This window comes from Melospiza melodia, chromosome 26 (assembly GCF_035770615.1).
Source record: "Melospiza melodia melodia isolate bMelMel2 chromosome 26, bMelMel2.pri, whole genome shotgun sequence".
In the NCBI taxonomy this organism is placed as follows: domain Eukaryota; kingdom Metazoa; phylum Chordata; class Aves; order Passeriformes; family Passerellidae; genus Melospiza; species Melospiza melodia.
This window is the reverse complement of record NC_086219.1, coordinates 5,038,424-5,322,246: the sequence shown is the minus strand read 5'-3', so window position 1 is coordinate 5,322,246 and position 283,823 is coordinate 5,038,424. Positions and strand designations below refer to the sequence as shown.

Genomic DNA, 283,823 nt, shown 5'->3' with positions numbered 1-283,823 from the left:
TGTTCGGTGCCCTAAAAATGCAAAATAAGCAATAAAATGGAAAACCCACTTTTGTAAGAGTCAGAGCTGGGGCGTAACTTTCCCCCTTTTTGGGGATAATTGAGGATTTATCTTCATTTTCCCATCTTTATTGTGTTTGTTGAGTCACAAGCCAACAAAACCGGGTCAGTTCAGGACAAGGAAGTCGCTGCTGGGGCTGGAAAACTTTTTATTTATTGATTGTGATACATTAAATTATAATAATTGGTTTTGTTTTATTCCTGCTTTTTCACACACGGGACTTTTCCCCATTCCACTCCGACCCGAGGACTGCAGGGTTTAACACGCTTTAATCCCAGTTTTACCAAACCTGGGGTTCAACTAACGCAGGTTTAAGGATAAAAAGTCAAATCCAGCGGTTAAATCCAAATATTAAGGATATTCAGGAGCTCTGTGGCATCCCTAGAGCTGGAACAGGGAACATCCCACATAAGGAGCCAGAAATCCTTTGGGAGCAGCCAAAATTTCCTTCAGGAAAAGCCAAACCAGGGCGTTCTGAGGCTGAAATCGCTGTGGGAGTTGTGGCCACGTTACCCAACCCAATTTTATGACAAATCCCATTTCCGGATGGACTTTATCCCCAGTGTGATCACCTGGGCTGAGGCTTCCCAGGTGAGCCAACCCCAGCTCAACCCTCCCCTTCCAAAGAGCCAGGAAAAAACTCCCAATCCATGGAATTCATGCCGGGATCACTGGACAGATGTTGGACCAGAGTTACTCACTCCTCCATATTTATTTTCTGTAATTTTTTGGGGGGTTTGGAGGAATTGGGATGGTGGAAATCCAGAAATCCCCATTTTTTTGGGGAGGGATTTTTAGCTGGACTTTAAAAGGATGAACTCCAATTTTTGGCTCAAGGAAATGTTTTAAAGCTTCTAGAGGGTCAAACATGTTGGAGGACACTAAACATTGAAACAAATTGGGAGTACTTGACTGGGAATATAAATTGTATTTGGGAATATAAATTGAAATAAATAAAGGGAATATTAAAATAATTCCCCCCCTGAAGTGGATTAACTCCATCCTAAGGATGCTCAGTGTTCAGGGACAAATTCTTTTGTTTCCCCATATTCCATCCCATATTCCCCATATTGGGAAAAGCTCCCAATCCATGGAATTCATGCTGGGATCACTGGGCAGATGTTGGACCAGAGTTACTCACTCCTCCATATTTATTTTCTGTAATTTTTTTGGGGGTTTGGAGGAATTGGGATGGTGGAAATCCAGAAATCCCCATTTTTTTGGGGAGGGATTTTTAGCTGGACTTTAAAAGGATGAACTCCAATTTTTGGCTCAAGGAAATGTTTTAAAGCTTCTAGAGGGTCAAACATGTTGGAGGACACTAAACATTGAAACAAATTGGGAGTACTTGACTGGGAATATAAATTGTATTTGGGAATATAAATTGAAATAAATAAAGGGAATATTAAAATAGTTCCCCCCCTGAAGTGGATTAACTCCATCCTAGGGATGCTCAGTGTTCAGGGACAAATTCTTTTGTTTCCCCATATTCCATCTCATATTCCCCATATTGGGAAAAGCTCCCAATCCATGGAATTCATGCTGGGATCACTGGGCAGATGTTGGACCAGAATTACTCACTCCTCCATAATTTTTTTGGGATTTGGAGGAATTAGGATGGTGGAAATCCAGAAATCCCCATTTTTTGGCAGGGATTTTTAGCTGGGCTTTAAAGGGATAAACATGTTGGAGGACACTGGGAATATTGAAATAAATTGGGAATATTAATTGTATTTGGGATTATAAATTGAAAAAAATAAGGGGAATATTGAAATAAACTCCCCCCTGGAGTGGATTAACTCCATCCTAAGGAGGAGTTTAACTCCTCGTTGTTTGGGAACAAATTCTTTTGTTTCCCCACATTCCATCCCACATCCCATATTCCCCATATTGGGAAAAACTCCCAATCCATGGAATTCATGGTGGCATCACTGGGCAGATGTTGGCAGCTGGGGCAGTTGGACCAGAATTATTTATTTTTTTCTATAATTTTTTTTTTTTTTTTTTTTTGGAGGAATTGGGATGGTGGAGGTCTGGAAATCCCCATTTTTTTGGGACTCCTCGAGTCTCAAACACGTTGGAGGACACTGAACATTGATATAAATGGGGAATATTTGATTGGGAATATAATTTTTGATTGGGAATATAAATTGTATTTGGGAATATAAACTGAAATAAATAAAGGGAATATTGAAATAATTCCCCCCTGGAGCGGATTAACTCCATCCCAAGGATGCTCAGTGCTGGGGGACAAATCATTTTGTTTTCCCATATTCCAAGGGATAATCCAGGATTTTGGCTTTTACCATCAAGTGCCAGCAAAGCCAAATTTTCTCTCGTGATCCCTGGGAGGATCAGCTTCATTTCCCTGAAAAACATCCCTGGAAAGACGATTCCAGCCTGAAAAACGGGAGTGGCGTCCCCTCCCCAAACGCCGTGTGTGTCACCAGGATTGCGTGTCCCCGATGCTCCCGAGGGTGGTGGCACCGGGCCGCGATGGGAGAGGCCGCCAGATAAGAGCTCGTCATGGGTGATAAGGGGGTGTGAGAGGGGATGGGGTGTGAGGAAGGGATGGGGAGCCCGGATTTCCTCCTGGGCTGGCAGCGGGAGCTCATGGACGCGGCCCCGGGGTGGGCAGGGGGTGTCAGAGCCCAAATCTCTGCTGGGGAAGGGGCAAGGATGGAGAGCTGAGCCCATCCCTGCTCTCCACAAAGCCCGGATCCCATGGAAAAGCTGATCCCATGCTCTGTGATCCCTTGTCTCCAGCAGAACCCTGGTCCCTCAGAGGGGCTGAGCCCATCCCATGGAGAGGCTGATCCCACCTGGGCACGGGTGGGCACCCCCTGAGCCCATCCCGGGGGTCTCCAGCAGAAAAGGCTGGTGGAGAGAAGAGACCCATTGAGAGGTTGATCTCATCCCATCACCTCTCCTGAGCACAGGTGACCCCCTGAGCTCATCTCTGTGGGTCTCCAGCCCATGAAGATGCTGATCCCACCCCATCACCTGTCCTGGGCACACGTGGAGACCCCCTGAGTCCATTCCTGTGGTTTTCCACCAGAACTGCAGCCCATGGAACGGCTGAGCCCACCCGGACACAGGTGGAGACCCCCTGAGCGCGTCCCTGGGGATTTCCAGGTCTCCACAAGAACTGCAACCCCTGGAGCAGCTGATGGAGACGCTGATCCCACCTGGGCACAGGTGGAGACCCCTTTGTGCCCATCCCTGTGGATCTCCAGTCCATGGAGAGGCTGATCCCACTGGATACCTCTCCTGGGCACAGGTGGAGACCCTGAGCTCATCCCTGTGGGTCTCCAGCTCATGAAGAAGCTGATCCCACCCCATCACCTGTCCTGGGCACAGGTGGAGACCCCCTGAGACAATTCCTGTGGTTTTCCACCAGAACTGCAGCCCATGGAGAGGCTGATCCCACCTGAGCACACGTGGAGACCCTCTAAGCCCATCCTTGTGGGTCTCCACCAGAAGCTGGTGGAGAGATGAGACCTGGTGGATCTCCAGCCCATGGAGAGGCTGATCCCACCTGGGCGCAGGTGGAGACCCTGAGCTCATCCCCGTGGGTCTGCACCAGAACTGCAGCCCATGAAGAAGCTGATCCCACCCCATCACCTGTCCTGGGCACGGGTGGAGACCCCCTGAACCCATCCCTGGAGGTTTCCAGGTTTCCACAAGAACTGCAACCCCTGGAGCAGCTGATCCCACCTGAGTACAGGTGGAGACCCCTTTGTGCCCATCCCTGTGGGTCTCCAGCCCACGGAGAGGCTGATCCCACCTCCATCATCTGTCCTGGGCAAAGGTGGAGACCCTGAGCCCATTTCTGTGGATCTCCAGCCCATGAAGAAGCTGATCCCACCCCTGTACCTTGTCCTGGGCACAGGTAGAGACCCCTGAGCCCATCCCTGTGGGTCTCCAGCTCATGAAGAAGCTGATCCCACCTGGGCACCTGTCCTGGTGCCACAGGAGACCCTCCAAGCCCATCCTTGTGGGTCTCCACCAGAAGAAGCTGGTGGAGAGGTGCGACCCTGTGGATCTCCAGCCCATGGAGAGGCTGATCCCACCAGATCCTCAGGTGGATCTCCCGAGCCCATTCCTGTGGTTTCCACCAGAACAGCAGCCCATGAAGAGGCTGATCCCACCTGGGCACCTGTCCTGGGCACAGGTGGAGACCCTGAGCCCATTTCTGGGGGTTTCCAGCCCATGAAGAAGCTGATCCCACCGCTGTACCTGTCCTGGGCACAGGTGGAGACCCCCTGAGCCCATTTCTGTGGGTCTCCACGAGAACTGAAGCCCATGGAGAGGCTGATCCCACCTGGGCACCTTATCTTGGGCACAGGTGGAGACCCTGAGCCCATTTCTGGGGATCTCCAGCCCATGAAGAAGCTGATCCCACCTGGGCACCTTATCTTGGGCACAGGTGGAGACCCTGAGCCCATTTCTGGGGATCTCCAGCCCATGAAGAAGCTGATCCCACCCCTGTACCTGTCCTGGGCACAGGTGGAGACCCTGAGCCCATCCCTGGGGGTTTCCAGCCCATGAAGAGGCTGATCCCACCTGGACACCTTGTCCTGGGCACAGGTGGAGACCCTGAGCCCATTTCTGTGGATCTCCAGCCCATGAAGAAGCTGATCCCACCCCTGTACCTGTCCTGGGCACAGGTGGAGACCCTGGGCCCATTTCTGTGGATCTCCAGCTCATGAAGAAGCTGATCCCACCCTTGTACCTGTCCTGGGCACGGGTGGAGACCCTGAGCCCATTTCTGTGGGTCTCCACGAGAACTGAAGCCCATGGAGAGGCTGATCCCACCTGGACACCTTGTCCTGGACACTGGTGGAGACCCTGAGCCCATTTCTGTGGATCTCCAGCCCATGAAGAAGCTGATCCCACCCCTGTACCTGTCCTTGGCACGGGTGGAGACCCTGAGCCCATTTCTGTGGATCTCCAGCCCATGAAGAAGCTGATCCCACCTGGACACCTTGTCCTGGCACAGGTGCCCCTGTCCCCTCCATCCCCAGCCCATCCGGACCCCCAAATGTCCCAGCCCATCCCGGCCGCTTCCCCCCCGCCCTCCCCCGGTGTTTTTTTAACCCTTTTGCCGGCAGCAAATCCCCCTAAATCCGCTGCGGCCCCTCGGCCCCGCCGGGATTATCCCGATTCCCTCCATCAGCATTCCCGCGGCGCCGGGAGGGTCCCGCCGAGTCGGCAAAACCCCCCCGGCTCCGTGGGGTGGGCAAAAAAAATAGGGGGAAAAAGGGGATGGGGGGGGATGCCGTGGGTATTCAGGGGAATTCACAGGTGTGGGATTGCCCGAAATGGTAAAATTTGGGGCAAAATCCAACAGATTTAGGGAAAAAATTAATATTTATGTTGATTTTTTTTGGTTTGTTTTTTTTTTTTTTTTTTTTTTTTAGTGTGATTTCTGGTTTTGCCTTTTGGGTGCTTTTGGGATTTGCTCTTTTGGTGACTTTTAAAATTTTCTGTACATTTCTGTGCTTTATTTTTCCTTACTTTTTACTTTTTAATTTTATTTTTTCCCATTTTCTTCAATTTTTTTTTTACTTTTTGTGCATTTTTTTTCATATTGAGGACTTTTTTTTTTTTTTCATTTTTTGGTCCCTTTCCCCAACGTTTTCACAACACTTTTATTTTTTTCACAGGAACAACAAGAGGGATTGCATTTTCCGTGCGCTTTTTAGGATTTTAGTGGTTTTTTAAGGATTTTTTTAACATGAATTTCGGGGGGAAATGGGGGTTTTGGGTGGGCACATGCGGGTGACACAGACACACACACACTTGCACAAGGACACACAGAGACTCAGAAACACAAGGACGGACAGACAGACACAGACACAAAAACACACGTACACACACAGACAGACACCCACAGACACACGGACACTCACTCTCGGTCTCTCTCAGACACACGGACACTCTCACACTGTGTCACACACGCACTCTCACGCTCGCTCAGACACACGGACAGACACACGGACGTGCAGATACACAGACACTCCCACGCTTTCACACAGTCACGTAGGCAGACGGACACTCTCAAACTCACACACACACAGACAAACGGACAGACGGACACTCACACGGACACACACACACAGTTTCACACTCACACACACACACACACGGTCACTCTCACCCTCTCACACCGTCACACGGACAGACAGACGCACAGACACGCGGACACTCTCACACTGTGTCACACTGTGTCACACACACTCACAAAGAGACACACAGACACACAGACAGACACACAGACACACACAGACACACGGACGCTCTCACACTGTGTCACACACACTCACAAAGAGACACACAGACACACACACAGACACACACAGACACACAGACGCTCTCACACTGTGTCACACACACTCACAAAGAGACACACAGACACACAGACACACATAGACGGACACACACACACACACACAGACAGACACACAGACGGACACGGACACACACACACAGACAGACACACACACACACACAGACACACGGACACACACACAGACAGACACACGGACACACGGACGCTCTCCACACTGTGTCACACACACTCACAAAGAGACACAGACAGACACACAGACAGACACACACACACAGACAGACAGACACACGGACACACGGACGCTCTCACACTGTGTCTCACACACACACACACACAGACGGACACACGGACACACAGACACACACACAGACGGACACACGGACACACGGACACACAGACACACACACAGACAGACAGACGGACACACAGACACACACACAGACACACACACAGACAGACAGACGGACACACGGACACACACACAGACACACACACAGACAGACACACGGACACACACACAGACACACACACAGACACACACACGGACACACACACACACACACACAGACAGACAGACGGACACACGGACACACACACAGACGGACACACGGACGCTCTCTCTGTCTCGGACCCTCCCGCTCCCGTCCCCTCCCCCGCCGCCCACGTGCAGCCCCGCACGCGCCGCCGGCCCCCGCGCGCCCCCTCCCACGCCCCCCCATCCGCGGCCCCTCGGCCCCGCCCCCCCGCGCTGGCCACGCCTCCCTAGCTCACACCGCCCAATGAGCGCCTTAGCCACGCACCGCCCCCACCCTGACCCCGCCCCCCGCCTCACGCCGCCCAATGAGCGCCGCGGCCTCGCGCCGCCCCCGCCCGCGCTTTAAGCGGCTCCAATGCCCGGGCGGCGGCCGCGCCTCCGCCCCGCTGCTCAGCGCACCGCGCGCCCCGCGCCTCAGCGCCCCGGCCCCGCCGATCGCCCGCCCGCCCTCACGGCTCCGGCCCCGCCATGGACACCGGCAGCAAGGTGAGCCCGCGCCGCCAGGGTTGCTCTGCGTTACGCAACCCCCGCCCGCCCCCGCACACGCGCGGCCGCCGCGTTTCGCTTTATTTTGTCCCCTGAGCCCCAGCGCAGCGCTCCCCACAGAGCGGCCGGTGCCGGCTCCGCGCCTCGCAGCGCGCCCGGCCGCCGCTCCCGGGCTGTCCCCGAAAGGCGGAAACGCGGCGGACAGACCCAATCCTGTCCCTTTTGACCCCGTTTCGGGACGAGGGGAGGCCCCAGAGCCCAGCGAGGGCCGGGCTGGCTTTGGGGGGCTGCGGGGTTGGGGGGAGCCCGCCGGAACCCCGCGATCCCCGCCGGGCTGGGCACATCCCGCCCGCAGCTTCTGACCCAATTCCTATTAATTTATCCCAGGCTGTGGAGTTATTAAATACTCCGAGCTCTCCCGGCCGCTCGGGGATCCACCAACACCCTCCTCATGCTAAATTAATTAATTTAGATTTAATTTGGAGGGGGGTAAAAGCCCGGAACGATGCCGGTGGTTGATTGTAACAGGTCACTGAACTCAGCCCCACTTGCTTCATTCCAACCACCAAAGTATTTCCGTCCCCAGTGCTCCGGCCTGGGAACAGCTGGAAAAATTCCAAATTGTTTGGGATTTTTTTTTTTTTTTTTTGCGGGGGGCAGGATGTGTTAGGAAATCGGCTGCGTGGCGGCACGAAGTGTAATTAATCCCCAAAAATCGCGATTTTTATCCTAATTAAAGATGCGACGGGAGCGATCCCTCTCGGTATTTATTTCCCCCTTTCAAAACAACTCCCTCTTCCCCCCCCCCCCTCCCCTCTCCTCCTCCGCATGAAACACACAATTCCCTTAAATTTAAGGCGCTACATCTGTGTATATATGTATTTATGGTGTATTTTCGGGGGTTCCGGGCTGTTTGGCGGTGGGGCTGGGGTGGGAGCCGGGAACGTGCGGGCCGGCAGCGCGGTGATGGGGGCAGGAATTAAACGCAAATTTGCTCTCATACCCAAGAAATCCGACGCATTTAACTCCCGGCATCCCGAACGGAGCCCGAGCCGCGTTCCCGCTGCTCTCCCAGCTCCGCAAACCTCCCCCCCTGCCTTGCATGGATTTGGGTTAGAAATGATTAATTTTCGTAAAAGGTAATTAATCTCAAGGATGATTTGCCGAGCGCTGATGGGTGACATTTCCATCCCCAGCGTGTTTTGCGTGGAAAAAAAAATAAAAAAGATATTTTTCATGGAAGCAGCTTGTGCTTTTACCATCAAGTGGTAAAACTCCCCTCCCGAACCCGCTTTATATTTAATAATTAATATTATTAACACGATTAACCCGGGATGTGTGTCTGTGTGGGGGGGACATGGCACATTCCGTGTGTTTTTTTTCCAGCTCGCTCCATGCAAAATCCTCTCCCGTGCTGGTCGCGGTTGCAAAACTCGCCGCGATTGTGTCGCCGTCCCTGGATGACCTTTAAGTAGGGAAGCAAAACAAATAAAAAACCCAAAATTCTCTGGGTTTAGATCCCCTCCTGTGGATTTGGAGCGGATTTTTCCTGGTTTTTAGTGGGTCTGTGAGGTTTTCCCGGGTGTTACCAGTGTGCCCTGGCTCCCATGAGTGTGCAAATGAGTGTGCAAGGGGCTGCACTGAGTGCCCACATCCCCTCCGTGTCCCCTTGGGAGCAGTGGCTGCTCCTTAAAAAATCCCCCTGGATCGTTTTAATCGTGTGTTTTTCATGTGGGTTTGCCCGAAATCCCCCTCTTTTTAACCATTATTTGGATTTTTCAGGGATTGCTAATAGTTCTTGTTCCATAGCATCGCAAAATCTTCCACGCTGGAGTGAAAAAAACCAACAGAATATCCTCCTGGGACCTTTTTTTTTTTTCCAGTTGTTGCTGATTTGATTTTAGAGAATTCATTAGTTCGCTTGATGCATGAAACAGTCAGCGTGCCAAAATTCCCCGAGTCCTCCTGCACTGGGGTAAAATAACTTGGAATTCCCTTCTGGGATGCTTTTTTTTTAGTATTATTATGAATTATGAATTCCTTGTTTTTTCATGAGGCAGCAGCATACCGAAATCGTCCATGCTGGAGTGAAAAAAGTTGAAAGTCCCTGCTGGGCCACTAATTTAAATACCTTTATATCAATATTTTGGTATTGTTATTTTGCTTTTAAAGGGATTATTCATTCCTTTGATCCATGAGGTGGATCTCAAAGTCCTTCCAGGCTGGAGAGTAAAATAAAAAGGTTAAAAATAGAGTTGTAAAGCCAAAGGCAGCGGGTTTGGGGGGCCCCTGGTGCCCCCCCAGATCCTCCTCAGAGCGTCCTGGCTTCCGTGTTGGGAGCTGGAGAGGAAGCAGGAAGCAGCCAAAAAGAAAACAAATATTATAAATTTATTAAAAACCTCTCTTTCCTATAACACAGAGCAATTCTTAGGCATAAAACCAGGAGTTTGGGGTCCAGCCATGCTTAAATAAATTTATTTTATGGAAATAAGACGGAATTTGTCCTAAAATTCCTGATAAAGATGCTTTTTCCTTCAAGGAGTTAAAAAAAAAAAAAAATCTCCCCACGGCCCCACGTGAGGTTTGGCAGGAGCTGCCTGGGCAAAGCTGCCCTTAAAAATCGACTTTTCCCTTTATTTAATTATTTCCCCCCCCACCTAAAGTTGCCTTTAATGGCGAAGTTGAGGCTGAAAGGATCCGGGATCCGAGCAGGGCAGCGAGTTTGGGCTGGGGAGGGAGGGGGAAGGAGCTGACTCACCCTGACCCTGCTGGGGACGAGCCTCCAAAATGTGATTTTCCCTGCCAGCTCTTCCTTTTCCTATGCCCAAACTGCTGGAATGCAATGAAAATACAATTTTTTTCTTTTTTTTATGGAATTTAATCTATTTTTTTTGGGATTTTTTTTTTAGCCTTTTTTCTAAATGTTAAAATAAAATTTTTTTTTTAGATTTTTATTTTTTTTTTCTTTTTTTTTGCATCAAGCTGTTGTTACCTCTCACCTTCCTGGAGCAAAGTTCACCTGGCTGCCGCATCCCCATCCCTGGAGCCATGACTCACCTGGGCCTGCCCTACCCTGCCAGCTCCCGGGGTGCCCTTTAGCCAGGAAAAAAATCAAATTCAGCACCCAAACACACCGGGCTGACCCCCCAAAAACAACGGGAAATCTCCCAATCCCCCACAAACCCACTCATTTTTTTTAATAAGGTTTCCCCAAGCAACAGGTGCTTTTAACATCCTGTTTTTTTTTTGGGGGATTTGTTGGAATTTTTAGGGCTTTTTTTTGTGCTTTTTGGGGGACATCACCAAATCCCCAGCCTGGTCATGCCCTCCCAACCAGGGAGGTGTTTTCTCCTCTACTCCAAAGCAAATCCAAGTGCCAAAACCTCCCTGATTAATTGTGTTGGGGCCAAGCCTAATTAATGAGCTTCATTAACGGGCCTGGCTTCATTCCCTCTGCTTTTCCCCTGGGAACTTTCACGCGGAGGGAGGAGAGTGGCGAGGTCAGGGAGCAGCACTAAATCCTGTATTTATTAAAAGAAATAGGAGATTTGTTCTTAAATATTAAAAATATCCCTTTTTGGGGAGGGAGTTGGAGTCACCTCCCCTCATTTAGACGGGATCTGAGGCGTTGATCCTTTGGGAATATCGATCCTGAGAGCACCCTTGGGGTGACACGTTGGTGTTTTGGGAGAACCCCCCCTCAGTGACAAGGTCAGGGAGCAGCACTAAATCCTGTATTTATTTTAAAAAAGAGGAGATTTGTTCTTAAATATTAAAAATATCCTTTTTGGGGAGGGAGCTGGAGTCACCTCCCCTCATTTAGACGGGATCTGAGGCGTTGATCCTTTGGGAATATCGATGCTGGGAGCATCCTTGGGGTGACACGTTGGTGTTTAGGGAGAACCCCCCCCTCAGTGGCAAGGGCAGGAAGCAGCATTAAATCCTTTATTTATTAAAAGAAATAGATTTGTTCTTAAATATTAAAAATACCCCTTTTTGGGGAGGGAGTTTGAGTCACCTCCCCTCATTTAGATGGGATCTGAGGCGTTGATCCTTTGGGAATATCAATCCTGGGAGCACCCTTGGGGTGACACGTTGGTGTTTAGGGAGAACCCCCCCTCAGTGGCAAGGTCAGGGAGCAGCACTAAACCCTGTATTTATTAAATAAAATAGGAGATTTGTTCTTAAATATTAAAAATATCCTTTTTGGGGAGGGAGCTGGAGTCACCTCCCCTCATTTAGACGGGATCTGAGGCGTCGATCCTTTGGGAATATCAATCCTGAGAGCACCCTTGGGGTGACACGTTGGTGTTTAGGGAGAACCCCCCCCTCAGTGGCAAGGGCAGGGAGCAGCATTAAATCCTTAATTTATTAAAAGAAATAGGAGATTTGTTCTTAAATATTAAAAATATCCTTTTTGAGAAGGGAGTTTGAGTCTCTTCGCCTCAGATCCCATCTAAATGAGGGGTTGATCCTTTGGGAATATCGATCCTGGGAGCATCCTTGGGGTGACACGTTGGTGTTTATGGAGAACCCCCCCTCAGTGGCAAGGTCAGGGAGCAGCACTAAATCCTGTATTTATTTAAAAAAAAAAGATATTTGTTCTTAAATATTAAAAATATCCCTTTTGAGGAGGGGGTTTGAGTCACCTCCCCTCATTTAGACGGGATCTGAGGCGTTGATCCTTTGGGAATATCAATCCTGGGAGCATCCTTGGGGTGACACGTTGGTGTTTATGGAGAACCCCCCCTCAGTGGCAAGGTCAGGGAGCAGCACTAAATCCTGTATTTATTAAAAGAAATAGGAGATTTGTTCTTAAATATTAAAAATACCCTTTTTGAGGAGGGAGCTGGAGTCACTTCCCCTCATTTAGACGGGATCTGAGGCGTTGATCCTTTGGGAATATCGATGCTGGGAGCATCCTTGGGGTGACACGTTGGTGTTTAGGGGAGAACCCCCCTCAGCACCCCCCCTCAAATTAAAGGGGTTTATCAATTTCACGTGGCCCGTCCCAAAGCTGATTAGGCGGGAATGTCGGATCCTGGTCCGAGCGCCGGGAAAATCTCCTGCCCGGGATAATTGGGCCGCTAACGAAGGTGGCCCGAGCGCTGGCCTGCCCTGACCCCGCTCCCAAACAAGGCTCTGATTGTTGCCGTGGCTCAGGCGGGAGGAAGAGGAGGCTGGGGAAGGAAGGCTTTGCCAGCTAAACCAGGGTTTTGCTCAGTGACTCTTAATTAGACAGCCATGGGAAGCTGCTGTTGGTGCAGCTCCCCGGAGCATCCTGCTGGCCCTATGGTCACCTCCAGGGCTCAAATTCCTGGAATCCCCCAAACTGGGGGGTTTTAACCCGCCCAAAATGACATTTTTTTGTAATTATTTTTTCCCTCTTAGCACCAAAACCAGTGAGTTTTCTCTTTGGTTCTGAATATTTGTACTTGCCACCTTTGCAGTGCCCTGGTATCTCTGTGCTGGGGAAAGAGAACTGTGGATTTAACCCCTTTTCCCTGCTTTTGTCCCATGCAGTGCCCTGGTATTGCTCTGCTGGGGAGTTCCCAGATTTAACCCCTTTTTCACTGTTTTTGTCCTGTGTTGCTCTGTTGGAGGAGACAGGGATCCCAGATTTTGCCCTTTTTCCCTGTTTTTATCCCATGCAGTGCCCTGATATTACTCTGCTGGGGATATAGGTCTGCAGGATCCCTGATTTAACCCTTTGTCCCATGCAGTGCCCTGGTATTGCTGTGCTGGAGGAGCCAGGGCTGTGGGAATCCCAGATTTAACCTCTCTTTCCCAGGTTTAGTCTTGTATTTCTCTGCTGGGGGAGACAAGGCTGTGAGAGTCCCAGATTTAACCCCTTTTCCCCTGTTTTTGTCCTGTATTGCTCTGCTGGGGAGTCAGGGCTGCGGGGATCCCAGATTTAACCCTTTTCCCTGTTTTTATCCCATGCAATGCCCTGGTACCACTCTGCTGGGGATACAGGTCTGCAGGATCCCAGATTTAACCCTTTTCCCTGTTTTTATCCCATGCAGTGCCCTGGTATCATTCTGGTGGGGATACAGGGCTGCAGGATCCCAGATTTAACCCTTTTCCTTGTTTTTATCCCATGCAGTGCCCTGAGCTGCAGACATCCCAGATTTAACCTTTTTTTCCCCCATTTTTGTGCTGTGCCTTGCCCTGGGCTGCAGGGATCCCAAATTTAACCCTTTTTTCCCATTTTTGTGCTGTGCTGTGCCCTGGGACGTGAGGATCCCAGATTTAACCCCTTTTCCCCTGTTTTTTATCCCATGGAGTGCCCTGGTATCACTCTGCTGGGGATACAGAGCTGCAGGGATCCCAGACTTTTCCCTTTTTCCCGTTTTTGTGCCCTGGGCAGCAGGATCCCAAATTTAACCCTTTCCCCCCCATTTTTGTGCTGTGCAGTGCCCTGGTATCACTCTGCTGGGGATACAGAGCTTCAGGATCCCAAATTTAACCCCTTTTCCCCTGTTTTTGTGCTGTGCAGTGCCCTGATATCACTCTGCTGGGCATACAGGTCTGCAGGATCCCAGACTTATCCCTTTTTCCCGTTTTTGTGCCCTGGGCAGCAGGATTCCAAATTTAACCCTTTTTCCCCTGTTTTTGTTCTGTTCAGTGCCCTGGTACACTCTGCTGGGGATACAGAGCTTCAGGATCCCAAATTTAACCCCTTTTCCCCTGTTTTTGTGCTGTGCAGTGCCCTGGTATCACTCTGCTGGGGATACAGATCTGCAGGGATCCCAGACTTATCCCTTTTTCCCGGTTTTGTGCCCTGGGCAGCAGGATCCCAAATTTAGCCATTTTTCCCCGTTTTTGTGCTGTGCAGTGCCCTGGTATCACTCTGCTGGGGATACAGAGCTTCAGGATCCCAAATTTAACCCCTTTTCCCCTGTTTTTGTGCTGTGCAGCGCCCTGATATCACTCTGCTGGGCATACAGGTCTGCAGGATTCCAAATTTAACCCTTTTTCCCCTGTTTTTATCCCATGCAATGCCTTGGTACACTCTGCTGGGGATACAGATCTGCAGGGATCCCAGATTTAACCCTTTTCCCCGGTTTTGTGCCCTGGGCAGCAGGATCCCAAATTTAACCATTTTTCCCCGTTTTTGTGCTGTGCAGTGCTCTAGTATCACTCTGCTGGGGATACAGGTCTGCAGGGACCCCAAATTTAACCCTTTTCCCTGTTTTTATCCCATACAATGCCCTGGTACCACTCTGCTGGGGATACAGAGCTGCAGGATCCCAAATTTAACCCTTTTTCCCCCATTTTTATGCTGTGCAGTGCCCTGGTATCACTCTGCTGGGGATACAGAGCTTCAGGATCCCAGATTTAACCCTTTTTTCCCCGTTTCCTGGCAGATGACGGCTCGCCTGATGCTGGCAGTGGGAGGAGCAGTGCTGGGCTCTCTCCAGTTCGGGTACAACACCGGCGTCATCAACGCCCCGCAGAAGGTGAGTGCTCCCAGAGGGAAATTCCAGCCTCCCCCAGCTCGTGTCTGACAACAAACCAGCCTCTGTGCCAGCCTGGCTAAAATAGTACATCCCACTAGGCAGCTTAGGGCTCTAATGGGATTTCAGAGGGAGTTATTTAGCTCCAGCCTTCCCTGGAGAAGTTGTTTCCTCCTCCTTGCTCAGTGTTTTTTTTTTTTTTTGTTTTGTTTTTTGTTTTGTTTTTTTTTTTTTTTTTTGTTGGGGGAAATAAATCCCAGCAGTGCCTGCAGGATGCTGTGTCTGGGTGTGGCCAGTGGAACTTTTCACCTCATGGCTCTCTTAGTGAAGGTCTGGGAGTTAATTAAGGTTTGAGTCATCCCCAGGCGGCTGCTCTGACCAGAGCTGGGGGTTTTGCATCCCAGCTGGGAAGTGCTGGGAGCAGGATGGAGTGCAGGAGTGTTGGTTCCTCCCCTCATGTACATGGAAAACATGGAAAACGTGGCTTTTCCCAGATTTGGTGGCTTTTACAGCCAGGACCCTCCTGCTGCTGGCAAATACCAGAGGTCCATGGAAAACTTTTCTCTGATTTGGTGGCTTTTATAGCCAGGACCCTCCTGCTGCTGGCAAATACCAGAGGTCCATGGAAAACTTTTCCCAGATTTGGTGGCTTTTACAGCCAGGACCCTCCTGCTGCTGGTAGATACCAGAGGTCCATGGAAAACTTTTCCCAGATTTGGTGGCTTTTATAGCCAGGACCCTCCTGCTGCTGGCAAATACCAGAGGTCCATGGAAAACTTTTCTCTGATTTGGTGGCTTTTATAGCCAGGACCCTCCTGCTGCTGGTAGATAATGGTGGTCCATGGAAAACGTGACTTTTCCCAGATTTGGTGGCTGTTTGAGGTGTTGAACACATGGAAAAGAAGCTCAGGATTGCAACGTGGTGCTTGCAGTGTTCCCTGGGCACAGCTCTTGTGCTGGGATGAGGTGTGGAGGGACAGCTTGAGCTCTGTCCCCAAATGTCATCACCCCAATCCAGCTGCCAGGGTTTAATCCCATCCCAGTGAGTGCTTCTGGAATGTCACCACAGGCATTGGGAAAACTCCTTGTGGGATAGAAGACCCTGTGGAAAAAGTCATTGTGGGAAGAGGAAAAAAGGCAGGGATTTGTTCAAGGTGTTGCATTATTGAATCCCAGGTTCAGTTCCTGGGCTTGAAGCTGCAGCTCGCCCCCAGAACCTGCTGGAGACCTGAAATATCCCAAATTCTCCTTGCTTGGTCTGAGGTTGGGGATGGCCATGGAGCAGCCCTGGAGCTGGGGATGCCTGCCATGGCTCTGAGGAGCTGCTCCCCAGCTCTGCCCTCACTTTCCCCAGCCCCGGCATTGAGGGAGGAGGGAATGCTGTGATCACCACCCTGCTCAGAGCCACATCCCAGGAGCTGCTTTGTTCCCTGGCCTGGAGGGGCTCTCCATGCTCTCCCTGCAAATTCAGACACTCCTGAGGGGTGTTGCCACAGTTTTTAGGGATCAATTATAGGAATGTGCCTTCTGTTGATGGAGTGACAAAATTCTCTTTTGTCCCCTTACAAAGAAAATAAGCCCAGAAGTTTCTCTCCTTGATTAGGTGAAAAAGGCATCTGATAAGCTTGAGGGACTAAGGATAACCAATTGGACAGAAGCCAAAAAGTCCCACCTGAACAATTTACTAGAAAAAGGAGAGAACAAAGAAACAAAACTTTTTAGTGAGGTGTTTTACCAGGAGCAAGAACCTCTTGCACATGACTGGGTTTTTCTCTGCAAAGAGTTTTGTTACTTTGTCTTTTATTAAAACTTTTTGTTTCCAATGCTGCAACAGAAGCCATCCTGGGGATTTTCTTTATCTCCAAAGACAGCTGAGCTATCTCTTGAAGAGGCAACATTGCTGTGAATCCTTTGGGCAGAGGGAGGCACAAGGGGCAGGACAAGTCCCCAGTGTTGAGGGGAAGGATTTGGGGTGCTCAGGGGGAGGTGAGATGAGGTTTGCTGGGCACAGGGGGTCATCCCAGCCTCAAGGATGGGGACACAAAGTGTGGAATTGGGATAGGGACGCTCTGCAGGACTGGGATAAACTGGGGCACACTGGGGATGCATGGAGTGCAGGATTGGGACAGGAATGCCTTGGGGTGCATTGAGGATGGGGATGCAGTGGGATAAACTGGAGTGAAGGATTGGGATGAGGATGCACTCAGATCCATCAGGGCACAGGTTTGGGATGCACTGGTTTGGGATTCGTGGAGCTGCAGGGTGGGGGTGAATCACAACACTGAGCTGAAATCCCCAGTTTGGGAGAAACAATTTTTTTTTCCTTCACTCTTCTGCCTTTAAACCCATTTTTCACCTCTTTTCCTCTCTGAAAAAAACTCTTGAGTCCTTCAAAGCATCTTCCCTTTTTTCCAGGAGGGGCTGTTATTGAGAGCCTGAGCCAGCCCAATTATTCTCCAATAATCCAATCAATTATTTATTTTGGGTATAGTGGTAAAAGGGGAAAAAGCATCCAAACCCCTGGGTGAAACAGGAGGGAACACAATCACTTCAATATGGAAATTGTAACAATTTCTGTGCTTTGGAAGAGGAACAACTTGGCAAAATAATGATACTGTTGGGACTTGTACCCAGCCCAGTGAAAATTTCTTGTGCTGTCTCTGCCAGGGCTCCTGTTTGGGCTTGGATTGATGGGAGAAGTGGGAAATTAAGCACAACGGTGTGAATTTTGAATTGGGAGTGGAGCCATTCAGAGCAGCAAAATCTTGGAGCCACCTTGGAGCAAAGCAGGGAATCTCTGGAATTTCTGCTCCTTCCAGCTGGGTTTGGTGGGGTGTTAAGGAGCCCTTTGCTGTGGTGCTTTGGGGATGGGTGACCCTTAAATCATGGTGCTAGAAAGGATTTTGGATTGGGAGGAACCTTTAGAGGGTCATTTAGGGCATTTTCCCAGCCATGGGCAGGGACATGAGCTTGGTGAAGCTACCAGTGATGGGCTAGCTTTAAAAATACATCAAAAGCACACAAAATGCATATATATATATATTATATATAATATATATATATATATATATATATATATATATGTATACATATATATATATATATATATATATATATATATATATATATATATATATATATATATATATATATATATATATATATATGTTGTGGTTTGACACTGGTGCAATGGCAGTACCAGCACAGTATCCCAAAAAACTCCCTTCCTTTTCAAACCAGGACACTATATGAAATTTTTGTATACAAAAATTTTTGTATACAACAGCTTTGTGTATAAAAAGATGCAAAATTAATATAAAACCACCTAAAATTAACAAACCAGGCTGTTCTTGGTGCTTCAAACCAAGGCCTGTGTTGGCATTGTGGTCCTGCAGAACCATGGGAGAGATGGTGTGTTATGGAATTCCTGGGGAAGAAAAACCTGGAAATCCAACTCCAGGAGTATCCAAGGGGGCTAGTGATGGGCTAGCATTAAAAATACAGCAGAAGTATATAAAATGTATATATTTTGTACGTGGATATATATGTAATGGTTTGACACTGGTGCAATGGCAGTACCAGCACAGCATCCCAAAAATCTCAGTTCCTTTTCAAACCAGGACACTATACAAAATTTTTGTATACTAAAATTTTTGTATACACAAATTTTGTGTTTAAAAAGTTGCAAAGCTTATATAAAACCACCTAAAATTAACAAACCAGGCTGTTCTTGGTGCTTCAAACCAAGGCCTGTGTTGGCATCACGGTCCTGCAGAACCATGGGAGAGATTGTGTGTTATGGAATTCTTGGGGAAGAAAAACCTAAACCTGGAAATCCAACTCCAGGAGTATCCAAGGGGGCTAGTGATGGGCTAGCTTCAAAAATCCATCAAAAGTATACAAAATGTATATATTTTATATATGTGTATATATATATGTCATGGTTTGATGCTGATGCAGTGCCAGTGCCCCCAGGGAGCACACAGCATCCCAAAAAACTCAAACTTCTCAAAACTTCCTTTTCAAACCAGGACACTATACAAAAGTATTGTATGTAAAAAGTATCGTGTACAAAACTTTTGTCTTTAAAAAGTTGCAAAGCTTATATAAAACCACCTAAAATTAACAAACCAGGCTGTTCTTGGTGCTTCAAACCAAGGCCTGTGTTGGCATCACGGTCCTGCAGAACCATGGCAGAGATGGTGTGTTGTGGAATTCTTGGGGAGAAAAACCTGGAAATCCAAGTCCAGGAGTATCCAAGATTGTGTGCTATGGAATTCTTGGGGAGGAGAAACCTGGAAATCCAACTCCAGGAGTATCCAAGGGGTTGGGAGCTGCCCCGTGTTCCTCCCCTTGCTCTGCGGGGCCGGCGCATCTGTGGCTCCTGCCCTGCCCTGGGGAGCAGCGTGACCTCCCCGTGCCTGCCCGGCCAGTTTGGCTCCCTCCCTCCCTCCCTCTCTCCGGGCAGGGCGAGCCCAGAACCCGTCGGGCTGCATTTCCCGGTGGATCCCAGCAGTTCCTCCCTTGGCCAGCGGCTCCGGTGACGCATTGTCTTGTGAGAGACTCGTCCCTCCGGTGGCGCGGCCTTGACGCGCGGTTTGCTTTCCCTCCTTGTTCTCCAGGTGATTGAGGACTTCTACAACCTCACGTGGCTGAACCGATACGGGGAGCCCATCAGCCCTGCCACCCTCACCACGCTCTGGTCCCTCTCCGTTGCCATCTTCTCTGTCGGGGGCATGATCGGCTCCTTCTCCGTGGGGCTCTTTGTCAATCGCTTTGGAAGGTGAGCTCTGGATCCTGCAGTGGGGAGGCTCTGCTGCCTCACCCACCCTGGTGTTCTACAGGCTGACCTTGGGGTTCTTGCAGTGTTCCTCACCTGCTCCTCCTGGTGTTCCTCACTTGGTTCTCCTGATGTTCCTCTCCTGGCGTTCCTCACCTGGTTCTCTCCCAGTGTTCCTCACCTGGTTCTCCTGGTGTTTTTCCCCTGGTTTTCCTCACCTGGTGTTCCTCACCGGGTTCTCCTCGTGTTCCTCACCTGGTTCTCCTGGTGTTCCTCTCCCAATGTTCCTCACCTGGTTCTCCCGGTGTTCCTCACGTCTCTCCTCCATCCCTCTCCAGGCGCAATTCCATGCTGATGTCCAACATCCTTGCCTTCGTGTCAGCTGTGCTCATGGGCTTCTCCAAGATGGCTTTCTCCTTTGAGATGCTCATCCTGGGCCGCTTCATCATCGGCCTCTACTCCGGCCTCACCACGGGTTTCGTGCCCATGTACGTGGGTGAGGTGTCCCCTACTGCCCTGCGAGGGGCCCTGGGCACCTTCCACCAGCTTGGCATCGTCCTGGGCATCCTCATTGCACAGGTGAGCACTGCAGAATGATTTTGGTCCTTTTTTTGATCCTGCAAGGATGAGGTGCTGTGGATTTGAGCTGGGGTGAGGGGGTGAAGCTGGAGCTCAGCAGGAGCGGGGATGCTGTGGAATCTGAAGGTTTGGGACGGGTGGCATCAGGATATCAACATCTCCTGGCCACCTGGAAGCAGCACAGGAGTCCCTCCAATGGCTGTTCCAGCTTGGAGCACACCATGAGCTGCACAGTTGTGTCCGACCAGGACTTTTCCAGCTGGGATGGGTGGCTCAACCCTTCTCCTCCTCCTCAGGTGTTTGGTTTGGACTTGATCATGGGAAACGAGTCTCTGTGGCCGCTGCTGCTGGGCTTCATCTTCGTCCCTGCGCTGCTGCAGTGCATCATCCTGCCCTTCGCCCCTGAGAGCCCCCGCTTCCTGCTCATCAACCGCAACGAGGAGAACAAAGCCAAGAGCGGTGAGTGACCCCTCTGCAGGGCCCATCCCGGCACTCTGCAGGGTCCCTGACATCTCCTGACCCCCACCTCTCCCTCTCAGTCCTCAAGAAGCTGCGAGGCACGACGGATGTGAGCAGCGACCTGCAGGAGATGAAGGAGGAGAGCCGGCAGATGATGAGGGAGAAGAAGGTGACCATCATGGAGCTGTTCCGCTCGCCCATGTACCGCCAGCCCATCCTCATCGCCATCGTCCTGCAGCTCTCCCAGCAGCTCTCGGGGATCAACGCGGTGAGCCTGGCTGGGGTCTCGATGCCAGGGGTCAGCTTGCTTCACCCAGAGCTCCAAGACCTGATTTGTGGTTCCTCCCTGCCCTTTGTAGGTCTTTTACTACTCCACCAGCATCTTTGAGAAGTCGGGGGTGGAGCAGCCTGTCTATGCCACCATTGGCTCTGGCGTGGTGAACACAGCCTTCACGGTGGTCTCGGTGAGTTTGGCCCCACCAGGGTCTCTCTGGGGAAGGTGGGAGGTGCAGGGGCCTTTCCTGCAGGCTGGGAGGTGCTGATGGATCTTGTCCATCCCACAGCTCTTCGTGGTGGAGCGAGCCGGACGCAGGACCCTGCACCTCATTGGGCTGGCAGGGATGGCTGGGTGTGCCATTCTCATGACCATCGCCCTCACGCTGCTGGTGAGTGCTGGGGAGGCTGGGAGGAGGAGGAGGGATGGCTTGGGGAGGAGGAAGGACTTATTCCTCCTTGAAGTGATGGCTGAGCACACTCAGTCCCCATTGTCACATCTCTCCTGAGCTCCTAGAATTCCATCTTCCAGCTCATGGCTCCTGTGCCAGCACCAGCTGAGGTGCCCAGGTGCCATATCCCCTTCACAGCACCAACCTTCTCCCTCTCCCTTGTTCTAGGACCAAATGCCCTGGATGTCCTACCTCAGCATCGTGGCCATCTTTGGGTTTGTGGCCTTCTTTGAGATCGGCCCAGGCCCCATCCCGTGGTTCATCGTGGCCGAGCTGTTCAGCCAAGGGCCCCGTCCCGCTGCTTTCGCCGTGGCCGGGCTCTCCAACTGGACCTCCAACTTCATCGTGGGCATGGGCTTCCAGTACATTGCGGTAATGATGGCTGGGAGCGCTGGGGGAGTGGGGCATGGCACTGGGGACACAGGGAGCTGGGGGTCCCAGAGGATCCCAGCAGTCCAGGGGAGTCTCTGTCCCAGCCTGTCAGACTGCATTGGTCCAGATCCCAGTTCTGGATCAGGGATGGAAACTGTCCAACTGGATCTCTGTGCCAGACTCCAGTGCAGGATCCCACTGCTGGTTCCTACTGCCAAATCCAAATCCCAGGTCTCGTTGCTGGTTCCTGGTGCTGGATCCCATTTGCCAGATTTTGGTGTGGAATCCTGGTGTCAGATCTTGGTGCCAAATCCTGCTGCTGGATCCAGTGTTGAATTCCAGGGCCACATTCTTCAGCCCTAAAACCTAGGCTGAGGTGGTTTGGTGGGTTAAGGTCCCTTGGGAAGAAGGACTTGGGGCTGAAGCAGGAGCTTGGTTCAGTGTTTTTTGTGGAACTTGAGGTGTTCCTTGAAAGGAGGACCTGAGTTTTGGATAGCCATGGCAGAGTGGTATCAGCTGGTCCTTCAACTATGGCCAGAGATGGGAATGGAGCTGGGGAAGGTCTGGAGGCACCAGGAGCTGCTGGAGGGGCTCAGCATGGAGAAGAGGAGGCTCAGGGGGGACCTCTGGCTCTGCACAACTCTGACAGGAGGGGACAGTTGGGGGAGTCAGGCTCTGCTCCCAGGGAACAGGGACAGGTTGAGAGGACCCACCCCAAGCTGTGTCAGGGGAGGTTTAGATTGGATATTGAGAAAATTTCTTCATGGAAAGGGTGGTCAGGGAGGTGGTGAAATCACCATCCCTAGAAGTGCTCAAAACCACGTGGATGTGGCACTTGGGGCATGGTTAGGAGTGGACCTGGCAGTGCCGGGTCTGTGGTCAGACTCAATCTTGGTGTGCTTCTCCAACCTCAACAACTCCACCATTCCGTGACCTCCATCCACGCGCTCACCTCCCTTTTTCCCTTCAATCCAGCAACTCTGCGGCTCCTACGTCTTCATCATCTTCACGGTGCTGCTCGTGCTCTTCTTCATCTTCACCTACTTCAAGGTGCCGGAGACCAAAGGCCGGACCTTCGACGAGATCGCCTCGGGCTTCCGGCAGAGCGGGGGCGGCCAGAGCGACAAGACCCCGGACGAGTTCCACAGCCTGGGCGCCGACTCGCAGGTGTAACCCGGACCCCGGCTCTGCCGCCGCCCCCCGACCCGGGGGGACTTTTTAAAACACTTTGTACAGACCCCAGGCAGGAGGGAGTGGAGTGTGGAGGGGGGATCTGGCTCTGATGCCCCCTCTCCAGCCTCTCCCAGTGCTTTACTGGGGACAGACTGAGCTATTTTATTTTATTTTTTTTTTTTTTTTTCTGCTAGGAACGAATTTTATTTAATTTTTTTTAGTTGGTTTCGCGTCCAAGATTTCAAAGCCAATAGGTGTTTTGAAACCCAGCCATGCAGCCCCCAGCACAGGAGGGCAATTCCCTGTTTTTTTTTTATTGACGACGCGATAGTTATTTAACGGAAAATCACGTAGAGGAAGTTTTTAAAAAAAAAAGCTGGAAACTTATTTTTTAACATTCTAATCATAGAGAAAAAAAAAAAAACAAAAAAACAAAAATCACATAAATTGACTAAATCTAATATTTTTTTAAAAAAACCTACCAAGGAAATGAGTCATTTTTTTAAAAGTCTCCTTGATTTCAAGCCCTGCGGTGGGTTCGTGGACGGGGACCTCCCGCCCGGGGCAGCGCGGAGGACGGAGCCGTCCCGGATGGATCAGTTGGAAAGGTCAATCCATTATCACAGGCTCCTCTCCTTTCGCCTGAAAATTCCAACTGGGAGGGGAAAAAAAAATGGGAGAAAGGTGGGGGGGGAGATGTGTTCTTGTTGAATTTTTGGGATTAATCTTGGCAATATTTGCCCGACAGTGAAGCGCCAGCGGCAGCCGCACACGACAACATCCCCCTCCATCACCACCCCCATCCCAGGACTCACCAAAATCCAGCACTGCATGGATACAGCTGTTTCCTGCTCTGTGTATAGACTGGAAGATATTTATATTATATATATTTTTGTTCAATGGTTGTTAATAGTAGACATTTAAGTTATAGCGTTTCTGATTTGACAAGCCAAGTACTGTAAATATTCTTGGAGTATATTCACACTGTATAATTGCATACAAAAAGGTACAGAAAAAGGTTATAGTTTCTATAGCAACTAAGAAAAAAAAAAAAAAGCTTGTACATGGTTAGGATGACTTTTTGTATAGTTCTGCACTGTAGTTGTATCTATTGCACTGAATTTCAGGCTGTAGTATATTAAAAGAAAATACACATGAGAAATACTGTCCTTTTCAAACAAAACTGAAAACACACACAAAAAAAAAAGCATTTCCCTGAGTGCAGCTGGTGTGGGAGCTCCTGGCACATTCCCAAAGCCACAGGGAGGGTTGTTTTTTTTTTTTGGGGTTTGTGTTGTTTTTTTGTTGTTTTTTATTAATAGTATCTTTTTTAAAATGTATTTGTTTGGTTTGGAAGTGATGACACTTGACCACACGTGAAAGAAAATAAAGGGGAGGGGGGGTGGAATAAAATAAATCTCTTTAAAAAAATGCCTGTTCTCAGCTGGTTGTGGCACAGCCTCACCAAGCTGTGGGGGTGTGTGTGTGGTTTTTTAAGCAAATCCCTGCAGTGAAGTGCCAAGGGGAAGGTGTGTGGTGTGAACAATAAAGGAGAATGTGAGCAGCCACCCAGCCCTGGTGTCCTGTGCCTTTTATTTCTCGCAGCCAAACTTTCCCTGCCCTGGCAGGGCTGGGGGGGGTGTCTGGCAGTGCGTGTCCCTGCAAAGCTTTTCCACCACGGGCACGACTCACCTGGTTGCAAAATACCTGCTCTGGGTGCACAACCAGCTCTGGGCTGGGATCACGGGGGCTCCTGGCTGGAGCTCTCCTGCCCCTGGATCCCAAACCTGCTCCCCTTGCCCAGCACAGAGCCTTGGTCATGCCACCAGCACCTGAGCAGGGGAAGGGAGAGGGAGGGAGGAGGTTGCTGCTGCTCTGTGCATTTGGTTTTTTTCCCCTCCAGCTGAGAAGGTGCCAAATGCTGCAAGCCTGAACATTTTCAGGCAAAGAAATGCTGATCTTGGTCACTTCAGGCTTTTTGCTATTTATTGAAGCTGCTCTTTGCCCTGCAGGGCATGGCTGTTGTAGGAATCGCTCCTGAAGTGTCTTTAAGATCTCCCCAGAATTCTTTTTGTGCCCAGGGCTCTCTCCTCACTCCGCTGTTTCATTCCTGGCTCCAGGAAATGCTCAGCCCTGCACAACCTTCAAAACCCAGGCTGAAGAAACTGAGGGTTTTGAGCTCTGACCCCAAACACAAGGGCCTGATTTGCAGATGCTATCTGCTCAGCACTTCCTCAAAATCAATTCCTGGTGAAGCACAGAAATAACTGAATTTTTAAGCCATAAATACACAGGAATGCAGATTCCAAACTGGAATTACAGACCCCAGTAGACTGAACCTTGAACTCAGAAGAGTCTGGCTCAAGGATAGGTCTGCAAGCCTGAACACTTCCAGGCAAAGAAATGCTGATCTTGGTCACTTCAGGCTTTTTGCTATTTATTGAAGCTGCTCTTTGCCCTGCAGGGCATGGCTGTTGTAGGAATCACTCCTGAAGTGTCTTTAAGATCTCCCCAGAATTCTTTCTGTGCCCAGGGCTCTCTCCTCACTCTGCTGTTCATTCCTGGCTCCAGAAGATGCTCAGCCCTGCACAACCCTCATTTCCAGGCTGGCTTTGTTCTGTTGAACGCTCAGAGCAGCCCCACGGCCCTGGAAGGATTACAGCCACCACCAAGCTCCAAATCCCTGCTGACCCAAATCCTTGTGCCCTGGGGCACTGTGCCAGCAGGCACAGCTCCCCAGCATCCCCCACCCCACGGCAGTGACCATGCCAGCCCCTCGGAGATGATCATTCCAGGCCTTTCCAGCACCTCCCATGGAATTATTCCACACCTGATGGGGTGGAAGGACCAAAGCATCTCCCCCAGGAGTGTTGGGAGCTCTCCTGGCCCTTCCCCAGGGCACCCTGAGCAGCCTTCTCCCACCCCCTGCCATGGAACGTGGCTGAGCCCGCGGTTTTCCCTTCCCCAGCAGCAGCAATCCCTGCTAATTGCTCAGGCCCCAGCTTGATGAAGCGTTTACAAAGCTCACTTGACTCCAGCCCAACTCGGCGAGGCAATTAAACACCCTCATAAATCCTCCTGCGGTAAATGAGCCTTGATGGGAGCTCAGGGCTCAGCCCCACATTCCCTTCTCCCCTTTCCCAGCCGGGAGGGATCACGGCCACGGCACTGCCCCGAGCTTCCCACACTCCCCACGGGCTCTGCAGCCTCCTGGCCCTGCTCTGGTGTCCCTGTCCCTCCCACAGCAGGGTCACTGTGTCCCCTGGGGCAGGAGCCAGCTGGGAATGGGGCTGGTGGCAGATCCAAGGGGATGCCAGGAGGGAACTGCATCTCCTTCAGCTTAGAATCCCCACTCGGAGCCTTTTCTTTCCTTCCCTCAAGGCTGCTTAGAGTCCCTGATGCCTCCCGTAGTTCCTCCTGGATGGAAGCTCTTCCCATGACTCCTGGAAGTGGAACAAATGAGTCTCTCAGTGCCCAGAGCTATGAGAAGCTCTGCAGAAAGAGAAAATTCTGAGCACCTGCCCTGGTGGAAGGGTGAAGTGGGATAAGCTCTAAACCAGGCTGGTTCTCCAAACCAGGCTGGGATTTTCTGGACATTGGTTTGGAGATGCAGGGAGCTGCAACACTTTGTCAAACCCAACCAACTCCACCACCCCAGCCCTTCCTTGAGTCCCTCTCTATCCCTCCATGGGCTCTCCCTCACCAAACTGGCCAGCAAAGGCAGGAATCCAGTAAGAAACACACCTGAGCAGGTCTTGGCTCCTGGACAGCCACCATGAGGCTGTGAGAGGCTGTTTGCTCACTCCCAACCTGGCCAATAAATGATTTATTCAGTATGTTTGTGGTGCTTTTGTTTCTCACCCTGCTGCTGTTACTCCCTGAGAGGTTACAGAAGCGGAGCAGCACATGAAGAATAACTCAGACCAAAATGTTTATTTTCCAAACAGGTTAGGACAGCCACAGGTGCAGCTGGAAAGAGGCAGCAGCAAGAAGGACCAAGGTGGTGTCCAGGAACCTGGATCAGAGAGAAGCTGGCCAAACAAACTGGGTCTGGCAGAGCCAGTTTTCATGTGGTCTGGGAAAAGTGGGCATTAATCAGCTCCAGCAGGTGACCAATGGTTTCTAGAGAGTCTTGCTGGGGCAGCTGCTTGGCCAGGTCGAAGGCTTTCATCCCCAGCTCCTGGGCCTGGAATGGGACAGAGAAACGCCCAGGCATGGTCAGGAACCTGGATTTTCTCATGGGAGAGTTAAATACCTGCTGAGGCTCAGCCTGGAGCAGATCCAGGCTCTCTTTCCGAGGTGACCTGCACAAGCTGCTTTACAGGAGAGCCTAAAGCTGCCAGCAGATCCCATATTTAGGATCCAGTGGTGCAGACAGAAGATTACTGACCCCAGCCCCCCGTGCTGAGCATCACCTCCTGTCTAACACAGCTCCTCTGAACAATCCCGAAGCCATTTCAGGGAAAAAAACCCAGCTGTACTGACTCTGAACTAAATCCTTCATTTCTCTTGATAAGGAACAAAATAATTTCCCTTGCTAGCTCTTCTAGGGGTTAGAAACCCTCACAATTATAAAGCTTTGTCTTTTTCATTTTTCAAATAAATTCAAATTTGTTTCTGTGTCCCAAACACAAGTTTCATTGTATTATATAAAGCCAAGTTGTGGCTTCTATAATATAATGAAGAGACCATTAATATTTCATTACAGTATTGTTCAACACCTGTATTTTCACTCCTCAATACCCAGGCTGAAGAAATTCAGGGTTTTGAGCTCTGATCCCAAACACAAGGACTTGATTTCCAGATGGTATCTGCTCAGCACATCCTCAAAATCAATTCTTGGTAAATTAGAAATTACTGATCATGTGAATTTTTAAGCCATGAAGACACAGGAATGCAGATTCCAAACTGGAATTACAGACCCCAGTAGACTGAACCTTGAACTCAGAAGAGTCTGGCTCAAGGACAGGTCTGTGAACCCCAGATCTTGCTCTGTGTAACCCTTGAGCTCAGATCTAAAGGCAGCTACTGCCAAGATAGTCCAGATAAAGGAAGAACCCAGAAAATGTGGATAACTGCAGGATCCACTGGCCTGGCAGAGACCAAACCTCATCCCCCACGATTGTCAGCCTTTACAGGGTGCAGGTCACAGAGTCATGGAATAGTTTGACTAGTAAAGGACTTTAAAGCTGATCTCAGACCCCATGGCAGGGACACCTACAAGCCCCATCCAGCCTGGCCTTGGGCACTGCCAGGGATCCAGGGGCAGCCACAGCTGCTCTGGGCACCCTGCGCCAGGGCCTGCCCACCCTCACAGGGAAGGATTTATCCCAATATCCCACCCCAGCCCTTGGTTTGAGCACTTGAGGCACTTTGCTCTTGCTCACCAGCGCTGTGGGCTCAGGAGAAGCACCAAGGAACAAGAGGACCAGGACGGCCCCGGAGCAGCTGGCCAATTCTCCTGAACCCTTTCAGACCCAACCTACCTTGGCATAGTCCTGGCCCAGGTAGTGGATGATGGCCAGGGAGTGCAGGATTTGGGTTGTTTCCCCCAGGTGCTGCAGGGGTCCCTGCTCCCGCAGCTCCAGCAGCGCGCTCAGCATCCGCGCTCCCCTCTCGCGCTGCGCCTCGGCTGCAGGGACAGAAACGGTCCTGAGGGTGCATTTGTGCAAGGGAATAGCTCCAAAGCTGCCCAAGGGGCTCTTCTGGACAGCAAAGCATTTCTGTTACAAATATCAGCGTGGTCTGAGGGTGGGCAGGCCCTGGCACAGGTGCCCAGAGCAGCTGTGGCTGCTCCATCCCTGGAGGTGTCCAAGGCCAGGCTGGGCAGGGCTGGGAGAAACCTGGGATAGGGGAAGGTGTCCCTGCCATGCCAGGGGTGGGATTAGGTGGAACTTCAAGGTCCTTCCCATCCAAACCAGTGTGGGTGTCTGTGATCCCAGCTTCATGCAATTCCATGTCCATGAACAGGACTCCTTTCACGCAGTCAGTGCTTGTGGGTGCCATGGGACAGAGAGAGAGGAACATCAAGCATTCTCACAGCAGCTTGGGAGGAGTTTTAGGGGCTAGAAAGATGTAATAACTTGTTGACTATAAACACTTTGCAGGTACTGTTTTTCTACTTTATTTTTCTGTCCCTCTCAAGGACAGTGTGTGAGAAAGATCTTTCTGTTAGTTAGCCAATAGAATAGAATCTATTGTCCCACTCTATAAAAACCTTGTGGTTCTTTTGAATAAATCCTTCTTTGCCTTTGCTACCATCCTGCCTCTCACCTGTTCCTGTCCCAACATTGGCACACAAGTGACAAGTGCTTGTGTTGTGCCTTCAGGCAGGATGTGGAGTCACAACAGCTGAGGAAAAGAACTGTTTTTCTACTCCTGTCACACCAAAGATGGTCTCCTGTAGCTCTGCCTTAGGGCTCTTCCTACTCTGGGAACTCCTGATGGAGGAGGTGCCAGGATAATGGGATTTTCAGAAATGTTTCTCTTAAAATCACAGAACCCCAGACTGCTTTGGTTTGGAAGGGATCTTAAAGACATCTCATTCCAATCCATGGCCATGGGCAGGACACCTTCCACTAGACCAGGTTGCTCCAAACCCTGTCCAACCTGACCTTGAACGTTTCAGGGAGAGAAATTTTTATCGCCTTTCCTGAATCAGCACAGATGGTAGAAAGGAGCCAAGAACCAGAGTCTGGTCTGGTTTCAGGGAAGCCTGAGGTTGTCCCAGGGACACACTGATGCTTTCTGCACCTTCATGTGCCAGTGAGAGACTCCCCAGCCTTTCTCCCAAGAGTGGTCTCCTGATTAATACACCCAATTATCTGTACAGGCTATTCCATCATGAACTGCTGCTCCCACACCTAAGTGAGCTGAGATGTCACATCCATTATTAAAGGGAGACTGAGGAGCTGCAGAGAAATGAGAATGTTTGAGTATCAAATTCCACCCGGGGAGGTTTACTTGCAATATTAGGAAGAAATTTTTTTCATGGAAAGGCAGGTAAAGCATTGGAACCATGCCTAGGGAGATGGTGCAGTCCCCATGCCTGGAAGTGTTCAGGAAGCACATGGACATGCCATTTGGGATGTGGGTTAGTGGGGAACAGGACAGTGCTGGAGGATTGGCTGGACTTGATGATTTTAAAGTGATGATTCCACGAGTCCACAAATCAAATTTTGCTTTGCTCCAGTCAGTGCCAAGGGAGCTGTGAAACAGAATGCAAAGCTTGGATTCCATGGAACACACTTATTCCTCAAGAACTGGCATTGCCATTCAACCCAGCCTCTGGTATACCATGATCTGTAGGGTGCAGGGACTCTTTAACCCCCAGTTCCCAAAGGTTTAGGAGCAATATCAGCTCTTACTGGTGCCTTCCTCGGGGCCTTCCTCCTCCTCGGAGAAGGGCGACGCCTCTGCCTGCGCCTGCAGCGCTCGCTGGTGCCCGTGCAGGGAGCTCAGCAGCCAGGCATGCCACAGGCTGCTCACCTGGCAGCAAACACGGCAATTATTGCACTCCTGTGGATCCCTGGCATTCCCTTGTTCTCCAAACAATGCCCCTGCACGGCCCGTGCCCTGCGGGTCACTGAGCTGGATGTCCCCAGAGGGATCGTCCTGCTCCGCGCCCACACAGCCCAGCTGAGATCCTGTCACACACATCTTTGGTGGAAAATCCTTGCCTTGGGATTTGTCCTCCTGAGAAGCTGAGAGGCCTCAGGAACAAAATGTGAACATTGGTTATCTGCTGCTGTGGAATGCAACGGGGGAATCTGTGATTAGCTCATGTTAATTGTTTTTAATTAATGGCCAATCACAGTCAGCTGGCTCAGACTCTCTGTCCGAGCCACAAGCCTTTGTTATCATTCTTTCTTATTCTATTCTTAGCCAGCCTTCTGATGAAATCCTTTCTTCTATTCTTTTAGTATAGTTTTAATATAATATATATCATAAAGTAATAAATCAAGCCTTCTGAAACATGGAGTCAGATCCTCATCTCTTCCCCCATCCTCAGACCTCTGTGAGCACCATCACAGGATCCCTCCCTTCTCCAGCTGATTTTCACCCAACCTCAACAAATCTAAACAAAATCTTCACCAAAAGCTCATGGAGTTGAAATTTAGGACAGGAATTTGCAGCTCCCAGCACCTTATTTCCATAAAAATTGACTTAAACAAATAAAAGTTAATTTTTTTCAGTTATTAAATCAATTAGATAATTATTACTTTCCTTGCTTGATCAATCCATTCTGAAAATCTTTTATCAATGTGGAATTTACAGGAATTTTATAGGAAATTTGGTAGCAAAGCTGTTTTTTAACAAGGTTTGGCTGCCCAAACTGAAGAATTTTGAACTGATTATATGAATAATATCTCATCGTTTTAACTCAGATAATTATTTATTTTATTGTTATTTATATATTATTTATATATTATTATATAATATATATCATTATTTATATTCATATTATGAATATTATTATCTATACTATAATATTATATCTATATTAATATTATATATTGACAATAATTATATATTATATATTATATATTATTATATATTATTATATATTATCATATTATATTATATATTATTATATTATATTATATTAATATATTATATTGATATATTAATATATTAATATAATATTATATTATAATATATTATATTGTAACAATTATTATTATTATTGGTTTTTATTTTTATTTTTATTTTTATTTTTATTTTTATTTTTATTTTTCATTAACTCAGATAATTATTTAGTTTCTGGGACTGATTCTAAAAGGCAACACTGACACTTGATATGGTCATCATCCCATTGAAAGGAAATGGAAAAAAAGCCTAGAAAAACCCAGAGGATGATTTTTGGTTCTACCAACCTCAGAATAGAGTGAGTCTGCTGCATCCATTTTATTCTGGTGGAAGAAAATATTGGCCATGTGGAAATATCCTCCAGAGACCTCAATAGAATTTAGTCCAAACTCAGCAGTTGCCAGGTAAACCTGAAATAAATATTAAATAAAAAATAAGCCCCAGAAGGTTCATGTTCATGTCAAACCTGGGAAGTTTTTCATTGTGGATTAATATTGCAAATGCTGGGGGGTTTTTAATGTGTAAATTATACCTGACAGTGATTGGAAAATGTGACATTTAAAAGCTGTTTTTTGGGGGTTATGTACCGGAATGAGGTGCCAAAATCTCTGTTTGGGGGTTATCCATAGAAATGAGGTATTAAGCTGTATTTTGGGGGTTTTGTAAAGGAATAAGGTATAAACCTCTATTTCGTGGTAATTCATGGGAATATGAGGTACCAAAGAATTGCATTTTGGGGGTTATCCATAGGAATACACCCAGTTCACAGAGTTTATCCATAGGAACCTAGTAAAAATCTGTATTTTGGGGTTATGTAAAGGAATAAGGTATAAAAGCCCTATATTTTGTGGTAATTCATAGGTATATGAGGTACTAAAGAATTGCATTTTGGGGGTTATTCACAGGAATACACCCAGTTCACAGAGTTTATCCATAGGAACCTACTCAAAATCTGTATTTTGGGGCTTGATCCATGGGAATGCAACACCCTAAACCCTCCCTGGCTGGGGCAGAGGCGCCTCTTGGTTCATTCTCTGAAGTCCAGAGCAGGTTTCCCACCTGTCCCCCTGTCCCTGTGCCCCGTGTCCATCTGTCCCCCCTCTCCCAGCCCCCAGGCAGTCCTGCTCTCCCCCAGAGGAAGAGTGGGAAGGCAGAGCAGCATTCCAGCTATTCTGAGCTCCTGTGTGACTCTCAGCAGATCCCAGACACGCAGCCAAGGTCCAGGCAGGTCCTGAACTTGCTGAGAGCTAAAAACTTCTTACCTGGTGCCCTTGCAGGCGCCACATTTAGGGAATTAAAAAAAGAAAGAAAAAAAAAAAAAAAAAAAAAAAAAGGGAGGGGAGGAGGATTTTGGAAGTCTCCAAAGAGTTTTAGGAGATTCCTTTGTGGGATTCTCAAATGCCCAAAGGGTTTTTAGACCAAGCAGAGACATGGTTGTGTGTTATAATAGAAAGGGTCTGACTCTTCTCCCTTTATGTCATCATTTACACCCACACAAAGCCACTATCAAATTCCACAGGAGTGGGGATACATCACTCAGCACTGGATCACTGGATAAATTTAGTCCACATGGGACAGAAATAGGAGGTGGAGAAGTTCATCTGGCTTTGGAGGATCAAATGACAGGCAAAGCATCCACAGGAACACAGGTGGCAATGACCAATTCCAAACAGTTTTGGTGGAATTTGAGAAAATGTCATTGAATCAATACTGAAATAGAGAAATAAGGCATTAATTAAATAATGGGTGACAGAGCTGGGAAATTATTGAGGGAAATAACAGCCAAAATTTAAAATATCTGTGGAATAAAGGCAGCTCCATCAGCTTGGGGCAGGAATGTCTGGGCATCTCTGCACTGAAATGAAGCTGATGGAGAAATTTATAGGGAGAAGCCATAGAGACAAGGAATGTGAGGAACATATGAGGAGTGTCTGAGGGGGCTCAGCCTGGAGCAAAGGAGGCTCAGGGGGCCCTTGTGGCTCTGCACAGCTCCTGACAGGAGGGGACAGCTGAGGGGTCAGGCTCTGCTCCCAGGGAACAGGGACAGGAGGAGAGGGAACGGGATCAGAATGAGCCAGGGGAGATTCAGATTGGATATTGGGAAAAATCCCTCATGGGAAGGGTGTTCAAGGATTGGAACAGGCTGCACAGGGCAGTGGTGGAATCACCACCCCTGGAGGTGCTCAAAAAATGAGACATGGGTTTGTGGTGGAGCTGGCACTGCTGGGAAATGATCAGAACTTGATGATCATGGAGGGCTTTTCCAGCCCTGGTGATTCCACGATTCTCTGTCACTTCACAGCAAACTGGCAAAACACATCTTCAGCTCCACAGGTGTCTCAGATCTATCCAGTGTAGGTGTCTGTGGTGTGAACCCTCTCACAATCCCAAATCTGCCTGTTGCCATTTCCACACTGATCTGGGAGGAGAGAGGGAATTAAAATGGAAGGAATTAAAATGGAATAATGCTTGCTCCTGTGTTCCAAGGGACTTACATCATTGGCCAGGTGATACAGAGCCTGGTCCATGTTTCCTTCAGCAATAGAGAAAAGCCCCAGCCCTTGGTGTAGCTTAGACTGGAGAGCAGCACTGCAGTCTGGGCTTTGGAGCACGATCCACTGGGCTTGGGAGAGGTATTTGGCTGCCTGTCGGGGACGGCCAGCACCTGGAATGACATGGAGGGATAATCAGGGGAATAAGGAAGGTAAAGGAGCATTTTTTAATCTGGAGAATGCTACTGACTGTCCTGGGGTAGCTTGATATGGAAATGCATTTTGGGGATTCCCCACTTCTTTCCCAAGTGCTTCTGAGTTACCCTGGTAACTCATTTACAGACAGGTGAATGTGTAGAGAGCTCCAAAAGGAGCCAGAAAACACAGAATTCCAGACTGATTTGGATTGAAGGGGACCTTCAGGGTCATCTAGTACCACCCCCTACCATGGGCAGGGACACCTTCCTCTATCCCAGGTTGCTCCAAGCCCCATCCAACCTGGCCTTGGACACTTCCAGGGATGAGGCAGCCACAGCTTCTCTGGAGAAACTGTGCCAGGGCCTCTGCACTCTCACAGGGAAGGATTTCTTCCCAATATCCCATTCCCGTGTCTGCCCTCTTGTCCTGGCACTCCATCCCTTGTCCCAATTCCCTCTCCAACTCTCTTGGAGCCGCTTTAGGCACTGGAAGGGGCTCTGAGGTTTCCCTGGAGCCTTCTCCAGGTGTGCACCCCCAGCTCTCCGAGCCTGGCTCCATGTCAGAGGCTACACTGCTCACAATCCCTCTGGAACACGTGTCCTGAACAGGTTCACTGCAGGCAGGCACTGCTGTCTCTCACTCTATCACACTGGAATTACTCACTGGGTTTTTTCTCCCTGCTCTCACCACAGCCCTGAGTCAGCCCCGCTGTGCCAGCAGAGCATTGTGTGAGCTCCTGGAATGGCAGTGATTTACAGGCAGAGCAGCTCCCATGCCCTTATTTGCCACGTTTTCCAAAGCAAACAATGAGAAAAAGCCCTGCTCAGGCAGAGCAAGATTTGAGAATGAACCGGGAGTTCTTTGGGTGCAATGGCCTCTGAAATGTTTGCTGAGATAAGAGCACAACTAAGCACCCTGTGGAATTTAACGCTTTGGGGAGTCATCTGAGGCCGTGGAGGTAAATAATAGAATTTCATACAGCTTCTCCTGTGGGAATTGGTGGAGAGGGAGAAAACATTTCATTTGATTTCATTGATCTCCTGAGCGCTGAGTGCGGAAAAGGGGTGTGAGGGGGGTGTGTGTGTGTGTGACAGCTCACGTCTCTGCAATGCCCTTGAGGCACAGCAGGGCCCACAAGTGCTCCTGCCCAGATAAATGGCAAAAGGAAAGCAGAAACCTGAGCCGGGGGGCCTTGTCCTTGCCAGCATTCCCGTGTTGACAATGCTCACCCGTGCAGGCCTCGGCCAGGAGCAGATAGATGGGCAGGAGGCGCAGGGAGGCCGGGCCCAGCAGGCGGGAGCTGGAGCGCAGGGCCTGCAGGGCCGCAGGGATGGCTTCCAGGGGCTGCCCTGCCCACACAAAGCACTGTGCCCTGCTCATGGCCACGGCAACCAGGGACTCCTGAGGGGAAAAACGGGGAGAAAGAAATCACAGAACCCTCTAAGAGCTGAAATGAGGGGTGAGGGACTCCAGGGGCTGTGCTCAGCGCCACCCCAATCAGGGACTCCTGCAGGGAAACACAGCAGGGCCACGGTGAGAAAAAACAGGGAAAAGAAATCACAGAACCCTGTAAGAGCTGAAATGAGAGGTGCAGGACTCCAGGTGGCTCTCCAAAATGCAGTTACAGCAGTCCAGGGTTGTGGGTGACAGAGCCTGTGCCTACAGCTGTCAGCTCCAGCTGCCGGCCTGGAGACCTGCATCCCTCATTTAGGCTCTTACTGATGGTGCCCCACGTTGAGCACCACTGAAAGAGCCTAAATGAGAGATGTGAGACTCCAGGCAGCTCTCCAAAATGCAGTTACAGCAGTCCAGGGTTCTGGGTGACAGAGGCTGTGCCTACAGCTGTCAGCTCCAGCTGCAGGAGGGTCTGGAGACCCACGTCCCTCATTCAGGTTCTTATTAATCTCTCTTACTACTGGCACCCCACGTTGGGCGCCACTGTAAGAGCCTAAATGAGGGATATGGGACTCCAGGCAGCTCTCCAAAATGCAGTTTATTGTATATCCAAGAGTTACAGCAGCCCAGGGTCATGGATGACAGCTGTGCCCACAGCTGTCAGCTCCAGCTGCAGACAGGCCTGGAGACCCCTTGGTTTTGGTTACAATGCATTATATACTTTTCTTTTGGTTACAATGCATTATACACTTTTCTTTGCTGAGCATCTTAATAGAATAGAACCAATCTCTACCTTAACTTTCATCTATAGCCCATCATAACTACTATAATTACCATATTCATGTTACTGTTCTCCAATCACTAAAAGTTAGTACATTGCAGTTTAAGCTAGAAGTTGTTATTCCGTTTTCTTGCAGTGGAAAATCCTGAGACCTTTTTTCTACTTGCAGCTTTGCTGACTTGTTTGCCTGTGCTATCTTCCTGCTTGGTAAAACCATCTTTTTGTTTGAGGTGGGTTTATCCTTTGCTCTAAGTCATAAAAACCCCTTCTAACTAACACACCCTTTGCCTCCTTGGTTATCTAGTAACACTGGCTCAGCAATTCTTTTTTCTGTATCAAAACTTGCTTCCATCTCTATTCCTTCATCAGACTCTACATTGAAAAATGCTTCTGCTAAGGACACGTATCTGTGAGACTTTCTTGTCAAATTTTCATCCTTCCCAACAGAACCCCACAACGGTTTGGGTTGGAGAGACCCTAAAGCCCATCTCATCACATCCCCTGCCATGGGACACTTTTCACTAGACCAGGTGTGTCACAGACATATTTTCTGAAAAATCCTTTTGCCAGCATCTTTTCTCCTGAGAAGATGAAAAGCTTCAGCTTCTCCATATTTTGCTGCTATGGAATGTGATTTGGAGAATTGTTTACCCAGCATGTGAAATTGGTTTTACTTGATGACCAATGACAGCCACCTGTGTCATGGCTGCACAAGATTTTATCATCATTCCTTTCTAAGCCTTCTGATGAAATCTTTTCTTCCATTCTTTTAGCAGAGCTTTAATATACCATTTTCTTTTAATATAATATATATCTTAAAATAATAAATCAGCCTTCTGAAACATGGAGTCAAGATTCTCATCTCTTCCCTCGTGCTGGGACCCCTGCAAACACCCCCACATCGTGGTTACAGATGCACAGGCTCTTTTTAAAATTGGGTTTTCAAATTAAAAAGCAGCAATTGTAATGTAGTTTGTGGCTGTAATTAATAGACAGACATTAAAGCTGTCATATTAGAAGGTATTAGAGTCTGGCTCCATTCCTGCTCTGAGCAGGAACAGCTTTGGTCATGTGGTGTCTTCCTGGATGAAGAATCCTTTACGCCTCCTGACAAGGTCTCATAAGGCTGCAGCAATAAAAGCTGTGAAGCACAGAAAATGATCATCACAAGACCAGAAAGGAGATTAGAGCCAGGGGCTCTGGTGTGACTCAGAGCCAGCCAAGCCCCGTGCTGCCAGCCTGGCACAGCTCCAGCTGCTGGAGAGAGCTCCTCACAGGGAACTGCAGCTTCATCCCACCCTCTCCTGGCTGCTCCCAGACTGGGATTTGGTGTGCAGAGCCTGAAAACTGGTCAGAATCAGAATGTATTGTTCTTCCTGGCTGCTCCTGGACTGGGATTTGGTGTGCAGAGCCTGAAAACTAGTGAAAATCAGAATGTGTTACACTTAGCAAATCCATCCTCAGCTGGGGATGCTGCAGTGTTTGGGTTTGTCAGAATCCAAAACTTACCCTGTATTATCCATATATACATGGCACAGCTCCAGCTACTGGAGACAGGGCCAGGAAACCAGGAGAGAGCTCCTCACAGGGAACTGCAGCTTCATCCCACCCTCTCCCCTGCTGCTCCTGCACTGGGATTTGGTGTGCAGAGTGTAAAAACTGGTCAGAATCAGAATGTGTTACACTCAGCAAATCCATCCCCAGCTGGGGATGCTGCAGTGTTTGGGTTTTTCAGAATCCAAAACTTACCCTGTATTATCCATATATACATGGCACAGCTCCAGCTACTGGAGACAGGGCCAGGAAACCAGGAGAGAGCTCCTCACAGGGAACTGCAGCTTCATCCCACCCTCTCCCCTGCTGCTCCTGCACTGGGATTTGGTGTGCAGAGTGTAAAAACTGGTCAGAATCAGAATGTGTTACACTCAGCAAATCCATCCCCAGCTGGGGATGCTGCAGTGTTTGGGTTTTTCAGAATCCAAAACTTACCCTGTATTATCCATATATACATGGCACAGCTCCAGCTACTGGAGACAGGGCCAGGAAACCAGGAGAGAGCTCCTCACAGGGAACTGCAGCTTCATCCCACCCTCTCCTGGCTGCTCCTGCACTGGGATTTGGTGTGCAGAGTCTGAAAACTGGTCAGAATCAGAATGTGTTACACTCAGCAAATCCATCCCCAGCTGGGGATGCTGCAGTGTTTGGGTTTGTCAGAATCCAAAATTTACCCTGTACTTATCCATATATCCATGGCACAGTTCCAGCTACTGGAGACATGGCCAGGGAGCAAGGAGAGAGCTCCTCACAGGGAACTGCAGCTTCATCCCACCCTCTCCTGGCTGCTCCCAGACTGGGATTTGGTGTGCAGAGTTTGAAAAGTGGTCAAAATCAGAATATATTGCCCTTCCTGGCTCTCCTGCACTGGGATTTGGTGTGCAGAGTTTGAAAAGTGGTCAAAATCAGAATGTATTACACTCAACAAATCCATCCCCAGCCAGGGTTGGTGGTGCAGCTGCTCCTGCAGTGTTTGGGTTTGTCAGAATCCATAACTTATCCTGTATTATCCATACCTAGCTGCTCCCTGCCTTTTTGCTGCTCCTACCACTCCACACCATTTTCCTCTCCGAGGTTAGCAGCAGCTGATGCAATCCCCAGCTCCACAAACAGACCTCCATCCCAATTCCTCCTCCCTGCCAGGAGCTGCGCATTCTGCGCCCTTACAGGGGTGCCAAGGAAAAAGCACAAGGATCCTTGTAGGATGATAGAATTCCAGAAAGGTTTGGGTTGGGAGAGGCCTTAAAGCTCATCTTTTCCACTCCCTATCATGGGAAGGGACAATTCCATAGACCAGGTTGCTCGGAGCCCATCCAGGCACTACTGACACTTCTCCATCAGCTTTTCCCAGCAGTGCTGCAGCAGGAAAGCTGTCTGGGAATCAGTGGTGCTGCTGGAGAGCACAAAACTGTTGGTTCTAGCCTGGTTTTCTCAGTGAGACCCTGAGGAAACACAAGTTCACCCCTTCATCACCCTCTGCCTCCAGCTGGGGCTGAGCTGGGCAGTCTCAGAGCTCCTGGAGGCCAGGCTTGGGCATTCTGCTGAGCTTGAACTGCCTGCAGAGAGGCAGAGTTGTGCCATGGGTGAAGGAGGAACTCCAGGATAGCCTGGGAGAGTTTCCTGGAGATCCTGGCTGAGGTCAAGAGACACCTTTGGGATGAATGAGATCACCAAAGGGCACAGCCCAGAGCAACAGCCCCTGGTGCAGTGAGGAGAGCCAAGAGCCAGAAAACACAGCACCCATTCCTGAGCTACCAGAACATGGAAAGGGCAAAGAGAGGTTTTCCAGAGATGTTCTGGCATCCCTGCAAGTGTCCAAGGGTGGGTTGAACAGGGCTTGGAGCACCCTGGGATAGTGGAAGTGTCCCTGCCCTTGGCAAGGGGTGGAATAAAATGGACTTTAAGGTCTCTCCCATGCCAAACCAGTTTGGGATTCTGAGTGTGTCCAGCGAGCAGGTGGTGCCCAGGAGAAAGTCAGCACAAGCTTGGGGCAGCAGCAGCAGGAAAAGCTGGTTATTTCTCAGGCTGCTTTTTCTGTCTGTGCCAGTCTGGTGCAAGCAGTGCAAACCCCAGTGCGTGGGCACGGCCCAGATTGGCATCTGGGAGGTGCTGGAGATTGGGATCTTTCTTTTTTTACTCCTTGTCAATGCTATCTTTGCTGCTTCCCATGGCCTGAAACATCTGCAGCGAGGACAAAGCTGGGGGTTGGACCCTGGCACGGCTTCCAGGAGGAGAAGGAGGAGCAGGAGTTGCCCTGGAGCAGTGAATATTTCCACCCACAGCTCCAAGCCTTGGAGCAAGGCTCCCTTTGGCCCTGAAGAGCCCTGGGGGGATGGTTCCCTGCCCTGGTTTCCCCCCACCTGGGCTCTCTCCATGGGTGATGCAATTTGAGGTTTCTCTGAAGATGCCCCCACACAGTTTTTGGGGTTTGAGGGGGCTGAGGACCCCAGCTCTGCTCCAGGTGGGAGCAGGGGGTGGGAACACACTCAGGGCTCAGTGCCACACCCTTTATTCACTCCCAGGCACCAAAATCTACGGTGTGTCTGGAGAAATGGCACCAAAATCTACGGCGTGCCTGAAGAAATGAGGATTTCAGGGAGAGGGAAGGCTCCAGTGAGCTGGAGGAGAGCAGGGCTGGGTCTTTTCCCATGCCCAGGAGCTGTGGGGAGCTGACATCACACAGGCAGGTGAGGCTCATCTCCAAACAGAAACCTGGAGCTCTGCTGGTTTGGAGGTGCTGTCTGCAGGCACCCCCCTGGCTATGTTGACAGAAGCAGATTTCTATCAACAAAGCTTTGGAGCACAGACAAGGAATGAAACTCATAAAAGCTCCTGGCTCCCTGCTCCTTGGACCACAGGGCATTTGGATGTGCCCAGCTTTCCCTGGGTCCTGACTGAGGCTGCAGCTCTGTGTTTGCTAAACAAACACGGGGCAGGAGTGGGTGAAGTGCAGCAGAAATGTTCAAAAAGCAGCAAAACCAAGGCAGGCTTTGGGCAGAAGGTTTTTTCTCTGGTTATCATGAGTCTGCAGAGCTTCTCCTTCGACTCCAAAGGACTTTTTTGCATAAAATTCCAGACTGGTTTGGGTTGAAGGAAGCCTAAGGCTCATCTTGCAATGGCAGGGACATTCTCCATTATCCCAGGGTGCTCCAAGCCCTGTCCAAGCTGGCCTGGGACACTTCCAGGGATCCAGGAGAAGCCACAAATTCTCTGTGCAACCATTCCACGGCCTCCTCACCCTCACAGGGAAAAAAGTTTTTAAGCACTTTTGTTGGATCTGGAATAGGAAAGTGATGCACTAAATCACATCCCCAACACCTCTGAGCCAGCCCAGACCCAACTTGGCTGCTCCAAATCCTGCTGGACACAAAGGAACTTCTCCCTCTTGCAGGTAACTGAGGGATTTCCACCATCTCCAAATCCTGCTGGACAAAAAGGAACTTTTTCCCTGAGGGATTTCCACTGTCTCCTCTATTTGGAGAGAAGGACAGCAAAGTGTTCCAGCACAGACCAGTCTCAAAATCAACTTCATTTAAACAGGCTGGAGACAAAGGTCAAAGAACAGATGATGTTAAGGGTTGTTAAGGAGCTTATAAATATCTCCACTTCAAAATAACCCCAGAGTCTTCTCTCCCTGCCTTGCCCATTCCCAGCCCCACACTGCTGTTTGCTCACCCAGTGTGAACCCCAATCAAGAGTGACTTTCTCTCCACCAGCCTTCCTGCTGTCTTTCCCCTCACCTAATTAAACCAGCAGATTAACTTCCAGCTAATGAAGGAGCACTTCCCTCAGCTGGCAGCCACGTGGCCTGCTGGAATGTATGGGGATAATTTTAGTTGCAATAAAGTCAGTGATGTAATCAGTGTCAACACCAGTGTTCAATAGCAGGGGAGTTTCTTGGAACAGCTTCAAGCTCTGCTGGATGCAGGATCCTGCCACACCCCCATGACACCCATTTTAACCTTCCTTGCAGGTTTTATAAAGAACAAACTTCAACAGAACCTGGAGTTCAGGAAGTTTTGCTTTTTCCCTTTGGGACACGCTGGCCTGACACACCTTCTGCGGACTTTGCTCAACAGTCTCACCTGGAATTTTCAGCCAGACAGGAGTTTCCAAACCAGCCCATGATGTCATTGCCCAGTTCCTGTAAAACCAAAAGGAATCTGATGCCTGAAGCCTGTCACAAGCTCTCACCAAACAGGACTTTTGCCTTTGGACTTCACCTTTCTGGAAGCTCCCAGGAAAGGTGACAGCAATGAGCTGGTCCCCAGAGCTGGGCCAAAAACACCTTAGAAGAGATCAGGACATGAAATAAACACTGTGGAAAAGGCTGGAGGCTCAGGAATTGTTGTGTTTGTAGGGATTCCTCCTTTGTGGCAGGGAGGAGTGATGGATCTGACTCCATGTTCTCAGAAGGCATATTATATTACATTACATTATATTATAGAATGATATACTAACTATACTAAAGAATATAGAAAGGATACAGACAGAAGGTTAAAAAGATAATAATGAAAACTCGTGATTCTTTCCAGAGTCCCAACACAGCTTGAACCTGATTGACCAAAGAGTGAAAACAACTCCCAGCAGAATGCAATGGAACAATCACCTGTGGGTGAACAATCTCCAAACACATTCCAAAGCAGCAAAACACAGGAGAAACAAATGAGATAAGAATTGTTTTCATTTTTCTCTGAGGCTTCCCAGGAGAAAAACCCTGGGTGAAGGGATTTTTCCAGAGAGTGTGAATGCCACGGGGAATGACAGAGAGGATGCTCCCACTCCCCTTATTTTCGAGGTTTTGTTTAAAAAAACAACCCCCAAACCTCTGCAACCAAGTCCCAAATCAACCAAGGAGGTGCCATCCTCATCCAGAGGGAGGAATTCTAAAAGATCCTGTGAAGGCAAAAGTCTTGCTTGGTTTTAGGCAAGAAACTCCTTTCTGGGCAAAAGTCTTGCTTGGTTTTAGGCAAGAAACTCCTTTCTGTTTTACAGGGATTGGGCAGTGACAGCCCAAGGCTGCTTTGGACACTCCAGGGTGGCTGAAAATTCCAGGTGAGCCCATGAAAATTCCATGGTGTGTCCCACTGTGGACAGCCAGGGTGGGGAGAGGAGCTGGGATTCCATCCCTGGGAGCACTTTGGAGCTGGGCTGGTTCCTCCTGCACCCACCTGCTTCCTCAGCAGTTCCTCCTTGCCTTCTTTTCTGTCCTTTGCAGAATGGAAACAGCGCTGGGGCTTGAGCACTGGGCTGAGCAGGTGGCAGATTTTGCTGTGGACGCTGTTCCAGTCAGTTTTCTGGTGGGAGACATCACTGGCAAAAGGAGGGGAGAAAGACACTGGTATTTGCTGGGATTTTACCTAAAATGAGATTATTCCCTGCTGTCTTCCAGGATTTCTCCACTCAGAGCCCCTGGGCTGCCTGCAGGGTACCCAAAACATGATATTCCCAAATGTCTCAATTTCACAGCTCCCTCCTGCCCCATCCCCACAGCTCCCTGTGCTAAAATCCCAAAACATGATATTCCCAAATGTCTCAATTTCACAGCTCCCTCCTGCCCCATCCCCACAGCTCCCTGTGCTAAAATCCCAATAATGATATTCCCAAATTTCTCAATTTCACAGCTCCCTCCTGCCCCATCCCCACAGCTCCCTGTGCTAAAATCCCAATGATGATATTCCCAAATTTCTCAATTTCACAGCTCCCTCCTGCCCCATCCCCACAGTTTTCTGTGCTAAAATCCTTATTTAAATCACTCCCTGAACTCCTGATCCAGCTCAGTTTGAACAAATCCAACAATGGAAAATCAAACCAAGCCACCCTTGTGGGAACTGCCTGAGCTTCAGGCTCTCTCCAGGCTCCATCCTGGCTCTGTGGAGGATGCTGAGCCCATCCCTGCCTCCTGAGCCTTGCCCCACATCTCATCCCTGTGTCTGTGTGTCCCAGGGACAATCCCTGCCTCTTCCTTGTGTCCCACACCACACTCCAGGCTTTGTCCCTGCTTCTCTGTCCTGTTCCTGCCTCCTACATTTCATCCTGGGCCTTGTCCACGTGTCCCAAGCCTCCTCCTGTGGCTGTTCCTGCTTCCTGGGCCTCACCCTTGATTTATTAAAAATGTGGATATTGATCTAGTACTGATATCCAACTGAGAGGGACAAAAATTCTCTAACAGTTTAAAGTTAGAAAGTGTGTGTTTATTTTGGGATGGCTCCCAAACACACACCCCAGTTTACAGGTGATTACAGAGTCCTTTTATCTATACAGGTACTGAATACCCAAAATACATATTCATGACTTTGGCACATCCCATTCCCCATATGGATACTGATCTGGTACCAATATCCAACTTAGACAGACAAAAACTCTCTAAGAGTTCAAAGTTAAAAAGTGTTTGTTTATTGCAGGCTAATTCCCAAATACACACTGCAATTTACAGGTGATTACAGAGCCCTTTTATCCATACAAGTATTGAACACCCAAAATACATATTCATGACTTTTACATCCCATTCCCAATATGGATATTGATCTAGAACCGATATCCAAAAATTCTCTAACAGTTTAAAGTTAGAAAGGGAATGTTTATTGCAGGATAATTCCCAAATACACACTGCAATTTACAGGTGATTACAGAGCCCTTTTATCCATACAAGTATTCATTTAAAGGTGATTACAAAGTTCTTTTATCTGTACAAATACTGAATACCCAAAATACAAATGCACATTCATAACTTTGGTACATCCCATTCCTCACTTCGTTAGGTAATTAGTTCAAAAGCTATTAAGCATGGTAATTACTTCAAAAGCTAATTATGCATGAGTAGTTTGTTCCTTGAAATAGGTCGGTGGTCCCTTTCATGGGGAGGGGTCCCAAAATGAGGAAATAAATGAAGTCATTCTCCATCTGACCTTTCTACCTTTTCAATGCAAATGTGACAAATGAACCCGTGGTAGAACTCCCATTCCTGTCTTCAATTGGTTTCAGAGCAGAGGAGGCCACAATTGTCTGATGTTCCTAAAAACAATTGTTCCTAAAAGCTATTTATCAGTTTCTATAATGAAGAATCATTGTACACACAGCTAACCAAACATTATGTTGACAAGCAATCAATTATTCGTTAATTACTAACTCTTAACTTCATCAAGGCCTACCCATTTATTTTGATTAACTCCATTAAAGCTTATCTCTAACCAAAACCTCAGCTCCTGTAAAATCTCTAAATTCCTTAGAGTTGATGCCTCACCCTGGCCCTTCTTCCCATGCCCTGTGCTTTGTGTCCTGAGCTTTTTGTGCCTCTCGTCCTGTCCAGAGTCTGTCCCTGCATTATCCTGAATGCCAATCCTCATCCCAAGCGTTCTGCCTGTGTCTCGGGCTCTCCCTGGAGGAATCCCTGCCTCTTCCTTCCTGGGCCTCATGCTGAATCTTCATCCCAACCTTGCTGCCTGTGCCTTAGCCCCACCCTGGAGCCAATCCCTGCCTCCTCCTTCCTGGCCCTCACGCTGAATCCTCATCCCAACCTTTCCAGGCTCTCCCCGGAGCCAACCCCTGCCTCCTCCTGCCCTGTCGCTGTCCCCCGGGCAGTCTCACCAGTAGTAGGTGAGGCGGCAGCCGGGGCAGCGCAGCGGCGCCCCTCGGGCCCCGCACAGTTCGCAGCGCGGCGGCCCCGCCATGCCGGCCCTGAACCCTCAGAGCGTCCCCGGTTGCCGGGGCGACACTTCCGGTGAGGCGGGACCCATCACCTCCGTCCGACACCAATGGCCGTTCTGTTGTCAAGACAACACTTCCGGTGCGGAAAGGCGCCACACGTGATTTCCGGCGGGCCGGTCCCGGTCATGGCGGCGGCGGCGGTGAAGGAGCAGGAGAAGGACAAGGACGATGAGGAGGACAACGCCGATGAGGAGGACAACGCCGTGGATACGGCGGAGACCGAGGAGCGGGTGCGCGCTTGGGCGGCGGCGCAGGCGGCGCGCGGGCGGCGCGTGGCGCTGGTGACGTCGGGCGGGACGCAGGTGCCGCTGGAGGCGCGCGCCGTGCGCTTCCTGGAGAACTTCAGCAGCGGGCGGCGCGGGGCGGCCTCGGCCGAGCGCCTGGTGCGGGCCGGCTACGGCGTCTGCTTCCTGCACCGCGCCCGCTCCGCCTTCCCCTGGGCCCGCGCCCTGCCGCCGCACGGGCCCGCGCTGCTCGACGCGCTCCGCCTCACCCCGGGGCCGCCGCCCGGCGTGGCCGCCGCTCCCGCCGCGCTGCCCGCGCTGCTGCCCGCGCTCCGCGAGTACCAGCGCGCCACCGAGGAGGGAGCGCTGCTCGCCATCGAGTTCACCGGGCTCGTGGAGTACCTGGCGCTGCTGCGCGCCGCCGCCAGAGCGCTGGCGCCGCTCGGTACGGGGGGAAACGGGAGTGAGGGACGGGGCGGGCACCGGCGTGTGGGGCACACGGCAGGAGAGGATGGAGCCACCCGGGGCGTGAGGGGACAGGGTGGTCCTGTGTGAAGGGTCGGGGTGAGAGGGGATGGAGCCCCGGGGGTGTGAGGGAATGGGGTGGTCCTGTGGCAAGGTTCAGGGTGAGGAAGGATGAGGCTCTTGTGGGGGCTCCAGTGTGAGGGGACAGGGTGGTCCTGTGTGAAGGGTCAGGATGAGGAAGGATGGAGCCCCGGGGGTGTGAGGGAATGGGGTGGTCCTGTGGCAAGGTTCAGGGTGAGGAAGGATGAGGGTCTTGTGGGTGTCTCCAGCCTGAGGGGACAGGGTGGTCCTGTGTGAAGGGTTTGGGATGAGAGAGGATGGAGTCCCCCGGGGTGTCTCAGTGTGAGGGGACACGGTGGTCCTGGGCGAAGGTTCGGGATGAGGAAGGATGAGGGTCTTGTGGGTGTCTCGGTGTGAGGGGACAGGTTGGTCCTGTGTGAAGGATCGGGGTGAGAGGGGATGGAGCCCCCTGAGGTGTCTCAGTGTGAGGGGACAGGGTAGTCCTGAGTGAAAGTTTGGGATAAGAAGGGATGAGGCTCTCGTGGAGGTCTCGATGTGAGGGAACAGGGTGATCCTGTGCCAAGGTTCGGGGTGAGGGAGGATGGAGCCCCCCGAGGTGTCCCTGGTGTGAGGGGTCAGGGTGGTCCTGGGTGAAGAAGGTCTCTGTACATAAAGAAATTCTCCATAAAGAATTTGGGGTGAGAGGGGATTGAGCCCCCCAGCATGTCTTAGTTTGAGGGGACGGGGTGGTCCTGTGTGAAGGGTCAGGATGAGACGCCTGTGGGTGTCTCAGTGTGAGGGGACTGGCAGAGCAGGAACGAGGGGATGTTGTGGGGTCCCCAGCATGGGGTAGATGACAGAACTCCCTCACGGTGGGCACAGGTATGAGGTGATCCCAGGACCTGTTGGACTCTGCTGTGAGGTGACAAGGAGGCCCCCTTGCTTGGAGAGCTCCTGCACCCCACTGTGAGGGTCTGGGCTGACTCTGGAGGCTGCTGGGGCTTGGGAGGGGGGCACAGCACAGAGCCCAGCGTGGGGACAGCAGTGCTGCCCTGCTCGGGGTTGTGCTGGGGGATCCCCCTGGTGTCCCCTGTTGGCAGCAGGGGACAGACAGCAGCTGTGTGTCCCTCCCACAGGTTCCAGTGCCATGTTCTACCTGGCAGCCGCCGTGTCGGATTTCTACATCCCGGTCTCTGAGATGCCAGAGCACAAGATCCAGTCCTCGGAGGGACCCCTGCAGGTGAGACCCCCTCAGCCATGCCCTCCTTGCTGCCAGGGTCCTTCTCCTGAGAGCTGGCTGTGGATAACAGCTGTGTTGTCAGAGGGTGAGATCCCACAGGGACAGAACCCTCTGGAAGTCCTGGAGTTGCATTGTTTTATCTTGCACCGAGGGGCCCAGATAAGAGGGCAGGGCAGGATCAGCCCTGCTCTCCTTTGATCCAGGTTTATTTTTAGGCTGGGATGAAGGGCTGAGGGGTCCCATGGGTTATCTGCAGCGAGGTCAGTGCTGCTCTGTCTGATATGGAGCAGCTTCAACACGTCTGCACTTGTGGTGTGGCACATGGAGAGAGCCCCCTGAGGTGCCTCCTGCCTTTGTGGCTTTGTCCTCTAAAGCTGCCCCTGCTTCCATGGAGATGAGGAGAGGGTGGGTCTCAGGGAGCTGAAGTGCTCCAGGAATAGCTCCTGGAGTGCTTGAGTTGCTGCCTTTTGTCTGGAGAGGCTTTGGAGAAGGGTCTGGCGTGCTGGGGCTTGGGGGGAATGGTTTCAAACTGACAGAATGGATTTAGATTGGGGTATTGGGCAGGAATCCCTCCCTGGGAGGGTGGGCAGGCCCTGGCACAGCTGGGGCTGCCCCTGGATCCCTGGCAGTGCCCAAGGCCAGGCTGGGCAGGGCTGGGAGCAGCCTGGGACAGTGGAAGGTGTCCCTGCCATGGCAGGGGTGGAATGGGATGGGATTTAAGGTCCCTCCCAACCCCAAACCTTTCCATGACTCTGGGATCCATCTTGCTTGTACGAATGACAGAACAGCACTGCACTGCTGAGGTCCCTCCCAGCAATGGGAGCAGGTGTCTCTGGAATTCCTTATATAACAAATACCACATTTATTTAATTAATTACTTTCTAAGGAGTTACTGGGCTTTATTCTTTAATGATAACATTGGAAAGATGAGACCTGGCCTGATTGCCAGTGATGGATCCAGAGGTTGGGGAGCTGGAGAACAGTCTCCCACTGTTTTTCTCCATGCTTTAGCACTTTCATGAGGTGGAGATGGGATAAACTACCTGAATTCTGGGGAGGTGAAAACCCAGATTTGTGCAGTTATAATGCTTTTTTAAATCTTCTCTCCTCATGTTTATATTCCCCCAGTGTGGTTGGCTCTGGGAATGCAGGGTTCCTGTGGCCTGGCCTCAGAACCCCCTGACTGTGAGCACCACGTGGATCATTTAATTTAAATTTGGTGTCATTTGAGCCTTGTTTGGTGAGAACTGCCTTGAAAAACTTCTTGGTGCAAATGGAATATGAAACAAAGCTGGAATTTCCCTCTTTCCCATCCCATTTCTTGTTACAACTCACCTGTGACAGTGTTCACAGGGGTCTGAGGATGAGGGAAGAGACGAGGATCTGACTCCATGTTTCAGAAGGCTTGATTTATTATTTCATGATATATATTGTATTAAAACTATACTAAAATAATAGAAGAAAGGATTTCATCAGAAGGCTGGCTCAGAATAGAAAGGGAAAGAATGATAACAGAAGATTGTGTCTCAGACAGAGTCTGAGCCAGCTGACTGTGACTGGTTATTAGTTAGAAATAACTCTATAACACTAATCACAGATCTACCTGTTGCATTCCACAGCAGCAGATAATCAATGTTTACATTTTGTTCCTGAGGCCTCTCAGCTTCTCAGGAGAAAAAAATCCTAAGGAAAGGATTTTTCATAAGACATGTCTGTGACATCCCTGCAATGTTTTGACTGATTTTTTTCTCTTTATCTTTCCCCACTGCAGATCACAATGAAGATGGTGCCAAAAATGCTGTCACCCCTGGTCAGAGACTGGGCCCCTGAGGCTTTTGTGATTTCCTTCAAACTGGAGACAGATGCCCAGATCCTGCTGGATAAATCTCAGCAGGCTCTGGAGAAATACAGGCACCAGGTGGTGGTGGCCAACGTCCTGGAGTCGCGCAGAACCTCTGTCATCATTGTCACCAGGGACTCACAGACTCCCTTATCCCTGTCTGACGAGGAGCTGGCACAAGGCATGGAAATAGAGGAGAAGATTGTGAGTTACCTGCAGGGCCAGCACACTGCCTTTATAGAGAGGAAAGGCTGAGGAGGAAAATCTGGGAGTGAGGCTGGATGGAGCCTGTGCAGGTGAATAAACAATCCCCACGGAGCACAAGGAGGGCCGTCCAACACTCTGTCACTTTCAAACAGCTTGGCCACAGCTGTTGTGGCTTTGGAAAAGAGAAATACAAGGAAGTGAAACCATTCCAGAGGAGGAAAGGAGCTTGTTTCTGTCCCGTGGGCTGGGAGAGCTGGGAGGACGAGAAATGGTCGAGGTCTCTGTATATAAAGAATTTCTTGAATCTCTCTCTTTGAATTTTCTTTTAGAATGGCAGGAGGAAGGAATGGGGGTGTGCTGGTTTTGTGACTGGAAATAATCTGAGCTTTTTGAGGAGCACACTGGGGCAGTGGGAATATTGGGGTTTCATTGGATTTGAGAACACAGTGTGGGCTTCCAGCACTGTGTCTGCTCCTCTGTGTGAAGTGCTGGGTGGGGACATTCCCCAGGCTCAAACTGGGGCACAGCCAGCCCCACCTGGGCTCAAACAGACACAGCCAGCCCCATCCCACAGGATCAGGGATGCCCCTGTTCCTGTGGATGCTTCCACCCTGGCAGTGTTTGGGCACCAGCACTTTGGGATTGCTGGCTGTGGTACCCAAGTAGAAGTGGCTCCTGCAAGTCCAGGATCTGCCCATTGCTTTCTGAGGATCTCAGAGGGCTCAGGGGAAGGCCCTCCCTGCACTCTGCCATGTCCTGGTCTTCTCCTTTCTCTGCCATGCCCTTGTGAGGTGTCTTCAGCCAGTGAGTGCTTCTGCAAGGTGGACCTACATAGCTCTTCAGTTCCTCCATCTCATGGAGTCACCTTTGGGTTTCAAGGGGCTTTAAAGCTCATCTCATTCCACCTTCCACTGGCTGAGGTTGTTCCAGCCCTGTCCAACCTGTTCTGGAACACTTCCAGGGATGGGGCATCCACAGTTTCTCTGGGCAGCCCATGCCAGAGCTTCCCCCTCACAGGAAAGAATTTATTCCCAATATCCCATCTAACCCTGCCTCTGGCAGTGGAAACCGTCCCATCTTGTCCTGGCACGCCATGTCCACCTCCAGCTCTCTTGGAGTCACTTGTAGGAACTGGCATTGTCTCTGAGGTCTCCCTAAAGAATTTTGAGACCTTTCTAAGGTCTCCCTAAAGATTTCCTCTCCCTTTTTCCCTTTTTTTCCCTTTTTCCCTAGATGTGACCCCTGGGGCGCTGTGCCCACTCTCGGCCGCCAGGGGGCGCCACTGAGCTGGAAGGGGGCGTGGCCTCCCCACCACACGTGACGCGCTGGGGGCGTGGCCTCGCGGCCCATTCACTGTACTGCCGCTGGGGGCGTGGCCTGTTGCCATGGCGCCGGGGGCCCGTCCCGCCGCATGGACGCGGCCGCCGCGGCCCCGGTGGGTGCCCCGCACCGGGTGTGCCCCCGGGACCGGCCCAGGGGGGCTCGGGGTGTTGGCACTGCCGGCCCGGGGAGGGGGTTCGGGTGGTACCCCCAAGGGGATCGGGTACTCGCGGCCTCCCGTGTCTCACGGCCCCTCTGGCTGCCCCGCAGGCGGAGCCCCCGGTGCCGGCGGACAGCATCCGGCGCTGGCTGCGGGCCGAGGGCGCCGACCCCGCCGCCCCGGCAGAGGAGCAGCTGGGTCTGGCCTGGCGGCTCCTGCAGCGAGCGGAGACCCGGCTGGGAGAGCTGGAGCGGCGGCGGAGCCAGGACATGAGAGACGTAAGGGGCGGAGAGCGGGCCCGGCTGGGGCTGGGGAACCAGGAGGGGCTGGGGGAGCTGGGAATGGGCTCAGCCTGGAGCAAAGGAGGTTCAGGGGGCCCTTGTGGCTCTGCATGACCCCTGACAGGAGGGGACAGCCAGGAGGGTCAGGGTCTGCTCCAATGAACAAAGACAGGAGAGAGGGAGCGGCCTCAGGCTGGGCCAGGGCAGGCTCAGGGTGGACAGCAGGAGGAATTTATTCCCTGAAAAAGTTGTCAGGCATTGGTAGGTGTGCCCATCCCTGGAGGTGTCCAAAGAGCTCTGCTCTGGTGCCAAGATAGAGTTTTGTCACACGTTGGACACTTGGCAGCCTTTTCCAACCTCAATGCTTCTGGAATACCCCCAGGTTAACCCAGCCAGTCCTGTATCCCCTGATCCCCCCTCTGTGCAGTCATTACCACGCTGCTGCCCTTGAGAATTTGGAATTTAAATTCCCATTCCTCATGCCCACAAAAACCCCTCCAACACACTACTTAAGAAAATTAACACAGCATAACTTTCTAACACAACACATATGACATTCATTTTAATATTTGTGACGAGCCAATCATAAAACACGCATTTTTCACACCAGGAGAAAAATCCTGGGCAAAGGGATTTTTCCAGAGGATGTGAATGCCACAGTGGGGAACATTTTGTGCTACTGGCTCACTGGAAGTGCCAGCAGAGCTGGGAACAGCAGAGTTTTCTTTGTTCCAGGTGGAAAGCTACGTGGGCCACGTCCGTGCCCTGACAGAAGAGAGGGATGCCATTGCCTCTGAGTATGAGAAGGAGAATGAGCAGCTCAGATTGGAGCTGGCCCAGCTACAGCTGCAGCAGGGTAATCCCTTCCCTTCCCTTCCCTTCCCTTCCCTTCCCTTCCCTTCCCTTCCCTTCCCTTCCCTTCCCTTCCCTTCCCTTCCCTTCCCTTCCCTTCCCTTCCCTTCCCTTCCCTTCCCTTCCCTTCCCTTCCCTTCCCTTCCCAGCTGTTTGGCTCTGGAAAGCTTCTTTGGAGAGCCCAGCAGCGTTTTTGGGGAGCTCTCAGTGGTTGCTTGAGAAGTTCCTAAAGTGTTAATGAGCTGTTCAAACAGATTTATAATTATTTTAGAGGTTCTTGCCTGCTTTTACTGCCTTTATTCAGGGAGTTTGGCAGGTTCTCCATGTAGCTCTGTGGTCCAGAGGCTGAGGACCAGAATTGATGGTGCTCTAAATTATCTGTTTTTCCCACCAAGTCAGTGAATTTGCTCTTGGCTTTGGTTAACACAAACCCCACATTTTTTAAAACAATGATGGGGACAGGAATTGTTTGTTGTGATTATTCAAAACTTGGGTGTTCATTGTCATGGAATTTGGTTGGAAGAGACCTTGAAGCTCATCCAATTTCACCCCCAGCCATGGGCAGGAAGACCTTCCATTAGACCAAGTTGCTCAGGGCCCCTCAGAGCTTCAGTAATTTTGTTTAAACAAATTATCTCACTTATTTCACTTGAAATAATTTACTTTCAAACTCTAGGGTCACTTTTGCTGGATTTAATTCTCGATTTTCTTCAGTCTTCTGTTGCATTTCAGTGGTGCTCATAGCCCATGTCACCTTTAACTCTAGTGAGTTGTACTGTGCTGGTTCTAAGATAAAATCTGGGGTGATGGCATGACTTTAAGAGTTTCTTTGTGATTGAGGCTTTGGGGCAGCAAATACAGGAATTTGAGGGAAATTTTGGGTATCAGTTGGGTTTTCAGGGAGCACATATGGTGGTGTGACTTTCCAAAGACGGATTTACTTAAAAATGTGATGTTTGTGGGCACTTAAAGCCGTGGTTTGTGGTGAAATGAATAATGAGCTCTTGGGAGCTTGGCTGTAGCAGAAAACTCCATTCCTGGTTCTCTCCCTTTCCACGAGGTGTCAGGAGAGACGCAGGATGTGCCCAGAGCTGAGCGTGGTCATTTCCTCCTGCTGGCTCTGCTCCTCTGCGCTTCTCCATCCCTCAGGGGTTCCTGAGGCTGCGGAGCAATGAGCTCCCTGTCCGTGTGTCTGTCCTTGCCATGTATCCAGGAGGGATTGCTGGCTGCTGTCCCTGAGGGGGTTGTGTGGTTTTGGTGTTTCTGGAGGGATTTTTTTTTTTTTTTTGGGATATCACTCAGATTTTGAGGTTCAGGATTTGTTGTTGGCTCGCTGCTGGCGCTGGCTGCTATCCTGGGATGGGTTTGGCTGGGGGTGAAATTGGATGAGCTTCAAGGTCTCTTCCAACCAAAACCACCCTGGAATTCCATGACAATGGACACCCAAGTTTTGAACCATCAGGACAAACAACTCCCGTCCCCCCTCCCATTGTTTTAAAAAAATGTGTGTGGATAATTTAAGAATCTGGAAGTCCTGCTCCCCTCTGGGCTGTCACCTGCAGGGAGAGGTGCCAGCACTGAGATGTTTTGGGTTCCTTGAGGAGCACTTTATTGAGTCCTTTTATCCAGGTTTGTTCAGCTGGAGCAGAGGAGGCTGAGGGTGAGCTGAGGGCACAGGTCATCCCAGGCTGCAGCTCCTCTGGAGGAGGATTTTATTTCTGCCCTCTGGGACCAGGGAAAGGACATGAGGGAAGGGCTGGAGCTGTGCCAGGAGAGGGTTTAGTTGGGTGTCAGGAAAAGATTCTTCCCCAGAGGGTGCTGGCACTGCCCTGGCTCCCCAGGGAATGGGCACAGCCCCAAAGCTCCAGGAGGGTTTGTACAGGCTGGGATTGCTGGGGTGTCTGTGCCAGGGGTTGGATTTGATCCCTGTGGGTCTCTTTGAGCTCAGGATATTCTGTGGTTCCATGGTTCTAGCTCAGCCTTTTCATAAAACAATTCCCCTGCCCATCTCTAGTGTGGAGTGGCTGGGTGTTCTTGTGCAGGAGATGCTGCACAGCCCCAAAGGGCTCTGCTGGGCTGCTCCAGCTCTCTCTGGGTTCTGTGCTGCATCCCTGTGTCTCTCTCCAGCCCTCCTGAGGACAGCTCAGTGCTGCTGCCTGACACTGAGCAGTTTTTGAAGACGAAAAGCAAATATTCACTCGCTCCTTTGCCCCCTGCCCATCCCGAGCTCACAGTTCCTGCAGGGAGCAGCCAAGGCTGGTTGATGCTGGGCCATCGAGTTGAGCTGAGCTGAGCTGAGCTGAGCTGTCACCTCATGTGATACCCCTGCCCAGAGTGACATTTTTCCTTCCCTCCAGGCAGTTCCTGATCCCTTTGTGATGCTCTCGCTGAACGCGCCCGGGTGTTGTTGGAGGGGCAGATCGATGGTGCTCCCAAAAGCCTTCCTGAAAAACAACTGCAGTGCACTGAAACACGCTGAAACAGTGCTGGGGGAGCTGCCTGGGTTCATTTAAAAAGTGGAATAAAAAGGAGGCACAGTCACGGGCCGAGCTTGTTTGTGGTAACAGCAGGGCTGGTTAAACACACCCAGCAGGGCTGGAGTGGTGGGGTGAGGTGGCTGCTGTTTCTCTGAGCATTCCTAGGGTAGGAAAATACAAATATTTATATAAAATTTGCTTCCAAACAAGCATGGACAGAGGTGGGAGATGCCAGTGGAGCTGTTGTGTGACAGTGCCTGGGGCAGGGGTTGCCTTTCCCCAAACACTGAATGGGGAAGGAAGGGGTTTGTAAGTCATGGGGTTTACTCGTAGGTAACCTGTCCAAATCCTTTTTCCTCTCCAGCCTCTGGAATATGTCTGGGATCTAAAATGATGCCACTTCATCCTGCATTGCAGGCTGGGGACAAGGGGGGCACTTATAGGAATGTGTCTTTTGTTGATGGACTGACAAAACTATTTTTTCTCTCCTTAAATAGGAAAGAAGCTTAGAAGTTGGTTTTTTTTTTTTTTTTTTTTTTTCATTTAGGTAAAAAAAGCTGCTTCATAGGCTTAGGGGATTTCACTTTAAACATAAGGATAGCTAATTGAAAGTTTAAAAATTTTGTTTAAGCAATTAGAAGTTAATAAGTTTTGTTTAAGCAATTAACTAGAAAAAGGAGTGAACAAAAAACCAAACTGCTTCTGTAAGGTGTTTTACTAAGAGCAACAATGTCTAGCACTTAGCTTAGTTTTCTCTTTTGTTTGTTATTTTGCCTTTTATGAAGCCTTTTTGTTTCCAACACTGCAACAAAAGCCATCTTGCTCATTTTTATGCCTCCAAAGGTAGCTGAGCTATCTTGGATGTGTTACAGGCCTCCAAAATCTTATTAATAAGTCCTAGCTCAAAAAAGTTACTATAACAGGCACTGGCAGGTGAAGGTGGTTCAGGGCACAGGGTGTCCCATCCTGGGCATAAACCAGAGCAATTTCTGTTCATTTTAGCCAGGATTTGGCAAAACCAAGCTGCTAGGCAGCTTGGGGTTTGTTGGGGAAGATGAAACAGGAAAGCCTTATAAATATGATTGCCTGGCAAAAGATTTTGAGAGTATGGAAACTATAAGTGAGCTTGAAATGAAAGCAAGCTTTGAGATCCCTTAGTTAATGAACAACTGGCAAACAATGGTGTGGCTGGCTGAATTGAATTAAACGATTCCCTCTGCTTGCAGACAGGCCCAAGGGTCAGAGCAGAACAGGCCCAAAGAGGAGTTTTTAGGGTTTAAAATGTCACACAGTGTGGTAATGTAATGATTCTTACAGGCTGTATGGAAATGCTATAGGATTTGTATATTGTACTAGATTGGTTAGTGAGAATCAGAATATTCAGCACAGAAGAAGATTTATGGTATTGTGATGGGAACTTTGCTCTCCTTCCCTCTTGCTTTTATTCTTCTCTCTCTTACTCTCTCTCATCCTTTTTCCCACACTCTTGCCTTCTTTCTCTTTACCCCTCTCTTTACCCCTCTCTCTGTTTTGGGCAGCTCCTAGCAGGGCCCTTTGCCATAAGCTGCAGGTTCCAAGCCCTGGCTGCAGAGATCTCTCATCTCCATCCACCCTGACCATCCTACCCCCATCACTCCTACAGGGGTTTAGTTTAGCTGAGCAGGCTGGGGACAAGGGGGATACTGGCAGGTGAAGGTGGTTCAGGGCACAGGGAGTCCCATCCTGGGCATAAACCAGAGCATTTCTGTTCGTTTTAGCTGGGATTTGACAAAACCACAGGAGGAAGCTGCCAGGTTGATTTCAGTGTGATGCATGGGCTCTTGCCGAGGCACAGGGAGCAGTTTGGATCCTGCACGCTGCCTGCTTTGCTCTGCTGCAGCAGGAAGCTGCTGGGGAGCCCTGTTTGACCCTGCATTGAGCAGGCTGGGCTCTGTCTCCCTGGGGGAGAGCCTGGGGAACCTCAGGGGGTTTTTCCATCCAGGGCTGGATGGAGCCGGCTGCGAGCGCGGAGTGGAAACATGGGATCGATCGGAGCCTGGGGATGTGCTTGTGCTGGGCCTGGGCTAAACCAGTGCCTGAGTGACACTGAGAATGGCACAGGAACAGGCTGGACTGTAGAAAGAGCAGAGAAGGTTTTATTCAAGAGAGCAACACGGTTTTTATAGTGACAGAGGAACAGGTGAGAGGCAGGATTGTAGAAAGAGTAAGGAAGGTTTTATTCAAGAGAACCACACAGTTTTTATAATGGCACAGGAACAGGCAGGAGACAGGATTGTACAAAGAGTAAGGAAAGTTTTATACAAGAGAACCGCACAGTTTTTATAGTGACAGAGGAATGGGGGAGAGGCAGTGTTGTAGAAAGAGTAAGGAAGGTTTTATTCAAGAGAACCACACAGTTTTTATAATGACACAGGAACAGGTGAGAGGCAGTGTTGTAGAAAGAGCAGAGAAGGTTTTATACAAGAGAACAACACGGTTTTTATAGTGACAGAGGAACAGGTGAGAGGCAGGATTGTAGAAAGAGTAAGGAAGATTTTATACAAGAGAACAACACGGTTTTTATGACACAGGAACATGCAGCATTATAGAAGGAGTAAAGAAGGTTTTATTCAAGGGAACTGCACGGTTTTTATAGTGACACGGGAACAGGTGAGAGGCAGGATTGTAGAAAGAGCAGAGAGGGCTTTATTCAAGAGAACTGCACAGTTTTCATGACACAGGAACAGGCAAGAGGCAGGATTGTAAAAGGAGAAAAGAAGGTTTTATTCAAGAGAAACTCACAGTTTTTATGACACAGGAACAGGCAGGATTGTAGAAGGTTTTCTACAAGAGAGCCACACGGTTCTTATAATGATGCAGGAACAGGCAGTGTTGTAAAAAGAGCAGAGAAGGGTTTATTCAAGAGAACCACACAGTTTTTATAGTGACAGAGGAACAGGTGAGAGGCAGGATTGTGGAAAGAGTAAAGAAGGTTTTATTCAAGAGAACCACACAGTTTTTATAATGGCACAGGAACAGGCAGGAGACAGGATTGTACAAAGAGTAAGGAAGGTTTTATACAAGAGAACCACACAGTTTTTATAGTGACAGAGGAACAGGCGAAAGGCAGGATTGTAGAAAGAGTAAGGAAGGTTTTATTCAAGACAACCACACAGTTTTTATGATGACACAGGAACAGGTGAGAGGCAGTGTTGTAGAAAGAGCAGAGAAGGTTTTATTCAAGAGAACAACATTATTTTTATAGTGACAGAGGAACAGGTGAGAGGCAGATTGTAGAAAGAGTAAGGAAGGTTTTATACAAGAGAACCACGCAGTTTTTATAGTGACACAGGAACAAGTGAGAGGCAGGATTGTAGAAAGAGCAAATAAGACTTTATTCAAGACAACTGCGCGTTTTTTATAGTGACACAGGAACAGGCAGGAGGCAGGATTGTAGAAGGAGTAGAGAAGGTTTTATTCAAGGGAACCACACAACCACACAGTTTTTATAGTGGCACAGGAACAGGTGGGAGGCAGGATTTTAAAAGAGCAGAGAATGTTTTATTCAAGAGAACCACACAGTTTTTATAGAGTGATACGATAGATTCTATTTGATTGGCTCGTTAACAAAAACACCTTCCTCACACACCATCCTTGAGAAGAACAGAAAGGCAAAGTAGAAGAACACCACCTGCAGATGGTTTATACTTAACAAGTTATCACATCTTTACAACTCCCCAGAAATTCTCCCAAGCCACTGTGAGAAATGCTCATCATTTCTCTCTCTCTGTGCCATGGCATCCACACTGAGAGTGAGGGACAGGCTTGGCCAGGGCTCTCCATGTCCTCTGTCTGAGGAATACTTGCTCTGCTGAACCTCTGCTGCCCAACTCTAGATCCCTGAGCAGGGAAAGAGTGATTTGAAAGGATCTGAGAATGTTGCTGTTCGTGTTTATTTCTGTCGTACAGCTCAGAAAATATTTTAACCTTGGACTTAAACTCAGAGGTCTTTTCCAACTTTAAAAATCCCTTCTAGGAGAACTTACTAAATATGGATTTTATTTTTCTTGTAATTAATCTCGTAATTTGTCTGAGGGCTCAACTATATGGTGAGGGTTTTTTAAATTTTGAGTTGGTATTTTTCCCCACTATTTTCACTTTTCCAGCCTTCTCTTCAGCTTGGAAACCCATACTGGAACCCATAGAATGACAGCTATCTGAAATGTTACCTGTCTGAATATCCCTCCTACCTGTCCACAACTCCCTGCACTTCCCATCTTACAGCACTTGGAAGCCTTTATAATCTGGTTTGGGTTAGAAATTTGGTCTGTTGGTGTTGGTTTTAATATGAATTACACAGGGAGTGTTTGAAAAGCTCCACAAGCTGCTGGATCCAATGCTGGAGTTGCTGCCCTCATCATGCCAGACACCAAAGGTTCCTCATTTTCTCCTGGCAGATAAATTCCAACCACACCAACCAGGGAGTTGGAATTTAACAACTTTTTAACAACTGTTGGTTGCACAAACAGTGCCCAGCTTTAAACTGACTCCTGCAAGTCTTGTTGTCACCTTTCTGCCTTAGGGACCCTTGAGTCTGGAAGTTTTTCCCAGTACAGAGCTTTCCTGGCTATAATTTTTGGATAAACATTGAGGCACTGGCAGTTTAATTCTTCAAGTTAATTCTTCTTAATTCTTAATTCTTGATTTGGTGTTTTATGATATATATTACATTAAAACTATACTACAAGAATAGAAGAAAGGATTTCATCAGAAGGCCGGCTAAGAATAGAAAAGAATGAATAACAAAGGTTTGTGGCTTGGACAGAGAGAGAGCCAGCTGACTGTGATTGGCCATTAATTAGAAACAACCAACATGAGACCAATCCCAGATGCACCTGTTGCATTCCACAGCAGCAGATAATCAATGTTTACATTTTGTTCCTGAGGCCTCTCAGCTTCTCAGGAGGAAAAAAATCCTAAGGAAAGGATTTTTCCATAAAAGATGTGTGTGACAACTTCACGCAGAGACTTACACCAGCCTTGTGTTGCCTTGCCTTGCAGAAAGCCAGCTGAAGGAGGTGGAGGAGATGCTGGAGCAGGAAGGTTTGTCCCACATCTCGTGCAGTGCTGCCAGTGAACAGGTTGCCTATCTCCTGGTGGAGCGGGCGGCGCTGCTGGCAAGGCTGGAGGTGGCAGCCCAGCAGCTGGGACCCCACAGCAGCATGGATAGGCTCCAGGTACCTCCTGCTCCCTGGCTCTGCCTGCCTCTGAGCTGCGGGAAAGGGATATTTCTGGGATATTTCTGTAATGGAAATGGTTTCTCCTTTCTCTGAGGCCACCGCGGAGCGTTTGGTCTGAAATACTTGAAAGGATTACAAGAAAGAAGGAGTGAGAGTGTTTGTGAGAGTCTGGAATGCCAGGACAAGAGGGAGCTGTGGGAAAGGAATATTTTGGGGATATTTCTCTAATGAAAATGGTTTCTCCTTTCTCTGAGGCCATTGTGGAGTGTTGGGTGTGAAATGCTCGAAAGGATTACAAGAAGGATGGAATGGAATGGTTTCAAACTGGCAGAATATGTCTAGATTGGATATTGGGAAGGAATTCCTGGCTGTGAGGGTGGTGAGGCCCTGGCACAGGGTGCCCAGAGAAGCTGTGGCTGCCCCTTCTCTGGAAGCATCCAAGGCCAGGTTGGGCTTGGAGCAGCCTGAGATAGAGGAAGGTGTCCCTGCCCGTGGTAGGGTTTTGGAATGGAATGAGCTTTGAGATCACTTCCAGCCCCAAACCAGTCTGGGATTCCAGGATTTTAAGTCAGTGCCTTTCTTCATTCTCACCCTTTGCACTTGATTTACTCCCACATCTGCACAGGGACAGTGAAATGAGTTATTTGCAGTCCTGTGTTCAGGTTTTTGTGATGTGTTTGGTGTAAGGATCTTCACTGGGTAAGAATGAGTTCTCTGCCCTGGAGCAGAGGAGGCTGAGGGCAGATCTCACTGGGTCTGCAGCTTCTCCTGATCTCTGCTCTTTGTGAGCGGGGCCAGCATCTGGGGGAGCAGCTGGAGCTGTGCCAGAGAGGTTTAGGTTGGATATCAGAGTTTTCCCCCAGAGGGTGCTGGCACTGCCCAGGCTGCCCAGGGAATGTCCCCAGCACTGCCAGAGCTCCAGAGGGTTTGGACAGGCTGGGATTGTTGGGGTGTCTGTGCAGGGCCAGGAGTTGGACTGGATGATCCTTGTGGGTCTCTTTCAGCTCAGGATATTCTGATTTTGGTTCCAAGGCCATCACTTTCCACCTACTCATGACTCTGTGGAACTGGAGTCCAGGAATGCTCTGGGATTCCAGGAGGTGCTGTTTGTCCCCGAGGTCCCAAACCATGAGGAGGGAGCAAGACCTCAAACAGGGGTCAGGGCCCCTTCTCTTGTTCCTCTCTGTTTAATCAGGTGAAGGACACATTGGAGATGTGTTTTCCCGGAAAACTGAGTCTCCCTGACAGGGCTGATTACTGTCCCCGGTGATGTCATTGCTGTCTGTGCCTTCGGAGCACAAACTGTTGATTATACACTCCTTTGTTCCCGGGAGCATCCCGCTTGTTTTGCAGAGCCATTAGTGTTACAGGTTAAGGTGTTAATTGCTCCTCTTGCTCTGTTTACTGGAATGTGTGGCCTTGCTTGTTCCCAGCTGGCCTGTCCCACTCTTGGAATCAAGGGCTGGACACGTTCCTGCCTGCTTCAGGGATGAATTCAGCTTTTAACCAGACTGCTCAAGCAGAATTGATTGTTTTATTGCATCCCCAGGAAAGCAGAAAGGCGGGATACAAACCTGCCTCTCTGTGTGGCCAGCTCTGGGAAATCCATATGGAAATACCTTCTGGATTCATGGCATGTGCTGCTCACCCACCCTCTGAAGTGCCAAATATCAAACCAACCAACGTGCTGAGCCTTAGGACCCCTTCAGAGCAGATGCAGTGGAGCAGGAATGTGTAACTCCATGAAAAAGAGGGATGTGGAGGTGTCCAGGGAAGCTTCTGGTGTTCAAATCCCTTTGCCTGGGTCAGGGCAGTGTGAGAATGAGCACAGGCTGGGGAGGAATTCATGGAAGTGCCAAATATCAAACCAACCGACGTGCTGAGCCTTGGGACCCCTTCAGGGCAGATGCAGTGGAGCAGGAATGTGTAACTCCATTAAAAAAGGGATGTGGAGATGTCCAGGGAAGCTTCTGGGGTTCAAATCCCTTTGCCTGGGTCAGGGCAGTGTGAGAATGAGCACAGGGTGGGTAGGAATTCATGGAGGCCAGCTCTGCAGGATGGATTTGGGAGTTCTTGTGGATTGGAAGCTGCACATGAGCCAGGAGTGTGTGTGTTTGCACCACAAAGCCAAACAGCATCTGCTCCTCTCTGAAAAGGCTCCCCCAGCTCTGCTGCTCCAGCCCCAGGATCCCCAGCACGGGAAGGATGCTCTGAGCCCCTTGGGAGCCAAGATAGGAGAACTGGAGGTGTCCACCTGGAGAAGGCTCTGCAGAGACCCTAAAGCCCCTTCCAGTGCCTGAAAGGGCTCCAGGAGAGCTGGAGAGGGACTTTGGACAAGGATCTGGAGTGCCAGGGCAAAGGGGAATTGGGGAGGAATTCTTGGCTGTGAGGGTGGGCAGGCCCTGGCACAGGTGCCCAGAGCAGCTGGGGCTGCCCCTGGACCCCTGGCAGTGTCCAAGGCCAGGCTGGGCAGGGCTGGAGCAGCCTGGGACAGTGGAAAGTGTCCCTGCCATGGTGGGACAGGGTGGCTTTAAGGTCCCTTCCATTCCAAGCCTTTTCTATGACTCCATGATTGTGAATCTCCCAGTGTTACTCTGCTCTCCCTCATCCCAAATTTCAGGTTTGTCCTTAAGCACATTGGGAGGGATTTTACCAGGTTTAGAGTAAAAAACTCAGAGCCCAAACAGTGTCACAGCCCCACCGTCACACTGTGCCAGCCTGGGTGGGAAATCATCCCTTCATGAGGGGAACACCTCACGTTTTGGGGCAGGGCTGCCTGGTGGGCATCTCCTGCCCTTGGTTTGTGCCAGGACTGGCACTGGAGATGGGGAAATGCACATTTTGGAGATGAGGAAATACAGATTTTCCAATGGGACTAGTGTGGAGGGGGTGACAAACATCTCTGCCTTGGTCACATCACCACCAAATGAGGGTTCCTCATTTCCACTGGCACATTAACCCTTGTGCTTCAGTTCTGCAGGGAAGAGCTGGAGGGCCAGCAAGCATTGCCTGCAGGAGATGTGGGGGATCTGGATGAGGCCCCACAGAGGCTGATGGAGTCCCAGGAGGAGATCCCAGGCCTGGATGCACAAAGCAAAGAGCAGAGTGGAGCAGGTAAGTGCTGCTCTGGTGGCCACTCTGTCCTCTCTGCGTGGAACATGGAAAAATCAGTGCCAGGAGCCAGCCTGCTCCCTAGGAGATGGGAATGCAGTCATTAACAGTCACCATGATATTTTCTGAAAAATCCCTTGGCCAGGATTTCCTCTCCAGGGAAGGTGGGAAGCTTCAGCTTCTCCCTGTTTTGCTGCAGCTCCTCTCCAGCCCCACCAGCCCCTCTCCATTCCCAGCCCTTCCCTGCCCGTGCTGGGTGGGATCAATGCCAGCCCCCAGGGATGGGATCAGTGCTGTGGCAGCTCCACTCTGGAGCAGGGCAGGCTCCAGCCTGGGGCTCCCATGGATTGCAGCAGGGAAATCTGTGCTTGGTGAGGTGCTGGATGAACACAAGGCTTTGCAAAATGTGAGTAAAGGTTTCGTGCTTGTTTTGTCTCTGGGGTTTGTGTCTGTGTGTGCAGAATGAGGGTGACAGTGTCCCAGTGGCTTCCCTGGTTCTGTATCTCTGTAAAGTTTCTCCTCCTGAGCTCTGAGCCACCTGCTCTGGGAATTGATTTGCTCCTAAAAACCTGGACTGGGTCACTCATCTTTAGTAAAACCCCCCTTAAACAGCATTTTTTGGTTCAGTGATAACTTGTGTGTGCATTGGAGGGAAGAATTCCTGACCAGTTTGAGCCCAGTTAGTGGGATTTTGGTGAGGAAAGGATTTAAATGGCATTTAACAAAGTGCCTGAGGAATGTTGTGGGGTTTGTCCAAAGCAGAACTTGGCTGCCACATCCAAACACTGTTGTCCTTGTGGAATCACCCCTGTGGTCAGCCCTGAGGGGGGAAAAACAGGAGAGGGAATGGGAAGATTTGGGAAGGTCGGGATTTTTGCAAGAGGAACAGAGTTGGAATTTTATTGTCCTTCCATCAACTTTCTAATCATCATTTTATTATAATTTTATAATAAATTTGGGCAGTGGTCAACAGGCTTTTGAGTAAAATTTCCATTCTGGTGGAATATGGGTGTTGGAATGAGATAATCTGCAAGGTCCCCTTCCAACCCAACCCATTCTCTGGAGATGTTCTTTGCTTTTTATTTTAAATGACACGGCTGAAAATCCTTATTTGAAAAAGGAATTTGTTGCTTTTTCCAATTTGTGATTTTTTGGGTTTTTTTTATGTATTCCTATGGTGGAACCAAAAAAGTAGATTATTTTGTTTTGCCTGAATAGAAGTCAAATTTAAACTTAAATTTCCTGTGCTCAGTGTTAAGCTGAAAAGGGAATAATGTTTCTTCCCTTTTCTCTAAAGAAAATTGTCTCCCCAAGACAGGGGGATACCAGTGTGTCCTCAACATGTGCTCCTAATGCAAACACATCTTCCTATTTCTGCCCTGCAAGTATTGGGAATATGCATTAATTAGTGTTGGGATTAATTTATCCATTGATCCATAGAAAAACTGGTGGGCGGTTTTTCCAGTTGTAGCCATTCCATTAAATTTCAATGTGCAGACAACAGGGGTACATTGGCTGGGATTGCGTTCCTGCTTGTGGCAGTGATGGATGTATGGTGAAAATGTTGAGGTTTTCTAAAGAGAAAGCGGAAAAACCATATTAGATGAGGTGAGTGATTTAAATGAGGTTTACCTCTGTGATCCAGAGGTAAACTGAATCCCTGGGATAATGATGGAGGGGCTGCTGTGGAACCTGGATCTCCAGGGACATCAACCTTTGCTGTGGGAGGGAGAGGGCATGGATGTGGGGTGGATGTGTTCCCACATGGATGTGGGATGGATGTGTTCCCACATGGATGTGGGATGGATGTGTTCCCACATGGGTGTGGGGTGGATGTGTTCCCACATGGATGTGGGGTGGATGTGTTCCCACATGGATGTGGGGTGGATGTGTTCCCACATGGATGTGGGGTGGGGTGTGTTCCCACATGGATGTGGGGTGGATGTGTTCCCACATGGGTGTGGGGTGGATGTGTTCCCACATGGATGTGGGGTGGATGTGTTCCCACATGGGTGTGGGGTGGATGTGTTCCCACATGGATGTGGGGTGGATGTGTTCCCACATGGGTGTGGGGTGGATGTGTTCCCACATGGATGTGGGGTGGATGTGTTCCCACATGGATGTGGGGTGGATGTGTTCCCACATGGATGTGGGGTGGATGTGTTCCCACATGGATGTGGGATGGATGTGTTCCCATATGGATGTGGGATGGATGTGTTCCCACATGGATATGGGGTGTGTTCCCACATGGATATGGGGTGTGTTCCCACATGAGTGTGGGATGTGTTCCCACATGGATTTGGAGTGTATTTCCACATGGATGTGGGGTGGATGTGTTCCCACATGGATGTGGGGTGGATGTGTTCCCACATGGATGTGGGATGGATGTGTTCCCATATGGATGTGGGATGGATGTGTTCCCACATGGATATGGGGTGTGTTCCCACATGGATATGGGGTGTGTTCCCACATGAGTGTGGGATGTGTTCCCACATGGATGTGGGATGGATGTGTTCCCACATGGATGTGGGATGGATGTGTTCCCACATGGGTGTGGGGTGGATGTGTTCCCACATGGATGTGGGGTGGATGTGTTCCCACATGGATGTGGGGTGGATGTGTTCCCACATGGATGTGGGGTGGGGTGTGTTCCCACATGGATGTGGGGTGGATGTGTTCCCACATGGGTGTGGGGTGGATGTGTTCCCACATGGATATGGGGTGTGTTCCCACATGAGTGTGGGATGTGTTCCCACATGGATGTGGGATGGATGTGTTCCCACATGGATGTGGGGTGGATGTGTTCCCACATGGATGTGGGATGGATGTGTTCCCACATGGATGTGGGGTGGATGTGTTCCCACATGGATGTGGGGTGGATGTGTTCCCACATGGATGTGGGGTGGATGTGTTCCCACATGGATGTGGGATGGATGTGTTCCCATATGGATGTGTTCCCACATGGATATGGGGTGTGTTCCCACATGAGTGTGGGATGTGTTCCCACATGGATTTGGAGTGTATTTCCACATGGATGTGGGGTGGATGTGTTCCCACATGGATGTGGGGTGGATGTGTTCCCACATGGATATGGGGTGTGTTCCCGCATGGATGTGGGGTGGATGTGTTCTCACATGGATGTGTCCCATGTGCCTGTGTTCCATGAAGATGTGCTCCCAGTGGATGTGGGATGTGCTCCCAGTGGATGTAGGCTGTATTCCCATGTATTCCCAGTGGATGCAGGATGTATTTTCCGTGGATGCAGGATGTGCTCCCAGTGAATGTGGGACATGTCCATGCTGCCTCCCACCTCTCCCACGTGTGGGATCAGCCTGGAATCCGTGCTTGGATTGGGGCAGGCAGGTCCTGGCAGTGCCCAGCTCATTCCCTGGTGCTGCTGTCTCCAGACAGGGCTGAGCTCCAGAGGGCCATGGAGCACAACAGCCGGCTGGACAAGGAGATCCTGGCGCTGCGGGCGCGCGTGCAGACCCTCGACCTGGAGAGGAAAGCATTCCTGGAGCTGGTGAGCATCCACCAAGCCAAGCCAACAATCCTGAAAGTCATCCCTGAAAGTCCTCCCTGCTCCCAAACCTGCCCTGCCTTCCCCTTTCCCCTCGCTGTTCCGTGCCCAGTGTTTCCAGAGCTGCAGTTTGGCTGTGGCAGGGTTCACAGAGCAGTAAAATTCGGGAATTAGGCAGAATGCAGGTCTGGGAACTTCCTTCAATGCAGGAGGAATCTGAGGGATTCTAACTGAGTGGTGGCTTGGAGACTTTGGGCCATATCTTCCTGCCCATGGAGAGGGATCAGCTCTGTGCTGATCAGGATTAATCCAACTCAAGTGTGTAAATAGAGTAATGAACACATGAGCCTTTCTCTGGACTGGATTAAAGAGTTCACTTTACCTAAGTCTAGCCTAAAACCCCCATAAATTTCAAAATCTATTTTAATTTTATGCTCATTTTTGATTCCTCTCAGCCCCTTTGCTTTTTAACTCAGCCACATTGATTGATTTGTTTATTTTCTGTGGGTTCTCTTAATGGAATGACTTCTTACATTACTGTTCGTTAAATGCTTAGTGTTATACAGCCAGGATTCTCTAAATGCCACCTAGAATTAAGGAGCAATTAAGGAACTGTCAACCAGATAATTCCTTAATGAGGTTGCCAACAGGGAAGGGATAGAAGAGTCTGCTTCCTATTAAAATGTATAATTGGGCACAAAATCTACTGCTGTTCTTATCTCCTGATTTCCTTATATCAGTCTTTGAGAGCCTCTGCCATCCCAGCACTGAGAACTCTTGGCTGCCTTGCACTTCTCTCATGTCACATGAGTGTTGCTAAATTAATACAAGCATCTCTGAGAAGATACTTTTCAAATAATGTTTATCAGATAATATCTTGAATGGGATTTATTCCCATTTGAGGTGTTCAGAATTTTACAGTATTTTTTATAGCACAGATTTTTTTTATAGTTTTATTCCTTGCATTTGAAAAAATTGTTGTTTTTTTCCATGTCTGTCACCTCAAGCCTTGTATTTACAGCAGTCTCTTTCTGGAGCTGCAGAAAATCATAACTTAATTCAAATCCCTCTGTTTACTTGTATTTTTGTTCCAAATATTTTCCTTGTTGTAGGACATTGCTCCTCTTAGTCATTCTGGATACACAAGTGTATTTATATCTTATAAAGAAGTAGAAATAAAATATTAATATATATATTATATATTATATATTATATATTATATATTATATATTATATATTATATATTATATATTATATATTATATATTATATATTATATATTATATATTATATATAAAATGAATATAATTATATATTTTATATAATTATATATTATATATGATGATATATATTATATTTTATATCATATATAAATATATATATGTCTATATAGACAAAAACCATACAGATACATATTATATTTTGATCATATAATATACATAATATATTTTGATCGCAGAACAGGAAAAAATGTGGCCAGATTGAGATCAGTTCCAGCCACATGTTAAGCTAAAAGCAAATTCCCTTTATTCTTAGGATTGTGGTTTAACTGTTGGCACAGAAGTTGGGAACCCCCCAATTTTTAATTTACAGAAGTAGAAAATGTGCTTTATTGCCAACTACAGCAGCTTGGTGTCCTGAAACATGTTTTCTTGCCTGTGGGTTATGAAGGGTAGGGGAGGAATAGGCTGGGCAGTTGGCCTGGGATGAGCTGTGACTGTGAAGAGCTGCTGCTGGAAATGGAATTCCATTGATCCCATGGATGGAAGACACTGAAAAGTGTCCTCAGAAACAGCAGTTGGAATCTGACAGATCAGGAAGTGAAATAAATTCAGGAAAATCATTCTTGAATGGATTGGAGCAGCAGCATTCCCACTTTTGCTGCTCCTTACCTGAGCCTTGTGACCGTGTTCACAGGGGTTCCTGGATGAGGGAAGAGATGAGGATCTGACTCCATGTTTCAGAAGGCTGATTTATTATTTTATGATATACATTACATTAAAACTATACTAAAAGAATAGAAGAAAAGGTTTCATCTCAGAAGGCTGGCTAAGAATAGAATAGAAAGGAATGATAACAAAGGCTGTCTGTCCGAGCCAGCTGACTGTGATTGGCCATTAATTAGAAACAACCACAAGAGACCAATCCCAGATGCACCTGTTGCATTCCACAGCAGCAGATAACCATTGTTTACATTTTGTTCCTGAGGCCTCTCAGCTTCTCAGGAGGAAAAAATCCTAAGGAAAGGATTTTGATAAAGAGATGTCTGTGACAGAGGCCACTCAGCAGCTGGAGCATCCACAGCATCTCAGCCAATCCCTCAGGGTAGGAAATAGCAATCCATGAATAACAAATATGAGAATGGAATGTTCAGCGGAGCTCAGAGGGGTGTTGTGTGTTGCAGGTGGAGCAGCTGAAGGAGGAGATCTGTGAGTACCAGCGGAGCGAGAGGCCAGAGCCACCAGCACCAGAGGGACTTGGAGTGGCCTCACTGCAGGTGTTCCCTCTTTGTCATTCCACAAAACCATGGTCCCCTAGCTGTCTGTAAGAACCTGCATGTTCTGGGGGGCTCCTAGGGCCCAGAGGTGGAGCTGGTGTGGCTCGTGTGTTTTATTTCTGTGGCTTTGGAGTCACTCTGTGCTCGCAGGGGAAAGATGTGGAGCTCTTGGAGCTGGATGAGGAGGCCAAGGAGATGCTCAGAGGGTGGAGCCCCTCTGCTCTGGAGCCAGGCTGGGAAAGCTGGGGGTTTCACCTGGATAAGGCAGCAGGGAGAGCTCAGAGCCCCTTGCAGGGCCTAAAGGGGCTCCAGGAGAGTGGGAGAGGGGCTGGGGACAAGGGATGGAGGGACAGGACACAGGGAATGGCTCCCACTGCCAGAGGGCAGGGATGGATGGGATATTGGGAAGGAATTCCTGGCTCTGGAGGTGGTGAGGCACAGTTTGCCCAGAGCAGCTGTGGCTGCCCCATCCCTGGAAGTGTCCAAGGCCAGGTTGGATGGGGCTTGGAGCAGCCTGGGATAGAGGAAGGTGTCCCTGCCCATGGAACAGGATGAGCTTGAAGGTCCCTCCAAAACAATCCATGCTGTGATTCTGGGATCTCAGTCCTTGTTCTGTGCTGATGTTGATTTTCTCTCAGGCACAGGGCACACAGGAGGAAGCAGGAGCTGATGGAGACCCTGGTGCCAGCAGAGCTGCCCCATATCAGGAACATGGAGATCAGGGTGTGGAAACTCTGCACAAAAGGTGAGAGGTGCAGAAATCCTTCACCCCTTGTACTTCCACTGGTTCCTGGTGCTGTCTCTGCTGCTCTCTCTTGCAGGATTATTTGGTTATTGAATTATTTTAAATACTCTTTAGGACTTTGTCCTTCTGCTCCCAAATGGGAAAATTTGGAGGAGATGCAGTCCTGAGGAATCACCTCTTCCAGTTTAATGCTGATACTTCCTGCAGTTTGTTGCTTTCCTAAAAGAAGAGAGTTGGGCTTTTGGGGCTTTCCACAGACAAAAAAAAACCCTGTTGTTTAAAAATCATGTTGTTTAAAATCCTTGTTTTTAAACCTGTTTTAGTGCTGGGAAGTTTTCTTTGGATTTGGTTGCTCTCCAGGAGTGCACCAAAACACCTGCCTTTCAACCAGAAATATGGTTCCATATTTCAACCAGAAATATGGAAACAGGGATTTCTAATGGAATTCAAAGCTTTATTCTCCCAGTTACCTGCTCAGGAGATGCTGCATCTCATCTGGCAGGTTCAGGGAGGACAGGGAAGCTGATTCTCTTCCAAAAGCCCTCTGACCCTTTCCCTTCAGCTTCCCAAGCCTGTTCTCCACCTCAAGCAGCTGAATTTGCTGTTGGCAGCCTCATGCCTGACCTGTTTCTTGCCCATCATCCCTTGTGTAGACCCCATCACCCCTAATTCCCATCTAAATAAGGCCATGCTGGATGTGAGACTGCAAACCAGCAGAGAATGTGAGAAAAACCTTGGCTTTTCCTCCCTGGATTAGCTGGGATGCAGTTCCAGCCTGGTGATGCTGAGTTTTGCTTGCAGGTGCAGGGAAGCCATGGAGAGCACCGAGGGCAGGAATTCCCAGCTCCTTCACAAGCTGCAGAAACTGGAGCAGGAACAAGAGGGTTTGGTTGAGCACAATGAGAAGCTGGAATCAATCCTGGGAGAGACACAGAGCCAAAGCAAGCAGGAAAGCAAAGTGGAGGGACTGCACCAGAAGGTGAGTAAGGAATGGGAGAGACAAGGTTTGGGTTTCTTTCATTCCATCTACTTTTCCCTCTGATTGGAAAAATAGAATGTTTGAGCTGGCCCTGCCCTCTGCTGTGTTTGGTTTGACAGGAAAACCAGCCAGAATTTCTACTCTATCCTGGGTTTCTTCTTCATGCTTCTTCTTCCTCCTTCTTCATGGGTTGGGTTGGCATTTTGTAATTGGGCAGAAAAGTCTGCATTGCAGCTCTGTGGGATCAGTTATTGGGTTAAAAGGGGAAATAATCCAGTTGTCAGCTCTTAATTGATAAAAGATAAAATGATAAAATTGTCTGCTGTTAATTAATGGAAGGCCTTATAACAAGATTGTTGGCCATTTTGTGCCTTCTAATGAAAAGCTGCCCAACTCACAGCAGTGAGACTGTTTCACTGATAAGAAATAATAAACACCTGAGTGTGAACATAAAACTACTGTTTCAAGTGCCTTAAATTCAGACCCAAAGAAACTGATACTTCCCCAGCCTCATTTTCCCAGTTTAGATTTTGGGATTTTTAGTGTGTTGTGGATGGCAGCAAGATGGAGGGCACAGGGTGTTGTCCTGGGTTTCTTCTTCATGGGTTTGGGTGGCATTTTGTAATTGGGCAGAAAAGTCTGCATTGGGATCAGTTATTGGGTTAAAAGGGAAAATAATCCAGGTGTCAGTTGTTAACTGGACAGTTTAGTCTGAAAAGCCCTTGTACCAAGAGATTGTTGGCCATTTTGTGCCTCCTAATGAAAAGCTGCTGAGCTCACAGCAGTGAGACTGTTTCACTGATAAGAAATAATAAACACCTGAGTGTGAACATGAACTGCTGTCTCAGTGCCTTCAATCCAGACCCAGAGAAACCCACAACTGGGACCACCACAACAAAGAACCATTTTGGTGGATGCAGAGCAGAGTCAGGATGGATGAGGAGGGGGGTTTAACCCTGGATAGATCCATCTGCTGTGTCCTGCATTCTCAGGGGGCTTAAAGAGCCCTGGGCAGGGCAGAACTGCTGGGTGTTTTCCAGTCCTGCCCTGCTGGGAAGGACTTGGGAGGGTTTTTGGTGCTGGCCCAGCTGCAGAAGCCTTGGCTGGTCAGGCTGTGACTCAGGAGCAGGACAGTGGGACACAGAGTGAGGATTGTTCTGCTGCTGGCACGGGATTTGGGAGCACAAATGAAGTGCTTAAAAGTTAATGGCTTGGATGGAGACTAAAGAAATGCCTTGCTGGATATCAACTTCTGACCAAAGGCTGACTGGGGGTGAGGAGGGGAGGTGTGTTTTGCATTTGAGATCCCTTTTGGAGCTCCAAAGTGTTGCTGAACCCCAAATTATCATCCAGTCATGCAGAAGGAGAGGGGTTTGTTGTCCTTTAGCTCTTCTGTGGGAGGTCTGGGTGTTTCACCCCACTTTTAATACCTGTTCACACATTGATGGGCTCATATCTTTGATTTAAAAAGCAGCGTTGCAGCAGCTTTCCTGTGTGTTTGGGAAGAGACTATTCCCTTCTGGGAGCTCCAGGAGACCCAGTTGGTGCCAGGAACTCCTCAGGGAGAGCAAAGCTCAGGGGCTTTGAGGTGCTGCTGTGGGAATGGACTGGGATTGGCAGGGATTTGGTACTTCTTTGGCTTTGGGATTACATATGAGGGAGAATTTCTTGTCTGTGAGGGTGGGGAGGCCCTGCACAGGTTGTCCAGAGAATCTGTGGCTGCCCCACCCCTGGAAGTGTCCAGGGCCAGGAGGAACCTGGGATAGAGGAAGGTGTCCCTGCCCATGGAACAGGATGAGCTTTAAGGTCCTTCCAACCCGACCCATCCTGGGATTCTGGGATCTCCAGAACCAATCTGGGGTTCTGTGGGGTTGGATTTCATCCCCTGTAGTGTCCCAGCTCATCTCAGTAGAGCCAAGCTCAGGCAGTCCAGCCAGGGGTTTTAGAAATAAGCCCAAACTGGATCTCAGGCCTAAGGAAAGGGAATCTGGCAGAGGAGCAGGGAGGCTGCCAGTGCCAGGATTGGATTGTGGAAAGGGATCTTGGGATCCCTAATGGGGAAGAGAAGCTGAGCTGCTCCTCTGGGATGATCCTTACCTGGGCTGCTCAGAGTCCTTTGAGCCCTTTATAACTTCAGGACCAAAAACTTTGATGATCCAAATGCAGAGTGAGACCTTGGCCAAACTCCGCCTGCCCAGAGGTGCCAGGAGGAACAAAAGTCAGTGCTTACAGAGGTCAGTGGTTAGAGAGATCAGTGCTTTGCTCTCCCAAATCCCAAGTCCTTGGAGCTCTTCAGGAGTGACTGAAAACTTCCTATGAGCAGTGAAGGGACCAGGGTAAGTCCAGGCTGAACATCTGCTTGGGTAAGATCAGCACTCTGAGCACAGGGAACAAGGATGACCCAGCACCTAAACTGGGGTGTCTTGGGCTCCTCCATGCTGGGGGAGCACCACAATGTGTGGAAGCTTGGAGTTTTCACCATGTGCCTGGGTTATTCCACTGCTTTTGTGGAACAGAATTCCATCTTCTTCTGGCTTGAGACCAGATGGCTCCTTCCTCCTTGGAAGCAGCAGGATGAGGGATGAGCTGGAGCTGGCCATGCACATCCCCTCCTGTTCCTTGCTTCCAGCATGGGCCTGATCCCATAACAGCAGCACAAGGAGCACTTCAGGAGTAGCTGTGCATTTAATTGTGAGTCCTGGTTTGGTTTTAACTTGGCATTTGTCCATGTTCAGATCACCAGTTTGGAAACAGAGTTGTTTGAGGTGCAGAAGAACAAAAGTGAGATGGATGGGAGTGAGCAGGTGACGTCTGGAGCTCAGGAGATGCAGGAGGTGAGAGCTTTCCCTTGGGAGATGAACTGTTCTGTTTAGAAATGTTTTAAATGAGCATCTGAAGTGTCTCTTTGCTGTGGATGCTCTTTGTCACCCTCTCCTGAGGATCTGTAGCCCCTCATGGATCACTGGAGGAAAGCAGCCAACGTGATCTCCATGAAGACTCTCCCCTTAGGAAGTTCTTGCCCTCAGCTCTGCCAGCTGAGCAGTTTGTTGTCTCCCCATGAGTGTGAAGTTTTCACCCGTGTGAAGGTGCTCAATTCTTGTTGAGGGTTTAGTGAAACCAGGGGATGTGTGGGTGCATTTAAAGCTGATCCCCATCACGTTCTGGGTTAACTTTCCTGTCCATTTGTTCCTTGCCAGCCCAACAATTGGATCTGCCTGGAGTGTCAGCCAGACAGAGATGGGAGAGGAGCTTCCCAAGGTGTTTTGGGTCAGTGGAGGCTCTGTGAGCCCTGGATAAGAGTGTAGGAATTCCAATGGAAACATTTGAGAACTGTTCCTCTCCTCTCCTTGTTTCCTAGAAGACACAAATCCTGCAATCTGCTTCTCTCTGATATTGTGGGAGTGACCCTGAACTTTTCTTGTTCCAGATGTTGGAAAGCTGTCAGGAAACAATAGACAAGCTGGGAAGTCAGCTGGGAGAGAGGAGAGAAAGGAGAAAGCAGCTGGCATCTGAGCTGGAGCTGCTGAGGGAAGATTTGAAGGCTGAGAAGGTTCTGGGCAGCCAGGTGTGTGCAGCCCCTGTGGTGGGAGCTCCATGAAACATCCCCAGCTGCTCCCTAGACTCATTGCCTGGCATCTCCTGATGCATTTCTCCATGAAACATCCCCAGCTGCTCCCCAAACTCATTGCCTGGCACCCATTGATGCATTTCTCCATGAAACATCCCCAGCTGCTCCCCAAACTCATTGCTTGCCATCTTCTGATGCATTTCTCCATGAAACATCCCCAGCTGCTCCCCAGACTCATTGCCTGCCATCTCCTGATGCATTTCTCCATGAAACATCCCCAGCTGCTCCCCAGACTCATTGCCTGCCATCTCCTGATGCATTTCTCCAGCCCAGCCACTTTCAAACCTGTGGTGGAGAGTTTTCAATCCAGCTGCTCTCATGGCATCATCTCTAACTCTAGAACTCACTTTCCTTTCAGTGAATCTGATAACAAATCAGGAATTCCAACTTTGTAGCCAAACCCTGATTGTCTGGAGGGCAGAGTGGGAATTTTTAGACTCAGGCAATAATTTCATGAATTGAAAAATGAACATCCTGCTGGGATTTCCCCAAGGGCCTTGGCACACTTGGCTTGAACCAATTTAGGTGCTAAATCAGCTCCTGGAGGTTTCCCTGCTGGGAATGTTGCTGGAACTCTTGTATTCCAGCTGGGCCACAGAGGAGAGACAGTGAGTGGTGCCAGCAAAGTTGTCCAAGGGCTGCCAGGGCAAGCACTGAAAATTGGGGTGAAAATTCAGGAGCCTGGACAAAGGGAGATGGCAATGGGGGGAGACACAGCCATGACAAACCCCATTTTTTATCACTATGAGAGTGATAAAAAGTTTGTGAGTCCTGTTGCTTCCTTGAATCCAAGTGCAAATCCATGGAAGTGCTGAGCTGTTGGCAGAGCTGCACAGACTCGGGCACTGCTGGAGGAACAGTGGCATCTACAGGCCAGGGCTTGGTCCTGCTGCAGCAAATCCACACTGGAACTCGGGATCAAAGCTTGGGAGGAAGAGGCTGGGTCAGTCTGTCAATGCACACGTGGAAAGGAATTGTCTGATCTAGGGAATGGTGGGCAAAATGGGAAGAGTCCTTTTGGGACCTTTGCCTCCCAGTAGTTCAGCCTGCTTGTGATCCAGAGATCTTTGAATCCAAATCATCCGTCCCTGAAGGTCTGAAGGAATTCCTCCTGAAGGAGGGATTGTTTTCCTATCAAAGGGATCAGGAGGAGGTGGAATCCAGAGCCCTGTGTTAGACTGGAATGGCCTTTAGCATAGAGAGCTTTGGATGTATTCACCTTTGGTGAATTCCTGTGGATGAATTCCTTTGGATGAATTCACCTTTGGTGAATTCCTGGCCTCCCACATGGGCTCATTCCCTTTGGATGGAGCTGCTGCTCTGCAATGAATCATTTCCCAATGGTGCTGGAAACAAGATTTGCATGAAATCATTGGGTTCTGTCACCTGGAAATCTCTCCTTGTTTTTAAGAGATTTTTGGACAATTAAGAGGAGAAATCTTTTCCTGAGCTTGTCATTTGGGGTGTGTTCCATGCACTGACTCTGTTGTTACCTCTGCAGGGTTTGCCTGACTCCCACTCAGAGCTCCCAGGCCACAAAAACACCTTCCCAAGTGTCCAGAGAGCATCAGCCAGCAGGGATCTGGTGGATGTATCCCATGAGAAGCTATACAAAGACAGTGCTTTGCTAATTCCAGAGGTGAGACATGGAAAGAATTCCCAGTTCTTGTGGTTCCTGATGCAGGCAGGAGCTGCTGGGGTGTGTTGCTCAAATAGGAGCAAATTTGTCTTGGTGTAGATAAGATGCCTTGGGATTGAAAGCTCAGGAGGAGCTGTTGATGGAAAAGCTTTAGCAATCAAAGTTGGTGTTTAGTGAGGATGATGGTGTTTGTGTCTGAAGGATTTGAGTCCATCACAGATGGGCAGCAGATCTGACACTGGGCAGACTCCAGCTGTGATTCAGCTCTGAGTTCTTCTGTCCTGATCAATTCCTCCTTTCCTGCTCATTTAATTTTCTTGGCATCTTCTCCTCCAGTCTCCTGTTGAGGGTGTGCTGTTACCTGGTGTTACGGGGTTGGGTGACATTGGGAGAGGAGATGCCATCCCTAGGGAGGTGTTTGGGGTGGAGTTGGAGCACCTCTGTGAGAGCCACCTCAGCCCACACTGTGTTCCCCTCCTGGTTTGCTTTTGTAAAGAGCTTTGCCATGTGCTGTAAATCCCTGAGTTGTGCCACAGTGGGGTGAAATCAAATAAAGAACCATGGCTTGGTGCTAGTTGAGACACAGCTGCTTTCCATGCAGGAAAAAGGACTCACGTGTGTCTTTGAGGGGGAAGAACTGCAATGATTTAGCCACAGAATCACCAGCCATGTCTTGCTGGAGTCCCCAGATTGCCCTGGATGGCTCCATCAGAGCAGATGAAATGCAAGTCCTGGTGTTTTCTGAACTTCCAGGCCTCTGAAGTCCTGCAAGACAGAGGACAGAGCCCCAAAGTGGAGCAGAAGCAGGAGGATCCCAGTGCAGATGCAAAGACCTATGAGGAGCAGATGGCTAAAGTGGTGTTTTTGGAAGAACAGATCAAAAACCTGAGGGAAGAACAAGAAGTGCTCTGGTAAACCTGAACAAAGCCTGGGGTATTTTCTGCTCCTTGTCTTTGCTAAATTAAGTTTTGAGCCTTTCCCAACTCCCCACGGGGCTGCTTCTGGCAAAAATGGGCTTGGCATCTTCATGTTCTCCTTGGGTCAGCATCTCTGATTTTGGTGACTTTCCTTAGTCAGGATCAGCCAGGATTAAAGATTTTTTTCTGCAGCTCTCCCAGATTCTGAGCAGCCTAAATGGGAGCTGTCCTTAGGGAGGAGGATTCTTCCCTTGAAGTTGGACTAAAGAGGATCTCAGAAATCTCCTGTTGTGGGTTTGGGCTCCTCAGGGTTTCCAGCTGGTAGTCCTGGTCCCACTGGAGATATGGGTAATCCTTGGAATTTGGGTGTTTTTGGAGGGGAGGGGGCAGCAGTTGTTGGTCCCACTCTCCTTTTTGAGTAGAGCAGGAAAAAATTTGGAGCTGGAGCATCAGGGCTCAGGTGCTCATCTCTCCTTAGTAAATAAAAACTGGGATTAAATCCAGCGTGGTTACAGTGTCCATCACTGGTACTGGGATGAAGCACAGCCAGGAGAAGGCAAGAGGGAGCTGCTGGGGAACCATGGAATCATTCAGGCTGGAAAAGCCCTCCAAGATCGCTGAGTCCAACTGAATCCCAACACTGCCATGTTCACTCTTAACACGTGTGCCCAAGGGCCACATCCACAGGTGTTTGAACACTTCCAGGGATGGTGATTCCAGCCTGGACATCCAGGACATAGAATCACAGAATTCCAGACTGTTCTGGGGAGGAGGAGATCTTCAAGCTCATCCCATTCCACCCCCTGCCATGGGCAGGGACAGCTTCCACTATCCCAGGTTGCTCCAAGCCCTGTCCACCCTGGCCTTGGACACTTCCAGGGGTGGAGGAGCCACAGCTTTGATCTTGGATGGAGAAAATGGAGCTGGAGTTTGGGTGGAGATGAGTCAGGCAGCTGGGCTGGGACACCAGCCAGTGCTTCCCTGTGACTTTGAGTCCAGAGCAGCTCCTGTGCCTTTGTGAGCATTCCTTGGCCAGCCTGTGACCTCTTCCAAGGCAGAGCTGAGCCTTTGGACACAGGTGGTGTTGTGGGAAGTGTCTCAGGCAGACTGACCCTTGCCCAGAGCTGCTGCACACAGGATTGAATCCCCTTTGGAGCCTCCCAAAGCACTGGAGTGTTTCACTGCACAAGTTTTTCCCCCTTTAAGGCTGTTTTCCGTGGATTTGTGTAGTTACCTCTCTCCTTTACTATTTCTCCTTCAAGTTCTGAGTTACTAGAGAGCAACAAGAAGAAGGAGGAGCTGGAAAAGCAGCTCAAGGAGAGCAGTGAAGAGAAGAGGCTGCTGCTGGAAGAAATTGCCCAGCTCAGATGTGACATCCGCAGTGCCTGGGAGCAGGGAGACATGAGGAGGATCACCCCAGGCTTGGAGCAGAGGGAGAGCAGGTTCCTCCCATGGCAGAGCTCTGCAGGCAGCTTAGAAGGGAGCCTGAAACAGGTATGGGCAGCTTTGCCATCTGAATCCTGCTTTTTGTCATTAATTAACAGGCAAATGTAATTAAAGTGGGCTGGAAGTCAGCCTGTTGCTGTAGGACACAAGCTCACACCGCTGTTCTCAAGGTGAAGAAAAAGGGAAGTTTATTTTCTGACTCTAACTTTTATAGTTTTCTAAGAGTGACAGCGGATTGGAGGGTGACAGTGCCACCTCTCCAATGACACTGGACAGACCAACAGTCTATCAGCTTTTTCTTCCTCTATAAAAGAATGCAAAGCAATGAGTTATTTACAGAAACCGTGTAAAAAAGTTTGTTACAAGAATGTCAACATCAGAAAGCTTAGAAAATCTTAAAAAAACAAAGTGACATCAGCCCTGTGGTGTGAGTGATGGTTGGAAATTAGGGATGTGCTGATTTCCTTGTGTTGTGCTTTTGGATGTGATGGGGATTTGGATAAACTGAACTGATTGCACATGGCAGAAATAAGATATTTAAATGGAATTTGTTCAGTTTTCTCACTTTGTGAGCTGAAAGAGAAAGGGAGAAAATGCTGGAAGAACTCAGGATGGGGAGACTGAGGAGGAGCTCAGCTTCTGTGCAAAGATTTGGGAGAGAAAAGAGGACAGGGTGGTGTGGATGGCCAGGGTGGGAATGAGAAGGAGAGGATTGGAATTCTAATTATATCAAGAAGCAGAAAATCATCTGGGAGGAGCAGAGCAGGACACAAGGAGTGCAGTGGATGTGGGAAGGGATCCTGATAGAAGAATTTAGGGAAAACCCCACAAAACCAGTGGAGCCAATGGACCTCCAGGATGACTGACATTGCCAGATCCCACAGTGCTGGATCAAGACTTTTTCCAGCTTGGGAAAGTTACCTGGGGATTATCTGAGAAAGCAGATTTGGTCTTCAGTGAGTTCTGTCTGCTTCCAATAGCAGAAGGTGAGGATGCAAAATGGGGATGCAGATCAAGGGGTGGCTGAAAGTGATGCAGGACAGACAGGCTTTGGTCCAAGCCAGGCTTTTGTGTGTGTGATAGAAAGGTGAGTGAGCTAAGGGGATCAGTTACCTCCCAAGGTGACACCTCCCAGTGCCCAGGCTTTGTCCTGTTGTGTTCCTGTCCCTCTGGGAGCTGGGCTGGCTGTGTCACTCCTGCTTGGATGCCTGAGTGAGACTGGTACAAGAATCCAAAGTGTCCTGGTGGCTTTGCTTTGATAGAATGGATTTGTTTCAACAGGGACTTGTTCCCTCATCCAGGTTATCACCTCTTCCTCCTCAGCCTCAGGAGCTGTATTGGCTTCTCTGAGGTGATGGAGAGAATCATTGAGGTGGACAAGGCCTCTGAGATCAAGTCCAACTATTAACCCAGCAATGCATTTTCATCACACACCATGTCCCCAAGTGCCACATCCACAAAGCTCCTAAAGCCCTGCAGGGACAGGGGAGGAAACAGGACAGAGAAATGCCAGGCTTTGCACATCTTCCTGCCCAAATGCCCTGAAATCCTGCTTCTGAATCACCTTTATCCTGCCTTAAAGTTAATTTCTGTGTGACTTTGCTGTTGCTGCAGGGTGTGTCTGAGGAGAGGTTCCAGCAGCAGGAGGAGAAGCTGCAGCAGCTGCGCCAGGACCTGCGGCGGGTGCAGAACCTGTGCAGCTCTGCTGAGAGGGAGCTCAGGTATGAGAGGGAGAAGAATGCTGACCTCCAGAGGCAGAATCTGCTGCTCCAGCAGGAATGCACCAAGGTAGGGACACAGCCAGGCTCCCCTGAGTGCCTCAGCTCCGTGGGAATGATGGCCATGAGGGCTGGAGCCCATCTTCCCTCAGGCTGGGAGAGCTGGGGGTGTTCACCTGGAGAAGAGAAGCTCCAGAAAAATCTCAGAGCCCCTTCCAGAGCCTAAAGGGGCTCCAAGAGAGCTGGAGAGGGACTGGAGGCAAGTACCTGGAGTGCCAGGACAAGGGGAAATGGCTTCCCACTGCCAGAGGGCAGCATTACACAGGCTACTGAGAGGAAAGAATTCCCTGTGAGGTTGGTGAGGCCCTGGCACAGGGTGCCCAGAGACATTTCTGTGCCTGCCTCATCCTCAGAAATGTTCCTGGCCAGGTTGGATGGGGCTTGGAGCACTGTGGGATAGTGGAAGGTGTCCCTGCCCATGATGGGGGGTTGGAACTGTCTCTAAAGTTCTGCTGTCTCTAAAGCCTTTTGCAACTTTGCCAAAACCCTCTAATTTTATAGATTCCCACAGGAACCAGGTGATCCTTAAAGGCCCTTCCTACCAAAAGTGCTCTGGGATTCTGTGACAAATTTCTCTGCATCCAAATAAAACATGCTTGACTTCCTCTGTGATTCCTCTTTCTGGAATCCAGTTCCCCTTCCCTAGCCAAGCCATTCCAGCTGATTTATGCTGAAGTATAAATCTGATTTCTTCTCTGGGATCTCAGGTCAAAGCTGAGCTGAAGCAGGCCCGGGCCAAACTCTCAGAGACCACAGAAACATGTTCCTCCCTCTCAGCACAGTGGGACAGGAGCCAGCAGAAGGTCAAGGAGCTGGAACTGGAGCTCTCCAAGTGCTCCCAGGCTGATAAGCTCAGGAGCAGCCTCCAGGAGAGGCTGGCCCAGGAGAAATCCAGAGCAGGAGAGGCACAAAAGAAGGTGAGTGTGAGTTTGACAGTTCTGTGCAGCTCTAGTGCAGAAAGCAAGCAGGTTTTCTTCCCCAAATTCCTTTTTGTGATCCATCAGCTTAATGTTGTAGGAAAAAACGCCTGTAATTAGTGGGAGCATAATCAAGGCCATGTCTGATAACCCAGTATCTCTGAAATACTGATAGTGGGGCTGACAGGCACAGGAAACCTTAATCTTGTTCTTGCTGAGATAATTTCCTACTGTTTACTGGCTGGAAATTCCAAACCTTGTGTTTTCCATGGCACTGATTCTGCCATGCTCCTGCAGAAGTCATTGGATTCTCTTTTGGTGTGAGCAGGATCAGATTGGGTTGAAAAAAGGATTGTTGGGAATTCATGCCATAGTGTTTGGTCCAAAATCAGGTAGCCAGTGCAAAGCTTTTGCTTTTAATGGACTTGGAGTGAAAACAAGGAAATCTTTCCTTCCCATGCCTCAGCCACTGGGGGATTTGATTCAGACATTGGGCTGTTCATTCAGAAAGTTTAATCTATGTCCATTTTAATCCAAGGTCTCCAAACTGCAGCAGAAGCTGAAGGATTCCCAGCACCAGCTGCTGCTGGCAGAGGCTCGTGCTTCTGACAAGAAGCTTCTGGAAGAGGAGCTGAAGGAAGCTCGGGAGAATGAAGCTCGAGTGCAGCAGGAACTTCACGAGGAGCAGCTGAAAAGGTCTCTGTGCTGTGCAGGGGCTGTGCCAGCCCTCCAGCAGCTCCTGGGAGGGTTCAGGGAGACCCAAACCACTGCTTTGACCTCCTGTCTTCCCTTTGGACCTGCCTGATCCCTGGAGTTCTCCAGGGATTCCCCCTTCCTGAGGTTTAAAAGATTATTGGAGGCTTCATCTGCCTTGGAAGGGCCATGGCCTCTCCTGTCAGTGCAGGGATGCCAACAGCCCCTGTGACTGTGTTCACAGGAGTCTGAGGATGAGGGAAGAGATGAGGATCTGACTCTGTTTTAGAGAGTTTGATTTATTATTTTATGATATATATTACATTAAAACTATACTAAAAGAATAGAAGACAGGATTTCATCAGAAGGCTGGCTAAGAATAGAATAGGAAAGAATGATAACAAAGGCTTGTGGCTCAGCTCTCTGTCTTAGCCAACTGGGCTGTGATTGGCCATTAATTAGAAACAACCAACATGGGCCAATCAAAGATCTACTTGTTGTATTCCACAGCAGCAGATAATCAATGTTTACATTTTGTTCTTGAGCTCTCTCAGCTTCTCAGGAGGAAAAATCCTAAGGAAAGGATTTTTCATAAAAGATGTGTGTGACAAGCCCTCTTCCCTGTGCAGCTGGGAATTATCCCAGTGTATCATCCCCCCTTTCTGTGTCACTGATAAAACTGGGATGTGCTGATTCCTTTTCCCCTCCATGTCAGCTGGGGCAAGAGGAGCAGGGGGGTGTTTTGGATGGCAGACAGACACTGTGGGGGCAGGGGGCACATCCCCTTGTCTTGGTTTGGAAAGCCAGGTGTCTGCTAAGGAAGGCAGGAGCCTCCCCTGAAATGGAGAAAATGAACTCCCTCCCCCTCTGAATTGCTATAAATTTTAAATTAAGGGGCTCCCAGACAACAAAAATTATGGGAGCAGGGAATAACAGTTCTTTACTAGGGAAGGAAATAAAAGGATAAAATAAACAATGCAGTACACTAGAACAACACTGGCAGAGTCAGAACCCAACCTGACACCCTGTGGGTCAGGCTGTTGGCAGCAGTCCCATTGGAATTGTGGCTCAGCCCTCCTGCAGTGTCAGGGGTGGCTCTGCTGGAGCAGGGATCCTGGAGAAAGGTGCAGTCTCTGCCTCTGAAGATCCAGGGGAAGAGGCAGCTGCTGTTCCTCTGGGAAATCCAGTGGAGAAGCTGTGCTGGTGTTCCAGAATCTCCAGATTATGTCCAGGTAGGAATGCTTGGCTCCTCCCTCTGGGCTCACATCTCCCAATGGGATGCTGCAGTTCTTATCAGCCATGCAGTGACATTCAATGGCTGTTATCAGCAGATGTCTCCCCAGAGGGAGGAGTGATTGTGATCACTCAGAGAGAGAGAAAAGGAAAACTGCCCACTTGACAAAGGACAGCTGCCATACAGATGGCGATAGAACACACCTTGCCCTGCAGTCTGGGACACCCCTGCAGCTCTCACTGTCCCCGTGGTGTTCCCAGGAGGCTCCTGGAGCAGCAGGTGGAGGAGCTGAGGCAGCAGCTCCGGCATTCCCGGGAGACGGAGGCGTCGCTGGCCAAGATGCACGTGGAGCTCCAGGCCAAGACCCTGCACGTCCTGGAGGATGAGAAGAAGCTGGATGCTGGTGAGGTGAGTGACAGGGAGGGGGTTTCTCATCATACACGGGCCAACAGGACCATCAGGAGCTGCAATCTGCTCCTGGGTGTTGTGGTGTTGTTGGGTCCCCAGGACGAGGTGAGAGATGAGAATTTGCCTCCAAGTTCTCAGAGGGCAGATATATTAAACCCAGCCCTTTTCCAGCATGTGCAGTGCCAGAAGGAGAACCAGAAGCTCTCGGAGCAGCTGGTGCTGCTGAAGGAGGAGAACAAAGCCCTGTATGAGGAGGGTGTCAGACTCCTGAACCAGAAGGATCTCTATGTCAGGTAATGCCCACGAACCTGCCTGGGCCTGCTCTTGCATTTGGCTGTGCTTGTGGACTTTCCTGTCCAATATTCAGCTTTTAGCACTAAATCCACTGGCCCTGTGTGCAGTGAGCTCACCCCCCATGTCTGCTGTCAGGGAATTCCACACAGGTTTGGCTGGGAAGGGACCTTAAAGCCCATCCTGTTCCACCAGGGACACCTTCCACTATCCCACAGTGCTCCAAGCCCTTCCAACCTGGCCTTGGACACTTCCAGGGATCCAGGGGCAGCCACAGCTGCTCTGGGCACCCTGTGCCAGGGAAGGATTTCCTTCCAATATCCCATCCATCCCTGCTCTCTGGCAGTGGGAAACCATTCCCCCTTGTCCTGGCACTCTAGGTCCTTGTCCAAAATCCCTTTGCAGCTCTCTTGGAGTCTCTTTAGGCCCTGGAAGAGGCTCTGAGCTCTCCCTGGAGCCTTCTCTCCTCCAGGTGAGCACTCCCAGCTCTCCCAGCCTTCCTGCTCTCCTTAGGTGTGTTATAAACCTCAGAACTTGTTAGACCTGGCTCAAAGAAGCTCCTGTAACAGTGACCCCGAGCCAAAGTGCCTTTCCCAGCCTGATTGTCCCTGTTTGCCCAGGAAATACAACGAGATGCAGCTCAGACACAAGGACAAGATCCGCAGGGCCAAGGAGACTTTCATCCACGAGGTGAAACAGAGGGACAGCAGGATCAAACAGCTGGAAAACGAGCTCAGCGAGTCCAAACTCCAAGTGGAAAAGGTGAGAGGGCACATCCAGGGCTTCTCCAGCAAGGGGAGGCTGCAGGGGCATTGCTGCTTCCAAAAGCATTCCCTGGTGGCCAAGAATGGCTCCTGGCTGGGTCAGGAATGGTGTGGAGCAGGAGCAGGGAGGTCATTCTGCCCTTGGCACCTTGAGTGCTGTGTCCAGTCTGGCCCCTCAGTTTGGGAAGGACATTGAGAGCTTGAGCACATCCAGAGGAGACAGCGAGGCTGGAGAGGGGCTGGGAACACAAACCCTGTGAGGAAGCCCTGAGGGAGCTGGGGGTGCTCAGCCTGGAGAAAAGGAGACTCAGGGGTGACCTTGTCACTCTCTACAACTCCTGAAAGGTGCCTGTGCTCAGCTGGGGCTGGGCTCTGTCTCCAGACAGAGACAGAACCAGAGCACACAGCCTCAAGCTGCACCAAGGGAAATTTAGGTTAGATATTAGGAAAAGTTTTTTTACAGAAAGAGTGACAAAGTTCTGGCACGGCTGCCTGGGGAGGTGGAGGAGTCACCATCCCTGGGTGTGTTTAACAAAGCCTGGATGTGGCACTGGGTGCCAGGGTTTAGTTGAGGGGTTGGGGCTGGGTTGGACTCGATGATTTTAAGGTCTCTTCCAACCCAGTGATTCTGTGATTTGGTGATTCTGTGAAAGTGGTCATGGACTCAGAGAATGGTGTGAGTTGGAAGGGACCTTCAAGCTCATCCCATTCCACCCCTTGCCATGGCAGGGACACCTTCCACTATCCCAGGCTGCTCCAAGCCCTGTCCAGTCTGGTCTTGGACACTTCCAGGGATGGAGCAGCCACAGCTGCTCTGGGCACCCTGTGCCAGGGCCTGCCCACCCTCCCAGGGAACAATTCCTTCCCCATACCCCATCTGACCCTGCCCCCTGGCAATGGGAGCCATTCCCCTTGTCCTGGCACTCCAGGCCTTTGTCCAAACTCCCTCCTTGCAGGAAGGCACCAGGGACACCAACCTATAGTAACAAAAAGCCAAAAGGAAATCCCTGGCTCAGGATTGCCCTTGGGGGAATCCACATCCTCAAATCCCAGTCTGACACTGGCTGGGCTCCATGTTCCTTTGCCTCAGCAATTCCTGCTGGGAAGTGACCCCAGGGCCTCTTTTTGGGGTATTTTACATCAAACAGGGTATTGCAGAGTCACTGAGGTTGGAGAAGACCTTTAAGGTGAGGATCTTCAAGTGCAACCAACACTAAACCATGTCCCCAGGTGCCACATCCATGTGGTTCTTGAGCGCTTCCAGGGGTGGTGATTCCAAAGTGTAGGAGCTGGCACCCTTGGGAAAGCCCTGAGGTGTGCAGAGGACAGAGAAGAGTCCAGAGTAACTGGTGGTTGTTCTTTCCTTCTCCACCACCCTCAGGGGAAGGTGCTGATTGCCCAGATCACTGCTGAGAACGAGAAATTACTGCAGGAGAGGCGACGGCTCCTCCAAAAAATCTCAGACCAGGAGGAGTCCCCGTGGAGCCTCCGCTCTGGGATTCCCTCCCTGCAGAGCAGGTGATGTCCATCCTCCCTTTTCCTGGTTTTGTGCCTCTTTCTCTTAAGAATTCCAGAGGAAAGTCAGGGCTGTGGGTGCAATGGCTGTAATCATGGCTGTAATTAGGGATTTAATTACCCCATTTCCCCATCCAACCTCACCACTGAGCTGGAGGCTGTGGAAAGCAACAGCTCTGAGGCTGGAAAAGAAAAGTCCTGTTGGGAAATGGGGCGTGGCTGGAAGGAGAATAACCCGTGCTTTGTGCCATGCTCAGAGGGAAGACCCTGGAGGAGGAGAACGCGCGGCTGCAGGACAAGCTCCAGCTCTCCAGCCTTGTGGGCTCCTCGCAGCGCCTGGCCAGGAGCAGCCCTGCTCCCAGCACTGAGGTGAGGCCCAGCAGGGGCTGGGAGCAGCAGGAGTCACAGAACTGAGGGGCTGAGGGGGAGCTGGGTCCATCCCTTGAGATGGAAAGGGCTCCCGGGGTAGTTGGTGGTAACAGATGTGGTGAGGAGGGGATTTGTGAGGAGCTGAGGGCTCCATACAGATGTGGTGAGGAGAGGCTTTGGGGGGAACTGAAGGCTCCATACAGATGTGAGGAGCTGAAGACTCCATACAGATGTGGTGAGGAGGGACTTTGTGAGGAGCTGAGGGCTCCGTGCAGGTGAGGAGGGGCTCTGTGAGGAGCTGAATCTCATACAGATGTGGTGAGGAGCTGAATTTCCACACAAATGTGGTGAGGAGCTGAATTTCCACACAAATGTGGGGAGGAGCTGAGTCTCCCTACAGATGTGGTGAGGAGAGGCTCTGTGAGGAGCTGAAGGCCCTCACCTCAGCCCGTGCTCCTCCCTGAGCTGCTGCCCCTGGATCCCCTTCCTCAGGGACAGGAATCTCACCTGGCACATTCAGAGCTGGTCAAAGCTCAGTTGCAAAGCTGCTCTAGGAAAGGAGAAGGTTGGGGATGTCCTCCTGCCAGGAGGAGTGGTCCCTCCTCAGGCCAAGCTGAGCAGTAATTCTTGAGCTGAGGGAAAGTTGTTAATGAAGAACTTTGGCAGGAGAAAATCCAGAGAATCAAAGTTTTCAGATCAACCAGGTGGATTCAGGAGTTTCTTGGGACTTTTAATTTGGGGAGAACCCAGGCAGGTTGGAAATGAGCTGTTGAGGGGGAAAGGGCTGTTTGGGGCTCACCTGGCCTTGGTGAGGCTTGGTTTGTATTTTTTAGAATAAATTTACACCCAAAGGACAAACAAACCCCTGATTAGCACCTCATGGGGCTGCACTTGGTGCAGAGGACTCTCAGTGAAGCTGGGGGAGACCAGGAATTGTTGGAATTGAGGGTCTGACCTGTGTCTCCTCCTTTCAAAGCCTCTGTTCTTCCTTCCAGGACCTGAAGCTTGCTCCTGGAAGCCACCCTCAGAGCAAGGTGCTGCCACCTCCTCGTGCCAGGTACCGTGGTGGGGACAGAGGGGCAGCCAGGGAGGAGCCACTGCAGCATTTTGGCTGGTCCACCCTGAGCTTTCACCTCCCAGGGGCTTTTTTTTTTGGTAGTTTTTGGGCAAATTTTAGGGAAAATAGTATTAAAATGGCATTTAAAATAATGGTATTGAAATCAGTCAGCTGATGGGATGGAAAAGTCAACTTTTAGGGAAAATAGTATTAAAATGGCATTTAAAATGGTATTGAAGCCAGTCAGGTGATGGGATGGAGAAGGCAAATTTTAGGAAAAATAAATTGGTATTAGAATGGTGTTGAAACCAGTCAATACCATGGGATGGAAAAGTCCAATTTTAAGGAAAATAGTATTAAAATGGCATTTAAAATGGTATTGAAACCAGCGAGTTGATGGGATGAAGAAGTCAAATTTTAGGGAAAATAGTACTAAAATGGAATTTAAAATGGTATTGAAACCAGTCAGCTGATGGGATGGAAAAGTCCAATTTTAGGGAAAATAGTATTAAAATGCCATTTAAAATAGTACTAAAATGGCATTAGAATGATATTTAAACCAGTCAGGTGATGGGATGGAGAAATCAAATTTTAGGGAAAATAAAATGGTATTAGAATGGTATTGAAATGGTATTAAAATGGCATTAGAATGGTATTGAAACCAGTCAGGTGATGGGATGGAGAAGTCAAATTTTAAGGAAAATAATATTAAAATGGCATTAAAATGGGATTGAAACCAGTCAGCTGATGGGATGGAAAAGTCAACTTTTAGGGAAAATAGTATTAAAATGGCATTTAAAATGGTATTGAAGCCAGTCAGGTGATGGGATGGAGAAGGCAAATTTTAGGAAAAATAAAATGGCATTAGAATGGTATTGATATGGTATTAAAATGGCATTAGAATGGTATTGAAACCAGTCAGCTGAAGGGATGGAGAAGTCCAATTTTAGGGAAAATAGTATTAAAATGGTATTGAAACCAGTCATATGATGGGATGGAGAAGTCCAATTTTCAGAATATTTTGGGGAGCGCTGTGGGATTTAGGAATCGTGGTGCTCAGGGGCTTTGGAGGACTCTTGATACAAGAGGTGGTGACACTTGGGAGTCCTTGTGTGGCCAGAGCTGTGTCCCACATCACTCTGGGGTGTGTTCCTCCATTCCAATCCTTGCCAAATGTGGGATGTTCCTCCATTCCAATCCTTGCCAAATGTGGGATGTTCCTCCATTCCAATCCTTGCCAGACCAGATGGGGGGAAGGCAGAGGGACAATTCAGCTCTGGGGGTTTGGTGACAGCCGCAGGCACTGTTGAGGTGGAGGATGGTCCAGGCAGGTTCTGGACCTGTTAGGAAAATTGCTCCAAGAGCAGAGCACCCCCATTGTTCCGTGCTGCTCAGAGCTGTTGGGTAGGGGTCACTCAGACTGCACAGAATGACAGAAAATGTAAATTTGTTTCCAGCTTCCCACCCCGAGATCTCCCAGAGCCCCTGGGCGCCCTGAAGGCCCCGCAGAGCACAAAGCCTGAGGGAGAGGCTGAGAGCCAGGATTCCTCCTTCTGCCTGTCCCCCTCACAGCCCTCAGAGATTGGGTACCTGAACGTGGCCTCTCCTGGGGACAGCACGGCCCCCTCAGCCTCCCCTCTGCAGGAGCAGAGCCACAGCCTGGGCTCCCAGAGCTTCTGAGCTGGGGATGCTGGTGCAGCCTGACCTCACCTGCAGGATCTGGCCTCCTGGAGCCATGGGACAGCAGAGCCTGCAAAGAGAATTGCCAAATGGACAAATGGACTGTGCCATGATTGCTGGGATGTGTTCCAACTAAATGATTCCACAGTTTTGTTGTTTTGGTTTTTTTTTTTTTTTTTTTTTTTTACTTGCCCACCTGTAAATGTGTGTGTGTGATCCCAGATCCACTGGAGGCTGGAATTTGTAAATAAACTCTGTACAGTGCTAGAGGGGTGGGGTGAAGGGTGTCTTCCCTCCACCCTAATCCCCTAATCCAGTCCAAATCTATAAATTTTATAAATAAAACTTGCAGAATTTCCCTTTTACCCTATTGCCCCCACACTGTCATTCCCCTTTTCCCTTTGCTCTGTGCAGAGGGGAGCAGGATCTCTGAGCACTGGGGAGGGGATGGGAATGTGTGGGGAAGGAAGATGGGAGGAAGGAGAAGCTCTGGGGGCAGGATGTGATGGGCAGAGGGGTCAGAAATGACAGAGAGGGAGTGGAAGGACAAAGGGAAATGGAATAGGGGAAGGGAAGGGAAGGGAAGGGAAGGGAAGGGAAGGGAAGGGAAGGGAAGGGAAGGGAAGGGAAGGGAAGGGAAGGGAAGGGAAGGGAATTTCAAGGAAAGGAAAGGAAATTTCAAGGAAATTCCAAGGAAAGGAAAGGGAAAAGGGATACTTTTGGAATAGATGGTCTCTGAGGATGCTTGGGTGAGAGTGAGAGGGACCAGGCCATGCCAAACAGGGAGTGCAGAGAGTCTGAGGGTGCCAAGAGGGATCAGCAGGGTCAGAAGTGCAGGCCAGGTGGGAGCAGAGCGTGGCTGGGCATCTCCGTGGGCCTTTCTGTGCTCCCTGGGCTCTCCCCGTGTGTTCCAGGGAGCCCTCAGTGTGCCCCTCTGCACCCTGGCTGTCCCTCAGAGGATATCCCAAGCCCTGGTCTCCATTTTGGGGGTATCCCCACCCCTTGGTTTGTTTTGTGCCATTCCCAGACCCCAGTGCTGCCTTTGGGTGCCCCCCAACCCCTGGCTGTGCCTGTTTGGGCTCCCCAGAGCCTTTTGGGGTGCACAGAACCTTTGCATGGGATTTGGGGTGTCCCTGGGCAGTGTGTGAGCAGTGCCTGGGGCAGCTGTGCATCCTCGTCCCCCTGGCTGTGCCCTGGGCCACAGGGGAGCATCAGGAGCACTCCCATGCAGGGGCTGGGGGGTTTCATCCCTGTGAGGGGGCAGAACTGGCTCAGCCACACTCAGGAGAGGCAGAGTCAGGTCTTAGAAGGGGCACAAACCATCAGAGAGCCTGGAGGGATCACAGACTCATTGCTGAGGACTGGGATGACCCCAGTGTTACAAACTCCTGACCCCAGGGAAGGTACCTGGCTGTTCCCTGAGCCTGTATTATCCCTCTGAACTTTGAATTTTTGGAGCTTCCACCCCTGATGGATCCAGACTGTGACCATCACTTTGACTGTGGACACTGAAATTGCAATAACCAAGTCTTGTCACTGCATCCATGGGTGGTGAGACCTCTCCTCTCCACTCTCTGCTCTGATCCTTTTTTTCTCTTTATTTCCCTGATCCTTTCTTTTTTTTCCTCTTTCTTTCCCTCGTGTATTTTCTAAAGTGTTATTTTTATACTTTTATATTGGTGTATTTCTAAAGGAAATAAGCAAAATGGCTACATAGGCAATTTCCATTGCAAACAAAGTGTTAAAATAAATGTGATATATATAAAAATATAAAAATATATATATAAAAAATATATATGTGTGTGTGTGTGTGTGCAAACACCAATCATTCAATGTCCTTTAATCCACTCCAAGGGATGGATTAACACAAGAGCCTGGGTTATCCCACCTCAGAGATGCCTTGGAGCAGCTCCCTCAGTTCTCCCTCACCCCACAGCAACAAGGTGGGCAATTTTCCACAACCCTCCAGGGGCCCAAAACAGCCACAGGACTCGAGGTGGGACCTCCCCAGTGCTGGAGGCATAAAACAGGGGAGAAAATGCAAAACTCCAGCTGTGGCAGGGGCCATGGTGCAGGTACAGAACCAGAGGGAAATCCTGAGGTTTTTGTTGATGGGGAATTGAGAGGAACATGCAGCAGGGCATTGTTCTTCTGCCTGATGACCAACAGCTCCCACCAAGGAATATTCTGGACACTGGGAGCACAGGGAACAGGAGGTCTGACCGTGATCCTGCCCACAGTTGTGGTTGTTAGGAAAATTAATCCACAAACACCAGAGGTTTATGTCCAAAAAGGAGACAGAGGAGTCCTTTTACTTTATTCCATTAAAGGGAGAGGCCATGGGGCATTCCCCCGGGGTCTCTCCAATTTTTGGAGCACACAGCCTCCTTTTTATCCCAATTTCCAGCCACATTTCCATTCTGTCTTTCCCCATTTCTGAGGTACTTGAGAGGTACAGACCTCCCAAAACACTTGATCCCAAAGATTTCCCTCTAATGTATGATCCTCCTTTTTCATTTTTAATTGAATTTAGGTGTTTTTCTTCCCCATTGTTTCTTTCATCTCTCAATGTCAAATTTCATTTATCAGCAAACCTAAAGTTTATTTGTAAAAGCAAATCTCTTTTTCCATTCATCAATCAGTGGACTCCTTCCCATTGTTTCTTTTATTCCCCAGTGCTGGTTTTATCTACCAGGAGACAACAGCTGGTTTGTAAAGACAAATCCCTCATTCCTCTCATGGTTAATAAGGTATTGGTGATATTTTTGCCCAACATGTGGGAGAAATGATGAGGAGGACTCCATCTTATCAGAAGGCTAATTAATTACTTTATTATACTATATTATTCTATATTATATTACACTATATTACATTACATCTAAACTGAATCTGCCAAGCACTGCACAGCATCTCGTGACCATCAGCTGACAGTCCCAACACACACATCTGGATTCAATTGGTCAGTGAATCAACACTCACACCAGAATCCAATTATCAATTCCAATTCCCTTCAGGTAAACAACCTTCCACCATGCATTCCACTTGTGAACAACACAGGAGCAGCAAATGAGGTAAGAATTGTTTTCTCTTTCTCTGAGGTTCAGAGAATGTGAGACCCAGATTCTAAAAACCCCAAAAATCTATTTTTTCACCCCATGATAAATTCACTATCATTCTACCTAAACTGTCGCGACTTGCAGATCTTTGTCTAAGGTTGGTAATTTGCTCCATGGATCATAATCAAACCCACAGGGGTCTTGGGCTCTGTGCCAAGGTCTCTGAGCCCCCTGGCAGGGGTCCTGGCCATCCTGGACAGCCACAGGGATGTCCTGAATTCCAACAAGGCCTGGGTGGGGGCAACCCCTCAGAATGAGGGGTGCAGCCTCCTTCCCCTGTAGGCATTATTTTTCACCGAAAGAATAATAAAGCACTGGAATGCTCTTCCCAGGGAGGGGTAGAATCACCATCTCTGGATGTGTTTAAACAAAGCCTGGACATGGCACTTGGTGCTACAGTCTGGTTGAGGTGTTAGGGCATGGGTTGGACTTGGTGATCTTAGAGGTGTCTTCCAACCTCATTATTCTGGGATTCTGTGATTCTCTTTGTTTTCTGCCAAATTCCTAACTCACACAGCAGTTGTCTGTGTAACAGGATCTGTGTAAATCATTCTAAACCAATTTCCATCAGATTTTCCAGCCACCTCAGCAGTGGCTGGTGGGAGACTCCTTGGAAGGGCTCTTGGTGACACACGTGAGGTCACAATGGGACATTCTGCCTCCATGGAACCAGAACACCCTGAGGGTCAGAGGCCAGCCCAGCTGGGGTGCCCCACTCTCCCACCAGGCCTCCCACCCTAAGGCCATGGTGGGATGGAGAGGAAGAAAGAAAAAGGCCAGGCAGGAGGAACCACAGCCACGACGCAGCTTTTCTCCGGCTTCTTCCTCGCTCTGTCTCCAGATCTGGTGTACTTCCACAAGGATGGTAAGGCCTGGCATCCTCCTGCCCCTGGGGCTAGGAATGTGCTGGTGGCTCTGCCCAGGGAGAGGGTCCCTTTGGAGGAGGGGATCTGACATTGGGAAAGTGAAGGGAGGGTGATGAACTTCATAACTTCAGCTGGGCTCTTTCTCTTCTTCTGACAGAAATCATTAAAATTTGGGATTGTGTGTCTGAGTGCTGTCGCCAGGACCTGCTGCTGAAGAAGGTGGGGCTGGCTTCCTCATGGTCCTCACTCAGACCACGGGGTCCTCCCTCATTTCCTGCTCCTTCCCCATCCTCTGGGGCCCTCTCCAGCCTAGGGGGCAGAAGGAATTTCCCAGGCAGACCCTGCATTTTAGTCACAGACCCATTGTGAGCGCAGGCAAGAAGCCAAGTGGTGCTTGAGTAGAAGAACATTGGATTTCCACTTTGGAGTCTTCCCCAGGATGGCTGGGAAGGAGGGACACCCTCTTTTCCAGCCCTCCTGGGCCTTCCTGTACTCCTTGGGCTCTGGGAGTTTCTCCCACATGTATTGCTCTCTGGAGAGGAGGGAGTGAGGAACCATTTGGAGTGAAAGGTTCTCCTCCAAAGCTTTCCTGGGGCCTCCATCTCAGCCCTTGGAGCTGGAGGGATGGAAAGGCCACAGATCACCCTTTGCCCTCTGATTGCTTGCTTTTGCTTCCAGAGAGTTGGGCTGATGGGCCTGGGTACCATCCACATTATGAAGAAACCCATCTGGCATGGAGAAGGGGAAGGTTTCATGGCAGACACGCCGGAGTTTGAGCTGAGCAAGCCCCTTCCCCTGGTGGGGAAGAATCTCCGTCATGGGCAAAGCCCTGTGCCTGGTAAGATGTGATGGGATGGTGGGACCAGCCCTGTGCTCCCCTGGGACATGGACGGGTCCTTCCAGGGCTCTCTGGGTGCCCACAGTGCGCTGGAGAGCTCCTGGAGGTGTTTCTGAGAATCTCCTGGTCTCGGGTTTTGGTTGGTAATTGCTGCCCCAAGATGTGCAGGATGTCTCTGAAGAACGAGTCTGGACTCTTCACTTTTCGGTCTTGAAGTTGTTTATTAATTCTCATCTATAAAGTTTTCTTTCTGCTCAGCAGGGCAGCCACAGGCACTCTTTGTGTTGTCCTTTTATACTACAAACTACATATAACATATTTACACTTAATTCCCAGTACATATCACCTATGTTAGACAGTGCACCTCTACTCTAAACCAATCCCAAAGTGCCAACATCACTGCAGAAAATGGAGAGCAAGAAGAAGAAAGGCTGGACAGGCCCAAGTTCCTCCGTCTTGTCCCCATAATCCCTGTACCAAAAATCCTAAAATCTTCATTTTCACCATGTGATCATTTTATTATTATACTATTCAAAGCTCTGTGACTTTCAGGTCCTCATACAAAGCTGGCAACTTGCTCCAGGGGTTAAAATCAAATCCCCAGGTGTTCTGGGCAGCATGCCAGGGTCTCCGAGCCCTGCGGCTGTATGGAAATGCTATAGGATTTGTATATTGGACTAGATTGGTTAGTGAGAATCAGAATATTCAACACAGAAAAGGATTTATTGTATTGTAATGGGAACTTTGCACTCTTGCCTTGCTTAGGTCTTGCCCCTCTTACCCCCTTTATTCTCTTGCCCTCCCATCCTCTCCACTCCTCTCTTCTCTTGGGCCTGCTCTGAGCTGTGGCTGGCAGCTCCCAGCACGGCCTTGCACCCACATCCTTTGCAATAAACCCCAAGTTCCAAAAGGTCCCTGCACCCAGGCCCTTTGCAATAAACCCCAAGTTCCAGGACCAGAAGAAAATTTATTGTATTTTAACGGGAACCTCGCTCTCTATCCTCTTTACCACTCTCTTTACCTCTCTTTCTCTCTCTTGGGCCTGCTCTGAGCTGTGCCTGGCAGCCCCAAGCAGGGCCCTGCACCCAGGCCCTTTGCAATAAACCCCAAATTCCAGGATGGCTGGCTGCAGAGATCTCTCATCTCCATCCATCCTGACCATCCTACCCCCCTTGCTCCTACACCACAGAAGGGCTGAGGGAGTGACTTTGTGCTTTCTCCACAGGGATCTCCAGAGATGATGAGCTGATCTGTGCTGAGGTGGCCCAGCACCTGCACAAGCCCAAGGCCACCATCATGACGTGCATCAAGGCCACTCTGCAGATCTGTGAGTGGGCCCTGTCCAGTGGGAAGAACTTTGACTTTGTGTTCAAGGACATCGGGGTCCTGCTCTGCCGCGGGAAACACGTGGTCATGAGGTTCTTTGAAGGCCTGGTCCAAGAGGTGGCTCAGTTACAAGGCCTGGCAGAAGGGCTGCTCCAGGTGAGTCTGGCTTGTGTTTTGTGTGCCTTCACACTCCTGGGGACACAGCTGTGGCCTTGGGCAGCTTTCCATGCTCCTGGGAGCTGAGCCTGATGTCAGGAATTAGCCCTGGGCTTGGCTCCTCTGGGCTGCTGGCGTGGCCTGGTCCCAAAACACTGAGGTGGTGGAGATACTCATGGATTTGGGACAATGTAGGGATGTAGGGGATTTCCATGGTCCTGGGAGCTGAACTTACCATCCTGCTCCCAATGAATTACCCCTGGACTTGGCTCCTGTGGAGATGCTGCTGGTGCGGCCTTGTCCCAGAACCCTGAGGTGGTGGAGATGCTCATGGATTTGGGACAATGTAGGGGATTTACGTGGTCCTGGTAGCTGAGCCTGCCATCCAGCCCTGAGTTTGGCTCCTGGAGGTGCTGCTGGCATGGCCTTGTTGTGCCAAAATGCTGAGGTGATGGAGATACTCAAGGATTTGGGACAATGTAGGGGCACAGGGTGGTGGAGAGAGAGCTGGGGCTGGGGGCTGGCAGTGGAAGAAGAGGGGTTTTGTGCCTTGTGAACAGCAGGTAAATCCCCTGTGGATGCTGCCATGTCTCTGTCCCTGTTGCAGTCACTAGATCTGAAGCTGTTGTCCATAGCCCAGCTGGAAAAGGACATGTCCCAGATCCCTGCTGGAGGTGTCTTTGTGCTGCCACAGTGAGTGCAATGCTTTCTGTACGTGGTGGGGTGATAAACAGTAACACCTTTTGGTCCTGGCTTCTCCCATGTGGGAGGAATCCTTGGATGTATTTAATTTCGGAGGTGGAATTGAAATTGTGCAAGGTCCATGGCCATTCTGGCTTCTTTGGGTGGATTCCAATGTTGAATTGAATTCCATGGTGAATTGAAATTCTCCATGGCCATTCTGGCTTCTTCAGGTGGGTTCCCTGGGTAGAGGGCCTGCTTTACCTTCCCTCCTCAGTAGGAAAGACCCTGGAGACACAGCTGGAGACCATGGAGCTCCACCAGCTCCTTCCTTTTCCTTTGAGAAACACTGAGAGCCAGCAGGCCCCAGAGCCTGGGATGTTGTCAAGACTGAGAACCAACAGGCCCCAGATGGTGGGATGTTCTCAGGGGTTGGTTTTCTCTGGAAAACCTCTCTGACAAGAGGGATCTCACGGCCGAGAGGAGCCCTGTGGAGGGAGACTCTCCTGCCCATGCTCCAGTGTTGTGTTTCCTTTGGAAAGCTGGTAACCTGGAACAGCTCCTTCCCAGAGGCTGTTATGGACTCTGCTGCCTTATTTCAACTGGTGTGACCTCCTCCTTTGCAGCTTTGTGCAGGCAGATGGGAAGTCCGAGCCACATCCTCTAAGTGCTTTGCTACAAGACGCTGTCACAGCAACCAAAACCAAGACCAAGCACCAAACAAGACCAGGTACGTTCCCTCCTAGGACCTGACATCCTCCATGCCCAAGGGAATCCTCCCTCCTGCCAGAAAATTGTCCCAGCAGGTCCCTCTCCTTCTGAATGGGGACCCAAGGAAGCAGTGGGACAGGGCCATGGAGCCCTCAGGGAAGGGGATGGGCTGGGAGATCCCTCATGCCCAAAGCACTCTGGAGATGCTGTTGAGAGGAGTTTCCTCTTTTTCTTCTTCAGGGAACCTTCCCAACACCCTCCTTCTTCGTCCTCACCTTCCTCCAAATCGGATAAATGATGTGAAAGGGACAGGAAGAGAAAAGAAGAGGGCTGATGGAGGAGTGCAGAGAGGGAGGTGAGACCTGGAAGAGTTGGTTTGGGTGATTCCATGCTCCTGTTGCTGATTCCCCAACTGCTGGGCCTCAGGCTGGGGCCTCCCAGGGGTCTCCCCTGTCAGGGGAGACCCCCCTGGAGTGGTTTTGTGTCAGGAAAGAGAGACCCACTGGATTCTTTGGGTCTTCAGGTTCTTGTTTATGGTTATCTTAAGTTTTGCATGCTGTCCACACCAGACTCAGCACAATGGAAAAGCACAAAAATGGCCAACAATCTCTTGGTACAAGGTCTTTTCAGACTAAACTGTCCAATTAAGAGCTGACACCTGGATTATTTTCCCTTTTAACCCAATAATTGATCCTAAAGAGTCCCCAGTGCAGACTTCTCTGTCCAATTACAAAATGCCACCCAAACCCATGAGGAAGGAGGAAGAAGAAGCATGAAGAAGAAACCCAGGATGACACCCTGTGCCCTCCACCTTGCTGCCATCCACAACATACTAAAAATCCCAAAACCTCTATTTCTCAGCCAGTGATACACCTACACTGCTCTCTATAATCTATTTCACACCCTAGTGGATTGTATTCTGTTCTGGAGTTTAGGAAACTTTCTCTGTGAATGAGGGTCAGAGTCAGTGCTGCCCTGAGGGTCAGGGCACTCCAGAGCAGACAGAGAAATATTCACAGTGCTCCGGGCTTCCACACTCCTGGACTGGTGTGAGGAGTGTCACCTTTGGCCATGCTGCCTGTCCTTACGGAGAGCAGATCTGGGCACTTGGCCCTTCCCATGGCATGGGGAGTGGGCAGCAGTGTTTTGGAGAGGTTTTGGAGACAAAACCTTTGTGTGGTGTCTTTGCAGTTTGCTGCCTCCAATTGAGAACTCTGTGACGAAGGGCAGAGCCACCAGGGAGTTGGAAGAGCCCAAAGCTGGGCTGGCAGCTCCCCTCATGCAGAGAAAATTTACCCAGGTATGTTACAGGGATGTAGGATCGTGCCCTGCCTCACTGCCGGGAGGCTGTTGAGAGGATCCCTCTGGATCTGCCCATCTGGGATGTCTTTTGTGTCCTCCATTCAGTCCTGGGAACAACTTCATCCTTCAGGGAATCTTTCTCTGAACAGAACCTCTGTGGTGTCCAGATTTCTTCACTGCCAAGAGCTCTGTGGGAAAGAGGAGGGATCCAAACTGTCCCTTGGGCCACGGGCTGCAGGATGGGACTCTTAATATTGCCAGAATGCCTGAGCTGCCTTCCCTTTGCTCCATGTCACAGCTTCCAGCCCTGGGAGAGCAGAGGAGTCTGAAGAAGAGTGCTGCATTCTCTCCTGGAGGATTTGAGAGGCTGAGGAGGGAGAGAGTGGCTGCTGTGGCAGGAGTGGCTGCTGCTCTGTGCCCAGAAGGGACCAAGCAGGAGAAGGCACCGTCCCCTCTCAGGAGAGCACCACACCTAAGGTAGGAGTGTGGCAGGGGGCACTGAGCAGGTGGGAGGTGTCACTCTGGTGCCAGGGTTGGGGAGGAACAGGTGAGAGGCAGGATGGTAGCAAAGGCAAAGAAGGATTTATTCAAAAGAACCGTGCGGTTTTTACAGAGTGGTGCAATAGATTCTATTCTATTGGCTAACTAACAGAAACACCTTTCTCACTCACTGTTCTTGAGAGGAACAGAAAAATAAAGTAGAAAAACACTACCTGCAAATTGTTTATAGCCAACAAGTTACCACATCTTTCCAGCTCCCTAAAATTTCTCACAAGCTGCTGTGAGAAACGCTTGCTGTTTCTCTCTCTCTGTCCCATGGCATCCACAAGGAGGGACCTGGGACTGTATTCACAGGGGTCTCAGGTTGAAGAAGAGATGAGGATCTGACTCCTTGTTTCAGAAGGCTTGATTTATTATTTTTTGATAGATATTACATTAAAACATTCTATTCTAAAAGAATAGAAGAAAAAGTTTCATCAGAAGGCTGGCTAAGCTAAGAATAGAAAGCAAATAACAAAGGCTTGTGGCTTGGGCTCTCTGAGCCAGCTGACTCTGATTGGCCATTAATTACAAACAACCAACATGAGACCAATCACAGATGCACCTGTTGCATTCCACAGCAGCAGATAACCATTATTTACATTTTGTTCCTGAAGCCTCTCAGCTTCTCAGGAGAAAAAATCGTAAGGAAAGGATTGTTCATAAAAGACGTCTGTGACAAGGACCCCTTTAGCATCAAGGAAGTGGAGCCCTGAGCTCTGGGCTGGACATGGTCCTGGGCAAGCCCTGGGGTGGCCCCTGATCCTGTGTCCATGCTGAAGGGGGTGGTGGGGTCCAAGGCACACAGGAGCAGCTGGGGCTGGGCCAGGCAGGACTCCAGGCAGGGACTGAGAGGGGAATCTGTCCCTGTCTTGCAGGACCCCACGAGCCAAGCAGGTCCTGCTCAATCTGCAGCCCTACAAAGTGTCCAGGGAGCAGTGCATGAAGGCCTTTCAGATGAACCAGCTGCGGAAATGGTCCCAGGACGAATCCCTGGGTGAGCAGGGGGAGCATCCCCTCCCCAGGCAATGGGGGCATCTTCCTGTGCACCACATCCCTCCCCTGCCTGCCAGCAGCCCCTGGCAGTGCTACCAGCTGGGTGTGGGGTCCTGGAGCTGTCCCAGCCCCAGGTGACAGCCTGAGGCACATGGGGACACGGTCTGGCTCCTCTGCTCTCGGGCTGGTGGGGCTGGGTCTGCAGGGCAGGGCTGTCTGGGAGGCTACAGAACCTCCAGGAGCAGCCCTGGTGAGCAGAAGGTCACTGTTGTCCTCCTCCCTGTACCCCCTGAATCCCGAACAGTTTCTGGATCTAACCTGAGCTTGGCGAAGAAGCTGAGTGTCGATGAAGAGACAGCAGAAGAGCTGTGACATGGGGACAGCCACATGGAAAAAGGAAAAAGGAATAAAGACCTAGAAAGACCTCTCTTGCCTTTCTTCTACCCCAAGCCTTGCTACCAAGCCCCTCATTCCCAGCCTGAATTGAGACTGGAGGTTTTCCCAGCTTGTTGGGGAAGATGAAAAAGAAAAGTCTTATAAATTTGATTGCCTGGCAAAAGATTTTGAGAATATGGAAACTATAAGTGAGATTGAAATGAAAGCAAGCCTTGAGATCCCTTAGATACTGAACAAGTGGGAAACAATGGCATGGACAACTGAAGGTAATCCCCTTTTCATGAAACAATTCCCTCTGCTTGCAGACAGGCCCAAGGGTCAGAGCAGACCCTACAGCTTGGCAGAAGGGCCCAAAGAGGAGTTTTTAGGGTTTAAAATGTAACACACTGTGGTCATGTAATGATTCCTATAGGCTGGATGTAAATGCTATAGGATTTGTATCTTGTACTAGATTGGTTAGTGAGAATGAGAATATTCAACACAGAAGAAGATTTGTGGTATTGGAACGGGAACCTTGCTCTTTTTACTCTTCCTTGCTCTCTCATCCTCTTTACCAGGCCCTTGCCTTCTCTCTATTTCCCACTCTCTTTACTTCTCTCAGCCTGCTCTGAGCTGTGTTTGGCAGCTCCCAGCAGGGCCCTGCACCCAGGCCCTTTGCAATAAACCCTGAATTCCTGACCTGGCTGCAGAGATCTCTGGTCTCTGTCCCTCCCCACCATCCTGTCCTGGTGCTCCCACACCAACTCATGTGGGACCTCATGAGATTCCCAAGGACCCACTTCTCCAGCGTGGCCAGGTCCTCCAGGCTGGCCCCATCCCCTGGATGTGTCACCTGCTCAGCTTCCTGTCACCTGCCAGCAGGCTGAAGGTGTGCTGCACCTCCCTGTGTCCCTGCTGAGGTATCAAGGAGCACTGTCAGGGCAGTGTGTGCACCCTGGGGTACAGCACACCTCCCTGCACACAGAGCCAGTGACTACAGCTCTGTCTGCCTCTGTTTGCTCACTGTTCTTGTGACACCCCTCCAAAATTCCCTCTTTGGGTTCTCTCCAAGGCTGGATTTGATAATCTTGTTTATTTTCAACCTCAACAATTCTCTGGTTCCCTCAATGCCTCCTTAATCTGTTGTTTAGTTTCCACCAGACTATACTCGGGACTTGACAGGTTGAGGATAAACCATGTTTTGGAGAAGAAAATGGTTGTAAAAATTCCCAAGCATGTGGGAAATGAAATGTTCTCAGAGGAGAGTTTTGCTCTGCCCTTTGCTGTTCCACCCTTGACCCATATTGCAGTAATTAAGGGCAGGGGCCTGAGCTGCTGTGGGCTTGCAAATGTTGCTGGCTGCTGGCCAGGGCAGCAGAAAAATCATTACAGGAAAGGAAACAGGCTTATTTTTGTTGGAATAAAGATCATTGTATTGTTGGGATAAAGATCATTCCAGTTCAAGTTTTGTGGATGTGGAGAGGGGAGAGGCAAAGTCTTTCAGCTGACACTCTGCATTGTCAGCTCAGCTTCAACTCTACAGTAATTTTTGGGTTACACTGAATCAGAATAGTCCCATTCCCTCCCTCCCAGCCCCCTGAGTGGGGACCTGGCTGCTTTGGATTCTGCAATTTTACACAAAGCAGAAAGATGATTTTCACTGTAACTCGGGCAATGATTTGGGTTACAGTAAGAACTGGAATAAAAGAGTGCTGAGGTTGAGGAAGGTGCTCAGTGGGTGACTGTTGCCCTCTCCTGTTCTGCTGGGATCAGGAACATTGTTCTCCTGCTGTCTGTGTTCATGCAAACCCACACAACTCCAGAATTCATTTACAGATTTGAGGACCTGAGCCTGATGTCAGAACTGAGCTGGGGCACCTTGGTCCTTCTCCATCCCTGTGACATCTGTGTGTGTTTCCACATGGAAATCATGGAGAAATGGATTTCATTCCTGGCAGCCCTTGCCCTAAATGACATCCCTGCACCTTTTAACACATGGGGTTTAATTAGGGGCTGCAAAGAGCACAGAGGACATTTCATAGCTGGGTATGGGCAGGCACAGCCTGGGGTTCTCTGCCCTGCTCCTCAGTTCTCTCCAGACCCTGACAGGAGTGGGATCACAAAGGACAGGACCAGAAATGACCTTATTGTATTCGGGTTCCCCCAGATAAAGGAAGGAATGATGAGTCTGACCTCATGAAGGCTAATTTATTATTTTATGGTACTATATTATATTTATTAGAATATAATTTATTATATTTATTTAATATACATATTGATTATATTTATTTTATATTCAATATATTTATTTATTAATATATATTTATTATATAAAAGAATTTATTGTTTTATGGTACTATATTATATAAAAGAATACTAAACTAAACTATACTAAAGAATACAGAAAGGATACTTACAGAAGGCTAAAAAGATAATAATGAAAACTTGTGACTCTTTCCAGAGTTTTGACACAGCTTGGCTCTAATTGGCCATTGAGTCAAAACAACTCACATGAATCCAATGAAACAATCATCTGTGGGTAAACAATCTCCAAACACATTCTAAAGGAGTAAAACACAGGAGAAACAAATCAGATAATTATTGTTTTCCTTTTTCTCTGAAGCTTTTCAGCTTCTCAGGAGAAAAATCCTAAGCAAAGGGATTTTTCCAGAAAATGTGAATGTCATATGTTGTGCCAGGGGAGCTTTAGGTTGGATGTTGGGAAAATCTCTCTGTGGAAAAGGTGGGCAGGCACTGAAAGGGGCTGCCCACGCCAGTGGTGAAGTCACCATGCCTGGAAATGATGAAAAAAGGCATTTTTTGAGATGGCATTTGGGGACAAGGTTAATGGTGAGCAACCTACCACCAGATCCTGGGCTGATGGTTGGACTCAACAATCTTAGAGGGCTTCACAGAATCAGAAAGTTTTTCAGATTTAAGATTATTAAATCCAACTGTTCCTCCAGCACAGAGAGCTCCACCTTGTCCCCTGGTGTCACATCCACCTCAGCAATCTTAGAGGATTTCTGTGACTTTAACAATTCCCTGATTATGTGATTACACTCCACATTCCTGAGACTCCCAGAACAGCTAACTGGCTGGAACAATTTTTTCTAGCTCCTTCCAAACTTCTTTTTTCACTCCCAGTTCTGCAGAAAGTGCCCATGGGCACTTTGAGGTGTTGCTGAGCTCAGTCCCCCCCGTTTATTTATTTATTGCAGTCGGGAATGTTTTGCCTGCCTGTGTCAGGGCCAGTGCCTCAAAGTGGGAGCGACTCGTAAAGGGCAGGATGTGCCTGGGTGTGACTGCCCAGCTGTACCTGTGGGCAGATAACTGAGCGTCCCCTCGGGGTTTATGGCATGGCAATAGAAAGTCTGGATTAATGGATTACCAGCACCAGGCTGGAGGGAGTCTTTATAAAGCTCTGACTGCTGAGTCTGAGAGCTCAGAGGAGGGAAAGTCTGAGAGACACAAAAAGGCCAAAGAAAGGCCAAAGGTAGAGGAAATAAAATCTGTCCAGTTGAGGAGAAATTTGGCTTTGCAGGCACCATGAAAAGCTTTCTTTCCTGGACAGTCCTGGCAGCCCTTGTCCTGGTGCACATCTCCCAGGCAGTCTATGTTCAGGTGAGTTTTTTCTCTTTCATTTGTTGTTATTACAAATTCGACAAAGTGATGATATTTTATAAACTTCTGGTTGCAGCTAAATTAATAGGCCTGAATTTTTGCCTTGCTCTGCCTTGATTTCCACCTGTATCTCCCCATTCTCTAGGTTTTCCTTCTGTGAAACACTTCAGGTATCACTAAATGCTGCTGCTGTTCATTTACCTCCTCCAGCCACATCTCTGCTCTGAAATCCTTTAGGGACTGAGGTGTTTCCTGCCCAGAATTTTCTCCTAGACCTAAAGCCACGTGCAGTGAAGGTGCTGACTTTAGAGAGAGTGATGCAAACAAGGTGTGAACAGAGAAATTATTTTCTGTTGCCTGGTTCTAGGCAGGAGGTTCTTTGTGGGAATGATCTGTGAGTTTATGGGATGGAGCCTGTAAAAAAAGGGCAAAGAAGAGCTTGGCTGGATCCAATTAAATATTAATGGGCAGAGAAGTGATTAAAGGAGCCTCTGTGAAATCTTCCAAGTACACAATCACCTGTGGGTAAACAACCTCCAAACACATTCTAAAGGAGTAAAACACAGGAGAAGCAAATGAAATAAGAATTGTTTTCCTTTTTCTCTGAAGCTTCTCAGGAGAAAAATCCCAAGCAAAGGGATTTTCCCAGGAAATGTGAATGCCACATGGCTTCAAATTGTGCCGGGGGAGCACCAGCTCCAGAGGTGTCACCTCTGGCTGATACTCCATGTCCTGGTTTGAAAAGGAATTGAGGATTTTTGGGAGTTTTGTAGTGTCAAACCATGGCACTCCATACAATGTGGAAGGGGTTAGGAAGGTACCTCAGGGCCCTGGTTTGTTTTTGGGGAAGTTTTGGATCTCTCTGCACCCCTCTGAGAGGAGGTTTCAGCCTGATTGCAATGTAAACACTTTCCTCTGAGGACCAGGAAAACTAATAAAAACCAACACTTGTTAACCAATTATTGACTCTCTTTATGTGTGAGCAGCAAGTGTCCAGGAATAAGGAACCTTTGTGTCCTGGACTATCTTTTTTTTTGTCCTTTGGATGACAGAGATAGCCAGAGGTAGCAGGTTTAAGCTATTCCTTTCTCTCAAACCATTCTTCAACATTTACAGTCTCCAGAGGAGCAAACATCTTCCTACAGTGAAAAACGTTCCCCTTTTCCACTTGCAGCCATAAAATATATTAATAAATGAGAATGGCTGCTTCTAGGTTATGTAAGAGAGTAGGGAGTGCATCTCTGGAGTTTGAGCTGGAATTCTCCTCTCATTAATCATTAAATCCATGTTTTCCCCATTGTACATGCAGTGAACTCTGAGTCTTGCACTCCTTTCACCTGAAGTCTTTGAAGTCTGACTGATTCTGGGATTATTCACTGCACAAAGTTGGCTTGCAGTCTTCTCTCTGAAATTGTTCCTGACACTTCCCTTCCTTGTCCCAGAGGATGTCAAATTTACCTCTCTCCAATACATCTTTCTTACTTGAGGTGGTTTTGTCTCTATTTTGCTGTTCCTTTGTTCTTTTTTTGTCCCCAGGACCTGCAGATGTCAGGGTTTCTTCCCAGTTCCTGGTTTCTCTGAAATTGTGAGATTGAAATTGAAAAACCCTTCTTTTAATTCTATGGGTTTTGCTTCTCAGTTGTGTGACCACAGCTGAATCTAGAGCTGCCTTCATAGGAAAAGTGAATTTTTCACAGGCAGCCAGGGCTGATCACAGAACCAGAAAGTTGTTTAGGTTGGAAAATCCCGTTAAGATTATAAAATCCAACTGTTCCTCCGGCACAGAGAGATCCACCTTGTCCCCTGTCACATCCATGTGATTTTGGAGCACTTCCAGGGATGGTGACTCCAACACTCCCAGGGGCTGCTGATGCCAGTGCCTGATTAGCTTTTATAGACCATTAAGGTCAGAAAAGATCTCTAAGATCCTCGAGGTCAACTGATAAATTAACCAGAGTAAGATCATAAACTGATTGCAAGGGACGAGATTTTGACGTAGTAAATACGTATCCAAAGTTTATCTGACTGGGTTTTTTAAACCTTGAACACCAAAATAATGTGGTGCTGTAAAAAAACCTCCAAAACCCCAGCCAGAATCAAATTCCCTCCCCACTCATCTCACACCATTCCCCATTGGACTCATGGGGATGTGAAATAAATGCTAATATTTGGTTTTGTGCTGTATCAGCCACTGCATTTTATTTCTTTGGATGAGGAGCTGTTACCTGACTCCAGAATCCTAGGATGGTTTGGGTTGGAAGGGACATTAAAATTCATCTCATTCCAAACCCTGCCATGGGGTTGGAACCTCCCACATCACCTTAGTCTACATGCTGGCCATGAAATCAAGTTAAAACGGCAGAAATAAATCAGTTTGAAAATCCTTATTTGTTTTCTAGGCCAAACTCTGATTATCTGCAGATGGGTACAGACTCTGTGCACTTGGTTAAACAGCTGCAACTTAAATTTATGGCCTCAAAAAGGGGAAATTTCTTGAAACTGAGGGAATGACCCTTAACTGATGAACAGGGAGAAGCAACTAAAACATAGAGTAATAGAGATTTCTCAGAGTCCTGTCCCAGCTTCCTTAAGTTTCTGGTGTGAACTTTGAGTCAGAAGTGCTGTATTTATGCTTCCAAAAACTTGTTTTTCACTGATTGTGTGAGCAAGTTTTAAATGGGCAGAGGATGGGATTGTTGGGCATCTGTGCAGGGCCAGGAGCTGGAGTCAGTGATCCCAGTGGGTCTCTTCCAACACAAGAGATTCTGTGGTTCTAAATTAATATAAATTTGCCACAATGTCTTGGGGTGAAGGGTTTAAGCCCCCAGCAACATGTGGTGTGAAAGAAGAGCTGCTTTTCTGTGGCACAGCCAACACTTGGCATTTCTCCTGCTGTGTTAGGAGAACAATGAACCAAATAAATCCCCATTTATCCCCATTCTAGCCATGATTTTGTAGATCTCTATCACATTTCCCTGGATGGAGCTGGCAGCAGCCAGGGATAGTGGAAGTGTCCCTGTCCATGACAGGGGGGAAATGAGAAGAGCTTTAAGGTCCCTTCCAACCCAACCCATTCCAGGGTTCTGTGATATTTCCCAATTCTCTCTTTTTAGGCTGAAGATTCCCAGCCTGGATCTTCCTTCCTATCCCAGATTTTATGGGTCTGTCTCACAGGGATGAGCCAGGACTGAATTCTCCCTCTGTCCACTGCCTTCACTCCGGTTTTATCTTGGCTTTCTTTCAACACCATCTTTTCCCTCTGCTGTATTTTCTGGGAGAAATGGTTTCAATGGAATGGATTTGCCAAAGGCCTGGCTTCCTGACACTTCTTTTTTTTTTTTTTTTGGTTCTTTATAGGATGGAGACTTTAAATTCCCCCTGGAGTCTGTGAAGAAGCTGAAGGAGCTCATGGAGGGCAGCAAACACATCAACCCTCGCATGATGGTGCCCATGGCCAGCTACTCCCCATGCCAGGACAAACACCTCCCTGAGGAGTTCAGGCCTGTGTGCAAGAGGGAGGATGCACCCATGATTTTCAGGAGGCTGAGTATGTCACTCATATTTCATAGTTTTCGTTTTTACCACGATTTTTAACCTTAAACATTCCAGCAGCAGGAGGCAAAGCCTTGGGATTGCTTCTGTGCCACTTCTAGGGCAGCTGGGAGGGTTTTTGCTGCCTTTGTGCTGCTCTTTCTCCTGCAAAGCTTGGGCTCCATGAACCACCCCAGGAAAATTCCTGCAGTGCTGATCTGAGCTCTTCCCTGGGCACATCCCACTGCTGTGACAGGGAAAAGTTCATCCAAAGCAGAATAAAGGAATCACTGAATAGTTTGGTTGGGGGGACCTTAAAGCTCATCCCACTCCACCCCTGCCATGGCAGGGACACCTTCCACTGTCCCAGGCTGCTCCAGCCTGGCCTTGGGCACTGCCAGGGATCCAGGGGCAGCCACAGCTGCTCTGGGCACCTGTGCCCGGGCCTGCCCACCTCCACAGGGAGGATTTTCCTCCCAATATCTCATCTAAATCTACCCTTCTCTAGCTTATTTCCTCCTTGTCCAAAGTCCCTCTGCCATGGGTTGCTGCTGCTGCAGTGTTTGCTTTTTTGAGTTATTCTATTGTAGTTATCTGCTGTCCAGTACAAGGGACACTTTAGGATAAAATGCTGCCAATGTCCTCTTGTCCTCTTGCTTCCCATGGCTTCCCAAGGAATTCAGGTTTGATTTCATCCCTTCAATCAGATTTTAGCATGAGTTAATTTTCCTCAGAGCAGTTCTACCTACAAGGATCTTTCAAGTGGTGAAGCAGAAATGCAAAGGAGACTTCAAGTGCTTTGGCAGGTGGCTCTGCTCTTTTTAAATAAGCAGTATCTAATCATTAATATCTGCCTGTGATTTGGCCTCCCCTGCACACAACACCACTGAGTTATTCCCTTTCCCTGTCCCTCCTTCCCAGTGGGTTGGATCCCTTTCCTTTCCCCCTGTCTGCAGGTGACACCTCTGAGTTTGTAGCAGAGATGCAACAAATAACTCGAGCTTTTTTGAGTTATTCTATTGCAGTTATCTGCTGTCCAGTACAAGGATAAAATGCTGCCATGTCCTCTTGTCCTCTTGCTTTCCATGGCTTCCCAAGGAATTCAGGTTTGATTTCATCCCTTCAGTCAGATTTTAGCATGAGTTAATTTTCCTCAGAGCAGTTCTACCTACAAGGATCTTTCAAGTGGTGAAGTAGAAATGCAAAGGAGTCTCCAAGTGCTTTGGCAGGTGGCTCTGCCCTCCTGGCACCCAACTGAATCCCTTTTTCTCCTGGACAGGCCTGGCTGCTGAGGACGACCTGTGTGAGATCTGTGCCAACGCTGCCTGTGCTGGCTGCTTCTGAGAAGGTGGAAAAACCCACAACAGACACGTCCAGCTGGGAAGTTTGTGCATTCCTGTGAAGATCATGTACTTTCACCAATCAATATTCCTGGGCTTCAACTGCAGGCAAGCTGCAGCTGCCAGCTCGTGGGGACATCCCTGCAGTCCTGCAGCACCTGGAGCAGAGCAGATCTGCCAGCAAGGAGGCTGGGACTCCTCTGAGAGCTTCCAGGGCTGCAGGAGTTGGGTGACACTGCAATGGAAATGCCCTGGGTTTCATTTCCCACTGTTTCCCCTGGATTTGAACAAACTGTGAAACTCAGCATCCCCTGCAGCCTCTTTAATGGCTAATTTTTAATGTCCAATAAGCAGTATCTAATCATTAATATCTACCTGTGATTTGGCCTCCCCTACACACAACATCACTGGATGATTCCCTTTTTCAGCCCTCATTCCCAGTGGGTTGGATCCCTTTCCCTCCCACCTGCCTGCAGGTGACTCCTCTGAGTTTGTAGCAGAACTGCAATGAGTAACTCAAGCTGAATTCCTGCTGTTTAGGAACATTCTGACAGCCAGAAATCAGCCAGTTCCTTGTACTGATTGTTGTTGATTTGGGGAATGGATGTAGAGGAGCACAGGAACACTTCTTCACTGGCTGGGTATCAAGGTTCTTTAAACTCTCTTTGAGAGAAAATAATTCTAAAGCACAGTGCTAGAATCACACTGAAATGAAAGCATTGTCTGTTTTATTTATTGGTGGCAAGATTGTAAAGAAATTCTGTTCATGTTTATATGCTGTACAGGCAATAAAAAACTAGTAATAATTTGGATATTTTTGTTTATTTGTTTGTTATTGCTGGATTTTGGGGTGGGTTTTGTTTTAGGATACTCTTCCTGCCTCCTTGCTTTTTCCCCATATAAGGCATGGGGAAGTCTGCAGCTTCCCTGAATGAAATATATGTTTTAACAATGCTCTGAACTTAAAACTGTCACTGTCATATTTTCTGAAAAATCCCTTCACCAGGATTTCTTCTCCTGGGAAGCTGAGAAGCTTCAGAGAAAAATGAAAACAATAATTATCTGATTGCTTCTCCTGTGTTTTGCTGCTTTGGAATGTGGCTGGAGATTGTTTATCCAACAGGTAATTGTTTGATTGGTTTCATGTGAATTGTTTTTTCTTAATAACCAATCACAGCCAGCTGTGTTGGGACTCTGGCGAGTCACAAGTTTTTAATTAGTATCTTGTTAAGCCTTCTGTAAGATCCTTTCTCTATTCTTTAGTATAGTTATAACATAATATATAACATAACATAACATAACATAATATATAACATAACATAGCATAGCATAACATAACATAACATAATATATAACATAACATAACATAACATAACAAAACATAACATAACATAACATAACAACGTCATCCCCAGTCCTTCCTTGGACACCTCCAGGGTTGGGGATCCACCACTGCCCTGGGCAGCCCCTTCCTATCCCTGACCACATTTTCCATGAGGAAATTTCTGTTGATTTCCAACTGTGGAAATCAGGGCACTGGGAATATTTCTGTGTCTGCTCTGGGGTGCCCTGACCCCCAGGGCAGCACTGACTCTGACCCTCATTCATGGAGAAAGTTTCCTAAACTCCAGAATAGACTGGAATCCACAAAACTGTGAAATAGATTACAGAGAGCAGTGTAGGTGTATCACTTGGTGAGAAATTGAGGGTTTGGGATTTTTAGTGTGTTGTGGATGGCAGCAAGGTGGAGGGCACAGGGTGTTGTCCTGGGTTTCTTCTTCATGCTTCTTCTTCCTCCTTCTCCATGGGTTTGGGTGACATTTTGTAATTGTGCAGAAAAGTCTGCATTGCAGCTCTGTGGGATCAGTTATTGGGTTATAAAAGGGAAAATAATCCAGGTGTCAGCTCTTAATTGGACAGTTTAGTCTGAAAAGCCCTTGTACCAAGAGATTGTTGGGCATTTTGTGCCTTCTAATGGAAAGCTGCTGAACTCACAGCAGTGAGACTGTTTCACTGATAAGAAATGATAAACACCTGAGTGTGAACATGAACTGCTGTCTCAGTGCCTTCAATCCAGACCCAGAGAGGATAAACTGCTCGTGTTTATCTGGGATACAGAACTGCAGGTCCAGCAGGAAACATCCCTGCCAGGGGCTGGAACTGAATGATCTCGGGTCCCTTCCAACCCAAACCATTCTGTGCTTCTGTGATTGTTCAACACCTCAGTTCCTGAAAAATGAACTACAAGGAATTGTCTCACTGATGATTCAATTGGGTAATTTGTGTTATGAGAAAAGATCACGTTGATTCCCTTAATTTTCACCAAACCATCAGGCTTGTGTTACCTCACACACCCTCCTTATTTCTAAATCAATTATTTCCACTTATTAAAAAGTTCATTCCTTTTCTCCACTTGTGTTCTATAAGTGACTCTTGAATCCCAAGGAGCCCAGATCAGCTTGGACAGGGCTTGGAGCACCTCTTGGGATGGAAATGTCCCTGCCCAGGCAGGGATGGGCTTCAGGATCCCTCCCAACCCAGACCAGCCTGATTCTCTGGTTGCTATTAATGTTTAATCACTAATCAGAGCGCAGACGTCAGCCTGGTGCTGATATCTCTCTCCTCTCCTCATCTGAGATTTCACTCACCTTTATTTCGCTCCTTTATTGCCAGCTCCCAACAGTGGAGCTTTCTTTCAGCTGTTGAGATGACAAATTCCATCAGTAATTCTGTGATTCCAAGAGCTCCTTGGAGCACTGGTTAATCCAGAACTTGGCAGCTTTCCCTGTGCCCAGCCCCTGCCCCTGATTCCCCTCATCCCTTTGTGGAATTCTGTGTTACGATGTGTGGGATTTTCCACTTTCTCACCGCTATTGGATGCACTGAATTCTGTGCCTGTTCTCCCTTAAATTTGCCTCACATTTCCCCCCAAATTTCTCTTTCTTCTCACTTTGCATGGCTCTTCCACATTTCCACATTATCCCGGTCTTGGCTGATACATCCATTTATTCTATTTATTGGCTGCCAGTTCTGGTCCTTCCATCCAATGTTTCTTATCTCTAATTTTTGGATATTTTTTTCTCCTTGATTCTACAATGTGTCTTTTTATCCATCTTTCATTATTCCTCCCCTTCCATTCCTCCCTTTCCATGACTCTCTTGATCCTTATGGGATTTCCTTGCCCATTTCCCTCTCTATTCTGCTGAAGCTCAAAATTCCCTGGACTGATAATTTTTTTCTTAGTTTAAAATATATAAAATTTCTACCTATTTCTCATGTTTTCCTCTATTCTCTAGTTCTAGCCATCACCACCAATGCTCTCAGACAACCAGCTTTAGATTCCATTAAAATCTTAATCCCATCTCTTTCAAATTCCTACCCTGTATCCTTTCTATCCAGAAATGTTGTGTTTATCTGCTTCTGTTCCCATTAACCATTGGCCTCCAAGCTAATTTCTGGCAATTATCATGTCCTAGTTTTCTCATATTCTTCCTGTATGGCAGAATGTTTGTTAACCCTCCCTTCTTTCCTCCCCCCCTTTATTTATTTATCTATTTATTTATCTATTTATTTATTTATTTATTTAAATTCCCGTTGCTAACCCTCACTTCTTTCCTCCCTTTATTTATTTATTTCTTAATTTAATTTATTTTATTTATTTCTTTTAATTTTCCGTAAAGGGATAAATCCAGACAGCATTTGAGGCACGAAATTGTTTTAACAGCAAAAAAACCTTTCTTCCTTTCAAATGTACAAAAATATGGAGGCTCAAACCCATTTCTTCACAGAATCCTGGGGTGGTTGAGGTTGGAAGGGACACTGGGGATGATCCAGTCCCACCTCTCTGTGACCTGAGTGCCCAGGGCTGCTTTCAGATGAATTTTGGAATCTGGAATTCCAGATGACTTTTGGAGACTCCACCACCTCTCTGAGCAGTTCATTTCAGTTCTCACTCACCCTTCTTTTCGTCTTTTTGTTCAATATCAGTGAAATTCTTACCTGTCCCCACCTAGGAAACAGAAGAACAGAAGTATTTGCTAATTTCAAATGAAGCTGTTTTCTTTGGGGGAAAATTTCAATACTTTTCCTGGAAAAAAATGCAGAATGATTGCAGGAAGTGTTGGTGGGGTTGGTGTCACCCCTGGGTGAGGCTCTGCTCCCACCCCACACAAATCCAGGGATCCTGGAGTGCTCAGCAAACACTGAGCACACAAAGATGAGATTGTCCTTGGGGTAACATTTTAACCAAAGGGTCAGAGAAAGTACCAGCGATGACGTGATTTGCTTTATAAACCATAAAAAGTCCATAAAAGCAATGGCACACCCAAGGAGAATTTGCATTAAATATTTTGCATGTCCTGATAAAAAATGTCAAGGTGGAGATAGAAACACTCTAAAGTCTTTCCAGGAGCTTAACTTGTTCTTTTCTTTTTCCCAAGAACCTGAAGGAACAAATTCCATGTTCTCCTCTGTCTGGGATATTTGCACTATCAGGCACTGGAATCAGAATTGCTGATAAAAGTATTTTATTGTTTTAATTTTATTTATTTATTTTAAATTTTTATTTATTAATTTCATTTTATTTATTTAATTTTCATTTTATAAAAGTATTTCATTATTTTAATTTTATTTAATAATTTTATTTTTATTTACCGATCTATTTTTTAATAATTTAATTTATTTTTATTTATTTCATTTTATAAAAGTATTTTATTGTTGTTTTCACTCCTGTCATGGTGAGACCCTTTTTGGCCAGATCAGTAAATGTTCTGCTTTGCTGTTCCAGAGGATGAGGTGACACAGTGAATCCCAATTTCCCTGTTAGCATTCAGCTGCTTTAAATAGCAAATACTCCACAGTTTGGTGTCTCCCTGCTGGGAATTTTCAGTTGTCCCTAGGGATCTTTGACTTTTTGATATCTCCTGGTAGATGACCAACCTCTCTCCTGGGACATACCTGTGGAAAAACCTGGAAAATCCTGTGTAAGGTGACCAGGGTGGTGAGGGGTCTGTGGCACATCAGGTGTGTAGGGAGATGAATTTCTTTATTCTGGGAACAAGGAGAGGAAAAGGGTGCCGGGGGCAATTGTGAGAAACAGGTTAATCACGAAGGGTCTCATTTCCAGATCCGTCAGAAAGGCACATCCAGTGACACTGCTGTGACACTTCCAAGGATTAATGTCTCAGTTTGCTCATGGGCCACATTGGCTTTTAACAGCTCTAGAAGACCTCTTTTTTTATTATTTTGGAAGCTTGAACCAAGTGTGGTACATATTTATTGGTGAAAAAGAAATATTTGTGATTATTCTGAACCCACTGCCTGATCATTCCTCTTGTCTGGTATTATTGCATTTGGGTTCTCCTCAGATGAAGGAAGGAATGATGAATCTGACTCCATGTTCTCAGAAGGCTAATTTATTATTTTATTTTACTATATTATGTTAAAGAATGCAGAAAGGATACTTACAGAATGCTAAAGAGATAATAATGAAAACTTGTCACTCTTTCCAGAGTCCTGACACAGCTTGGCCCTGATTGTCCAATAAATCAAAACAGGAGAATCCAATGGAACAATCACCTCTGGGTAAACAATCTCCAAACACATTCCACATGTGAGCACAACACAGGAGAAGCAAATGAGATAAGAATTGTTTCCCTTTTCTCTGAGGCTTCTCAGCTTCCCAGGAGAAAAATCCTGGGTGAAGGGATTTTTCAGAAAATGTGAACGCCACGTGATATCATTTGGCTTTTTGTGCTCTAAAGCTGCATCTTTGATCTCTTGTGGACTCAGAGCTTCAGTGCCTTCAGCAGAGCTCTTGTGCTGGCTCTGAATGAGGATGGCAGGAACAGATGTGGGCGAGGGAGCACACAAAGGCACAGAGAACAACACGGAACTTGCCGGAATAACAAAGGTGCCACTCCAGCAATGCAGCTGCTGAACAGATGGTTTTTGGGGAGAGGGGAAAGTCTGAACCCTGATAAGTCAACAGCAGAGATAACATCACCAGAGAGCGGTGAATTCACAGAACATCACACAAGAGAGTTCTCTTCCTGCTGCATTCCAGGAGCAACGCAGATTGTGCCAAGGGAGTGTGCTGTGGTAACTCTGGGCATCTCATGAACGTTAGAGATGTGACCAAAACCTTGTCACTGCCAGTCAGAAGTTCCTAAGGCACTTGGAGATGTTCCCTCTGCTCTGGAGCCAGGCTGGGAGAGCTGGGAGTGCTCACCTGGAGAGGAGAAGCTCCAGGGAGAGCTCAGAGCCCCTGCCAGGGCCTGAAGGGGCTCCAGGAGAGCTGGAGAGGGACTGGGGACAAGGGATGGAGGGACAGGACACAGGGAATGGCTCCCACTGCCAGAGGGCAGGGATGGATGGGATATTGGGAAGGAATTCTTCCCTGGGAAGACAGTTCAGGTACCTCTTTCTGGGCAAAATAAGCCCCCAAAAGGACCCACGTTAACAGAGGATTAACCTTTAAAAACAACAGCCTGTTGCATATTCATAATATTTGCAAAAAGCCAATCATAAAATACACATTTTTCACAGAATGGAAAATGAGAAGTCCAGAACAAGCTGTGGTAAGCCCTGAGCTGGCACTCAGAAGGAACCAGGGTTTTGTGCTCTTGGAGCAGGTATTCTTTGGAAATGTCTGAATGTCTGGTGATGGTATTTTTCTTTGTGGCTCCCTGTACAAAACAGAGTGTGAGTGGATCCTCAGATTTCCTGGGGAAGGGCTGGGTGACAAACATTGCCACGAGCTTTATGACTGACCACCAGAGGATTTCCCAGGTCATTCTTTCTTTTTCAGCATCCTTTGTGTGACAGAAATATGCCCTCTGTTGACGGAGTGACAAAACTACATTTTATCTCCTAAAAAAGGAAAGAAGCCCAGAATTCTCTCCTCAATTACCAAAAAAGACATCTCATAGGAGCTGGGGGACTTCACCTCAAACTTAAGGATAGTTAATTGGACAGGAGCCAAAAAGTCCCACCTGAGCAATTTACTAGAAAAAGAAGAGAACAAAGAAACCAATGGCTTTTTTGAGGTGTTTTACCAGGAGCAAGAACCTCTTGCCCTGGCTCGGTTTTTCTCTGTAAAGACCTTTGTTATTTTGCCTTTTAATAAAACTTTTCTGTTTCCAACACTACCACAGAAGCCATCCTGCTGATTTTATGCCTTCTAAAGTAGCTGAGCTATCTCAGGTATAATATATAGATAATATATAAATTACATATCATAAATTTTAAAATATAGAATTTATTATATAAATCTCCTAGAGCTTATAAGACCGGCCTCGAGGAGACCATATATCAGGCTCCCAGGTAAGAATTTAAAAGGAAAATACCAAATAAACCCCTCAAACCACAGAGGTTTGCATGGCTTTGAGATCTCAAGTACAAACCAGAAAGGAACAGCTGACTCTGCCTTGGCCCTCTTGAAAATCTGTTCCTTGTTGGTTTTGTGTAAGTGTGGAGGGGGAAATCATTGCTTGTGTCCAAACCAGTCCCATCCTTATCCCCTGAAGCTGGAACAGGTTCCTGCCATTGAGAGGAATGAGGGATTTGTCTTTACAAACCAGCTGTGGGACTGCTGGTAGATAAAACCAGCACTGGGAGATAAAAGAAACAATGGAAAGGATTCCATGGATTGATGAATGGAAAAAGATATTTGCTTTTACAAATAAACTTTAGGTTTGCTGATAAATGAAATTTGTCATTGAGAGACGAAAGAAACAATGGGAAAGAAAAACCCCTGAATTCCATAAGAATTAAAAATGAAAAAAGAGGGTTATACATTAGAGGGAAATCTTTGGGATCAGGCATTCTGGGAAGTCTGAACCTCTCAAGGCCTCAGAAATGGGGAAAGAGAGAAGGGAAATGTGGCTGGGAAATTGGGATAAAAAGGAGGCTGGGTGCTCCAAAAATTGGAGAGATCCCAGGGGAATGCCCCATGGCCTCTCCCTTTATTGGAATAAAGCCAGAAAGGACTCAGTCTCCTTTTAGGACATAAACCTCTGGTGTTTGTGGATTAATTTTCCTAACAGCATCATGGACCCTCATGTGGGTGCCAAATCACCTTGTCTCCTCTTAACCCCGGCCTACCCTGCGACGATGGCGTCGATCTCTGAGCGAGGCCCGAGCCTGCGGCCTGAGGGCCTGGGCATCCTTAGGAGAATGGTGAGTGGCAGAATTGTTGTTTTTTAACCCCTGTGCAGCTAAAATCATGCAGTGATATTTGGTGTTCTTTATTATAGCTAAGAGACAAGAGCCAGGTGATGGCAGGAGATTCCCAGAGGGTGAGGCGGCCTTCCTTCACACCCACCGTGGATTGTCATCCTCGAATGTCCGAGAGATAAGTCCAAGGCTGGGACCTGAGAGGGGATGAAAGGGAGATGCTGGGAGGGCTTTTTGTGTCAACTTTGGAGGCAGGGATGTGCAAGAGGTGACCCCTTAGGCCACATAAAGGAAAAGTCTCACAATGCTGAGGTGCTCAGGGCAGAGCAGTCCCAGTGGGTGTTGTGTCACTTGTCTATCATGCATTGTGTGTCTTTTGGGTGTCTTGTGTCACATGTGTTTTGCCTTAGCCCTTTGAGGGGCCTATCAGAAACTGAGGTGTCCATCTTGGCATCTCTGATCTCTGTGTTCCTCAGCCCAGTGCCGATTCTGTCGAAGATTTGACTTGGGAGGCTGGACAGTCATTGGAATCACAACTCTCTTGTGGCATCCACTCTGATGTCTTGTAAGGTCTCGTTCTGAGCTGTTCTCCACAGCTCTGCACCACAGCAATCCATTCTAGCAGATTAGGACTTGTATGGGTGTGAAGAGAGGGAGAGGACTCTGATCCCTGAGGGGCTGGCTGCCACCTGAAATCCTGAACTGCACAGGATGTGTGCCAGATCCAACCTGCCACAACATCCAATGGAGAATGCCTGACTATACCAAGGGCCTCCTGCAAACTGACACCAGGAACCTGGACTGTTGAGTTTTGCTTCACAAGGATACAGGCCAGTGTTGGTGTTCAGGGGCCTGTAGCTGTGAGTGGGCAGCCACCTAATGAAATTCCAAACAGCGCAGGATGTCTCCCAGACCCACCCTGCCATGAACTCCAACTCAGGCTGCCCTGACAATTCCAAGCACCTCCTGCAATCTGCCATCAGGAACCTGGGAAGGTGAGTTTTGTTTCTCAGGGAAAATGGCCAAGGTTTGTGTTCGGGGCCTGTGGCTGGAGTGGCCGGCTGGCTCCTGAAATTCCACAATACACAGGATGGTTCCCAGACCTAAGCTGGCACCAGGGTGGGCGGGTTTGACAGTGCCAAGTGGCTCCTGCAATCTACCATCAGGAACCTGCCAAGTGGCTCCTGCAATCTACCATCAGGAACCTGCCAAGTGGCTCCTGCAATCTACCATCAGGAACCTGGCATGGTGAGTTTTGTTTCCCAGGGAAAGGGCCGGCATTGGTGTTCAGGGGCCTGTGGCCCTGAATGGTCCACCCCCTCCTGAAATTGCAAACAGTGCAGGATGTCTCCCATACCAGACCTGCCAGCAGCTCAGGCTGGTTTGACAGTGCCAAGTGCCTCCTTCAATCTGACATCAGGAACTTGGGATGGTGAGTTTTGTTTCCCAGGGAAAAGGGCTGGCATTAGTGTTCAAGGGCCTGTGGCCCTGAGTGCCTGGCCCCCTGTTGAGGTTTCTCTCAATTTTTTGAAACTCTCTTCTGAGCTTCTAAAAATCGAGTTAGTTCAATGAGTAAAGCTCAGAGCAGCTTGATACAGTTCAAAGTTGCCAACTGACTTGAGCAATGATGTGCTAAAGCCCAGCCCATGGGCTATGATGTGCTAAAGGCTCCGTTCCCCTGCTTGTCTCCACCTGCTCTGACTGACATTGCATTTTATGTTACCTGGGACAAGGCCTATCCCTGTTCATGTACTCCTGGCATAATGAGATGCTGGAACACAACTGCAGCATGCCTAGGCAATCATCTTTGTGACTCTTTGCTTATGAACAGTCTTGCTCAACATGCCTTAGGCAAAAGGCTGCTAAATCTCTGAAATAGGTTAATATTAAATTGCCCACCTAGAGACACTGCAAAAAGTGGTCAGTGCTCAGTTCTACATGAGACCCCATGGTTTCCTCCTGCTGACCATTATCCAAATTACAATGTCTCTTTAAGCCCCAGCATCCCTTGGCCATGATATCCTGCAGCATAACAGCTCAGACACAAATCTGTGGGAGGGATGATCCATCTGTAGACAAAACCACCTTGTAGGTGCCAAACCCCCTCCCAGCAGCTCACAGGGCACACAGGGGTGATTTTTAAGTCCTGAATCTCTGAGCTGCTCAGGTGGAATCAGCTACAGCTGCACAAGCCCCTGCTCCCTCTCTTGCTTCATTCATGTGAGTGCTTGACTCAAGCACTGATCTCTGCCTTCTCACACTGAAGTGTTTGGAACTGTCTGTGGGGAACAGTGACTTGGAATCACTCAGAAATCACACAGGGCCTTGTGGACAGAGCTTGTGTGGCTTGGATGGGAAACAGTCCTGTCTTCTGTTCTCATCACTGGCCACTTGCTGAACTCACATATTTGGAGAAAGCTCAAAGAACCAGAAGGAATAATTAGAGTGGAGTGGAGTCCAACAACAGGTTTGGGGAAGCTCTTTCCCTCCTGGGCATTGCTGTACTCACCAAGGATGGGTGAAAGGCTTGAACTTGTTACCAGTTGGCTGCTGCTCTGAGGACTACAGTCCTGGTCTTGATTCCCATTCTAGGGGAAAGTGTCAGAGCTAATTTTCTGTCAAGGATGGAGGGCTAAGTCAGGTTCAGGTCCCACAGGAATTTAAACAGGGGGAGCTAGAACCAGGCTCCATTACTGCTCTGCTCCTTATAAAAACACAGGAGTTGAGCAGTGAAAATGCCTCATTAACCCAAACTATTTGTGTGAGAAAGAAAAGTCACCCAGACAATTAAGAGAAAAATAGGTGTTATCTTCTCAAGAATACAGAGACCCAGACTCAGCTCTGCAGCTCAGCAATGCTTTGCAAACCCTTGTGACCTCAAAGAAACTGCACCAATACTGGTGGTAGAAGGAGACACTGGGAAAGAAGTGCTATGTCCCATCAGTAAGGGAAGAAAGCAGGAAAGTACTGACCCCAGAAATCCTCTTAGGGATCATAACTTATCATCCCTGAAGATAAGTGAGAGAGGAAGCCAGACCAACTAGAGGGTGCACCTAGAAGCACAGCAAACCTTCAGGATCTCTGTTTCCTCCCCCCAAAAAACACTGACCCACATTGGTGTCACCTTAACCAGAGCCAAGTGTTTAATTGAGTGCAAGGGAGTGACAATGGCACAGTGGTTGTGCTGGGAGGGTGATTCCCACAGTGCAGGGGGACAGAATCTTCAGAACAGAAGTAAAGAAGTGAAGGCAGCTCCATCTTACAGTGTACAATGGAAAACAACTTATGCATCTGGGGGCAGCATTGGAAATAATGATGCCTCCTAAGGACTTGCAAACACCCAGGCCTGAGGCATCTCAGCATGACTGAGATGAGAGATTTGTCAGCACAACCAACTCCCCAACATCAGTACTGAACATCAGGCAATGCAGCTAAGGTTTGCTTTTATATATATATATATATATATATATATATATATATATACACACATATATATACATATATATATAACCTGTCACCATATTGATAAACATTCTTTGGAACCTCTCTGAGGGCAGAGGTAAGAACAGCAGTCAGCCTGTTGGCACCTCAGCACTTCTGTTTCTAACCAATTAAGAAAATGAGCAACCTTAACAAAAAAAAAAAAAAAAAAAAAAAAAAAAAAGCCACAAGACTGCTGCCAGCATGCCTGGCTGGTGTTTAATACTGCTACTCCATCAGGGTTGGAGGGAGATCTCTGGTGAATGGCAACAGTTTGCACTGTGGCTTCTCCAGCTGTGCTGCAGAGCAGGGCAGGAGTCACAGGAGGGCAGTGGGATGCTCAGACCTGTTACCAGTCCAAAAGTGTCAGCAGCAGGGAGCTCCCACGAGGAGAGAGTGAGCTAACTGTGCACAAAGCTCCCTCTCTCTTTCTCTCTCTGTGCTTAAGGCTGAGTCAGGGACCCTTTGGACTGTTCCCAGCCCACCAGACAGAAATCTGTGTCAGTTATAAATACATCACATCAGCTGGAGGGGTGTGGAGTGTGGTTGGGATGGGAGAATTTAGAATGGGTGCAGGGATGAAAGGAAAAAGACATCTTACATTTCCAGCACTGGAAAGAACAGTTTTGACCTCAGGCAATAAGTCACTGGACTTTTCAATAGTCTTATCTGGCTTATGCCCCATCATCCTTAACATATCAGAGGGAATGTTGGCTGGCCAAGGGTTAAACAATCCCACACAGTGGAGAGCAAATCTGCAGTCTGCTGAGAAGATCCCAGCCACATCACTGAAGATCTCAGAGTCCAACTTGGAGCAAGGAAGCAGCTCAGGGTCTCACACATCGCTCAGGGCCTGCAGAGAGCCAAAGACAAATGTCAGCATGGACCTGCCCCAGCTCTGCAGGCTGCAGGGGAAACATGAATCACCACCTCTGAAATACAGTTATGGCATTTGCCTGCATCCCTACAACACTCTAATTCTAATTCTATGGACTAAAATTCTAAGGAATTTTTTTCTGGAAGCTGCAGTTGCAGCCTAGTGGGCATATAATGGAATAACGTGGAAATACAGGCTATCCTTCAAGAAAAAAGACTGATCTATACTGGAGCATCCCTTCTTTATCCTCTAGTTTGTGCAAAAAAATCAAGCACATTTTATCTAAGAGTTTTGGAGCTTTCCAGTGTGAAACACCAGTTCTGCCTCTAAAGCCAATCAGAAGAGCACAGAATAGTTTGGGCCGGAAACATCATCTTAAACCTTAAACATTATCTTAAACATTAAACATTATCTTAAACATCATCTTAAACATTATCTTAAACATCATCTTAAACATTAAACATTATCTTAAACATCATCTTAAACATTAAACATTATCTTAAACATCATCTTAAACATTATCTTAAACACCATCTTAAGCATTATCTTAAACATCATCTTAAACTTTAAATATTATCTTAAACATTATCTTAAACCTTAAACACTATCTTAAACATCATCTTAAATCTTAAACATCATCTTAAACCTTAAATATTATCTTAAACATCATCTAAAAGCCATCTTAAAACACCAGACAGTTTCCTTGTCTAGCATGATGCTGCAGAAATCTGTCCTGTGCTCCCTGGCTTGTCCAGCTCTATCTTAGATATTATTTTCTTTGACACTTGTTCCTTTCATGCAGCAGAATGATGATCCCAGGTGCACAGTGGTGACTTTGGTACTTTTATTTTCCTCTCAAGAGAGTTCTGGGGAGGCATGGGCTTCCTTTCAGTGTGTCTGGGACTTTACAAGTGAGCAAGCCTTGTGCAGTTCACAGACCTGGCACAAGCTGTTGGAAAGAAATTGTGGCCCCAGACTGAAAGGCTCTGGTAACCTTGCATGGGCTATTCCCAGCTCCCTTTCAAAGGGGGATGTGAATAAGTGCCTGCCTCTGAATTGCTGGTAAAAATCATCTTGGACCTGGCCTTGGTAGGTGAAGCAGGAGTGATCTGCCATCAAGGCACGGCACATCAGCCCAAAGAACAGCTCCTAAATGAACTCCAGTCTTCCCAGCCTGACTCATACTCTGCCCTGTCATACAAAACACTGTCCTGCTCTGACTTGCCCATAGAAACCTTTGGGACTGCAAGAAATCCTACTCCCACTCCTGTCTCACCCTGGAGGGAGGTGTTGTGGCACAGGCTGGCTTACCTTCCGTGCAAACTCTGGCAGGATGAATGCTGCCCTGTGAATGTCAGAGTTGTAGTACTTGAGACTCCTCTCCTCCACCTGCTGCTGTGAGAGCTGCTGCACTGGCTCCCGGAAATTTGTGTTCTGCAAAAGCAAAGTCAGTACCTTTGACTATTTGGATAATGTAATATGTGTTGTAAAATAATTAGTGCTAAAGGAAATTAAAACCACAGCACTTTGTGTACAAAGCCAGTGTTGGGCAACGAGCAGTAATAGGCTACGTGATAAGGATGGAGATTAAAACACCAGGAAGACACTGTCTCCAGGGATGGATATTTCAAGGGGTTTTCTTGTCTGACAAGACCCCAGCAGGAGGCATTTGATAGGCATTGTCAGAAGTTTATGGCAGGAAGTTTTTGCCTGACAGGATTCCAGGAATTATCCACCAGTTCTGAGAAACATGGCAGCAAGAAAGAAAAGCTACAATAATGTGCTAAAATATGCTAAAGAAGGGCCCCTTGCAGAGCCCAAAATACTGTATAAAACAAACCCCTTAGAAATGACATTTGGAGACCCATGGGGACTGTGGTGTGATAGAGGCCAAATCCTGGGTTCCCCAAATCTGATCACCTGGCTCAGAGTCAAATCCCTTGTGGCTTTTTCCAAATTTATATTTTGATTATTTAATAATATACTTAATTATTAAATTGGAATACTCATTTATAACAAATAAGAAGCCAAAGGCTGTGTGACAGGCATCCTGATGCACGGCAGAGAACTGAGATGACTCAGAGGCAAACAAATAACTTTTTGTTTCAGTATGAGGCCAAAGGTTCTGCGCAGCCCCAGCACCAAGGGCTGGGGTTTGTGCTCTCTAATTCCTGTGACCAGCACTTGTGCACAGATGTCAGTGCATGAGGTCACACTGCATGAGCCATGGGACAGATGTGTGATGAGCATCCAAGGAACAAGGCTTTGCTCCTCAAAGGAGAATCCATGTTGGGCACGGTGCATGCTGCCAGCATCCCGGGTTAACCACGTGCAGCAGCAGCAATGCTGGCACCCCAAACCCATCTTAAACCTTAAACATCCTCTTAAACATCATCTTAAACCTTAAACATCATCTTAAACATCATCTTAAACCTTAAACATTCTCTTAAACATCATCTTAAACCTTAAACATCATCTTAAACATAATCTTAAACCTTAAACATTATCTTAAACATCATCTAAAAACCATCTTAAAACACCAGACAGTTTCCTTGTCTAGCATGCTGCTGCAGAAATCTGTCCTGTGCTCCCTGGCTTGTCCAGCTCTTAGATATTATTTTTTTTTACACTTGTTCCTTTCATGCAGAATTATGATGCCAGGTGCACAGTGGTGACTTTGGTGCTTTTATTTTCCCCTCAAGAGAGTTCTGGGGAGGCATGGGCTTCCCTTCAGCCCCATTGAAGCAGACTAGGAAAAGAGTAAACTTCAGTGGTGTGACAGAGTTACCAGCCCACATCCCAACACCAACTCTCACTTGGAGGCCTCTGTGAGGGTCAGTGTTCTCTGGGGGGGAAAACAGAGACCCTGAAGGTTTGCTGTGCTTCCAGGTGCACTCTCCAGTTGGTCTGGCTTCCCCTCTGACTTATCCTTAGGGATGATAAGTTATCATCAAACCAGTTACAGGCTGATTTTCAGAAGGTGCCTGCTTTGTAACAGTCACCACCAAATAAGCCAAAACCTTAAAAAAATTGGTAGTGACTTCCTCCCTTCCAAGTTTGTTGTACTAGATGGAAAATTATGACCATTTTTAAAGCAACTGGTCAATTCTGCACATCGTTCAGCACTGAGCAGGCTGCACTGGAGCTCTGGGTGGCAGAGCCAGGTGAATCTTGAAGCCCCACAGCTGGGAGAATTCAGTGCCATAGCTGAAGCTCTGCAAGGGACAGATTCAGGCAGGCTGGTAGGGAATGGAAAAGGGCACTTGAGGTGTGTGGAATTCATGGGGTTCAAGAATCAAGAATTCAAGGATCTTGAGGCCCCACAGCTGGGAGAATTGAATGCCATAGCTCAAGTTCTACAAGGGACAGCCTCAGGCAGGCTGGTAGGGAATGGAAAAGGGCCCTTGAGGTGCCTGGAACTCACGGGGTTCAAGAATCAAGAATTGAGAATTCAAGGATCTTGAGGCCCCACAGCTGGGAGATTTCAGTGCCATAGCTTGAGTTCTGCAAGGGACAGCCTCAGGCAGGTTTGTAGGGAATGGAAAAGGGCCCCTGAGGTGCCTGGAACTCACGGGGTTCAAGAATCAAGAATTCAAGGATCTTGAAGCCCCACAGCTGGGAGAATTGAATGCCATGGCTGAAGTTCTGCAAGGGGCAGCTTCAGGCAGGCTGGTAGGGAATGGAAAAAGGCCCTTGAGGTGCGTGGAACTCACGGGGTTCAAGAATTGAGAATTCTAGAATCGTGAAGCCCTACAGCTTGGAGATTTCAGTGGCATAGCTCAAGTTCTGCAAGGGACAGATTCAGGCAGGCTGGTAGGGAATGGAAAAGGAACTCACGGGGTTCAAGAATCAAGAACTGAGAATTCTAGAATCTTGAGGCCCCACAGCTGGGAGAATTGAATGCCATAGCTCAAGTTCTGCAAGGGACAGCATTAGGCAGGTTTGTAGAGAATGGAAAAGGGCCCTTGAGGTGCGTGGAACTCACGGGGTTCAAGAATTGAGAATTGAGAATTCTAGAATCTTGAAGCCCCACAGCTGGGAGAATTCAATGCCATAGCTTGAGTTCTGTAAGGCACAGGCAGGCTGGTAGGGCCTGGAAAAGGCACTCACAGGGTTCTTGCTGCAGAGCATGAAGCCGATCTGGCCGCTGGGGTACGTGGGGATGGTGCAGTAGGCGTACTCCACCACCGGGAACAGGGACTTGCAGAACTGCCGCATCTCCTTGATGAGATCCAGGTGCAGCCACTGGCACTCACCTGCAGGGAGAAAGGCAGGCAGTGTGTGAGAGCTGCCCCTCTGCTCTGCACAGAACTGTGCCAGCTGAGCAGTGGTTCCAAGTCCCAACCTGTCCAGCTCATGTAGTTTCACAGACCTTGATGGCAGTTTTGTTAAGCCCAGACCAACAATGAATGAGCTGACAGAGATCAAAACCACAGCTTTCCCTGGGAGGTGACGTGTTTCACTCCCTGCATCTCATCTCCCCAAGAAGAGTCCCCTCTGTGCCTCACGCTTGGTATGTGAAGCTCTGGCGTCAGCCTCTGCCCAGGGGCAGCATCCTCACCTTGGCAGCAGAGAATGCCATCTTCCCTCAGGGCTGTCTTCATCAGCTGGTAATAAGATTCTTTGAACAAACTTTCTGCAGGACCTGGGAGAAAGGTGAATAAAGAAAAGCTTAGAGCCCAGGTGGACCCCTAGGAGGGCAAAACCGTCAGGATTTTAGCTTTGCTAAATAGCAAGCCTAGGTCCCCTATTAAACAAAGTCTTAGCAGCTGCCTCTTGCTTTTTTAAAGCAGAACTCCTGCTCCAAACTGCCTTTTAGAGATACCTCTCTCTGTCCTGACTAGGCCAAGATTGAAGGTGACTGATACTTGTTGATGGGTTCCTAAAATGAGGTGCCATATCTACACTTGGTCCTTCTGTTCCTCAGTTTCCCCCTTCAGAAATACAGCAGCCTCACCCCAGCTATCTTCAGGGCAGGGGCTGCACCAAGTGTGTGAGCCACTGCTTTATCAGCAGGCACATGTGCAAAGCTGCCCTTCCACTCAGGGAACAACTCTGCCTGAAGAAACAGCTGCTGGAGCTGAATTTTGAGGAGAGAAAAGTAACAGCTGGCTTGAAGGCCTGCTGATACAATTTTATGGTTTCCAAGTCGGCAACAATCTTTTCACTTGAAAGGATCCTCAGCAGACCGGCAGAACTTCCAAGAGGTAGGCAGAATAAAAAAATGAAGGAGGTATGTGGAAAACAGTGCCCTTTTATGGCTACAGTTCTTACCCATGGGGTCAGACGAGTCTGTGATAATCACATCAAAGGCTTCTTGATTCTGTTTCATGAACTCAAAACCATCTCCCACGTGCAATGTCAGCTTAGCACTGGAATAGCCCACTGCCATCCCTGGGAGGTATTTTTTAGATACCTGGATCACATCCTGCAACACACAGAGAGCACAAGTGGGTCAGAGGCTCACAAGAAGCTGCTTCTCAGAGTGCTGTGCAGCTGTGACTGGAAGAACAGCACAATGAGTCATTTCCTTCAGTACCTTCAGCTCAAGCCTGATTTGCCAGTGAAAGCCACAAAAGCTGCCAGCACCTTCAGCCAGCTCCTCTCAGCCTTCTCCTACAGCCTCAGGGTTCAGTGACACTGTTGTCCTGTCTATGCCAAGCTCAACAAAAACCTGGAGCTTCAAAAGCTCCCTGAGGAACTGAGCAAATGGGATTGCAGGTCAGACTGCTCTGTGCTCCTTTTTCCTACAGAACGTCACTTGCATAGGCGATCTCAGATAAATCAATTTATATTTCTTCCTAAGTAAAACCATGCTAGCAAGTTTCTGAATGCAAGATGAGAAATATCCCCATCTCTGAACTACAGACATTATTAAGATAAAATTTTTTTCTCTAAAATCGTTAGGCAGCCACTGCAGTTGTACTAAACACTAGCAGCTTCTCACAGATGGCAAAACCAAAAAAATATGTTGGTGTCAGGCAGTGCTTGTTAAAACCAGGCATGTTTGCCTACTTAGCTGGCAGAAAGAGCACACAATCTCATATAGCAGAATTTCCTGTTCTTAAAAGAGCTTTACTCTGAGCAAAACTTTCTGAGAAAAGGCTGAGTAAAGTAAAATAGAACTGGCTGAGAGGAGGACTGGGAAAAGAGTAAACTTCAGTGGTGTGACAGAGTTACCAGCCCACATCCTAACACCGACTGTCACTTGGAGAGCTCTGTGAGCACACAGGTTATCAGTCACAGGCTGATTCTCAGCAGGCACACACATCCTGACAGTCACCATCACTAAGCCAAAGCCCCAACATGCTCTAATTGGTAGTGACCTTCTCCCTTCCAAGTTTGTTGTACTAGACACAAAATTATGATCATTTATAAAGCAACTGGCCCATCTATCACAGAAGCAAATCCCTGCTGCTTATTTCCTGATTTTGGTTGCAAGAGACTGCTCAACCAAGCAGCCATCCTCCTCTGCCGGGAGCACTCTGTTCGGCAGCGAAGGAGAGGGAACAGCAGCATCTCCACAGAGCCAGGGCACTCCTCCAGATCCCGTGCTTGGCCCACGACTGCCTGGAAGGGCCTCAATCGTGTGCGTGTGAAAGAAATCACACAGAAGAGGCAGCCAGCTGCCACGTAGATGACTCGTAAGGCAAAGAGAGGTGGCGCTGTCATTGTCACGCCAGCAGAACCAGCAGCAAACGCGCCTGGTGCTGACGAGAGACAGCAGGTGAAGGCGCAGCTCCCGAGGGTGATGTGGAGTCGGGCTGGGTTTGCCATGCCGGGCAGCCCGCCCAGGAGCCCCGAGCAGCCGGGAGCCCCACGCACCTCATCGATCTCGCACTGCACCACGGACTCCACGGTCGGGTGTTTGACCACCTCCCGCAGCACGCCCCCGTCGCCGCCGCCGATGATCAGCACCTGGCAGGGAAGAGGGCACAGCGTGGGCTGTCAGCGGGCTCGGCCCGCGGCAACTTCGGCTCTCGGGCCCAAGGAGAGCGGCGTGCAGGCGCTGCGGGCCCGGCTGCCCGGACACGAACCGCGGGGCCCGGAGCCTGCTCCGGCCCAGGACAGGCCCCGGCAGCCCTGCGGGGGCTGGGGGAGCCCCGAGGGGCGGGCCGGGGAGCGCTCACCTTGCGGGGGTCGGGGTGGCTGCACAGGGGCAGGTTGGCGATCATTTCCTGGTAGGAGAACTCGTCCCGCTCCGTGCACTGGATCACCCCATCCAGGACCAGGACGTTGCCATAGGTGGTGCTGGGCAGAGCGGGGAAGCGGGGTTGGAGCCGGCCGGGGCCGCGCTCCCCCGCCCCCTCTCCGCGCCGCCAGGCCCCACCGCGTGGCGCTGCCCGGCGCCGCCATCCCCCCACCGCCCCGGGCGGCCCTCCCGCACCTGCGGAAGACGAGGATCTCCTGGTAGCGGGAGCGCTGGTGGTGCAGGAGCTCCTCCACCTGCAGCGACATGGCCTGGCCGGGCCACAGCCGGCACGTCTCGCGGAACCAGCCCTCGCGGATCAGCGCCGCCGCGCCGCGCTCCATCCCGCCCCGCCGCGGAGCGGAGCGGCCGCCGCCGGGCCGGGCCACCTGCGCTCGGCTGCCGCCGCCGCCGCCCGACCGCACCGGCGCGGGAGCCGCGCGCAGGGCCCCGCGCCGCCCCCGCCTGCGCGCGCCGCCATTGGCGGGGCCGCCGTGACGGCCGGGCCGCGTCAGGGCCGGGCGGGCGGAGCGGGGCCGCCCCCGCCGCCACGGGGAAAGGGCGCGCCCGAGCCCTCAGCGCCGCCTCAGCCCCTGCTCCGAGCCCGCGGCACCGCATCGCTCCGCCCCTGCTCCGAGCACGCCGAGCCCTCAGCGCCGCCTCAGCCCCTGCTCCGAGCCCTCGGCACCGCTCCGCCACAGCCCCTGCTCCGAGCACGCGAAGCCTTCAGCGCCGCTCCGCCACAGCCCCTGCTCCGAGCGCACCGAGCCCTCGGCACCGCGCCGCCACAGCCCCTGCTCCGAGCACGCCGAGCCCTCGGCACCGCGCCGCCCCGCCTGCGGAACCGCCAGCGAGAAATTTTCGGGAAAACGAAGTCTAAGTGGGATGTTTTAAGTAATGAGGATGCATTGTGTTGGATTGTATGAGGACGGCTGGTGAGAGCATCTCTCAGGATAAAGGATGAGGCAGTTGGGCATCGAGAAGTGACGAGTGCGGCGGCACTCATGAATGTGTAAATATCTAAAAGGAAAATGCCAAGGACAGGGAACTAATGCTCTGCTTAGTGGTGCTGGGACACAAGGCAACAGGCAGAAACTGATGCACATGAAGTCCCAGCTGAAAATTAGGAAGAACTTTCCTACGTGGGTGACCAAGGACAGGAATGGATTGCCCATAGAGGGCGCGCAGACTGTTCCACTGCACATATTCCATCTGGGCACAATCCTGTGCCATGTGCTCCAAGATGACCCTGCTTGGGCAGGGAGCTTGGACCAGATGATTTGCTGTGGTGCCTACCAACTTCACCCATCAATGATTCTGTGGATATTGCAAAAGCAGGTTCAGTTCTAGTGCTGGTGGGTCCAGGTGAGGGGCTTACAGAATGTGGTGTGTTCTGTGAGGTGCAGAGAAATGCACCAAGGTTCTACTGAGAGTAGTTCTCCAACCAGGTTACACAAATACCTCCAACAGCTGCTGCACAAGAGTAAAACAACCTCACAGTAGAGGACTCCAGTGCTGCAACTGCACAGGCACAACCAAGTGAATAAAGCATGCATGTAGTTGCCAGTCACTTCCATTAAAGACGTTTTAAAAACATTTTGCAATTCATAAAGGGAAAACAGAAAAAGAGTAAAATTAGGACCATCCTTGAAATGTCACTTTCCTTGGAATTTAAAGTAGAGGATTTAAACCACAGATTTTAATATTCCCTGGACTGATAGGGCTTTTGCAATTTCTTCAAGTTAAAGAAATAACAAGAACTGATAAAGCTGACAAGGAAGGAATTGGCAGCCCCTGCAAATCCACTTGGAGACAATTGCTATTTGACTGCCTCTTTACAAAAACATTCTCCAATATTCAGCCATGCAAGCAGATTTTATAAGAAAGAGACTGTTCTACCATTACAATGCTGGGTCAGCACTGTTCACACTAAGATACCTAAGGAGAAAAACCCCTCCTATGTTCCTTCCACTTCTTATTTCCCAGAAACAGGGAAAAAGATTGAAAACAAATTAAATCTCAAGTCTCCTCATAGTCTTTGTTTTACAAAGTCCTGTTAAAATGTCAGAGGTCTTCATCAGAATAAACTGTCACTGACCCATCCAATACTGATGATACTGTTTCTGATACTCCTTCTACAAAGAGTAGTACAAATACAATCTTTCCATTAAAATATACCAACACTGTGAGGTAAACACTCTCTTTTTCTGTATTAGCTTCTTTTTCTCTGTATTACCTTGTATTGTAAGAGATGAGCTGTGCAGTTCAATTTGTAAGCAAGGTCTATCATGAAAGACACTCTGGCCTCATTTCCTTCTCTGAACTGCTGGGTTTGAGCTCCAAGAAGTGACAAGTTTGTGTTAGAGGACACAGGATAAACTTTCAAAATTATAAACAAAGCAACACTGTGAGTATAATTAGAAGAAAAAAAACCAACAATGTGAATATAACAAAAGTGACATCAATACAGATGTTTTTCCTTTTGGAAAAAAAAAAGGATTTTAATGGTTTTAAAAACTTTCCTGTACAAAAAGTGATCAATGACTGGCATTTGCTTCCTCATGGTGGTAACACTTCTAATTACTGTTTCATTCAGCAGCAACTCCCACAGGTCCTGTAACAAAGATTATCTCTTTGGCCAGTGGTGTGTCGAACCCCTGCAAAAGAGTTTAAAAAACACTTTAATTATTGCAGTAAATTTACTCAAGATTGAAAACCAACCATGTTACAATGATTCTATCAAGAGAGGGCCCAGAGGCACAGAGTACCCTTCTCCCTCCAGTGCTGCCCTTACGTGGTGTGGCTCTCTTATGACAAAGTAACTCACAATAATCAAACCCTGCAAGCTAAACACTAAGTATCTATCCACAATAAGAATGTTCATATTTGGCAGAACTCTTATTCCTCCCAAGCTAGGCAGATGTTCTCCACTTCCACCTATCTGATCAAAGAAAGCAACTCCCACACCCTCTAACACCAACTTTTACCTCAGCATTTCAAACCTTCCACCCAGTCATTGCATTAATCTAAATTTGTGCATTAATTGTCTTGCATTAATCCTAAATTGTTGGGGTTTTTTTTCCTTTTTTTGTCCTTTAAACTGATGTCGGGGTGTGATGCAACCTCTTCCACTGAACATAGGCTAAAGTTCCCACAGCAGTAGAGGACAATAGCTGAGGTTCTGGGGCAGGGGTGTGCAAACACTCCAGCTGGATGAGGACAGGATAAAACCCCACCTTTCAGCTTTCCCCACCAGGTAGGACATGCTCCGGTTTCCAGACTGTTGAAGCTTGTTAGTTCCAGCAAATTTCTGCACACAGAAACAAACAAACAAACAAATAAAACACCACCACAGTGAAGTTCCTCCCAAGTATATTCCATGTGCTGCCAGATCTTTTCAATTTCACAGAACTCTGCTCACTGACTTCCCTGTGCTGGTCACAGACTTCCCTAAATATGCATAAAAAGGCAGCACAAAAAATTGTGTCTGTTCATCAGCAAGCCATGGTTTGATTGTTTATGGGTTTTTTCTTCTTTTCAATCTCAATTAGCAATAACTTAAGTAAAAACTCTTTGAGACTGTTTCTAACAGCAGTACTTGGAGGGGTACATAAGCAGCATGCAAAACTGACATGCCCTGGAACCACTGGAATGCCTGTGATTTTTGAGGATTTAATGTGGAACTGGAATTTGTGGTGGTTTGCTGTGGTCCAAATGTCATGCTTGTGATGTATAGAGGCACAGGTGTGAGCAATGTATGGATAGGTGGGAAACAACAAGAGAATCTGAGGGACTCCAAGGAAGCTCCTCCTGAATGGGAAGAAATAATGAATAATGAACTTGGGATTGGAAGCTGCATTTCAGCAGCTGTTAGGGAACATTCTGCAGATGCACAAAATATCATCTGCCCTCCCAGAGAGCCCCTGGCTGGGTACATACAGTCACCCACATTTCTGTTCCCCCTTTCATGACAGGTCCATACCTTGCCTGTGTGAGCTTGCTTGGCAGGATCAAACTGTGGTGACTGTTTTGATTTGCTGCCTCCTAAGAGAGAGAGGGGAGAAGCTGTTATTAAAATTTTCTATAAAGAACAATGCATTCCCCACAGTGTTCCTCTGATGATAAGGAGGTTTCACTACAGCCTCCCACACAGTAAAATGCAGAACAATCTTTTAAGGGCAGGAGATGTTTCTGAATAGTTCCTTTTTCACAAAGGAGTCAAATCTCCTTTGCCTCTTAGCCCCTGGCTCCAATTAAACAGATAAGAGAAAAGAAACAAAATCTAAATCCACAACCCACTTGGCCAATTATTTCAGGATATTGTTTCCAAATACAAGAGGAATACTAAAGTGCACATTCCTCAAGTCAATTTTTGGAACTATTTCCCCACTATAAGGTAAGTACATTGTGACAGTCTGTACTGCACTGGCACCCACACTCACACAGCCCTCTCAAGTCTCAGCTGGTAACATTTTCCAGTGTGCAGCACTCTAGAAGGGATCAGATCTTACCTGCAAACACCTTGAAGCTGGAATTGCTGTAATCAAAGGGGGTGAACTGCCTTAGTGCTTCCAGCTCCTCTGGCTGCTGGGATTTTTTCTGCCGTTTCTTTTCCTGCGTTGGCAGCTCTGCTCCTGTTTCTGCTCCTATTTCACTTGTGTCTCTCTCCTTCTTCCTATTAGCTTGTTCCTGCTATGGAAGCAACCCACAAAATAGAAAAAAAGGTAAGTTGAAGAAAGGAGAGTGAAACATCTCATTGGGCAAATTAACTGCCCCAAGGAGCCAGGCTTCAGTGACTGCTCTTGCCTTTGGCAATAATAGCTTGGGGAGAAATCTCTGTGCTCTTCCTGGGGCCTACACTGCTATTTCATTGTTTTTGTACCTCACAGTAGAGACTTCTATAAAAAGCTAAATTGTCATTTCACGGGATATGGGAAGCTGAGATCTGCTGTGGCCCCACTGGCATATTTGGGGGAACCTATGCAGAACAACTGAAGAGCCTTAAAGGAAGTGAGGAGCAGTGGAAAACATCCCCTGTGCACACATGGAGGGATGGGATCATGTGCACAGCACAATTAGCAGGAGCCTGTTGTTACACCCAGGGCAGCACCACACAAAGGCTACTATCAATTACATTGATATTTATAATATTCAGGTATTTCAGTTACAGGGCTCAGAGTTTCATTCTGAATTATAAGAGTCAAGATGAGCAATGGCTGGAGGAGGAATTCTACAACATACCATGGCTTGCTGGCGAACAGATACAACATTCTGTGCTGGCTTTTTATTCAACTTTTGTGTCTGGGCAGGGGCAGCTATGGAGACAAAGAAGCATTACTGTAAAAAGCAGGAGTAAGTTAGCCAGGGGCTTTAGAAAAAGCAAGCAAAGCAGTTTTGTATCAAGTCTCCAAACACACCAAGGAAGGGAAGAGTGGCTGTACCTGGCTGCTGGGCTGCTTTCTTATTGGTTTCATTCTTGGGCTTCTTCTGTCCTGGTGCCTGACTCACCAACTTCCATCGATTGCTGATCTGCAATGAAAAAATATTACCTGGAAACACTTTCTTTAAGGTTTCATGGCAAGGAATTGTTTATAAACTTGCTAACACTGGTGCTCATTTTGAGTACAAACGATCAAATTCAACTGTAAAAGAGATTAAGATCTGCTGTACCATGTGAAGTAAAACCAAATGCTTTAAAAGTTCAAAGCTACAAACAAGCCTCAAAAACAAATGCACATATTTTCTGTAGAGTTTTCAGCTTTGACAGACAGGGACTATACAGCACAATGTCTCCAATCCCTGGTTCTTTAAAGATACAAATGTCACAGAAATATGTTAAGTTTCTCAAGAAGTATCCAAGGACAAAAAGAAAATCTATATTGCTGAGGGTCCCAATAGAAAATAAACTACTTATTTGTTTCTTTTGTACTACTTGGCAGGAAATTTTAGCACCAGTCTTACTTCATAAATCTTTGATGATGGGTCAAACTTTGCAGATTGTGAGACATAGGCAGAATTCTCCTCTGGAGGTAGATACTGTGGAGAGGAAAAAAAAATTGCTTTAAACAGCATGTGACATTTAGCTCATTGCATTTTAGCTACTAAATTGTTGCAAATCAGTGAGCTCATTTGAAGAAATATTCTACAGATAGAACACCTTGTGGGAAAAAAGAAGTCACCACAGCTACCAAGAGAAATACTAAAGAAAAAAATAACTAAAAACCCCTCCCCACAAAACCACAACACCCCCAACAGACCAACCAGCAACTGCACACCAGTAAAAATTTTGGTATTATTTTCTGGTAATCTACCACTCCAAATGTGTAATAGCATTCTATTGTTCTTCTGATTCATTACAAGAGTAGAATCAGCTTACTAATCCTAGCTATAAAGGATAGATGAAAAACCTGAAAAACCTAAAACTAGATTTAAAACCACAGTGAGTGGTCTGTTTACTATGTAGAAAGACTTGTATCCAAGAGGTATTTTAATGTGTTTTGAAAACAATCCCACACATGTGTCTCTGCAGGGACAATCCCTGGATTCCTGTCAGAGAGCAGCAGCTGATGCTCTATCAAGCCCTTCTGATATGGCTGAAAACCAAGCTCAGGGCACCCTCTGCACTGGGTAATCTGAATCCCACTATCAGGAGCTTTTACCATTTTAAATGGATTTTCAAAGGACTCCATTATTAGCTGAGCTTTCCGCTGTGCAGTGGTCAAAGTCTTCTTATTTCCTTCGTTTTCATCACATTCCTTAAAAGAAAAGAAAAAAAGGAAGAAACATTAACACAAATATTCTTTTTGTTTGGCTGCTGCCACTTCATGCCATGTTGCTTCTCACTCTGAAATTCTACTGAGAGCAGTGACCCTCCAGAGGCATGGAGGAACCTTGCTGGCTTCCTAACCCATTTGTTTTGGTTAGGCCTGATGCCTGTCAAAAGTCAGCACCATTGCCATGCATTTCCATCTTATTTCTTTCAACACTTCCACACAGTTTTATCAGGTTATTAAATCTGTTTTTTAGTATTTCAATACCGACACTGTCACAAACATATTGCTTACACTGAATATGCTGACAGTGGTAGTAGCAACAAGACATGTTGATTCTGGCTGATTATCTTGAATATCCTTTGTCCTCTCACTGTCTGAAAAGAGACAAACATCTTCCAAAACCAGTGCAGGGTCTGCATGAAAAGGAGACAAAATTTTTATTAGAGTCTTGCGTATTTTACTGCTATTTTGTGTCATGAGGTTTCCCTGAAAGTTTTTTCAGGATTGCTTATTTTCCCCATGTCAAAGCTCCATCATTGCATTATTAGCACAGCTTTTAGGTTAACTCTAAATTACCTAAGGCAGAGTTATTCTGAAAATCTTCCATAGGAATTCGTGAGCTGTCATGTGGTCCAAAGAGGGCATTCTCCAGCTTCTGCAGAGATTCAAATTATAAACACCATTGATACACTATGATCTATTATTTTCACATAGTGCAGAGACAATTTAATGAAAATTCAAAAAAAAAAAGGGATGAAATTCAGAGATGGAATATTCTTAGTGTAGCTCATCTGGCATCAAAAGGCTACCTGTGCAAACACCCATGAGTTAATGAGATGCTGCACTTCATGTACATGACAAGAGAGGAGTCAGCCTTAGAAACTCATCTGAAACCTCTCTTACAGCTCAGTCAAAATATTCAACACACATGAAACTGTCCAGCAGCCAGAGTGTTTGCTGATGAAACCTTAAGTGCTGCTTTATGGTGGTTTGTAAAATAACAGTTAACAACTGGTAATATTATGAATCTGGCACAGATAAGTACCATTTAGCTAAAGCAGAGAAAATTGTAAAATGGATGAGAGAAGCAATTTACTAGCAGGTAGAATTTGGATACATTTGTTTCCAAGTTTAAGGCTTAAGACACAAAGTAAAAATACAATGCAAACAATACCTCAGGGTTGGGCAGAGGTGCTCTCTTCCTGACTGCTGAAGTCATCTCAGACTAGAATGGGAGAGAAAGGTCAGTCACTTAAAAGCCCTGTTTCTTCTAGACTGGCCACCTCATCAATGTTTTCATCACATTTATTACAAGCTAGCAGGATAATAAAATTACTTTCTTCTTGTCCTGCAGTATTTGCACTTGGCTATACATTCAAACACCTCACACAGAGAGGGCACATTCTTGCTCACATGTTTTTTTTACTATGGATGAAAGCTGTATTAATATCAACATGCTCCTGATATATTTTAACTAATTAATTTCTTACACCTAGGCTGGTTCTTTTGCCTAGCATCTGCTGATATATTTTAACTGATAAACTTCTAACACCTAGGTTGGTTCTTTTGCCTCACCATAGCTGTAAAATATTTATGAGTCCATTTACATGGCCAGCAAATTCCACAAGGTGCAGTTCTTCCTCACACAGGCAAATGTGATGTACAGTATATGACAAATCACATTCTGTTCAAGGAGTGTCTGTTCATTTACTGCTCCACATTTCCAGGAAACTACACTGTGTGTAAGCCACTACACAGCAGACAGGCAAGAAGTTACGACACATCTTTCTGTTCTACTACAAAATTCAGTGTTCAAAAAGCAAATTTCAGCATACACATCATCACAGGCCTGGCTTAGGGATGCCAGTGATTAGTTTCCTGTGTGGTACAAGCTACTCCTACCTTGAGAAGAGGCATCTCTCGAGCCTGCTGAATGAGCAGATGCAATTCATTAACCTGCTGCCGAACAAGGGGTGGGACAGGGTTACAGCAAGCAATGATACCCTGGCATTCTCTGCAGAGAGAGGAGGAAAATTCAGTGTGCTGTATTCATGGCTGGTGTGTTGGCATTTGCATTCAAAGGATATAACCACTACCCTGACTGTGACAGAGCAAGACAAGTCAGATTAATCTCTGTGATGAAATTCTGCACCAGGTTTGTGCAGATGAGGAGAAGCCATCAAGTCAGCTCTCCTCATCATCATTTCATTCAGTATTCACCTATGAAAGCTGAGCCAGGCAGCAGACCTGCCTTTAAAGATGTATTTTGTTTTTATTCTCAAGTATGGTTGTTAGGTGATGAGTGCCAAATGTTTGAGGAAAATATTGTATAAACTGGGTGTTTTAAGGGATCTGTCCCTTGCCATCCCCATTCTTTAGGAACTGCAATAAAAATCCAAATTGAGGGCACTCACCCCTCTCTTGCTCTGTAAAAGTGAAGGAATCTCAGAGGGAATGTGTAACACAGAGCAATGCAAAGGAATGTGGTTTATTAGTGCAATACAATCCAAGTGATGCATCCCAGACATCTGAAGCCTTCTGAAGGAGTACTGCTATTTATTTCTCTTCCACACTGAACAGCTATAGAGAAAAGCTGGAAGGAAGGGATCAACTGCAGAAGTAATTATACACTTGAAAGTGACTTGCTGGATATTAAGATCAAGTAAGACTCCTTCAGTGTGAACAAAACTTACTTGGGCAGCTCCTCTGCAATCTTCAACAGCATATGGTTTGGTAGCACATACCTACAACACAAAGAGGTGGTATGAATGTAACAGAATGTTAAAAACAATTAAAAACACCTTCAAAGTCCACAACTCTGTCCCCATTACAAGGTCTGACATGATGAAATAATTTAAAAAGAAAAGAAACATAACAGAACTTCTGTGTAACAAGCAGCCTGATGTAGTACAGTAATTTCTAGAGGTAACAAAGTTGTCCCATCTCAGGGGTGGAAGGGGCATAATCCAAGATATTTACTAAAGCATTAAGTCAGTGTTCATAACAAAAGATTTCCTACCCTGTGCTCTCATCCTCTTGCCGTGCTATCTTGTCTCTCCATGCAAACAGCAGCCTGAATGCTGCCAGCTGTTGGGTATCAAGGTGCTTTTTCTGCCTCCTGTAGAGATCAAGGTAGGATTCATCTGTAAAGAGGGGCTTGATGTATTTCTGGATAGGAAAAAAAGAAGCACTTGTGAGCTTTCTGTTTTGCCTCTCTCAGACATAGAATCTCACACGGACATCAGGGGACTAAATTCACTCAGGTACAATGTGTCTTTACTAAATTCAGTCAGGTACAATGTGTCTTTACTAAATTCACTCAGGTACAATGTGTCTTTACTAAATTCACTCAGGTACAATGTGTCTTTCAGCTTTTTATCCTAAACTATTGGTAGGAGCCTATTCCTGAAAAACACACATCTCATCCATTGTCAGGGGAAATCCACCCTCATCAAAATCAGGAGCAGCTTTACTATCATCAAGCTTTACTACATCACACAAAGTGTTTTCCACAGGCACCATATAGTTGTCTATGAATGCAGCTCCATGAGGCTTTGAACTTCTAGGAACATCCAGCAGAACCAGAAGTGTAACAAATCTCTTAGAAAAGACACACCTGAATGCATTGTGAGGCCAAGGAATACTAACATTCAAAAAAGAGCAGGAAGGCATATGAGTCCAAGGACCATAACTGGTGAAAGTGACTGCACATGACTGAGAGTACATGCAGATGTTTTCAGACACACAAAAAGAAAAAGACATAGAATAGGTGCAGGTAATCAAAGCAGGTGAAGCTTTACCTTTAGGCAGATGTCCCTGCTGCGCTGCCACACAACCTGCAGCTGTGTGGGCTGCTCCTTCCCTCTCTCCCACAGCAGCTCCCTCACTTTATCATAGATGTAGAGCAGGTAGTGAGTGTCCTCACGGGCATACCGGATCATTTCTTCTGGCAAAGGGCTACAAAAAGAGCCAGAATTACACCAACATATTTCAGCTGTCCTGCCAAACTGTTACTTTTCTCTTAAAGAAACTGTTAGTTTTCTCTTAAAAGGCATAATAGGGCAAAATGCATATGAAACATGCCAAGAGCTAACATGGAAAATCTGTTTTGGTACTGCAGGATTGGTTAGGGACCAGCAGTAAAATGCTGTGCTCTGTCCAGTTCACATCCTTGTTTGTGTGCTGGAGAGCAGGATTGATGTGTAGCTAAACCATGTGGCACAAGTGCTTGCTATGGTATTTATCAAAGCTCTCTTCTCTCTGCAGAGCCTGCAGAAGTAGACTTGAGATCTCTGAGGTGTGCAGGGTGCACCTGCATAGTCAAGATCACTGCTTCAACACCATCTGCTCTGCCTTGCACAGGTGATTAAATGTTTTTGTGGGCAAATAGAGGAGGAGGAGCAAATAGAGGAGCAAATACTGTCTCTGTAACACTGTAGTGATAAGAACTGTTCCTAAGAAGTGGACTTCCAGATTTTCATTACTTCATCTTTGAAGATCTTTCCAAAAAGACCTAATTTAATTTAAAAAAAAGTGGGAAAATGTAATATTCAAAAACTTTGGGCACAGCCAGGTAAATGCTGTGCTCATTCAATTTGAGACTAACCCATAATTTTTCCTGCAAGAAGAAGCTCTAGCAATGCAAACAAGGAGAAGTGCTACCTTGCAGCTCCAGCCCATCTGAGGGTCAGTTTTTACCGTATTCTCCAGTCAGCCAGCTGGTATTTCTTGTCAGCATCTACATTGCAATACAGCTTCAGCAAGTGATCCAAAGAATGTCTGCCAAGATTGAGGAGACGAGCAGCTTGGTGAGTATCAAACACATTCACCAAGTACAGACCAAAGTCTCTTTGCAGCCATTCCACATCTGAATCAGCACCATGAAGGACCTTGAAAAGCATAAAAATTTGGGGATGATACGAAGAACATTTCTACTCCAGGCTGGTAGTGCTGTGCTTTCACTTGTGTGTCTAGATTTTTTTTCTCTGTTTTTTATTGTTAAGTATAGAACTACTAAATAAGTGCATTTGGCAAGCAATTCACTACTAACATCAAGAAATGAGGCTCCTGAACAAATTATAGTGAAAGCAGAATCAAGTGATCAAGACCGAGCACACAGTGTAGTTTTAATTATAAGAAAGTTTAAATTGAGTGATCAAAACCGAGCACACAGTGTGATTTTAACTGTAAGAAAGCTTAAACTAAAACAATAATAATAATATTTTTTTTAAAAAATCTGGTGAATTTTGCAGCTGACCTTCACAATTGCAGGGTCTGTGAAGGTCTCATTGAGGATGCTCATGTCACTGCGCAGTTCCAGTGTATCAATGATGAAATCTTCTGTTCGGGTGGAAATCTGCATCAGACACGTCAAGCCAAGGAAGGTTCTGTAGGAGTGGTGCTGGTAACAGGGAAGAGAGATGGAACCTGGGATTCATTACAGAAACAATACTATAAAATAAATAAATACTATAAAATAAAATGGCATTCTAAATGAGGGAAGAAAGAGCAACAAGACCTCTTTGAGAAAAAAAGACACTGGATGAACAAACTTTCTCTTTGCAGTGACTAAGATGACATTAAAAAAACAAGGATTAATTGAAAGAAGATCAAATTCACTAAGAAGTGCACCCTGCCATTGGAAAACTTCTAATACTGACACAGTTTAATTCAACCTTATAGATAATATCAGACAGATATTATGTCAGGAACTGTCTTTTCATATCAGGGAGTACAAAACCCAGGAGAAAACCACCCCCCACCCCACCATGAGAAGAATATAATGGTCTCCTAGCTCCTAAAAGTACATGTGTAACTTCTAAATATAAAATGCAACTGGATTACCTCCAAGTCCAAGGCAAATTCTTTACAAGTCATAAGCTTTTCATTTAGTTCTACCAGCTCATCCAGTGTGGTGATAAAATGACAGGGTGTTTCCTCAGTGGGCCTGTACATCTGGCAGAGCAAATGAATTAGGCATGGTACATTCACTGTCAACTCCCAATCCCAACCTCCACCCTCAAACATGAAATTTGTCAAGTATGGCTTTAAATGTACTATATCTGTAGTTTAAAATTAAAGTGGGCACCAACCTGGAGTTCAGGTTTCTTGAGAACTTCATCTGGTGGAGAAAAATGCTCCAGTTCATACTGGTAAGGGTGAGCAAACCTGTGGAATTTAGGAAGAGACAAGCACAGACTAAATTCCAGTCCTCTTTATGAGGACAGAGCACAGAGGCTTTGAGAGCTATGGCTGTTTCCCTATTCTGTCTCTTTTAAAGCAGATTAATGTAACTGCAGAGGTCTAAAGCAAATCACATACAATGTAGTGTGGTCACAAACACATGCAGAACTGTTATACATGATGAGCATCAGCACAATCTGAGCACACAGGTTCACCCAGGGGACTCCAAGCACCTTGCTGGCAGGTTAGTTTCTTACATGTCTTGCTCAGTTTTCTGCGTCCTCTGCTGATGTATGAAGTCTGCCAAAGCAGCTGGCACATCCAAGTCCTCAGGGCGCTCCTTTCTCTGCCGTCCACTTTTTGTGAGGGCTGAACAACCAATATGGAATAACTGGACTAGGTCCCCCACACAACATGTTCTCAGCCTACTACTATCTCCCCCTCCACCCACCACAAGAGTTTACAAAGTAACAAAAACCTTAATTTAGTGCTGCTGCTTTTGCTGTAATTTTGTACCTGAAATAACAACTCAGTTACTTGGCTGTTTTTAGGAAGACACGAGGTGGTTTTGGCTTAAAAGCTTGGATGGAAATTGAAAAATCTTCAGAAAAATTTTTCAATCATTCCTGGTTACTGAAAGTACAACTGCAGCAGTGCAGAATACAGATGAACTGGCAGCAGCAGAATGTATTCCTGACAGCTTTGATAAAGCACCAGAACCAAAGGTAGATGTCCTCATATACATACTGCAGCTCATCCATCTGAAAGAATATCTGTAGAGCCAACTAGTCTAATCAAGACTTCTCATGCAAAAGTGACTCTCATGCATGTTCAAGGTGGTAAAAAGCAGCAGCAGATTATCTGTTTGGAACAGATTATTTGCTGTATACCAGCAAGAAGATGCTGTTTGCTGATCTACCCTGTCATGACAGATATGGAAACAACAGTGTCACCAAGATCACTACACCCAAACGTTCAACATCTCTTGCTACTTGTTTTTATAGTCTGTGATTTCTCCTCTAGACTGTGAGGGCAGGTTTGTGTCAAATACTCGCAACAAATTATCCCCCAAAAATAAACCCCTTACCTTCAGGCAAAGGCTTCAAAGCATTTGGTTTGATATAAATTTTAGGTACAAAGGGAGTGTTGGAATTGTCAATCTTTTCACGAAACTTCAGCTGCGGTCGAGAAATATTCTTGGCATGAAGCAGTCGGAATGTTTCAGACTGAGATCTTTTGTGGTATTCTCCTGCCTATTAAAAAAAAAAAAAAAAACAGAGGTAAAACCAATATGATTTACTAGACATTGTTTTCCTCGGAGGAGGAAAACAATTCAGAGGAGTTATATCCCGCATTTCAAACTGAGTAACTTTTTTTTAGTAAGGAAAAAAAGTTGGGACTCAAGATCCTGAATTCACAGGCACAGGAAGGAAAGGCTGTTGAGCATGTGAAACTGGAATGGCAATTGAAAGCATAAAGATTTCAGAACCAACTTTGAATGAATAGGAAAAAGAGAAAAAGAGAGAGGTACTTAGAATGTGTGAAAAAACATGAGGGAACATTTAACTACTCAACTCCACTGGAGAACTGGTAGAACAGCTGGGAGAACAGCTGAGCTAACACAGCCAAACTGAGCATGGGGGCCTCACCTTACGGTTCCAGCTGGAAACAATCATCTGTGGGGGCTGTAACCCAGCTGGCAGGACTGGCTGCTGGTTTCTATTCACTCCTGATGCTTCATCCAATAAAATACTCTAAAATCCAGAAAAACAATGTGAAGCACCTGTTAAATCACCACACTTAGACACTCTAGTCAGACTGAGTAAAGAAAATCATGCAGGTAGGTATCTCCATAGCCATCTCCCCCAAATTCTGTGCAACACAAGACAGACAAACATGGGAGGAGTATGTTGAAGATCAGGGGGAGGAGTTTCCTCAGAGAAGCACTCTCAAATATACAGACATGTTCTCAGGCTGTGAGGATTTTATGTCAAACTGCATTTAGTTTCCTCACACACCCCATGTTACCTTCCCTCCCCTTGGCTCTCCTACCTTAGCTGCTGTGATCTCTGGCCTGGCATTTGGAAGGGTTTTTAAAATAAAAAGGGAATACACTTGGGGTTTTTAAAATAAAAAGGGAATACATAAAATTGAGGAAATAGTGACTAATTGTGGAAGCTGTGCCACTGAAGTTCTTGCAACAAAAAAAAAAGAAAACTTGTGGCAACAGAACACTTTTTAAGAACCACATCCAGAAATAATTTGCTTACCACTCTTTCAAGAATGACATCATTGGAGTCAACCAGCATATCAAATTTATCTTCCAGCCCTGTCACCTTGCTGGAATCTTGCATGAGGCTCCGGCAGCCGTGGTACTGCATCACCTGGCTCATGCTTGCAAGAGAACAGAAAAGCTGTCAGCAATCTGAATGCAGGCTATCTAAACATTAAAACATCCAGTTCTCTTACAGTTTCTTACACTTTAAAGAAGTCAAATTACAGTTTCTACACTTTACAGTTCTACACTTTATAGTTTCTACTCTTACAGTTTCTACGCTTTAAAGAAGTCAAATTATAGATATCATCACATGAAAAGAAATCAAATTATAGATATCATCACATGCAAAGAAATCAAATTATAGATATCATCACATGAGCAGTAAAAGAAAAAGCAACTATACAGTATTAAAGTGTTAGAATTAGGTTCTCACAAACACGACTTTTAAAATGGACAGACTAATGTGTCCAGTATCAGGTGCTCCTCTCTGCACAGCTCCTCATGGCAATATAACGAAATGCCCTCTTTAAGCTTGCCACTTCAGCTGCCAAGTGCTAGAGAAGCAGCTAAAGCTGGATGCATGAAACAAACCACCTCTTTAACCTGTTTGAAGGTGCCAAAGAAGGGGCTGCCCTCTGGTTTGGACTGCCAGCTGCCAGCAGCAGCCCCGAGGTGCAGCGGGGCCCTTACCAGCGGAGCAGGCGGTCGCTCTGGGTGCTGCAGTAGGCGCGGAACCCAGGGAAGCTGCAGTAGAAATCGTACTCGTCCCCAGGCTGGGGGAGCCCGTTGGATGCCTTTGTTGCAGCCACCACTGTGCCGAGAGCATACTGTGAAAGAACAACGTTATCAGCTTTTTGTCAGTGTTTTGTTTGTGTTTACTCAGGATACTCTTTGATAGAAATGCGCTTTGCCTGGTTGGTTGGAACTGCGTGGTTCTAATGTGTGGTTTTGCACTAGGAGTAACTTCACATAGTTATTTAGGGTGAAAAATGTGTATTTTATGATTGGCTTTTTGCAAATATTCAAATGAATATTATATGTCTTGTGTTAGAAAGTAATGCTGTATTAATTCTTTTAAGTACTATGTTAAATATAGTTTTAGGTTATAACAAAATGTTAAGGTAGAAATTATGCTATGTAAGATACTTTTTTTAAAGAAAGGACTCGCAGCAAGATAGCAGCCACAGGACACCTGAATCTTTCAGAGAAAAAGAATGTATTGCTCCATTATCAGAAGAAATTAACTTCTTCCCACCTCGAAGGCGCTGTTAGGATTCAGAGGAAGGAGTTGATGATGACCCGACAGAATCCTGTGTTTGAATGGAATTTATGCATCATGTATGAGGTGTATGAATATGCAACAGGCTGTTGCTTTTAAGGGTTAATCCTCTGTTAACGTGGGTCCCTTTTTTGGGCTCATGGTGCCCAGAAAAAGGTACCTGGACATCCCTAACTCTTTGTCTTTATTGCCTCATATTGTCCTAATTCAAATTGTCCAAATTATTATTACTCTAATTGTATTACTATTTTTATAACCATTTTATTACTATTAAACTTTAAAAAAAATAATAAAAAAAAGGATTGCCGTTTTTCACATTTAGATAGCTTTAAATAATGAAAGTCCAAAAACTTCATTATAGAACTACTAAATGATTACAGAACTACTACTGATCATCCTCCAGTGTTCAGGCACTGAACAGGCTCCCCAGGGAATGGTCATGGCCCCAAGGCTGCCAGAGCTCCAAGAGCTTTAGGAAAATCCTCTCAGGCACAAGGTCGGATTGTAGGGGTGTCTGTGCAGAGCCAGGAGCTGGACTCCTGGAAGATCCTTGTGGGAGCCTTCCAACTAAGAGTATTCTACAGTTCTAAAACAGCAGGAACGCAGATAATTACTTTATTACTCTAACAAAACACCCCAAATCCCTGCAACGCTTCCTATTTGTGATCTGGCAGCCATTCCCTCTCCGGCATCAGCATCGTGCACAGGTAAAACACACGGGGGCTAACGCTGCCATTTATAAGGCATGGGACAATTCTCATCGCGACAAGCCCTCACGAGGGTCCCCATTCCCCGGCATTTCCAGGAACCCCCGGTGGCTGACAAGGCCAGGGCCCGACCCAGGCCGGTAACAGGTCCCGATACACCCCTCTGGCCCCCGCAGCCGCCGGCCTGGCCCACACCCTCCTCCTGCCATTGGGGACACCCTACAGGTGCCTCCCGCTCGGGCTGGGATCCCCACGCGGCCCCCGCGGGACAGGACTACAGCTCCCGGCATGGCCCGAGCGCACACGGCACGCCGGGAGCGGTAGTGCCCCGCCCGCCCTCCCTGCCCCTCTCCCACCGCACCTTGACGAAGGCGTCGGGGCTGTCGAAGCCGGGCATGGCCGACATGGTGCTGCTTCCCTCCGTGCCCGCGGGCATCCTGGAGCTGCCCGCCTGCTCCGCCGGGCTCCCCTCACGGCCGGCTGCCGCCATGTTGACGCGCGGCGCTGTCGCGAGAATCGGGCGCTGTCGCGAGAGCGCAGCGCTGGCGGCCGGAAGGGGGAGCGGAGGAGAGCGGGAGCGCACGCGCCCCCAGCGGCAGGACGGGGCAGGACAGCCCCGTGTGCGATGGGAGGAAGGCGCTGAGGGGAGCCCTGAAGGCCGCCCGGCCCGGCCGGGCTGCGGTGCGGCACATTCGGCCTTTTCCCAAATAAACACCCAGCACCAGAAGGGAAGGGACCCAGAGGGATCATCAACTCTTGGACGTCCCGACAATCCCACCTGAGAACGTTGTCCAAATGCTCCTGGAGTTGGGGCAGCCTTGGGCAGTGCCCATTCCCTGGGGAGCCTGTTCAGTGCCCCACCACCCTCCGGGGAAAGAACCTTTTCACCTTTTCCTGATGTCCAACCTAAAACTCCCCTGACACAGCTCCAGCCGTTCCCTGGTCCTGTCCCTGTCACCACAGAGCAAAGATCAATGTGTGCTCATCCTCTTCCCCTCAGGAGGAAGATCCAGACTGCCACCAGTCTCCGCTCAGTCTCCTCCAGGCTGAACAGATCAAGGACCCTCAGTGGCTCCTCTTCCCATCTTTGTGTCCCTTCTTTGTACATTCTAAGGGCTTAAAAATCTTTCTTATATTGTGTCCTTGATAGCCACACCAATGCCCAGAAAGAGGCAAGGGCCAATACCCAAATTTGTGACTGCCACCTGCCCATTTCCCATTTTTGCAGTGCAGCATTTGCACAAGCAGCTGGGGAAGCCCAGGGAATCCCATCTAACACTCCATGCTGTGCCCCTGAGCCCAAGGAAACTGATGTTCTTATCACACAGATGACATCTCATCTTCTGGAAAACAAAAATTTTGGCGTTGCACAGTCACAGTTTGTTTATACAACTGACAGACTTCATTCAGCTGCTGTCAGAAGGGAAATAAAGCAAATGACCTGAAGTGATGTACAAAAAGACAAATCAATGGCAACAGGAACCTTAAAAAAAATTGTAATCTGCTTCCCTGTCCCTGCCTAAGAAAGACTTATGAATAAACAAGAACACAGCCAAAGTGTTTACATTTTGATGTAATTTATTGGCACAAAAATATGCAAATACAACATGGCATCTAAACATGGCTACTCTGTTGTATTTTGTGCATTGTTTTTAATATTTTTAATTCATAAATCATAACTTCACCTTCAACCTCATGTTTAATAGCCATTATTTTCCATTTCAAGTTACAACCAGTTCTCCCCCATCTGCCTCCTGTGCCAAACCCTAACTTTCCCTAGTTATTTCCCAACACTGCTTTTTAACCCAGACACTGCAGGAGGCTCCTAAGTGGTTTATTTGTACCCTGCATCCAATGTGCCACTGATCACTTTGCACAGAGGCACCCCAACTTTGCTCAGGCTCAAGGTTTTCAAATCTTGGATGTGCTCAAAACCCTGATCTAGTCAGAAACACAAATCCTGAACTAGTGTAATGAGCAGATAGACAATTTCCAATTTTGGGCCAAGAATCAAGTTTGAAAACAAGGTACAGGAGGAAACAATGGTAAAATTCTACTTATCTCTCTTTCCAGTTATGCAGCTCCCCCCAAACCTAAACGAAGCCTCCTGCACAAGCGCATGTAGCTCACTGCACCCACATCAACAGGAATGACAGGGCAATAATTAATCTGCAAGTTACTTAGTTACATTGCAAAGTGAGTGAAAACCCGTATAGTTATGTTCAATGGATCTCCAGTTCCCCAAAGACAAAGTGGAACCATAGACATCTGTGGTACAATCAGTCTTCACTGTCCTGGAAACCCAAATCAAGTGTTTTGTTTCAGACAGCTTGTTTTCCCGACAGCAGCTATACATTGGCTTACACCAACTTTTAATATACAATAACTCTTTTCATTTACATTTAAAAATATTTGACAAAGGCTGTATTTCAGTCCAACGTTCCATTCGTGTTTGTAGAAGAGCAAGTTTGGAGTGAAAAAGCCTCCAGAATAAAAGGCTGTGCATACTCTGGAATCTCCTGTTACCAGAAAGGACACCTAAAGAAAAGAAAGATATTGTAATAAAGTTGACTTGCATGTAGTTTCACAAAGACAACACTGAGAAGGACTGAGATTCCATACAGAGTAGGCACCATGTGAGCACAGGCAAAGTTGCCAGGTGATCTTTATCACTTTTAAACATTAGCAGGAAAGAGATTTATTTCCTTAAGCAGAGTTCTAAGTTATCTAACTCTCAAAATGACACTAAATCATCTCTGTTTTATCCTTCAGTGTAGCTTATTTCAAACATTTAAAATGTAAAATCCTTGTCACTACTTATAACAGCAGATTTCCTAGAGGACTGTCTATGGCAGTCTACTATGCCCTGGAGACTGTCTGTGTCTATTGCCGTGGGATTGCAGAATCTACCAGATCAGATGCAGAATGTGCTATGGCTCCTACAAATAAACAGCTCCAGTGAGGTTCTCTTTAGCAGTTCCCTGCTCAGACTGTTCCAGAGGAGTTTTTCCAGGTTAGCTGAGTGACAAACTCACCATCCAATGTAGCACTGGCACAGGTTCTCATGAGAAGTTGCTTGTTTGATGAGCAGTTCTACTTGTGTGGGTACATCAAGGGTTTCGTCATGAGAGAAGTCTCGACCTTTGAAATTAAAGGATGAAAAAAAACCACATAAGGAGTCACAAATCCTGGTCCTAATCCCTTCAAGTACATTTTCTGCCAGGTGGGGAGTAGTTTCTTATAAACTTTAAAAGTGTAAAATTTTGCAACTAAATACTGCAAACCATGAAGCCAGGACAGTAGAAAGTCAACTTTCACTAACCAGCTAATACATGCAAAATATTAAGTCTTTGTAGTTACAAACACCTCTGTACTTTTCAGTTCAAACTTATTTGCATCTAAATGCAGGCAGAGTCCTTGGGTTTTGGACAAAACCAGGAAAATGGCCTCATCCACTTAATCAGAATATGCTAAATTAAAGGTTTAATGCAAAATACAAACACCAAGGACAGTGCTGATCCATTAGAATTTAAGTTTCTTTTATATAAACAAAACCAAACACTCACCAGTGAGCTTATCTCGAACCCTGTTGATGATCTGAATTGCCTTCTTATTTAGGGCTTCTGGCTTCACCAGACCATCTCCTACTAAAAGAGAGAAACAGGACACAGAATAAGCACTTCATCTGAGCAATAAAAGCATTTGTACTGCTATTAGATGTGCCCTTTCCAAATACTAATTTGAGAGCAAACCTAGATGCATTTTCTACAGATACAACTCTTCGTGGGAGCTGAGAACATAGATAATTTTTATGCTGACAAGAGACTCTATCTGTCCCATCTCATATAATTGCATTTGGATAATGATGAAATTTTCTGATCTAAGAACAGCTTCTGGATCAGTATAGAAACAACAATGAAACTCACTGAAGGAATGGATGGATTCAGGCACTGTGGTTCCAGTTTTTTTATGGGATGTCTCGCCCAATTCCACACTGTCCAACATTTCTATTGAAAACAACATGAAAACAACAAAAGCATAAATATGAAGCTTAAAAGCAGCTGAAATATTCTTCTGGAAACATTAGCAAGACTGCTAATCAGCTAATTTGAAGAGCATATTTGTGACATCTTCCATCTTTTCTACTCACCTACTGACTGACTGGTTGAGTAGGAGTCTGTTCTTGTTCGGGAGCGCTTATTGCCCTTTGTATTTGCTGCAAGAAAACAAGGAGTTGGAAAGGATGAACTGCAGTTTCAGTGTTTCAGAGCAAATTTGTCCACAAAAAATACAGATTTGGTTGCCTTTCTCCTTCTCCAGATTTGATGTCACCTGAAAATAACTTCCATTTCCTGATCACTGCTGTCATTTCGTATTAAAATCCCTAAAACTGTGTGCACACAGCAATAGCACATGCAAACTAACAGTTAGATCAGATTGTTTGAAAACACACTGGATTTCAGGCTTCTGGATTTCTTGTATGCATATTCTCTTGCTGTCAGTATTTTATCAGAATCACTTACTGTCCATCAATCTCCAATTCAACAAGGGATCATAGACAAAGGCCTCCAGCACAGCCATGACACTGTCCTTGTGCTCACGCAGCACCTCCATCACTGTGTGACAGGTGATCCTATAGTTCCCATCAAGGCCTGTCACCTTTGGAAGGAAAAGAAGTGAATCAATAGCTTTGTTCACTCTGCAACACTTAGGGAGCAGGAAGTAGCTTGGAACTGGAGTTGTCTATGCTTTGTTCATTAATAGAACAAGACATACATTAATTACAAACTAAGAAGCTCTCTTCTCCATGAGGATGATCTTTATAAAGTACCATGCAACTGACTGTGTCTGCTTGATAGAAACAGCTGTTTGAAATGGGGAAACTAAGGAAGGCCTAAGAAATTAGAGGAATTTCAGGGTAGTTTATTTTCTAACTAAAAAGTTGCTTTGCACTGTAATGTACTGCAGATATCACAGGCAATGTTAACTCACAGAAAACCAAGCTTAAATATTAACACCTCAGGTTCTTAAGGAGTGGAAAAGTTTAGCCACAACAAAAAAACCCATGAGAAACTGAGAAATGGCTGCCATTTTCCTTAGGAACAGTCCCCTCCAAATCAGAGGGAATTCTTACCTCCATAGCATTTGTCAGCATCCTTGTTAATCTAAATGGAATCTTCTCAGGGAACTTTTCTCTTGTCATTGCAACCTAAACACACGATGATGGAGAACAAGTAAATTAATAGCTAACTTACTTTTAAAAAGTTATTAAAAATTAACTTTTAACCTAACCCAGCATTAAGATCCCAGTATTAAGTACTGGGATCTTTTTGCTACAATCTTGAAGGTTTTATTCCAAATAGGAAATAAAGTCACAGTTTTATGTTCCTCAGTTTTCACAAATTACTCAGAGAAGCTGGATGATAAACTTGATAACAAAGGGAAAACTCAAGTGCCCAGCAACACAGACTGCCTATCAGCAGCTTAAATTGCTCCAAGAAATTTCATGGAAGTGATGTTAACACTCTGCTTGTCCAGTAGTCAGCTAATCCCCATGACATGCTTCTGAGATAAAGTGTCTTTTATTTTATAGACAGATAAAGGGAGGCTCAAAAGAGAGCCAAAGGGTTTGCCCAGGATCAGACTCCAAGGTCAGTTTGTCCTGGCTTATAGATTAATTTCTGTTCCACCAGAAAATGGGAAATATTACTGAAAATGTCATGTCCAAATACACAGGCTTACCTCAAAACAGTCCCCAAAGTCGATATGCAGGATCTTTCCACTCAGTCTGTCTAACATCAGATTAGAAGGGTGTCTTTGGTGAAGGAGTGGGACAAAAAACAGACCATCAGTGACAGACCATTACAAAAGACCCAAAGTAAATCACAGCAGCTTCAATATATTTATCTTCATGAACAAGAGCAGCCAGTGGTAGCTTGCTTGTGTGAGATCTTCAATCTCAGGATGACCAGGAAACTTTCCTGACAGTATGTTTTGTGATTACCTCTCACAAGGTAAGAGATTTTCTCACCTTGGAAGATAAATAACCTCCTGGGCAAGAATGATCAGTACATTTCTTGGATATGAATATTTATTTTTCAGTTAGGATAAATTTTTCCACTTGTTTTATGCTTTTTCTTTTTTTTTTTAGTGTACAAAAATGTAATGCATTATGCTGCACTTGAAGTAACACAAATTGTTTTACTACCAACAGAGAAGAAAATCAATCCAGACTAGCAAAACTACAGTGCTGAATTCATGCTTACATCTTCCAATTTTGTCTTAATTCAATTTTCAAAGGTTTATAACTTCATGTTAGAGACTTTAAATCAAATATACATTGTCTTTAAAAGTATTTTGGAAGTTATATCGTTAACAAAATGGATGGAGAAAGATTTCCCATTCTGTGAAAGGCAAATATATATATATATATAATATTATATTATATTATATATAAAAATAATTAAGACCTGAAAGATGGTATCACTACAACTCAGCAGAAACCACAATGGAAGATGTTATCACAAGAACAGGTTCAGGAATGAACTGATGCCTTCACAATCTGTGTTTTTAAATAAAAGAAACCTTTACAGCTTTACTTACCTGTCCCCAAGGCCCAAAATGTACCCAACCATTGACATCACAGCCAGTGAACGGGTGTAATTTGTTCTTCTGTCAAACCATACCTAAAGTGGAGACAAAATAGAAATAAACAAAATACAAAGAAACCCAAAATAAATTGAAAATAAAATAAAATTTAAAAATACAAAAAATAAACCAAAATACATGTTCTGCAGTGATACAGCTGGGGTTTAGGATAAATAAACTCCATCTCTCACTCATTCTGCAGAGAAGATAATTACACACTCTGCTGTTTGCCAGTTCTTGTGTTGCACTCACCTCTGAGCTTGGACTTTTTAACCACAGCAGTTTGGCAAGGTCATCCCCAGCTGTGTTATTGACAGCATGTTCAAATACTTCTACTTTCTGCATCAGAGTCAGGTGGTCATAGTCTGGAGCCATCTGTAATTCAGAAGTGACATTCAGCAAGTTAAAAAGCCACTTCCAGTAGCTTCTGGTTGTACTGTGAGAAACACAGTCATCATAAATAATTTCATATCAAGTTTATACTTAAACTGACCAGTTTGTTTCAAACACAGTGAGATAATCACACAACAGTGAAGAATTGTTTTTTAAATGGGATAGCAAATGATTTAGTATCCACAAAGTCAGCAGCCCACAGCCCTATTTAACTAAAAATCTGCACAGGTAAGTACTTTTCAAAAACCATTATCCAAATAAGTCTCCTGGGCTTTCCTTTTTGACAGGAGATTTCAAATTTTCTTGTAGTGTTCACTTTCTCCAATCTGTCCAATTTTGGTCCTGCTGCTTAGACACAACGTTTGTAATTCCAGCAGCACAGCACCTTGTACGAGACACGCCACAGCCATGCAAAATTCCCAACACACACCACTTACCAAACAGCAACACCTTGTGCTCACTAACTCTCATCTAAATATGTTTTATTTATTGTAACAATCAGAAAAGAGGCAGAGGAAGAAGCCTTGTATAGTTTTCCTTCACTAAGACACTGGTGGGCTAAAAGAATGTACCAGAACCTTTGCTCCTTACCCTGAGCATGATGCGGTGCTCGATGTTGAGCAGGATCTTTTTCTTCTCCCTGTAGTCCCTGATAAGAGCGTGCAGGGTGTCACAGTGGGGCACCCAGCCAATTAATCCTGAATTTGTAGACAGTGGAATGACAGCATATCTCTGGATGCTGTGGGAAAAAATAGAAAATCACAGCTCAAATTGTTGTAGATTGTAACTTAATATTTGAGATGTTTAAAACAACTACTGTTAAATCTGATTCTGGTCCAAATTGTCAAATGTTGTGCTGCTTGTCTTTTCAAAGAGATTTCAAACATCCATTTTGCACAGATTGTTGCCAGGTAATCCACAGACAAGCTCAAAGTTTATGTGGTTTTCACTGAAAGGCTGCTTTCAGAAGGTACATGTTATGTCACCCACAGTGATCTGTTATCTGCACAGGATATTTGATGTGTTCTTGCTTGGAAGACACTGCAGAATTGCACTCAGTGACTCTTCACCAAGCTATTTAGAGACTAAAATAAAAATCTTTGGCAAAACCCCATTCTCAGGCTCCTAAGTGCTCAAGGTGTCTTGAAATAGGCATTGCTTCAAAGACCATAACAATTTACAAGACAGGACTTCAATTAAATAAACAATCCCTTCTGATACATTTCCTCCATGCTTGATTTCTATGAACGCTGGTTTCCTTTTTAATTAACTTAGTTCCAAGATTTGCCATTTCTTCCCAACACCACTGCTTGTGCCAAGGTTTACTTGCAAAGCTGCAGCTGTGTAAGGAGTCACAAATGCAGAAGCATTTTCAGTGATTACACTGAGCACACACCTGAGGTTTTTACGAAGAGAAGTTGGGTCATTTGCTAACAGAGTGTTGACCAACCCAAAAAGCTGCATCACTCTTTCATCTTGGCGAAGGTCTTCATGGCCTTTCAGAAGGAATACAAACTCATGGCCATTGCTTCCTGCAAAAAGAATTAGGGCACAAAAGTTTATTCTCATTGAATAAACAGACAGGAATAAACACACATGCACCCAAAACTGGAAAGTGTGGCAGTCAGACTGTGACGGTGTTCACAGGGGTCTGAGGATGAGGGAAGAGACTCCATGTTTCAGAAGGCTGATTTATTATTTTATGATATATATTATATTAAAACTATACTAAAAGAATAGAAGAAAGGATTTCATCAGAAGGCTGGCTAAGAATAGAAAATGAAAGAATGAATAACAAAGGCTTGTGTCTCGGACAGAGTCTCAGCCAGCTGTGATTGGCCATTAATTAGAAACAACCAATATAGGCCAATCACAGATCCACCTTGTTGCATTCCACAGCAGCAGATAATGATTGTTTACATTTTGTTCCTGAGGCCTCTCAGGTTCTCAGGAGAAAAAATCCTAAGGAAAGGATTTTTCAGAAAATATCATGGCTACATTTGACCAATTAAGAAAAACTTCACCTGAAAGGAAAGGTTGTAGAGGTAAATATATAGTTGGACCTAAGAGCAACAACTGTTTAAATACTGGAATAGCAAAGTGAAAACTGCTCTGTCTCACCCATTAATGTCAGCTTCCTGGGTCTCTGCTTGGAGGTGATGACCTGCAGTGAGGGAGCGATGGACTGGATCCGGATGATGGGCTGGTTGGGGTCGTACGTCCCTGGCACTGCCAACTCCAGATCCCGGCACATCAAGAGTTTTGGTGACACGTACTGGAGCTCCAAAGAAGTGAGCTACCAAAACCAAAAGAAATACAACCCCTTAGAATTTCAGTTCAATCTCACAGGAGCATCTGAAATGTTCATGCTCTCAAGGGACCTAAAACAGTTCAGGCTATGACCAATACTTCAGGTATTTGCAGGAATTGGAGCATAAACACAAAAATTGCAGCAAACCATATGCAGTTATTTCCAGAATACCTAATTAGTATGTTTTGAATAACCAGAAAACATAAAGCAAATGTTGGTATACTGACAACTTGCACTGTAAGACCCACAAAAGATCTGAATCTCCCCCCTCACCTGTGGCAGCTGCTTTGAGATCCGTCGGAACACATGATAATAGAGATCCCAAGCCTGAGTTAGGTCTTTGACATTTCCTGATTTCATATACTTCCTGCACCACTCCTGAGCTTCCATCAGATCTCTGCCATAGGCCTAGGGATTCAAACAACAGAAAAATGAATTTCAACAGATTGTAGTGTAACAGGTGGAGCCCACTTAACACCCACAAAGAGCATCAGTCTCTTTTCAAGCTGCACTACAAATACTTGATCTCACATTTTTATAGCAGATTCGAATTCTATAACATTTTTATAGCAGATCCAGAAATTCCTGGATCCAAGATCTGCATTGAATTTATCAAACAACATTGCTCACAAGTAGATTTCATTATAGGAGGAACTGAATGCTTAGAACCACCCTTTAACAGTAAGCTTACAAGCTCAGTGAATTCTGTTATCTGTGCTAGTGCTTACTGTGAACAAAGCAGAATAATTAACAGCAGAGCAGTCACTGTTTTATGGTCCCTATCAGACACCCTGCCAATACAAGACTCCAGGGCAATTCAGACTACCATGGCCTCTTATAGTCACCAAAAGTGACACAGATCTGAAGATAAACATCAATAATGAAATCTGCAACTAACATAATGAGTCCCAAAAGATTCACTTTTTCTGTTAAATGGCAAAGGTTCTCGTAACACATCTGGGGCAGCTGTTCCTGCAGAACACCTCTGGGCCATTTGCTGATACCTGATTGAAGGATGTCTCCTTTAAAGTCTGAGGCCCTCGCTCCATCATGGCATGGAGTGGTTCCAGCACCTCAAACATTCCCTTTACATTTCTTTCTCCAAAATACAGACGAGATGCTTCCTCCAACCCTTCATGCCACATCTCATGCCACAGGATGGCCACACGAATCAGCTCTTCACTCACCTGTTTTAGGACAGAAAAAAAGATTAAACATCTAAAGAAATCCCTGGGACTGGGTCCTGACTTAAAATTGCAAAACTCTTCTCTAATGTTATGAAGTATTTATTCCTGGAAGCCAGAGGGAGCCACAAGAACAACCACGGTGATGGCACATTTTTTCTTTAAGAAGCCAACCACGCTTTTCTCACCTTATTTATTACCTTTGAAATTTTCTACATGTTTGTGCAGCTTGGCCTGAAGCATTATTTGTCATTTATTCATAGAAATCTTTATCAAATTAATTATATTACTCTTTCTATGCTATGCTCAGTAAGTTTTGTTTCTACTTCCCATTAAGCAAAACCACCTCTTTATGGAACAAAGATTTTTCAGGTATTTCTTCTCTAAATTTATTCATAAGGAAACACAAAAACTTAGTGTGTGAATTATTGTAAAATGGAAGCATTCTCTGGAAGTTACATGGATACTGTAACTTCTACCAGTTGCAAATACCTCAAATTAATTACACTTGAAGAGAATCAACAATGAATGGTCATTTTGTGTTACTATAACTGACATCCATCCATCCAACATAACACAATGCTACACTGAGCACTCACCATCATTGCCTGCTGCACCAGAGTGTTGCTATGCTCACACATGTTTTTCAAGATCTTATTTGCAGCATTGTGCCGAGCAGTGGTCGTGGATTTAGAAGCCACAGTCAAAGGATAGATCAAAGCCTGCAAGGGACAGCAACCAATAATACTTTAGAACCCCAAAGAACAGCTACATTAATAATTAGCAAAGCATTAACATTAGCCCTAGGAATCAACAGGAGGAAGCAAGCTTGCTTCTGAAAAGCAGTGATAGGAATTTACTACTGAAATTCTTCTGATCCAACAACAGGCTGTCAAGACTTTAATTCACTGAATAGCAGAATGACATTGAGAGCCTCTTTCAAACAGGAAGAAGAACAAAAATAGGTCATAGGATTTTGTGATATTCCACACTGGAAAGAAATTTAGATGAAACCTGTGAGGAAGGTTCTCAGACATTTAAGGTGATTTGCACTGCCCAGCAGACATTAAATTACATTACACAAAGAGTTCTTCCAGGCTGCATGGCTCATTCACCTCCTTCCCTTTTTATGTGAAGTGCTGAGGTGAAAGCAGCAGCAACAGCAGCAATAGAAATTGCCCCCATCTTCACTGCCACCCCTTGCTGTGACCCCTGTGCAGCACTGTGAGAACTGCTGCTCTGACCCCCGGCTCACCTGCGGGTGGTAGCGCCCGATGTCCGTCAGCAGCTGGTGGATGAGCCGCCCCACCAGCGGCCGGGGGGTGTCAATCCTGGCGATCAGCTGGGGGATCACCTGCCAGCAAGGAGAGGAGAATAAACACTCCTGTCTACAGCATCTGCAGGCAGCCCCCAACGAGGGGGAGAGAATGATGAGGAGGATTCCACTGATAGCAGAAGGCTAATTCATTACTTTAGTATACTATACTATATTACACTATTATACTAGGTTATACTGTGTAGTTTATTATACTATATTATTCTATACTGCATAGAGTATAGAATAATGTAGTATAATAAAGTATGTGGTGTAATATAGAATAATATAGTATAATAAAGTAATTATATAAATATATATATCATATAAATATAATATATATAATATATAATTATATAAATATATAATTACTTTATTATAATAATTTAGTATAATAAACTATATATATAAGTATAGATTAATATATACTATATATTACATTATATTACACTATATACTTTATTATACTCTATTATTCTACACTGTGTAGTGTACAGAATAATATAGTGTTATAGTCTATATATTGACTATACATAGTCAATAAAGTATATAGTGTAATATAGTATAGAATAATATAGTGTAATAAAATAATATTATACAAATATATATATACTCTATTATAGTAATTTAGTATAATAAAGTATATATATAAGTATATATACTATATATTACACTATATACTTTATTATACTATATTATCCTATACTGTGTGGTGTATAGAATAATATAGCATAACAAAGTAATTATATATTATATAAATATATAATTACTTTATTATAATAAAGTAATTTAGTATAATAAATGTAGTATAATAAAGCTTAATTTATACATTTAGTATAATAACATTTAGTATAATAAAGTATATAAATGAATAAGTAAATAAGCAAGTATATATATATATATATATATCACTATATTACATTACATCTAAACTGAATCTGCCAAGCACCCAACTCTGCACACACTGCACAGAATCTTGTGACAGTCCCAACACACACACACACACACCTGGCCCTGACAGGCCAAGGAAACAAAACCCCATCACTTTGGGTAAACAATCCCCATATTGCATTCTACTTTTGCACAAACGCAGGCACAGCAAATGATAAAAATTGTTTTTCCTTTCTCTGAGGTTCAGAGAATGTGAAACCCAGAAACATTCTTGGGAAGAGCTGTGCCTTGCTTTTCTCTGTGAATAGAAATGTGGTGACACCTGTTATCTCATGTGTTCAGTGCCCCAGCTGTTCTGCCCCCTCCTAGAGACCTCACAGTCTAAAGCAGACAGGGAAGCCCACCACTCATTTTTGAGCTGGTCAGAGGGTAACACAAGGTTCCCAACAGAAATGTACAACAGTTCAATGAGATTACAACTGTTCTGTGCAAAACTGTCACAGGATCCTACTAAGGAAAGATGCTTCTTTAAGTATAATGCTTAAATAGGAAATAAAGTATTTTTAAATTTAATTACAAGAATCAAATTCTACAATGCAATCCTTAAATAGACTGTGAACTACATCAAAGCAGGACAGTGGTGTTTTCTACTTGATGACCACTGGATGCATGTCATCTTTAATTTAAGAATTTTCATTCTTTCACATTAATATGCACTAATCTGCATATAAATACAGAAACATTTCTCATTTTTCTGTTCAAGATGCTTGTTAAATCAGTCACAGACTGCACTGCACACTGCTCTCAGCACTCACCTATGGAGGATTGTTCACCAAGGGATCATAGTAGATATCATGCAGCAAATGCCCAAACTACCCCAGAACTGTGATTTCTCTTTGTGTTATTTACCTGCAGCCAGGTGTCTATTTGGATTGCCTTGACTCCTTCCACCAAAGCCTCATTCACATCAGGCCAATGACCATAGTCAAACCACAGAGTAAGGACTCTGAAAAAGAGAAATACTTTTGTTAGGAACAAACAAACAAACACACAACCAAACAAAAACAAAAAAACCCCACCAACTAACCAACAAATAAAACCCCATCACAAAACCCCCAAACAAACAAACAAAAAACCCCCAACCCAAATCCTATTTACAAGGAACTTTTCTTCCCACAGCCCTCAGAATGCAGGGATAATCCATCCAAAAAAATTAGCCTGGACCAAAGCATTCACTTAATTCAACCATAACAAAAAAGGGCAGAAATGTGTTCTACCTAATCTGAAACCATGTGTTCCTATCAGCTGGATTTCATTTACTATGTGCTTTATTATGTACCTTAGAGTGTCTTGCAGGTTGTTTCCTCGAGACAGAGAAATGGATCTGAAGAAACCCTGGACAGCAGGGACTGTGTACATCAGGAGGGTCTTGGATAAATCCTTTTGGAATGAAATTGCTGCATTAGTTCTATGCAAGCACATCAGCCCACATGAATCCTAAACTCAAGAAGGGGAAAGAGGAAGAAATATGTGGAAATATAGACCTAATCCCCATTGTAGCTGACTTCTGCTCCTATTCTTCTCCTACAGGACATGTTGCTCCTAGAATTTTATGTTTTGATTGACTACACAAAGATCTTTCAGGCAGGCAGGGAAAATGCTGTTAAGTGGTTTTATGCTTCAGTTTGTTCAGCCTAAAAACTACCTTACTATAACTGGTAAATGAAAGAGATTCCTCAGAGTTTTCCATGAAGGGCCTAACCAGCAGAATTTGTTAATGCTCTCTATCCCCTATCACAGCCCATTTAGCTAATAATCATCTGTGTTAATTTAGCCCATGATTTTTTTCCTGTGTCTAAGCAGTAAATACCAATCTCTCAAGAAGAAGAGGGAGGAAGGAGGGTACCTCAGTGACTTTTTTCTGCACTGGGGATGGGATGGGACTGTTCTCAGTGCTCTCTGCATCACTCTCACTGTTGCTGCCCTCCGTGTTGGCGCTGGTGATGCTGGCGCCGCTCGCATGACGCAGTTTCTTCTTCTCATCTCTGGCCTGGTTTTGATGTTTATAGTGAAGCACTGCCTCAAAGTTCATCACTGCCCAGGCATGCCAGGCCTGCCAAGAGGACAGAACACAAGTCAGACTCCTTTCTGCAACTGGCACTTCCTAATTGTTAAATATAATCCAACCTTTCTGTGTCTGCAAAGTAATATCCTGCAGACAACACAATGCTTTTTAATTTGAACTGTCTTATTATCTTACATAATATCATGTTGACTTCTTGGCCTGGAACTCCCTGTTGAATAGTAAAGCAAATGAGCTCTGTACCAAAAATTAAATTATATTTGCATATAGCTTGATTTTTCAAAGGCTAAAATGAAAATTAATATGTTAGGCCTCGGGGATGTGTAATGGGAAAAAAATACAAGAGATGGCTGCCCCAGAGAAGATCTGGCACTAAATATTAATTGAGATATCACAACCACGAAATCAAAGGCTCTTTGGAGAATTAACAACAGGGCTACTTTCCTTGTTTCAAGTATACTGACTGAGAACAAGTTAAATTTTTCCATTTTCTTTCTCCTTCATTGCTAACTGACAACAGGAGAGAGTCTCAAAAGCAAGATAAGAAACTGAATTGTGGCCTAAATCTCACCATTACCTTGGGCCACTTTCTCTGTTTTTTGGTTCTGTTTTGGTTTTTTTTTTAATCCTGCTGGCAGTAACAAGGCAGACAGTTATGGGAGGTCTTCCAATGAACACCTTCCTTTCCTGCACTATGGGATTTGACAAAATTTATCTGGAAATTTTCTGTACTGACCTTGTACCAGTTGCGATCATGCTCCGTTGCAGCACTGTAATATTGCAAGACTTTGGGGATGGTGCTCTCATTGATGCCTTGCAGGTTCAGCTGCCACTCACCCAATTTCAGGAAACACCTAGTTAAGCAAAGGGATTATTGATTCAAAAGCTAAAATAAAAACAAAGCCTCTGGATTAAAAGGCTAACTTGCTGTCTGGAGTCTAAAGGACATTCCATGTGGTGAATTCAGTCAGGTAGCCTCTCCTGCAGGCTGGATGCAAGATTCAAAATATCTCCATCTTGTTTGTAGTGTGAAACTAACTAGTTGAAGGTTTAATTTAAGAGGAAAAGTGGGGATCAAACTTTTTCCTCATCTGTATAAGTTATAAAATAATAAGAAGTAGGTAACAGCAACATTGAAAGACTTCATCAGTCTGTGCTGATAAATCATACATGTGCTGCTGAGCTTACTGAGCACCACATGAATGAGCTTTCTGGGGAGAACACTGACAAACAAACAATGCAAACACAGAGGAACTGTTCTTCCCCCAGCCAGAACCCCATTAAGTCATTCCCTCCTAGAGGAAAGGAAAAATAACATTTTTACTGCAGCAGGGTGGGGTTGTCAAGGTTTGCCCAAAACTTAATACTTTGCTCCCTCAGCAGGCTTTAAATACCACAGTTAGGACATGGCTGTCCTTTCTTTATTTTGAGTTTTCCAGAAAGCATTGTGCAAGACAAATACTGTATGCAAATCATTACAAATTTGTTTTTCATTATAGTCACTGAAAAAATAAGAGAATGGTTTTACCAAGGGTTCCCATCCTCATAAAAGCAAATTGAATGCACACCTCCCTTCAAAAAAAGCAAACCTTCAATAGAAAGCACTATGCAATTTTTAATTTAAACTGAAAAAAACAGATCTGGCATCTACAGATCCACAGAGAAAAATGGAAAAAGGGTTTTTATGCAACAGTATTGTAAGAGACCATCACATGCTAGGCACCTACTGCCCAAAGCACTGCTGTTGTGCTTGACAGCCTGTGCACTTCATACAGATATGCCAGGCTTGTGTGGGGAGTGTTTCTTTCCCAGTTACCAAATCTCCTGAAAAGCAAAGAAACAGACATGCTGAGAGCTCTGCTCCTGCCAACGAGCCCAGGGCTGGAAAAATACAACCAGGCACCAGCAACAAATATAATCTTGTTTAGGCTGATGTGCCCCAGTGACATTTACTGAACATTACATGGTAGATAAGAATGTAATACTGTCACAGGATTTTTTGAAAAATCCTTTCCTTAGGATTTTTTCTCCTGAGAAGCTGAAAGGCCTCAGGAACAAAATGTAAACATTATCTGCTGCTGTGGAATGCAACAGGTGCATCTGGGACTGGTCTCATGTGGTTGTTTCTAATTAATGGCCAATCACAGTCTGGCTGTCCGGACTGTCTGGTCAGCCACAAGATTTTGTTATCACTCCATTCTTTCCTTTCCTTTCAGGCCTTCTGATGAAATCCTTTCTTCTATTCTTTTAGTATAGTTTTAATATAATTTATATAATAAAATAATAAAACAGCCTTCTGAAACATGGAGTCAGATCCTCATCTCTTCCTGGGACACCTGTGAACACCACCACATAATACCAAAGCAGCTAAATGAGAAATCCTGTTCTTTTAATCATAGAATTTGTCTGAAATGTGTCACCCTCAGGGACCCTGCACTTCAGGAAAGGGTTCAGTTTGAGTTAGAGCTGAAGGGTGCCCATGCTGACCGTGCCATGAGTTTATGGAGCTCCTGTTTGTGCTGCTGGTCCTCAGTGGCGATGGCGTGCTGGGCCTGCTGCTGCATGGTCTGCACAAAGTGCTGCATGTGCTGGAATGCATCAATCTGCAAAGGATGGAGGCAGTCAGCACCACAGGCTTAAATATCATTTCTCAAGGGAGAAAGACAATGTAGAAGTGATTTTCACAGAAATAAAAATATATGGTTTTGTTTTCTTTCAAAGCTTTTCACCCATTAATATCCCTCTAAAGTCACTTTACACTTCAAGTATGTCTAAATAAATGAAGAGGTTAGAGATTCTTATTGTCTCTGAAATTGCTAAACTGAGGAACAAATAACTGCATCCTTCCAGTGCCAGCACACCTTCACTGTCATACAGACAGAGAGCCAAAGGTATGACTGACCATAACTCATGATGGGCAAGAACTCCACTCTGCCAAAACAACAAGGTCACCTGTACAGGGAGAAAGCTCCAACAGCAGAGAATGTCCCTGGGAGATACAGAGATGCATTTTCAGCTGAGCATGAACTTAGCCTGGCAATTGCAACCATCAAATGTTTATAGCTTACAGAGTGGATCTGACCAGGACAATCCTGAACAGACAGGATCACAAATCCAGAGAAGCCTACCTATAATATGCTATGGGCAGACAAAAAACCCCCAAAAACAACAACAAAAAACCCCAAAAATCCAAACCCAAATCTACAAAAAAACCCCCAAAAAACCAAGTCAAAAAAAAAAAAAAACAAAACCAAACAAAACAAAAAAACAAAACCCATGACAATTTGAGAAAATAATGCCTGAAGGAAAACTTGCAGCTTTCTGATCTTCTCTGCTAACCTTTCAGCTTTGTCTGGGCTTGAAGTACACACCATGAGTTGTTTCAACAAATTAAAGTTTGGTTTTCTCCTAAAGTTATTGAAGAAGTTCAAATGTGTATTACTCCTTTGACAGAATATTATACAGGGCAGTAGTGCTAAAGCAACTTTCACTACCAAATTCTGAAGGAAAATACATTTTTAAAATTCCTTGGAAATTATTGTGGGGTAGGAGAACCCAAGAATAAAAAATTAAAAAAAAAATTAAAAAAAAATGCATTCATGCTTCACTGGAAAGAATTAAGAGTAAAGCTCCTGCAATCTGCAAGGTCATTTCAGGTTAAGAACTGCAGAATATGTAGTTAGAAACCTAATTTACTTCTGTGTGTCTATAGAAATGAGCTATGTTAGAGACAAAAACCACTTGAGCTCAAATGCCTCATCTACCCTGTTCAAATATCAGCATGCACAACTCAGTGCTGAGGAAAAAGGGTATTATCCAGGGTGAAATAAAAGAAAATAAAGGATTGTACTCATAACATTAATATGGTGCATTCAGGCCAGGGTGAAATAAAATAAAAGATCATACTCATAACATTAATATGGTGGATTCCATAACTGGTAACCTAGACAGAAGGGACTTGGGGTGGTGTAAATAATGGTCTTATAAATAGTTATGCTAGACATCCATTAAAAGTAGACAAAATATTTTGCCAAACAGAATTACTACAGAATATTTTTATGTGCCACTCTCATATCTAGATACACCCAGCAATCTGGTCTTCAGTTTCCATTAATATTGAAAACTGATGGCCATAAACTGGCAGATGGAGCATTGAAGACTGAAAGCAGCAAGTTTTCCAGAACAAATTCCTAAGTTTGTATGCATCTTTTCTCTGGGATTTGGCTTAGAATGCAGCTGCTGGCAAAGGTCTTTGTTAGAAGAAATGTAATAGGGTTGACATATCAATTTTTATCTGTTGTTTAAGAAGACTGTTGTAGAGCTTTGCAAGTGCCATTTGGCTGGTTTCTTTCTAGATGCCAGCTTTTTTCCTGCTGCATTTGACAAGTACTGAAAACTGCCATTTTAGGTCAACAAAGGAACCCTGAACTGCTGAGTAGAAAAAAAAAAAGTAATTTCCCACCATACCAGCCTATATCAGCAGCTTATTACTTAGGATACCAAATCAAATGAACACATACAGAGTTACATAAAACTACACACATCACCAGGTGTAACTATGTATTATTTATCTATTTTGCTATCAGTTTTCCCCCATCTTCAAGGGGTCCACTTATTGTCCCATCAGTTAATTTTAGACACATTATCCTACCCCCTTAATCTTTGTGCCTTCTCTCACTCTGCTTTCCACCACTGCACCATGTCCACCATTGCTGACCACAAGTCAAACACCACAAACACAGTTTCCCTCACAGAGACAGGCAGGAACCCCACATACTTCTGGGGTCATTTACTGCAGAGGGTAAGAGGCAATTTCACTGTTTTACAGAGCCAACAGCAGCTCCTTCTGCCTTTTTAATTCAAATAAAGAACAGTTAGTTGTGGCAATGCTCCCACAGCAATGGCTCTGCTCCAGTGCTGGCAATGCCAAGGCAGAAAAAATAAAGAAGATGTGGCAGAATATGAGGATAAATGGAGGTTTTAATGTATATTAAAAAAAAAGATAACTTATCCAGTCTGAAGCTTATTGGATTTGATTATGTAAATTCTCCCTGTGTTGCAATGTCAAAAACATTCACCCTGGGCTCTCTGGTGCCAAAGTGTTCCCATGACAAACTCTAGGTATTTTTCAGCTGTCTTTCAGTTAGAAATTTCCTATAAAATTGGAAATTTTCTTTAGTAAAAATCAGCTCTGCTCAGCAACTAAGTGCAAACTGTTCAGGAAACTTCTAAAACTGGCAATAAACTCCCCTCTACTTCCAAAACTGATAATAAACTCCCCTCTACTTCTAAAACTGGTAATAAACCCCCTTAACTTCCCTGTTTCTGCTTGTGACCCTGAGCACAGGTACAGTGTTGAGACCCAGCAATCAAAACAGTGGATGAAAATTCAAGCAGCAAACTTACACAGGACAAAAGAGCTGCTATTGACCTTCAATCCTGGCTGCATCTTTTAGGTATCAGGTACTGGTTTAGTAAAAATAATATTTCCATATATTAAATAAAATTAGGGCCAGGTTTTCTCTGCATTACAGAGTTTCAAAGGAAATAAAAAGCTTATGATCTGAACAACAATAAGGAAAGGAATTAGTTACTCTGTTTTAGGGGAACAAAAGTAAAACATACAGCTTTGCCTTTGTTCTGTTGGGAGCATGAAGAGCTAACACTGCACAAAAGCTGAGCAGGGGAACAAGCAGGGTGCTCTGTACCTTCCGTGCACTCTTCCACATGTGCTTCATGTATGCATAGGTGACTTGGGGGTGCACTGTGGGCAGGGGGTGATCCAGCTGGCGAGAGGGATCCACTCCCAAGAGCAGGACAAGGGTCTTGTGGGCCAAAGCCTAGAGAAGTGGCAAAGACAAAAAGCAGGTTGGAACATAATTGTCACTGTTACTTCCAGCTCATATTGCTTCAGAATTGCCCTACACTATAAAAGTACCTCTGACCCTCCAGATACAACACAGACACAGCAGACTCCCTGGACTCATAGGATACCACATGATAAACCATATATCTTCCTTTGGATCAGAGCATTAGATTCTCATTTCAGAAGCCAGTAGAAAGTGTAAAGTATTTACACTATTTATTTTCTCTCTGTTTCAAGTATTTGGTGATAAATTTTGTGATGAATGTTAAAATAGGACTGTAATGTTCAACAGTAACAGCACATTGTAGATGTGACTCTTTGCTCTAGCAGAGATTATTGATAATCTCCAGTAGTGCATAAAGACTTCCAGTTACAGCATGCAATGAAAAATTGGCCCAGGAGCTCTCAGGTATATCAGTCCCACTAAAATAACCTTGGCTAAAAGCATGAACTTCATGCTGGTTACAATTTTACCATTTCAACAATTTCTGACTATTTCTTCCTCAGAGGAGAGCCCATCCCACTTGGGCAATGAAAGCATTTAGGAATGCTCAAGGCTGAAGCAGAACAGTATAGCAAATAATCCCAAAACCTGCAGAAGAGGACAGAGCCTGACAATGCTCACCAGCCTCCCACTCTTGCCACACAAGCTGGCATACTTGAGCCAAGTTCTCATGTCCTCATGAGGATTCACAACAAGAGATCGGACCATCAATATCCTCTGCCAGTCCTCCACAATGCGCTGACAGCCCTGAGAGGAAAAGAGAGAATTTGTGAGTGTTTGGTCTCCAGTGTACTGCACAGAACCTTGATTCAGAATCTGAAGGGAATTCCATCAAGATAGAGACTTCTGTGCCCATAATTCACAGGAACTGTCTATTGTGGCATTCGCATTCTCTGAATATGATTCCTTTGCCCAGGATTTTTCGCCTGGAAAGCTGAGAAGCCTCAGAGAAAAAGAAAAACAATCCTTATCTCATTTGCTTCTCCTGTGTTGTGCTCATGTGGGGGATGTGTTTGGAGATGGTTTACCAACAGGTGATTGTTTCATTGGTTTCATATTAATTGTTTTGACTCATTGGCCAATTGAGGCCAAGCTGTGTCAGGACTCTGGAAAGAGTCACGAGTTTTCATTATTATCTTTTTAGCATTCTGTAAGTATCCTTTCTGTATTCTTTAGTATAGTATAGCATTCTTTAATATAATATAGTATAATAAAGTAATAAATCAGCCTTCTGACAACATGAGTCAGATGCATCATCCCTCCCTGCCACAGGGCCCACCATGAATCTACAACAGTCTATTTCTTTAACACTGCAGTGTGTGAGGAAGGTTCAGTCCCTGACTCTCCCAATCTGCAGGCAGCTCAGTGCCTGCAGTCTAATGATATGCAAATGATATGCTAAGCATATCTAATGATATGCTTTTCCTCTAACGGAAAGAGGAGAAAAGCTCCTAAAGCTGAAACACATTCATGAATCAGAAAAACTCTTCATACAACTCCAAAGTGAGTCAAAGTGCCTTCTCCACCTATTTTTGGTTTAAATCTCAACATGGAGATGGTAGAAAACCAAATGGTTGCAAAGATATTTTTGTCATTGCCCTTTTTTCTTTGCCTTGCATGCATTCCTTTTGGAGGCTGGCACCTCTAAACTGGTTTTCTGCCACAAATGCAGCTCCAATTGCTGTGCTGCTTGTGCAAGCATTGTCTGGTTCTTGTCTGTCTGATGGGAGAGGCACAACACAGAGCAGGGTGAGTTTGTTTTTCAAACATTCAAGGATATTACAGAGACGTAGAATTGTGGAAGGGATGTAACAACTAAATCCATGGTGCTTGATGTAGTGGCCAAGTACAGGGTAACAGTCTATCCAAAGTTTCTATTCAACCAGAAACTACTTGATTTTGAGGTAAACAAAAGATTTTCCAATGACAGCAAGGACTTTAGCACCAAAGAAGTTATTCTTTCACTTTTTCTTTTCTCCCAAGTTGAGGATTGGGAAGCTAGGAAAAGCTTGCTTCCTAATACCCAAATAAACTTCTTCCAACAGGCATTTAAAAACTATTATAAAACACCTATAAAACATTCAAGAACTGCTTGTACTGCTTTCAGAACTATAAAAAGCTATATTCAGACATTACACTTCCTGCCACTTCAGCTTCTCTACCCCAGTGGAATGGTCCTGAGCTTTTCCAGACTGGAATGCAGATGGGAGACTAAAAGCTTTGCCACAGTTTCCCAAACAGCTAAAAAATATACAGCAGCCTTTCATAAGGTGGCAGATTCTAGCACTGCCAGGAAGAAGTTCTTCCTTCAGGCAGCATTTCACCTCAGTTATGCCCTTTTTTCTTTTACCTCCTTCTCCTACAGGAATCACCCACCTTTATTTAAACAGTTTACTGTTATTAAACATTTTACTGCATCTGAGGACATTCACTTTCACTGTAGGGATGCCTCTTGTAAGGAAAAAGTGTCAAATATTTGTCTGATTTAAATTTTCAGAGATACTTTGGATTTTTGATGTTTAATGTAAGAAAGGCACAAACTTCTCTTTCAATACTGGAAAATCAACATTGCTAAAAGCCTGTTCTGAAAGGTCAAGATTAATCATAGCATCATTTAGGTTGGAAAAGACCTTTATGATTATCAAGTCCAACCATAAACCTAACACTGCCAATTCCACCACTAAGCAATGTCCCTAAATGTTACCAATCAGCTGGAAATGTTCTTGTAAGAGGTCCAAAACAGGACAATCTTTTATTTTACAAGCATGTGAATTCTCTGACCAGTTTTCCAACATTTGGAGAGAATTCACTTAAAATCCAGCCGGCAGGTAAAAAGTTCAAACTATCTTGATCTAAACCAGTATCTCCAGATATAATCCAATACTGAGCAGCCTTGGGGATGTTACTAGTGTCTCTTTTCTGTACACATCTATTTCAAGGTTTAGTTCAACCTTTTAAAGTGTCATATGAGCTGAGAACTCAGGAACATTAACTTGAGAAAATACAAAAGCCAAAATGAAACCCCAGGCAATGAGAAGCACAAAGGAGATGGAGCACACAGCCATGTGAGTATGGATGGAAAGAGACATTTGCTGAGCCACCACACTGACTCAGAAGGAAGCTATTCATGCCAGCCCATCAGCATCCCCATCCTGGACCTTTCCAGGGATGTACCTGCAGCCTTTCCCACCAGATCTGGCGGATGATCTCACGGCGCTCTGGGACAAGTTTGTACTGGATCACCTCTTCCAGCTCTGACAGCATCTGGCAGGATACCATGGCCTGAAGGGAAAAAATCACATTCCATCCCAATCACTGCAGAACAAATCTATCATTAAGGAGCAGTATTTTGGCATCAAAATTTGAAGTATATTGGCTACCCAACAGATAAAGGACCAACTGCTATATACTGGTACCTAGGTGACCTGCTGATTCAAACTCAAACTAAATGTCAATTCTTATTTCTTTTGAGGGGGTGGACCTCACTTCACTCACTTTTAGTTCATCCCCAAGCTGCTCTTGCACAGTTGTATTTTTTATCTGACAACAGCCATTTAACTTGTGGGCCTACATAGGTCTTAATGTTGGAGACAAGCACTACTCTGAAGTTTTATGCAACTTTTAGAGATAGTCTGAAACAGCAATGAAGGAAGGGAATGAAGGCTGAGTCTCGTGTTTTGTGTGGTTGAAATTATTAGAAAGCCTCTTTTTTCCAGCCCTGTGGCTGAAGAAGTTGTTGAGATTTGTCAGTTCTGCTTTTCAAGGTTGTTTATTTTCTCTAATCCATTCCATTCTTTCTCTGACCTGCTGAGATCTGTCTGGCAGGTCAGTTTGTGGCACACTGACTGCCCTTGGGGTGGTGTTAGCTTTTTATACTAAGAACTACATGTACTTTATTTACAATAATTTTCCAATACCTATCACCTATGTTAGACAATCTGTCTCTACTCTAAACCAATCCAAAAGTGCCACTATCACAGCAGGAGATGGAGGACAAGAAGAAGAAGAAGGACAGGACACACCCAGATTCCTCCATCTTGCCTCTTGAACCCCCATTCTAAAAACCCCAAAATTCTACTTTTTCACCCTGAGACAAATTAACTATCATTCTACTCAAACTCTTGTGGCTTGTAAATCCTCACACAAAGTTGGGAATTGTTTCCATGGGTTAAAATTGAAGGCACTGGTGTTTCTGACTCTGTGCCAAGGTCTCTGAGCCCCCTGCCAGGGTCTGGACTCCTCCAGGGCAGCCAGAGGGATGTCCTGGGTTCTGAGAGCTGCACTCACCCCATAGGCTCGACTGTAGCTCTCTCCTGCCATGGCAGTCAGCTCAGCATCCAGCAGGTCTCTGGCTTTGTCAATGCACTGAAATAGAAGAAGATTTTGGGGGTAAAGGTAGTGTGTTTTATCTAGAGTCAACTGCTCAAGCTGCTGTTCCATCTCATGAACAAAGCTGGCATTGTTCTCACTTTGCTCTCTCTGGGAAAGGATCCTATAAATAGAAAGATCTGACAGGAAAACAGTGGCCAGGGCATAGATAAGGGAAGTCAAGGGACCTTCATTCATCACCTGCACAGTTTGAAGTTTGTCTTCCTAGACAATCAAAGTTTGCAGTATTTCCAATCCTACTGTGACTGCAGAGATCATCATTAACATTTGTGGAGGAAAGGTTCACATTTTAGTGCAAAAGAGCCTAAAGAAATGTCTCTTGATACCACATAGTGCAAGAAAATAGCTTTCACTGTTTTACATAACCCAACAGGATTTTATGAATTTTACAGGACAGCAAATTTCATTCCTCATCCTCAAACTAAGACAGGCTCTTCAAGCATGAAATAAATCCTGCTCTAGTTCTAGTCATTATATAATCTCTCACCTATAGCTTTTCCTGTTTAAAATGTTAAAGGTTAATCACAAACTTTACCTTTTTGAATGCCTGGTTAATTTTACTGTGCACATCATCCAAAAATCTGTCTATGGGTTTTGACAGCATAGATTGAATTACTCCTTTATCTAAGCTGGCAAGCCAGCACAGAATTTTGAGAAATGGGACTTGAGCTTCCTTGGAAAGTAAACAACACGTTTCACATCTACAGAGTCACCCTGCAAATCTTATTTGTGACAAACAAGCATTACAAATACAATCATTACAAATACAATCATTACAAATACAAATTACAAGCTCTGTTTAATAGACTCATTCCTTGCCTTGGTACCTCAATTTAAGATTTGAGATTTATCAGTGCTACCAGAAAAATTAAGATTATTGCACATGATATATATGAGCACTTCACTGGAAAAGCTGTAAGAGACAGAAGTGCACAAAAATCCATGAGGAATCTTACAGGTGTCTCAGGCATTCCTGGAAATTTACAATCAATGCCTTTAGAACAGAACCTCTGCTGAGATAATCCTTGTGTCCTGCCTGTCTAGAAAAGAGGCACAGAATAAAAGAAGCCAAAAATTGACAGAGGAATTCTAATGTTCTACAGCACTGGATCACTGCTATCTGTCAACACATTCACTGCTATGTTTCTGGAAATATCTATCACCCAGGTCTAATATATCCATGGAAAACACATTATTGGGCAATTCATAAATTACAGCCAACTGCTTTATTACAGGCTGTTTTTCCATGAAACTCTACAGCCTAGAACATCTTAAACCAAATTGTGGGCTACCAATAAAGAGGATAATTACTTGCTGAGCCAGTGAGAAAAGGTCCTGATGCAGTGCCAGCACAGCCCTGTAGAAAGCACCATCGTGGGTGTCCCTGGGGATCATGCAGGTGTATTCTTCCATGCTGTCCCACTGACCTGCAGAGACACAGATATCCTCAGCAACACAACAGCTTTCCCTGCAGTGTGGGAGCAGAACAAATCTATGATAAAATGCTCAGACATCAATGCCAAGGCCTGAGTGCTGCGTGGTACTTTTGCATTTCAGTCAGCTCTCCAGCAGCTTGTCTTTGGTAGGGACACTGTTATATACATAAACATACACAGCTACAGACAAGAAAAAAAGCATTTTTCTTCTAGACAAATTGCTATCCTGGTGGCAAAGGCTCTTTCATTCTTTGTGATGAAACAATTCAAATTCTGACACTTCCAGAACATTTGAATGAATGAATGCCCTACAAAGCAAAAGATGAATTTTTCTCAGCAAAGGCTGGCAGAAAGCAAGTGATCCATCAGCCTCTCTAGAAAATATCTTGCTAACAACACAAATGGACATTTGGACCACTATAGATTTATTCACTTAAGATTGTCTACTCTGCAGACATAACCTCTAAAATGTTCTGCAGATAATGTTCTTGTTCTGAATAAGAATTTGCCACAAATCTGAGAAAGTATTTTAATCTTATTTCCAGCCTGAGTTCTGTTCAGTGCAAAGCCAAGCAAAAGTGAAAATTTAAGCAATCAATTATCTGCTCTCTCTGTTACTGGAGACCACAATGGGAGACTTGATGTAAATCCAAGTTTTCCAAAGGACTTCCATAGGGAATGACACTTGTCACATTCATATTTTCTGAAAAATCCCTTTGCCCAGGAGTTTTCTCCTGGGAAGCTGAGAGAAAAGGAAAACAATTCTTATCTCATTTGCTTCTCCTGTGTTGTGCTCACATGTGGAATGTGTTTGGAGATTGTTTACCCACAGGTGATTGTTTCATTGCATTCTGCTGTGAGTTGTTTTCACTCTCTGGCCAATTGGGGCCAAGCTGTGTCAGGACTCTTTACAGAGTCCCAAGTTTTCATTATTACCTTTTTAGCCTTCTGTAAGTGTCCTTTCTGTATTCTTTAGTACAGTTTAGCATTCTTTAATAAAATATAAATATAGTATCTTAAAATCTTTAATATAATATAAAAATATAGTATCTTAAAATAATAAATTAGCCTTCTAAGAACATGGAGTCAGATGCATCATTCCTTCCTGCCACGAGGGTAAAAACACCCTCACAAATACAACACACACTTCATTTCCCAATGTAAATAATGTGGTTACTTGATGTTGCTGTTTCCTGTATTCTGTAGTTCTGAAATAAGTTAAATCTATCTGTGCTTGCATCTCATGGGCTGTTGCAGGCCAGCACAGGAGGATACCTTACCTAAGCCCCAAGCAGCAGCAGCAGCCATCCTGGCCATCTTAGCTTGAGTCTCATCATTCACCTGGGTCCACTTTTCACAGCATTGCTGGTGGAGCTGCCCCCTAAGAAGAATCCACAATTCCTGATCAGGAAAAAGGCTCTTCCAAGAATTCTGCCTCATTAAACAACCATTTCCCATGGATAAGACAACAACCAGCCCCACTCTTCTTTTTATACTTTATATTTGGCTCCTCTGGCCAACTCAGTCATGCTAGTTTGATGACAAATATCCTATCATCAGAAAATAATTTCAAGGTACACCTATGTTTTGAAAATACACCTCCAAAAAGAACTTTGCATTTATTCCTCAGTGACTGTTAATGCCTGCTTTAAATTTGGACTGATAATGCCAGTTTATAAATACAGAAAAAAAATTCTCAGGAAAATGAACAAGCCACCACCAAAAAAAGGATGCTTAAATTTTTTGTAAAAGTAACATAGATCTGGATAGCTTGGGCATGGCTCCTACTAGCAAACATACTGAATTAACACAAGTCTGAAGACAGACTGAAGAATGAATGTGGCTGTAACCTCATAGGAAGACTTGTCATGGCAGGATCTCAGAGGGCATCTGAGTCTTTCATCTCCAGTGGAGAGGAAGCAGCAGGATTTTTTATATTATTTCTTTCAAATCAACTGTGAAGGCTGCACTAATAGAACCAATTACCCCGGGTGTTGCAGTTCCAGGATTTCTCAGGCTGGATACTCTGTAGCAGTGAAACAGCTGCCAACTGTGAGGGAGCACAGTTTGCTTTCCCTGGTGTTATCCTCTCCCCTCCCAAAAGGGAGATGAGTTATTCAAACAGAACCAATGGGCTGCCACAGGCAAGACAGTAATTCTGACAGCTTAATGGCCCAGGAGGGAAAAAAACCCCAAAGCAAATGTAAAGCCAAGCCAAACCTAGCAACAGCAGTAAATCAGGACCTCATAGATGCTGATAAACACTATGGGTCCTACAGGAATAACTAAATCAGGCTAAGAGTGTTTTGGGTGTACTCTAAAAACACCACAGCAGAGTACAGAACTAGTGATGCTGCACACTAATTCCAGATTATCTGCCTTATCCTGTGAAGCAGACTCCAGCAGCACAGGCAGTCAGGTTGAATGCTACTGAAGAGTACCAGCAGCCAAACCATGGAATCTCAGGCTCAGGATGACATCTCCAGAGTCACCTGCAGGGCAGCAGACAGCACTTTGCAAAAGCATTTCTGAATTGTAAAAACACCTGCACAGAGTTGGAGTCCAGCCCCACAAGAGAATTTGGAGACTCTGATTGCTCTCATGACTACAGACTACCAATATATTTATGATATTAGCTCCAACTGAATAAAATTGTCCTTTTGTTGTTCCACAGATTTGTTGCTGATGCATGAATAAGTAGGAGGTTCAGAAAGGACACAAATACACATCCTGCAGGGGGGAAAAATTCTTCAAATCCCTGGTGTGAACAGCCTACTTGTATAAAACCTGATTGAGGAAAGCCCAGTAAGAAGACCTATTTTCCCTACTAGTAGAAAAGCTACACCCTATATATCTCACCCTTGTCTGGATACAAAAAGAGCAGAAAAATGCTGCCAGAATTTTGTTTCTCAAGCAGCTCTGTTCCTAGCAGTAAAATGACTTTAGAGAAGAGGAATCTCCTCACTGTGGTGCCATCCCCTGGGTTCATGTCAGGACCCATCAGGAGACAGCTTGTCATAGGCAGAGTTCAGTAGAAAGGCGGAACCTGGATGAACCCACACCTGCCCCTGGCTACAACTGCATGCCACAGTGAGCAGGGTGCCTTCTCCAATTATCTTCTTTTAATTAAATAGCCAGAAAAAAACAGAAGCCCCCAGTTAAGTAGCAAGCTGTAAGTCACCAGCAGCTCACCCTGTCACAAACACTGACTGGAATCAGTTCTGTGTTGACAACAGATGTCTGACACTAAACTTGAAATAATAAATGTCCCCAAAGACAAGGCTTAAAAAAACTGAAAAAGACTAAAAAGGAAAACCTCATCCTTCTAGAAAGCATAGATCTGACACTGAATAAAGACAGAATGTTTATGTTTTAATCAGAGTTTAAAAAGGAGGGTCACAATCAGCTCCTTTTATGATTCTTTCTGAAAAGTTTTACTCGGTTAATGTTTCCTCTATCTACAATATGCAATGTTTTCTCTATCTACAATATTTAATGTTTCCTCTATCTACAATATGTAGTTTCCTCTATCTACAATGTCTTTCTCTGTTATAAATGGGCTTGACCTGATTGTAAGATTGCAGATTCTCTTCCAGAGAGACCTTAACTCACCAGATGGCCAGTCTCAAAAGGCTCAGAGATGTCATTACCAATTCTGACTTCAATGAACAAAGTGAGAAGCCACACAAATACTCAAAGTAAGTGGGAGTAAATAGAAATTCAGGCAAAAAATCTGCACCTGCAGACAGCATCCAGAGGACACAAAGACACCATTTTCCTTGGTCTTCAGGCATTCCCCTCTTACCATTCCCCAAGTGCTTCCAAGCACCGCATCCGTCCCAGCATCAGCTCAGGATCATCTTTGTTTGTGTCCATCTTCTTGTCATAGGCCACCAGAGCATCTTCCCATTCATGAAGCTTTTCATACCAGGTAGCTTGGATTTCCTAAGGGAAGGGAAAAAAATAAAAATAAACAGCAGGATTAATGTTGATCATTGTGTATTAACTACCACAGCTTTTCCTAGGAAATTCTGTGTCTGTGCTGGTCACTTCACCCTGTTATCATTCTGAATAACCTCAGGGACTTCTGTGACACAGAGAAGAGCCTTGAGCTAATGAAAAAATTGGAATCCTGGCACTGCTCCACCTGCCCAGAAATGTTTTACCAGAGGGATTAATCTAACATCACCACCCTCACTCAGTGCCACTGAAACACCAGATCAGCAGCTGGTGCTTTCCTTTTTGGAGAGGTAGAGTGACTGGAACAGGAAAAAGGGTAAATCTATAACATATTCCACTTCCCATTGCTGCACATACCTGCATTCAAACAAGAAAAACAGCCCTGTGTTCAGAATGGAATGACCAACTAGAAAAAAAGGCCAAACTTTGCATCTGGCTATTGCTAGGCAATTAGTTAATACAGCAGGCACAGCATTGAAGTTGGGGCCCAATCACACCCTTCACAAGGGAAGGCAATGGTTTGTAGCAAAGCCATTAAAAGTTAGCCAAGCAGTGGCTAAACCCTTTTCTTCAGTCTTTCTTTCTAGATTTTGTTTCTCATTTTGGAGAAATAAAATGCCTTAATAGATTTCCATGCTTTTCTCTGCCAGTGTTTTTCTGCTCAGTCTTTGGCAGCTCATGTCTTGACATAGGCTGCAGAGCAGATTGTTTTCCCAGACCTGTGGGCAGGGTCACTATAAACCACAATTTGCATGCCAGGTCTTCCACTCAGCCCTTTAAATTCTCAGCTAAGTCATATTTCAATTAAGTCCCTGAAAGTAGAGCTCACAGCTCCTCTTAATTTCTTTTCTTTTAATTTCAATTCTGGCAAGCTCTGCGCTTTGAACTACATTTACTGCTAGACTGTTGCTGCTGAAGAGTGAAGTCAGAGTTAGGTAATGCAGAACTTTGCTCCATCCACCCAAGGAATTATAAGAAGCTGCAAAGATGTTTTGAAGTCTGTACTTCTCCCAGAAAGGTCAAAACCACACATAATCCTACACCAGAGGGTTTCCACCATTTTGTGCTTATACCTTGTTCCCACTTTCTGGTGGTTACTATTAAGAGAGGCTGATCTACTGTGCTTCCAGGGCTGCCTTCCTTTCCTAATTATCCTAAAACACTGCAACAATTACCACTGCAGAATTATCTTTTTTACCAGGAGAGCATAGGTGGTTTGGTCTTTGAACACAAATTAAATGTCTCATAGAATGAGAAGAAATAGTAAAAGGTACATCATTCTGAGAAGGACACACAACAAATAGAAAATGGTTTATTTGATTTTGGTGAGGGATTGGTTAACTTGCTATTCTAAATAATACCTATGAACACTTCTGAGAGAGAGTAGAGGTGAATTTCCATTAAATCCTTATCTTGAGGGTGTTGATGCAGTTTCTCAAATCCTTTAAGCTTAGAACAAGAACTCCCTCCCTCCCTTCCCAGCTTATCCTAAATAAAAGGACTTGTGTCATCAAGTTGCTGGTTGCTCACAGTTGCATTTAATACCAACAGCAGCTGCAAAATTCTTCTCCAAATCAGCTTTTTGCAGCCCTCCCTGTATCCAGCATTTGCTGCAAAGTGCCCACTGAACATCCCTGTAAGCAGCCTTTCTTTAGAACAGAAAAGAACTAAGAAAAAGGACTAAAAAAAACCCTAAAGAAAGGCCCTATAAAGGCCTTTCTTTATGAACAATGAAATATTTAAGCAGAGATAGGACCTCGATGTGATTGATTGAGAAAACACACCCCTACCCACCAAAAATCAAGTCCAGAAACCATAAAAACACAAGAGATGAAGAAGTGGATTATCCAGCAGGACTCACCAGCTCCCCAAAGTGCTTCATGGCATATTCCAGCACACCAGCAGCTGCTTCTGGCTGCTGGAGTTTATTGTTAATGCTGGAAAGGGAGGAAAAGAAAGATGATTTAACACAATTGGCATATTAGGGATTGATAGAAACTTCTACTTGATAACACCAAGGTCTATCATTTAGAATTACCAATGGAACACTCCTTGTTTAGACTTCCACATGAACAATTAAACTAAATAAGGCACACAATGACCATATATTTTCAAAACAATAGGTGCACACATTCTCTGCACATAGTCTGAAGAGTTGTTACACAAAATAAAGATATGATATATATGATTATCAATTCTATGTAACAGCCAGCATAGACAGAAGAATAGCTGCCAATAATTTTAAAGGCATGATTTTTCAAGCAGCTGTACTTAAGAGTTTTACAGTACTTTTTCCCTCCCTATTCTCTTAAACAGACTACCAACTCCTCTAAAAATCAATGATGCAGGGAACAGTCTATACCATCAAAATAGCTGACAAATGTCACCAGGAAATTACATAAAGTGTGCAACCCTAATTTCAGTTTCATATTTCCTACAAAGCCTCTGCACTGGCACTTTTCTTTTGCTGGTTTTCAAGAACATGCCAGCAACTGCTGCCATCACAGCCAATCCTCAGTGTGTACCAGGGAAGCACTTGTGTTGCAAGGCCTGCTGAATTTTATGAAGCACAAGCAAATAGGCTGCTCTTGAACCTGATTCTCTAGTTCATGATGTGCAGCTATTCTCTGAAATAATTTCTATTTCACATTTGTTTTGTTACTTTATTATCGGGATGGCTCCATGACTTCCCCCTTATAAGAGGGTAGGGGATCACTGAAGAGAAGCAAATCTGAAGTATTGAAGGGAGTAATACACAGACAAAAAAAAGGGGAAATTTTTCAAATGAGTGCTGCATTTCTTCTGCCTCTGGAAGCCTCCTGGCTCTGGAGACAAGTAAAGAATCAAGCTCCCAGACATACTCTGGATACCTGTGAAGGTTAAGTAAAATACTCCTGGATATTGGGCCTTCAGATTGAACTAAAATGAGATTTAGCCACAATCACAGCTCAAGATGACTGGCACCCAACAATAGGAAGCACCTAAGACCATTTTTTCTTAACACAGTAGTCAAAGACCACACAAACTCCAGCTAGTTTCCCAAGGGAAAGCTTGGCAGCAGCCTCATGAAAGTGATAAATGGCCGTCACATTTCATGAGCTGATGACTTACAGAGCCATTGGCAGACACATTCCAGCATGTCAGACAGTTAATTACTTCCAAGTTATCTTTCTTGACAACACTTCCTGACAAAATTGACCATTTTCTTTTATTATCTGACAATTAGCAATGCGCTTCTGCCACTTCCTGGTGCACTCAATTACTCCTTTTGTTTCTGACTTTCTTGACTGTCCAAAGCAGAATTAACTGTCTCAAATCTATTTATGGTTAGGTTGAAGCAAAGGGAAGGAAAAGATGGGGAGGGAAAGGAGAAAGACTTTGATTTACAAGAATAGACAGCAGTAGTTGTTAATAACCATAAATTACTCTCCTGTAACAAATTACCTACAACACAATGAGCAGTGACAGGTAATTTAGTGGACTAGGATAAGCATCTGTGAAAAATAAGTATTTTATGATTGGCTTTTTGCAAATATTAAAATGAATATTATATGTGTTATGTTAGAAAGTTATGCTGTGTTTATTTTCTTAAGTAGTGTCTTAAATATAGTTTTGGGTGATAACATAATGTTAAAATAGGAACTATGCTGTGTAGGATACTTTTTTAAAGAAAGGACTTGCACTGAGATAGCAGCCACAGGACACCTAAATCTTTCAGAGAAAGAGAATTTATTGCTCCCTTATCAGAAGAAACGAACTTCTTCCTGCCTCACTCAGCCCTGAAGATGCTGTCAGGATTCAGAGGAAGAAGCTGACACTGCCCAGACAGAATCCTGTGTTTGAATGGAATTTATCCATCATGGATGAGGTGTATGAATATGCAACAGGCTGTTGCTTTTAAGGGTTAATCCTCTGTTAACGTGGGTCCTTTTTTGGGCTTATTGTGCCCAGAAAGTGGTACCTGGACTGTCTGTAACTCTTTGTTTTTATTGTCTCATATTGTCCTAATCCTAATTGTCCAACTCTAATCATATTTACTATTTTAATAACCATTTTATTACTGTTGAACTTCAAAAAAAAATTTAAAAACAAGTGATTGGCGTTTTTCACAGCCTCTGACTGGGATAAGCCTCTCCCAGCAGCTGCTTTTCCCTGTACTCAGGACCATTTCTGCAAAAGCAGTAAATGTTGGGACTCCTTGCTCCTGTGGCATTCACATTTTCTGAAAAATCCCTACACCCAGGATTTTCTCCTGGGAAGCTGAGAAGCCTCAGAGAAAAGGAAAACAATTCTTATCTCATTTGTTTCCCCTGTGTTTTGCTCCTTTGGAATGAGTTTGGAGGTTGTTTACCCACAGGTGATTGTTCCATTGCATTCTGCTGTGAGTTATTTTCACTCTTTGGCCAATCAGGGCCAAGCTGTGCTGGGACTCTGGAAAAAGTCAGGAGTTTTCATTTTTATCTTTTTAGCCTTCTGTAAGTATCCATTCTGTATTCTTTAGTATAGTATAGTATTCTTTAATATAATATAGTATTATAAAATAATAAATCAGCTTTCTGAGAACATGGAGTCAGATTCATCATTCCTCCCTTCATTGGGGCACCCACAAATACAATACTCTCCCAGCCTATTTTCTATACACACCATTTAACATGGTACATTCAAAACAAACATTAAGCAAATAAAACATTCTGTACTTTCCTTCTATTCACCTTCCTTCCATGAAGGCACTGCTCCTGTCCCTCCAAACTTCAGGAATCTGTGCTCAGACAGAATCTCCCTAAATGTCATAACACTCCTAAAAGCACTACAGAGCTGTTTTCTAGCCACCATGCTGGAGACTGAACAGAAACAAAAACACTGCAGAAAAGCATCCAGGCATTCAGAAAAGGCCCTGAGGGCTCATATTCCAGCCAGGCAGAGCTGCCAGGGGTTTTTAGCCACAGTGCTGCTGCTGGAAATCAGGGCAGTTGACTGGATTAGAATCAAGGGGATGGATTCCTCCTTCTATCGGGAAAAAGATAATTACAAAATTAAAGGATTAAAGGAGAAGGTGGGAAAACATCTCTCAGATGTGAGATAGAGAGAGCCAATGCTGTTGGAGCAGTAACTGAAGTCTTTGTTTACTCACAGATTTCCTTGCAATTACTCCTAGTTCAGAATAATTTTAAGTTTAATATTAAAGTAAAAGTTCAGCTGTTCTCCATATCCACTGAGGGAAGAACATATTCATCAGTTCATTTCTGTTAAAAAGCTAGAAAAAAACCTCCACCACTGTGTTCTACTTGGCAGGAGGGTGTAAAAGAACATTTTTAGGGCATTCAGAACATTTTAGAAGTTTTTAGGTAAAAGTTTGGAGGGGCACTGGTAATATCTCCCAGGAAACACCCAAGAATTCAGCTCTACTGCCTGCTATGGGCCAGCAGAGCCTTCTAGTACCAATACTCAAGGAAAATTTTAAAATTATGTCTTTTCAATGCTAACAAACTTACTAAAATATACTGAAGCTATTTCAAGACAGCCCCATGCTTGCAAGTGGGAGACCATAGAAATAACAAGACTTCCTAAGTCACATCTAGACTTCAAAGTCATAACTAGACTTTTATATACTTTGAACTAATGCACTAATTTCAGTGCTTAATACCCATTTCATTTCACATTTTATTCAACAAACAAAGTGGTTAGCAAAAGCAACAAAACAGAGGACCCTTATACTTTCCCTCTAAATGAGCATAAATCAGTTGCAAAACTAATTCTTATCACTAAAATTTTGGTATGATTTCAGCTCATGTGGGCTCACTGCATAATTAGATTATGCAGAACAATCTAATTTAAATTTTCCTCCCTGTTTATTAAACAGTATTTGTATTGTAGTCAGAATCATGTCCAACCCTGACCTGTTTGGAGCACTTGATCATGAGGAGTGGAATATTAAAATGAGTGGGATATTAAAATGTAAACAAGCCCTCTGATGAAAAACATTTTCCAATTGCTATGTCAGTCTATCCCTATAAAAAGTGACTACCCTTGACAAACTTCCTAATATAAAAATCTTGGTCAAAAAATTTAAAGCTTCAAATTTTATTAGTAGTGAAAAGCCACATAAACCTACTGCTTGATTATTAAGATATCAAAACTGTAGGGGTTACATATATACTGAGCTAGAATCACAAAAAAGAACAATACTTAAGAGAAATATATTCCTATTGCTTGGATATTTAAAGGTTATTTAAACAGAAAGCAGAGATGAACTGGGAATCAAAATCCAACCTCACAGCAATGATTAACCTGCATTGGTGATTAACCAGCACCAAACCTGCCACGCTCATCAGCATTGGTTGGGAAATCTTAAAATTGGAGAAATCTTAAATTGGAAAACCAAAACCACAACACCAACTTTATTGTGTTCAGTGGGAAAAGAATGCAAGTAATGAGCTTTTTCTCCCCTACAAACCCAAGGCATGAATGTGTAATATTTACTAGAAATGTTCTCTTTTAGAGTCCTGGGAGCTTTCCAGTCTTCCATTCTCTTTGATATTGACAATATTCTCTGTCACTCAAAATATATTAAATTTTCAAGAACTCAGAAGCAAGCAGACTTTCCTCATCTTCTCATAAAAATTACAAGAAGAAACCCTTTATTTTAATAGAGCCTTTTCAAGCAATCCCAAACTTATCCATGAGGGAGCACACACATTTCCTATTGCCAGAATGCATCCCAAACATAACAAAGAAACTTTATTTTTCTGCAATAAAGCAGCTTGTATGCAGAATCTAGACAAGCAGATAATATCTTATTTTTTTCAGTCTCCTCAAGTTTGCTTAGAAAAATTCTCTAATATGGCAGATTTTACCAGATTCAGTCAAGCTTGTTTTTCCTTCTGAAGAAGTGTTGAGAGCTGCTTCTAGGATTGGAAGGCACAGCTGCTTTGTGAGACTTGGGGGAACAAATAATCCTCTGGCAAAAGGAATTGGTTTTGATGGCCATTTTCCCCATTTCTATGATTTATTTATTTGTCTTGAGGCATCCCCCAGTCCTTGACTCAAGAAATCTCAGAAAACCAATGCATGTCCATCATGCCACTGAAAAATATTATCATTCTGGGAACAAAAATGTTTGAGAAACTGATACTAGGAAAGAAATGTTTTCAATAAAGAGTTGTGGTGATTGAGTGCTTCCAGGCCAGAGCAGCCCCTTTGGCTTCCAGCAAGGAGACACCACATTGCACACAGTCATCAAAATTCCCAATCTGCATATAAATGCTTGCAAGTCAAATAAAAACATTCATCAGCTTTTATTTGAAAGAAAAAAAAATCATCATCAGAAAGAAAAAAAATGAGTGAAAAATGTTACAATAAATTTCTTAGCTAACCCTGCAAAAGGAATCACTTATTGTATCACCTACTTTTATTAGCCAGAAAGCAGAGAAGAAAAAAATTGCTAAGTAGGGTATTTAGCAAAAAAAGGTGAAACACAGAGCCAGTCTTTGTGTATTGGTTATGCAAAGAGGGGATGCCTTAAATAAAAAAGAAATCACAAAAGAAAGGAGAAGTAGCAGTGTTTTGTTTCTTATCAAGCCCTCTCTCCTATTCCACCTGTCCCATATAATTTCAGAGATTTACAACACAATTTCAGAGATTTACAACACAATCCTCATTTAAAATAAAACCATAAATGTTTTTATTTGACCATAAAGCTATAGCAGAGTAAATGTTGGAGCATTTATGAGCATCTCCAATGCCAAAGGTGAGCAGTTTCACATCTCCTGGGACGGAAAAGCAGAACAGAACAGTGTGGGCTCCATAATGGGCCAGCTGAGAGCTGATGGGAGCCTTTGCCACCTCAGCAAGCACCAGGAATTCCAGATTTAAGATTTGCCAGATGCATATTAAAGGTTTGCAAGGAATGGCTACCAAATAAATAGCCACAGGGCACTGAGCTTTTCTTCTTGTCTCAGCTTTGCATGCACCTGCCAGAACAGCTTCCCAGAGAAGGCAAGCATTTAAAACTCACCTCCAATTTAATCTGGCCCTCCAGGGACAGGAGAAAACTGCTTCTAATCAAGTAATAATGATGTATTTGAATTTAGTAACATCAATCAACATTATAAACACATGGCATATACAAATTGAAACCATGATTAGCCTCAGTTCTCCCAATCACTTCAGAATTACATCATGAGTGAAGTCAAAAAGGATTTGTCTCATGTTCTTGACTTTATGATCTTGTGTTTTTAGCTATCATGTACCACAGTATTCCCAGGTACAAAATACAATGGAGGAAAATGAGGGTGATGGATTTCAGGCCAAATGATGATGCTCAATTTCTCCATCTCTACTGGGGAAAGGAAAGAACAGGACCCACTCAGCAATCATGGAACAGATTTCTCCCCAGCTATGCCCCAAACTTTACCTCTTTACAAAATGTACCAGGATCCTGAATTCAAATCCTAAGTAGAACAGCAGAGAACTGCAAAACAGCTTTTGTCAGCTCCAACTACTGACCTAACCTGAAAATTACTCCCATCCACCTGTAGCTATTGCTACCTCAGTGACCATATTCAGCTCTCCATGAAACTGGGAAAGACCCATCTTTCAAATATACATAAAGAAGTCAAATTCCACCAAGGCTGATATCTCTGCCAAAGGATGTCTCTGCCCAAATCTCTTTGAATGTTTTCTCTAAAATAAAGACAGATGGGAAGATTTGTGCTTTTCCATTCCTGCACAATATGTCTGTTTTCACCCTCTTACACAGAACAAAGTATTCTCTTTCAAAACAGGTAAATCAAAGATGGTTTGCATTTGGATATACAAATTAGAAGCTGAATCCAAAATAAAACCATGACTTATTTCCAATTAGTTTAGAGGAGGGATTTGGAGGCCTTTTTGTGGTGTTTTGTAACATGTGTGTTCAATTGAATCTTGGATCCTTTCAAAATTTGTATAAAGAGGGAATTCATGGACCTACAAGTGGCTCCCCTCTTCCACATCTGTCCAAGACAGGAGAGTTATGGTGTGGATTGAAGTCCTGTGTAACACAGTGGGGGTGTCAGCAGGGTGGCCTTTTGGGGCAGAGAAGCAGAGTCTGGCCTGTCCTATTTTCTGTTCCAACTTTGACAAAAACATGTTTCTCATCTCAGGAAGCCAGTGAAGAATTTGCCTCTGGGAATCACAGAAGCTCCAGCTGGAAGAGGGCTCAGACAGGATTAGAGGCAGAACAAAAAGGTCAGGCTTTCATCTGTGTGCAGTGGCACTTTCTGGTCTGAAGTATAAAAAGCAATTTTGCTATGGAAGGTTTCTGGAATGTCCATGACAAAAATTGACTGAAGCCTATGGTCTGCTCTGGAGGTGCCCTGTGTGCTATAAACAAATTTTTCTTGCATATCTCTGGCAATATCTCAGCTCACCAATCCCACACTGGCTGACACAACAGACTCTCTTGTTTTCTCTTGGGCACAGCACACAGGCAGCCAGTCACCCACAAGACAACTGCTTGCTTGGAGAGCTCTAATTCTGACCTCCTCATAAAGATTCCCTCTTCCTTCCCTATGAAAATTCAGGTTTATGAGACACCTGGATTCATATTCCACTCCTGCAGTGCTTTGATGATTTTATCTCCCAACATCTTCACACTTCTGTGGGTTTGTTTTGGAGAAAAACCATTAACCAGCCCCAGTGAAAATCAGAGGCAATAACAAAGCATCAAGCAACAAGTGTATCAGAGCTGAGGAGGGAGAGAAACTGCAAGAAGCAGTTGTGCTTTCTATTTCTTTAAAAGCAAATGTCAGGTCAGCAAGGCTTTTCTAATGGTTCCTAATCAAGCAGAAATCCTGCAGCCACTTTGGATCAGCAAAAGAAGCCAAGATGGGATAGTTTGTGTCAGTTGGGTTTGTGCTAATGTCCTTTGTAAGAAGTGCAAGATTTCTTTTGTTTCCTTGGACATCAAGAAGCTTTCACAGTGTTTATGCAAGCAGCAGATACATGAGGCATTTAATCCTTTATTTTATCTTATTTCTGCCATTATAATCAGAAATTTTACAGGAAGATGCAAGAACCCTCATGTTGGGCAATTACAGAGCAGCTGGCCTGAGCAGCAAAAACTGATCCAGAAGGATCTAGAAATAAGCCTGCAGACCTTCTGGAAAAGGCTGCACCTTTGCTGAAATGGTTTTATTTGGACAACAGTTCAAAATTTTGAACTGTTGAAAGATATAAAAGAGGAGGGGAAGTTGCCATCTCAGCCAGCTGAGACTGGACTAATACTCTGAACATCTAAAAGTTTCAGATTTACTCTAAAATCTACTGTTTATGTAACTTTGGATATTTTAATTAACCCTAGATTTTCCTCTCAAAATCCTATTAATGAACTGGCCTCCTTAACACTGGAGTTAGATCACATTGCCTGTAAAAACAACCACCCTGTGTCAATTTTACACAGACTCTCACCATTACTTAATGTCCTTTCACTTGAATAAACAGAGGAGTGAGTTTTTACTTACAAATTCTGCAGATTTCATTTCATCCCACCCTCAGATATCCCATTTCTAAAAGAACAGCAGTGGATTTTACAACATTAATACTGCAGAGAACTCAGTATCCAGAGAAGGGGATTAGATGCTTAACTAATTAATTTGCTAAAATACTGCCTAAATTAAGAAATGATGCAATGATAGAGTTACCACCTACAGCTTTTGGGTTGTAGTAGGACTTGTAGCAGCCAAGGCTACCTTCTAGGGAGTTAAATTAAAATATCCATAGTTACAGAAACAGTAGATTTTAGAGTAAATCTTAAATTTTTAGATGTTCAGAGTATAGCCCAGTCTCAGCTGGCTGAGATGGCAACTTCCCCTCCTCTTTTATATCTTTCAACAGTTCAGAATTTTAGTACAGCACCTTCCTTGAACTTCTATAAACTCACCCATTTTGAACAGCCCTTTCACATTCTGGATCTCTAATGCTCTCATGTTATTGAAATGCCAGAACTAGTCACCAAGAGGGCTCCAATCCAACAGGCAATAATTGCTGGAAATTCTTCTCATTTCCTAGCCCTCTCCTACACCCCTTCAAGACAGAGCTGAGGGAAGTCTCTCCTGCTCTCCCCAACCTTTCCTGGCTGAAACCTGTTCCAATTTCACCCTGTAAATACCTGATATGAACTGGGAGGGGCCAGCAAGCTCTTCATAGTTTCAGGGGGGTGGAGGTAAACAGAAAAATAGTATATAAGATGCTTTGAGACAGACTTTTAAAGTGCATAGGCTCTGACAGGAGGTGTCTGAAAAAAAAAGAAGCCACTTCCTCAGGCTCCACCTTCAGAGCCTCTCTTCATTGGAAGCAAGGAAGGTACCAGGCTGCTGCAGGAAATTTTACACCTACCCCAGCTGCATTCAGCCTCCTGCAGTCAGCTGGAAGGTTTCTGTTGCTGTAAGCAAAAATGCCAGCAAGACCCAGGGTTCAGCTGGCATGGCTCTGCATTGTCACTGTGTCTGTGGTGATTTACCCAGCCCTGCTGCACAAACCTCCCAAGAGGAGGACGAGCAACGGGAACGCACAGCTGAAGATGCCAGGCTGCTGCGAGGAGATCAAGGAGCTCAAGCTGCAGGTAGCCAACCTGAGCAGGATGCTGCAGGAGCTGAGCAAGAAGCAGGAAGGGGACTGGGTGAACGTGGTGATGCAGGTGATGGAGCTGGAAGGCAGCACCAAGCAGATGGAGTCGCGCCTCGTCGACGCCGAGAGCAAGTACTCCCAAATGAACAACCAGATTGACATCATGCAGCTGCAGGCAGCTCAGATGGTCACACAGACATCAGCTGGTAAGGAGGGAGTCACCAAGCTCCCAGATACTCCTCTCACTGCACACTTAATGCCTGGTTCCTAGGGCTAGCATGTCCTGCTAATGTAGCAAGCATGCACGCTGGAAACTGCTGCTGAGGCAGTGACTCTGAGGAAAGTAGCTTGAATTTCTTCATCTGTATTTTTAGATCTATGTCTGTTTTTAAGGAGTGCAGAAACTGAACAGATATTGCATTTCTACAGTGAGGAATTCGGTCTATATTCATTTTCTGTTATATATTTCATTTTCTGAGCACTACACTAGCAATCCTAAAAGAAGGGGAGCTGGCTTGGTAAGGGAATGGCTCTGGCAGTAAAAACCTCTGAGCTCACAGCACTGACAGGGGACTAGAAATTGTTAAAACAATTAGAAATGCTCTCCAGGAATTACCAAAGATTTGTATCTTTAGTATCTTTATGACTATCTCTGAACCAGAGTAAAAAAAAAGAGTTATCCATTATTTTTGAATGATAATTCTTAAAAATTCAAGGCTGAATTCTTAAAAATTCAATCTACAAGGCTGTAGATTGAATACAAACTGTGATATAGAATACAAACTGTGATTTATACCTAGCCAGACCACAGTTAAATTCTTCAAAATTCTCTTCCCTGAGGGAAAATGTCACTGCACACAGTGATTGCACAGGCCTGTACTCAATGTGGAATGCAGGTGCATTTTTAGGTCAGCTACCTGTAAAGGCACTTCTAGAAAAAAGCATCCTCTTTGCTGACTTTTCTCTTCAAATGAAATGCACTGCAAAGAGCTTAAATTGTCTCAGTCTCAACTGGGTTTGCCAACAGACTTCATGTTTTTTTTAACATTAAGGAAGAACTTCTAAATGTATTTACTTAATTCTTCCTCTAAAAGGAAGGAAATTCTTCCTCTAACCACCTGGTTAGTTTTGACACATCACTATTTACAGTAGACCTTTAAAAAAAGTTATGCCATAACAAGGCTCTTTAAAGCTGAAGAAAAAAACAGTTAAACATAGCAGAATCTGGCCCAGAAAGTATTTAAGACAGATGTTTCTCACCTCACCAGGTAACAGACATTTTTGAAAGCATCCTCTTTGCTGACTTTTCCCTTCAAATGAAATTCACTGCAAAGAGCTCAAATTGTCTCAGTCTCGACTGGGTTTGCCAAAAGACTTAATTTAGTCTTCTTAACATTAATGAAGAACTTCTAAACCTATTTACTTAATTCTTCTTCTAAAATAGTTCTACCTGGTTGGTTTTGACACATCACTATTTACAGTAGGCCTTAAAAAAGTCACACCAAAACAAGGCTCTTTAAAGCTGAAGAAAAAACAGTTAAACACAGCAGAAACTGGCCCAGAAGGAATTTAAGACAGATGTTTCTCACCTCACCAGGTAAGAGACATTTCTGAAACCTGTCAGACATTATAAAGCCTTGCTTCAGCTCATTTATCCTCCTCAGAATAGCTCTGCATTTTTCCATCTTCAAGCCAGCTCCTGCACCAGGAGGAAAAGGCTTTCACAGGCTGAGTGAGTGCAGTTAAAAAGCACTTTTTCTGTCACAGATGCCAGTGCAGAAAGGGCTGAACAAATATTTCTCATCCTCAAACCTGGTCAACCTGCTCACAGCTCAAAACAGGCACCTCACAGAAGGCTTGGACATTTATAGGATCAATCTTTATTACTGACTAAGGAGTTAGCAAATATACTTTCCAGCACAGACACACAGTGGCAATAAGAAAGCAGAGATGTCTTTTTGCACAGCAGAGGTTAAAAAAAAAAAAAAAAAAAAATTAATAAAAATCACAAAATCCCAGTATTTCAACACATTTGCCAATGCATACACTCCTCATAATGAAGCCATTTCAGGAAAACATTTAGACTTGTGGAAAGCCTTCTTCATTTCTCCTTGAACTACAAACTAAAATTTGCAGAAAGCACCTTCACAGAAGAGGAGTTCCTGCTGCTCATATTCTCATTTTCTGGTTCTGATTCAAGTAGATGCTGTTTATGACTGCTCATCACTTTACCAGAGGAACTACAGAATTTCTGGTGTTTACAAGTTACCTCCTGATGAATTTTTGGGAATTCCAGATCTGGAGGTAAGGCAATATTCAGTACACAACGTATATTACATGTCTTTTAAAATATAACCAAGAAATTACTGATTTCAATAATTTCATTTCAGAGATGAAAAAAGCACACACTAAGTTTTGCTACCCTGCACTTGCCATCAGCATTTTTATGTAAGCAAACTTAAAAGGATGGGAAGAGTGTGTGTGCATTTAAGAGAGAAAACAGAAAAAGGGTTTATCTAATAATTTTTTGCCATGTAAGTTTCCTCAGGTTGTGAAATCTGTAACAATGCTTTGTGTTAAGAGAGCTGCACCTTCCTAAGGGTACTGACAAGTGCCCACTGCCTTTTTTTCGTGTTCCAGGTGTTCTGTGACATGGAGACAGATGGAGGAGGCTGGACTGTCATCCAAAGGCGTAAAGTTGGCTTGACATCGTTCAATAGGGACTGGAAACAATACAAGGAAGGATTTGGCAATATTAGGGGAGATTTTTGGCTGGGAAATGAAAATATCTACAGACTTTCAAGACGCCCCACTGTCCTGCGAGTAGAGCTGGAGGTAATGAAAAAACTCTTAATTTCAGCAGCAAAAGGCTTTTTTATTCCCCAGTACCAGACATCATCTCCTGTTGTTTAGGAGGCCCAAAGAATTTGCATGCTTTAATTACAGGCAAGAGTTTGCATTGTGTTACCCTCAATTTCTTCAGTCTGCTCAAGGCTTGAATTTGACTTACACTAGTTTATAGCTTCATTTTATATACTTTATAGTACTTTATATACTAGTTCATAGTACAATATCTTTGAGGGATGGGATTTGTATAAACTGAAAGGCTCAATTGTTGAGTTTGTGAGGTCCCCAGGACGAGGTGAGAGATAAGGAATCTGACTCCATGTTCTCAGAAGGCATATTATATTATATTATATTATATTATATTATATTATATTATATTATATTATATTATATTATATTATATTATATTATATTATATTATATTATATTATATTATATATTACATTATATTATATTATATTATATTATATATTACATTATATTACATTACATTATATTACATTACATTATATTACATTACATTATATTACATTACATTATATTACATTACATTATATTACATTACATTATATTACATTACATTATATTACATTACATTATATTACATTACATTATATTACATTACATTATATTACATTACATTATATTACATTATATTACGTTATATCAGCTATACTAAAACTATACTAAAAAATAAAGATACAAACAGAAGGCTTAACAAGAATGATCATGAAAAACTCGTGACTGACTCCTCAGAGTCTGACACAGCTGATGGTGATTGGTCATTAAGTAAAAGCAATTCACATGAAACCAATCAAAAATGCACCTGCTGCTAAACAATCTCCATCTACATTCCAAAGCAGCAAAACAGGGAGAAGCAAATGAGATAATATTGGTTTTTCTCTGAGGCTTCTCATCTTCCCAGGAGAAGAAATCCTGGTGAAGGGATTTTTTCAGAAAATGTGGAAGTGACACTTAATATTTAAAAGTCACTGTATCAGAGAGGAAAAATATTACTTGAGGCAGCATGCTGACACAAGGATACTGAAGGCAAGAGCTGCACATCAGGTTTCCTACACATTGTACAGCACCAGTGCAGATAAAACTTGGAAATTTTATCTTGTTTTCAAGTTTTATCAAGTGTTTCATGCCTTGCTCTAGAAAGTTCCTTTGTCTTAACAGAGCAGTTTCTGCAGCCTCAGACAGTAAAAATACATTTATATAATCATGGATGTTGAAGTCTTTTTCATATCTGCTCTAACAGCACTGATTTCTTCTCCCTGTTGTGTGCAGGATTGGGAAGGTAACACACACTACAATACCAGCAGTTCATCCTGAGCAATGAATTGAACAGCTACAGGCTCTTTGTGGGGAACTACACAATCTGTTTCCTACAATTTTGTACAGTACCAGGCAGACAAAACTTGGAAGTTTCATGCTTTGTTCTGGAAAGTTCCTTTGCCTTAACAGAGCGGTTTCTGCAGTCTGAGACATGTATATAATCATGGAGGTTGGAGTCTCTTTTGTAACTGTTCTAACATCACTGATTTCTTCTCCCCTGCTGTGGGCAGGACTGGGAAGGAAACACACGCTATGCCCAATATGGGCACTTCACCCTCAGCAATGAAATCAACAACTACCACTGTAGGGAACTACTCTGGAACTACACAATCTATTTCCTACAGATTGTACAATACCAGTGCAAATAAAATTTGCAAGTTTCATGCTTTGCTCTGGAAAGTTCCTTTGCCTTAACAGAGCGGTTTCTGCAGTCTGAGACAGTAAAAATGTATGTATATAACCATGGATGTTGGGTCTTTTTCACAACTGCTCTAACAGGATTAACTGCTTCTCCCCTCCTGTGTGCAGGACTGGGAAGGAAACACACGCTATGCCCAGTATGGGCACTTCACCCTGAGCAATGAAATCAACAGCTACAGGCTCTTTGTGGGCAACTACAGCGGCAACACCGGGCGGGATTCCCTGCGCTACCACAACAACACGGCCTTCAGCACGAAGGACAAGGACAACGACAAGTGTGTGGATGACTGTGCCCAGTTCCGGAAAGGTAAAGCACACAAAATGTCACTGGTGGGTTGGATGTGACACACACATGTGATTAGGGGCTGCTCTGGATCAAAACTCTCCATCAGAACCGACTCATGTCCCTCACCATCGCCTTAAAGCTTCTCTGCCAGAGGGAAACGTGAGCAGCAGATCCTGTTATGGAGGAGGCTCCATCCCAGCACCACCAGAGCTCCTGCAGGCCTGGACTTGTCTCCATGTGCCAACTGCAGCACACAGCCAGGCAAAAGTGTCTGTGGGGTGAAACACCACACATCCCACAGCCAAAAGTGTCTCAGGGTGAAACACCACACACCCACAGCCAAAAGTGTCTGTGGGGTGAAACACCACACACCCACAGCCAAAAGTGTCTGTGGGGTGAAACACCACACACCCACAGCCAAAAGTGTCTGTGGGGTGAAACACCACACACCCAGCCAGCCCAAAGTGTCTGTGGGGTGGAACACCACACACCCAGCCAGCCCAAAGTGTCTGTGGGGTGGAACACCACACACCCAGCCAGCCCAAAGTGTCTGTGGGGTGAAACACCACACACCCAGCCAGCCCAAAGTGTCTGTGGGGTGAAACACCACACATCCCACAGCCAAAAGTGTCTCTGGGGTGAAAACATCACAGTGCCACTGTCTGGTTCAGCACCAAGGGCCAGACAAGCTCAGGCACACCCCATCTGGCTATATTGGTAATTATTCCAATAATTAGGGTCTAAGAAGAAAAAAGGTTTTTATTTTGCGTGTTCTTCAGTGTTGTGGTTTGAAAAGGAAGTGAGTTTTTTTAAAGGCTTTAGTCAAACCTATAAGTGCTCAGATTTGCACCTGGTGTAGTCACCATGACATCCAGCTTATATACTTTTAACAAAGCGTGATTAAGTCATTAATTACATCATAATAACTTATACTCATTGGTGCAAAGCAATTAGCATCAATATAATTGGCAAAAGTTTTACAGAAATTTAATAAGGCATGTATACACATCTACTTATGCATATAGTCTGACTTATAAAAATTTTCATGTATCTTTTCTAATCTGTTTCCATGCTGATGGCCTTGCCTTCTTCCTTGCTATAGATACACTTGAAAATCATCAATAGTTATTTCTTCTACTACTCAGCTTTGTTTGCAGACCAGCTGTCAAGCCCCTCCATACTTCCCTCTTTTTGTATTTGAGTGACAAACACAACTGACAAGGATTTTTGCAGGGCCCAATGCAAAAATCCAAGCAGACAAGGGAGACACAGGGCAGTAATTACAAACACCAACAAAATTAACAATCCAGTCTCCAACAAGGCCTTAAGCCAGTGATGCCCCAGCTCTTGAAAAAAATATTCAGCCATTCCAATCCATCATCCACTTGTAAGTAATTGCTTTGTCCTGTTGTGCCTAAGAAGGTTCTCCCTGCATCCCTTCCTGTCCTGAGAGAGCTGCTTGGGTCAGGTGTAGAGAGCCCAGCTCTCCCTCTTTTCCATGCAGTTAGTAACATCTGAATGGCAAATCAAGGGAGAGGTGAACCATTCTGGACAATACACTTGTGTGGGAAACCTGGCAGTTAAAGCTGATTTATAGAGCCAGACTGTCACCATCATGTTTTCTGAAAAATCCCTTCACCAGGATTTCTTCTCCTGGGAAGCTGAGAAGCCTCAGAGAAAAATGGAAACAGTATTATCTGATCTGCTTCTCCTGTGTTTTATTGCTTTGGAATGTGGTTTGGAGATTTTTTATCCAACTGGTCATTGTTTGATTGGTTTCATGTGAATTGTTCCAACTTAATGACCAATCATAGTCCACCTGTGTCAAGGCTCTGGAGAGTGGCAAATTTTTAATTAGTATCTTGTTAAGCCTTCTCTAAGTATTCTTTAGTATAGCTTTCTTTAATATAATATAATACATAAAATAATAAATTAGCCTTCTAAGAATGTGGAGTCAGATTCATAATTTCCTTCCTGCCACAGAGGACCCAGAAAATACCACAGCAGACTGTGTATTACAGACATCAGTACTCTTAAAATAACTGAGTGCTCTCCCCTACATGAAGTTATCCAGTCCATTATAATGTCTGCCAGACTATCTCACATGCTGATAAAATACAGTGAGACAGGAAGTTATTCCTTAATATCTATCAGGTTCTTATTTTTTCTTATATTTTTTTAAGTTTTCAAATCCTAGTATTAGGCACCTGTAATTCTTCTCCTGTATTCACCTCCACATTCACTTGACTTGTGGTCTTTATTACAACCCTATTATTGTGATCTTTATTACAACCCTATTATTGTGATCTTTATTACAACCCTATTATTGTGATCTTTATTACAACCCTAATACAAGCCTCTAATTTCAGAAGTTATTCTCTTAATTTAATTTAGTATCTTTGAGTTCTGTCAAAGATAATTATCTTCATTACATCCTGCTCTTTAATTTCCCCATTGTGTCCCACACAACATGCAAATAAAACTGTTGATCTCAGTCTCAGTAAATACTCAGAGAGTTCAGGAACTTTTAAAACACCTTAAGATGCTCTAGAGTGAATTACTCAGATTAATTTCCTATGCTAATTCACCGAGTCAGAAACACATCAAGGAAATATTCTAAAAGGAATGAGCAAATAAATTAAAAGCTAGTGGACTAATTTGACTATAGAGCTGTAATGCCTCTAAGTTCCTAAATGTCTATGTTAAGTTTTAAATTTATCAGCAACCTCAACTATTACAGCCCTCTGCTCACTGTCCTCCGGAACAAGAAGTAATCATTAACACAAATTAATGATATAAATATAATTAATATAAATTAATGCCAGGAATCTCTTCTCTGTCCTGACAAGGTGGGTATTGGTACAACTGCTGCACAGATTCCAACCTGAATGGGGTTTACTACCGCAGAGGAGAGCACACCAAGAACATGGATGGCATCACCTGGTACGGGTGGCACGGCTCCACCTACTCCCTCAAGAGAGTGGAGATGAAGATCAGGCCAGAGGATTTCAAACCATAGAAGAAATCAATGCTTGATTGTACAGCTGCATGACTTCACCATGCAAAAGGTGGGCAATAAACAGCCAAATAATGTTTTATTTCATCCAATACATGCAACAGCTATGTACTGGTGATGTACACAAACACTGTGACACCAGTCACAGCCACCAGTACTATCAGGACTCAGGCTTGTTTCCTTCTCTTCAGGCTCTTTCCAAAGGGAAAAATATTGTGTTAGAGTAGCTTAGAACTGAATGCACTTATAGCACCTTCAGAAAAGCCATGGGTGTGTTTTCACTAGCAGTGTGATTGCTGGGTTGCCTTAGTACTATTAACCAGATAGGCAGGGACTGAAAAGCAAAAGCCTCCTGGCTTCCTTTCCTTCAGTGTCTGGAGCAAGCACTGCTAAGCAACTTCCTTCAAGAAGTACTCAAACCACAAAAGTTATAGACTCATTTCAAGCCAGAGGAATCAATCAGAAGTGCCCCTGATGCACTTTTCTTTAGTGTAGAGTAAGTTGCTTACTTTCCCACAGAAGAAAGAACAAAGCTCAAAAATGTTGTGTTAATTTGCATTGTCCAGATTCTCCCCTGACCTTTTACTGCCACCTCCTGCTGCTGCCTCAAATCATTCCCACTGAAGGCTGCCCTGAAAAACAGTAACACTGGAGGAGGATTTGTCCCATGGGCCCTCCAATGTTTATTTCTATCCACACAGATCACCTAAATGCTGATAAACTAGAAAAACAACTTCCTGGGCTGTTCCCAACCTGTGTTCAGGTCAGAATAAAAACTTGCTGTATATCAGTAAGGCTGAGAGTGAGCAGCAGCTTAGCAAGCCAAAAAACTCAACTCCAACACTTAAACCCACTGTACCCATGAGCAGAACACCAGTACACACCAGAGAATCAATCCCTAAGTGCCAAAAGTTATTTCACTGTAAGGGAATGTTTGCTACCACAGCAGACTGAGGAGTACCAAAATCTGTTCCAACCTCCCAGGTGGAAGTTACCTAGAGATAATCTGTGAAAAATAGTAAACTTCTCCCTCACATAGCACAGTGTTAAAGATAACAGTTAAAAAAGAATGAGACTCCTCCTATAGCCCTACCATTGCTTGAATATGTTGGAAAATTATCATTATAATTAAGATATCTATTTTTGTTCACCTTGAAGAGAGATTGAATCTAGATTAGGTTGTTCAGTCCTGTGTGAAATGGAAGAGAAAGATGTCTTGGGAATTTACATATGTTTGAATATTCATAATGCAATTTTCAACTGTGTGGAACTATAATTGGAACTATTTTAACTGTGGTCTATAATGGATTTTTAAAGGTTTCTAAAACGTTTTCATTTCTAATAAATTGTTTCATTTTTAAGTGTGCTTTATGTCAATTCTTTGCTCCTTAACTTGCTTTTTGATACACAAAAAATCAACTGCATAAGCAACTGAGACCAAGAAAAAAATACACTGAATTCTCTATTTTTCTCAATAACATGAGGCAGAATGAAGGGTGAAAAAGTAATAGAGGAGAAAAAAATTGGAAATTCCTCAATTCCAAGGAAGTAGGAGGGTTGAAAAATTCACTGCATAAAGACAAAGTTAAGTTTTTGCTCAACCAAAATCAATTTGTTCATCTCAAATAGCTGAGCTAACATTTCTGTGATATGGAATAGAGACTCACATTTTAAACCATGTAGTTTAGCATCAAATCCTGTGCAGGTTACTTCAGGCTAACATCTGTGTCACTGACCAAGCTCAGAAACAACACAATTTATAATATCTTCTGTCTGACATGAGAGCAATGACACCTATCTAAGCTAAATCAGCAGAATGTGATGAGGAATTTTAATTAAGAACTTCAACTTTTCTGACTTATTTATATGCAGGTATAGAAATCTGTCTCATTTAACCTGCAGCCATTTCATGACATTCCATAGTGAACTGGAAGGGTGAGAGAGGGGAATCAGAACTTTTTCCTGCAAAACATCCCTGGGCTTCTATCATAGTTTTAACCACACAGTAGAAGGACAGAACTCAGCAGCTAAAATTGCACATTTTCAAGTAGTTTAACAACATCTTGTGACAGAGTGAAGTCCAAAGAACTGCCTAGATTAATCCTGGTGGTATCTTAAATTGTAGCTACTACAAGAGCAGAAATCTCACCAGTTATGGTCCTACCTGATAAGAGACTCCAGGATAGCTGGGGTGGGACCCTTTTGAAATTCCAGCTCTTTGTAGTGAAGGGCTTTGGCATAAGCTCGACATTTGGCAGCTCTTTCCCCCAGAAGGACAATGCCATTGTCATCCCTCAGAGGCAGGGGGCCCTGGGAAGGACACACACATCAGAAACAGGATGAGTATATTACATAGCCATGAATTCCACACAGAATAACCACCAAAATAGCAATAGAAGGAGCTGCCCAACAGCATCTCTACCTTGTCACTGTGCTCCATGAATTCTGCCAAGTTCAGTAGGGTCTGAGTGACTTCTGCGATGTCCTGAGAAGTCAAGGCCAGCTCAATGCTTCGGATCAGCTCATCCTGCTGGTCCTCGTTCAGTTCAGACCAGCAAGAAACAAAGGCAGCATTGAAGAGGTCTCTGGGGAGGAACACAAAACAGTGTGAGGTGGGGATTCATGAGAAAAAGTCTGTTTGACAGTGGGCTCACCTTCTTACCCAAAGAGAGCTAAAAAATACATGCCTGCCTGCAATAAGCAGTGATTAGTTTGATAAAGCTAACTTCATTTAAAAAATATAGAATAGGCTGGTATATATACTACAATAATAGAAATATTGTGCTATTATATGCTATCAAAGTTTTTCCAAATATGCTGGTTGTAAAAACCACTGCAGTTATTCCACACAGATTCTTTTTTATTCCCCACAGTAAATACTCAATACAAATATTTCATATTCTGCTGCTTTTCCAGCTTCACTTATGTGCATTACCTTCTTTCTGGACTAACATGCAGAATTTCAATGAAAGATTTTGTGCACATCATGGAGCAGCCAACTAGGAAGGGTGGGAATGAAATCAAGCTGTTGGCTCTTTGATTTATGCCAAAGCAGGAACTGTCTCTATTTATGAAACCTAAGAGCTTCTAAATAACTTTCTTTTTTCCTTATAATATCCGGCTTCTATCTGCCATTTCAAGTGAGATAAAAACCCAGAAATTCTGTACCGAGCCATGGGATTATAGGCCTGAGCCAGGGCCCAACATGAGCGCAGGGATGGTGAGGAAGAATCCTTCAGCAGCTCCAAACTCAGCCTCCTCAACCATTCCAACCAGTCATCCTTGGAAACTCTTCTTGCTGCTCCCCAGGCCTGCAGTACAAAGGAAGGTAATTCACCAAACAAAGCTTTAATTATCCAAGAGCACAAGAAATCCATCAGCAGGCAGCATTACTTCCTCACAGCTCCAAACCACATGCTGAGAATTCCTTTTCAATTTCCTGAAATCCATTACCTTTACCAGATAATCTGCAGTACTTAAGTCTCATGTCTAAGAAATCTTGCCTAAATGTATTCCTGCCATGACATGGCAAGCATTTAACATGAACAATCCTTTCTCTGCAAAAATACACGTTGAGCTGAAGGCACTGTTGTAACATCAGCTTAGAATACTTAATGCATCTAGAATTACATTTTTAACTCCAGCCTTTTCAAACCAATCCATCCCATTACTGAACTGTGTGCTGCATGCATGCACTGCTCAAACTAGCCAGTGCTTAGCTATTAAGTTCTGCCTTCAAGAAAATGTAGAACTAGGATGTAAGAGGAGCAAAAGCAAAAATACAAAAAATGGTAGAGGCTCTGAAAAAGATGTCCCTAGTGGCAAGAGATTATTCATTGTGATCTACAAAGTCTTGTTCATACTTAACAAGCAAGTGTAAAGGTTACTTCACAGCCACTCACTATCTTAAAAGTTGCTCTGCACCCCTTAATTTTAAAGAGTCTCAGACACTACTTTGACTTCAGTTTTGTACAGAAGAGAAAAGCAACATAAAAGCAATTTAAATAAATGAAGTTCAGATGCATCAGACAAAACTCCTTCAGTGTGACACATCAGCTCCCTTCAGCAGCAAATTCACACTATGAAGGTTCTGGTCTTACCTTCTGCAGGTTGATGGTGCTCACATGCAATTTCTTCATGGGACCTGTTTCCACAGGACCAGTGGCTGAAGTTTCTCCCTGGTTGCTTCTCAACATTCGATGCTGATAAATCAGGGGATCCTCCTCTTCATCAGCAAGAGTGTAACCCTACAAGAATTGGTTTACAGTGAAGATCACACCCACACATACAGAAGCAATTCTTGACAAGCCAAAAAAAAGAGCAAAATCTTGCAGCAAAATCTGTGAAGCAAATAAGCATGTTTTGTTATAAAGATTACACCTTATAAGCCAGAGAACTCTAAATTATGTACCCTTGCTATTCAAGGTAACTGTCAAGAACTCTCAGCTCCCAGTATAAAAAGCCAAAATAATGTACATTGAAACAAGCACTATTGCCTATTTGATTTGTAAACCAGTTGTAAATTGTAAACCAGTTACTAAATTTTAAAAATGTAAGACATTCCACAGAAAACACTGAGATAACAAGGTCTCCTCAAGTCCAGAAACTATGGGAAAAATAGGATAAATTCACATTTAAGAAAAGAATAGTGATGACACTGGCTACAAGTCTAAGTTCTTCCCTAGAACTTGACATGATTTTTCTGTAGGAAATATTAAATATCAGTAGACAAAAAATTTCCCCATTGCAACCTCAAAGTTGCATTAAAAAGCTGCACTTAACACAGAAACAGAGCAACAACCACTCCTCATTTTATGAGCAAATCCAAGTGAAGGTTCCAGCTACATTTGTTTCAACATGACAATATCCCAAAAGTGCAAACAACTGTACACCTGTCAGCTTACCTTTACAATTCTGCAGATGAGCACATCATAGCGTTGATGGTTAATTCTGTGTCGCACCAGGACTTTGTTCACCATGGGGATAAAAATTTGGTACTGTAAAAGGGAATGCATCACAAACTTGTTACTCAGTGGCACCAAGAGCAGTAAAATTCCATCTCATTGTTTCACTGATGAGAAACAAATTCTGACAGTTTAATTTCTGTAGCTCTCAATTCCAGAAACAAGAGAAGAAAAATCAGTTCTCTTGGAAATCCATGAGTACATTACAAAATTTCAAATTTAAAGCCTTGATCTCTGGGACAGTCACACCTCCTGCGAGCTTTCAAGCCAAAGAATAATATTACCTTCTTTCCCAGCTGGAACACCAGAGAGGAGAGGGTGTCCATGGCAGTTGTTCTTAGCTCAGGGCTCTGATCTAGTGTTCGTACGATGGGGTGAATAATCCGCGACGCGTAATCCGTGAAATCCAGGGACTCTGTCAAGCGATCCACTGTTTCCAGAGCAGCTCTTAAGTCAGAGAAAAAACAGGAAGAACTTATCTCAGAGTGTCAAGAAAAAAATAAGAAAAATTATTAAAGTGCTCAGTCCTCCTAGGTTTAATAACAATAGGAAAAACAGGCCACAGAACTCTGTTAAAGCAGCTAGGACTTGCAGGACAGTTTGCAAGTGATTAAAACACTGGCAGGTGAGAATCAGAAAATTTTAAAAACCCCAAAGAGACAACAACAACAAAGAAACCCAAACCAACCAACCAACCAACACCCACCAAGAAACCCAAAAAATTAGTAACATTGCTGTAATGTCCAAACAAAAATAACCTTCCACAATGATTTAACACAGAAAAGCTGAGGAAGGGACTAAGTGGTAATTAACTGTAAATGTTCAGCTACTGCAGAACTTGGATATCTCAGGTAAAATTATAAAGAGAGAGATTGCAAAGCCACCAGCACTTACTTGCGAGCCACCACAGGGACATCTGGGGCATCAAACAGCTTTACAATAGGAGGTAGTAACAAATGAAGGTAATCATCCAGGTTAGCTCCAAAGAGCTGGATTGCATTAAGGAGCTGAAGAGAAAAATCACAGAACACTAGAATGTCAAAGGGTTTGAACAGATCTTCAAGATCATCTAGTCACAACCCTCCTGCCATGGGCAGGGACACCTTCTACTAGAGCAGGTTGCTCAAGGCCATATCCAGCACGACTCTGAACCCTGTCAATGTTGGGGCATCCATAAATTCCATGCACCTGTTCCAGTGTCTCACCACCAATGCAGTAAAGAATGTCTTCTTCATGTATAACCTAAATTTCCCTTCTTTCAGTTTGTACCTGTTACTCCTGCTCCTGTCACTACAGCTCCTGACAAAGTGTCTCTCTCTGGCTGCCCTACAGCTCCTTTCATATCTCCATACAACCTTTTCCTCTCCAGGCTGAAGAGGCCCAACTTTCTCAGCCTGACTTCATAGGGAAGGTGCTCCAGTCCTTTTATCAACTTTGTGGCTTCCTCTGGACCTGCTCCAACAGTTTCATGTCCTTCTTACATTGAAGACATCAGAACTGTACATAATGCTCCAAGTGGGGTCTCACAAGAGTAGAATAGAGGGGGAGAATCAAATCCTTCAACCAAAAGGACCCAGTGTGACTCAAAGTCATGGATGAGATCCATTTCAAACAAGTCAGCATTTGTTGCCACATTTCTCTTCACAGAGAAAAGCCAGTCACAATTCTTCCCAAGAATTATTTCTGGGTTTCACATTCTCTGAAGCTCAGAGAAAGGAAAAACAATTCTCATCATTTGCTGTGCATGTGTTGTACCAAAGTAGAATGCAATAAGGAGATTGTGATAGTGATAGTGAAGTGATGGTGTTTTGTTTCCTTGGCCTGTCAGGGCCAGGTGTGTGTGTGTGTGGGGACTCTTGGCTGATAGTGACAAAATTCTGTACAGTTGTGTGCATAGTTAAGTGCTTAGCAAATTCAGTTTAGATGTAATATAATATAAAATCTATAATCTATAATATATAATATAAAACATATAATATATAACATATTATATGTTATATAATATAATAGCTGAGCATGGCAGGCTGGTGTCACAGACATCTTTTATGAAAAATCCTTTCCTTAGGATTTTTCCTCTTGAGAAGCTGACAGGCCTCAGGAACAAAATGTAAACAATGATTATCTGCTGCTGTGGAATGCAACAGGTGTACCTGTGATTGGTGTGGTTGTTTCTAATTAATGTCCAATCACAGTCAGCTGGTTAAGACTCTCTGTCCAAGCCACAAGCCTTTGTTATCATTCCTTCTTATTCTATTCTTAGCCAGCCTTCTGATGAAATCCTGTCTTCTATTCTTTTAGTATAGTTTTAATATAATATATATCATAAAATAATAAATCAAGCCTTCTGAAACATGTAGTCAGATCCTTCTCTTCCCTCATCCTCAGAGCCCTGTGAACACTGTCACAGGCTGGGAACAGCTGCCTGGGCAGTGCCAGAGCACAGCAGCCCCTGCAGCCCCACTCACCTTCACAGACACAATGCGACCCTGACTGTTGTCATGCATGAAGACCCGTAACATGTGAGGGATGAGCTGAGGCAGGTAAAGCTTGAATTCACCTCCTAGAGCTACCACAATCTGCTCAATGAGTAGGATAATTGTGCTCTGTATGGAGTTGTTCATAACCCAGAAGTCCTACAGAAGAAAGGAAAAAAAGGGAAAAAAATTCAGCAGTTCTTCAGCTGAGCTGAAGAATTCCAATTTCCTGAATTCCAATTACAGGAAAAGCAAGCTGTAGGAGACAGTCTGTAGATAAATTCAAGATTGCAAGGAAGGACTGTACTTTCTGTTTTTAAAACACTCTGCACTTCCAGTACATTTATAGTGGTTGAAAACAACCTCTGGAAAATTGATTTTTTCCTAATCCTTCCACAAGTTTGCAAATATATAGTGAAAATTATGTGAAATGACACCTATTTATGAACTCCAGGTATCTCCTGCTAAAACTCTGTTTCTGAAAGTAGTAAGTGCACAAAATCCAAGTGCTGAAAAGAACCCAGCCACTATCAGAACTTGAAGCTACACTTACTTCAGTTACCACCAATAATGTATATTGTAACTTCAAATAAATGGTATTTCAAAATACAATTATTACTTCAAATATATGCAACTCTGCACTTCATATGAACTTCTGAAGTAGCTGATACTTTTGATAAGTTGTTTGAAAAAGACTGAGCACCTTTCTGTGACAGTAAAGTACTGGGATAAAGATTGCACTCACTCTCATCAGGGTGACAATTTCATCCATGTAGGGCCGAATGTGACTTCTCACAAAGGACACCAACATTCCCAGCTGCTGGAACAGGAACTGGAAGGAAGAAATGTGTAATAATCAGTGTAACTTATCCAAATATCAAAGTCACTGGGTGAAGAGTTTTACAGGCAATTGCAAGCTCATTTATCAAACAAATAGCATGCACAGCTCCCATCTGCTCAAAATCTGGGGCTAAATTCTTGGCAGCTTGAGCTCAGCAGTTTGGGTTTCGTGGGTTTTTATAGGTTTTGGGTTAATTTTTATTGTTGTTGGTTTTTAAGAGGGCAGCAGGGAAGAAAAGTGATTTTGGGTTTATTGGTTGGGTTTCCCCCCAGCTTGCATTAAAGAATAATTTTGCAAGCTCAAAGCCTCAGACCCTCCAGTACACAAACAGGGGTTTATAAAGTCCCAGCAAATCTATAGTGTCAGAACAGACTTGCAAGCACAGGCACCTCAATCACAGTGTAATTTATGTTTGAAGGATGCTTCCAAAAATTTAGCCCCTAGTCTTCTCCCCCCTGCCTGAAAACCAAACTGACACACATTTGAAGATACTCCTTCTGTAATTTTTCCCATCCCTTGCAAGACCTATTGGTGAAAAGTTACTGGGGAACTCAGGTCCTTGCCAGAAAACTGCATTTTTTTTAAAAGATGGTTGATTACAACATTTATTCTTTACCACCAAGAAGAATTTTGACAATTTTATTTGGATACACTATGACAGTTTTGCAATTCCTTCCACCACACTACAATTTTAAACATCCAATTGTGACAATGAATTTACTCTTTAAATTGGTATGAAATCATGTGGGTTAAATTGTCCATGTAAAATTGATGTAGTCTATTTTGTCTCTACAAAAACCAGGAAAATGTAAGTTATTGTCTACTAAATTTCATTTCTTCATGCAGTTTTTGAAGACTAGAGTAACAAAATATAATATGGAGCTCATAAAAAGAGATAACACTTTCATGAGAACTAAATAAGAAATAATCTCAGCTTCTTTAGTGAGAACAGTACACATACATTTATAATGTTCACAGATGAATTTTGAGCTCCTGTACTGTGCCTAATTTTTGGTGTAGTGAGAGGATGCTTACATACAGGACAAGGACCTCCCTCTTTTAGGCTTTATGTCACGCTTACCCACCTCAGCTCTTCTCCCCAGTACACTTTCACCATCTTCTTTTACCTGAAAATTTTTAAACAGAGTGTGCACAAGTGCATAGCTTTCAAGCAAGTTAGATCAGTCAGGTCTAGAACTTCAGACAACCCACACATGAGACATTTTCCTCACAATCTGAGTAGCAGTTCAGGCTGGGAGAAAACAGCAGTTCTATAGCAGAGCTGGGATTCTGCTAAGGGAGCACCTATAAAACACAGCAGCAATAACAAGTGCAAACTGCTCTTCACACCCCAGAGCTTTTGGCTGCCTGAAGAAGAGCCTTGGCAAACAGCAGCCATCTCTGGTTAGGTGAGCCTTAAGCCCATCATCATCTTCACACAATTCTCATTTCCTTCTATAACTGTAAGTTAAGTGGGAAGGAAGAGAAAGCACTGCTATGGAAGCAACACCCATGTTGCTTTAAATGTTAGCAGGCTGTATCAATTTGATTTTTCCTTCTCAGAGATGAGCCAAAGTAAATGACTGCACCAGAAATTTGAAGAATCTACCCCTATTATTTAATAATACTGTTTGCCACAGAGTATTAACACAGATCAGTGGAAGATCTGGAAGCTGCACAGATGTTTTTCTGAACAAGAACAGCTTGGTGAAAACACAGAATCAAATACTGGCCTTCCAAGGATTATGCTCAGAAGCAGCCATTTCAATAAAAAGCAGAGAAATTGTTTGCACTGGGCATTCCAGTAATTGCTCACAGAAGGGAAAAAGCAAAGCTGAACCTCATTTCTGCAGTGTGCTTGGCATCAACACACAGCACAGCAATGCCCAAAGCCAGCCAGAGTCTGTCCAAGGAAATGGGTTTTTATTTTCACAGAGTGCAGCAGGCAGGAGAGGTCCCTGGCACACTCACCTCTCGGATGGCACCGTCACACACCCGGATCACGTTCAGGAATGTTGGCATCACCTGGGGCAGGAACTGCACACACTTCAGTCCAAGAGATTTGAAAATAAAGGTGATGGCCTGGACTACCATGGTGTGGTGTTGGGACAAGGATTGGTCTCGGAAAATTCTCATCAGTGCCACCATAGAGACAGCTGGGTAGAACTCATCCAGAGGGAGGTTGCCCATGTTCACCAACATCTCACTGGTGCTGTAGTCAGCTAGGAGAAAGAAGGCAGTGTCATGAGCTAGGCCTTAAAATATCCTGAATATGGGTTCAGGAACACCTAGGTGTAAGTTGAAAACATGTACACTAACAATTCTTTAAGAAGAAGAGACAAACTGGTAAAAACCAGTCAAGATCTGTTTGTAAATGATAAAGCTGTCTATCTGAAAGAAATTGAGATTAGCTTACAAGAATCCTGGCTGGATTTGGACTCTGAGAGGCTAACAGCTGAAGCATCTCGTGATTGATCGATCATGCCAATGTTCACTTTGTGTTTGTAAGGGTCCAAAGCACCCAGCAGCCCCAACACACGAATAGCCTGAAAAGACACAAAGAAAATGCACCAGAACTTCATCACTAAGGCCAAAGACAACACTCAAACCCCCATATTTAAAAAGATCCTGATGGTTTAAGAGGCAAGATCTGGAATGAAAGTGACTGCCTGGAAAAAACAGTGCTTTCCATCCAGCTTCTGGAAGCCATTTCATTAACTTAATACATGCACTCTCTTATTTCTGCTTATTGCATTTTGCTCAGTCACAACAACATTCTCTCCCTCCCTGCCTCAAATCTATGCAGGCACATTTATTTGGCACCTCTCTCTTCCCAAACAGCTTTGCCAAGTGGTTGTGTGATAGTTTCATGTTCAAACCTCTCTGCGGGTGCCCTGGTTCTGCTCAGTCTTCAGGAAGTTCAGGAGCACCTCCAGCAAAGTTGGGTATTTCCTGTATGGTTCCACCACATAACCAGTGCTGGCCACAAGCTGTCCCAGTGTCCAAAGAGCCACCTGCAAAGATGAAGCCCAAAGAAGATTAGTTTTCAGCAGGGAATTTATTATGTCTTCTAATACATCAGTCATTCAACTTCTGTAAAGTTTCTTTTAGCATTTAAGGATCACACTGCAAATCACAGTCTATGTTGAAAAGCCTCTATGAAGAACATTTTTCTATAAGCAATAGTAAAGAAAGTAATAATCAACAATGTCTCAGGCTGTCACAATTGCTCTCACTCAGAGGTAAAATTCAAATAAACATTCAATTCAGCGAGTCCAAGCCTTCCAATAAAAACAGCTTTCTTTTCCTTCTTGTTTTTCCTCTGAATTATGTCACAACAGGCACTGTAAACACTCACCTGTGTACCATGACTATAACTCCACTAGAGACTCGAGTGACTTAAAGTTTCATTTTAGCAGCAATGATGGGATGTGTGGATATTTTGTTACAGCTATGGTCACATTTATGGTCAAGTTTAGCACAGTTGTAAACACTTACTTGTCTTTTAGCCAGCAGGGAGGAGTCCTGCAGCATATCCATAATTATAATGAAGAGCTCATCCACCCACTTCCTCATCTCCAGCCCACTGACCTATTGAAAGACAAAAATTCATCCTTCATCTAGCATTCCCAAAACCTTAACAAGCATGGCAAAGAGAGATCTGCAGTGTATCCCTACCTGTGCAAGCTCCCCTATGGTAGCCAGGACATTGTTAATCACACCTGGATTGGGATCTGGATCAGGATCTTTCAGTTTCACAATCAGTGCCTGGTGGATGACAGTGGGAGAAATCAGAATGTGTTTAAAGAGTACGCAAAATTATCTTTCCTTTTGTTTACACCTGACCCCACAATCACAGTAAGAATTTCAACAGTAAAAGAAACTTGGGTGTCATAAACATTATACAAATCTGGAATTAAACTGGGCTAAACTGTGCTTTCCTGTGAGTAACATCTACACCACTTGTAGATGTAGATTTGTAGATGTAGATTTGTAGATGCAGATTTGTTTTCTTTCCTGCTATGATGAAGCAAAAGAACTGTAGTTCCTGAGGGTCACGTAACCACTTGCTGTCAGTTCATTCCAAAGTCACCAGGAAATGTAGAGGCTCTACCTTCAGGATAGGCTCCATGTAGGGACGGATGAGGCGTGGAGCGTTGGAAACCAGGTGACCCAACATCCTGGCACTCTGCTCTTTGATTCTGCCAACTCCACTGTGCTCCAGCTCTGTTAGAATCTGCACAGGAGACAATGCAAGCAAGCAAACCAGAAAAATAAAGGCAGGTAAAAATTCTTTGCATTTCCTTCTGTCACAACTCAGGACTTGTAAAGGCTGTTCTACGTTTCACTCAGTAAATTAAGCTAAAATTAATTAGCATAAAAGTGATGGCTCTAAAATCTGTTTAAAATCTTTACAAAGAGGTACCACGCATTCACCCAGAAGCACCACACAACATTCTTCCTCAACAGAGATGGAAAGCACTCTGGCATGATAATTAAGGGTGAAATAATACCTGCTACCCTTCCTTTCCCTTTTAATACATCCAGAGAGCTACAGTCCAACCATGATCATGAGAAAGATCTGCTGAAACCCACTAAGCTGGGCAATAACTACTTTCCAAAAGAGATTGATTCCCCTCACTCTCCATGCACTTACAGCTAGATAGCCCAGTTCTTTAACACCACCTTAGTCTCAACATCAACGACTCTGTTTTCCCTGCAGGAATCCCTCCTCCTCCTCCTCACCTGGATTAACATCTTTCTAAGGAAAGGCATGACAAAGGCAGGGTTCATGCTGCTCAGGCGCCCCACAGTGCAGATGGCCAGCTCTCGGATCTCAAACACTTGATCATTCAGGGCCACAAAAAGAGCTTGCAGGTTCTCAGCCTGGGCAAGGTGAGCATCAAACCGCTCATCCAGAGAAGCCAAGACGCAGAAACGTATATCAGGGTCTGCAAGAACACATTTATTTCTCTTTAAATGTACTAAATTCCTGTTACTTTTTTTGCCTTTCCTCAAAAATTCTTCACAACAGCTTCCCTAGAGCAAGACATTACATCAGTGTTTCACACACAAAACCCCAAGTCAGCACAGTGCCAATCTCGTGCCCCTGCAAGTGCCACTTTTGGATGCTACGTGGCAATCTGAGACGAGTTCAACTGAAAGAACAAAAAAATCAAGTAAAAAGTTTCAATAAGAAGGACCAATTTCTTCCCAAAATACAAAATTTAAGGCTGTGACTCAGAACAGCAGCAAAAGGAGTCTCAGTGCTCTGCTTAGTTCAAAGGATTACCAAGGGTACATCTGGAGCATTTTTTTGCCAGTTTTCTATTAATTCCTCAAAAATCAAGATGTGGAAAAAGAAATTGGGAGGCTTTCTTTTCTAATTTACCAAGAGTAACAGATTAGGTGTAGTGGCAAATATGTCCAAATTCTATTTGTATTTGTAACATCATCGCCTGCTCACCTTTGAATGATAAAATTAACGCGTGGTAGGAGAGCCCTTTTCTCTGAATCCCCCACTAACCTGGGTCAGTTATTCCAACCACAAGCAGCTTGCTGAGGACATCAGCCACGACCTGCACTGCTGTCTGACTGACCACGTGGGCATGGCCACTGATGAGGTGGATGGAGGGCGTGAGCAGGCGGGAGCAGGTGCGGGCGGCCTCCATGCGGATCTCCTTGTGCTCGCTGTTCAGGAAGTGATCCGCGCAATGCCGAACGAACTGAGTCAGGGAGTGGCCTGCAAAGAGGAAGATGGGTGCTTAAAACACAGGTTTACACCTCAGTTATCAGTTTTACCAGAGAATAGGAGTTTGAAGAACATGCTCCCAGAATTTTTCTGCTCTTTGTACTCTACTCCAATGCCCCAGTTGTTTCTTTCCCATATGCCTTTGCCCCCTGCTTCCTTATTTCACCACAAAATCAGGGGGTTTTGGGAAAGCTGCAAAAGGCAGGCTTCAGAGACAGCAGAACTGTGATTAGAGATAAGTAGTAGCCATAAGATTGCTCAGCAGAAAAGTTATGTAAGAAGTAGAAAAGTAAGAACAAATAGAACAATAGTCCACGTATTAATGTTTGTCTAGAATAACTCCTTAAGCTGCAGAAAAGTATATCTAGTGAGATATTAGGAAGTTTTAAGCTTAATAATGCAGCTCTGTGCATTGTGTTTTAAGGCTTACAAGCAGGTATTGTATTCAAAATAAGCAAGCATTGTTTCAACCAAAGGTATCTGTGCTTATAGTGATTGGATGGAACTACTGTCAATGTGCTTTTGCTTTGTGTGATTGGTCAGAAAAGTTTTCAAGTGAGTTGTAACATTAAGTTCTTGGTCTGCTGCCTGGGATGTGAGCTGATGGCTTCTTCCCATTGTCATAACCATGTAATGAGACTGATGCTGGAAAATACAACAGCTCAAGGCATGTTCCTAGCAGTCCTGTCCCACTGGTGATTTGTACAGCCCCCAGCTGGTGACACATCTCACCTTCAAACTCAAAGCTCCCCAGTGTGCGCAGGGCAAGGGTGATGCTCCCCACATCACTGGCCTCTGGGATGTTGGTGAGACTGGGGGAGGCCAGCTGGTGGGCAAGGCCCTTTGGCATGCCTGGATGTCTCAGAGGTTTGTGCATCAGAACAAGAGAGAGCATTTTCAGCAGCCCATCCTGGATATCCTTCTTCAGCTGTGGGATCTGACGGCTCAAGTCGTACAGCACGGCTGTCAGAGCAGGGCTGAGGGCAAGAAGCAAGCAAAAATTATTAGAAAAGAAACAATGATGTGCAAATTTCATCTTTTTGTTTATTTGTGCCTTTGCCAATCAGAGATTGCATATGAGAGCAACACCTGCCAGCAGAGCACAGGGTCCTTGTGTGAGCTGAGGCATGAGGTGACCTTCCTGTAGAAACTGGGTGAGCAAAGTCCCAGGACTGCTGCACACAGCACTACATCAGCCAGTGGTGCTGGAAAACTGTTACAAATCTAAATGATTTCTTACACTTTTGTTTTTTAAACCAAAAAGCAAATAAATTCACTTCCAGATGACAATATAATTTAAACAGCTTTGTGCTACCTGAAAACTTTCTCCACACCTTCCCATACTAACAACTTAATTAATTCCTCCAGTAAGAACTGTCAGCTACAAAGGTGAAAGAAGCCAGGAGCAAATATTCAGCACTACAGCTCTCTTTCTTTGCCAGTTTGATATGACACAAGTCTGCTGGCTGTCAGATGCTGACAAAAATTTCACAGGTTGCTGCCAAATGAGTTTGAATAGTGGAAAATAAAGGAGAATTCTTTTGGACTAGCTGTTCTACAACAAGATTTCTTTACTGAGATATGAATTCTCTTAAATAACAGACAGATGAACAGTTCAAACATACCATTCTTCTCAAACAGCTATAGTGATCTTCTGAAAGATCACTTATGTCAACTTAAAAGCAATAATCTTCCTTATCAATCTGAAAACTTTCAAGATCTCACTCTGTATGGCTGACAGTGCCATCCTGCAGCTAACAGCCAACCAGATTTATGCTCACCTCAGGCCCACAGCCAGCATAGGTTCCAAAAGCTCTTTGATGTCCTGCTGGATACTGGGTCCCATGGCTCGTGCCAGCATACTAATGCAGGTGAAGACTGTGGCATCAACCTGCACAGACTTCTGTCTCCTGGAAAAGGACCACAAAATTATAAGGAGCTGCTATTTTCCAAACATCTTCCTCATCCTCCTTCTGTGTTATCATTTTTACAGAAACACTTCTGATTTTAATTGAAGAATTTGATCTCACATTACAAAAATTATACAAAGAGCAAGTGTTTCCATTTCTTCCTCCAACTTCCACACACTTACTTGTGGGCAAAGTCCTTTGGGGGAAGAGCTGCTTTTATGATTTCAAGGACTTTTGGTAGGTAAGCTTGAAACTCAGACCTCACTGCCACAGAAAGCAAACCCAAGGCCTGGAAGGCTGCTGTTCGCTCCTTCTCCTTCTTCACACAACTGAGAACATGATTCATGGTGTCTGGAAGATACTGATCAGCTGCCCACAAGAGAAAACAATACAGATATTAGAATTCATTTAGGTTTATACAGCTGCATAACATTTCCAACTAAATCTTTACAAGTGTAAAACTAGAAAACAGACATAGTAACATTCAATTTGTTGATATGATCAGTGGCAAACATGTCACCATATAATAAATATTTCATACTACAGAAGGCTTTGTTTTTAAAAAGAAAAATCACCAGAATAAAAGATCTATAAAACATCCCCACTGCAACAGGTTTTATACAGATATAAGATCCAAGCATCTTGGTTTCATAGTGATTGATTGGAAATTTGGAATAATTAAGGCAAAAATTGTTACAACCAACCAAGATCAGCTTGGTGACTTGCCTCCAACTCTGATACTCTCCTAAACTTGCTTCATAAATCAACTAAACTGCTTTAAAGCTGGCAGGTATTTCCTAGCACATGCAACAGAGAAAAAGGAAGAGAACTGTAATAATATTTGGCATATACTGAGTCAGAACATGAGAGAATTCTCCTCTAAGTCTGACATATTGAGGAGAAAACAGAAAAAGGAGGTTTTTATGTCTTATGGTATTGATCATCAAATCCTGAAAATAGATTTCTTCATCAGAGCAGCATTTTGGCATCAGCTATCAAGTCACACTTATGCAGAACATTCCCCAAGAGAAATGCGCTCATCAGACAAGCACCACATTTGGTGTGCTGCACAAATTCATCTGGACCAGAGATCTGGATAACTTCCAGCCCAAACTCAGCAACATTTCTAACATCCAAGCATTTGTCTTGTCACCTGTGAATGCTGAGGGACGGAAAGCGGCCAGTCGTGGGAGCAGATTGAGAACTGTCATCTGGATCAAAGAGTTTTTGCTGGTTCTGCACTTGAGAACCCACTGGCAGACCTGGAAGGAAATAGATTAGGCTTTAAAGGATGGCCATTGGCAGTAACACACAAATGTTTATTACCTGTGTGCTTTTAGGCATTCTACTGACATTCGGCTTCAGAGTCCCTCAAAGAAAAGGATAATCAAGACTGATTCCAAAGGAAATAAATCATTTGCCCCAAGACAGGCAGTTACAAAACCACAATACGTGTAAATATTGAGTTTTGAAGGTTCAGTTCAATACTAGCTGGTATTGCCTAAGTAAAAACACAGAGTGCAATTCCTCTGCAAGAACAGATGTTGAGAATGTTGGGAGACAAGCTGAAGAACAAATACATACTTGATCAAATTTCTCTTCCATCAGATCCCTGCAGCATCGACTTTCCACCAACGTAGATTTTACTGGGACAGGTGAGGTTGCAAAGCCCATAATTCCTTGGTGAGCACTGTACCCCAGGAGACCAGCCAAAGCATTTGACTGAGAGGGCTGAAGAGACTGAAAGCTTGTGAAGGGAGTGATGTGGCGAGGCTTGGTGCTGAAGCCCATCAGGTCTTTGCAGTACTTGTCATGCACAAGCTGCTGCTGAGTGATCTCCTCCATCTCCTCTCTAAGGCGCTGCACAAAGCAGAGAAACATTAAAAAATAAAAAGTAATTAAGATACTCTTGTCACAGACATCTTTTATGAAAAATCCTTTCCTTAGGGTTTTTCCTCCTGAGAAGCTGAGAGGCCTCAGGAACAAAATGTAAACATTGATTATCTGCTGCTGTGGAATGCAACAGGTGCATCTGGGATTGGCCTATGTTGGTTGTTTTTAATTAATGGCCAATCACAGTCAGCTGGCTCAGACAGAGAGTCCAAGACACAAACCTTTGTTATCATTATTTCCTTTTCTATTCTTAGCTAGCCTGCTGATGAAATCCTGTCTTCTATTCTTTTAGTATAGTTTTAATATGATATATAATAAAATAATAAATCAAGCCCTCTGAAACATGGAGTGAGATCCTTGTCTCTTCCCTCAACCTCAGACCCCTGTGAACACTGTCACATACTCTCAGTACAGTATTACCCAAATCTCCTGAATAGCACCCTGTATAATCAATATTCAAATGACTGTAAAACATCAACTGAGTAAAATCCAGCAAAAGTATTTGAGTGTCTAACATGCAAGAGACTCCTCATTCCATAGAAAAAATATTTTTCATTGTATTTAATCAAGTTAATAGACTTTCCATTGGAGCTTATTAACTCCTCAGCCCAAACTTGTCCCTTTTATTTCTCTAACACACTTGAATGCTCAACTCCATGTTCAGATTTTTCCACCCAACAACCCCATTGCAACACTATGGGATATTTGCACAGCCTGCAGAGTTGCTATGCACTCTCAGTCAATGCCCATAATCACTCCTTTGCTCACCTCTCCCTCCATACTGCTGATTCTCACTAGCTCATTGAGGATCAGTAAGGCACCGTGGATTCGGTCATCACGATTCATTCCTTTCTCTTTGGCCAAAGTCTCATCAAAGCCCTTCTCAGCCTCTTCATATGTATGCTTGGGGGAAAAAAAATAATCTCAGTGACAATGCAGAAACCAAGTCTGTGGAAATGAAGTAGTACTGCCAGTCAAGAGTTAGTGACATTCTGCATTTTCCAAGAGTAGCCACAAACCTCAATTGAGTAATAAAAGAAGTATAACACAATAAAATTCTGATTTACCCAAAAGTTGTGGACTCTGCTGCAGAGCATTCTCAGCAGCACTAATCAAACAGCATGGTATCAGCTTCATCACTGTCTGCAGTACTTATTTGATTACAAGAAATCCAAATTCATAACATCTGACTGCACTGCCTAAAACTTACTTGATATCACCAAGCTTGAATTCATGTGACAATGGCAGCAAAGATTCAGCCAAAAGAATTCTTATCTTTCACACTTATGTTTTTTATCTACACTAATAAAACCCTCTACTAGTAAGAGATGACACTAGATAATTGCATGGCTATAAAACTAGGTCAAGTTCAACAGCTGAAGATGAGGTGCAGATAGAACAATGTAATCTTGAAGGAGTTAAATCTTGCTTATTTTTGCAGCAGTAAGCTAAAGGAGCTACTCACTTTAGAAGCCATTATATTTTCAACCCTTTCATGGAGAGGCCGTTTTTTAACTGATAAAGGTGACAGGTTCTTAGCTTAGCCAGCTCTTCTGAAAACTGGCACTTCAACAAGGGGCTGCTTGAACACAAAGTTATTTTCTTACTCTGTACCACTGGGGTTTCTGCATCTCTTTTGGCTCCCGTTGTGTGGTGAGGATAAGGCAGGCTCTTAAGGCAGAGACAGCTCCCTCTCGGATGGCCTGCTTGGGATCCCACACAGCCACAAAGATATTGTCAAAGAATGGCTGCACTTGCTGGAAGAAGAAGGTGGGCACGCTGATGGCCAGCTCCCGCAGGACAAGGACCTGCACGGGGGGAGGGAAACAGTAACAATCTGAAAGATGAGCACACAAACCTCATAACTTTTACAGTGCAGTACCGTTTGTTTAGACTGTGGATGTCTGTGAGCTTTTCCATCCCCACACTGACATAACAGTGTCATGCTCTTCATTAATCACTGGGTTAATGGAGAAGCAATGAAGCAGCACTCTGTCTGCCATGAGGACATTACAGATTCTCAAACACAGACTGGCAACCATTCCCACCCTGACCAAGGCTTATCTGCAGATTTCTGTGCATGTTTCCTACCACTGTTCACTAACCCCAACTATTTGATGACAACAAAAAAGGCATCACTTACAGCTGCATGTCTACGACCTTCATTCCTGTCAGCTCCCAGCCACTCCAGAGCTCGCTTCACCTCAAACTCCACATACTCAGCTGTGAAGGTGTCACCAGCCATTGCAAGCCTCCCAATAGCCTTGGAAGCCATCTCCATCACAACAGGGTCATTGGATGGCAGGAGGTTCCTCAGGTAGTTGGCAAACCTGCCGATACGGGTGGCATTACCTCCTTCAACACCGATTAGACTCGCTGCAGAGAGAGGGAGCAACGCTGCAGTTTGCATGTGCTGCAGTTCTCCCCAAGAGTCACTGAGGCAGACAGTGGGTAATCCCTGGATGACTGCTAGTATTCCTTAAAGACTCCCATTAAGCCCCCCTAAATTGCAAATCCACACAAAAAATAAAAAAAAAAAATCGAGCACAGGAAAGGGCCACCGTTTGTAAAAGCCTGAACTTTTTAAATGAGTGGAAAAATGCACCTGGTAGCCTCATAAATGTCACAATTTTTAGTTTTAGAAGAGGAAAAAATAATTCACCCTGGGATCACAGAACTGTTCCTAATAGAAAGACATCCATCTGCATGCAACTGCTGTAGCTAGTCCACCTCACAAGAAAAGTCAAAGACTGAGCACCCAAGGAAATGCTCTGTTCCCCAGTCCCAGAGACTGTCTCTCCTGGAGAGGGTGGAGGCAATTCATCACACACCAGCATGGCAGAAGCTTTCACTGCCAGTGCCTAGGCTGTATCTGTTTTGTAGATAAAGTGTCCAAGGTTGCCAAACTGGCACCTTTCACTAAATTCACAAAACAACTTGAATGTGATACTGTCAGCTTAAGAACTGATGTTAGCAATAAAGATTCCTCTAAGGGATTTACACTGCCTTCAAACACATTGGGACTGGATGATTCTGTCTAGGGCCTAAACCATAAACATCTCCTTGGCTATTTAAAAAGTAACTGCTACAATACAGGCTGCTTCCAAAGTATTTCTGCAAGCTGACTTCCCCAAGAGTGGGGATTCAGGCAGCTGTGAAATCTCAGAGCACACAGCCAGGGCCACTAATGGAGAGGCTGATCAGAATCAAAGCAGAAGCTCTGTGAGCCCCTCTTGGGGATGGAAGTTGACAGGGAAATGTAAATAACAAGACTCTCTCCAGATGGAAGAGAGTTGAGAAAGTCAGCCTTCCATGAAACATATAAAGGGGCAGCACAAGGTGCTCTCAGCTGAGCTCCAGAACAGAATTTTCATGGGCTCAGCATTCACATTTGACGCTCAGCTCCCAGAAGAGCTCAGGGCCCATTAAGTACCAGGTTCTCAGCCACTCTCAGTAGCTCCCATGCTGACACTTCACACAGATTTTCAGAGCCAGCAACCAGAACACACCCAGTATCCTGAGCTGCCAACCATAAAAGCTCATTCCTTTTGAAAATCTTTCCTTAAAGGTAGCTGCATGAAGAGAAAACTCAGCAGAAGCATTATGCACTTTCACTTACCTATAGCCAGAATGCCACCCTTCCTTTCATTTGCATCAGAGCTGGAGACCAGCTCAAATATGTGATGGTTCAGCTGATCATAAAACCTGGTGGATTCTTCCTGACTCATCTGTAAAAGCAAAAAGTTCAAATCAGCTTTCAGCATTCTCTCTCTCCCCTCTGCTCCAAAACCTCCATAAAGACAATGCTTCTTATGCCACTTAAAGAGAAGAAATGAAATCAAAATACATTACAAGCTCAAACTAATTTCTCTTATTTGTGAGCTATATGCAGCAAGCTTACTTATTCTGGTACACCTTTTGTGTCACCAATTTGCTCACCTCTCCTCCATGCCAGGGGGCAGAGATAAACTCTCTGTGTGCCCCATCTCCTCATTCCAAAAACCTCCATTTCCAAGGTACCCAGCCCATTCCTCTCCACAAGGACAAATAATCCCACTTGCAGCACCCACCTCACGCAGCTCCATGGTGACATAATGCTGCAGGTCCTTGGCAGCCTTGGCCCTGGTCTCCTCGCTGCGACTCTTCAAGCCATTGGCAAATTGTTGGAGGATGGACACAGTACCCGACATGGTGGCACTGTGCTGGGGCTCAGGGGCATCAAGTCCTGTGAATTCTTCAGAGAGACACATTTCTTACTGCTCGAATTGAAATCTCTGAGCTTCTCTCTTAAGGCTGGCCCTCCTGACAGTTCTCAAAATACCCGTAAAGATGCTGTGTTGGTAACTATAAAATTAAAAGTAATGACTGTATTCCTTAGGCATTACTCTCCATGATAAAAGTGTATCATTCCATATCATAACTCCCAGCCCATTTACTCTCTCAAATACCAAAATACATCACAGTAGGTGATCTAATCCTAAATCAAGGGTAATGCAACAGTTGAAAGCCAGCAGGGTGAAATAAGGGTTTGTAATCACCTATAATAAGTAAGCACAACCATTCCCAGGATTATATCACTAACATATGCCCTCCCTGAACACTTCCATCCAAGTTTCTTCTCAGAAACCTCAGTGTGACACCAACACAAGGAAAGCTCAGCACTGGCAAGTGTTACACCCTCCAGCAGATATTTAGAGATGGGAAGTCCAGTTATGGCAACACCAATCATTGCAACACGGGGGTTCCCAGCATAACACATAAACAAACTTTCTCAGCAGCCTTTCTTTCTATCAAAAACATTTCAGATGCTTGACGCTCCCCCCCACTCCCCGATATTCAGATTATATAAGACCAAAGCAAGCACTAACACCAGAACTTCAACTGTTTCTCCCCAAATATTCCACAAGCGGATTCACAGCTATCCAGCGGGACCATGGGCGAGCTGGCGGCTGGCAGGAGCCCAGCAGAGGCTCCCCGGATCAAAGAGCAGCTGGGGGATCGCTGCTGCCCATCAACCCAGCCCGGGGGCAGTTCGTGGGAGTCCCTCAGGGCCACAGAGCGCAGCGGGCGGGACGCGGCAGGCCCGAGTGCGGGGGGAGCCCCGCAGGCCGAGCGTGAGGGAGGGGTGAGGCGGGGCGAGGCGGGCACGGCCGCGCGGCCGGGAGCTCGGGCAGGGCGGGGAGCGGGAGGTGAGGGGAAGGGGAGCCGATGATGATGAGAGGCACCGCCGCCCTCACTCACCCGCCGCCGCCTCCCCTACTCCGGGCCCCGTGCCTGCCCCGCCGCCGCGCCTGCAGCGCCGGCGAGCCGCGGCTGGCCAATGGGATCCCGGGAATGCAGTGATCGGCATCACATCTGACCAATAGGAAAAGGGAAAGGGGGAAGAAGCCCTGGAAGCTCCGCCCCTTCCCCAAGGAACCGCAAGGACAGTCGGGTTTGGACCAATCATCAAGGCAGTATGACTGAGTGGCAGCGCATCTGACCAATAGAATGGCTGGGTTTACTCAGTAGGCCCACCCTCCCGATGCCGGCTTCCGCCCTTCCGTGAGGTGCCGGCTATGGCCGGGCTGCAGCATGGGTATAGGGTAGAACAAGCGGCTTCATCTGCTTGAGCTTGGCACTGTTCCGCGTGACATCCTGGTCTCTAAACCGGAGAGACATGGATTTGATGGATAGACTATTCGTTGGATAAAGAACTGGCTGGATAGCCGCACGTAAAGGGTTGCGGTCAGCGGCGCATTGTCCGCATCGAGACCAGGGACAAGCAGTGTCCCTCGGGGGTGGTACTGGGGCTGATAGTATTCATCAACTTTGTCGGCGACAGTGGGATTGAGGCACTCTCAGCAAGTGACACCGAGCTGTGTGGTGCTATTGTGGAAGAAGAGACGGTTGTGTGGAGATCTCAGAGCAGCCTCTGGAGGGACATACAAGGAGGGACTCTTAACCAGGAACAAGGGGGAATGGGTTCAGACTAGAAGAGAAGAAATGTAAGAAAATGTTTGGGGAGATCCTGGCATAAGTTGCCCAGAGAAGCTGTGGCTGCCCTATCCACGGAAGTGTCCAAGGCCATGTGGGAGCAGCCTGGGCCAGCGGAAGGTGTTCCTGACATGACAGGGGCTGACACGAGAGGAGCTTTAAGGCTTTAAGTTCCTTCCCAGCAGAAGCCATGCTACGGTGTGAGCCCTGCGCATGCGCACAGGGAGCAAGGCGCCGCCGTGCCCGGTGTGCTCCGCTGAACTGTGTCCGGCCGTGCCCATGACAGCGGCCATGGCTGACACGGCTGTGTCTGCGCCAGACTTCGGGCGCTCCGTGGCGGCTCTGACATGAATCGTGGTGCTGCCGCGTGCTGCGGGGTGAGCCCGTCGCCGCCGCGCATGACGCCGTGAGCCGCTTCATTTTCCTTTTAATTTGTCCGCCGGGGCGGTGCCGGCAGGTGCGGAACTCTTGGCACACGGCCGCGGGGGTGGCGGGGCCGGGCAGGCTGGCGGTCTCGCAGGGCGGGTAATGGCGGCGCCCTGGCGTCTCCCTCAGGCCGCCATAGCGGCGGCGCCCCCAGCTCCCCCCGGGCCCCGCTAACGGGCGGCCCTTCCCCTTCCAGGTGCTGCTGCTGCGAGACGGCGGGGCGAGCATGGGACCGGCAGAGCTGGTGCAGAAGATCAGTATCAGCGCCGAGAGCCCCCGCGGGAGCGAGAGCGGCGGCGCGGCCTTGGCGGGCGCGGACGGGGCCGCCGGCGGCAGCTGGAGACACAAGTGCGCGGCTTATGTGCTGGCGCTCCGGCCGTGGAGCTTCAGCGCCTCGCTCACCCCTGTGGCGCTGGGCAGCGCCCTGGCGTACCGGGCTGAGGGAGCGCTGGACCCGGGGCTGCTGCTGGGCAGCGCCGTGACCGTGCTGGCCGTGCACGGGGCCGGTAACCTGGTAAATACCTACTATGACTTTTCCAAAGGCATCGATCACAAGAAGAGTGATGACAGGACGTTGGTGGACCAGATTTTGGAGCCGCAGGATGTAGTGCGGTTTGGAGTCTTTCTCTACACCGTGGGCTGTGTCTGCGCTGCTGGGCTCTACGCGGTCTCGACGCTCAAGCTGGAGCATCTGGCCCTGATTTACTTTGGAGGACTTTCCAGCTCCTTCCTTTATACCGGAGGTGAGTGCTGCACCCCGCTTCTTGTGAATCTCAATGTAGAAGTGATAGAATCAGCTGAATGGCCAAGATGTTTCTAGAAGACACATGTGATCTGTCTAATGGAATAAAATATTTGTGGTATTTCCTGAAGTGCTGGTATGTAAACTTGTATTCTTTACAATTGAATGTTGTGGGAAGAGTTATACCAAGATCTTCAGTTGCATAGTGGTGTTGAGGCATTATTGTTTACATATATGGATTTAGATGCTTACCAGAACTGTTGCTGAATCTTTTTGTGAAGTTTATCTCATATCCTTTAGCAGTGTAGCTAATGGCACATTTTCTTTCCTTTGGTGGGAATGTTACTTTGCTTTGGAATGTTTCATTGTTATTCTTTAGATGGAGCTTCACTGTGAATGCTTTATAGTACAGTTTGGGATTTTTCTTAATAAGACAGGGATGTTTCAGTGTCATCCTGTGTTGGATAGATACAAACATCATTAGTAGGAGAAGGAAAAGCAACTCAGTTTCTAACTGTCAGACTTTCAGTTATGTGCATTTCCCTGAAAGCATCTTGCCAGTTTTGCACTTCATTCTGAGCATTTTCTGTATTTCTTCAGGATCAGGTTCTAGTGTGCATGATCACACTAAAAAGTACCTTATTTCTAAAGGTTTCTGCAGAGACAGGTATTTCTAGGTGGGTATTAAAACCTGGCCTATTTTATTTGCTGGGAAACCCAGATGAAGACAGGAATGATGGATGTGACTCCATGTTCTTAGAAGGCTAATTTATTACTTTATAATACTATATTATACTTAAGAATACAGAAAGGATACTTTAAGGTGCTTCCTAACTAAGGATACTTACTGAATGCTAAAAAGATAATAATGAAAACTTGTGACTCTTTCCAGAGTCCTGACACAGCTTGGCTGTAATGGGCCAAAGAGTCAAAACAACTCCCACCAAAATCCAATGAAACAATCACCTGTGGGTAAACAATCTCCAAACACATTCCACACAGGAGAAGCAAATGAAATAAGAATTGAGGATTCTCAGCTTCCCAGGAGAAAAATCCTGGGCAAATGGATTTTTTTCAGTGGCCCTCAGTTTTTGTTACATTGTTTGTCTGGAGAAATTCTTATCTTAGAAATAACATGTTTCTTGTCCATAGCCACCTGTGTTTTGGTTGTTTTGTAGTATTCCTATGGGAAAGGCTGAACTGTTATGTCTCCATTCTCTTCTGTCATTTGAATTATTTAACAATGCTTGATTTTATTCTTGTCTTGCCACAGGAATTGGATTTAAGTACGTTGCCCTTGGCGATGTGGTGATCCTGATCACCTTTGGGCCCCTGGCTGTGGAGTTTGCCCACGCAGTGCAGGTGGGTTACCTGTCCTTGACCCCCCTGCTCTATGCTGTCCCCCTGGCCCTCAGCACTGAGGCCATCCTGCACAGCAACAACACCCGGGACATGGAGTCAGACCGGCAGGCTGGGATCGTCACCTTGGCCATCCTCATCGGCCCCACCTTCTCCTACATGCTCTACACTGTGCTGCTCTTCCTGCCCTACCTGATTTTCTGTGTGCTGGCCACACGTTACACCATCAGCATGGCGCTGCCCCTGCTCACCATCCCCATGGCATTCTCACTGGAGAGACAGTTCCGCAGCCAGAACTTCAACAAAATTCCTCAGAGGACAGCCAAACTCAATCTGCTGCTGGGCCTTTTCTATGTTTTTGGCATTACATTGGCACCAGCTGGTGCTCTGCCCAAACTGTGAAAAGAGCTGTAGGGTGAGGCTTCATAATTCACTCTTCATGCCAATTAACATGGATGTTATGAATAAATGGCTCATTATGGACTGTGAGAAGAATGGAAAGACCACCTTGCACTGTTGGTAGTGAATGTTATGATTTCTGGTCTTGGATAGCTTATACAACACAGCTTATACTGTCAAAAAAGGGATTTATCAGTTCTGTAGAAGGGGAGAACTGTGTGGTTTTGCTTTGAGGAACAAGGTGACATAAAGTCGAGGAAATGTTTAAAGAACCTCATCCTTTTGCCGCCTAACTTTGTCACTGTCAGTTCAATGAGAGATAGACCCTCAAATCACACTCCCCATTCACTTCACAAGCACAATGATTCCTCTTATAACTTTTATTTTTATAGTGGTGAAGGAGCCCAGTGGGTCCCATATGGGAATCAGAAAACACTGCCAAATGTTTAGTATCACAATGTAGGTGCCATTAATTCACTCTCTTGTATTTCATCCTTATCTGTAGTATGTTTTAAGTTTTGTTTTGCTTTTCCTAGCCAAATTTTGAGCTTTTATTTCCAAGCCCCCTGAAATGCACTAGATACTGATTCATGAACTATTGCTTCTGCTTGTCCCATACAGTCTAGAAATGTCAAAGTTATAAATCTCTGTGGGTTGTAGTGCTAAAATGGAGCACAAATAGCCCACTGCACAAACTTTTGGCCAAAACCAGTAAATCTGTATTCTGCTACAAAAGCTGAAGCTGTAAATGCAAACCATGCAACTGGAAAGCCCTTAATGGGTACAAAACCAAATGGTTTCCATTTTTGTATTTGCTTAGAATTTACTTTCTGTAATGGCAAGTTTTGAGTTAGGAGGAGCTGACAGAGTGCCAAATTTCTCTGAGTAGCTATGGATTAATGGATACATAGGTGGAAAAAAAATTCCTGATGTTAAAATAGCTTTTTTTTTTCCCAATTTGTTTTTCTCTGTTTATTTAGAGTATTATTCATAGTCTTGTTACAAGAAGCCCGGTTCACCAAAGAAGAAAGATGTATTGTTAGAAAAAACAAATCTGGATTATTGCATTGGCTCTGCATAAAAATTAGGACTGGAAACTGGAATAAACCAATTTTGTTAACAAGATTTTCCTAATGGAGTCCAGAGTTTGTGTCACTGAATCACAGTTAAGTGATCTCTGAAGGGGAGTTCCCCACTCTATACCTTACAGCATTGCTCTGTTTTCTCCTGCAGATCTTGCCACTTGCTGTTCATGTGGCCTTTTGAAGAGCTGATTGTTTCAGCAGCTGTGTGAAAAACATGCCAAACACAATGGGGAAATATGTGCCTTCCAGTGCAAAGCTGGATTTGATCCACAACACATTACTTAGTGGCAACTGAATTCTCTTCTGAGTTATTTAGTACCTGTGCACAGATTTTCCTGAGAAGCTTCTTTGCAGGAGCTGTGATAAGCTCAGAGGGATTGACACAGGTGTTGAACTAGAGCTCCTGGTGCCAGCCACAGCCTTGCTTTTGAACAACTGTGTGAACCATTTTACACAGGAGCAATAAAGTAGCAATAAACTCACATGGATCTGTCACAGGTGAGTTATGTCCTCATGGAGTAAATCTGAAAGAGCCAAGTGTGCCATCAGTGGGTTGTACTGGCAGCACTAAAGCTGAGTTGATGGTACCAGATTACATGGCACAGCTATTTAGAGATTCATTTTATGGCTTCATGTTATCCAGTGTTACCCAGCAGTTATACCTGAGCTGAAGTTAATGGGGAGGAGTCTTTGCAGGCCTATTTAATGAGCCACACTTTCATCTTTTATTTATTAAAATGAGCAGATGATCTCTCTAATCTGGCTAGGCACTGGACAAGAAGAGATGCACTTCAGCAGCTCTTTGCTACAGCAAAATACTTGTTAGGATTAAAAACACAAGGAGAAAATGCAAGAGTTCAGCTCAGATGGAGGGAGATATCCAGAAGGTTTGGAAACTATTCAATGCAGGTATACACAACAGTTTCTACTGTTGCTTCTTTGTGGACCTACAGAATGAAGAAGAACCAAGCTCCAATATCCATTTCACATTTCTGCAAACCAAAAGCTTTTGTAGGGATAAGTAAGGGCTGAGCTGACAAATCTGTTAACCTTGCAATTGGGGATATTCAAGTTTATTGGGTTAATCCTGCCCTTTGTGGCAGCTGTGTGCTTCATTTTAGGATAGCTTGGTTTTTAATAGCTTTCCATTTCGAAGAATGGTTAGTTATCTTTACTTTTTTTACAAAAACTAGAGCACTCCAGCTAAATTCCTTAAAGTAACTTGGCTTGTGTCTTTGATAACTGTAATTGTAATAATGGGAAGATCATTGGAGTATGTAACTCTTACTGTATCTTGACTGCCTATCTTGACTAGTAGGATACTTTCTACTTAGGGCTAGAAAGGACCAGTGCTTTTTATTACTAAGATGAAACAGCTCATTATTACAGAAATATATGTGTGGAACACTTTCTGAGGTAGAGGGAATTAAAAGTATTTAATAGTAAAACTGAGATGAAAATTTGGTAATTTCTTACTAGCAGATGCTGGTTGCCTCCAATTCCCTCTCTTTGAAAACAGTATCATTCCAGGTTCTTGAGGATATTGGTAATAACTAACACATTCTTCACCATGGTTTTGATGAAGTCATTTAACTTCTCTGTGTCTCAGAAAACAGCTAATTTTTGCCTAACTTACAGGGTAGCTGAGCTGACATCATTGTCCTAAAGAGCTTTGAAAGTAAAAGTAAAAAGTTTTATCTCTGTGCTTTCCAAAAGGCTTGTTAGTACTAGAAAACATTTTAGATACAAACTAACATAAAGGGTGACTTAACCAATGTAATTAGGCCAAAATAATCTTCATATATAATCAGTGAGTGGTAAGAGTGGTTCATTTATTTGTTTGCTTTATGATGAAGATGCTGGGTCTCTTCCCCTACCCCACTTTTCCCTGTCCCATGCTACTTTCCCTGAATATAAACTTTAGAAACTTCTTTCAGGTCACTCTTGATGAGCTGTGTGATAAATGTGCACTGGTACATGAACTGATTTGTAGCCCATCTGTTAATGTGTTCTAAAGCACTCCTGGCCTTTCTTCTTACCCAATAAACTGTCTGAATGTTACTCAGTTAATTATGCTATGTTTGATTCTTTTATATTATTCAAGTTGTATTTTTGCACATGGATTAAAACATGGTCACAAAAGAAAGAAGGTCTTCATCTGTGTCTTGGTGTGTGCTGAGGAAGGCAGGAGCCTCCCCTAAAATAGAAAATGTAAACCCCCTCCAAATTGCTATAAATTTTAAATTAAGGGGCTCTCAGGCAAAGATATGGGAGCAGGAATAACAGTTCTTCATTAGGGAAGAAAATAAAAATAAAATAAACAATGCAGTGAAAGCAAACAACACTGACAAGAGTCAGAACCCAACCTGACACCCTGTGGGTCAGGCTGTTGGCAGCAGTCCCATTGGAATTGTGGCTCAGCCCTCCTGCAGTGTCAGGGTGGCTCTGCTGGAGCAGGGATCCTGGAGAAAGGTGCAGTCTCTTCCTCTGAAGATCAGGGGCAGAGGCAGCTGCTGCTCCTCTGGGAAATCCAGTGCAGAAACTGTGCTGGTGTTCCAGAATCTCCAGATTATATCCAGGTAGGAATGCTTGGCTCCTCCCTCTGGGCTCACATCTCCCAATGGGATGATGGAATTTTTATCAGCTATGCAGTGACATTCAATGGCTGTTATCAGCAGGTGTCTCCCTGAGGGAGGATTGGTTTGTGGAAGAAATAAAGAAACCTGCCCAACTAACAAGATAACTGCCCCACCTCTAACTGATGGCAAATAGAATACACAATGCCTTGCAATCTAGGACAATCTGCCATGTTTATAGTGGAAGTGCCTGAAAAATCATACTTTTTTTGGTGTAAAAGTCCTTTTATGAATCACATAGTCCTGTCCTTCCCTATCCCAAGGCAAACAGTTCTGTAGCAGTGATCATTTCCTACTAATGGCAGGCTTAGAATAATTCTGGTATATTAATCAATGTGCAGAATTCTCTCTGATCCAGTTTTCTGTGCTATGTACTGTGCAGTATTTGTAAGGAGGTTTCAGCTGAACTTTTATACCTTCAATAAAGATGAATTTTTTCATCCTCACCAGTATGTTCTGCCAGTTTTTATGCTATGGTCACTGCTCCATACAACTGTGACAGCGTAATGCCTCCCCCATGTGTGTCATAAACGAGCTTGAAATTTTCCTGCCTTGGCCAGTGGCACACTGTGCTTCACAAACACATTTAGAGATTGTTATAAAGGATAAAATGCAAGATTGTATGACATCCAAATAAGGAAGCTTCAATTCAGAGTGTCTGCAGATGGCAGCATTGCTCCTCCATTGCTGCTGCAGAGCCTTTTCTCTCCAGGAACCTGTGAGCTGTGTTTGCAAAAGAATTTAATGTTTGGTTGTATCTCATTGAGTCTCCTCTGATGTAAGGGAACTTGAAAGATAAGTGGCTGCAGATGAATTTCTGTTGTGCAGATTATGACTGGACAGATTCTCCTGGGCTAGGCAGGTACTGGCAGAAATGGGCATTTGAAGAAAGCCAGTCAACTCAAATTTTAAAGCCTTTGCTGATGGATTAATAAGCTTAATAAGGCTTAATTCTCTTTCTGGTCAGATGAGGGCTGGGTTTTCAAAGGAGTGTGGGCAAGCTGTGTGTGAGGCTCAGTATACTTGTGGGGCACAGAATGCCATGTCTGCACACTTTATGGAAAGTACTTCTGTTCAGTCAATTGCTTTTAACACATCTTGAATCCCCAGTGAAAAATCTGAATATTTTATAGTGCTTTTAGTAAAATCAATGGCATTGCCTAAAAATGTGTAAGTTTAATGAAGGTCAGCAGGGCTGGATTATTGCAGCTGTATGTCTAAAGGAAACAGGCTCATTGCTGGACAGAATCATGCCCATGTTTTATGGTCTGAAACAAGGTGTTTGTGCTTTTCTGAACATAGAGTAAGACTCAAAATGAACTAATTTGTCATGGGATTTTTTTACACTGTCTTCTGATGATAACTCTTAATGCTGTCACTGTTTATTCTTGCTACATCTGAGGAAAACCTGTGTTCTAATTCAGATATTTCAGTGGCCATTTGTATTAATGACAAAAACTGGAAGGACCTAGTTAACCATTCCTTTGGGGTTAGCTGAGAGAGTGTGACTTGCTCCAACACTTATCTCACTGATCTGCAGGTCCATTCCCTCTGAAAGAAACCTGAGTTTGTGCATCCTTCCCAGGCTTCATGCATGCACTATCCTGAGCGAGAAGTTCACATACCAGAGTTCATGAAGACCCAAATGTTTTTTAAAAGCAGAACAAATCCAAACAAAATAAAACTATAACCCCTGTCTGTCCTGTGCTGAATACTCATTGGCTTTCCAGGACACGAGTGATTTGAAGCATTAAAAATGTATGGCACCATCAAGTTACTCTATCATGAAACAAAAATGAGGAGAAGCTGCTCGTTAAGGAGACGGCTGATCAAGATGGACCTGCTGGCTCAGAGATGTGTCACAGGCAGTTTGTCAGGAAGCAAGGAAAGCATTGAACCTTGCTAAAACACTGGATCAAAAATGCTGCTCTGGGAGCTTGAAAATGTAGAGAGCTTTAGAAACAAGGGTTTAGGGTTTGCCTCCTCCATCAGCCTCTTGTCTGTCATATTTCAGATGCCTTGTCCTAAGCTGGAGTAGCACTGGGCAGGTCTGCTAGTCTGAATTCTGCCATAAAACTCGTTACATACAAATGGATGTATTTATTTTTCCCCTAGTAAAGGAGAGAAACTTCTGAGGCTGTTTCCTTTTTAAGGGGACAAAGGAGATTTTTGTCACTCTGTCAACAGGGGGCACATTCCCATAGACTATATTATCCTTTGTGGATGTTGTGAGCTGTTGTTTTACAGCATCTGGGAGAAAGGTTTATCCCTCTCCCGTTCCAGTGGGAACACAAGGCAGAGCTGGTCTATCACAGCCGGACTTCCTTGTATCAGCAAAATCTTTATTTTTTTCGCTGTGATGATTTAAAAGTTGTTACCTTGCAGGCAATGCCTGTGCTGGATCATGTCATAAAAGACTAATTGGGCACCTTCTATCCCAGCACAGTAAACTGAGATCATAACCTTTCAGGGGTTAGGAATCCAATTATCTGGAGAAACAGTTCCAGATTGAAATACCCTTCTAACCTCTTACTGCTTAGTTTTCCAAATCTGTACTGGAAATTTCCAAAGCCGCCTAATAAAAAAGGTTGAAATTACCCTTACACAGCTTCCATACAGGTTATTATTATCTAGTGATAATTCTATCTCTAAGCCCATTTTGAGAACTTTCTGAATCCAGATAAGCCAAAGAGAACTGATGATTTTAAGGGATTACACTTTTTTCCAGGCTCTCCAGGGTGACACAGAGAGCTTGTGGGACTAACTGCACTCCAGATGCCTGAATTTGCTTCTTCTAGGGAGCAAACATCCTAAGAATTGTTTTCTTTAAGTTTTTAAAGCAACACAGAGGTGTGAGGGTTTTTTGTTTAAAAGACAGAAAATAACACAACAGTCAGTGTGTAATCAGTTGTTCCTTGATCTGGGCACTGCTGGTTCTCTGTGGGATACTGGTACATACTGGGAAATTTACCACCAAAGGAGTTAGGAGCTTACACTGTTTTTGTCTGGGTTTGAGTCCAGATGTTGCTATGACTGTTGTTTTTTATTAGTTTAATATATGCTGAATTTGGCAAATATATGCTGAGAGCCAGGTGGGACAGATGAGATGTGACAAAGTTCTTGGATGATTGATAATGAGCAGGGAAAATCAATTGTGTTAATTTCTGCCTTGTCACTGGGTTGGAGAATTAATGAGAAAGTTCCTCTAACTTAATGGTATTTGCACATTATACAGACTGTGATGAAATGGTCTTCAGGCACTGCTTGGCATCACAATTGTGGGATTATTGTAGATCTAGAGGCAGGAACAGAAATCTACAAGCACAAAAACTCCTTTCCCAAACAAGCAAAGACAAACCACCTAAGAGAGCTGAAGAGAAAACAGAGACATCATCTTTTGCTGCTTGTATTGAGAATTTAGGAACATATTGTAGGGGCTGTGGCTCTGGGGTGTGATGATTCATGTTGTGAGTGGTGCTGTGCTGCTGGTAAACACTGTGTCCTATAGAATCCTTCCCTCCAGCACTCTCCAGGCAGCAGGAGGCTGCTTACAGTGCAGTGCTTTCTAGAAAGCTGTTGAAAATACTTGAAAGATTTTAGTCCCCATCTTCCCCTGAGCCCAGGAATGGCTGGCCATGATGCCCACTGAGCATGAAGTTTGTGCCAGGCTAGCAACAGTGTTATGGCACAGAGGGTGAGCCAGTGGTGCCAGCTTCCCTGCACTGACCTTCCAAACAAGCCAGGAAGAGAAGCAGCAGATGGCCAGTGGAGCTCTGGAGCAATTTTTGATGCTCTCACTAACTCCTTTGCAGAACTGAGCACAGGTGGGAATCTACAAAACCAGAGGGTTTTGGGAAAGCTGCAAAAGGCAGGCTTTAGAGGCAGTAGAACTGTGATTAGAGCTAAGCAGCAGCCATGAGATTGGTCAGCAGAAAAAATATTTAAACTGAAGAAAAGCAAGGACAAAAAGAACAATGATCTGTGTTTTAATGCTTGTCTAGGATAACTCTCTAAGCTACAGAAAAGTTTATGTAGCAAGATATTTGGAAGTTTTAAGCTTGATAATGGAGATCTGTGCATTCTGTTTTAAGGCTCACAAGCAGGTATTGCATTAGAAATAAGCAAGCATTGTTTTAACCAAAAGTATCTGTGCTTATAGTGATTGGATAGAACTACTGTCAATGTGCTTTTGCTTTGTGTGATTGGCCAAAAAACTTATAAAGTAAGTTGTAACATTAAGCTCTTGTTCTGCTGCCTGGGATGTGAGCTGCTGGCATCTTCCCACTGTCATAACCATGTAATGAGACTGATGCTGGAAAATACAACAGCTCAAGGCAGTTCCACAGCAGCCCCGTCCCGCTGGTGATCTGTAAATATCCCCCAGCTGGTGACAACACACATGTGCCCCCTTGGATGAGAGAGGAGGGCTGCTCTTGATCATGACTGATCATGGCCTCACTGGATCATGACAGAAAAGCAGATCCATCTCCACAGCTGCCTGCTGTCTGCCAGGGGTTCACCCAGCTGGGACAGCAGCAGTGTGATTGATGGTGTGCTGCTGGATAAACCATCCATAAGCCTTGTGTACTCAGAGCACCTGCATGCCTCTCTGCTTTTCTTGTCAACCTCCCTGTCCTTGCTTCACATACCCTCCCACTCTCCAGTCTACACTGAAGTGTGCTGAGTGCTTAAAATCCCAGAAGCTCCCAGGGCTGTCAAAAATGGGATAAATGGAGATGCTGTATAGAGTGTGACACTAAATTTCTTTAGTGACACTAAATTTCTTTAGTGTTTTCTCTCTAAAGATTTGGTGCAGGTTCTTTTTGTTCCATCTCAACACGTCTGGGTTTTAGTCGTGATGGAAAGTTTTGGAGGAGAATGTTTCAAAGTTTCCCTTTCTCACAGGTGGACAACTGGAAGGTTTAGAGTCAGAGGAATAGGCCAGACCTCAGGGACCTCATTTTCTATGGTTGCATTGCATCGAGCACATGGGCTGCCCTCTGATATTATGAGTATGCATAAAAATATATTCAAACAAAATAAAAACATCATAAAATAAAAAATACATAAAATAAAAATACATTCAAACAAATAAAATAAAAACATCATAAAATAAAAAATACATAAAATAAAAATACATTCAAACAAATAAAATAAAAACAACTACAGCCAGATTATGGTATTGCACAAATATCTTAACATGTCCAGAGTCTTATTATTACATATTAGGGTTTGGTATGAGACACTTGCATCATCATAAAAGTTTAGCAAAATCTCCCACTCATTAATGGATAGACCTTTCATGCTTGGTAATCACATTATTAATGCACTTCCAATATAAAGGGTGATGAAAGTTTGATGTGAGCAGCATCAGGACAATTGTGCCAAAGCTCAGCATCCTGTACATGTACTCCATACAAAACCTATGCCTGGGAATATGTGACTGGAGTTGGCTTCACATTTGAATAATATTGTCTTTGCTAGGTATAAATCAAGATGGAAACCTCATGGACCAAAATCATTTTTGTCATGCTCGAAATGACTCAAGCAGAATGATACCAAGGATGAATTTGTTCTTTTCTGCTGACTCTCAGCATTCCTGGAGCTTTAAAGCCAACATGGGAGAGATGGTTTCTCTTGCTTCCCTCATATCTCTTTGAAGTTGGCATCTTTCTTAAGCCTTGGGCATTAACATCCTCCTGCACAGCCAGACAGTGACAGCAAGCAGCATGTAGTGGCTGTAGTATCATTCTTTAGTAGAATATAATCACCAGCTCAGTTACCATATCACTGACAGAGAGCATTACTAATTATGATGATTAATGGGTTTAATTTACTTAGAAAGAATAATGTGCAATAATTCCATTGTGAAAGCTGAAAATCTGGAGTTCCAGCTTCAGACCCTGTCAGTACTGTTGTTACAAACCCATTTGTGCTAGGCAAAAGTCATTCAGAGATGTTATTTCCCATATAGTTTTAGAATATAAGCTACCTTGGGAATTTTCCTTTCCACTGAAAAGCCTTTTTTGCCACTAAAAATCTTTTAGGAAAGTCCTCCCTTACTTTTTCTTTACTGTGCTTAACATTTTCTGTAATTATGATTTTATAACCAAAGACCCTTTGGGGCCAAAACAGCCAGGTATAAGGGCACAATGTCCAAAAGGTGAACTCAGGTTATGACCTTATCAGAAAAAGGTCTTGACCAATGGTGAAGGGAAACTGGAAACTTGACCAAATACAGGAAGGTTCTATTAGCACACTACTGAGAAAAATGCATGTATTTTCTGATTGGCTTTTCGCAAATATTCAAATGAATATTATATGTGTTGTGTTAGAAAGTAATGCTGTATTAATTCTCTTAAGTACTGTGTTAAATATAGTTTTAGGTATAACATAATGTTAAAATAGAAACTATGCTATGTAGGATATTTTTTTCTAAAGAAAGGACTTTCACCAAGATAGCAGCCACAGGACACCTGAATCTTTCAGAGAAAGGGAATTTATTGCTCCATTACCCAGAGAACTTCTTCCTGCCTTGCTCATCGGTGAAGACATCATTAGGATTCAGAGGAAGAAGTTGACACTGCCCAGACAGAATCCTGTGTTTGAATGGAATTCACGCATCATGTATGAGCTGTATGAATATACAACAGATTGTTGCTTTTAAGGGTTAATCCTCTGTTAACGTGGGTCCTTTTTCGGGCTCATGCTGCCCAGAAAGAGGCACCCGGATGTCCATAACTCTTTGTTTTTATTGTCTCATATTGTCCTAATCCAAATTGTCCAAATTATTATTACTCTAATTATATTATTATTTTTATAACCATTTTATTACTATTAAACTTTTAAAATTTTAAAAACAAGTGATTGGGATTTTTCACATGAGGTAAGGAACATCAGGAGGACAAGATCCCACAGTGAGGTGTTTAATGCATTTAAATACATTACATTTCTCCCTACTTTAAATAGATTACATTTCTCCCTGTTTTAAATTAAATAGATTACATTTCTCCACACTTTCTGCCTGTTGACAGACCAGTACCAGAGGTTTGTTGTGAAGGCTGTGTATCAGGTGCCTGATGTCCTCTGGAAGGCACCACCACATTTTTTCCTTTGTTTTAAGTAAAGTCTCTGAGGTTTTGATACAGAAGAAACACAGTGCAGCAGGGCCCTGGTTTAATTTGACATCTTTAAGAATGATGTAATATTCAAGGGGATATTTCATGGCACAATGTTGAACTCTATGGGATTACCTGCTGGCTCAGCTCTTATTCAAGTGCCCATTAAATCTGTCCCCCCTTGAATGAAGCAGAATTTTCATCCTTTCCCTCATGCTCCACTGAAAGAGTTAATGGATCCTGCTCATGTTTATAGCCCTGCCAGGATGTTTTTAATCACCTGCATTGTTTTATTACATAACAGTGCTATTTGCTCCGTTAGGCTATTGGCACCTTTGCAGGAAGCAAACAAACCTAGCGGCATACATCAGGCTGAGTAATTACAGGGGGTTTGTTTATTTTTTACAGGTTTCCTGATCAATACTGGCACTGTCTCTGCAGGCTGGCTCCAAGCCTGGCTGCTCATGCAGCCAGTTTATCCTGCTGCCTTAGCATCAGCTATTTGGGAGATGATGAGGGTTTGATCATCCTGAAAAAAAACAGCACGGCAAGGAAGGCAAAGGAGGAGAATAATTCATATAAATGGCAGTGATTTAACCCTCCTCTCCAAGGTGTGATGAGGCCGATGCCCTGATCCAGGAGCACATCTGTGGAAATAAATATGACGAGTCATATATTCCCCCCCTCAGTGGCTCCATTCCATCCCACAATGTTCTCCTTTCCCCCTGTGGGAAGAGGAACAAAGCATTATGTGCTGACTTGCTGTTGATCTGAAAAGTGCTGTGTCTTGGAAAGTTAGAGCAAAGGTTCATAAATGAATCCAGAAGGGGCAGCTTGAAGGCTAATTGGTATTCTGTTATGGTGCAAAGTGCTCAAGAAAAAATAAAACTTATTAATTTCTCCTTCCACAAAGAGCGGGAGTGCGACAGTAATCACAGTATCAAGTCATAAAAATAAAAAAAAACTCCATGAAAATGGAAGTTAAGACTCTGGAGGGTTCAGCAGGGGAAGATTGTGTTAAGATAAAGTAGATTATAACCGGTGGACATTAAATGTTGTCACTGTTGTCACATGTTCTCCTGGGAAGCTGAGAAGCCTCAGAGAGGAATGAAAACAATAATTATCTGATTATCTGATAATTATACACTGCTCCTGTGTTTCCTGCTTTAGAATGTGGCTGGGACATTGTTTACCCACAGGTGAATGTTTGATTTGTTCCATGTGAATTGTTTTTTCTTAATGGCCAATCACAGCCAGCTGTGTCAGACCCTGAGTCAGTCACAGGTTTTTATTAATCATTCTTGTTAAGCTTTCTGATGTATACTTTCTCTTTCTTTTAGTATAGTTTTAGTATAGCATTCTATAATGCAATATAATATAATATAATATAATATAATATAATATAATATAATATAATATAATATAATATAATATAATATAATATAATATAATATAATATAATATAATATAATATAATATAATATAATATAATATAATATAATATAATATAATATAATATTCAGCCTTCTGAGAACAAGGAGTCAGATTCTCATCTCTCACCTCATCCTGGGGACCCTCACACACTGGAACATTCCCCAACCCAATCTGCAGCATCCCAGAAGTGTCCCAAGCACACCTACACCCCTCTCAGCTGTCCAAACACTTTTGAATCTTGCCCTCTCCCTTCTCTGCCAAAAGTAAATTGCTGAAATCTCTTTATTCCTTGCTTAGAAGTTACAATCCAGGAACAATGCAAGAACCTATTTAAATCTGCCAGAAATCTCCTGATGGGACTGCACACATTTCGTAGCTTGAGCAAGTCCTTTCAGTGTTGTAATATGCTGGTAAATGGGCAAGACAAGGGCTACCTCTCTGTCCTCCCTGGCCAATGCTTTATGTGCATGCTCCCAGCAGTGTGACCCAATTCTGTCTCAGGTATGGATTAAACCAATGCCAAGAATCACCTCCATTCTCATTTTGCAGCTGAGTGCTTTCAAATTCCTGCCTATCATAGTTCTGTATCCTTGACAAATGTGCAGTTGAAAGCCACTTTGTATTCTGCCCCAGATCTTAAGTGTCTACCAGATAGCCTTACCAGCCAAGAGGTGGGAAAAATCACAGACAAGTCCTGTAATTTTCTTTTGTACAGACGCCACTGACACCTCCAAAAAGGTCTTTTGCCAGTGCAGCTTTTGCAGATGGTTTAACTGTAGCAGCACTGAATTCCTCCTAATGGTCAGAGAAGCCTTCCAAGAGCCTTGGCAAAGATTGGAGCATTGTTGTCTTCCTTGCACGTGGACAGTGACCTGCTCTGTCACCATCAGGAGTGTCCTGGGCACACAAGGTGCTGTCCTATTAAACTCAAGAATCTCAGACTGATTCTCAAGTGAGGCAAGAGCATAACAGCCTTGGCCTTTTTGAGGTGCAGTTACATTAAAAGCTTTCTCTAAATCACCTTTTTTTTCTCATCTTGCTTTTTCAGATCAAGCAAATGTTGTTTTCACACTTCTCCCTCCAAACTGTTTGGTGTGGAAAGCTGTATGGAAGCTGTATCTCTCCATCTTTGCTAAACTTGCACAATTGTCTCTTGTATGAATGTGCTTCTAAAACTAAAATGTATATTTTCTTCTGGTCTTGGCACCCTACTCTCTCTAGTTCCAGGTGAAGAGTCAGTTTGCAGGTTTCATATGTGTTTCTGAATATTAAAATCCTGAGAAATGAAGGCAAAGGCATATAAAGTATAACAGACTTTTGCTGAGATGAAATGTTACCTTGTGCAGATTAACTAAGTTCTTTCACTACCTAATTTGCACATTTAGAAACAATTTCAGAGTGTGAAAACATTTCAAAGGAATGCCAATTTCAAGCTGAGAGAAGTATATTTGTTGAGAGAATCAGAAAGCCAGGACTGACCAGGTAAGAAGTGAACTGAGTTAATTCTGATTCTTCTGGTTCAGCTACATTGCTTTGTTTGTTAAAGTATTTCAGATTTTTTTAAAGCACTGCTTTATGAGCTCTCATGTGGGGGGAAGAGAAATAAGACTCAACCTTCCTAAAGGATTTTGAGGGACATAATGAGAAGAATGGAATAAAAGCTGAACAGCAGGCAAAGAGCTGGAATGAGGACAGAATAGCAAGCTGCACATTATAAACAACCCACTGTGATGGAAGTCAAGGATTTCAGCTGACTTCTTTCCCAAAGAACAGCCTGGATTCACCAAGTGCTGAGCTGTGATCAGAATCTGAAGCCTGTTGTGGGCACTGAGTCTGTTTCCATGTTCTGCCAAAATCACATTTCCCCTCCTGTTAGAAGCAGAAGAATATTAAGGAAAACCTGACTCTCAGTTTGCCCCAATACCTCTTTTTGCAAATATTTAAGTAGATGCATTTTGCTGGCACAGAGGTTTCTTGCAGTGATTTGAAGCTTCATGCACAAGCACTCAGAGGAGTCAGCATGAACAGCCACACACTTCTGTGCCCTTCAATTGAAACTGTTCTTGTGACTTATGTGGCCAGCAGCAAAGTAATAACTGCTCAAGCCTGTGAATTTTGTATCAAAATTTTATGTCCAGTGCAGATAAACTGAGTGAACAGCTCTGAATAATGACTCTATTTCTGGAAACTCTCTTTTCCATCATGGCAGGATCACAACTTGTGTATATTTATTCTTACGCAGCTCGCGTATATTTATCCTTATACAACTCTGTGAAATGTGGCAATGCCAAGAAATCGCATCTGGTTTATACAAAGTGAGCCAAAGAGGTGACTTGAACACAGTCTGTAAGTACAAGGAAAAGATTTCTGATTAAAGAAAACCCATTAATCCAGCAGACAATGGCCACAGTGAGATCCAGTGCCTGGAAACTGAATAGCTGCAAGTGTATGTTGTCTGACTCATGCTGGGAATAAAATGTACACAAGGAGATAATTAGGTAGTGGAGCAATTTACCTCAGATTGTGGCGGATTGTGTTTTATTAGGAGCCTTTAAATCAGGCTGGGGGTTCTTCCAAAAGGTGTATGATCCCTTAGGTGGCCTGGCTTGCTGAAGGAATATGATGGTATTTTGGCTGTAGTGGCTGGGAGCTGTGGTGGTGTTCACAGGGGTCCCAGGATGAGGGAAGAGATGAGGATCTTGACTCCATGTTTCACAAGGCTGATTTATTATTTTATGATGTATATTATATTAAAAGAAAATGATATATTAAAACTATACTAAAAGAATGGAAGAAAAGATTTCATCAGAAGGCTAGCAAGGAAAGAAATGGAATGGAATGGTAATAAAATCTTGTGACTGACCAGAGAGTCCGAGACAGCTGACTGTGATTGGCCATTAATTAAAGACAACCACATGAGACCAATCCTAGATGCACCTGTTGCATTTCACAGCAGCAGATAATCAATGTTTACAGTTTGTTCCTGAGGCCTCCCAGCTTCTCAGGGGGAAAAATCCTGGCAAAGGGATTTTTCAGAAAATATGTCTGTGACAGGGAGCCTTGCTTTTGTTTCCACATCACCTCTACCCCCTCCTGGCCTTATGCAGGGTGTTATAGAAGGACTGTGGGTAACACCCCACAACATCCCTAAAATCAGTGGTGGGTTGGTCTCAGGTATGAGACACAGGTAATGCCATTATGATGATATAAAACTAGCAGGAAGCACATCCTGAGTGACAGAATGAGGCTCAGCTGTGTCTGGAGTGTGGCAGAATGGTACCAAACTTTCCATTTGCCCCCCTTGCCTCGTAGCAGGATGTGCTCTGGGGAGCTGGAGCACCAGCAAGGGCATGACAGGGCTGGGAAGGAAATAAATGTACTTGTACATAGCGCTGCCCTCGGGAATAGCTGGCTATTAATAACAGTAATAACATATGCCAGGATGTGGAAGAAGCATATTTTGTAAAGTGCTGATCACTGCCACTATCTGGGGTAGAAACAAATTGAAAAAAATACAACCCAGTTTCATTATTTTATAATGCACAGTAAGGCCACTTTTTTTTTTTTATTTTAATTTTATTGCTTCCTTGTGTTTAAATTTTGTGTGTAGGAGAGCTGTTTGTTTTTAGCAGGCCATGCTGCAGGTAAATTGGGGTGCTGTGTGTGGGAGGGTGCTCAGCAGCCATCACCAGAGTTAGCCAGAACAGAAAGCTGTTAAAGCAGAGAACAGCATGCCTTGTTTAACCTTGTAGAGCCTCTCTTACATGCTGAGTTGTACCAATCTGACATCTAGACTCTTTAAAATAATCTATTTTATTCAACTGTAAGGCTCCAGTTTGCAGACATAGGAAGAGAAGCAAAGACAGTTGAAGAAATATCCTCAAATATGAAATATGAAGAAATGGGTTGTGGATCACTGAAAGAGCCAGGAGCAGAATTCAGCAGCCCCAGCTCACCTGCATATGCATGTTTAAAACAGTTAAGAACACAGGATATGTTCTCTGTGATGGAGAAGATGTCTTGGTGTATCTTTTTGCACCTTGTGTAGCCCAGAGGAGTCTTGGCTCACTGGTTAGTGCTGCTGCTCTCTGTATACTTAAGAAAAGTCAAAGTTTTTTTCTTTTCCTTTCCCTTTCCCTTTCCTTTCCTTTCCTTTCCTTTCCTTTCCTTTCGTTTCCTTTCCTTTCCTTTCCTTTCCTTTCCTTTCCTTTCCTTTCCTTTCCTTTCCTTTCCTTTCCTTTCCTTTCCTTTCCTTTCCTTTCCTTTCCTTTCCTTTCCTTTCCTTTCCTTTCCTTTCCTTTCCTTTCCTTTCCTTTCCTTTCCTTTCCTTTCCTTTCCTTTCCTTTCCTTTCCTTTCCTTTCCAACACAGCAGTCTATTAATTCACTTCAGTCTTCTAACATACAAGGTATTTATTCTTTCCATCTGGCTCTACAGCCAAACAAAGATAAACACAGAAGGTGCCTTGGAACACACGTTCTTAAAATTGCACCAGGCTACTGTCATGTCTCCTCAGAATCATCTGTTTTTACAGGACTTGAACACACAAAATACTGAGAATTAAGCTTGGATACGGACAACTTTTTTTCTGTACAAAACCTGAAGGTGATGCAGCAGTGAATAGCAGTATTTCACCAAGCCAGAGCTATTATTGTTTGTCTGAAGAGCCTATTTCAGAGCAAACCTGGGTCTGAGGGAAGGGTAAGTGTCAGTGCTTCATTTCTCTTGACCCATCATTTAATTTTTCTGGTTGTGAGCCAGACATCCCCTTGTCCTTGCAGAGCACTGTTAAGAGGCAGAACAAGGCCATACAGCCTTCAGTGCCTCTGTCTCACTCTACTTCTCTAAGCTGTGAGCAGCATGAGACTCTGTGTAAAGCCTTAATGATGCCCAAGCAAAGGCTGAGTTAAAAAAAATTCCTTTGTGATCAGTGCTGTAGATGGAGCAACAAATGGATAATAAAGGGACTAAAGGCAAATCCTCCCCTTAGGTTAAGGGAAATTAAACCCCTTGGGAGGGATGTGTAATGTATGAGGCTTCATTATTCTTCTTGGGACAGGCAGTGTGTGATCCCTTGGCTGGACAGATAAAAGGATCATAAACTGAAATGGCTCCAGGTACTCTGTGTGACTCAGCTGGCACCAGAGGATGTGCTGGCAGTGGCTGGATACAGCTCAGCCTGCCCTGTGCTGTGAAAACAGTTCCTGGTATGTCACAACAGGACGTGGAAAAACACAAGCACACACCGCTGTTCTCAAGGTGAAGAAAAAAATGGAAGTTTAATTTCTGACTCCAACATTTTTATAGTTTTCCAAAAGTGACAGTGGATCGGAGGGTGACAGTGCCACCTCTCCAATGACACTGGACAAACCAACAGTCTATCAAATTTCTCTTCCTCTATAAGAGAATGCAAAGCAATGAGTTATTTACAGAAAGTGTGTAAGAAAGTTCACTGCAAGAATGTTAACATCAGAAGGCTTAGAAAATCTTAAAAAACAGGGTGACACTGGTACTCTGGTTTCTTGGTTTGAAAAGACAGGTGTGTGCTAAGGAAAGGCTGGAGCCTCCCTAGAAACAGAAAATGCAAACCCCCTCCCTCTGAATTGTTATAATTTTGAAATTAAGGGGCTCTCTGGAAAATATATGGGAGTAGAAATAACTGCTCCTTATTAAGAAAAAAAAAAAAAAAGAAGAACATATAAAAATAAAAGTGCAGTAATACAAAACAAGACTGACAGAGTCAGAATATGACCTGACACCACCTTGGTCAGGGTGTTGGTAGCAATCTGATTAAATGGTGGCTACAGTCCTGCTGGAGTGGCAAATGTGGTTCTCTTAAAGCTGTGATTCTGTAGAAGGGTGGAGTTTTGAGTTTTCCTCTGAAGGTCCAGGGTTTGTGTAGATGGGCCTGGCCCTCTTCTGGGAATCCAGCAGACAAGAAACCTATTCCTCTGGGAATCCTGACTGTGGTGTTCCAAATCTCAGATTATACCCAGGCAGGAATTCTTGGCTCCTCCTCTGGGGTGGAGCATCTCCCCATGGGATGATGTAATTTTATCAGCCATGCAGGGACACACTCAGGGCACTGCTCAGCTGTGTGAGGCATTGTCATTTGTGGCTTTGAAACAGGACCTCCTCAATCACTAAAGACCCAAAAAATGTCTGTCATCTTGCTTTACTTCCATGGCTTTGAAGTTCTGGTAAATCCTGCATGGATTGTCCACTCCCTGCTCACTCTGTCTCTGTCTTTTTCCTTTGTTTCTCCTCCTGCCTCTGCAAGGATGTCACCATGATGAAGCTCCTGATGGATTCCTGGGTGATTCTCAGCTGGTGCTGATGGATTGCTGTGCTCTTTGCTGCCTGCTCCAGCTGCCTCTGCAGCTCAGTCTGCTGGACTGACAGGGTCCATCAATCATTCCTGGAAGCAAAGGGGCTCCCAGAGCTCCGGCCCCGTTTGGGATGTGCTCAGGTGGCACAGACTCACATGCACATGGACAGGAGATCTGTGTGGATGGGGGTCTCAGATTTGGCTGCCAGGCTCTCCTATGCCCCAATTTTTGAGACAGCTGGGTTAGAGGGGTTGGCAACTTGCTGTTTCTCCTTCTGCTGCTTCCTTTCTGTGCACAGAATTGAAAAATAAGGAGCTGTGATCTGAAGGAATTGCAGAGGAGAATTGGGCCAGTGGCTTATGTGTCATGCAGGCAGCTGTGAGACCTTTTCACAGAAGATGTGGACAGAAAACAGTGAAAGGGGAGAGTTTGGTTAGTGCTGCTACCTTTTGCTTAGTCCTTCCATCCCCCTTTTTTTGGGTTTGGTTTTTTGGTTTTTGGGGTTTTTTGGTTTTATTTTTTTGGGAGGTGGGATTGGTTGGGGTTTTTGTTTTGTTTTTTTTTTTTTTTTTTTGTTTTTGTTTTGTTTTTTTGGTTTTATTTTTTGTTTGTTTGTTTTGGGTTTTTTTTGTTTTTTTTTTGGTCTGTGGAATAGAAGGAGCTGAAAAGCATAAGAAGAAAGACCCTTGTAGGAAAGAACAAGGGAATCCAAGCAGGGAATGAAGCTGCACATTTGACTACCCCAGAATGCAGGAGATGCTCAGTCATTGCCCATGTCAGGAATTTGCCAAGGATGTCCTTGAAAGCACCTGCAGCACAGGTATTTAACCCTCCTGGTCCACCATGGGGATGGCACTGATACCACCAACTGTTCCTGTAAAGCATCCAAACATCTTTCCTGCAAATCCTGAAGTTATTTAATGGAAATTCCCTGGTTTCTCCCGCTCTGTGTCTCATCAGGCTAATGAAGGCTCCATTCACCTCTGTAACCACCTGAAGTCTTGGGAACATCTGGAGTGGTCCCCAACGATTCTGGGCCACCATTTTCCACAGGGTGGCAGCAACATGCTTTCAGTTTCCATGCTGAGGGATTCCCACTTGGGTGCTTCTCTGTCGAGGTGCTGGCTGGGATGAAGCCTGAAAAGAGAAATGTTTCTAGAAGGGAGGGAAGGAATTTGCACACGCTCCACGCAGGCAGCACACATCCCCAGATGAAGCATTAGAAGGCAGCAGACAGAGCTGCAATGAAGGATGTTCCCACTTCTTCCCAGTGCAGCATGAACTTGCCTTCCACATTAACCCTAGTTTGTTCCACCCCACACACAAAGCCATCAGGGCAGGAAGGAGATGTCGTTTCTCAGGACTTGAAACTGGAATGACACCTGAAATGTTTATTTTTACGGCTGGATTTGGAATGATGGTGAAAATTCTCAACAAAAACACCCCATGAATATTCAATTACAGCGCCAGCAACATTTTTGCAGTTTTGGATTATTTATATATGAAATAACCAAAGCTTCATAAATAATAGAGCAGCAGCAGTCTGCGCTGTGTTTTATGTCCCCCATATCCAGCATGGGGGTGGAGGGAGGTGTTTTTGTGGCAGATTTACATCCTCTCTCAGCCCCTTGCAGGCTGGGAGAACAGAGGCAGCAGAACAAGGTGTGCAGGTGAGGAGGTGTCCATGTGTACAAGAAAACGTTTCCTTTGCTCCAGTGCTTGTGGGTGCCCCTGGCTGCAGATAATTCATGGTATAGCACGAAACATAACTGGTTTTGAGGGCACAGGTGGGAGCATGTGCAGAGGGAGAAAACTTTCATCCAGGACATGCTGCTTGTAGGGAAGCTGATCAAGCATCTGGCTGCCTTTGGCTTGGTGTGGCTCGACTGCAGCTGTCTGCATGGCCATAAACATGTGGGGTATCTGTGAGGAGAGACTGATGTGGACTCTGCTTCTGCCAGCAAAGCAAAGCCAGTTTATTACACAATTTACCTGTGTTTGTCACTACATTTGTACAGAATTTTCCACTCCAACCTCTTTGTCCCACTCCACTTAGAAACACAGTCTTCTGGTTATTCTTATGCTAGTAATGTCCTTTGTTATCTCTTTGGCCAGTAAAGTCCTTGCTGCATCTCCCCTGGTCGAGGTGATCAGTGTCAGAGTGACCAGACATGGTGTCCTCACTTCTGTCCTTGCCTCGATTTTCTCTCTCCCTCATCTTTCACTGCACGAGTGCCAAAAGTTCTGTGGTGCTCTTGGAATCTCTGCTGGTCAGGATGACCCTGAGTCTTGGGTTTTGGTTGTTAATTGCTGTCCCCAAATGTGCAGGATGTCTCTATTTCAGCCCACGTGGCTGAAGAATGAGTCTGGACTCTTCACTTTTCAGTCTTGAAGTTGTTTATTAATTCTTATCTATAAAATTTTATTTCTGCTCAGCAAGGCAGTCACAGGCACTCTCTGTGTTGTTCTTTTATACTACAAACTACATATAACATATTTACACTTAATTCTCAATATCTATCACCTATGTTAGACAGTGCACTTCTACTCTAAACCAATCCCAAAGTGCCAACATCACTGCAGAAAATGGGGAACAAGAAGAAGAAGAGGAAAGGCTGGACATGCCCAGATTCCTCCATCTTGTCCCCATAACCCCCATACCAAAAATCCTAAAATCTACATTTTCACCTTGTGATCATTTTGTTATTACACTGTTCAAACCTCTGTGACTTTCAGGTCCTCATACAAAGCTGGCAACTTGCTCCAAGGGTCACAATCAAATCCCCAGGTGCTCTGGGCTGTGTGCCAGGGTCTCCGAGCCCCCTGATTGGGTCCTTGGCAACTCTGGACACCCAGAGGGATGCACTGAGTCCTGACACCTGATATGTGTTAGAAAGTCTCTTTTCACAGCCCAGCAGTTGAAGAAGGAGTCAGGATGGAATAAACTGCATTTTGGAGACCCCCTGGAATCCCACATCTCTCATTTCAGCTCTTACACAGGACAAATCTCTCCCTCCCATTTTCCAGATGAACAACGGGCTCGTACTCACAGCTTGTTATACCAGAAAAAAGGATGATTGTGGGTAATGTCTAATGGAGATCCTCTTCTCCAGCCCAGCCCCACTGTTCAGTCGGCAATAAAGCAGAATAACAATAATTTCCTTATCACCAAGTAGCAATGGGCACCTGATCTTTGCAGAATCCACTGCTCTCAGAATAAAGGTTCTTCTGCCCAGACACCTTTACTGGGTACTCCCCAGTCCTATGGGAATTAAGAGAACTGAGCCCTCCCTTCCCCATGATCTTCTCTCCTCTCCTGAAGGTTTATCCTGAAATCCTCCTTCCTATTTCTCCCACTAGCAAGGATGAGCTGCCAAATCACTGAGGGATGATTCATCACTCTCATTTGGTGGCAGCATGTTTATCCCCCCACCAGCCCACCCAGCAAAAGAAAAGAGATAAATTCCTGTCATTGCTTTTTATGGGACACATAATCAGGTGGTAATGTGGAGCGTTGCCTCAGCTCAAAGTAATTCAGGATGAATTATTCATTCCCTTAAAATGTCCTTTAAAGAGAGGGAAACCATCTCACTCTCACAGTATCTCTTCCTTTGGCATTGCTGCAGTTGGGCTTTGGTTGTGGAGTCTGATGCTCAGCATGGTGTGGCATTCACATTCTCTGATAAAATCTGTTTGCCCAGGAATTTTCTCCTGGGAAGCTGAGAAGTCTCAGAGAAAATGAAAACAATTCTTATCTCATTTGCTTCTCCTGTGTTGTGTTCACATGTGAATGAGTTTGGAGATTGTTTACCCACACATGATTGTTTCATTGGATTCTGCTGTGAGTTGTTTTCACTCTTTGGGAAATCAGGGCCAAGCTGTGTCAGGACTCTGGAGAGAGTCACAAGTTTTCATTATTATCTTTTTAGCATTCTGTAAGTATCCTTTCTGTATTCTTTAGTACAGTTTAGTATTCTTTAATATATTATAGTATCATAAAATAATGAATTAGGCTTCTGAGAACATGGAGTCAGATCCATCATTCCTGCCTTGTTGGGACATTCCCAGCAAATACAACAGGCATGGGGTATGCAGAGTTCCCCACCAGGTCCCAGCACCTTCTGCAGCTCTCTCATGGCTGACACAGCACTTCTCCCCTGTTCCCAGGGACAATAATGAATCCCCCTGCTTTAGGTTTGGGAACAGATTTAAATATTTCCCAGCATCCTGAGGGCTTGGAGTGCATCTGGTCTGGATCTTTGCTCACGGCAGAATTTTATCTCCTCTTTAGGCTCCTCGTTTTTTATCCCCATGGGAAGACCTGTCCCATCAAAGTTGTCCCCTCCACAAAGAAAACCTCCTACGTGTTTTTGGGATTTCATCGTGGTTTGGCTTGTTCTGTCCATTCTTTTTGGGGAGTGGCTATTTTGTTATCTGCTTTCCACTCATTTATCCTCACGTTAAATCCAATAATAGGAAAAATAATTTCTTTCTGCTAAGAGAAAGGCCACATGTCCGAGTTCCACTAAGGAGCCTGCAGAACTAGGGCAGTTCCCCTTGGCCACACAGGTAATTCAATTTATGAAGAGTTTGTAAGGAAATGGTGAACGAAACATGAACTTTTTGCTTCCATGGAGAAATTAGTTCTCAAAAAAAAAATCATGGCTGAAAGAAGTAGGGAAGGGAAAACGAGCAAAGCAAAGTGAGAAATACTGTAAACATATTAAGCTGGGTTTCTCTACTTGAGTGTTTGGACTTGTCTCTGCTATAAATTGTATTGATTTAGAAACTTATTTGAGCTATCTGCTGCTGTCAGTTACTTTTTGCTTACTGCTTCCTTTACCTGCAGCTGATTTTCTGACAGAACTGAAACTCCAAATCTTCTCATCCCAGAGCTCATGAGAGCTGGAAAACAGAAAAAAGCAATTTCCACCCCTGCTCTTTCCTACTGGAAAGACAAGCAACCCAATGGCTCATATGGGTGGGCTTTTTCTAATATCTTGAATTGGAATGGGAGAAGTCTGTAGCCTGCAATTCCTGACCCTTCGTTCAGGTGCTCTGATGAGGAAATTTTTGGCTCGTTTTGCTGATTCTTTATAATGATCTCTCTATATATATAAAGAGGAAAAATAAAGCAAAGTCTAGCTTCTTTTTTTCCAAATTCAGACCTCCAGTATCAGAGCAGCCCACAGGATTTTCTTGGCTACAATCCAGTAAAATGAAAAAGAACATTCAGGTTGTTGAAAAGGCTTTGAAAACCTCAGTCTGAGCCTTTAAATGTCCAATTACTGTCTCGCTGCCCTGACTTCAGGTCAGCTTGGTCTCTTGACTTCACTAACTGCTTGAAAACTACCTTGAATTTCTCATCTCCTTTATTCTATGGGAGTTCTCTTTTTTCTCTGACCCTTCATAAATCCTTTTTTCTCCCCTTCTGGCGCAAAACCAGGCAGGCAGAGATGCAGGGTGGGCCTGGTTCAGTGTCCTGCAGCCCCATCACCAAAAGCTGTTGTCAGCTCTTGTGTACTAAGCAAAATTGGTCTGGGTGGTAGATGCTGAAAGAAACCTGATTTCATAGAAGGAAATGTTGGAAACCTGGGAGCTTTGTGTGCACAAGGGTCTTAAATGTGACACCAATTAGCTTGGTCCCATGTGGGCATGAGGTATGGGAGATCAGTTGAGTATTTTTCTACAGTATTTACTTGATTTTTGCTCAAAGGTTGCCCATTTCTATAGCATTTACTACAGTAAATAAAGTATTTTCTATAGCATTTACTTGATTTTGCTGAAAGGTTGCCCATTTCTATAGTAATTACTGCAAACTTGGCATGATTTCTCCTTCTGGAGACCCTAGAGGAACAACATGCCAGAAGCTGTTGTGTTGTGCTGAGAAATCAATTCCAGTCTCACAGCTGTAGTGAAAAGCTTGAACATTTCACCCAGGTATGCTTTAAAACTTTTCTTGTTTTCTAAGCCAATTTCATGAGTTACAAAGTGTTTGACTTAGATTTGAATTCAAGAGACTTCAAGCAGTTCTATAAAAACTTGGCTGTCAACTGTGGTGGTGTTTGAGGGTTCCCAGGACAAGGGAAGAGATGAGAATCTTGACTCCATGTTTCAGAGGGCTGATTTATTATTTTATGATATTATATCTTACCATTATCTTACTATATTATATTATACATTACAATATATAATATATAATATATAATATATAATATATAATATATAATATATAATATATAATATATAATATATAATATATAATATATAATATATAATATATAATATATATTATGTTATATGTTATATATATTATATTATATTATATTATATTATATTATATTATATTATATTATATTATATTATATTATATTATATTATATTATATTATATTATATTATATTATATTATATTATATTATATTATATTATATTATATTTTTAATTAATCTTATTTTATTAAAAATGCTATACTAAAACTATACCAAAGAAAGAGAAAGGGGACATCAGAAGGCTAGAAAGGAATGAAAAATAAAATCTCGTGACAGACTCAGAGAGTCCAACACAGCTGGCTGAGATTGGCCATTAATTAAAAACAATTGACAGGCTGGGTAAACAATTCTCCAAATCACATTCCAGAGGAGCAAAACATGGAGTTCAATATGGTGCAAAGGCTCTAGCAATCCTTCTGAAACCTTCTCCTTTTAGCTGAATATGTGGTTATTTACTTGTCACATATAGGTAAAACCTTACAAAAGAAAGGCCTTGTAAAATCATGGTTCAGGCCTTGTTGCCTTGGCTAAATACAGCTAACAGCCAGCCTGATAAGTTCCTGTGAGAAAAGAATTGTAACTGTAAAAATCAGCTTGGATATCAATCTATTCCTGCAGGAACTGATTGCTCCTGTGAGGAGAAAAACTCTTATCCATGGGAAATTTTTTTTTACCTAGGAGACAAATATGCAAACATCATTAGAGAGAGAAGTTTTGATGGACATGTACACTTATAGGAATGTGCCCAAAGTTTTGATGGACATGTACACTTATAGGAATGTGCCCTATGTTGAGGGAGTGACAAAACTGGAAAAGGAAAAAAGCCCAGAAGTTTCTCTCCTCAATTAGGTGAAAAAGACACCTCATAGGACCCGGGGGACTCAAACTTAAGGATAGCTAATTAGACAGAAGTCAAAACGTCCCACCTGAGCAATTTACTAGAAAAAGAAGAGAACAAAGAAATGAATCACTTTTGTGAGGTGTTTTACCAGGAGCAAGAACCTCTTGCACCTGGCTCGGTTTTTCTCTGTAAAGAGTTTCGTTATTTTGCCTTTTATTAAAACCTTAAGTTTGTTTCCAGCACTACCAGAGAGGCCATCCTGCTGATTTTATGCCTTCTAAGGTAGCTGAGCTATCTTGGGTGTGAAACAGATCTCCAAGAGCTTGTGAGACCTGGCTTGAGGAGACCCCTATTTCAGACACTAGAAATTACCAACCAATGAACTGCTGACCAAATTGGAATTAAACACAGTGCCTTCTGATAACCACATAACTGTGTGCAATAAAGATTTGGCATGGTGCGCCAAGGAACAGGTGTCTTTGTTCATCTCTATCATGACATTTACTTTTTTCCTGGTCTTTTGTACAAAGGGCTCTTGTGCTATTTTCTGCTGAAGAGACAGCTGCATTGTGTTTACATGGACAAAAAGAGATTTTTTAATGTAAAAGCTTAAAATGACTTTATTTTGCAAAGAGATATTTGACATGCCAAAAAGAAGGCAGTCTTATGTCTGGGGTGATGGCAATTCATTTTCACTTGTTAAGAGTACAATATGAACTTGTTAATTTGATAGTGTATATGAGTGCTATCTTTCTGTTTCAAAATATGACAAATTCACCCCCAGACACCTCACAGTTACTGCTCAACATATTTTCATCTTAAAAAATCATTGTGGAAGAGGAGATTTGACTCAGATCCATCTGGTGTAGAATTCATCTCTCTTCACACATAATGCTGAAGGAATTTGCTGAAGTCCTTTATGAGCAAGGCACAGACTGCGTCATTGATTTACATCTCTGGATCTGCTGTCAGGGCAGGGAGCAATGAAATTCCCACGTGGAGCAATGCACTGGCACATGCACAGGTCTTCTGCCAGTCCATTTGCCTGGGGTGTATATCTCTGAGCTGCCACATTAAAATTGTAATGCCTGTAACAAGTCCTGAAATTACAGCCATGGGCCATACGCTTTTTGTCTTTGTTGGGATTCACTCCCTCTGCCAGTGGAGCCAGAATGTAAAAAAATGCTCCCTACCTGGCAGGTGCACAAAGGTTAGATTTGCATAGAGGGGCCAGTGTAAACTCCTCCCGTTTGTATTCACTTCTCCAGCTGGGAATTTCAAGGCAGAGATAAATGTCAGCTGGAAATAGCACTTCAGAGTTAGCAGTTAATCTCCTCCTGCCATGCCCCTGTGTGCTGCTCTTCACCACACACATCAGCCAATCTCCCCTTGTGTGAGCCTCTCATCGCTGCCCGCTCTGTTGTTGCTTTGCTCGCAATCTTGGCTTTCCTTTTATGTTTTCTGTTCGTAAATTAGGCTCCTATCATCTGGCCTGTCACTCTGCTGAAATGGTTGTGCTGAAACAGCCTGCTCCTGGTTCTGTTCTGTGAATGGTTCAGTGTGTCTCTGCCCCTCTGCTCCGTGTGAAATACAAAGCTGTGTTTCGTGTCAGGTGCACACAGGCAATGTGTGTATTTGTGATTGTGATATGTGTGGAGACCCACCATGGGACAGTTCTAATTCCAATAATAACTGAGGAAAATAAAGCATGGAAGAAGGCCTTTGAACCTGTCTTTTGTTTGCAATTAACCCTGGTTGATTAAGGAGCATTGGAATTAAAGCATTAAGGATGTTGCTTTTTGCTTGTAGTAAATCCTTAAAGAGTTTTGCAATAATAACCTTTTGAAGTATAATTTTAGAATATTACTTGTATCCTTGAAACTATAGCTTTGGAATATATATAAAGGAAATATGCTTATCTCACACCTTAATAAAGCAGAGAAAAATAGCTTGAGAAAGGAAGATGAACATCACCTCAAGGATTTATGGTTTCGACCCAGGGAAGCTGGACATCACTGTTATGAGATTTAGAGACTCTGCAATTAAAAGGTGGACACACATCTGGGGAGCTGGACCCCACCAGATGGGATTTGTCTTTCTTCTTGAGGAAACCAGACCACCACCACCTGGGGATAATCCTTTTGGGATACATCCGGAGAAAAACTAAATCACAATAGTGTATAGAATTGTGATGTAAAAACTGGGAATAGAAATTGCTGATGAGTAAAAAAATTGGAATAGAAATTGCTGAGAAAGCTGATGAGTACCCCTATAAATACCTGTAGCCCTCAACTATGGGTGTGCAGCTGGAGGGAAAACTTCCCCCACTGTACCCAGCACTGTATTGCTCATACTTTACCATATTAATTAATAAATTGATTGCTGCTTGAATATTGGCCTAGTCAAGCTTCTTATTCGTAGCATCCTGAGCCCAGATGGGTAAAGAATCACAGAGATTCTCTTTTGTGTGGTTCATCACACAGCAGTCTTGCTCAGGAGCTGTTGGCTGGCTGGGGATGCTGCTGCTGGAAAGGAGAATGAGTGTCTCATGGCTGGGTCAAGGTTTTCAATCTTTGATCTGGACACTCACTCAAGGAGTGAGCCACGGGTTTTTATTATTCATTCTTGTTGAGCCTTCTGATGCATCCTTTTTCTTTCTTTAGTATAGTTTTAGTATGGCATAATATAATATAATATAATATAATATAATATAATATAATATAATATAATATAATATAATATAATATAATATAATATAATATAATATAATATAATATAATATAATATAATATAATATAATATAATATAATATAATATAATATAATATAATATAATATAATATAATATAATATAATATAATCATAACGTGGTATAACATAACATAATAAATATAATATAATATAATGATATAGAATAGAATAGAATAGAATAGAATAGAATAGAATAGAATAGAATAGAATAGAATAGAATAGAATAGAAATCAGCCTTCTGAGAACATGGAATAAATTGTACAATTGTTTCAGCACTTCTCGAAGACCAGTTTAGCCCTTTCATGTTGGCCTGTGATGGGGGATGGCTTCCTGCTCTCTTTCTCCCCTTCTGTAATGTGTTAAAAAAATGCTGTTTCAGGCAGCCTCTGCAGGGCTGCTATTGCTACTTTCAGTAAGAGGGAGGAGATGAAAGAAATATATCAGTAATTTGGTTCTAAATCACTTCCCCACAAAAGCCAGCGCTGAAGGTCGCTTGTAATGAAGCTGTCACCCAGGCAAGGCTCACAATCAGGCAGAGGAGAAGGAAAATGAGGCTGGAGATGAGTTCATGGCAATCCTGACTCAATGTCGTTGAGGTGCAGGTGTTTGGATTGGGGTTTGGGATATCAGCAGGAAGGTCAGGACAGAGGAGCGGAGTTTATCTGCAGTGCTGGAGGGGCTGCAGAGCCCTTGGTGGTGCTCAGCCCGGAGTGTAAGGAAAGCTGAGGGCTGGGTCACTCCTTGAGGGAAGGGTGAGGCTGTGCAAAGCCTCTGGGCACAGATTCACCTCCTCTGAGAATAAAGGAGGGCTCGGGTGGAGGTTTGAATCTCTCTCTGGGTCACTGCAACCCCGAGATTGTTAAGTGGACCCTGACCAGACATAATGCTGTGTTTGAATGGAATTTATGCATCATGTATGAGGTGTATGAATATGCAACAGGCTGTTGCTTTTAAGGGTTAATCCTCTGCTAACGTGGGTCCTTTTTCGGGCTTATTTTGCCCAGAAAGAGGTACCCAGACTGTCTGTAACTCTTTGTTTTTATTGTCTCGTATTGTCCTAATCCAAATTGTCTAAAATTATTATTACTCTAATGATATTGCCACTTTTATAACCATTCTATTCCTATTAAACTTTTGAAATTCTAAAAACAAGTGATTGGTGTTTTTCACAGAGATCTTTGCTGAAGCCACGTGGAAATTTCTTCTTTTCTGGTGTATGAGCAGTTTTTCTGTTGTCACAGAAGCCACTCCAGCCCAAGAACTGTGTGTGGCAAGCTGGACAGGGAGGAGAAGCAGGGGGAGAGGGATGCTGTGATGATTTTTCCATTGTGTGGGGATATACTGGTGTGGCTGTGCTGCAAAAAGCTGTGACAGTGCTCACAGGGATCTGAGGATGAGGGAAGAGACGAGGATCTGACTCCATGTTTCAGAAGGCTTGATTTATTATTTTATGGTATATATTCTATTTAAACTATACTGAAAGAGTAGAATAAAAGGTTTAATCAGAAGGCTAACTAAGAACAGAAAAAGAAAATAAAGGTAACAAAAGCTTGTGTCTGGGACAGAGACCCCGAGTCAGCTGAGTGTGATTGGCCATTAATCAGAAACAACCACATGAGACCAATCACAGATGCACCTGTTGCATCCCACAGCAGCAGATAATCAATGTTTACATTTTGTTCCTCTCAGCTTCTCAGGAGGAAAAAATCCTAAGGAAAGGATTTTTCATAAAAGATGTCTGTGACAATTAGCCTCAACTAAGGGGAAAAACTGTCTTTGTCATTCTTGGGACACCAGGCATGCTGTGAATGAGATATCCAGTGAGGATACCACTGCAAATGGGAGAGGAGTGGGCTGGAGGAAGCTGCATCCCCTTGGATAATTGGGATTTTCTTGGTGGATGCAGGGAGGCTGAGCAGCTGGAGGCTGGCAGGCAGCATTTGCTTCTGCTGAGTAAGTGTGTTTATGTATAGAGCCCACAGAGATGTTTATGGCTGAGGAAGGGTGTAAATCTCGTTGGATTCAAGCCCTTGGTGGCTCATTATTCCCTCCTTTTTCTGTCTCCTCTCCCCCTGCCCTCCTGCTCTGTGCATGAGCCATGGTTCACAGACTATAAATGAATGCAATTCTGTGCTTTATGTGGACAGACACCTCATAATCAGGTGAGGCAGAGAGTGGGAGGTGAGGCACAGGCTGGGGGCAGCTTGCCAATTCCTGCTCCTTCCCACTGCAGCCAGTCCCTGAGCCTCCTCTCACACCCATCTGTGGCAAGCTCATTTCTTCCATTTCCCCTTAAAATGACTTGTAGCCCATAAAGCCTGAAGCAGGACAGCTGTGTGCTCAGAATCCTAAAAGGAAAGGGTGGCAGCATGCAGGGAGGGACTCCATGCCACTGTGATTCCACACGACTCCAGTTTGCCTCTTACAGCTTATGAGGCTATCAAAGCTCTCCCTTAATTACCCAGCAATCAATCTTCCTTCCTGTTCCTTATGCTTCCAGCCAAGATTAGCAGTATTTTTATTCTTGAGGCCTCAGGAGAATTTCCAGCTCACAGGGAATCACAGCCAGCCCACAGAAACTGGCCCAGGTTTGTGTGTAGGGCTGCATTCCTGCTGCATGGCTGCAGGAAAAGTGTGGGGCAGTGAAGCTGGGGACACCTTGCAGTAAAGCAAGGTTTTGTTTGGTTTTGCAGGATGAAGGCTCAATGAAACATCCTGAGCCCAGAGAGGCAGACAGGGACCAGCTGAGCTGACAGAGCTCCCACAGTGAGAGTTATTTGTCCCAAGGCATCACAGCGGGGCTGAGCAGAACACACTGAGTCATCATGGCCTTATCTCTTCATTACCCACAGAGTGCTGTTGTAGGGTGGGGAGGAGCAGGGGAAAAAGAGAGAGAGGAGGGAAAGGGCTCATTAACTGCCCAAAGGAATAAAACTGAACATGTCTCTCTTAGAAGAGGCTCTGTCAGCACCCAAAAAGGACATAAACCTGCACCAAGTAACACCTATGCAATGCACATCTTGGATGCTCCCACAGTGCAAGAACAATCATCTTTCCTTCCTGTCACAGACATCTTTTATGAAAAATCCTTTCCTTAGGATTTTCCTCCTGAGGAGCTGAGAGGCCTCAGGAACAAAATGTAAACATTGATTATCTGCTGCTGTGGAATGCAACAGGTGCATCTGTGAGTGGCCTCATGTGGTTGTTTCTAATTAATGGCCAATCACAGTCAGCTGGCCCAGACTCTCTGTCCGAGACACAAGCCTTTGTTATCATTCCTTCTTTTTCTATTCTTAGCCAGCCTTGTGATGAAATCCTTTCTTCTATTCTTTTAGTATAGTTTTAATGTAATATATATCATAAAATAAAAAATCAAGCCTTCTGAAACATGGAGTCAGATCCTCGTCTCTTCCCTCATTCTCAGACCCCTGTGAACACCATCACACACAAGAATTGGCAGAGTGTGCTGGCACCAGGGCTAGGTGACATTTCCTGAACAAGACCCCTTTCTTGGGAGCCAGGAAGCTTGCAGCTTACATGTTATTCTGGATGAAACATGGGAAACAAACCCCCAGTAGTGTCTCAGCTCACCCAGAGTTGCTGGACTCTGCCTGCAATGACTGCAGCACTCTTTATCCCTGCTGCCCTTCCTTCTTGTCTTGGTTTGGAAAGGCAGGTGCTTGCTAAGGAAGGCAGGAGCCTCTCCTGAAATGGAGAATGTAAACCCTCCCCCCTCTTCTGAATTGCTATAAATTTTAAATTAAGGGGCTCTCAGGCAAAAATATGGGGGCAGTAAATAGCAGTTCTTTAATAGGGAAAAGAAAAAGAAAATAAAGGATGAAATAAACAATGCAGTAAACTAGAAAACAACACTGACAGAGTCAGAACCCAACCTGACACCCTGTGGGTCAGGCTGTTGGCAGCAGTCCCATTGGAATTGTGGCTCAGCCCTCCTGCAGTGTCAGGGGTGGCTCTGCTGGAGCAGGGATCCTGGAGAAAGGTGCAGTCTCTGCCTCTGAAGATCCAGGGGCAGAGGCAGCTGCTGCTCCTCTGGGAAATCCAGTGGAGAAGCCATGCTGGTGTTGCAGAATCTCCAGATTATATCTGGGTAGGAATGCTTGGCTCCTCCCTCTGGGCGGAGCATCTCCCAATGGGATGTTCTAGTTCTTATCAGTCATGCAGTGACATTCAATAGTCTGTTATCAGCAATGTCCCCTCCAGAGGGAGGTGTGATTGTGGTCACTCAAAGAGAGAGATAAAGCAAACTGCCCACTTGACAAAGGTAATCTGCCATACAGATGGTAATTGAAAACATCTTGCATTGCAATCTTCAACACTTCTCAGACAGGGATCAGGAAGCCATTCACTTGTTTACTCTATGCAGGCCCCAGCCTCACAGATATCTTGCTGGACAATATTTCAACAAAAAAGCATTTGACAAGATTTATTGGGCTGTTGCTGCCAACTGTGGACTGGAGAAAGTAAAAAAAAAAAAAAAATCTCCTTTCTTAGATAGTAAAATACAAAATGAGACTCAATTTCTCTCCAGGATAAGAATCATTATGTTTGACAATGCTGTAAAACACGTGGTGCCACAGCAGGGGGATGAGAGCCAGAGTAAATTCTGCCTTTAGAAATCTTCATTGTAAAGCTGGGATGTGTGAGTCATTGCAAAATATGAGAGAAAGGACCTTGGGTGTGGAGAGTGTCCCTTCAGCCTTTCTCTTCTCTGAAAGAACTGGAAATCCCTTTACAAGCTTTGCAAAGATTTTCTGAAACTGATTTTAAATTCATTTAACTGAATGGGAGGAAACTATTTGAAAGAGATCTGCACTCCCCTGTTACCACAAATGCTGCTATTTATTTGGGAATTCTGATCCATGTCGTGATGAACTGCATCTCCCCACTCCAGTGTCCCCTTGCTTCAGTCCTGCTCTTTCCTCAGTTTTGGAGATCTCAGACTCTTTGGTAAACATGCAACAGGACCAGTCCCCACTGGCTCTAAAACATCCTTAACATTTTAATACAGCAACTGCTGCAGAATAGGGAAGTGACTTCTCATAAAGCATTCACTGCCACTCAAAAGCAGAGTGTAAAAGACAAAGCAAAAAAACCCTTAAAAACAAAGGAAAAGAGTGAAAAGGACACATTGAGGGCAGTAGTTTCTTGTTTGGACAAAAACTGCTTTCAGTGAAAAATCCTTTTATTTCCCCTGGTTCTCCCACATGGTATCTCCCTCTCTGATAAGGAACCAGCTCTGGGATTTATTCTTTACTATGCAAACTTGTCATGTCTATGTTTAATGAAGTTTAATTATCTTCTGAGATTCAATGAATAATTATAAATCTCCTCAAGATGCAATCACAAGCACTCCATGGCTTATTAACAGTGGAAAATCAATTGTGATTCACCTAATCCCTCTCTCCTGACCAGCCATATGCTTGTCACTCCTGTGCACTTTGTTGTTTCTCCCTGATTTCAACACCAGGGAATTCATTCATCTATTTTTCTATGAAACAAGGTATAGTTTAGGGTAGGGGAATGTTGAAGATTCCAATGCAAGCTGTTTTCTATTACCATCTGTATGGCAGATTACCTTTGTCAAGTGGGCAGTTTGCCTTATCTCTCTCTTTGAGTGACCACATTCACACCTCCCTCAAGAGGGGACATTGCTGATAACAGCCATTGAATGTCACTGCATGGCTGATAAGAGCTGCAGCATCCCATTGGGAGATGCTCCGCCCAGAGGGAGGAGCCAAGCATTCCTACCCAGATATAATCTGGAGATTCTGCAACACCAGCACAGCTAGATAGATTTCCATTGGATTTCCCAGAGGAACAGCAGCTGCCTCTTCTTCCACTGTACCTTCAGAGGAAGAATACATCCTTTTCTCCAGGATCCCTGCTCCAGCAGAGCCACCCCTGACATGCAGGAGGGCTGAGCCACAATTCCAATGGGACTGCTGCCAACAGCCTGACCCACAGGGTGTCAGGTTGGGTTCTGACTCTTTTGATTTACTGCATTGTTTATTTCATTTTACATTGTTTGAAGAGTAAGGTCTGAAAGTTTATTTTTGTTGGGGCTAAAAAAGCTGGAGATGTCAGCCCTGGCACAGGAAGGGACTCAGGGGTATCAAACGTTCCAAACAGCAGGGAGCAAATGAATCCAGCTGCACACTCATCCTGGAGTGACCTTTCTAATTGAAATGTTCAACCTTTCTGCACAGTTATACAAATTTTTACTGAATGCAGAAAAGGTGGTTGTTTCAAAAATTTTAATAAAGGTTAAAAGATTGAAAAATAAAAGAAAATTAGACAGAGAAAAAGGGATGGAAATCAATGCAGTTGAGTTGCAGTTTCCGGCAGCCCCAGGAGAGCTCTGCAATGAGGATGACATTTCCATACAATTGACATTTCCAGGCTGGAGCAGTCTTCTAATTTTCAGCTGCTTGTGTGCAGAGACCACCATGAAGAGGATCATTAGTTTTTCATATTCATCAAATGGGATTTAATTTCCCCCCATCCCCACATACCTCACATCTCCTTCCCAGAACTGGCAGAAGCTCTGAACTCTGCCTTTTCTCCACCTTTTGTAGGGGTGATCTTTGCCAACCTCCTGATTTTTCAGCTCTCTGTGGAGTTTAGTGGAAACAAGAACTTGCTTTTTACTGGAAAGATGGATGGGAGCAATGGCTCTTGGGATTTCTTTTTTTGTGTCTTTTCATTTATTTGTGTTTACTCTTTGTGTGTACAGCTCTTCTTGGCAGAAGCTGCTGTACAGCACCACAAGGGCTCTGGAAGAGCAAGGTTTTGTGGCTTTCAGGGTCTTCAAGCTATAATTGGCTTCCAGCATCCTACACTCAAGTCCTTCATGGGTGATGCTTCCTCCCAGTCACAGGCTGCTGTGGAACAGAGCAGCTTGTCTTCCAGATTGCAGAAATTTTTCCCAAGTGCATGTAACTGGGGATGGGTGCTCAATGACACTTCATCTGCTTGATTCAATTTAGATGAATAGAATGTGCATCTTCAGCTGAATTATTCCTCTTTAATAAATATGTTGCTGCAGTAATCAATTGGCACATGCTTAACAAACAATAACTATGTTATTAAATCGGAATTAAATGCAAATGCAACCCAGATTTGTTTAGATCTGCAGCAATGAGTTATTTCAGCTATTGCTCCTCTAGAGCAAGGGCTGTCCCTGGGTACAATTATTGATGTGCTGCCCTCCAGGGTAGTGTTGAACCCATGTTTCATGTGTGCCTTGAGCCTGCACAGTCACCATGGGCAGAGCTGGATCAATTCAGGCAGCAGCTGGTGGCTACAAGGCACAAGGGCCTTTATTCCCCTCTGATCCTGGATCTTCCCTACAGGAGCACTTCAGAGAGCACAGAGATCAAGGCCAGCCCTTTCCGTTCACTTCTTGCCAACAACACTGTGTCTTCTGTCTTTGCCCAAAGCCATTCCCAGCCCTTTATCCCAGTCTGTGCTCATGCTGGGTTGGTGCTGCTGCATCACCTCCCTGGACTAAAGGCAGAGCTGATCTGTGTAACTGTGTCCTGTCAGTGCCCTGTCCTTCATCCTTCACTGCAGATCTGTGTAACTGTGTCCTGTCAGTGCCCTGTCCTTCATCCTTCACTGCAGCTGTCCCTGGATGGATGGATGGATGGATGGATGGATGGATGGATGGATGGATGGATGGATGGATGGATGGATGGATGGATGGATGTGAAATAGAAATGCCAGCAATTGGCTTTGCCAGCACTCGGAAAATGTTATTGTCCTGTTCAGTTGCACTGTGGAATAGGATATTGGATTAGATAAGAGAGATTAGATGTTGGGAAGGATGAAAGTTTGGCAAGAAAGTCTCACAGATATGTGTGCTTAGCAGAAAGATTTTTAAATGTAGAGGCTGATGAAGGAATAGAAATGAAAGCAAGTTTTGATATAGAAGAAAAGAATTGCTGAGTCTTACTGCATAACCAAGGAGGCAAAGGGTGTGTTAGTTAGAAGGGGTTTTTATGGCTTAGAGCAAAGGATAAACCCACCTCAAACAAGAAGATGATTTTACCAAGCAGGAAGATAGCACAGGCAAAAAAGTCAGCAAATGTTGCAAGTAGAAAAAAGATCTCAGAATTTTCCACTGCAAGAAAACTGAAAAACAACTTGCAGGACTTTCAAAGGTAACAAAGGCTGGTGCATCCCTCTTTGGAGAGGGAGGCACAGTATCAAGGTGGGCTTGAGCTCTGTGTGGGTTTCTGTATTTTTCAGTGGACCATCAGCACATCTCCAGATGTGCAACTTTTCCAGGCTATAACACTTCTGGTATCAGAGTAAAGAAAAATCAGGTTTTCTTTCAATTCCTGATCATAAACAACCTGCTCATGGAAGTGCTCCTGATATGAGAACAGAGGTGGCACATAAAACAGCAGCCCTGCAATGTGCCCCAGTGGGTGGTGTGGTTCCTGGGAACTCCAGTGGTTTTCTCTCTGCTGCAAAGGACTGTTAGATTAAAGGAATACAGGGACACTAAAAAGATTTAGTCTGAGTTACTACAGCTGTCTAATCTTCTAATATCCTGAAATACTGCTTCAAACTATTTGGGCATGCAGTGGGGACAGAGCCTTGAGCATGCACTGGACAAAAAGGAACCAGATTCTTAAAATTTCTAAGGCCTAAAGGAATATTATTATTTTATTTATTGTTAGCAGTCACTTCAAACACTAATTAGCAGCCTCCAAGGGGAATCTGCTAGCTGTGCATCCTGCTGGGCTGATACCTACTGCATTCATTTTACGCTGATGTTTTAATTAAAATGCCCCCTAATTATTTTAATTAGCTTTTAAGTAATAACTTTCCATGGAACCACTCAGATGAGCACCTAATTGGCTCCCTTCTGTTTACCTGGGTCTGGCTGGCTCAGAAAAAATGTGGCAATGGAATGGCAGGTAGGTTTGGGAAGGGGCTACGCTCCCTTTCATGGCCTGTGCTTCTGCTGTTTGCCTTCAGGATAATGAGTCACCTGCCAGGTGAGATGGACACAGCTGTGCTGGAAAGAGCTTCACCATTAATTAATCTGTTTTGCAGGATGTGGGTACTATATCCTTGTGTTTCAGTAAGTTACTCCATCTTCTCATCACCCAATGGCAAAGCTATTCTGTGACATTGTTCAGAGAAGCTGTGAGGCCTCAGGAACAAAATGTAAACAATGGTTATCTGCTGCTGTGGGATGCAACAGGTGCATCTGTGATCGGTCTCATGTGGTTGTTTCTAATTAATGGCCAATCACAGTCAGCTGGCTGGGACTCTCTCTCCAAGCCACAAGCCTTTGTTATCATTCTTTCCTGTTCTATTCTTAGCCAGCCTTCTGATGAAACCCTTACTTCTATTCTTTTAGCATAGTTTTAATACAATACATATGATAAAATAATAAATCAAGCCTTCTGAAACATGGAGGCAGATCCTCATCTCTTCCCTCAACCTGACACCCCTGTGAACATGGTCACACCTCTACCACAAAACCCAAAAAAACAAGATGAGGAGAAAAGTACCCCAGAAGTAGCAGGTGAATGTGTATAATCCTATAATCCTTCATCAATTGTCAGCAATGCAAAACCATCCTAGGTACCATCAGCTCCACTTAGAGATGTGTGCTAATTAGACTTTTATTACAATGTGTATTTGAAAACAATTAGAATCACAGTGCCAGCATGTGGCTAATTCAACCTCACAATATTAATTTGGTTCAGTCAGCAACTGCTGACTCAGTTTGATTGCCAGATTCTGTGTGTGTGTGTGTGTGTAATCTTTGATCAGGTGCAACTGCAATTACCTGCCTTGAGAGAGTGACACATACTCTCCAGTGCTCCTGGAGTATCACATCTCTGTCACTTTTTTCTTTAACCTCCTTCTCTCATGGTAATCCCTTCTCTCAAGTATTGGTGGTATTTTATTCAGTGCACTTAGTAAAGCTGCAGCATGCAGTTTTAGCATGCATCCCTTTCTGTTTTAGAATTTGAACTACAGTGGAGATGATTGGGTAATGTCTTGCTATATTTTATCTTTAATTCAGGACTCCAGAGTGAAGAATCTGCTATTTCTTCTGCCATGCTGTGGTCTCTTCATTCGGTTTATTAATTAAATATTTCTTCACTTTGCTTTAAAATTCCAGATTTTTAGTTGTCTCTCACACAGAGGAAATGAGAAAAATATATAATTCATCCTACATTTGCTGTTTCTTGAGGAATTCCTTCTGAAAATGCCAGGCTTCTTTGGTCCTTTGTTGAGTAGGCATTTCTGAGGAGTTTTATATTTATTCTATGAGCCAAAGGCAATTATTTATTCAACTGGAAGGGAAAAATAAAAGCAGCTGGGAAGATTTATTTGTGCTTGGGTTTTTTTTTTTTTTTTTTGGTCTCAAATCTGCAGTTGTTAAAACCTGCTGTATGAGTATTTAACAATCATTTTTTTCCCTCATGCATGTCTATTTATGAAAGGAAAAATAGACACTGATTGCAAAGTGTGGCTGATTAGTTAAACAAATGCTCTTCAAGCCTGGAGCTTTCCATATGGACCCTGTATACCATTTCTCTGCACATAACACAGATCAGAGGGGCTATATTTGCAGTTGCTATAAATTGGCACAGCAAGTGCTGCTGATTTGTGCCACCTAAAGATGTATTTACCCCACTAATGACAATGGATCTTGTCAAAACTCCTGGTGCTGGTAGCAGAGCAGATTGTGATGGGAACAAGATGGGCTGGGATCTATAGAATTTCGATTCCCTTAGGTCTACAGTCCTGCAGCAAGCACATTTTTTTGCCTTTATTATTCTTTTAGATCTGTGCCCAACAGCCAGAGTGGTTCCATGTGCTGCACTGAGATCTCTGATGTATTAAGCTGTCTCTCTTGGTTACTGACAATGGCATGGGACTGTGCAAACTCACTGCAGGCCTGAAAAATGGATAAAAGACTCCTTGAATACATTTTCCTAATTCAGAAATGCAGTAGAGTCAGAAGCAACAACAGAAAACACATTCTGCTCAGTCCTAACAAAGTTGTGCTTTTCCCACATCCCTGGGTGTGAAAAACACCAGCCACTTGTTTTTAGAATTTTGAAAGTTTAATAGCAATAAAATGGCTATAAAAATAGTAATACAATTAGAGTAATAAAAATTTGGACAATTGGGATTAGGACAATTGGGATTAGGACAACATGAGACAACAAAAACAAAGAGTTATGGGCAGTGCAGCCCAGAATAAAATCTGGATTTGGACAGGGCAATCCAGACTAAAATCTGTGCTTCTGTTGTGACTCTGAGATTGTTTGGGCCTGTCTGAGGTACACTTCAGGCAGACTCCAGCTGCATGGCAGGTGAAGGTAATGGCATAAATCAGTTGCCAGTACTAACTTTCATAGGATAAGTGAAATATATGTGGAATCCTGCAATGATCACATCCAGTGGAAATAATGTCAAGGCATAGTCAGGACTATTTCAGTTCTCTGGGCTTTTTTTCTTGTCAAGGGACTCAAACACTCTGAATTTGATGTAGTTCCTTGACAATGTTAAATATCATAAATGACTCAGGTAAGGGAACTTGAAATGACCATGTAGCTAGGCAGTATTTGCAGCATAAATACCAATTAACACTGCAGCTGTATCTGTTTGTACTTAGAAAATTCTATCAGGGTGTCCTACAGGGTAGGAAGTGTCAAATCATCTAAAACAGGAGAAAATGGTGATAATATGAAACTCATAAGGAAAATCTTGGTCTTCCCTGTGACACATCTGCTAAAGCAATAGGGATGCTCAGGAGTCACAAGCAGAAACCTGAAAAGCAAGGGGGAGCTCAGCCAGCAGTGGGAAGCCACCACACATTGGGATTGCAGAAAGAATCCCCACTAAGTGTGTCTCCTCCTGCTCTTTGCTGGTTGAGACTTGTTCTGGCTCTAAAAGCTTCCAGCTGGTACAGCTCATTCTTCCTGCCCAGCCCAGTGTGTTTTCAAACACAAGCCTGAAACCTAGCGGATGGTAATTACACTTTGACATTAATATTTAAACCACAAACATTTAGCACACTAATACCATCCCCAAAGGCTACTGCTCATTTAAGTTTCATCCTTATGAGACTTAATTATTGTCAGAGATGAATCCTAAAAGGCGAGAAATATTACAGCTCAAAGACTAAACATTCCCTTGATTATTAGACCTGCAGGATTTGGGCACTGACTGTGCAAAGGGCCTTGCCCATATTGGTGACACTAATACTGCTGCTAAAATCCACTGAGTTTTTAAATTCTAATTTTAAATAGCCACTGAGATTTATTTGCAATTACAATTCTACAGACGTCTCAGCATTCAGTTAGTTTAGCCAAAGAATGACTTTGCAAAACTGGGCTGTTGTACAGATGGAGTCACAGCAACGTTTTGAAGGCCTGGCCTAAGGCAGTGTCAGAGCTCCTTAGTCTGAAATGGTGGAAGTACCAAGTGTCTGATGCTTCAAGCCTGTTGCTTAAATATTCTTCAGGCTGTTTCTCCAAACTAACCTCTTTATAGGCCTTTTGTGAGAAAGAACCCCGAGATCACACATTTTCCAATCAATTTGTGCGAGTGCAGTGATGCTTCCAGGATATGAAGGGCTAGCCAGGTATTTCAGATGTTTTGTGGCATTCTGAAACACACTTTGTTGTGTGCACCACGATAGAAAAATCTGTTACAGAAACACTAATAACGAAATTAGCTTTTCTGCTGGTGTAACCCCAGAAGCATCAAGAAACTGAGCTGTGAAGGGAGTTTAGCTAAACACCACTGGATTTGATCCTCAGTTAAAACCCCCAGTCTGTTCAGTCACCCTCCTCTCTGAGGGCAACAGCAGCACCCTGGGAGAGAGAACGGTGAGGAAGAATCCTCTGTGTGTCCCTACATTGACAGGAATCCCTGGCAGGAACCACCCAGCAGTGGATGCCAACTGCTTCTTCATACAGGGAGAAGGCTGAAGCTGCTCCCTGGTGCCTTATCAGCGCTGCCAAAAAGATAAGGAAGGAGTTGGGGTCAGATTGGATGTTGCTAAGATGAGAAATACACTAAGTGCTTAAACCTTTTAGTGATGGAGTGTCACAGACATCTTTTATGAAAAATCCTTTCCTTGGGATTTTTCCTCCTGAGAAGCTGAGAGGCCTCAGGAACAAAATGTAAACAATGGTTATCTGCTGCTGTGGAATGCAACAAGTAGATCTTTGATTAGCCCATCTTAGATGTTTTAATTAATGGCCAATCACAGTCAACTGGGTTGGGCTCTCTGTCCAAGCCACAAACCTTTGTTATCATTCTTTCTTTTTCTATTTTTGCCAGCCTTCTGATGAAATCCTTTCTTCTATTCTTTTAGTATAGTTTTAATGTAATATATATCATAAAATAATAAATCAAGCCTTCTGAAACAAGGAGTCAGATCCTCGTCTCCTCCCTCATCCTCAGATCTCTGTGAACACGGTCACTGTGGAGGTTTATGCATAGTGAGTGGAATGAAAATAAAAAGTGAGGAAAAATGAAGTTCTGTTGTTGTTGCTGGAGCTGGTGTGGTTGCAGAGGGTGATATCAAGAACTAATGCAAAGAACCACACAGCAGAGGCAACTTGCCCTGCACAATCTTCATTATCTGTGGTACACAACTTTCTGAGCATGGTCTGCTGGCCCATTATTTGTTAACCAACAGATGCCTGGGTAGCATTTTGGTAATATTTGGGATGGAACTGACCCAATGGTGGCTGGTGCAGGAGTCTCAACAATGAGCCTACAAAAAATGAAAATTATACAGAATGGTTTCAAATCTTGATTTGTAAGAGACATGGCACATTTCTGAGGGGAGAGGTTAGGTTTCTTCCCCTCAGATGAGGGTGCCTAGTGCTTTAAAGAAAATACTGAGCATTTTCCAGGACTTATTTCTGTATGTGGGTGAGGGGTGTCCTGATGATCAGACCAGCTCAACAAAGCTCCCAGTTCTGTCACAGCATCTGACTCTATTTGAACAGTTAGATTTGTTGTGACATAAAATCCTATTGATGATTCTGAGAGACATTTGTCAAGATAACAAAGAATAAAAGTGGGAGAGCATTCATCTGCAATTATGTTAGATGCTTTTAGTAACAAAAGAATAAATTTTGCATGCCAGTGAAGCTACACAGAGATCAATTTGACCTACAGCTTTTTTTTTTTTTTTTTTTTTTTGTCAGTTCTCTGTATATTTTTCTTTTCAAAGTTTATTTTTCTGCTCACTATTTGCAAAGAGACATTGACCATGACATAGAATGAGCATGGTAGTTTTACAAGTAGCCTGACATGGCCTGTTTATCCTTTCATTTCAAAAGCACACCAGATAGATCTATCTCATCCTCCTGTAATTCCCTCTTTTTCTTGTTTTTTTTCCTTTTCTTCTTGAAAATTTTAATAGTAAGATTGAATGGCAGCTGAGATCTTTTTGGCCAAATTGTAGCCCAGCAGCAAGCTTTCTGTGCAAAGACTTGAAAAAGAAAACCTCAGAGGGAAGGAAATAGGGAGTTAAGATGGAAGTTCTGCTATGACCTTAACTCGAGTGTCATCCACAGCACTGCTTTAATTTATTCAATCAATTGCAGGGCCCTTAGGGTGGGAAGGGATAACTGTGGGATATTAAATCTGTCCCTCTCTGCAATCTGTCACTGGTGTGTCAGAACACATTGATTCCTCTAGTCCTGCTTTTATTAACTGTCTCCTCAAGGTGGCCTCTCAGTCCATCACACACTAACCTGCAATTGCCTGCTGAGGGCAAGATCCCTGGAAAACCTCTGGATTCTCTGCTGACCCCACATTTTATCACTGTCAGTGCAGCTGTAGTGGCCTGCTGTTGCTGCATGTTATTCATGCCCACATAGCTGGGGATTGCCATGGAAGCCAGGCTGGAATCCTGTTTTGTCTTCTTGCCCTCTCACAGCCTGTGTGCATCACAAAAGATGTACCATGCTGTTGTATGGGAACTGTTGGGAACTGCCCCAGCAAGGGTGGGAATGATGAATTTGATTTTATGTTTTTAGAAGGCTAATTTATTACTTTATTGTACTGTATTATATAGTATTATACCATTATAATATTATATATAATATTATAATATGTAATATATCATAATATAATATTATAATGTAAAATAGTATAACGCTATATTACATAGTAATATAATATAATATATCTTATATTATATTATATATAATATTGTATATATATAATATAATATAATAATATATGATTGTATATTATGTTAAAATAATATAATATTATTATATTATATTATATTATATTATATTATATTATATTATATTATATTATATTATATTATATTATATTATATTATATTATATTATATTATATTATATTATATTATATTATATTATATTTGAAAGAATACTATACTAAGGAATACAGAAAGAATACTTACTCAATGCTAAAAAGATAATAATGAAAACTCAAGACTCTGGAGAGAGTCTCAACACAGCTTGGCTCTAATTGGCCAATGAGTCAAAACAACTCACACCAGAATCCAATGAAACAATCACCTTTGAGTGATTTTACAATCTTTTGTAAAAGTTGAAATGAATCTGATTATCAGAGAAATAAATTTCCCAGGAGCTCAGCAGAGAGTGGGATCTCCCCGCCTTGCACACCCTGGTCATAGCATGAGTGAGAGGCTGAGAAAATCCTGCAATCCATTGCCACAATCCTTCACCTGGCTCTCACACCTTGTGAGATTTGGAGAGAGGTTGTTTAAGGTTGCCATTGCCTTCCCAGCTGCAGCATACAAATCCACCTGCAGCTCTGAAAATGTCAGGCTTTTGGCTATACCCTGATAAAATTATCTGCAGTCCCAGAGTGCTTTAAAGACTTTCCCAGTACTTTAACCACTGCAAAGCTGGGCACTGGCAGCAGCAGCCTTTGAAAACCAATGAATTTTTACCTTTACTGAGAAGCCTCTGTTGTAAAGGGAGGTATGTTTCCCCTCTGTAGTCTGAATAATTGAGACACCTCTCTTTCCTGATTTATTTGCCCATAAAATTCCAGGTGGTTTTGGCACTGCTTCTTTCCCTTGTAGCATGAGCAAATATTGAGCAGCAAGTGCTCACCTTAATGTCATTAATTATCTGCTAGGGCTGGAAGCCTCTGAAATAATGTCTGGTTTTAATAGAGGAATCAAAAGCAAAAATAAGCTTACAATCCCTCCACTCCTTTCAAAGTTCTTTTCCTCCTTTTTATTTGAATCTGATTATAATTCACCTTCACCTTCCAAAGACTTTCAGTCTTCTTTGTTATTATCTGAGATGGAAAAGTATAGGTAATTGTGTTTCATTAGCCTGGGCAATACATTTGCAGTAAGTTTGTCACTCCCACAAATAAATAAGGAAATAAAGTCCCTAATTCATCCAAGTGATTTTTCTTTTTAGTGCCTGCATGCATAGTTACTCTCTCAGGTTAGAAAGGAAGAAGCCATCTTGCTGTTCTGTAGATATCCCAGCAGGAATAAAACAGAGTACAGAAAGGAAGTGGAGAAGAAACAGCTGACAAAAGTCTTCTGAAATGATCCTGCTCAGGATGCAGACTGCTATTAGCTGAAGTTCTGGCCAGGGACCCTAAAGCAGCTGAGAAATCAAGATTTCTTCTTTCCTAGAGAGGTCTCTACTGCCTGGGTTTCTTGTGAAGCTGAATCTCACTTTGATAATCTGGGCTAGCCCTGATGTGTTCTGCTAACCCTCACTTCCCTCCTGCTGCTTCAGCAGCATAGGGGCTGAGAAGAAATTGTCAAAGTAAAAAGGCTCCCAGTTGTTTCATTAAAAATTAAGTATTTTTGGCCTGGAGGAAGGTGCTGAGTGTCCAGATCTCCTCTGGCTTGCTGACAGAAACACCCACATAGACAACTAACAGGCACAGAGGTGAGCTGAGGTTTCTGCTGCTTTATTCCCCAGGCTGAAGAAAAGTGAAAATACAGTTCTTATTTACAGGCATCTTTTGGGTAGATGTATGAGGTTGTTCAAGGCTCTGCCAGGCTTCCAGATATGGAAGTTGGTGGCTGTCCTGGATTGCCAGCAAATTGTATTCTGTTTGCCGTCTGTATGGCAGCTGTCTTTTGTCAAGTGGGCAGTTTTCCTTATCTCTTCCACAATGGGGAGACACCTGCTGATAACAGCTGTTGAATGTCCCTGGATGGCTGATAAGAACTGCAGCATCCCATTGGGAGATGTGAGCCCAGAGGGAGGAGCCAAGCATTCCTACCTGGATATAATCTGGAGATTCTGGAACACCAGCACGGCTTCTGCACTGGATTGCCCAGAGGAACAGCAGCTGCCTCTGCCCCTGGATCTTCAGAGGCAGAGACTGCACCTTTCTCCAGGATCCCTGCCCCAGCAGAGCCAGCCCTGACCCTGCAGGAGGGCTGAGCCACAATTCCAATGGCACTGCTGCCAACAGCCTGACCCACAGCGTGTCAGGTTGGGTTCTGACTCTGGCAGTGTTGTTCTACTGTACTGCATTGTTTATTTTACCCTTTTATTTTCTTCCCTATTAAAGAACTGTTATTCCTACTCCCACATCTTTTCCTGAGAGCCCCTTAATTTAAAATTTATAGCAATTTGAAGAGGGTTTACATTTTCCATTTCAGGGGAGGCTCCTGCCTTCCTTAGCAGACTCTTGTCTTTCCAAACCAAGACAGTGGCTATCATAGAAAATCAATTTCTTGCACATAAAATATTACTATGAATAGGAAACACATTTCTCATCTAGTCACTCTTTCTTCTGGGACAAGCTGGCTGCTCAGAAGTTCCCAGAAAATTAAATACATCTTGGAGAGGATAGATGAGTGTGCACGTTCATGGGGAAGAGCAGAGTGTGGGCTGTGTGCAGGTGTGAGGGGCTGACAGCTGCTATCAAATGTTCTCCAAACCCTATTAAAGGAATTGTTTCTGGGAAATTCTCTGTGAGAAGAGGGATGAGGGAATCAGAGAAAGGGAGGAAAGTAGGTTTCATGGAGCAAATTTTCTTATTATCACTCCTCAGAGCAGTGTGTGATATATATGAAGATGCCGTAGATTGGTGTGTTAGTGAATTTTAAGTGAATTTTGTAAGAAATATTTTAAGACAAGATTTCAGTCCCTGTGAACATGAAGAGCACAACCATTTGCAGAGCACTTGTAACCAGTGAAATGTGCGGAGGAAGGAAAGTTGGTCAGGATGGTAATCCCAGAACTGGAAGCATTCAATTTAACATGTCATGGGAAAAATCACTTAGAAGACCTCCAGAACACTTAGGTGCTGTCTCTCATCTTCATTCCTAAATATATTTGTTGGCTTGACTTTTTAATATAAATTTCATTTCCCATACGTTTAAAAGGGGGTGTTAGCAGGGAGCCTTTGGAGACTGACTCTATCAGGCACCCACCAAACATCCTGATAGGAAGGGCTGGCAGCACTGGGTGCACAAAGAGGTGAGCAGGTAGTATTAACTAGATGCAGATAAATAGAGACAGCAGCCAGGCTAACAAATTACTCTGTGCTGCCTGGTTTGCTTCTATAGCTTACCTGAGACTGACTATGGCAAGTCATTTCTTGATTTTTGCTCTCTTTGGGAAATGAGCCTGTGGTTTGGGACCAAGACATCATCACACTGACATTTAAAGGCAGCAGTGAAACTGGGTATTTGCCTTTTTGTGCTTCTTCCCAAACTTGGCAACTCTTCTCAAGGGGAGAATTGCAGCAATTGCTGCAATCAACTAACAGTAGCATGGATTTCTAAAGAAGTTCATTGCAGAGGGGAGCAGCACACCTCAGGTGGAAAAATAAAGGCTAATATCTTTTTGTAAGCCCCAAATTGAATTCCTAGTTAGGTCATCTTTGTGTGTCCTAATCATGTGTGACATTAAACACTTATTCAATGAAACTCTATTCTTTGCACTAATTATTAAGCATGAAAAATTGATATCGAGCGAGGCCATTGAGCCAAGACAGTTCAATAACTAGCAGGGAGGAGAGATTATTTCAATAAAATAAGTTTGCTTGAGCCAGATGGAGTTCCCAGGGTGCACTGAGACAATATGACACATGAAATTGTCCTCTGACTTGTGTGACAGCTCTAACTGTGCTATTAAAAACCCATCAATAAGCTGGAGGGAGGTGGTGGACAAGAAAGGACACAATGAGGGGGACTTGAGGATGTTTTAGACATCCTAAAATGCAGATAAACGGTGAGTATAAAGGTAGCAAGGCAAGGGTGGGAGTCTTGGAGTACCTCTGTGGTCCTCAGCGGCTGAAATCACAGAAAAATGCTGTATTTTTGCAGGATTCCCAGGCAGATGTTATGTGACCTGCCCCTGCCCAGTGGGACAGGCTTGTCCCCACTGTGAATTTCTAGCTGAAAGACCTGTGCAGCCCATCTCACAGTTTAAGAAGAAAATGCTTTGTGTTTGCTAGGAAAAACCCCCCCTAAATTAATCAGCTTTCCCCTCTTCTCCTTTTCTCTCCTCTTAGATTTGCTTCTTTCCCTTTCGTTTCTTCATCTCATTCAAAAAAAATCCCCAAATTAAGCAGTTTTCGCTTCTTCTCCTCCTTTTCTCTCCTCTTAGATTTGCTTCTTTCCCTTTCATTTCTTCATCTCGTTCCATATCCTCTGTCTTTCCCCCTCTCCATGACTAACCTGACCCTGAGAGCTCCAGTTTGGAATGAGAACTTCTTGGACCAGCTCCTCTGTGTCCTGACTTTTTCCTCTACACTTCATGGAGCCCTTGCTTGTGCTCTCAGTCCTGGGATGCAGCTAACACCATCCTCGTGGAAGGAAATGCCATCCCACAACAGGTTGGGTGGTACATGACATCCAATTATCCAAACAGAATATAATGCAATTTCACCCATGGGCAGTGCTGAAAGGAATGAATTTCCTCTGAGGGTGATGTATGAGGCAGCCTCTGCTATCTCTGTTTGCTGAGCCTCTTGCTTCATTCCCAGCTCCCCAGCAAATCTCTGAGGCTCAGAAAACACTGGAGCACAGCACGTTTCACAGCTGAGGAACCAAGATAAACCAGAGACACAGAGGCTTGTTGTTTAAACCCCAGAACAAACAGAGGGAAATTAATGGGTCTATCTGTATCCCTCCCTTTCACTCTCCTGTTTGTCTTTTCCTTTGTTGTTTTCCCTTCTCTTTCCGTTTTCCTTTGTTCTCTTCTTTCTTTGTTTTGTGTTATGGTAAACATGATTCATGGCACAAGGGCATTCAGGCTTTGAAGCTTTGCTTTACATCAGGGGAATGGCTAAGGGCAAGGGGGTTTAGCAACTTGTGTTTGACCTGTTTTTCCCCAGGGATGAGGTGCTGGTCAGGAAGGGGAACAGAGCTGTGCCAAGATGGGTCAGTTAAATCTCAAAGGGAAGGGCCAGTAAAGGTGCTGGGCTTGTTCCAGTCTTACATCTCACAGGTTAGTAATATATTATTAACTTAATAACTACCCACCAGTGAGAAAATCTGTAGCATTCCTGTCTAGCTCAGCTTTGGAACAAATATTCAAAGGTATGGAGGTATCTGCAGAAAGAGAAATACGTCCAGCAAGAAGTTCAAAGCAGCGAAGCAGTTTGGGTGTTTGCCTGTGAGCAGGAATGGTCACTGAGCTCTTTGGATGCTTTTGGGGCTTTCCTGCCTGAGTGCCTGCATCTTTAGGGGCCAACAGCCCCCAGTAATTCTGGCATGGGTTTTAGTTCTGGCAGGTGAATGTAGGAAATTGTTTGTAAACAATCAGGAGATTGTTCACCTACAGTATGGAGAGGATTCAGGAGAGCCAGGTTTGCCAGCCCTTTAGATGTTTCCTGTCACATTCACATTCTCTGAAAAAATCCTTTCACCCAGGATTTTTCTCCTGGGAAGGTGAGAAACCTCAGAGAAAAGGAAAACAATTCTTATCTCATTTGCTTCTCCTGTATTGTGCTCACATGTGGAATGAGTTTGGAGATTGTTTACCCACAGGTGATTGTTTCATTGGATTCAGCTGTGAGTTGTTTTCACTCTTTGGCCAATTGGGGCCAAGCTGTGTCAGGACTCTGGAGAGAGTCACAAGTTTTCATTATGATCTTTTTAGCCTTCTGTAAGTATCCTTTCTGTATTCTTTAGTATAGTTTAGTATTCTTTAATATATTATAGTATTATAAAATAATAAATTAGCCTTCTGAGAACATGGAGTCAGATCCATCATTCCTTCCTGCCATGGGGCACCCCACAAATACAACAGTTTCCCTTTTCCTCTCCTCCTCTGCCTTTCTCCTTGCTGTTTAAGGTAAACACACAGGTTGCTGGAGGTATCCTTGTCCCTCTGAAATGGTGATACCTATTTGATTGCCATTTGAAAGTGCATTTGGCATGTGAATGTCTTTCCTGCTTCCTTGCTGTATCTTTGTCAGGAGTATAATTTGAGACTAATTAGTTCTCAGCTCTCAGGCCTCACAAAGGAGCATCAGCACCTGGTAGACTCCATTTGCTGAAGCCTTTATGAAATGGGAACATATTACTCTTTCATCTTATTGTACAAATAATTAGAATAACTTAGCCAAAGTCCCTTGGGATGCAGTTTGTGTTAAAAATGCTTCCCTGCAGTGACTGGCAGCCAGTGGAGAAGAGCTGGAGGGGCTGAGACCTCTTGCCTGTGGACACTTCCAGCCTTTCATCTGTATCCCTGTGGACTCGAATCCTTTCCAATCCAAACCCTCTAATGCTTTCCTGTGTTTCAGAACTGTTTCTCTCCCAGAGATCAGCTGAAAACAGGAGTGACATACAGGCCTGGAAGAGGTGAGATGGATGACAAATGGACGGATGACAGTTTATGAATGCAGTAGCTCCTCTAAAAATTGTTCCACCCTGGTGGTCTGGTACATGGTGCCTGCCCTGGTCTGGGGGACATGTCAGACCCTTCCCTGTGTGGTTCTGGGTCACCCCAACTGCTCTGCACCACAGACAAGCTCACACACGTGTGCTCAGGGCACTCTCTTAGCCTTGACCTCTTTAAAGTCAGCAAAATTCAACAATAAAGGTAACACCACCTCAGTAAAGTGATTCTGCATATTGCAAGGTTGAATTCCATTTATTCCAGAAAGATCAAGATCTTTGAGATAGTTTCTTTTTTTTTTTTTTTTTTTTTTTTGGTGACATCTTGTCACAAACAGACATGAAATGTTTCACATCTATGGGATTTCAACCAGCAGCATAATTCCCTCACATGAATTCTATTGCTATGTTGGGTATTAATTTCCCTGCCTCTAATTTATGTGCATATTAAGGTTGAGTTACTGTTGCTGTGGGAACTATAACTTCAAGTTTTATTATTCAAAATGAAAAAAAGAGTATATTTTTATACTTTATTTTGCTTATGGATCAGCATGGTAATATTAATATAATGGGAAAAGAAAGAGAAACTTCTAAATAGAAAGCATAACATGAAATACTGCTCTGTTTATTTTCCCTTCTGTAACAGGCAAAATCACCACTATGAAGAAAAAATATAAATTATGAAGCAGACAAAAGAGAAAAAAGAAGCAAGAGATAACTGAGATGTTAAATGAAGTTGTTCAGAGAGGAAATGTTTGCAATTACAAGAACCAGGTGGGATGCCTGGAAATGCCAGGAACTTTGGTGTAAAACCAGGCAGTAACTTGAGATACTGAGATTGGCAAGTCTATGAATTAGAGTGAGCAATTCCAGTCACAGTGCTGCTTTTCAGGAGAGTTGTGGTGATGTAGAAAAACAAAACAGACAGAAAAGCACATAGCAGAGATTAAAAATCTGTTTATTACTCTATTTGCAGGGGTGCCCCAACAAAGGCAGGAATGATGCATCTGACTCCATGTTCTCAGAAGGCTGATTTATTACTTTATGATACTATGTTATATTAAAGAATACTATACTTAAGAATACAGAAAGGATACTTATAGAAGGCTAAAAAGATAATAATGAAAACTGGTGACTCTTTCCAGAGTCCTGACACAGCTTGGCCCTGATTGGCCAAAGAGTGAAAACAATTCACAGAAACTCAATGAAACAATCATGTGTGGGTAAACAATCTCCAACCACATTCCACATGTGAGCACAACACAGGAGAAGCAAATGAGATAAGAATTGTTTTCCTTTTCTCTGAGGCTTCTCACCTTCCCAGGAGAAAATCCAGGGCAAAGAGATTTTTCCAGAGAATGTGAATGCCACAGTTTATGGTGTTATGGTGTCTCTCCCACTGCCCTGGGAGAGCTTGCAGATTTGTGAATTTAAAGTAGAAATGTTCATTCTTCACAAGAACTCAGGAGAATTGGAAAATGTTTGTGGGAGGCTGGAGTAGAAGACTGCATTGCACTCTCTTTTTCAGTGTCTCAGAATGAGGAATCTGGTTTTAGTCTCATACTGGTATTAAGTCAGAAGGAACCTGCTTCAAGTTAATGGTGGTAGATGGAGTAAATCAGGAGTAATGGGGGAGAACCAGGCTGTGTAGTACACCACAGAGTGAAACACCTCCCAGCAGTGGCCAATACCAGGTTCTGGTCATGAGTTAATATGATGTAGGATCTAAAGTACAGTCTGTGCCTACCCAGTGCCTTTCTAGCATGGCTGCTTCTGATGAAGCCACAAAGTTATCTCTTTTCAATTTATCTCTAATTTTAAAAAGTACAAACCCTTTTCCTTCTCACAGCATAGGGTCACTCTTCACTGGTCACACCACATACTGTGATTTAATTTGTTATTGATTTTTACTGAAGTGGCGTTCATAACAGAAATGGAACAACCCAAAGCACTAATCACTAATGAAAATTGTGACCAGCTTCTTACCAGCCTGCAAAGATGATGATTAAAAATGACTGGAAAGGAAAAATCAATCAGGCCCCTTCAGAAAGTTGTTTGTGAGGGGTCCTGATTGATGTACAGAAACAAAAAGCAAAGATTAGTAATAGTAAAACCAGATTATTTCAAAAGCTTCAGATGGTCTTCTGTGTGACAGAAATAGCTTGGTTTCCTGAGCACAGAACAGGGGTTTATTTCCTCAGCAGTGGTGGCTGAGGAGGAGCCACAACAATGTGAGTTTCTAACATTGTTTTGCATTCCAAAGTTTGCAAAAGTCTTAACGGCCTTCGGGACAATAAATCTAGAGAGCAGGTTATGGATTTAACATTTTAGATGTCACTGTCATATTTTCTGGAAAAATTCCTTTGCCAGGATTTCTCTCCTGGGAAGCTGAGAAGCCTCAGAGAAAAATGTGAGCAATAATTATCTGATTTGCTTCTCCTGTGTTTTGCTGCTTTGGCATGTGGTAGGTGATTGTTTCATTGGTTGCATGTGAATTGTTTTTAATTATTGGCCAATTATGAGCCAGCTGTGTCGGGCTCTCTGAGGAGAGATTCGGGAGTTTTTCTTTATTATCTTTCTAGCTTTCTGGCTCTATCCTTTCTCTATTCTTTAGTATAGTTTAGTTAAATATAATATGATATGATATGATATAATATAATAATAACTATATAGTATATAGTATACAGTATATGTAGTGTATACTATATATACTATATACTATATATACTATATAATAGAATATATAATATTATATATACTATATATATAATATATAATGTAATATATAATATATAATATGTAATATATAATATACCATATATAATATGTAATATATAATATACCATATAAAATATACCATATATAATATATAATATATAATATATAATATATAATATATAATATATAATATATAATATATAATATATAATATATAATATATAATATATAATATATGATATATGATATATGATATATAATATATAATATATAATATATTATATATAATATATTTGCTTTCTAAGAACATGGAATCAAATTCAGTCATTCCCCCTTCATCCTGGGGACCCCAAAAAGACCACATTTAGATCCCAGATGCCTGCTGCATATTGCCTCTGGTGCACCAGTGGATTCCCGAGAAATGCAGGTCCCTGCCTGGCTGGGCTCTGAGCTGCTGGGCTGAAGGCACTCAGAACAATTCATGCAGCTTCCTGCACTCATCCCAGCATGAGCTGCAACTCCTGTTGGGACAGGAGCACAGTTTCAGTGATGAATTTACAGTGCTGCTATTTTCTGGGAGCATAGCACATGGATATTGGTAGGTGTAACCTCAGCAAAACCTTGGGAGGCAGTGAAGGATCACCACACACAGGGGTTCTAAGTGACATACTTGGTGAGAAGAATAGCAAATTTGTCTTTACAAACCAGCTGTGGGTCTGCTGGTAGATAAAACCAGCACTGGTAGATAAAAGAAACAACGGGAAGGATTCCACTGATTGATGAATGGAAAAAGATATTTGATAAATGAAGGTAGACATTGAAAGATGAAAGAAACAATGTGGAAGACAAACCCCTAAATTACATAATGAAAAATGAAAAGGGAGGTTTGGACATTAGGGGAAATCTTTGGGATCAGTTATTCTGGGAAGTCTGAACCTCTCAAGTACCTCAGAAATGGGGAAAGAGAGAAGGGAAATGTGGCTGGGAAATTGGGATAAAAAGGGAGGCTGCATCTTCCAAAAATTGGAGAGATCCCAGGGGAATGCCCTATGGCCTCTCCCTTTATTGGAATAAAGCCAAAGGACTCCTCTGTCTCCTTTTTGGACATAAACCTCTGGTGTTTGTGGATTAATTTTCCTGACACTGGTGTCTCACATTTACTGTCAAGGTCCTCAGTGGGGATAAACTGGTCTAAACCCATCAGATTCACTGCCACTACGGTGACTGATCCACACCATGAGAGCTGCTCTCAGATGGAGCTGGGGACGTTGTGGACCATGAGAAATCTCTCATTCTGCTCATCTGGATGGATGGGGTCTGTGGGCTGAGCAAGTGGCTGCAGGGGAAGAAGTCCAGCAAGATCTCTGCATCTTTTCTTTCAAGGCATGAGGGAGCTTTGGGAAGGCCTTTTCTGTTCTCCCCTGTCAGATGTGCTCGTTCTGCTATTTCCATTACATCAATTATGTAAACTGCAAATATTTGATTTCGGGGAAACGTGAAAAGAAAGGAAACTACTTCTCCCCGTCTCAGAGTGGACTGGATGTGCATCAGAGCAAAGGAGATGGGAAGAGAGCTGGGAAAGCAGCTTTTATGGCTTGTGGGTGAAATGGCATGAATATGTACGAGGCTGTAATTGGCTCCCACAGAGTAACCAGGCTGCCAGAAGACCCAGGTGTCCCAGCTAATTGTTGTAGACAATTAATAACTCAGATTCTGCTAATTCCACATCGAGCTGGGCAGCTCATTACAGGACCAGAGAGTGAGATTCCCTGCTGAAGCTGCTTGGAGATGGGGAGTGCTGGGGGATCCAGGCTTAGGGGCAGAGAAGGTCCCAGCTGGGCAGTGTTGGCTCAAAAGGAACAGCAGGAGACAGAGAATTCTGTCACCCTTTGGCTGAGGTCTGGGGTCACATCAGGGAGAGCTCTCACCCACTGGCTCCTCCCTGGAAACAGGAGCTGGGTAATGAGTCCGTGGGTTTAGCAAAGCCTAACAAACCTCATCTGGAAATAAATGATCAAGTTTTAAAAGCCCTGAGTACTCACAAATTATGTTACGCGTAATGGGAGCTTCAGGTTGATGCTTAGAGGTTTAAAAAAGGGTTTAAAGGGGGTTTAAAGGGTAGTTGTAAGAAATTCAGTATTTAACTTACTGTATTACACTTAAGTAAAGTGCATCCCCCCAAGCAAGAACGAGCCAGCCTGGATGGAACTGTAAGAGCCAATCAGCACCTTAACCTTCATGAAAATGAAGGATACCAAAAGAAACCAATCCAAAGGAATAAAAAATGGTGTAAAAGGGGGCATCCAAGTCAGTGAGAGTGTGCTGTTAGATGTTGAACATGGGGAACATCCCTGCTTGAAAGGAAGAAGATCCAGCACTGGCTCTGCAGCCTCCTCACTCCTCAGGAATTCTCCTGCCCTTCCCACTGACCCCGTTCTTAGAAGGCTAATTTTATATTATATTATATTATATTATATTATATTATATTATATTATATTATATTATATTATATTATATTATATTATATTATATTATATTATATTATATTATATTATATTATATTATGCTAAAACTGTACTAAAGAATTGAGTTAGGATACTTACAGAAGGTTAAAAGATAATAATAATGAGAACTCGTGACTGTCCAGAGTCCTGACACAGCTGGACTGTGATTGGTCATTAAGTTAAAACAATTAACATGGTGGATAAACAATCTCCAACCACTTTCCAAAGGAGCAAAACAGGAGAAGCAATCAGATAATTATTGTTTTCATTTTTCTCTGAGGCTTCTCAGCTTCCCAGAAGAAATCCTGGCAAATTTTCAGGAAATATGATGGTGACAGACACTTCTGTTGTACTATTTTTAATTACCTCATCGGTCTCCTTCACACTTTTTCTCTCTTCTGAGTATTCTCCTTCCTATACCCACATATTTCCTTGCTTTCTCACTTTCCTACCTATTCTTTTAGACAGCCTGATCATGGCAGAAGAGGTTCTGCAATACCAAATTCCTGTCTCTGGCTCCAAGGGGTTCAGTGTCCCAGAGCCTGGGCTTGGATTACAGGGGGAATCCTGGAAGGGATCTTGAATGCCCTGCTTTGGGTCAGGGTCATGTCAGCTATATTGGATTCTTACAGATATCTAAATAACAGCAATTCTTAAATATAACTGCAGGGAAAAATAGGAAATAATTATAAATAAATGAATGTAGCAGGCTGCTGATGGGCACTTTAATCTCAGGGCGTATTAGAGTAAACACATCCGTGCCACCCACCAGCTCTGGCCATTCTCACTGCTTTGCCATCTGTTGCAGGATGGCTGGATGAACAAAATTTCCATAATTTGCACGATGTCCTCATGTGAAGCACAGTGGGAAAGCTGCTGGTAGTTTCTCATCTTATTTGAGGCTTTGAAGAGACAAACCTGGACTTTCACTACAGGGAAGAGGCCAGACCACCTCCCATGCAACTCTTTTTCTTTGGAGTTTCAGAACTTGAAGAAGTTTTCCAGAATTTTGTGAAATGCTCCTCAATTTTTTCCCAGGGATGATGAATTTCCAAAACATTCCATGGACTGCAACTTCAGCAAAACAATTCTCTGCCAGCACCTGAGGCAGTCAGGGAAGCAAAACAAACAAGTAAAACCCCAGCCACACACTGCTTGAGCTAAATGCAAATAAATCACAGAAGTATTAAGTTCAGCTCTTAATCTCTCTCTCCATCTTCCTGTCTTTCAGACTGTTTCTTACCTAAGAATATTTTATCAATCTGCCAGTTTAGCTTTATGTACTGTTTAGCTTTTTCCTGGATGTGTATTGTCTGTCTGCTTCTCACTTTACCTTTATTCTAATAACACTGTGTTGGTAAATAAGGGCACGCCACCAAAAGAAACTGCAAAAGATATATCTAAAACTTCTGTCAAAAATAGGTTAGAAACTGTTGTAAAATAGTTAATAATTGTTAAGCATATACTGTTGAAAGGTTTGGTTATTTTACTGTAAAAGGCGTTGTAAAAGACATTGGTGACATTTCCAAAGTGGCAGTGGGTATGTGCTCACCCTTCAGTGTGTGAATAGGTTTGAATTCCTGTCCTCCTCCTCCTCTTTATTTTCCTTATTCTGTCCTGTCTTCCTGGAGCAGGCTTTTCTCCCACCTGATTTTCAGAAGCACTTTTTTAATGCTGCTACAAATATGCAAAATCTTCTGATTGTCTGCACTGCATGTCTGGGGGAGATGGAGTCAAAAATGATGCTTTGCTTAAGTACATTTTAATTGCTTCAAAAAGGAATATGTAAACTGTAAATATTTCAGTTTAAACTAATGTATTTTTGTTCCAGTCAGTGCTTCTTAAAAACCTGTGTTTCCTGTGAAGAGCTGAAATGTTCTGCTGCTAATGTAGAACATTTTCTGAGAAGTTTTTTTTTAGTAGGAATATTTTCATATCTGGAAATAAATGACAAAGTTTTAAAAGCCTTGAGTACTCACAAATTATGTTACATGTAGTATGAGTTTAAGGTTGATGCTTAGAGGCCTAAATAGTGATTTTAAAACCTGCCTTTTTGTCACAGACATCTTTTATGGAAAATCCTTTTCTTAGGATTTTTCCTCCTGAGAAGCTGAGAGGCCTCAGGAACAAAATGTGAACAATGGTTATCTGCTACTGCGGAATGCAACAGGTGGATTTTTGATTGGCCCATGTTGGTTGTTTTTAATTAATGGCCAATCACAGCTCAGCTGGCTTGGACAGAGAGTCCTAGCCACAAACCTTTGTTATGATTCTTTCCTTTTCTATTCTTAGCCAGCCTTCTGATGAAATCCTTTCTTCTATTCTTTTAGTATAGTTTTAATATAATATATATCATAAAATGATAAATCAAGCCTTCTGAAACATGGAGTCAGATCTTCATCTCTTCCCCAATCCAAGAACCCCTGTGAACACCATCACAGTCCCTGGCCTGCATCCACTGTACATCCCTGGCACAGAGGCAGCCCTGCAAATCTCACATTCATTACAATACAATCAAGCTTTGCTCCATGGGTTTGGTTTTTTGGGGTTTTTCACAATGTCTCTCAAAAACCCAAGACCGATTTGCATTTTTAAAAAAACCCACCAGTTACAGCTCAGGAAAATGCTATTCAGTAGCTCTGGGAGCTCAGGAATAAAGATAATCTCTCAGTTTTTCCCTCACAGGTTTTTTTTTTGCCTGAAATATATTTTTTTTTTTGTCCTAATAGCACAATACTTATTGCTAATGTTTGTGTTGTGAATATTCATTGCATCCTGGGGCTTCAAGACTCCAGAGCACAGGAGGCACTGCTGTCCTCATACTCCTACAATCCACAGACACAGGGCAGAGGCAGAAGAAGGCTGAGGGTTGTTTGGCAAGGGTGTGAGCTGTGGGATGCTAATGCAGCCTGGAAGCCTTTGGGGAACGTTGGTGAAACTCCATTAAATAGAGCACTGGAGGCCTTTTCAGCAAACAACTTCCATAAAACCATTAGCTTCTCCTAATTGCAAGGAAAAAGGCTCCACACACAGCAGGGATTCAGGACGCACCGGCGCTCTTTACATCTGGTTCTTTCCCCATGGCAATCTGCAGAAGGATCTCTTTCCCAGCAAGATTCAGAACTGGGGATACTCTTCCCACCTTCAAAATGGTAGTGTTTTACCTGTCAGCAGTGGTGATTTAGGTTTCCACATGTGAATTTATGCAAAAGAGCCCTGCTGCCATGCCTGCCCAAGCAGAGGCAGCCACTTGGATCTGGATTTTCTGTCTGGGAAAGGCTCTTGGGACTGGGATTTATTTGTGGGAATCCCAGTAGTCCCTTCATATCCACCTCTGTTGGGTTTATCCCCTTGGCCAAATGGCTCTTTCCTGAGAGAGGCAAAGGCACTGCCAGGATGATTTTTACATGGATTGCAGTCAGAATTTGATTCTTTTCCTCGCTTTTCTGTGCTTGTCCACAAGACCTGAGGTTTCATCAACGTTTTAACAGTGGCTGATTTGCCAAATTGGTGCAAGTTGGGTTTTTTTTTCTTATATCAGTACATTAAACCATTACCCCAACAGCTTTGAGATTATGGCACCTAAAGCTTTGTATGGCACCTTCTAAAGCCACCTAATTTGGGTTTCTAAAGCCAATAGAGATGGATAGAAATTGAGAAAATAAACAAAATCCTAGCAGCAGCCCCTTCATATCTACCTGCATGAGCTGCAGCTGCTGGCAGGGCTGGGACATGTTTTCCTTCTCCTGATGTGGCTCCTGAGCTTACTGCTGTTCACATGGTGCCATCTGGCTCTCACTAAATATATGAGAAATGTTATCCAATAAAAGAGGGGGCTGGCTGGCTGTGTGCCTTCACCTCTGCTTTTTTTGTGGGGGGGAAGTGATTGTTTCTGCATCTGGGAAATGTTTAACAGAATCTTTGAGTGCTAATGTTGCTTGAGTAAGAAATAAGAGGGTGGCAATTAGAATTCAGGCCTGAATCAGTGGTAGCTAGAAGATATTTTGCTTGGTCAGGTCAGGGCTGAGGTTTATAAAAATACACAACACATAGAAATATATAGTAATATGGCTTTATTAGTTTTAGGGGCACTGTTCACTTCAGAGGTGATGCATCAGAAAGAGCTTTTGACACAGCCCCCTTGGAGACAGACTCAGGTGATTGTTTTATATTGTGACAGACTCAGGGTTTGTTTTATATTGTGTTGCTTTCTATTTCTTATTGACCTAACAAATCTGTCTGAAAATAGATATTTTCCCTAAGCACCATCAACACTCAAATAAGTGAGAATATAGGGCAAAACAAGCTTAGGCTTCATTACTTCTGTAATGTAGCCTGATTAAGGGCCATTGCTATTGGGTAGTTGTTCAGCAATTTACTAACATAATCCTGCTCTTGCAGGAGTCCACATTACAGTAACACTCCAGAAAACAGGCCAAGGATGGGGGGACTAGTGTTCTCTCTGCCTCCAAAGCCAGAAAAGCACAAAATAAATAAATGCAAAACCACTGGATCCAGCACAGTAGTTAGAGACCATCTGTCAGCACTGTGCAAAGCCCCTGTACTCAGAGATGTTTTTATCATAAGATGGTGTGAGAAACAGTTACTTTTTATAATTTTAGAAAGGTTTATTAAACCTTATAAAAATTACAACAACTGAATAGAGAAAAGGTTACGGCGCGGGGAGCAAAAGATTTTCCCCACCATGTGCTCACCCACACAATCAAGGTTTTGCCTTGTAACCCTTTAACCCTCCCAAAGTTCTATCCAAAGTTCTGTTCTGACCCCTTCTTTGCTGCCTAATGGTGGAGATCTCTTCCTCAAATCCTGACTGGAGGTCAGTGTTCCACGGTGACAAGCCAGCCCTCCCAGATGTCCCAACCCCAGCTGTCTCTTGATAACAACGTGAGGGGGTAAAACATAACTATTAATCTATAAAACTTTTCTTAACTTATATACATGATATTTGTCTGTTAATTGTGAGAGTCAATCATGGCATTACTCATCTGTCACAATGGGAGTCCATCTCCTGGCAGGCAAGGCAAGGGCAGAGCAAGCTGGATGACCAGCTGTGCAGAATGCCTGGCTCCATGAGAGCCAAGTATGAATGTATAAAAGATTCTCTCTGCTACCTTAATTAATAAGTCTTGCTGGCTCACATTTAATGACTCCTACTTAATTCAGGGATTGTTGCTGCATATTTCTGCCACTTAACACACATAGAGCATTTATCTAGCAGTGAGGGCACCAGCGTGTACCCATGATGAGTGCTTCCCAAAGTCCTGGCTCTAAGACAGGCTGGACCTGCAGCACTGGCCTGATAAAAACGAGAGCAGGCTCCCAGTACTAAAAAAAATTTCAGCATTTATTATAATAAAAGAAAGGCTTAAAGCAAGGGGTACTGAAGTGATTTCAGCATTTATTATAATAAATGAAAGGCCTAAAGCAAGAGGGCCTGGGCTGGGCAGGAGCTGCAGCGCCGGCACTGGGGCTCCCTCAGCAGCGATGTGCCCGATGTCCCAGGGGAACAGCACAGCAACCCTGGGTCAGGAGCCCCTTTTTATCCTGTTTTTTGTCTCTCTGGATTGGTTTCTGTTTGATCCTTCATTTGCATGAAGGTTGAAGGTGCTTGATTGGCCATTGCAGTTCTGTCCAGGCTGGCTCGTAGTGCACTTTACTGAGGTGTGTTATGGTACGCTGAGTACCAGATTTCTTACAACTACCCTTCTAACCCCTTTTACAATATAACAACCAAACTAACAGTACACCTTAACGATCTATCAACTATTTTACAACAATTTCTAACCTACTTTTAACAGGCCAGGTGCTGCCAAAGTTTCTGGTAGTTTCCGTCCCGAGACGGGCCCGGTCTCGGGGTGGTGGCAGAGCCGGACTCCCATCCCCATTCTGGAGTCACAGGAGGCATCAGCATCCTTCTCCAAAGGGCAGCCTGCAAACC

The 283,823-nt window shown here is 44.7% G+C and overlaps 11 protein-coding genes and 1 long non-coding RNA gene across 18 annotated transcripts; 8 read left to right on the top strand and 4 right to left on the bottom strand.

Moving 5' to 3' along the window:
* The first annotated feature begins 7,351 nt into the window (after positions 1–7,351).
* Positions 7,352–24,556, top strand: SLC2A1 (solute carrier family 2 member 1). Its single transcript, XM_063176803.1, has 10 exons — positions 7,352–7,436; positions 14,807–14,899; positions 19,519–19,679; positions 20,015–20,255; positions 20,552–20,714; positions 20,795–20,982; positions 21,074–21,178; positions 21,278–21,379; positions 21,608–21,811; positions 22,787–24,556. The coding sequence occupies exons 1-10, from the start codon at positions 7,419–7,421 to the stop codon at positions 22,982–22,984; spliced, it is 1,473 nt and encodes a 490-aa protein (XP_063032873.1). The 5' UTR covers positions 7,352–7,418; the 3' UTR covers positions 22,985–24,556.
* A 2,342-nt stretch (positions 24,557–26,898) lies between these two features.
* Positions 26,899–45,675, bottom strand: ZMYND12 (zinc finger MYND-type containing 12). Its single transcript, XM_063176956.1, has 8 exons — positions 45,581–45,675; positions 43,165–43,306; positions 35,493–35,664; positions 34,069–34,238; positions 31,861–31,983; positions 30,352–30,472; positions 28,471–28,616; positions 26,899–27,170 (listed from the first exon to the last, which is right to left on the bottom strand). Exons 1-8 carry the CDS (start codon positions 45,661–45,663, stop codon positions 27,051–27,053), a joined length of 1,077 nt encoding a protein of 358 aa, XP_063033026.1. The 5' UTR covers positions 45,664–45,675; the 3' UTR covers positions 26,899–27,050.
* On the top strand, positions 35,027–45,627 carry LOC134429690 (uncharacterized). The gene is made up of 5 exons (XR_010030633.1): positions 35,027–35,221; positions 36,609–36,669; positions 42,989–43,048; positions 43,212–43,293; positions 43,386–45,627. It is a non-coding gene; the product is annotated as an uncharacterized LOC134429690 (long non-coding RNA).
* A 29-nt stretch (positions 45,676–45,704) lies between the features above and the next one.
* PPCS (phosphopantothenoylcysteine synthetase) lies at positions 45,705–50,044 on the top strand. Of its 2 annotated transcripts, none has more exons than XM_063176957.1 (3): positions 45,705–46,369; positions 47,586–47,689; positions 49,461–50,044. In XM_063176957.1, the coding sequence occupies exons 1-3, from the start codon at positions 45,748–45,750 to the stop codon at positions 49,782–49,784; spliced, it is 1,050 nt and encodes a 349-aa protein (XP_063033027.1). In that variant the 5' UTR covers positions 45,705–45,747; the 3' UTR covers positions 49,785–50,044. The 2 variants fall into 2 exon arrangements, with proteins under 2 accessions (XP_063033027.1, XP_063033028.1); XM_063176958.1 differs by having other exon boundaries at positions 45,909–45,930.
* Positions 50,045–51,147: 1,103 nt separating this feature from the next.
* On the top strand, positions 51,148–89,597 carry CCDC30 (coiled-coil domain containing 30). Its single transcript, XM_063176708.1, has 24 exons — positions 51,148–51,171; positions 51,327–51,494; positions 52,233–52,353; positions 59,867–60,042; positions 63,018–63,159; positions 66,564–66,679; positions 69,080–69,172; positions 69,811–69,917; positions 70,719–70,896; positions 73,632–73,730; positions 74,324–74,461; positions 76,026–76,163; positions 76,917–77,074; positions 78,343–78,574; positions 80,141–80,314; positions 81,012–81,221; positions 81,760–81,917; positions 83,409–83,556; positions 83,728–83,849; positions 84,468–84,609; positions 85,993–86,129; positions 86,384–86,495; positions 87,491–87,552; positions 89,010–89,597. The coding sequence occupies exons 1-24, from the start codon at positions 51,148–51,150 to the stop codon at positions 89,230–89,232; spliced, it is 3,378 nt and encodes a 1,125-aa protein (XP_063032778.1). The 3' UTR covers positions 89,233–89,597.
* Positions 89,598–93,101: 3,504 nt separating this feature from the next.
* On the top strand, positions 93,102–98,146 carry CCDC81 (coiled-coil domain containing 81). The gene is made up of 7 exons (XM_063176707.1): positions 93,102–93,213; positions 93,372–93,433; positions 93,893–94,052; positions 95,278–95,534; positions 96,142–96,227; positions 96,842–96,945; positions 98,118–98,146. The coding sequence occupies exons 1-7, from the start codon at positions 93,102–93,104 to the stop codon at positions 98,144–98,146; spliced, it is 810 nt and encodes a 269-aa protein (XP_063032777.1).
* Positions 98,147–103,570: 5,424 nt separating this feature from the next.
* Positions 103,571–109,446, top strand: GUCA2A (guanylate cyclase activator 2A). The gene is made up of 3 exons (XM_063176835.1): positions 103,571–103,763; positions 107,121–107,310; positions 108,574–109,446. Exons 1-3 carry the CDS (start codon positions 103,689–103,691, stop codon positions 108,636–108,638), a joined length of 330 nt encoding a protein of 109 aa, XP_063032905.1. The 5' UTR covers positions 103,571–103,688; the 3' UTR covers positions 108,639–109,446.
* A 10,483-nt stretch (positions 109,447–119,929) lies between these two features.
* Positions 119,930–128,718, bottom strand: SRM (spermidine synthase). The gene is made up of 8 exons (XM_063176858.1): positions 128,554–128,718; positions 128,297–128,417; positions 127,992–128,084; positions 126,441–126,594; positions 125,728–125,811; positions 125,277–125,422; positions 122,478–122,600; positions 119,930–121,142 (listed from the first exon to the last, which is right to left on the bottom strand). Exons 1-8 carry the CDS (start codon positions 128,697–128,699, stop codon positions 121,125–121,127), a joined length of 885 nt encoding a protein of 294 aa, XP_063032928.1. The 5' UTR covers positions 128,700–128,718; the 3' UTR covers positions 119,930–121,124.
* A 2,110-nt stretch (positions 128,719–130,828) lies between these two features.
* EXOSC10 (exosome component 10) lies at positions 130,829–146,076 on the bottom strand. The gene is made up of 25 exons (XM_063177024.1): positions 145,937–146,076; positions 144,280–144,416; positions 143,582–143,705; positions 142,961–143,065; positions 142,399–142,564; positions 141,569–141,680; positions 141,221–141,296; positions 140,973–141,083; positions 140,386–140,529; positions 139,827–140,017; positions 138,929–139,085; positions 138,148–138,296; positions 137,822–137,872; positions 137,031–137,142; positions 136,303–136,353; positions 135,705–135,783; positions 135,420–135,541; positions 135,015–135,110; positions 134,317–134,391; positions 133,797–133,884; positions 133,597–133,670; positions 132,867–133,047; positions 132,338–132,399; positions 131,592–131,665; positions 130,829–131,012 (listed from the first exon to the last, which is right to left on the bottom strand). The coding sequence occupies exons 1-25, from the start codon at positions 146,063–146,065 to the stop codon at positions 130,982–130,984; spliced, it is 2,697 nt and encodes an 898-aa protein (XP_063033094.1). The 5' UTR covers positions 146,066–146,076; the 3' UTR covers positions 130,829–130,981.
* A 1,059-nt stretch (positions 146,077–147,135) lies between these two features.
* MTOR (mechanistic target of rapamycin kinase) lies at positions 147,136–218,715 on the bottom strand. 4 transcript variants are annotated; one of them, XM_063177020.1, is made up of 59 exons: positions 218,648–218,715; positions 217,477–217,640; positions 217,026–217,134; positions 215,550–215,782; positions 215,014–215,214; positions 214,175–214,309; positions 213,098–213,373; positions 212,667–212,775; positions 211,696–211,882; positions 211,385–211,513; positions 210,336–210,580; positions 209,379–209,594; positions 208,598–208,803; positions 207,966–208,088; positions 207,530–207,619; positions 207,350–207,442; positions 206,731–206,865; positions 206,268–206,397; positions 205,823–206,073; positions 204,937–204,978; positions 203,756–203,842; positions 203,002–203,169; positions 201,431–201,543; positions 200,821–200,983; positions 200,477–200,569; positions 199,673–199,819; positions 198,741–198,883; positions 197,995–198,157; positions 197,737–197,882; positions 177,917–177,992; positions 175,901–176,040; positions 173,376–173,476; positions 171,971–172,086; positions 170,558–170,635; positions 169,445–169,552; positions 166,892–167,017; positions 166,109–166,240; positions 162,888–163,003; positions 161,137–161,254; positions 160,224–160,430; positions 159,657–159,757; positions 159,227–159,323; positions 157,367–157,465; positions 156,711–156,833; positions 155,932–156,114; positions 155,201–155,335; positions 154,738–154,912; positions 154,013–154,148; positions 153,208–153,355; positions 152,476–152,598; positions 152,179–152,261; positions 151,318–151,390; positions 150,710–150,784; positions 150,099–150,234; positions 149,726–149,791; positions 149,502–149,582; positions 149,142–149,222; positions 148,611–148,716; positions 147,136–148,113 (listed from the first exon to the last, which is right to left on the bottom strand). In XM_063177020.1, the coding sequence occupies exons 2-59, from the start codon at positions 217,594–217,596 to the stop codon at positions 148,098–148,100; spliced, it is 7,608 nt and encodes a 2,535-aa protein (XP_063033090.1). In that variant the 5' UTR covers positions 217,597–217,640; positions 218,648–218,715; the 3' UTR covers positions 147,136–148,097. The 4 variants fall into 4 exon arrangements, with proteins under 4 accessions (XP_063033090.1, XP_063033092.1, XP_063033091.1 ...); XM_063177022.1 differs by lacking the exon at positions 218,648–218,715 and adding an exon at positions 218,275–218,406 and having other exon boundaries at positions 149,142–149,219; XM_063177021.1 differs by lacking the exon at positions 218,648–218,715 and adding an exon at positions 218,275–218,405.
* ANGPTL7 (angiopoietin like 7) lies at positions 187,228–196,858 on the top strand. 2 transcript variants are annotated; one of them, XM_063177027.1, is made up of 5 exons: positions 187,228–187,868; positions 189,866–189,966; positions 190,303–190,497; positions 192,379–192,577; positions 195,406–196,858. In XM_063177027.1, the coding sequence occupies exons 1-5, from the start codon at positions 187,490–187,492 to the stop codon at positions 195,573–195,575; spliced, it is 1,044 nt and encodes a 347-aa protein (XP_063033097.1). In that variant the 5' UTR covers positions 187,228–187,489; the 3' UTR covers positions 195,576–196,858. The 2 variants fall into 2 exon arrangements, with proteins under 2 accessions (XP_063033097.1, XP_063033095.1); XM_063177025.1 differs by having other exon boundaries at positions 189,863–189,966.
* Positions 218,716–219,671: 956 nt separating the features above from the next.
* Positions 219,672–225,463, top strand: UBIAD1 (UbiA prenyltransferase domain containing 1). 2 transcript variants are annotated; one of them, XM_063176845.1, is made up of 3 exons: positions 219,672–219,839; positions 220,005–220,551; positions 221,824–225,463. In XM_063176845.1, exons 2-3 carry the CDS (start codon positions 220,035–220,037, stop codon positions 222,309–222,311), a joined length of 1,005 nt encoding a protein of 334 aa, XP_063032915.1. In that variant the 5' UTR covers positions 219,672–219,839; positions 220,005–220,034; the 3' UTR covers positions 222,312–225,463. The 2 variants fall into 2 exon arrangements, with proteins under 2 accessions (XP_063032915.1, XP_063032914.1); XM_063176844.1 differs by lacking the exon at positions 219,672–219,839 and having other exon boundaries at positions 219,924–220,551.
* Positions 225,464–283,823: the final 58,360 nt, after the last annotated feature.

What these genes read in the sequence shown, in the direction of transcription:
- SLC2A1 (XM_063176803.1), top strand. An exon ending in TTTGTCAATCGCTTTGGAAG is followed by an intron (nt 19,680 to 20,014) that starts GTGAGCTCTGGA and finishes ATCCCTCTCCAG; the next exon opens with GCGCAATTCCATGCTGATGT. An exon ending in TGGGCTTCCAGTACATTGCG is followed by an intron (nt 21,812 to 22,786) that starts GTAATGATGGCT and finishes CCTTCAATCCAG; the next exon opens with CAACTCTGCGGCTCCTACGT.
- ZMYND12 (XM_063176956.1), bottom strand. Translation starts at nt 45,663, where the DNA reads ATGGCGGGGCCGCCGCGCTGCGAACTGTGCGGGGCCCGAGGGGCGCCG. An exon ending in TGCCGCCTCACCTACTACTG is followed by an intron (nt 43,307 to 45,580) that starts GTGAGACTGCCC and finishes TCCTTTTGCCAG; the next exon opens with TGATGTCTCCCACCAGAAAA. An exon ending in AGGAACTGCTGAGGAAGCAG is followed by an intron (nt 35,665 to 43,164) that starts GTGGGTGCAGGA and finishes TTTTCCCCTCAG; the next exon opens with GAGTCCCTGGTTGCCGTGGC.
- PPCS (XM_063176957.1), top strand. Translation starts at nt 45,748, where the DNA reads ATGGCCGTTCTGTTGTCAAGACAACACTTCCGGTGCGGAAAGGCGCCA. An exon ending in CAGAGCGCTGGCGCCGCTCG is followed by an intron (nt 46,370 to 47,585) that starts GTACGGGGGGAA and finishes TCCCTCCCACAG; the next exon opens with GTTCCAGTGCCATGTTCTAC. An exon ending in CCTCGGAGGGACCCCTGCAG is followed by an intron (nt 47,690 to 49,460) that starts GTGAGACCCCCT and finishes TCCCCACTGCAG; the next exon opens with ATCACAATGAAGATGGTGCC.
- CCDC30 (XM_063176708.1), top strand. Translation starts at nt 51,148, where the DNA reads ATGGACGCGGCCGCCGCGGCCCCG. An exon ending in CCAGCTACAGCTGCAGCAGG is followed by an intron (nt 52,354 to 59,866) that starts GTAATCCCTTCC and finishes CTTGCCTTGCAG; the next exon opens with AAAGCCAGCTGAAGGAGGTG. An exon ending in GTGGAAACTCTGCACAAAAG is followed by an intron (nt 69,918 to 70,718) that starts GTGAGAGGTGCA and finishes TTTTGCTTGCAG; the next exon opens with GTGCAGGGAAGCCATGGAGA.
- CCDC81 (XM_063176707.1), top strand. Translation starts at nt 93,102, where the DNA reads ATGGAGAGGAAGAAAGAAAAAGGCCAGGCAGGAGGAACCACAGCCACG. An exon ending in AGGACCTGCTGCTGAAGAAG is followed by an intron (nt 93,434 to 93,892) that starts GTGGGGCTGGCT and finishes TTTTGCTTCCAG; the next exon opens with AGAGTTGGGCTGATGGGCCT. An exon ending in TGGGCAAAGCCCTGTGCCTG is followed by an intron (nt 94,053 to 95,277) that starts GTAAGATGTGAT and finishes CTTTCTCCACAG; the next exon opens with GGATCTCCAGAGATGATGAG.
- GUCA2A (XM_063176835.1), top strand. Translation starts at nt 103,689, where the DNA reads ATGAAAAGCTTTCTTTCCTGGACAGTCCTGGCAGCCCTTGTCCTGGTG. An exon ending in CCCAGGCAGTCTATGTTCAG is followed by an intron (nt 103,764 to 107,120) that starts GTGAGTTTTTTC and finishes GGTTCTTTATAG; the next exon opens with GATGGAGACTTTAAATTCCC. An exon ending in CATGATTTTCAGGAGGCTGA is followed by an intron (nt 107,311 to 108,573) that starts GTATGTCACTCA and finishes TCTCCTGGACAG; the next exon opens with GCCTGGCTGCTGAGGACGAC.
- SRM (XM_063176858.1), bottom strand. Translation starts at nt 128,699, where the DNA reads ATGGAGCGCGGCGCGGCGGCGCTGATCCGCGAGGGCTGGTTCCGCGAG. An exon ending in AGACTCGTCTGACCCCATGG is followed by an intron (nt 125,812 to 126,440) that starts GTAAGAACTGTA and finishes CCTTTCTCCCAG; the next exon opens with GTCCTGCAGAAAGTTTGTTC. An exon ending in TGCTCTGCAGCAAGAACCCT is followed by an intron (nt 122,601 to 125,276) that starts GTGAGTGCCTTT and finishes TTGCTTTTGCAG; the next exon opens with AACACAAATTTCCGGGAGCC.
- EXOSC10 (XM_063177024.1), bottom strand. Translation starts at nt 146,065, where the DNA reads ATGGCGGCAGCCGGCCGTGAGGGGAGCCCGGCGGAGCAGGCGGGCAGC. An exon ending in CTGTTCGCCAGCAAGCCATG is followed by an intron (nt 133,048 to 133,596) that starts GTATGTTGTAGA and finishes TTGCTTCCATAG; the next exon opens with CAGGAACAAGCTAATAGGAA. An exon ending in CAGCTTCAAGGTGTTTGCAG is followed by an intron (nt 132,400 to 132,866) that starts GTAAGATCTGAT and finishes TCTCTCTCTTAG; the next exon opens with GAGGCAGCAAATCAAAACAG.
- ANGPTL7 (XM_063177025.1), top strand. Translation starts at nt 187,490, where the DNA reads ATGCCAGCAAGACCCAGGGTTCAGCTGGCATGGCTCTGCATTGTCACT. An exon ending in GGTCACACAGACATCAGCTG is followed by an intron (nt 187,869 to 189,862) that starts GTAAGGAGGGAG and finishes TTCTGATTCAAG; the next exon opens with TAGATGCTGTTTATGACTGC. An exon ending in TGGGAATTCCAGATCTGGAG is followed by an intron (nt 189,967 to 190,302) that starts GTAAGGCAATAT and finishes TTCGTGTTCCAG; the next exon opens with GTGTTCTGTGACATGGAGAC.
- MTOR (XM_063177020.1), bottom strand. Translation starts at nt 217,596, where the DNA reads ATGTCGGGTACTGTGTCCATCCTCCAACAATTTGCCAATGGCTTGAAG. An exon ending in CTCCATAAACTCATGGCACG is followed by an intron (nt 161,255 to 162,887) that starts GTCAGCATGGGC and finishes TTGCTTAACTAG; the next exon opens with GTGTTTCCTGAAATTGGGTG. An exon ending in ACTTTGGGGACTGTTTTGAG is followed by an intron (nt 150,785 to 151,317) that starts GTAAGCCTGTGT and finishes TCGTGTGTTTAG; the next exon opens with GTTGCAATGACAAGAGAAAA.
- UBIAD1 (XM_063176845.1), top strand. Translation starts at nt 220,035, where the DNA reads ATGGGACCGGCAGAGCTGGTGCAGAAGATCAGTATCAGCGCCGAGAGC. An exon ending in CTCCTTCCTTTATACCGGAG is followed by an intron (nt 220,552 to 221,823) that starts GTGAGTGCTGCA and finishes GTCTTGCCACAG; the next exon opens with GAATTGGATTTAAGTACGTT.